At 43.6% G+C, this 286202-nt stretch overlaps 6 protein-coding genes and 1 long non-coding RNA gene across 8 annotated transcripts; 3 read left to right on the top strand and 4 right to left on the bottom strand.

The window, feature by feature from the left end:
• Positions 1-21789: 21789 nt before the first annotated feature.
• RFESD (Rieske Fe-S domain containing) lies at positions 21790-27803 on the bottom strand. The gene is made up of 4 exons (XM_066603006.1): positions 27711-27803; positions 25662-25853; positions 25539-25573; positions 21790-22199 (listed from the first exon to the last, which is right to left on the bottom strand). The coding sequence occupies exons 2-4, from the start codon at positions 25837-25839 to the stop codon at positions 21930-21932; spliced, it is 483 nt and encodes a 160-aa protein (XP_066459103.1). The 5' UTR covers positions 25840-25853; positions 27711-27803; the 3' UTR covers positions 21790-21929.
• Positions 27804-45976: 18173 nt separating this feature from the next.
• Positions 45977-51324, top strand: GPR150 (G protein-coupled receptor 150). Its single transcript, XM_066604896.1, is given in 7 exon segments — positions 45977-46023; positions 48569-48897; positions 48900-48988; positions 48990-49036; positions 50372-50563; positions 50565-50751; positions 51031-51324. Coding segments are annotated over 7 exon segments (1116 nt in total). The 3' UTR covers positions 51256-51324.
• A 4125-nt stretch (positions 51325-55449) lies between these two features.
• Positions 55450-90390, bottom strand: ARSK (arylsulfatase family member K). Its single transcript, XM_066603005.1, has 8 exons — positions 90150-90390; positions 81055-81184; positions 77635-77794; positions 75712-75994; positions 72286-72457; positions 69539-69763; positions 67387-67608; positions 55450-56600 (listed from the first exon to the last, which is right to left on the bottom strand). Exons 1-8 carry the CDS (start codon positions 90285-90287, stop codon positions 56260-56262), a joined length of 1671 nt encoding a protein of 556 aa, XP_066459102.1. The 5' UTR covers positions 90288-90390; the 3' UTR covers positions 55450-56259.
• A 10725-nt stretch (positions 90391-101115) lies between these two features.
• Positions 101116-215217, top strand: SKIC3 (SKI3 subunit of superkiller complex). Its single transcript, XM_066603004.1, has 41 exons — positions 101116-101205; positions 105257-105357; positions 106255-106398; positions 108493-108584; positions 111774-111849; positions 112414-112554; positions 115307-115405; positions 118561-118669; positions 123344-123484; positions 124310-124411; positions 124493-124626; positions 126196-126282; positions 128630-128733; positions 129554-129680; positions 131934-132113; positions 132566-132690; positions 136242-136495; positions 148335-148437; positions 153232-153408; positions 156216-156360; positions 159738-159816; positions 161168-161229; positions 161342-161398; positions 163301-163369; positions 164488-164562; positions 167516-167657; positions 167836-167929; positions 169713-169790; positions 172556-172680; positions 177118-177241; positions 181245-181466; positions 182727-182799; positions 183455-183508; positions 183589-183700; positions 184896-185024; positions 185681-185805; positions 187074-187232; positions 194441-194593; positions 197894-198021; positions 210803-210926; positions 215015-215217. The coding sequence occupies exons 2-41, from the start codon at positions 105268-105270 to the stop codon at positions 215090-215092; spliced, it is 4692 nt and encodes a 1563-aa protein (XP_066459101.1). The 5' UTR covers positions 101116-101205; positions 105257-105267; the 3' UTR covers positions 215093-215217.
• Positions 215218-218331: 3114 nt separating this feature from the next.
• FAM81B (family with sequence similarity 81 member B) lies at positions 218332-275407 on the bottom strand. Of its 2 annotated transcripts, none has more exons than XM_066603002.1 (9): positions 275100-275407; positions 273442-273507; positions 259786-260023; positions 257800-257918; positions 253138-253267; positions 240298-240404; positions 238888-239023; positions 223435-223630; positions 218332-221407 (listed from the first exon to the last, which is right to left on the bottom strand). In XM_066603002.1, exons 2-9 carry the CDS (start codon positions 273483-273485, stop codon positions 221274-221276), a joined length of 1104 nt encoding a protein of 367 aa, XP_066459099.1. In that variant the 5' UTR covers positions 273486-273507; positions 275100-275407; the 3' UTR covers positions 218332-221273. The 2 variants fall into 2 exon arrangements, with proteins under 2 accessions (XP_066459099.1, XP_066459100.1); XM_066603003.1 differs by having other exon boundaries at positions 275322-275407.
• Positions 229787-230619, bottom strand: LOC136627690 (uncharacterized). The gene is made up of 2 exons (XR_010792814.1): positions 230261-230619; positions 229787-229871 (listed from the first exon to the last, which is right to left on the bottom strand). It is a non-coding gene; the product is annotated as an uncharacterized lncRNA (long non-coding RNA).
• A 2911-nt stretch (positions 275408-278318) lies between the features above and the next one.
• Positions 278319-280549, top strand: LOC136628797 (uncharacterized). The gene is made up of 4 exons (XM_066604895.1): positions 278319-278408; positions 278559-278662; positions 278753-278899; positions 279614-280549. Exons 1-4 carry the CDS (start codon positions 278319-278321, stop codon positions 280506-280508), a joined length of 1236 nt encoding a protein of 411 aa, XP_066460992.1. The 3' UTR covers positions 280509-280549.
• The last annotated feature ends 5653 nt before the right edge of the window (positions 280550-286202 follow it).

Genomic DNA, 286202 nt, shown 5'->3' with positions numbered 1-286202 from the left:
TTTTTCAAACTTGCTGAGTTTGAATAGTCAAAAAACGACTGGTTGATGAGCTAATACACTCCACGGCAGCGAGCGTGTCAGCGCATGCGTCTGTGTGTTTAGACCCTATAGAGCGATCGTTTAGTCGTTCTCAGTCACTTATAGAGCGAATGTGAACAATGGAACGATTTCTCATATGAACGAGCCATCGATGTATCTGCCTGTCTAAAGACCAGCTTCAGGCCTCCTTCACACGCACGATTTTCTGCAGCTAAGTTTACATGCGTCAAAAAATCGCGAATAATAAAACCCATGGTTTCCTATGGAAACCTTCAGATGAACAATTTGTAGCCGCGTCCAAAAATCGCAAAACAATAAAGATAGGACATCAGCGGTGGAATTCACTGACTGAAATTGCCTGCTGCGTCAAAAAAAAGGGCTTGACCCATATTTTGGCAGAAAATCACAGAAGACTCCGTAGACTCCGGCACAGGGAGACGAAGGGATTTACCCACAGCGGGAGAGAGAGCGATGAAAGGAAGCCCTGGGGAAACTCCCTTCATTACTAGGGACTCTCTTCATCTCAAAGAGGCTGGAGGGATCCCCCTCCCACCCCACCCCCCTTCCCCGCTGTGCCCCACAGGGGATCTGGAGGACTTCCCCAGCAGTAGAGCTGGAGGGATATCCCCACAGCAGGGAGGGAGGGATTCCCCTGCATGAGAGAAAGAGGATTTCCCCATAGTAAGGAGAGAGCAGCAAACAAAGACGCACCAATTAAAATGGCTAATTAATATGAGTTCCAGATGTAGAAAAATAGAACATGTCCCTTTTTTTGTTCAAAACGTGCGCACAAAATATGGAAATGTGGACTGACTCACTAAAATCAATGGGATTTATTCTCTGCGTATTGCGTAAGCAAATACGCCTGTGTAGGGGCTCGTTCACATGGGGTAAAAAATCAAGAAAGGAGTTAACCGTGCAAAAAAAAACCACGGTTAACTAGCGAGAAAATCGCTGGAAAAAAGCGCCGCTGCTCCAGGAGAAGAGAGGGAGATGAAGGAAAACCCCTGATTTCAATGGTTTCGTTTTCCTCAGTGGCATTCTCGCCCGTTAATAGTACGGGCGAGAAAAGATAGGACTTCCCCCATCTTTCTTGCACGTAATTAATAGGGCAGAAGCTATCTTCCCGCAGTTTTTTTCAAGCTCACGCGCTATGGCGTGGAATTTGAATGGTCCTGGTTCATGCGCAACTATGCTCTGTAGCAGCGAGCGTATTCGCACATGCCCATGTGTTTTTGCCCTTACAAGCTATTCTCACTAGGAACGTTGTTCTTTGAGTAGATACAGTGTAGTACAGAGGCTCCATTGATAAGCACACATAATGTCTGTAAGGCTGTCTCACATGAGCGCATGATAATTGCGTATTACATGCACAGGTTTTGCGTGCTTAAAATGCCGTGCCAATATCTCATAGGCCATGTTGCCAGTCACATGAATTGCGTATATAATGCATGCAAGAAAAATTGCTACATGCATTATATGTATATAGTACATGGCGATGGGCGGCCCGCAGCCCATACACAATGTCAAGGCATGCTGGAATAGTGCCGAGCGTGTATATCTCTCAGCCCGCACACTGCGATATAAGTTTGTGATATAGAGACTTAATATTGTCCTGATGTCAGTTTCTGCAGAGAAGAGCTGAGGAATGTTATCTCCATTTGTCTGTTCTTTGCCACATATAAATGGAATGAGCCTGATAATGTTATATTAGATACTTTCTCATAAAGTAGAATGCTACTGTAATAATTGCAGCCTCTCCAAACCAGAGCTTTAGATTAATCCACACCAAATTATTGGACCTGCACTACACGAGTAGATGGAAAATCCAGCCGATCAGAGACTACATCTCATTGCATATATTTGGGTGTATTTTACATTTAGTAAATACTGTATATAGCAGTTATGCGAAGCAATTGGTGATGGATAAAACTCGAATGGTTTGCAGAGGTGTAACTTGGAACTCCTGGGCCCCAATGAAAAAAACCTGTAACAGGGAACCCAGCAATAATGCTTTATTCATAGTACTGGGCTCCCTATATGGAGAAGAGAGGCCTTATGGGCCCCTAAAGCTTGTGGGCCCGGGGGGAACCGCATCCCCTGCATCCCTTATAGTTATGCCCCTGATGTTTTGCATCTTATAGGAATTTTTAAAGACTCCAATATAGATAACCTATCCTGAGCATGGGCCATCAATATCCAATTGGTGGCGGTCCACTGCTCAGGACACTCTCATTCAGTTGTTTCACTTGAGCACCGCAGCATCTTTTTAGGCATGTGGCGTCACTTTGATCAGTCATGTGTTTCCTGACTCCAGTCCTCAAGGCACCCCAATAAGTCATGTTTTCAGGATCTCCTATGGTAAGAACACCTGTGGCAATGTCTGAGGCACCGACAATAATTACATCACCTGCGCAATACCGAGGAAATCCTGAAAACATGACCTGTTGGGGGTCCCTGAGAACTGGAGTTTAGAAACAAATGACTGATCAAAGTGACGCACAGAGCGGCAATCCCTGCCATGACAAGAGGTTGGGAGGTGTAGGAGACAAGAAGGTGGGCAGCAAGGTCACAGAAGTCACGTTGCTAGAGTGAAGTATAAAAGTACCAGGAAAATGGAGAAATGAGCACATTGTGGAGGAGAAACAGAGTTGGAAGCGGTCTACACGACATTGAGTTGTATGAGCCCCTGTTAGATGTAAAGCCAAGGAAGTGCAAGCGGCCCTGCCACAGTTACTCCATTACTTGCTAATGTAATCCCGGGGTAGACAGCTATCAGATAACTAGGACCATTGGGAATTGTTTTGAAAAAACCCTAAGCAGAGAGAGAGTATGGAAGAGAAACCTTGTGTGTTAGTTGTGTGTTCCGTGCAACTTGATTCAAATGCAAAGTAGGACTGCACCATTGTGAACTGTACTTGTTAAACATATGAATACAAAGTGCTGAGTAAACTGTGTAACTTCGGTTTACCACAAAGCTACATGGACTCGTCTCAATTATTCCATCACCATCAACTGGAGTTCACCCCCCCCCAAAGGTACTGGTGTCACCGTGACAACTACCATTTGACTGTGGCACTTTTACCCCTTGTGCACGACTGGGTTAGTCCTGTTTCGCCGCCATTGCTGGGGGAGAGATTGCAGAGCCACCTGTGAGACCACCTTGAAATCCCCATGGTCACACCCCACAACGGCCCGTCACAACACGTGTTGGGCCTGAGCTATAGGAACACCTCTCAAAAGGCTCACTTCACTCTCCCCACTCTTTCGCACGTTGTGTTTTTACACTCAGCAGATCGCGGCTAAAAATCGCGTGAATGAAGAATGGCTGCAATCAAGTCCCAAGCATTTTCTCGTCCATTCACATGGCCGGGTGCGACGTATTGCCAGAAAAATATGCTGCTGAGCGGAATTCCATTGGTCGGCAGAAATCCTCGTAATGACTTCTAATGTCTAAATAGAGACAACTGTAATCTTTTACCGGCGTTGGACGCAACTAAACTGCCTCCCCCTCCCTTTTTAGGAGTCTATGGGAGCCGCCAGCATATATCGGTGGAAAGATAGGGCAAGACCTATCTTTGCCGGCAGCATATAAATTCAGTCGCCGATTTCAGTCGTGTATATGTGCTATTTTTTCCGGCTTGACGTTTTTACACGGCTAAATTTGTGTGATGGGTTTTTAACATTAGAAAGAGCCATTGACATGCTCGTTAAAAAAAACACAGCGATATCACAGCGTTAAAAAGATGCAAGTGGGTAGGAGGCGTTTTTCTCTGTTAAGAGACTGGGTGTTGTTGATTCACCACAATAGGTCTGGTAACTGCACTCACTATTTGAGGTAGCTGACAAAATAAAAACAACACTGAGAATGAACCATTGTGAAGGGTCCTGTGATGTAGTTTCCATCTCTCATGCCCAATGTCCACGGGCGGATTTGATTTGTGGAACCCATACGGGGCATCCGCAAATCAAACTGCCTATAGGGATGCATTAGCGTCTGCAGGACAGTAAAAAGCATGCAGATGTGATTCCTGACGTTCTTTATTTTTTTTTTTCAGACAACGTTCACCTTGTGCGGTAAATAATGCATTACTTTGTTTAAACTGTTTTTATTGGTATTAGGTAACAAAGTCATACAACATATGGTGCAAATATCTATCTTGCAACACACAAATACAACTCCCGTAAATATTGAACACAGCACATCGGGTATCCATAATAATACATTACTTTGATAGATCAGACTTTTACAGATGCAGCGATACCAAAAAAGTATTTTTGCTTTATTATTTAGATTCTTTTATTGCAAATATGGCACTTTTTTTTTTTACTTTTTATTTTTTTTAAATAGTAAAACTTTATTGTTCTTATTTCTTTTAGTCCTCCTAGGGGACCACAACATGCGATGCTTTGATCGCTCCTTAAGTATCATGTAATGCCATAGCATTACATCATACTGCAATCTGACAGGAAGTCTATGAGGCCACCCGCACGGCTCCCTGCAATTTCATCGCAGGGGGGGCCGTATGGGATCCCCAAACATCATTCGGGGGATTTAAATGCCACTGTCAGAATTGGGGCATGTTGCGATTTATTATCCGCGCGTGGCATCAGCAAATCATTTAAAATCAAATTCGCAGAACTCAACTGAAGTGCTTCTCTATGAGTGGCTAGAGCTGCTGATCTCCCACGCGGATATAATAAATAAAATCCGCCCGTAGGCATTGGGCCTTACTCAGATGGTTCCAATGTCTCCAGTTGTCCATCAGCAGACAGCCACACTTGGAGCTAACTTTGAAGTCAATCACTTATTAATGGGGTCTAGTCATCATGAATTCATTCACAAATGACGTATTATACCTTACTGATACTATATCATGTGTGTTCAATGACGACACAGATTACAATGCACAATAATAGTGGACAATGAAGGTGGGTAAGGTGACCAGATTTTCCCAGGGTCAAAGTGGGACAAAGGGGTGTGGTCAGGGGTGGGGCTTATTTCACCATATGATATTACCTCCGTCGTTATAAAATCTACAGGGCCACAAATTCCATAGCATTTCTGCACCCAAAAAAACTGTCAAATTCTGCACCATTTGTGCAAATTTTGACTGGAAATTAGCTGCGTATGCCTAGCTGATTTCATAGTATGCAGCTACGGATACGCATCTGATTTCCAGTCAGAATTCGCAGCAATAGTACGTATTTTGACTGTTTTTGGATGCGGAAATGCTGCATAATTTTCACTGCGGACATTCTGCAGCCACATGTAAACATACCCTAAGTCAGCTAGAGGTACGCTGCCATGTGCAGAGGGGCCCCAGTAGTAATAGTGGCCCCTATATCATTCCAAATAGTAAGTGTCCCCTATATCAGCCCCAGTAGTAATAGTGACCCCAACAGTAGCCCTAGTAGTAATAGTATCCTCTTTATCAGTCCCAGTAGTAATAGTGACCCCTGTATTAGCTCCAGTAGTAATAATGACCCCCCCCACAGTGGCCTTAGTAGTAATAGGGTCCCCAGTATTAGCCCAAGTAGTAATAGTGACCCCCACAGTGGCCTCAATAGTAATAGTGTCCCCACTATTAGCCCCAGAAGTAAAAGTGTCCCCTATATCAGCCCCAGTAGTTATAGTGAGCCCTGTTGTAGCCTTAGTAGTAATAGTGACCCCCACAGTGGCCTTAGTAGTAACAGTGACCACTATTAGCCCCAGTAGTAATAGTGACCTCCAGAGTGGCCTCAGTACTAATAGTGACACCCCCCCCCCCCCACTGCAGCCTCAGTGTTAATACTATTACTACTGAGGCTGATATAGGGTCACTATTACTAAGTGTCCCCTATATTGACCCCAGTAGTAACAATGACCCCCACAGTAGCTCCAGTACTAATAGAGGCCCCCCTGGAGCCCATATACTTACCCTCCTCCTGGACATCAGAGCGCCGCTGCTCCTCTTCTCGGCGCTGCTGCAGGTGGAAGTGTGTGTGCCCACAGCAACGCCTCCTCCCTTCTATTCTCCTCTTGCGAAACCAAAGAGGAAAGGTCTCAAGAGGAAGATCCCTGATGCACACACTGCCGCCAGTGTGTGTATCTGGCAACGGTGCCGCAGAGGGATTACCAGCTGGGGAGCCACGGCACCTTGGCTGGTAATCACTTTAATGATGACCCCGCATCCCGAAAGCGGGATAAGAGCGGGACAGACGCCCTGAAAACAGGACAAATGGCTGTCCTGCGTGGGACCCTGGGGAAAGTGGGACACAGGGTCCCAAACCAGGGATCTCCCGATTAAAAAGGGACATCTGGTCAGGTGGGACACTTATGGCCGGAGCACTGAAAGAAGAACACCTGAGGCTGGGGCATTTATGAAAGTATCTGTGACTGGCAACAGGGATATAACGATAGGGGGTGCAGAGAGTGCAGTCACCCCCAGGCCCTAGAGTCTCAAGGGGTCCATATGGCCTCTTTTTCCCGTATGAGGAACCAGTATTATAGCTAAAGCATTATATTTGGAGTGCCCTGTTACCAATCTTTCATTATGGTCTAGAAACTTCAAGTTATGCCTCTGGCTGGCATGCATTATAGTGGGAGCTGCTGAGGTTTACTGTTATGTAAAGAGCTTCCTGTAAAATATGCTGCAGATCAGGGAGTGCATATTTCAAATCAGCTGACTGCACTTGGAATAAGAGCATTTCCTCTGTATGGTGCAGTATTTGTCCAGTAGATGGAGTGCCTTCTACACAAGTTCTTAAAGAACATCATCAGGTATTCACAAAGCTGTCAGTGGAGTGTCTACTTTATTTGGTATTTAAAAGTGGAATAAAACACATTAAAGGAATAATTTTCAGCAGGCACGAATGATTTTTAAAATAAAGACAATCATATATTGCATGGTCCAACTAAAATACCTCCCGAGTGACCCTCTTTTGGAGGGATAGTCTCTACTTGTTATTCCAGAAAGTTTGTTCCTTAAATGTCCGTCTTCTTGACTTTATATATTTGCATTAATAAATTTAACTTACTAAATTACCAATTTGTTTATTATTCCATCATAGGGTGCAGTTTGGATATTAAAAAGTTCTACATTCCATTGATTTTTGTGCCAGTATTTAAATTAAACTATCCTTAGGACAAGCCAATAGTAGATCAACAAATACCTGCCACCTAGAATACTCGCTGATCAGCTGTTTGCAGGCAATGTGCTTTAGCAGTGAACTGATTTCTGCAGGAAGCAGTCAACTCCATTCCCACTGCAGTGGCCAGGCTTGGCATTACAGGTAAAGATCTCAAGTAAATGCCTGCAATACCAAGCCTCGCCACTGCAGTTTGAATGGAGAAATCAGCGCACTGCACAAGCATTTAGGCCAGGTGAACAGCTGATCAAATGGGATTCCTGGTGGTGAACCCCCACTGATTTAATATGGATGAGCCATCCTGCAGCTAGGCCATCTATAGTTTACAACTGGACAACCCCTTAAGCACATGGCCTATTTTGGGCATAAGGATGCAATGATTTTTGGCGGATTTTCATCTCCATTTTTCAACAGCCATAACTTTTTTATTTTTCTGTCGATACGGCAGTGTAAGGGTTTGATTTTTGCGTGGCGAACTGTAGTTTTTATTGGTGCCGTTTTTGGGTACATAGACTATATAATAAAACTTTTATAAATATTTTTTATGATCGCAGGGAGAGAAAACATCAATTCTGCCATAGATTTTTATTTATTTATTTTTTACAGGGTTAATCATGCAGCATAAATACAACGATACCAAAATTATTATATTTCTTTTAGGTTTTTCCAGTTTTCCGCTGTCCAGATGCACATATTGGTGACACCCAACTCCTGCAGGATCTCTTCTGATCTTGCCCTATCCACAGGGCGAAACTGTACATGCGGTTGCATTAAGACCACCCTGCCAGGACGTACAGTTACATGCTGTGGAGGGAAGGGGTTAAAAGTAGTCTAGATATGCACAGAAAAATAGATCTTTCACACAATGATTTAGGGTACCTTTCCACTTGTGATCGCGATATCGCTGCTATTTTTTAACTTGGATATCAATAGGACTTTCTAATGTTAAAAACGCATCGCACAAAAATCGAATCCTATTCACATTTGCATTTTAAAAAACGCAGCGATATCACGCTCGCAAGTGTGAAGGCCCCCTTATAAGTGTCCTGCTTTGAACATCCCAAATTTTGGGAGGTATGCCAATAATTCAAGCAAAAATAAGCAATCTAAAAATTATGGAAAAACTAAAAAAAATAGCTCAGGGTCCAGCAGGGTTCCATTGCAATCAATACCAAAACCAATATATTTGCGAAAAGCAACAATCCGGAGTGGATTAGCTTAAAAGTAAAAATAAAGCCCTAGCTACACCAGTTGTAAAAAAAAAAAAAAATACTCACCTAGCAGCCAGCATTTGGGTTCCTCCGCCTAGGCTGTGGCACCACTGCGGGCTTCCGTGTCCTCCTGCACACCGACAGAGCAGTTCTTCCTTATAGTGGAGCTTGAATAGCCCGCCCCCAGGAAGCTAATGCTCTGATTGGTTAATCGAGCGCCACATCAAACAATGAAAGTTTTCGGGAAAACACGGTAGCACTAGAGCTCCCCCGACATGTTTCGCCAGACAACTGGCTTCCTCTATAGAGGAGATAAAAAATGATCGTCTCATGATGATCTGGCTGTATGTGAATATCCAGTTCACTTGTCTCCTGAGTGACGGGCCCTGAAACCAGATGGGACCCGTCCATTATTTCCATGTTAACGGGTTCAGCTTTACTTTTGATAGCAATATGATTGTCAAGAGCATTTTGGCAGTCCATGAAATTCTCTCCTGCTCCTGAATCCAACATGGCTGTGCCTATGATGTTCTGGGTCCCCATAGCTATCTTGAGAGGCAGTGTAACTATAGGGGAAGCAAGGGATGCGGTTGCACCCGGGCCTAGGACCCCTAGGGGGCCCATAAGATCTCTCTTCTCCCAATAGGGAGCCTAGTAGTATGAATAAATCATTATAGTTGGGGGTCCTGTTACAGATTTTTTATTTGAGCCCAGAAGCTTCAAGTTACGCCTCTGTTAAGAGGTATAAGGAAGAGGCGTGATGGGTGATGCCTGTCCTTGTCTTCTCGGGTAACAGATGGGATGGCTGGCAGAGCAGTATCTGGCTCTTTTGGGTTAGCACGGTTAATTATTGTCTTAACCTGTGTGAAGGCCATAGTCCTCTGGAACTTATTAGGACTGTTTGTAGCATTAAGACCAGACCCCTGCAGTACAGATATAAACTCTCAGAGTGGCGCCTTTTTCTCTGCGAAGGACAGGGGTTTGCGTATGGCGTCTGCATTGGTTTGGGTGAAGAGTCTGTCCTTCGTGGGGGTTTAGGGTGGATGGACTGAATAAATTGGATGGGTGATTTCCGAAAAGCCGTTACTTCTCCTTTTGTCGTTTTGTAAGCCTCTGATCTATACGGAGACTTAGTTCAATAAAGTCTTCCAAATCATCCAGGGTCTCCACTCTGGCCAGCTCATCTTTAACCCCTTCCGAGATGCCTCTTCGGAACTGACTCAGCTGCGCAGCGGGATTCTATGCAGTGTCATTAGCCCAACGCTGAAATTCTGTCATGTACTCAGCGACCGAGCGCCGACCCTGTCGGAGATTATGCAGTTTCCTTTCGGCTGTTGCACAGTGGTTGGGGTTGTCAAACATTTGATCCATAGCTGAAATAAAGATGCAGAGGTTATCGAGAAGGGTGCTGTCATTTTTCACGTAAGGTGAGACCCAAGCAAGCTCTTCACTTTTCAGCAGGTTAATAATGAACATCACTTTCTTTCAGTCACTGGTAAATGGAGCAGGCCTCATCTGGAAAAAGATTCAGCATTGGTTCAGAAACCCTCTGTACTGGTGGCGGTTCCCACCAAATCTTGATGGTAGTGGCATGCAAACATTGGCCTCGTAATGGTGTGACTCACGTACTTGTCGCTGCAACACATCTACCTCCTCTTCTAGGGTAGAGACCTTCCCTTGATATGTGGCGCAAAACTCTTGTAATTCCAACACTTGTTTCCAGAACATGGTTACAAAGGACTCCATTTTTGGGCACGTTATTCTGTCATGAGTCTAGCGCAGGACTGAAGTCTTGTGCTGTAGCCACTTACAGGAAGGTAGCGTGGTTCAGGAGTAGCAGGGGTCTGGTTTACAAGAAGGCGGTGCAGTACAGAGGGTTAAAGCAATAACATAGTCAGGAGGCATAGCTGAGATATGGTACACAAGATGGACAATCAGTTGTAGAGGAGCAGGTATGTTGGAGAATCACTTGATTAGAGACACACAGGACAATAAAACGCAAGGAGAGAGTGCCAAGGCCAGGCTTTTATAGAGAGCCTAATCAGGGAAGGTACAAGACATGGGGTGGGCCATGACCAGGGAGTGGCAGGGGAGCTGCACACAGAGCTTTATCTATGTGTATAGTATTACCATCCTGCCTTATCTAGGCCTTGAGCGGTACAACAGAGCTGTCATTAAATTGCCCCACAGTGACCTTAGCTATGTTCAAACTGTATGGTCATACAAGGCTTACCAGCTTTTAGAGAAAATGCCAACCACTAGAGCCCAGGAGCAGAGGATGGACCTCCACACCTCCTTCCAGCAGCGCAGAAAAAGCATCACTCATATGGTATCATTTCGTGTTCTGCATAACGTTAGTTTGAAGTGTTTCTCCCACCTTCCCTGAGGATGGTCTGGACACCTGTATTTCCCATCTGAATGGGCCCCCTCTCTCTTCCCCTTTGACAGGTGCGGCCTCCAGACGTTTGATGGCATGTGTGTTGTCAGATGGGTGATGCCTGACACGGTTCTCTTTACGTCTGTTGGATTTATGAAGCTCTTTTCCCTTGGTGTGAGGACACTTGCACTAGCTTCTGTTTAATATCAGTATGCATGAGTTTTTTGAGTGGGGTTTTTGTCTGTTTGTTGGTGTGAACAGCGATGCGTTCAGTGTCTGTGTAGGTAACCAGATGATGTGTGTGTGAACGGTGTAATGTCTTTTGCGATCTCGGACGAGCCAAGCTCCTAGGTTCCAAAGTGTGGTCACCCCTACTGGGACAATCGCCCTGCTTGTAGTCAGGACTCCTGGGGTTAAGTTGTCTTGTTCGAGTAGGGACTCACGAGACAATGAGGACCCTTGATGTAGGATCGTGAGCTTGTGTACTTTGGCCAAATTAATAACTAATATCTCGCACTTTAGCTGTTCCATCAGCTTATGCGTGTTGCTATTATTGGTAAGTGTTTTGGTATTTGTCAGTGGCTGTTTTTGTTTGCTCCCATGTCCGGTGTATCTGTTATAGCATTCCAGTACAGATTGTTGTTGACATCTGTTCTCTGTGTTGTTGTGTATGCACATTCTCACTCCCTGTGTGAACATAACCTTGCGTTTATCCTGGGCGTAGTGCGTCCTTGGCTCAGGGTGAATACAATGGAATGACCAGCCCATAATTGGGTTGCATCCGGGTAGGTCATTCTCCCCTGAGCCTGATTGGATGTGACAGGCACAAAGGAGGCATTATTTTTTGTGATGGACACTCTGGGAGAATAATTAGTGTGTAGGGCATTATAACTGTGGGAGGTACCAAGAAGGGAAATGGGTTTGTGGCAGGATGGGGAGAGTGTGCAGAGAGGAATCATGCCTGAGGGAAGTCTTCATGGTGGTCTGAACCCAGATATGGAAGAAAAGGGAAATTGGACAGTTGCAATCAGAGATTACATCACTATTCAGATTTTGGTTCTGGTTCTTTATTTATTGAGCTGGATATGCTATCATGAGGTGTGGGACCACCAAAAAAAATGTTTGCACAAGGTGCCATCTAGCCCAAGGCTGGCCCAGTACCTCACTCTCTAATAATATTATAATGATTATTCTCATACGTCTCTGGTTTTACACAACAAAGCTGATGTTATGTATAGAAAACAAGTATCAGTTTATCGTCTTTTCACTAGTGTAAGGCCGCCTGCAGACGGGCGGGTTGGATCTGGCTACGAGAATTCTCGCCGCGGGACCCGACCCGAGCGCCTGCAGAGAGCAGCGCGTACTCACCCGCGCCTGCGGCACCGGCTGTTTGATGTGTCGGCTTGCCGGGCCGCCCGCGCATGCACAGACCGGAGCCGGCGGCCAGGCACTGACGTTTCTGTGTGCGGCTCTGCGAGCCCTGCAGAGAAATAGAACATGCTGCGGTTTGTTTGCTGCGCGAGATTTTGCGCGGACAAACCGCGGCCGTCTGCCTAGGATGGCGTTTGCTAACGCAATCCTATGGCAGCTTCCAAGGGCGGAAATTCCGCGGAAAATCCTGCCGCAGAATTTCCGCCCGTCTGCAGGTGGCCTAAAACCTGGGAAATAAAAAACATTATGTGGATTGTAACAAAAAAGTAAAAAAAAAATGTTTAGAATAAAATGTGTTTTAATTTTAAATAATGTGCCATTTTTTGTTGATGCATTCCAATTAGGGCTCAGTCATACTGGCGTTTTTATGTGCGTATGTTACCTGCGTTTGCACATTCTCAGGCAGAGAGTTCCACAGTCTCACCGCTCTTACAATAAAGAACCCCCCTCTATGTTGGTGATGAAACCTTCTTTCTTATAGACGTAGAGGGCGCCCCCTTGTTACAGTCACAGTCCTGGGTATAAACAGATGATAATGGAGATCTCCGTATTGTCTCCCGATATATATTTATACATAGTTATTAGGTCGCCCCTCAGACGTCTTTTTTTTAAACTAAATAACCTCTTTGGGTATTTTAGTCTACCTATTGTTTATTACGTTAGTTGCACACTTTTTTACCAGCTCAAGATCTCATGCTTATTAGCTTTTCCTAAATGTACTGCCTACACTTTGGGTGGAAAACAGCAGGTTTTGGCATAAGCAAAAATGTAATCCAGTACTGAAATTTTGGTTAAAAAAAGAATGTACACTACGGAAGCCTTCAGCAAGACTTGTATTGTGAATTATGCTCTTATCATAGCCCCCTGAGATCTGGCGACTGTGCAGGTCATTGGAGTACACTGAAGTCATTGCAACATTTTGGGAACTAACGTCAGATCAGACATACTTGGTGACTTGGCACTTTATTCTACTGGAAACAACCACTGAAAGCTAGAAAAGCTTGTGAACATAAGGACTGGGGATACACAGCCACCTATTGCAATGATAGGGGTTGTGCGATCAAAAATCACAGAGTAGCCCTAGGATCTCACATTCCCCTAAAATCAATGGGGTCTCGGTGAAACTCAGGTAATATTCAGAACAATATTCAGATAAAAATTGCCACCTAATAACACCACCACTAGTAAAATAAATGATTTACATAGGACAAGATACAGTTGCAGTTTGCACCATATTTCAACCATCAAGCAACTTTTTCCAATCAACTATTCAGTTTGTGCCCAAACCTTCACCAAGATGTAGAGGAAATGTATCTGTAATTTTTATGTATAACACAATTCCTTTTACCTTTCAGCTATAATCTCCTATAATCTCCTTTGTATAACAATAGGGGTGCAGAAGTTGCATTCATACCCTGGCACTGGTGTCCAGTGGCCTCTCTTTCACAGTATGGAATATTTTGGTTGGAGCCGGCAGCGGAATCCGACCCTGTGCCCAGCTGGCATCCGCGCGTACCTGTCTTTTCTTCTTTTCTGTACTGCTGATGGTCTGCACGGCGAGCCGTCGGACATGTACAGTACAGATTTTTTTTTAAAACCTTGCTTTTCCCGCGTCATTGCCTATTGATGATCCGGAATCTGCGACCTTTCTGCAATGTCAATTGCGGAAGAGCCGCGGCTCAGACGGCTTCCATTGACCTCAATGGAAGCCGCCCATGCGGAATCCGCTTAAAAATAGAACATGCTGCGATTTTTTTCCTCCACAAGCAGAAAATCGCAATGAATTTCCGCTCGTGTGCGGGAAAGAGCAGTTTTTAATATCGTGTTATGGGTTGTATTGGCTGCAAAATCCGGAGGCAGACACCTGCCCTGGATTCTGCGATGCAAATATGCCTGTGTGCAACCGGCCTTAGGGACTAAGAGCTTCAAATTACAGCTCTGCTGGCAGCAATAAGCTGCTGGTAAACAGATGGATCTCAACCCAAAAAATATTCCATAGTCAGTCAACAAATGTAGCAAACATTAACTTAACATTTAGGGCGCCCACCCACTGGCGTTTTTTTACCTGCGTTTTGCATTTTGCGTTTTTCCTGCACAGGCATAGAGATAACATGTGTTCCTGTCCACTGGCGTTTTTTTTGCGTTGCGTTTGCGTTTTTAACATAGGAACTGTCAGTTGCATATGTGTCCTTATTTTTCTCCTAATGCACCCATGAATGTCAATGGAAATTAACGGAAAAGCCGCGAAAAACGCACGGAAACGCTGCGTTTTTTCCCGCGGAAAACGCAAACGCCAGTGGGTGGGCGCCCTTAGGCTGGGTTCACACGGGGCGGATTTGCAGCGGAATTTCACTGCAGCAAATTGGCCTGCAGCTGCTTATCCCATGATTAGCCAGCTATGTGGACAAGATTTGTCAAAAATCTCGTCCACACGGGGCAGACAATCCGTCACGGCAAAGCTGGCATTAGCTGGCGCTGCAGCACGGATTCCCGGGATGCAGCATGTCAGTTCTTTTTTTTTTTCATTGCGGCCTCGCTCCTCTTTATGGGAGAGCCGGCTGCAACAGAAAAGCATGTGGTGAAGCCGCTCCAAAACCCGTGGCTAAGTGCTGCGGGTTTTGAAGCTGCACTTACCCCACGGAAATCTCCCGTTTTTTTGCTGCGGCATAACCACAAGATTTCCGCGGTGAAGCCGTCCTGTGGGAACCCAGCATTAATGTGTTAAAGCGTTCGGAGCCACTCCTTCCAGGGATTATCTCTATCTGCATTTTAACTGTTCCTCCACCAGGGTGATCTCTCCTGCAGCACACATATAAACCTCATATTGACATTCCCCTTTAAAGCACATTTTAACTACTTTCTACAATTATTTGCTCCATGTAAATTATTTTGCCCCAATGTATCGAACTGTGTAGAATTGCATGCTGAAAATACCGGACTTTTCTGTATTTATTCTTTTGTAAATATTTTTCTTTTTAAAGGTCAACAAGCAACAACAAATGTTGCACTCTGTATGTAGTCTGTTAAAACTTTGCCAAAATCACTCCATAGAAATAGGAAAAAATGCAATTGTGTAGATAAAACAAGGAAATGTAGTGTTGTGAACAATAAAAGAGACTCATTAGTCAGAAGAACTTCAGACCCCCTCTTTGTGGTGATCAACTGGTATACAACCGATCAGACATTGATGTCCTACCCTTGGAACAGGCCATAAATGTTTAAGGTTCAATTCACACATTATTATTATATTACTTTCTTGCCATGATTTTCACAAAATTTTGGCAAAATCTTGATATGACCATGGTCAATGAATAAAGCCAAAATCCTGGAGAACTCCTTTAAGAGCTGCATGTAGCCACCTACTGCATGCTGATATACATAGTACTATAGGTTTGTTAGCTGCACATTCATATAGTGAATCTTTTATTTTAGCACATCCCACCCAAAGTTTCACAGGAAATAGTACTTGCAGTCTCTAATGAAGGAGGGGGGATCTTTCACAACATGTAGGAGGTGGTTTGCCACATCTCACTCTCTGTAGCAGAAGTTGACATACCCAGCAGCTGTAAGACACGGAACTCCAGCACTGAAGATCTTTAATATAAAGGCAAGTCTTTATTCAAGAATGTTAAACAATTGCATACATGTATACAAGCTCACACTGATAGATAGGCCAACATGTTCCTGACTAGCCATGATGAGGCCAGCTTCACACCGGCGATAAAATCGTTCGAGATTTGTGCGTTGCAATACACACAAATCGCGCACATTCTTTTGAATGGGGTCATACACATGAGTGATGTTTTCCTGCATGGCACTGCGATACTATGCGGGAAACAAATCGCGGCATGTTCTGTCTGGCTGCGTGATCTGCACCGCAGCCTTGTTGTTTCCAATGGGACCAGCGGCAGCAGCACCGGACCCAGTGAAGGCAATGGGAGAAACTTTTCATCCTCTGCCATGGCTGTGACAGTCGCGGCAGAGGTTCCCTTCATCCACGAAGTGATGCAAGGCTGTTTTGACATGAAAACGCCTCGCATCCTAGGGATTTCACATAGTGAGGAGAACGACATGGGGGCGGGATTCATGGCCCGATATCACCCTCGCCCGTGTGAAGTCAGCCTGAGGGTACATGCAAACAGGCTTTTTTTTCCATCCGATTTTCGCACAAAAAAATCGGTCTGAAAATCGGATGTAAATGGCACTCATTCCTTTAAATAGGTGTATTTATTTACTCGGTCTGATAGTCTTAATAAAAAAAAATCAGTCTGAGTGCTGTCTGATGAGAATTGCCCCCGTGGATCTCCAGAGCAACTTCTAAAATGCCTGTTTACATGTACCCTAAAATATGGCTTGTCGTGAGCCATGATTAAAGACAGATAGACCGCCTGCACACGGGCGGAAATCCTGCGGCGGGATTTCCGCCACTGAAAGCCTGCATAGGTGTGCATTACAATACGCACTCCTATGCAGATGCCCGCGGTTTGGCCGCGCGAAATTTCGCGCGGCAAACAAACCGCGGCATGTCCTATTTTTGTGCGGGGCTCGCAGAGCCTTGCACAGAAACGTCACTCACCCGGCCGCCGGCTCCGGTCTGCGCATGCGCCGGCTGCCTGGCAGCCGGCACATGAAAGAGCCAGGGCCGCCAGGCGCGGGTGAGTACGCGCTCATCTCTGCAGGCACTCGGGTCGGGTCCCGCGGCGAGAATTCTCGCCGCCAGATCCGACCGCTCGTCTGCAGGCGGCCATAGTCAGAAACATGTTGCCTCTTGGAACACCTTGCCATGGGAGGAACACATGTGGCTGCGGCATCTCCTGAACATATCACTGAGCTGTCATTTTCCCTCGTACCACTACTAGGAGTGACCGACCATCACACCAGCGGTGAGGGCAGTGTGACGCTTCACAGCAAAGGCAGGATTGAGATGCTCACCCCGAGGGCTCCAGACATGAACACGACCGTTGTCAGAGCATAAACTACCGGTAAATTTGGATTTATCGTTGAAGGCACACCGGTTCCAATCCATAGCAGTCCAGTTTCATTATTCATGACACCACTGCAAACGGAGGCAGTGGTGGGTGGGTGTCAAAGGCCGTACATGTAATGGGCACCATGGGATTAATTTTCCTTCAGCCAAGTGCCTGGAAATAGTTCCGACAAACACAGGGGCTGTAACAATGGTGCCACCTGTCTGGATGGTGGACAGTGAAACAGCTGGAACTGCTCACGGTTGTCAGACGGTCCGCTCACTGCCTGAGATGTAACTGCATGCCAAGTTTTGCTGCAAAACGACAACTCCTTCTATGTGCTTGATTTTTTTCACAAAGAGTGTGGATTGAGATGTGGTGACTGTGCAGGTCATAGAGTATACTGAACTGTGGAAGCAGTTTCAGTAATGTGTCCTTTATGACATTTCATTTGTGACCATCAATCGAAATGGCTAAACTATAGCAGTAAGGGCTTCTTCAGATAGCCGTGTTTTTGTCATGTTTTGCCGCCGTGAATATCACGGCCACAAAACATGATGTGACAAAGACATTGACTTCAATGGTTTTTGTTTTCACTAGGGGGATTCTCGCATGTTACTACTATGCACAATAAAAGAGAGGGCAGGACCTATCTTCCTGTTTTTTTTATACCAGCGAGCAACACAGTGAAGTTTGAATGGTTAAAAATGTTTTTTTACCTGATTTCTGTGCTGATAGTGGACAAAATCAGTAAAATACTGTGATAGACTGTGGTATTTAAATAATGCAAAGTTACCATATTATTAAGTGGTCTAAAGTGTGCCAAAAAAATCTTCCCTGCACTGAGGGCTTAAACAGATGGGCATGTTTAAGCCCCGTCATGCGGCCGTGAAAATCACAGCCGCATAATGGGACGAAACTATTGACTTCAATGGGATTCTCACACATTAATAGTAAGTGCAAGAAAACAACGGAGCTATCTTCCCGCTTTTCTTATTTTCAAACTCGCACGCAATAGCACAGAGTTTGAATAGTCTGGAAAAAAATAAAAAAATACATTTTAGAGAAAGGGAATCAGTCCATCTGACAGCATGATATACAGGGCCGTATTTACAATAAGGCACTTGAAAGCACATGCCTAGGGCATCAAGAAGAGGGGGGGGGGGTGTTACTTTACAGCCATAATGAATAGTTTATTATGTTTGCGTATCCTTAGTGCTCCTGCTGCCCATCCCTCTCTAAAGCAGTTCAGCAGCAATAAAACCAGCACAGAGCTGTCTGTGTGCTGGTAACATCCAGAGTCCAGCACAGAACAGTTCAAGGCCTCCTCATTCTCTAGCTTCTCTGCATTGCACTGCAGGAGTTAAAACCCTTCTTAGCAAAGATGAGAAGGCAAAGTTCCCAATAAATATAGATCCAGCCTTCAAGAAACAGGCAGATATAATGTATCAGGGCACAAGGGGTAATGGGGTGCCCTATTCTGTAGTTTGTATAGCTTGCATGACAATGCCCCGTCACACACTGCTGGTGCCAGTGTTGTAAAAATGAACTCCTTAGGCTTTTAACTGATGCCCCATTCACCCTATTCACCCTACCTGGGTCTGTCTGACTACCATCTGTTCTCCAATCTCAAAAAACACCGAAAGGGCGTGTTTGGAAGTCTTTTGGAGGCAACTGATGCTGCAAATGAGTGGTTTGACCAGCAGTCAGAAGAATTCTATTAGTAGGGACTTAAAAAGTGCAGGAGAGATGTCACAAGTACATTGACATCCCAGGGGAATATGTAGAATAGTGTGGCAGTTTCAGCTTCCTAGCTCAATTTTTTCTGGGTAAGGCTTAATGCTTATCAGCACCCCCTCGTAGATATGCATTTGTTTCTGTGAGCAAAATCTTCACATATACATTTGAACATATATAAATAGGTGTGTGACAATAATGTCATACTTGCAAATTTCTCTGGAACATCTGAAAAACTCCTAGAAAAAGAGAAGATCTCCTGGAATCCTAGAAGAGCCAGGAAATCTCCAGGTGCCACATTCATGGAGTAAAGAAGAATTAGAAAGAAGGAGATGCGAGAGTCAGCATATCCGGTCTGGAGTCTACTTTGAGGGAGACTCTGATGTGGGGGAGTCAGTTCTTAAAGTCTGTATTTATGGGGTCTGTTATTTGTATTTGTTTAGGGGATCTCTTCTGTATTTAGAGGGTAGGGTCTGCATTTGATTAGGGGGTCTGGCCAAATATCATAGGCTGGGGGGATTACCGTAGATGAATGGGCAGCACATAAGGTACGCCACTTTATGCATATTTTCAGAATGTCCCTGATGTCCATTCTCAAAAGTATCATTAAGGCTTAATTCTCACAGTGTGGTTCACTATGTCCCTTTCACTATGTCACTTTCTGTCCCGGGGTTGCGTATGAATCACCGAAAATGGCATTGAGACAGAACCTCCAACAGAACTGAAGTCTTTAATGAGTCTAATAAAGACCACAGACTTTAATATTGCAGGCTATTCTATTCGGTCTTTCAGAAATACATGGAAAAGAATGGAAACCCTATCATATGGAGATATCCTTGGACTCCATTTGACTAATGGTTCCTTCCAGGGTTCTGAATGCCATTTTGGTGATTCAGACAGAACCATGGGAGAGAAAGGCTGGTGCACAGTAAATCACAGTGTGTAAACCAAGCCTTATATGGGGCACATTCAGACTCTGGCAGCACCACCTGAGAATACAGCCCTGATGCCGCCCATGGCTGTATTGTACAGCTTTAGACCTTGTTCACAGGTGCGCGATTTTAGCACATTATAGGTGCATGAAAAGATCACGTCTAGTAAAACCAATGGTTTCCTATAGAAGCTTTCACCGGAAGGGATTTTAGACAATGTGCAAAATACTCACAAAAACAGAACATGTAACTGCAAAGCTGGCATCTGCCGTCTGTGCTGTGAGAAAAGATAGGACTGCTACTATCTTCGTTGCATGATGCGTGGGGGTTTCCATAGACTCCTATGGGAGCTGGATAACACACACCACACACCTTCTGATTGTGTGAACGGGCAATTTCACATTGAATTCAGCTCAAGACTTAATAGCTGGAAATCACCTGTTCACACGATCTTCTCCCAAGCGTTATGTGTTTTTTTTTTTTTGTGATGCCATTAGAGCACTAAAACCACGCTTGTGTGAGCGAGGCCTTAATCAGAGAACACACACTACTTGTTATAATAAGGTATGGTTTTGTATTATGCATCATCAGACCTTCATATCACAAATAACAGCAGCCTGTCATATTACATCTAACTAGAGATGAGCGAGCATACTCGGAAAAGCACTACTCGCTCGAGTAATGTGCTTTATCCGAGTATCGCTGTGCTCGTCCCTGAAGATTCGGGTGCCGCTGCGGCTGACAGGTGAGTCGCAGCGGGGAGCAGGGGAGAGCGGGCGGGAGAGAGGGAGAGAAAGATCTCCCCTCCGTTCCTCCCCGCTCTCCCCTGCAGCTCCCCGCTCCGTGCCGGCACCCGAATCTTCAGACCCGAGCACAGCGATACTCGGATAAAGCACATTACTCGAGCGAGTAGTGCTTATCTGAGTACACTCGCTCATCTCTACATCTAACACCTCTGCGTTTAGCTGATTCAATTGCAGTTTTGAAAAACCCAACACATTGCACCATGTACCAATATCCACAGCTCAAACCATCCCAATAATTCCTGGACATTGTGCATGGAGTCTGTACAGAGGCATAAGGAGCCGCTCTGTATGGTGCTGCATTATGGAGCTATTCACTGCAAAGCCTATACAGGACAATACCTCTACAACATGGCAGCAGATGGACCATGCCACAGTTATTTTTCCTTGACAGATTTCTATGTAATCAGACAAAACCTCTCTAAGGTTCTATATGAAATTATAGATATAAGGAGGCCTGTAGACTTCTATTGTCATCGCATTACAGCTTCATACAACTTGGAGGTTGAATAGAGCTATCATATTAGTAATGGTCGGATTATTGATCTTACAAAAGGGTTGCATGAAAAAAAACACAATGATCTAAAAATGAGCCTAAGGCCTCGTTCACACAGGCGACAAAGTCACGATTTTGTAGTGTCACATGCTACATTGTAGCTCTACAAAATCACAGTATTGCTGCGAGAAGAGCCTAGGACTGTATCTGCATGGGCGATTTTGTAGCACAATTTTGTAGCGATATGACAGTACTACAAATCGCATGTATGTAGAGCCCATACTTTCCTATGGGTTCATCCACATGAGCGAAGTTTTGTAGCATGCTACATTGCGAGACTACAAAATCGCTGTCTGCTCTAAACAACTACGATTTGCTATGTTTTGTAGCCCATGTTCCCCTATGGAACTTCTTCTTTATCGCATCGCATAGCGCAAACTTGTGACTTTTATGCGATTTTAACATTAAAAAGTCCTATTAGCTTTCTTGCTACAAAATCGTGTCGTGTGAGAAAATCCCATGTAGCAGCGAGGCGATGCTACATGTTTAACAAGAAAAAAGCATCACTGACACTACAAAATTGCGTGTACATAACAGCAAAATCACAGCTATTTTGTAGCAGCGATATCGCTGTCGCCCGTGCGGATACAGCCTACAGCCAATAATAGATTTTCTTTTTCTTTACTTCATTTAAATCCCATGCGGATGTGACTAACCTGTGATTTATGGCTGCACCACGTCTTGAGTATAATTGATTGCTGACAGTACATAGACTAAGAGTTCATTATAAGTAGCCATTATAGGTTTAAACCGGATCAGGACACGCTTCATCATTGAACTTTTCTTTTGCAAAGAAATCAGAGTCCAGTTCTACATTCACATCGGAGAGCGTTACATAGATGCTGCCATCTTTGACAGTCACTTTGTGAGTCCTTTGTTTCTTTCCTTTTGAGAACCACTTTTTCGTTCGTCTTGGGTCTTGAGGGTTAACGCCTTGATACAGTCCTTCACCAGTTTCCAAAACAATTTTATATTTATGCCAAGGACAGATGATACAAGCTTGTCCGTTAATATCCTGTACAAAAGAGAATGCCTTATTATAAGCCCTTATTCAATTGACATTGCTTCCACATAGTAATATGTTTAACCCCTTCCCGACATGCGCCATACATATACATGCCATCTTCGACAGCTGACACCTAACTTCAATCGCGGTTGTTAACCCTTTAAATGTTGCCGTAAATTCTGATAGTGGTACTTAAATGCCCCGTTCTGCGTCTAGGGGTCTCGAACAAACACTTGCAATGGGATTGCGAGCTGCTGTTCAGTTATCATGGCAGCCTATGGCCTTCTCAAGGCCCCTGGTACTGCTATGAATGATTGCCTATCAAGACGTGCCAGTGATATGACATTGTATTATACTGTGTTTGCAATCAAATGATTGCAATCCCAGGTCCCCTATGGGGACTAAAGAAAAATGGACAAATGAGTTAAGAAAGGTATTTTTAATAATCAAAACAAAAAAATTTAAAGTTTAAAAAAAAAAAATCAATTTCCCAGTAATTGCATAAAAAAAATTGGAATCACTGCATCTGCAAAAGTCCATATTATAAAATTATCACATTATTAATCCTGCACAGTGACCGCCATCAGAAAAAAAAATGCACAATGCCAGAATCATGGTTTTTTTTTGGTCACCATGTATCCAAGAAAAAATGTGATAAAAAGTGCTCAAAAAGTCGCATGGACCCCAAAAATTCTATTAATAATATCTACTGGTCACCCTGCAAAACACGAGCGCTCACACAACCTGATCGAGGAAATAATAAAAAAGTTATTGGCCCAAAAAATTACAACAAAAAGCATTTTTTTAAAGTATTTTTTACGTAGTACTGCATTAAAAAAACAATAACTTCTGTATCCCCATAATCATACTGACCCATAAAATAAAGATAACATCATTTTTACTGCACTGTGAACATTTCCCCGCACTTTATATTGTGCTTTAAATGGTACCATTGAACAATTTGTTCCACAAAATACAAACACTCATGTAGCTACATCGTTGAAAAAGGAACAGCTCCGGTTCTTGAATGTGGAGAGGAAATAAAATGAAAATGAGAAAACTAAAAAGGGTTGCAGCGAGACGAGGTTAAAAAATATAAGCAAATTGAATTTGTATAGATATATCATAGTTGACAATATAATTTAGGAAATGTAAGTGCCGCACCCAGGGTGGCCTGGGGTCTTCAGCAAAGTGCTTAGGAACACCCATAAACCACTTGTAAATGCAATGTATTCCAATATCACACAACACAAAAATCTATGCAGTACCATAAGAACCCAAACGTCTACATCTGGGTCAATTTTAATGTAACTTGCAATGGAGAAAAGGTAATTCATGATATTCTTAACCTAAACCCTATAGCGGCTTATAAAAGCTCTAACATACATATTACAAATATTCAAGGAAATGTTTGTAGAGTTCCCCAGAACTAGAGATATTCGAGAGTAGTAGTAGCACTTTCTGTACTCCCCACTCTCCACAGTCGATTTGACACAAATGTACTAAGCACAAAATCTCACGCTTTGGGGATTCAGCTAGCACATGCATACTTGGCGGGGTAAGCCAGTCTATGTATGTTTGTAAAGATAACAACCTTCAGCAACTTTTCTGAAGCCTGTATAGAGAGATAAGAAACGATCCTTTCTTTTCCCAGGAAGCACCACTACTTGTCTACGCAGAACACAACACTTCCTACGTGATCTTCCACCAGCAACTCTGTCACTTATTGCTGATGCTGGGTACATACTGTACCGCAATAAACATGGCAAATGTCCAAGTAACAAACTGAGATAAACAATTCAAAAGGGGCAAAATACCCACAGCACCCTAGTAAAAAGAGAGGGAGACACATTTAGGAAAAGTTTCTTGGCCTGATGTAGTTTCTAAAAAGTTCTTCCCAGAGCTGCTTCTGTGGAAGACCATGTACATGCATGTAAATATGCTTTTTAGTGCTTCATTTATTCCCCTTGAAGTCAGTGAGAAAAACAATACGAACTCCACACCAAAAGTGTGACCGAAACAAGCATCACCCACGTTGTCTTTTTTTGAGTAGACTGCGCAAAAAAAACCCCTAAACATATGTGAATACTGTTACAGATAGAGAAAAGGCAATTCAAATACTGATATATGAAAGTGTTCTTTACAGTTACTATAAGGTAATTAAAAGGAACCAGTCACATCCTAAAAAACACCATAAATTTAACCCCTTAGTGATGGAGCTTTTTTGCTTTTTTCCATTTTCCTTTTTTCCTCCACCCTTTTAAAAAAATCATAGCTCCTTTATTTATCCATCGATGTAGCTGTATGAGGGCTTGCTTTTTGCGGGACGAGTTGTATTTTTCAATGGTGCTATTTATTGTACCATATAATGTACTGAAAAACGTAAAAAAAATTCTAAGTGGAGAGAAAAGACATTCCACCATCTTTTGGTGCGTCCTGTTTCTACGGCGCACAAACTGCAACAAAAATGACCTGATACCTTTATTCTATGGGTCAGTATGATTACTACGATACCAAACTTGTATAGTTTTTTTTTCTGTACTACTTGTATTTTTTTTTAGATATTTAATTTATTAAAATTATTTTCTGTGTCCATTTTTTGCGCACAATAACTTTTTTATTTCTCTGTCGATATAGTTGAGTGAGGGCTCATTTTGTGCGATACGTCCTGCCGTTTCCATTGGTACCATTTTTGCATACAATTGACTTTTTAATCGCTTTTTATTACATTTTTTCTCGGAGATAGGGTGACCAAAAAAGTGCATTTCGGGCGTTCTTTATTTTTTTTTTCAGACCACGTTCACCATGCGAGGTACATAATACATTACTTTGATAGATCGGACTTCTACACACGCAGCAATACCAAAAACGTATTTTTGGTTTATTATTTTGATTTTTTTATTGCAAATATGGCAAAAGGGTTTTTTTTTTAACTTTTATTACTTTTTAAAAAAAATAATTACTAAAACTTTATTGATATTATTTTTACACTTTCTTTTAGTCCTCCTAGAAGACTACAACCAGCGATCCTTTGATCGCTCCTGCAGTATGACGTAATGCTATAGCATTACGTCATACTGTTTTTTGACAGGACATGATAAGTTCCTTTTCATCTATGGAATACCCTATCCCAAGAGGTAGTAATGACAAGTACTATGACAGCAATCAAACAAGTGGCTGGAGGCTTATCTAATGACAGCTGGTATTGAGGGTAGTGATTTAGGAATGAATGATATGCAAAGGTTAAACTTGATGGTCGTGCATTTTTTTAACACAAGTAATTCTGTAACTCTATACTTTGCTAAACCTGAGCCATCTATTGTCTGCTCTGTTTGTAAATGAGCCCACCTCGATTTCTCCGAGATGAAGAGGTCCTCCAGCATCTATAACAGAAAATACATTCATGTAAACCATAACCGGGTTTACTTTAACCTGTTTTCACTATTACAGTACTTTCTAGAATGGACTTACGATAACAGCGAAGGTCCAGGGCATGATATTTCCCCAGGTGATGAAATATGACTACTTCTCTGTCATTCACTGTGGTTCTCAGACGCTTACATACTTTAAAATCTTCCTCTTTCCCCACAAAGACAGCCAATTCATCCAATTCTTCTGGCTCTGAGACGACAGTTTGCCGCTGGCCCATGTTTCTTTATATCACTAGGCAATAGCAAAAAAAATCAGTAAATGACACGAGTGTGCTAAGAATGATGTCATTACATCAAATATCGTAATCTTAATATGAGTAAATGAATAACCTGGGAAGATCTTACAAATCATAGTCATTTTTTGAGCAACAATTGGAATCTTAAATACTGTTGCGGGATGAAACCAGTGATTTAGACTAGGCTCACACACGCCGGATGAATGGAATAGACAGAAATTTCTATAACAAATCTTTTGCATGAGAATATACCCTTATCAAAGCCAGAAACACATTAGGAGGAAATATGCATAAGTGCCGCATCTATCCAGTCTATCAGTCAATGATATACACCTGGTGGTTGTATTAACTCAAAATGTCAAATGATTGGACTTTAAGAGGGCTTTATCACAATTGTATAAATGCAAACTTGCATTAGCATACCTTCTTGAATGGGTGTTTAAAGGAGGATTAGATCTAAATCAGGGTGCATTCACATGGGGGTTGCAAGAAGCACAAAACTCTCTTGAAAATAGTATCAAGTATTTGCAATGGGTCTATTTACATGGGTAATTTTACTCTTTTAGAAGGTAAAATCGCAGCATGTTCTATTTTTGTACAAGTCTCACATGAGAATAGAACATGCAGATGTGCGGTCTACCACACATTGCACAGCACATGGACAGAGGGTCCATGTGATGTGAACCGTGCCCAAGAATGTTGGGTGCAACATGTGCTCACCTGTGTGAATGTACCTGAAGAGGAGGGTTTAAAGTCCAGATTCACACAGGACAGTTTAATGAAGGTTTTTAGTCCAAGCCATAAATGGATAAAACAGACAGGAAAAGTAGAAAGGGAACACCTGAAAATAAGCTTTAAGGAGTTCTTAAAGGGGCTATTGGACCACTCTAGTCTTGAGCTGTCGGGTAGAATAATGCCCAGTAGCCAGTTTGCCCATAGCTGGTGCATCTACATCTGTGCATTGTTTAGCAATTATTGTTGCGTGCATACAGTGACAATTTAAATAGCACCCCCCGGTCCATACATCAGTCAGTGCTCTGCACTTATGGGGGCCTGGTTATGGCAACTGTTGCTGTCAACCCAGTGATGTCCAGGAGAAAAAGGCATTTTACCTTTAAGGAGTCGTAACAAGATTACAAGTTATCACTTATCCGCTAAGACCCCCTGCCAATTTTGAGAATGGGGGTCCCATGTCCTCCATCCTCCTCCTTAGAAATTTTTTTTACCTAGTCTGACAAAATTATTCTCATTCACCCCCCCCCCCCTCGCCATCACAGACAGGGCTATATTTTATTACCTCTTTTCACTGAATTTATTTTCCATTTTTGTGTGATGCAAATCTCGCACGAATATGAACCTACTTTTTTGAATGGGGTTGTATACATGAGTGATTTGTTCCCGCATCGCGGTGCGGGAAAAAAATCATGGCTTGCCCTATGCTTAGGCATTCCCTCGGAACACCTCGCCCATTGTTTTCAACAGGGCCAGCAAAGGTGCACTGAAGTGATGCTAGGCATTTTTGACACAGAAACTCCTCAAAACATTTTTTTGGTTCTCTATGGCCTCTTTAATCAGCTGATTGGCGTGGGTCGCAAATGGCAGACTGCCATCAATATTGAAGTTCAAGAAAACCCCATTTAATTTGAAAATTATGATAACATAAGACAGCCAACACCAAATAGACAGCCTAGAGCTCAGGAAGCGTGTGTTTCCAATCTCGAGCTCTCCATTTCCTCTGTTTAATAAATGTAGTTAAAGAAGTCAGCATACTAGAGCTCTGATGTTTTCCTCTGCGCTCTGTTATTCGCTGATACACTTCTCGTGCTTTTCTATGTATAGGTTACGTTACTCACCAGATCCTGATCAGGGCCCCACGTCCTCCTGTGTGAGCGATAGTGACACAAGTGCGTGCAGTCACTCATGTCATTCAGTCTTCTTGCCAGCTGTCCCACCCTTCTGATAACAAGGGCAACACAGAAATCTGCTGTTTCAGGGTTTTTTGGCTTATCTGACAGTTAAAAAAATTGTTAGAATACTGCGAATAACTAGAATAAGGTTACAGTAGGAAATACTTATACTAACTGCTTGCACCAAATTAACTCATTATGATAGTAATTTATGTTAGTAATTATAAACTGTGAGAGGTGTAACTTGAAGATACAAAATCTGAAACAAGACTCCCCTACCTACCACATGCCAGGTGTCTTCTTATATGAAGCAGCAAGCCTAGGTGCAAATGCTACCTTAAGGGTGCGTTCAGATGAGCGTGTTTTGGTGCGTACTTAGGTGCGGACATACGTCCGCACCTAGGTACGATCAAAAGCACGCATGAACACAGCTGCGTGCTTGTTGTCAATGGAGCCGCGGCTGCTGCCGGCGGCTCCATTGAAAACAATGCTCTGCCGGTCCCCTGCATTCTTTTCCAGGGAAGGGCTTTACATATAAGCCCTTCCCTGAAAAAGAAACATTTTAGTGCAAAACAAAAAAAGAATTTAAAAAAACCTACCTCTCCGCCGCTGCTGTGACCCCCGCCGGCATGAAGAACACATCTGCCGCATGCGGCAGATGTATCCTTCACCCCCGCTAGTTAAAAGAATTCCCTGCTGCTACATCTGCCACATCTGTGGCAGATGCAGCAAAAGGAATTCTTCAATTCTCAACCGCAGCTGTCACACATGACAGCTGCGGTAGAGAATCCTGCTGCCGGCATCCTTTCAATGGCTTTTCAGGGAAGGGCTTCATAAGCCCTTCCCTGAAAAGCCATTTAAAATAGTGCAAAAAACAAAAACAAAACAATTCTCACCTCCCTTCAGTTGCCGGGACTCAGCCGCGACTTCTAGCGCTGTCCCAGGCTCTGTAGTTCTGAGCTAACAGCAGCCGGGGATTTAAAATCCCCAGCTGCTGATAGCTTAGCAGCGCTACAGAGCCGGGGACAGCGGCAGAAGTCCCTGCTGAGCCCCGGCAGCTGTTAGTGGCTTTGCAGGGAAGGGCTTCATAAGCCCTTCCCTGAAAAGCCTTTTAAAATAGTAAAAAAAAGAAAAAAAATAGGTACTCACCTCCCTTCAGCTGCCGGGGCACAGCCGCATCTTCTCCTGCTGTCCCCTGCACTGTGTTACTGAACAGCTGATCTATCAGCAGCCGGGGATTTAAAATCCCCACCTGCTGAAATAGCTGAATGTAATTGGCTGAGGTGCTCAGCCAATCACAGGCAGCTCTCCCCGAATGAATGACAGGTGAGAGCTGCCTGTGATTGGCTGAGCACCTCAGCCAATTACATTCAGCTCTTTCAGCAGGCGGGGATTTTAAATCCCCGGCTGCTGATAGATCAGCAGTTCAGCACCACAGTGCAGGGGACAGCAGGAGAAGATGCGGCTGTGCCCCGGCAGCTGAAGGGAGGTGAGTATCTATTTTTTTTGTTTTTTTAAATCACTTTTAATTGATTTCCAGGAAAGAGCTTATATGTAAAGCCCTTCCCTGAAAAACAATTCAGGTGTGCCACAGACTATTGTCTTCAATAGAGCCGCCGCCAGCAGCAGCGGCTCCATTGAAGTGAATGGCTGCATTTTTATTTTTTTTTGCTGATCTATCAGCAGCCGGGGATTTAAAATCCCCACCTGCTGAAATAGCTGAATGTAATTGGCTGAGGTGCTCAGCCAATCACAGGCAGCTCTCCCCGAATAAATGACAGGTGAGAGCTGCCTGTGATTGGCTGAGCTCCTCAGCCAATTACATTCAGCTCTTTCAGCAGGCGGGGATTTTAAATCCCCGGCTGCTGATAGATCAGCAGTTCAGCACCACAGTGCAGGGGACAGCAGGAGAAGATGCGGCTGTGCCCCGGCAGCTGAAGGGAGGTGAGTATCTATTTTTTTTGTTTTTTTAAATCACTTTTAATTGATTTCCAGGAAAGAGCTTATATGTAAAGCCCTTCCCTGAAAAACAATTCAGGTGTGCCACAGACTATTGTCTTCAATAGAGCCGCCGCCAGCAGCAGCGGCTCCATTGAAGTGAATGGCTGCATTTTTATTTTTTTTTTACAAAAATTTTTCCTTTTCAGTTAAGAGCCTATATGTAAAGCTCTCCCCTGAAAAACAATTTGGTGGTGCCAGCAGACCGTTGTCTTCAATGGACCCGCCGGCAGCAGAAGCGGCTCCATTGAAGAGAATGCCTGCATTTTTATTTTTTTTTACACTAAAATCTTTCTTTTTCAGGGAAGGGCTTATATGTAAAGTCCTTCCCTGAAAAGGAATGCAGGGAGCCAGCAGGTCATTGTTCTCAATGGAGCCGCCGGCAGCAGCCGCGGCTCCATTGAAAACAATGCGTGCATTCCCTATGGTGCACGCATGTCCTATCTTTGCAGGCACGCACCTGCAAAGTACAGACATGTGAACACACCATAGGGAATGGAGTTTTGCAAATACAAGCGTGTTTTTGTGCGTGCGTACGCACGCACCAAAACATGCTCGTCTGAACGCACCCTTAGGGCGAGCACCCACTGGCGTTTGCGTTCTCCGCGGGAAAAAAACGCAGCGTTTTCGCCGCGTTTCTCGCGTTTTTTCCGTGCGTTTTTCGCGGCGTTTTCGCGGCGTTTTGTGTTAATTTCCATTGACATTCATGGGTGCATTAGGAGAAAAATAGGGACACATATGCAACTGACAGTTCCTATGTTAAAAACGCAAACGCAACGCAAAAAAAACGCCAGTGGACAGGAACACATGTTATCTCTATGCCTGTGCAGGAAAAACGCAAAACGCAAAACGCAGGTAAAAAAACGCCAGTGGGTGCTCGCCCTAAGGGTGGACACCCACTTGTGTTTTTCTTGTGAATTTTTTTCACATGTTATCACTGCATTTTTTTAACACGATTGTCAATGAGACTTTCTAATGTTAAAAACGCACTGCAAGTTTGTGCTGTGCAATTTTTGTGCAACGCATTTTTAACATTAGAAAGTCCTATTGACAATCGCGTAAAAAAACCCCGCAACGATATCGCGTGAAAAAACACGCAAGAAAAATGCAAGTGGGTGTCCACCCTAAGGGTGCTTTAAGACAGAACGATTGTCGTTCAAACAAGAGAAAGTGAATGATTCAGTCTAAGGGCTTATTTACACGAGCATATATCGTCTGGCGTTTTCACGGCCGGCTGATATACGCTTCCATCTGAGCAGTGTCCCCCCCCACCCCCACCGGCTCTCTACCTCTCTCCTCCCCTCCGAGCGGTTTGCAATGGGAGTGGGCGTGACGGGGCGGAGCTAAGCTCCCGCCCCTTGTGGATAGCTAGGAATGGGAGTGGGTGGGACAGAGCTCTGCCCCCGTCCCCTCCCACTGCAAACGCCGGAGTGGAGGAGGGTATTTTTTAGTCTTCATGACCAACCCAGCTTTGTAGCTGAACAGGGATGGTACGTATGTAATGTTAAGCCATGACTCTTTCAATAATCTGTACTGGCGTGAAGATGTCTGGTTCCAGCCACTTCCTGACCAAGTGAAAAAAGTCAAACATCTGAGGCCTGGAGGGTTTGTTGACACTGTAACCCAAGTCGTGTACCCTTGTGGCACAGACATTAGACATCGTCCCTTGTCAAAGCTTGGCATAGCTTGGCTTGCTCACTGAGGTTTCGGTGGTTCTGCAGTAAGATACAGTGCACGAATCTCCACCCACACCGTGGTTGGGAGTTTCTCTCTCTATGCAGCTCTCTTAAATACAGTCCAATATGCTTCTGTATCATAATCAGTGGTCATCTTCTGTAGAGACCATTGCTCAGCCTCTCTTGTATGTGAAATCCCAGGAGCTCTTTCATCCCTTCTCTCAGGGCGCCCCAGCACCACCTCTCTCAGTAGGGCCATTTGTTCCTGCTGGTCTTGGCGACATCGCTCTGCATCAGTTGTTGTACCAGTTCTTCCATGGCAGATGACTGTGATTGCACAGCAGTGGCACACTTCACCCAAGACATAGGCAGATACAATCCTTTTAGATCCGAAATACAATGTGTGCTTTGGAGGTGCAGCTCAACAAGAACTCAGTTTTATTTATGCACTAATAGAAGATTTTTCTGGAAACACAGCCATGTACAGCACATAAATTTGTGCGATAAACCAAATAAACAGTGCTTTGCTCATGTAGCAATACCATGCAGCAGATATCAGCAAACAGAATTCCCCACAGTAGATTTGTGTGAATCTCCCAGGCTATGACCCAGACCGCATGTGTTTGCGTCTTTTATGTCCCAGTAACCAGCTCAGTGGAACCAACTGAGTTGACTGGGAACCAGGAAGAAGTTCCATACTGGAATGGGAGAAGGAGTGATGGGTCCCACCAACATCCTATCCATCACTCCAATAAAAATCTAACCCATAATATATTTAAACCACTGATCAGCTAACTAAGTTTTCTAAACAAGCCATCTTTCTGATTTTTTTTTCTTATTTCACCCAGCTCCCTCCAGCACTTTTCCTGTCACGTGCTTACAGTATGCCTAGAATTAATTAACCAAAGTGATAATGTTACAAGTTTTATCTTTCAACCATTATTAATGTTAAGGCCCATTTAGACACAACGATAATTGCTCAAAAGATGTTGCTCAAGCGACTTTTGAGTGATCATCATAGTGTCATTTACAGTGCAAGATGATCGCTCAAGATGAGCAATCACCTTGCACTGCCAGTGGAGGATGCAGAAGACAAGCGGGGTGTCCCCGCTTGTCTTCTGCATCCAGCTGTTCCCCCACTTCCAGCGCCCGGCTGTCATACAGCCGAGCGCTCGGAGCAGAGGATGCAGAAGACAAGTGGGGTGTCCCCGCTTGTCTTCTGCATACAGCTGTTCCCCCGCTCCCAGCGCCCGGCTGTTATACAGCTGAGCGCTCGGAGCGGAGGATGCAGAAGACAAGCAGGGTGTCCCCGCTTGTTTTTTGCATACAGCTGTTTCCTCGCTCTGAGCGTCGGCTGTTATACAGCCGAGCGCTGGGAGTGGAGGATGCAGAAGACAAGCGGATGTCCCAGCTTGTCTTCTGCATCCAGCTGTTCCCCGCTGGGAGCGCCCGGCTGTCATACAGCCGAGCGCTCTCAGCGGAGGATGCAGAATACAAGTGGGGTGTCCCCGCTTGTCTTCTGCATCCAGATGTTTTCTGCACGGAGCTGGACCACTCTGTTCTTCATACCCAGCCCATTATCAGGGAGCGGGATACAGCTGAAACAATAGTATCAGCTGTATCCCGCTGTGAATCCCTGATAAGGCTCATTGTAGTCTTTCAGCATGCTGAAAGACAACGATGAGCGATGGCATAACAAAAACTGCATGATGTAAGTGCAGTTACACACAACGATTATGGCTCAAAAGACGGCTTTTGAGCTAATTTTGAGCGATAATCATTGTGTCTAAATGGGCCTTTAGTGTTGTTGGTTTTGAGTAACATAATGATGCAGAATGGGAATTGTGGGGGAGGATCTACCTGTTATCAGACAATGTCCAATATATATATATATATATATATATATATATATATATATATATAGACAGTGAGTAGGAGAAGTGTGAGTGATGAAATTTTTTTCTCTGGTCTAAGCAGAAGGTAGTTTATTAGTCTTCCTTGGGCTTCTGACACATTCTTTTGAGACCAGTGTGAGCTGGTCTGGCAAAAACCACAAGGAGACTCACAGTGATTGTGACTGAATCTCGATATTCATAACCAAAAGGGCTATGCCATCCGTCAATCAAGACCAGCACCAGACTCCAACTAACCTTACCCTGAGGTCACCAAGAGCAGTTCAAAAAATAAGTTGGCAACTTCAGCAATGATGTGATCTGTGCCTTATGAAATCCCGAAAGAAGTTTGTGGCTTGGGAAAGGCCTATAATTGTGCTTTTGCTGGTTTATGGTTGAGGAAGGTATATTGCATTAGGACAGAGGCTATAGGGCATGCACAGGTAGCAGTCTGTCTCAGTCTCTGGTGTCTGTGGGGCCCGCTAATTAACAGTAGTATTATAAATGACACATAGTAAGTGTTGGGCCTTGTTACAAGTTTTGCATTTAGACCCAGCAGCTGTATGCACTTCTCCATAAGTGGCTTTAGTTGCAAATGAAAAAGTGTACATCAAATTAAGCAAATACCTAGGCCCCTGACCATTGGATGGCTTGAATATGCACTTCAAGGTGCACAAATCAAAGATGTGCCTGATAGGCTATCAAGACTCTTCAGTTCTACTAATCCATGTAGGGACAAATGACAGTTCAAAAAATAACCTTGCAACTGCAGAGACTTTGAAAACCTCATCAGAAAAGTGAAGGAACTAGGAGCACAGGTGGGCTTCACATCCATCTTCACAGTGGATGGCCACGGAATAAGTAGATGGAACAAGATTCTAGAGGTGAACAACTGGGTACGTCGATGGTGTCATCAGCAAGCATTTGGATTTCTAGACCATAGAGTGATTTACCTATATGATGGACTCCTTGCTGGAGATGGGTTGCACCTTACAAAGACAGGTAAGCATATATTTGGCTGGCGCCTTACTATGCTCATCAGGAGAGCTTAAGGCCGCCTGCAGACGAGCGGGTCAGATCCGGCAGCGAGAATTCTCGCCGCAGGACCCGACCCGAGAGCCTGCAGGGACGAGCGCGTACTCACCCGCGCCTGGCGGCCCCGGCTCTTTCATGTGCCGGTTGCCGCGCAGCCGGCGCATGCGCAGACCGGAGCCGGCGGCCGGGTGAGTGCGAGCCCCGCACAAAAATAGGACATGCCGCGGTTTGTTTGCCGCGTGAGATTTCGCGTGGCCAAACCGCGGCCGTCTGCATAGGAGTGCGTATTGTAATGCACTCCTATGCAAACTTTCAGTGGCGGAAATCCCGCGGGAAATACCGCCGCGGGATTTCCGCCCGTGTGCAGGCGGCCTTTAACTAGAACAATATTGGAAGGGAAGTGAAAGGCCAGGCAAAAATATACAGCTAATTTATACATTTGAGAACCTTTCTATTAGAAGTAGAAGGAAAGAACAAAAAATTCAGAAGGAAAGTTGAGGAGCAAGAGACACAAAATGTTCCTACACAAATGCACAGAGCATGGGAAAGTGGAGGAGGTATTGCGTTGTATGCTAGGAAAACATTAATCTCCACAGTGATTCAAGATTCAGAGCGTGGTAGTTCTGTAGAAACTGTTTGGGTAGAAATACAAGGAGAGAACAACAGAAAGGAAACCATTGTAAGCATTTACTATAGATCGCCTGGCCAAGCAGAAGATATTGATGAACTCTTTCTATATCAGATGGCCAAGTTTTTTTTAAAAAAAGTACGACATACTGATATTGGGAGATTTTAACGATTCAGACATTTTTTTGAGAATCTCTCACACAAAAGTAATGGGTTCAACAAATTCTTATCTGCTCTTACAGACAACTTTATCTTCCAAAAGGTAGAAGAGAAAACAAGGGGATCTGCTATCTTGGACTTAAGTCTTACCAACAGGGAGGGAATGGTTGAGAAAGTAAGGGTAGCTGGAAACTTAGGAGGCAGTGATCATGCTATCCTTGAATTTTGGATAACAAGGGGAGGAAGACCTGAGAAGACTCAGACCTCAAGGTTGGATTTCAGAAAGGCAGTTTTTAGTGGATTCAGAAAGAGGGTAGGAAGAATCCAATGACTGGATGTTCTTAAGGACAGAAATGTCCTAGAAGGTTAGGAAATACTGCGAAACGAGGTTCTCAAAGCACAATCGTTAATAAAATCCCTAAAAGAAGAAAGAATAGGAAGCATTTAAAGAGACCAGGATGGATGAACACAGAACTTACATACATGCTAAAAAGAAAATACAATATGTTTATCAAATGGAAAAATGGGGACGTATCTAAAAAAGAATATAATACAGTCTGCGGAAAGTGTCAGAAAAGCTAACGCTGATAACAAATTGAGGCTTGCAAGAGAGGTCAAAAGCAAGGATTTTGGGGATATGTCAAAAGCAAAAGAAAAGTCAAAAAATGCTATAGGACGTTTACAGGATGAAAATGATGAATTGCTTAAAAATTATGTTGAGAAGGTTGAACTTTTAAATTCCTATTTTGTATCTGTTTTCTCTCAGAAAGTAGATTCAACATCAACTGATCTTCCCTGTGCTATTGAAGGACTAAAAGAATGCAGGCTATCTATACGAGGAGAGATGGTGATTGAAGACTGAGCTAACTTAAATGAATTCAAGTCTTCAGGTCCAGATGAATTACATCCTAGGATACTGAAGGAAGCAGCAGAGGTAGTTGCTGAACCCCTCATCATAATCTTTGAAAATTCCTGCAGAACAGAAGTCCCAGAAGATTGGAAAAAAGCAAATGTTTTCCCTATCTTCAAAAAAGGGTGGACCCAGGAAACTATAGGCCTGTGAGCCTGACTTCGTTGATCAGGGAAATGCGGTGGATATAGTATATCTTGACTTTAGTAAAGCATTTGACAAAGTATCTCATACCATCCTTATTGAAAAAATGACCTATTATGGGATTGACAAGGCAACTGTTAGGTAGATTCACAACTGGCTGAGGGATCATATTCAAAGTATGTTCATCCATTTGAAAGAATGTCTGACAAGGGGGTACCACAATGCTCTGCCCTGAGTCCACTGCCGTTCAACATGATCTAGCAGAGAGAATTGAGGGGAAACTGATCAAATTTGACAATGACACAAAGCATGGATGGATATGTAACACTAGAGAAGAGAGAGAAAGAAGATTCAAAAAGAGCTAGACAAGTTTGAACAGTGGGCAGTGTCTGACAGAATGGTATTTAACAGGGAGAAATGCAAGTTCTACACCTGGCCAAGCAAAATAAAAAACAAAAGCACATACAGAATGGTAGGAATTGAGCTAAGAAGCAGCACATGTGAAAAAGACTTGGGTATACTAATAGATCACAGACTGAACATGAGTCAGCAGTGTGATGCAGCAGCAAAAAAGGCAAACACAATTCTGGGATATATTAAGAGAAGCATAGAATCTAGATCACATGGGGTAATTATCTCCCTCTACTCTTCCTTAGTCAGACCTCATCTGAAATACTGAGTCCAACTCTACCATTCTATGATTCTATGATACACTGAATTGCTACTTTACTAGAAGCACATATCCACTGTAGTAGTGTGTTCGGGCTCCCTTGCCCTTCAGAACTGCAGGATTTCATTGTGGCATCCATCCACAGGTATCAGAGTAACCATGGTATGCCAAGAGAATCAATATTACACCTAACTCACACAGCATGATGATGAATTTATTAAAGATTGGGAACAGGCTCTCACAGATAATTCTCTGTGCATAATACAATATCTACTTAACTAAGAAGTTCCTGTCAAATATTACAGCTCAATTAGAAAAGGAGATAAAAGAACTTAAGGTTGTCTCCTCATCTGCAGAGTTCTCAGTTGTGGAAAAAAAATAGAAAAGACTATTGACACCTTGAAAAGAGACATCAAAGAGAAAAAGCACTGTATAATTATTAGGGATGCCATAGATGTTGAATTGGGTCAAGTATGCCTGGGGAAAAATAATGTCTACCAGCAACAAAATAAATACACAGATATTCCTGAGTCAGGTTTCTCTAAAACTAAGGAGGGGCATTTTAACTCCAGGGAACAGAATAAGTATAAAAATAAGAATAAGTGACAACAATATCGTATCAAAATATCATACACTAATAGATCTGGTTCTTCTTTGGTAAAATTAAATAACCAATCTTATATTGTATCTTAAGGTCCATTTACACGGGACAAATGTCGGGCAAACGATGCCCGACACTCGTCCCTCTCTTTCCTCGTTCCTGTGCTACTGCACATGAGCTAGCAAAGCTGTCTCGCTCACAGAGCGGCCAGCAGGGGGCAGGGCAGTGCAGGAGATTTCTCTCCCCGCTCACCACTGCCCCTCTCCATTGAGATGAGACAGCGGTCGTTCACTACTGAACGGCCGCTGTTTAAATTGAACGATGAGCTTATCACTGATCGATGTAGCATAAATTATGAGCGATGAGCTTCATCACTCATCGTTCAGTTTAAGAAGCAGCCGTTCAGTAGCGAACGGCCGCTGTGTTATCTCAATGGAGAGGGGCGGCGGAGCGAGAGTAGAGAAATCTCGTGCCCTGCCCCGCCCCCCTGCTGGCCACTCCGTGAGTGAGACAGCTCTGCCAGTTCCAATTGTGAGCGGAATGAAAAGTTCCATGATATTATTGTCTGATGTATATATATGTGAGGGTATATATATATATTGCCATATGTTCTTTATACTTTTATACCTATATGCAAGTTTTATTCAATTCCAAATGAAAAAAACTTATATGTCGCCTTACATCAGATATTCCAAGGCTTTAGAAGGCTGAGAGAGATGTTCTAGAAATTCAGAGATGATACCGAACCAGACATGAAGGACGCGTGTACTTGGCCGTTTTCCCAGAAGCCCATATCAAGATGTTCCACTATGTACATAATTTTCACTGTCCCAGGCCGGAAATCCGGACTTCTTAGAATTGAGTGGGTGATTCTTTGCACTGGAGTTAATTAAATACGTGATTTTCTGTACAAGCCAGAGGCGCCTCACTGTCTAAGGCGGAAATCCGGACTTCCCATATATGGTTATGAGCCCATCACCCGCTGGTGGGGATGGGACAAAGGGTATAAGATCTCATGTAATCTGTAATAAAGCACGTCGGCACAGCCGAGAGCCATGTCCCGTGTGAGGAATTATACCAGACCTCTGTGTGGTGTCTCTTCTTACCGCCGGCAACGGGGCAAGTGGGGTGGGCCCGATTGGTGCTGTACTTAGAATATTTTATTACCCTGATAAATGGCGCAACCAACTGGGGCGACAAAGCCAGAGCCTTCAACGAATTCCACCCGGATCCACGCCACTGAGAAGCCGTCCTGCTGCAAACCGAGCCTGATCAACTCACTTAGAACTCCAGGTAAGGCCAGCATATATTTATGTTGTGTTTTACTGCGAGTCTTGCAGCAGGACTGACTATCTGTGGTTTGTGACCGGACGGGTTGGGTTAAGAGTTCTACACGGTAACTCGTGTGGGCTTCGGGTTTGCCGTCATGGACCACTGACCGTGATATGCGCACCAATCGGTCACCCGGAAACTAGTCTGTAGTTTATTTGTACTTTGAAGTCTGTAACGTTTTAATAATAGTGGAGATTGTTCTATCTGCAGAAGTTTGTTTTTTCTCTCTTTCTTTTCATTTAATCTCACAAGAGAAGGGACCCTCAGTTTAGTTTAGTTAGTTGTTAATGGTTTAGCAGAGAGGGATGCATTTTGTGAGATAGGCTTCATAAGAGAAGGGACTCTCGGTCGGTTTGCCTTATATATGGGGCTAGCGATTTGATTTCAGAGAGATGCATTTTATGGGGCTGGTTCCATAAGGAGAAGGGACCCTCGGTTGTTCTGCCGGTATATAAGGGGCTGACAATTTGAAAATTAAGAGGGATGCATTCTATGGAGCGTGTTATTATTATTATTATTATTGTTGTTGTTGTAATATGCGTAAGATCTTATTAAAGAAGACAGAGCCCCTCAAGGGCTGCCGCCGTGCGGATGAATTTGTAGAATGTAAGAAAACTCTAATGAAAATGTGTGACACCGACCCGCACGGCAGATTACAAAATGGTGTCTGGGAGGAGGTCTTTAGGACCGAGAGGTGCCTTGAAAGACCAAGGTTTGCTAGACAGTGCTGGAGGAGGAGGAGAGAGAGAGAGAGACAGTCAGAGAAAGTTAGGTATATACACATTATTTGTTTAAGAAAGTATCCGTAAGTGAAATGTTGAAAAGTACAGTAAGTGATCAAGAGGGCGTCAGGAGAGTGTCTATTGAAGGTTATATTGGCAGTAAGGTAGGGGAGAGAAATAAGGGGAGCAGGCAAAGTCGATAAGAAAGTTACAATGCATGTGATTTATTGGCAAAAAGAGGGAAATGTGTATAATACAAGATAGATAATAGATATGGATATGTGTGTGTATATATATATGTATATACTGTATGTGCAAATAGTGCAAATAGTTAACTGAGCTTGCTTTTAGGGGAGAAGAGTTTTGTTGACATGTAGCTGCGAGTCTGTGTAAGCTTTCCAAGGTCGGAAGATAACAGCGAGAGAGAAAATGCAATAACAACCTTGGTTAATATCGTTGCTTGCTTACAATGAATTGAAATGAATTTAATTAATTATACTGTCTTAGTAGACAGGAAATATAGCAATTTCTAACATATATTCTTACTTATACAGGGGTTGAAAATTAATGTTGCAAGGTCCCAGCATATGTGTTAATTATGAGTTCAAATGTTTTTCAATAGTTTAAGCTAAAACAACAATTCAGTCTGTGTTTCATATTCGCGGAGAGATAACGGTTTGTTTTAAAAAGGGGGGCTTTCAGAATTCACTCCAAATTCAGGGTCACAGATTCTAAAACACTTCAGCGTTTAATACAGCATATAATAGCTTCAGTAGATAAGAAATATAGAATGTATCAGCAAACTTTTTTTCACATAATTTGTCAAAGATAGCGCTCATTCACAATCTCATCTCAATAGAATTATGTACTTTATAAAATTATAGCACTCACCTCAATGTTTTTCAATTGATGATGTATGTTTGTCAAACTTTTTTTGTCTATGCATCTGTATGTACTGGTACGCCTTCAATAGGGGGTGACGGAGCAAACTTGAGAGCATGGATGGATGAGAGTTAGTGACCCGTGTTCAAGCTGTGGTGAATGTGTGAGGCAGATAATTGACTGGGGATAAAAGTCCTCCCCATGCATGGGACTTTGCTTGGTTGAGATGTGGACATGTAGACTGTTACGCTGAAATGGAGTTGAGAAGACGGACGCACGGAGCCAATATCGAAGGGGTGGAGCTAGATGATGTAATAGTACGTAGTAATGTTTCATCCCTCTTGCACAAGGGAGGGGTGAGGAGCTTGAGCAGCTAGTAAAAGTTTTTGTTTTGTTTTGTTTTGTCTCCCGTCTCAAATTTTGATAAGACATTGCATGCAGGAACAGACTAATAATGAATTCACTTAAAGGGATCTCACATTTCAAATATTAGTAGATGTTTTGTAGATTATTCTGCCCCGATGTAACTCATGTCTGTTATTGGTGCTAACATCTTACAGGCCTTATCTGCATCCATCAAATCTTTTTACAATGTTGTACTACCTTAAAACCGGGTACTATTGTTCCAATTGAGTACCCTGTTTCAAAGGGGGGGAGGAGAAGGCATAGGTGATCTAGGTATTGCAAGTCAGCCATTTTTAAATTCAGCCATTTTTAAATTTTTAAATTTTTTGCAACAAGATTCTGATCTTTTTGAAATAAAATACCAGCATGATTGTCTAGCAGTGATGCAACAAGAAAATTTAAGTTTTAAAAAAGTTACTGAAAGCCCTTGTTAATAATGCATATTTTGAGTTGTTTTTTATAGATGGTACCAGGGTGATTGACGACTCCACACTGGATATACAGTGGTTACACAACAAGATGTCCTAAAAGCAGAATGTCTCCGCATGTCGCAGTACAAGAAGCGGATCTAAAGGCCCTCGCTGAGGCGTGTAGAGTGGAGGAAGGTAAGACGGCAAACATTTACACTGACTCCCGGTATGCATTTGGCATAGCTCATGATTAAGGCCCAACATGGAAGGCCAGACAGTTTTTTACCACAGCAGGACAGCCAATTAAGAATGATGCAGTGGTGCAGTCTCATGGAGACCCTACTTCTACCTGACAAGGTGGAAAGCTCACACCAATTCCTACACCGGAGAAGCAAGAGGCAACGCCATCACAGGCCACACAGCAAAGGCAGCGGCCCTTAAGCCGTGGAAGAAAAGAAGAAAAGAAGAATTTAACAATAATTTTGGACTTTGATAAAAACTTGGACTTTGATAAAAACTTGGACTTTGATAAAAACTTGGACTTTGATATGCTAATGACTTTACAGTTACAAGCCAGCAAGGAAGAAAAGGAAAAATGGACTAAAAAGGGACGGCATATGGTGAACAGTCAACAGCACTTGCCCACCATAGTCCCTGTGCCCCATGATGGCCCAGCTGACGCACGGAAAGACGCACCTCTCAAAGCAGTAATGATGTCGACGCTTGAACGAGGACGGGTGGATCCTTGGTTTTCTGTAGCTGCTGCATCATTTGTCCAGTTTTGCATGATCTTTGCCGTAAGCAACAGGGCAGAAGTAAATTTGCCACATCACACTTGCCGGGGCCACTTTACCCATTTCAGGGATTGCAAATTGGCTACACTCAGCTCCTACTTGTTGGGAAGCATGAATATGTGCTTGTTGATGTTGATGTTTTTCAGGTTGGAGACCTACTCTGTTACCAAAGTAAATAAGCAGGTAACCGCACAGAAGCTCATGAATGAGGTAATCCGCAGATACGGGGTACCGGAAGTGATTGAGTCAAACAAAGGTACACACTTCACAGGTGAAATAATGCAACACATCATGTCTGTTTTGGGTATCTTCCAGGTTTTTCACACTCCCTACCATCCGCGGAGTAGTGGGAAAGTAGATACAAAAGACAATAGAGAAAATGGTAAAATCTTGAATTGAGTGTCTTCCATTAGTTTTTCTTTTTCTTGGGAGGATACATGTCACAGTAGCAGAGTTTGGGGAATCTAGAGATCAGGTTAAAGCAGGTTTTGAGTCCTTATTTGCTTTTGTCACTGTTAATAATAATGTAGATTAGATGAATTATATCTTTTACAATCAGCAGAGGTTTGTAAACTACACCAGAGATGCGTTGCAAGGGTTAGCTGACCAGTTAGGGCCCACTGCATCCATGGCGTTCCAAAATAGAGTGGCCCTGGATATGATTTTAGAAGAAAGAGGGGGGGTATGTAATTTCCTGTTTGTGTATTTTCCCTTTGATCAAAAAGAGTATGAGTAAGGGACTGGATAATGTGACACCAACGTTTCCCTTGTTTGAAAAAGATGAAGAGCCAGTTCCGATAATGCCAACCAGATACATTACCAGAAGAATAGAGAGATGGACTAGTACTGCGCCTGCCCCAATCTCATAAGATGGACTGTCAGTGGACTTCCCATTTGCCTAGGGAAAGTGCAGAAGACCTTAGGTTCCGGCGAGGGCACACCCTGTGGGGTGTTAACTCGTACAGATAGAGGGTATGGATGCCCGGAAATAAGCCCAGGGAATCCATAGCCTCCTTCTGAGGTGAGGTAGGGATCCCTCCCTTTTAGGAGTAGGGACTTACGGGCAGTGGAGAAACCCTGACGCAAGGGAGAGACGACCGAGGAAGAGTGCAAGGTCTGATGCTTGATCTCCATATTAAGTTTTTTAGGGGGGTTTGTGAGGGTATATATATATATTGCCATATGTTCTTTATACTTTTATACCTATATGCAAGTTTTATTCAATTCCAAATGAAAAAAACTTATATGTCGCCTTACATCAGATATTCCAAGGCTTTAGAAGGCTGAGAGAGATGTTCTAGAAATTCAGAGATGATACCGAACCAGACATGAAGGACGCGTGTACTTGGCCGTTTTCCCAGAAGCCCATATCAAGATGTTCCACTATGTACATAATTTTCACTGTCCCAGGCCGGAAATCCGGACTTCTTAGAATTGAGTGGGTGATTCTTTGCACTGGAGTTAATTAAATACGTGATTTTCTGTACAAGCCAGAGGCGCCTCACTGTCTAAGGCGGAAATCCGGACTTCCCATATATGGTTATGAGCCCATCACCCCCTGGTGGGGATGGGACAAAGGGTATAAGATCTCATGTAATCTGTAATAAAGCACGTCGGCACAGCCGAGAGCCATGTCCCGTGTGAGGAATTATACCAGACCTCTGTGTGGTGTCTCTTCTTACCGCCGGCAACGGGGCAAGTGGGGTGGGCCCGATTGGTGCTGTACTTAGAATTACCCTGATATATATATATATATATATATATATATATATGCATGTTTTAATATTTGACGTATTAAACGAATATAAAATATGGAACATTTGAAGGAAACATTTGGAAGCTGCTAATTGTTCATTAATAGAACTTGAAGATCAAACCATGATATGTCAAAATGCATATTCCAGCCCTAAATTGTATGTTTATTTTATGTTTCTTGATCACATTATGAAATAGTGATATGATGGCTACAAATAGCCAAAGGGTGGATTGTGGTGCAAATATAATTGGCTATTTGTAGCCCTCCATTTTGTCCTTCATCCTCCATTTTGTATTTTCTTTTATTCTCCATTCTGCATTTTACATACGAATAGCTATGAACATTCATGTGGACTTCAAACCTGTTTGGTGTAGGAAGCTTTGATGTAACTGTGAAATGTGTATGTGACTTGTTAGTTCTTTGTATAAGATAGAGGTCTAACATATGTATATTGGTCTTACTTATACAGAACAATGCTACCTGCTTTTACTACAATTCAATTTGTATAGGTTTGTTTGAGCTCTGTCCATATACATTGTATGGCCATGAATCTGTTGAGTCTTGTTAATCCTGTGATACCATCAGCATTGTCTAGGGAATTGAGTTGTTGATTCTGAACCTTTGATCAAAGAAACTGGCTACTTCAGATGGTGGGAGGGTCCAATTGAAAGCACATGGCATAGGAATGTCTTTGTCCTTGGCAAACAGAGAGGAGAAACAGGATGTTTCTCTCATGAAGCTAAATTCAAGAATGAACTGAGCGTGCTCACTGAAATTCCTCCCAGATGGATGACATCACAAGCTACCTCACAAATACCTCCCTCTGAGAACGACCAATCGGCTCGCTATATACTGTAACTGTATTCCTAAATTACTTCATTTCCTGTGTCAAACTTATTTAAGTTTTACGCGCGCTTAATAAAGACAGAGTTTTCTTCGGGGGCACATGATGTAGACGTGTGGCCTTTGAAAGGCTCTCCAGGCCTGCACATATTATCTTAATTTGGAAACGCACAGTATATCGAAATAGCGAAAATTGCGCTAACACCCTGCAGGAGCACGGGAGCGAGGAAACACAGGGACGAATGTCGGGCATCGTTTGCTCGACATACGTCCTGTGTAAATTGACCTTAACACTCATGCATATAAGTCTCAACAGAACAAACAAGTTGTTTCCATCAAATTCACGATTCCAAAATCTAAATGTACCCTTTGGTACAATTCAGTAACTTAGATGCTTTCACTCACCTTGCAGTCAAAGAAGTCATGAAAATTCGACCAAGAAGGAATTTGGTACACTGTAATCTCTGCATGCTGAAAGACTGGCATTGTAGGAGATAGTCAGTAAAGGGGTTCTGTCATTAGATAAAAAAAACAATACTTATGAATACAATAACAACTGTGCCTCCTTGCAGCCAACAGGATCTCATGGAAATCTGAGAAAAAATTGTGCCGTAGGGTCCCTGGTGAGGATTTTACAGATTTGATTGTCTATCAATGCGATGACAATATTTCTGCTCTTATAAGAAGGCTAAACCCTTTCCAATCCACTGTCTGATGCCTTAAGACATTATGATTTGAGGCTGTACAGCTCCAATCTTGGCAGACGTCCGTCAGGGTTCTCTTACTGTATATTGCCAGACTCTCTGCTGTCGAAGCCAACATGTCACCTCATGCAGTACTGGCTTTAGCCAGCAGAAAGCGCCGTTGTATAATGGCAGAAAAAGAGTAAGCCCCCTAGGAAAACCAGGATACAAATTGGATTGGAAAAGGTTAAAGGGGTCCTGTTATTAGAAAAAAAAAATCAATACTTACCAGTTCCTCCCCAGGCAGCCTCCTTACCGCATCTTCTCCCTGCCAATCTTTCCCTGGCTCCTGCAATCCCCTTGGTCACCTCGCCTCAAACTGGCTGGATCCTCTTCTTCCTGTGATGTTACATGTATTGCCAGCATTCTCCTTCCTGAAGGGCACTGTACCCGGTCACTAGTGACGTAGCCTCTGCTGTGTAGCGAGGAATGCTGAGCTACTGCCCAGACTGCGCATGTGCACTGTAATACTCTCTGCAATAGTATATGAACACTTGCGGCAAGACCGCAGATGCGCAATCTCGGGAATAGCTCAGAATTCCCTGCTAGGCAGGGAATGTTATGTCACTAGTGACGTAACATACACTGACCTGCAGAAAGGAGATTGCCAAGAATGTACACTTCATCACAGGAAGAAGAGGAGGATCCGGCCAGCTGGAGGTGAGGTAACTCAGGGGAACGCAAGAGCCAGGAGAAGATTGGCGAAGAGCAGATGCAGTAAAAAGGCTGCCTGGGGAGGAATAGGTAAGGATTGTTTTTTTTTTCTAATAATAGGACCCATTTAAGCCTTCTTATAACAGCAGAAATATTGTCATCATGGACCAACTTGAATTTACGATTATAGTGAAAAGAGTGCAGCTAGACAAACAGGTCTATAAAATCCTCCCCAGGGACCCTACGGTACAATTTCTCTCAAATTTCCATGAGATCCTGTTGGCTGCAAGGAGGCACAGTTGTTATCCCTTCAGCAGGTTACATTTATTTTTAACCCCAATCCCTCCATAAGAACTTTCTACACTCTCCCTAAATTACACAAAGATCTATAACTGTTCCTGGCAAAGTTATTGTATTGTGTAATGATAATCTGACTCAAAGAACTAGCACTTATATTGATACTATATTGACAATAGAGATAGGAAGGCCTGAAAAAAAAATGGAAAAATTGCAAAAAAAAAAAGTTTTTTTCAGTTTTTTTCCCCAAAGCCACTTTTTTCTTGAAAAACTTAAAAAATGTGTAGAATATTTTTTTTTCCAATGATAAATAATGTGCATAATAATTATGTGCATAATGAGTTTCTTGAGCATCTACTCCTTTTTTCTATTGACTAATAACTATTTTCTATTCGATGGGACCTTCTTCCTGCAGACAAGTGGCACAACCATAGGGATGGTTTTGCGTGCCTACTTAGGCTAACCTGTTCCTATGGTGGTGTGAGGTCACCACCATTTTTTTCTGAGATATTGGACATGTACCATAGACATATCCTCTTTTGAGGCTGTTATATTGATGAGATCCTCATCATTTGGGATGGGGATATAACGAATTTCCATGCCTTCATGAATAAACTCATAAGAAAAGTTTGATCTGTGGGGATCTCACCACTGAGACTCCCACCAATCCCACACAGGGGTCCCATGTCCCTCTTCTTTCTTCACTATGGGTTCCCTTCACCCACCAGCAGTAACATCAGATTGAATAGAGTGGCAGTTGCACATGCGCAGTGCTCCTCGATTCATTTCAATTGGGCTGACGGAAATACAGTACAAGCGCTTGGCGATCCCTGCAGTCCCATTACCCTTTGAGAATAGGTTGGTTTTTATGCGACTTTTATGAAAACCCGCAACCCAGCTTTCCTGAATTTTAGGAACCCACAGAAAAAAGACCCACAACTAATAAAAATATATCATAAAATATAACATTTAATGGGAAATGGGTAAAAATAATTAAAGTTAAAATGGCGAGGACACAATCATGATGACTGCTAAACTAAGGGTAAGAATATAATCATCAAACACTAGCAAACAATAACCCTTACCACAGCATGAAGGAATTCCTAACTACAAAAGTGCTACAGTTGCAACATAACATATACATGGGATAAAGCAGATGGTACAAAATACGTAAATACTAAAGATTATGGAATCACCATAGTGCATACAGACCCTCTGGATGGCAGACCCCTAAACACACATTTCCAATTACTTTCTCAAAGGAAGCACAGCTACACCACATGTCTGCAGCCCAGCAAGAAATACTTAAAGGGGTTTTCAAAGTTATTTCTTTTATATAGTTTTAGGCTCCCCATGCCCAAAACTATATAAAAGTAATGTACTCTGGACAGCACTGGACCACTGTTTCGGCAGTCCGGCGCTGCAGCATCTGACAGGTGACATCGCCCAGCCAGCAGGCCTGGTGACATCCTGTAAATCTGTCACATGGCTTTTTAATGTACAAGTCCCAAAAAAAGTCTACAGGGTGCCACCGATGACATTCTTGCTGGCCTCCCATTGGCTGCAGCATTCGTGTAGGTAAGCAACCTACCCCACCACTGCAGCTGATGTAAACAGAGACCGGAGCGGCACCAGCAGTGGCGGGGAGCAGTGTGCAGCTGGAGATGAGTTTGTGTGTTTTTTATTTTACACGCAACTCATCCCCCCATTGCCGTCAATGTCAGAAAACCCCTTTAAGATGAGAGAACCAATCTATACAGTTGAGACTATAAAGTAATTTCTCCACCCTATTGGGAGAGCCCCTCTATCTCTTTATTGTCTTTTTTTCCATTTTACTGAGTGTACAGAATACAGATCAAGCCTTGTACTTATGCAGAGATCTGTATAAGTACAGATCTCAGATGAACAGAAATAGGTTGCTTCGCTGTCCTAGGGAAAAGGAGATTTGTGCAAGATGACAAGCTCTGCAGAACAGATTGATGCATCCCCCCCATATGAGCAGCGGAGACCACACATACACCAGCGTCAGGTGACAAGGATATGGAAAGTTCTTACTCTACAGCCTTCTACAAACTACTCCTTGGCTGGAGACTTCAGCACTACAGTAATGCTGAACAGCTCCTGCTGGCACTCACTACAGAAACATGGATGAATTAATTATTTCTCTATGGGAGCTTTTCTTAAGACCTTGTCCCTGGTGGGCAGCAATGTGCCCCCTGCTTGTACACTTCTGAACAGCTCTTCCTCTCAGCAGAACAAGTCCTGGAGCCCCATTGTTACAACAGGCAGTGAATCATCAGTATGATGGTCATACTCATGGTGGCTTCAACAGCAAAAACAAAAAGAGGAAAATTAACTTTTTAATCAGTCACTTGGCATTAGCTGACCTGTGATGTGTCATTTATGACTCTCAGATTGTGTGGGAGCTATTGGAGGACAAGAGGCTGGCAGGAGACATCTCTTGCAGGATTTTTAAAGTGTTCCACGTTTTTGGACTCATTGCATTCTCTAATATAATTGCCATTGTTGCCCTGGAGAGACATCCTGTCATCCTGAACCCTTTAAGGACCCATCTGCCCACTAGATGGTTTGCAGCTTTGGTTGGTCGGCAGCTCTTCTATCTGTTCTACAAACATTTCTGTTCAGAGCTGTTTATACAGAGGAAATAAAGAATATGTCACAATGTCTTTGGGCAGCTACCCAGGCGGCACTTCCAGGTCTATCTATATATATAAAGCTGAAAGCCCTCACTGACTCACTGACTGACTGACTCACTGACTGACTGACTCACTGACTGACTGACTGACTCGCCAAAAGTTCTCCAACTTCCCGATATCGTAGAAACATGAAATTTGGCACGAGCATAGATTATCTCCAAAATAGGAAAAGTAATTGGGTCCCAACTCGATTATTCAATTCTAGCGCAAAAGAATTGTGGTCGAAATTTTACGCACATAATCTAAATCTGTCACTTCCCAATGCCTTAGAAACTTAAAATTTGGCACGAGCATTGATTATGTCATAAATAGGAAAAGCTAATGGGTCCCAACTCGATTATTCAATTCTATGCGCAAAAGAATTAGCGTCCAAATTTTACGTACGGAATCTAATTTTCTCACTTTCCAGTGTCATAGAAACAGGAAATTTGGCACGAGCATTGATTATGTCATAAATAGGGAAAATTCATAGGTCCCAACTCGATTATTCAATTCTAGCGCAAAAGAATTGGCGTCGAAATTTTACGTGCGGAAGGTAATTTTTTCACTTTCCGGTGTCATAGAAACAGGAAATTTGGCACGAGCATTGATTATGTCATAAATAGGAAAAGCTAATGGGTCCCAACTCGATTATTCAATTCTATGCGCAAAAGAATTAGCGTCCAAATTTTACGTACGGAATGTAATTTTTTCACTTTCCGGTGTCATACAAACGTGAAATTTGGCACAAGCATTGATTATGTCATAAATAGGAAACGTTAATGGGTCCCAACTCGATTATTCAATTCTAGCGGAAAGAATTGGCATCAAAATTTTACGAGCGGAATGTAATTTTTTCACTTTCCGGTGTCATACAAACGTGAAATTTGGCACAAGCATTGATTATGTCATAAATAGGAAACGCTAATGGGTCCCAACTCGATTATTCAATTCTAGCGGAAAGAATTGGCGTCAAAATTTTACGTGCGGAATGTAATTTTCTCACTTTCCGGTGTCATAGAAACAGGAAATTTGGCACAAGCATTGATTATGTCATAAATAGGAAAAGCTAATGGGTCCCAACTCGATTATTCAATTCTAAGCGCAAAAGAATTAGTGTCCAAATTTTACGTATGTAATCTAAATCTCTCACTTCCTGATGTCATTTTATATAAAGGAAACGTCGCATGGTTACCTCCACGTGGTGTTTCCTGGGTAACGCAGAGAACTATGCAAAATGGTGAACGTATGTTTTTCCTCAGTATCTCTAAAGTAACCACGACTTCATAAGCTTTTCCGTGTGAACACCAGATAAATACCAGTACCATATTAACTCGGGCGAAGCCGGGTATATCAGCTAGTATCCTATACAGCTCTGTGACGTTTTGCTTCTTGCCCTTTTGTATCTTGATTGTGGCATATATTCACATACTCTGGCTCATCTAGAGAAAGGGTACAATTCCCAGAGCACCAAAACACCACATTGAAGAATTAAAGCTTCAGGTGACCAAGATACCATTGGAACTGATTGCTACCAATAGTTGTATCCCAAGAACTAAAAATGATGCTAGTAATCCTCATCGTATTCATTGTGTGTGGAGTGCACTATTTCATTGTAGAGGTGAAAGTAGCAATTGGCACCATCACTAGCCTGGACGAAGAGGTCATGGCTTTGTTGGGTATTTTTGTAATGACCAATAGTGCAGTGAATCCTTATGTCTATGGCTGCCTGTCCACGTCTGTGATGGAATATTGCTAGCGATATTTTGCCATAGGGGAGGAGGGGGGAGCACTGGCAGGTCTCCGCGATGAGCTTATATAATAGATAGGCTCACTGAGGAGAATTGCGGCAAATCGCAGCATGCCATGATTTTAACCCCACGAGCAGAGATTCGCAATGATTCTCCGCTTGTGGATGCCGGGCTGCACTTTCCATAGTTAGCCTATGGAAAGCTTTTCATAGCGTGATCCACAGGCGATTTATCGCAAGCGGATCATCGCCCCTGGACAGGTAGCCTAGCTCTTCCCTAAAACCAACAATGTTTTCATCTGGAAACTCGAGAAGGTATGCTTTTTCTGCTGTCACCAAGAGCACAAAGAGATCACCTTCTCAAAGAGCTTTCCCCATCCTGCACTCTGACATCAAAAAGAGGCATCCAGTAGCACCAGCTCTGAAGTGGAGGCATCTTCTGTCCTACAACGATCAATCTCTTTCCTGCATTCTGGAACTCTCTTAGATAAATGAATCAGTTGTATGTGATGTATTGCAGGACCGGACATTAAGAGCCATTCATCAATATGTAAGTCCCATATAGACAGAATAAAGGGTTGTTGAAAAAAGGATAAAATATTGGGTAGTGTTCACCTATTTTATCCTTTTTTCTGCAAATATTGTGAAGTTTTGAATGCCTTCACGTGGTCGTGCACGCCTCCCGCCCATTTACCTTCTGTCCCTCCTACTGGAGCATATAAATGATATCCTACCCTCCCTGTTTTTACCTCTTCCCAAAAGAGGAGCATTCTGTGAGGTAGGTACTCAACTTTCTCAGGTTGAGATTTACCACCTGGTATTAGCGTTAGGACCCATCTGAGAGCTTGGTCACCTGGACGTTGGTAGATGGGCCAATGTCATTTGATCAAATCATATACCAAGAACCTTGCATTATTTAATGTGGTTAGAGTATAGATATAGGTATGTATACCTCTGATAGTAAATGTATTATGAGTGCTGTTGCCGTCTTTTGGCTCTGCTTCTAGAATACAGGTTGCTGTCAGTGTAGTGATCCATCATTTTCTAAGAATTAGCCCATAGTTTTTTGTAAATGGGGACAAAAGTACATAACTATTGCTTAAACCTACAGTAGGCTTACATGAATTACAAATGGAGATTCAACAGGGTACTTATTGCTTTATTTTGGAAACATGGAATACTTGTTAATCCTTATTGCTCTTGTGTTTGTGCATGATGTAGTCTATGTATAAGCCCTTAGGCTGCATTCCCATGAACGTATATCGGCTCGGTTTTCATGCCGAGCCGATATACGTTGTCCTCATCTGCAGGAGGGGGAGAGGATGGAAGAGCCAGGAGCAGGAACTGAGCTCCCGCCCCCTCTCTGCCTCTTCTCCGCCCCTCTGCACTATTTGCAATAGGGAGAGGCATAACGGGGCGGGGCTAATTCTCGTAACTTAGCCCCACCCCCGTCCCGCCTCCTTTCATTGCAAATAGTGCAAAGGGGCGGAGGGGAGGCAGAGAGGGGGCGGGAGCTCAGTTCCTGCTCTTGGCTCTTCCATCCTCCCCCCCCCCCCCTGCACATGAGGACGACGTATATCGGCTCGGCGTGAAAACCGAGCCGATATACGTTCGTGGAAATGCAGCCCAAGGCAGAGTTCTATGTTTATTATTCACTAGTGTGGCATGTTACAGGTGTAGCAAACTTCAAATTGACACTTTAATTGTTATTAACTTTTCAAACAACTTGTGATTAACATGATAGCCAGTGTGATTACTAGCAAAGAGGTATGTACGTTATTTACCTAGGCTAAACTTTTGTGCTGAAAAATACGCTGATTCCAGAATATACCATGTTCCCTCTCACCTCTGAAGTCTTTATGCTCTCTGTGCCTACCTCACCAGGTGGCTTCTAGTGATCAGCGGTGCTGCGCTCACTAGAGCTTGCCCGGTGCCCGATATATCGGAAGTAAAATCATACCTTGTCATAAGCCACACTCCTAGCCATGCTCCTCACCACACCCCCTATTTGGTTCGGGTGCACCGCTGTAAAGAAAAATTTCACAGGGACTCCCCAAGGCTGAAAAGGTTGGGATACACAGCCTTATGGGGATCAAGATGCTTTCCAGAACAACATGTGCAAAATGCCAAGCATACAGTACAGCAGAGGTGTGAAGATTTGCTAATTAAATCATAGATTCTCAAAAGAATGGTGTTATGAACTTAATTTCAATGACTGTTCCGGAACTAAGTACTGCAAAAGCTGTTTATCGCGCAAAAAAAAAAAAAAATGGAACAAAAGGTCGTATGTACCACAAACTTTCACACAGCTCCATTTATAGAAATATGTAAAAATATGAATTTCAGAATATGACAACACAAAGCATTTTGCGTTTTTTCACTGCATTTTTATTTTGTAAAAAATTGTTAAAACATAAAAACTTTGAATATGATATTTTCATATTTATACTGATAGATGGATTTACCATGCCATTTTTTGTTAGAGTCAATATTAGGAGAGGACAGACGAAGCAAGGTTAGTGTGAATTAGCAGACTTTAAGAGTGTGTCCATGACATTGCTGCAACTCTATTGTATCTGTAACATGGTCAGCAATAAAAATGTCTTCTTAGTAAACGCAAAAGAATGAAGGGTCTGCAGTGCAAATAGTAGGCTCCTGTGGTGCAAATATAATTGACTATTAGTAGCCCTCCATCTTGTATTCAGACAGCCATGAATGTTCACTGTATAAATTATAGGGATTGTATAACTTGCTGGAGACCATGTTAATATCTACAGATAGTGTCACCATTGTCCTATAATTCTACCACCATTGTCTATAGAGTCTTGTGATCTATTCGTCTAATTTAATCATGCAAATCTACCATCATTGTCTTAAAGGGGTTGTCCCGAGAAAGCAAGTGGGGGTAAGCACTTCTGTATGGCCATATTAATGCACTTTGTAATATACATCGTGCATTAAATATGAGCCATACAGAAGTTATTCACTTACCTGCTCCGTTGCTGGCGTCCCCGTCTCCATGGTGCCGTCTAATTTCAGCGTCTAATCTCCCGATTAGACGCGCTTGCGCAGAAGGGTCTTCTCCCTTCTCTTGGGTCTCGGCACGAGCGGCGTTCTGGCCCCGCCCCCTTCTACGCGTCATCGCGTAGCTCCGCCCCGTCACGTGTGCCGATTCCAGCCAATCAGGAGGCTGGAATCGGCAATGGACCGCACAGAGCCCACGGTGCACCATGGGAGAAGACCCGCGGTGCATCGTGGGTGAAGATCCCGGCGGCCATCTTGGTAAGGTAAGTAAGAAGTCGCCGCAGAGCGGGGATTCGGGTAAGTACTAAACTTTTTTTTTTTTTAACCCATCCCTTGTGTTTGTCTCGCGCCGAACGGGGGGCCTATTGAAAAAAAAAAAAAGCCGTTTCGGCGCGGGACAACCCCTTTAAGACTGAACTAGAGTCTTATGTATATTTGAAGTTTAGTGCTGTTATTGTTTTAAGAATCAGTTTTCTTTGTCTGATCTTATTAATGGTCACTTCGGATTGTGACTATTTCAAACACAACTCCATACATTGATATTTGCAATACAAATATTCAAGCAATAGATCATACTAGTATAACGGACAGGAGGATGAGTTTGGGGAGTTAGAAGCATTTTGGACCTGTGATGGGGAACGTCCTCTCACAGTGTGGTTCCCAAGAAGCCCCCTGTTCATGACGTTTCGCTGTTACTTCTCAAGCTGATGCACAAAGCAGATAAGTATACTTAAGGCTCTTAGTGATGTAAGTATTGATGTAACCATTGTTTAAGAATTGTTTATGCACTATCACCTATTTTTGTGTAACGGTTTTATTTTTATCATTTATTCATTTGTATTAATAAATTGTGTTGTACCAACCCACTTGTCCTTCTTTAAAGCCATATCCGAAATCGTTGTTTTCCAGTTGGCAAAACTGCTCCATATCAGTCCTGTATATAAGATCCTAACAGCACTGTAAAGGTTTTGTAGGAGATATTGTACACTTTAATTTTGGTTTTGCATAACTTAGGGTGCCCTCACACTGGCAATGAAAGCACACGATCTCCCAGCACTGCAAGAAATCGCAGGATTATGAAGTCAAAGGCTTCCAATGGTTCCATTCAGATGTGTGATGTTTTAACTCTTGTAATGCAGAGTGAAAACAAAATCGCAGCATGTCCTTTTTTGCAGCAGCAGCAGCGCCAGCCCTATTGAAATCAATGGAACACGAGCGCTGAAGGAATCCCCAGCTGCAGCTGTCGCAGCTGCAGCAGTGGATCCTGATGTTCTCCCACTATTTTCAATGAGGCTGGCAGCAGCAGCGCCGACCCAATTGAAATAAGTGGGAGATCATCACAATCCTCTAGCACTGCTGTGATAACAGTGGCAGGGGACTCCCTGAGGTGAGGATTTTCAGGGGGGCTTGAAATATAAGCCCTACCTCGAAAATAATCCCTAACTGTAGAAAAAAATTAAAATAATACATCACATTAGAAGTGCTATCATCTCCGACGCATCTTCTAGCAGGTCCCCAACACTCTTCCTAAACTTCTCTTCTGGCTGGGAGATTAAAAAATCCCTGCCTCCTGAAAGCACTGCCACTGATTGGCTGAGCACTGTGACCAATCAGAGGCAGCACTCAGCTGAATGGCTCAGCACTGCCTCTGATTGGTCACAGCGCTCAGCCAATATATGTATATTTATTTTTCTACAGTTGGGGATTATTTTCAAGGTAGGGCTTATACTTCACAGCAGTGGCAGAGGATCGCGATCATCTCCCATTGGTTTCAATGGGGCCGCTGCTGCTGCTGCCGGCCCCATTGAGAACAATGGGATAATATCAGTATCAACTGCTACAGCTGTGACAGCTGCAGCAGGGGATTCCTTCAGCGACAGTGTCCCATTGATTTCAGTGGTGCTGTGACAGCCAGGGCAGTTTCCCTGCGAAAACGCCTCGCATCCAGGGCTTTTTAGAAGGATTGCAAGAGCGATATTGAGGCATGAATCACAGGAGCCCTTAGGGTGGTTTGACATCTGCATTGGAACCTCTGGTTGGAGGTTCCATCATAGATCCAGCTGAAAATACAGGAAGAAAAAGTGCTGCATGCAGTGCTATTTCTTTCATCTAAAAGCTAGGCAGCCGTGCGGAAACTGAACACACCACATTATAGTCAATGGGATCCGTTCAGCTCTGTTTGGTTCCATCCTGAGACAGTTCAGCAATGGGGATTTCCTTTCCTGCTCCCCGAACAGAGCAGCAAAGCGGAACCCCAGGTGCAGCTTTGGAATCTCTAGTTAAAATTTGACTTTAGAAAATTGTGTTGCATATGAAAAGAATAAACATTGCTTCAACATTATCAGAGCAGATTTCTGTCAAGTTTTACTTTAAAAATTGAGTTCAAATTGTGCAAAGAGAATATTCTGGTTTATTTATCTAATAAATACATATTGGATCTAGTGTTTTAATGTATTAAAGCATAGTCATTATTACTCAACGCCCCTTTCTCTTTGCATGAAATATTTTATGTGACGTGTAACCTGTAGTTTTGGGTATATCACTACTCTCATTCTTTAACCACCTGTCGATTGCCATCTCATAGGCCTTGGGCCTTTGGCTCCAATCCAAATGCCATCTAAGGTTAGAAATGACATTTGTGTAATTAGTCCCCTCACTTTCCTTCCAGCTGGTAAATGACTGCTTATTGTATTGGTGCACCGCAGCAGAGACCTCCTTATAGTTTACAATAGAGCGAAGCTTCTTTTCCATAGAGCGCACAACTTCAGGAAACTGTGCTGCAACATTGTTCAGCTCTTCTGGGTCCTTTAATAAATCTAAAATGTATAATAAAGGAAGTGTATTAAAAATGTGTTTTTATACCAAATACTTCCCAATCTGATGAAATTATAATAGATTATAATCTGTTTATTTATCAGTTTCCCTTCAATTTAATACAGAAATTTTCAAGACACTAAAACAAATCTTTTTGAAATATTAAAGTCAGTCTCCAGCCAAAAGCTAAACATTATCTTCTGAGTTTACTGTTGAGTAGTTGTGTGTATACCACTCCCTATAATCCAGTTTTAGGTGCCAGAGGAAGACGTACTGAGGTCCCAAACAATATTTTGAAAAATTCAATGGAACTCAGTGTTACTGCAAATTATGTCAAAATTTATTGTAATGTCATTAATACACAAGGTAAAAAGTTCATACCCTTAAAACACTCTTCCAGTTAGTTGCATTTGTGATTATTCCATTAAGAATATCAAAATGAGTATATTGGACATTTGGAGGTTTGAAGAACATGTGCCACCTGAATCCAGTGTGTTGTATAAAGTGTTTTTTCTCATTAGCCAACCGGGGTCACTATTACTACTGAGGCTACTAACCGTAATCACTATTTCAACTGGGGCCACAAACCGGGGTCACTATTACAACTAAGGCCTCTACCTGGGGTTACTATTACTACTAGGGGCACTTATCATAGAATGGTAGAGTTGGAAGGGACCTCCAGGGTCATTGAGTCCAACCCCCTGTTCAATACAGGATTCACTAAATAATCCCAGACAAATGTCTGTCCAGGCTCTGTTTGAAGACTTCCATTGAAGTCAGGTGGAAATATATATAAGTATCGGTTTGCATTTTGGCCAAACCACTTAAGCACATAAGCCCATGTCAAGGATCCTCGTTTTGCGAGTCCCCACATTAACAAGACCACTATAACACAGGAAAGGAGGACCCTGCCTAAAAACAGGGCAATCACCCCAACAGGCACCGCCCCATGCTGGAACCTAGGATTCAACTGTCTCGCCCTAGATGGTAATAAGCAGAAGCACTAGACAAGGGAAATACAACATAATACACACTGAACAGGACAGTGTCAGGACAGTGTCCGGGATATGGGGTTCCCTGAGATATCCCGCAACCCCTGTCCCTGCCTACTTGCCCCCCTGGGCTAACCCCCAGGGCGACAACTGGGCGACGGTCCCTACCCTCACTAGGGAAGCGGGACACGGGAGACAAACAGACACTGAGACAAGCAACGGTAGAATGGTCAGACAATCCGGGTAGGCAACAAGAGGGTACGCAGTACGGAGGGGTCAGGCAAAAACGTAGTCAAGTCCAAAAGCAGGTGTCAGAAAAGCCGAGGTCACAAGAGCAGTCAGGATAAACGCGGGTGCAGCTGGAGAACCAAACTAACACTGGCAAGGCCTGAGAGGAAAACACACCTATTTAAATGCTGTCAGCGCTCCCGCCCCAGAAGCTGATTGGGGCGGGGAGCCTGACAGCAGCAGGGCTAATCAGGGCGGTGCTGGGGGCACGCCCCCAGTCTCACTGCACAGACAGTTACTAGGGAAGCCAGCCTGGTAGTCAAGCGACTAGAAGCACCAGCTGCCTCCCTAGCAACCCGGCGGCGACCAGTATTACAGCGGCCCGGGGAGATCACAAGAACCGGGGTACCTCTGCGCCGCGCTCCTGTACCCCGGGTGGCCGGACCGGTGGTGCGGGCACGGAGGCCCCGAGAGTTGCCGGTTCTGACAGTACCCCCCCTTCTACGGGGGTACACCGGACCCCCATGGCCAGGTGCGGGCTTAAGCGGGAAAGCCCTGTGGAATGCCTGGACTAGGCGTGGCGCATGAACGTCCCTGGCAGGGACCCACGTCCTATCCTCAGGGCCAAATCCTCTCCAGTGGACCAGGTACTGCAGCCCACCTCTAACCCGTCGGGCATCCACAAGCCTTTCTACTTCATACTCCAGTTCCCCCTGTACCAGAGAGGGAGGAGGTGGGTTCTGGGTGGGGAGAACTGGAGTCACATACTTCTTAAGCAAGTTCTTGTGAAAAACCTTGTGGACCTTCCAGGGGTCAGGAAGTGCCAACTTATATGACACCGGGTTGATAACCTGAGAAACCGTAAATGGGCCAATGAACCGAGGAGCAAGTTTCAGGGAGGGAACCTTAAGTCTCAGGTTCTTAGATGATAATAAAACCTGCTCCCCGACCACAAAAGGTGCAGAGATAGTACGTCTTTTATTTGCGTATTTACGCAGTTTCTCTTGGGAACCCTGAAGGTTCTTACGAACCTGGGCCCAAACTGTGCACAGTTCTTCGGCGGATATGTCGGCGGCCGGATTGTTCGAGACCAAAGGAGTAGAAAGCGAGAACCGGGGATGGAACCCATAGTTACAAAAAAAAGGTGACAGTTGGGTCGACGAGTTACCATGGTTGTTAATAGCAAATTCGGCGAGAGGTAAGTAGTTGGCCCACTGATGCTGGTTATCAGAGACAAACAGTCGCAGATACTGGATAAGTTCTTGGTTCATCCGTTCCGTTTGTCCGTTACTCTCGGGATGGAAAGCGGAGGAAAAGGACAAATTAACGTTTAGATTTTTACAGAAGGCTCGCCAGAAGCGAGCGACGAACTGAACCCCTCTATCAGACACAATATCCTCGGGGATCCCATGTAACCGAACAATCTCCTTGATGAACATCTCAGACAAAAGTTTGGCGTTAGGCAACTTGCCAAGTGGAACAAAATGAGACATTTTGGAGAAACGGTCAACTATTACCCAAATGACCGTATTCCCCAGCGAGGATGGCAGATCAGTAATAAAATCCATGGACAAATGGGACCATGGCCTGGACGGAATGGGCAAGGGCAGAAGAGGCCCCTCAGGACGTCTCCTGAGGTTCTTCCCCCTAGCGCAAACCGGGCACGCGGACACAAATACCCGTACATCCTTGGCCATGTGCGGCCACCAATAGAGTCTGGCCGCTAACTCCAGAGTACCCCTGATACCGGGGTGTCCAGCTAGGACTGAAGCATGTGTCTCCTCTAACACTTTCAATCTCAGTGACAACGGGACAAATAATTTGCCTTCCGGAAGGGCTTCAGGAGCAGATTGTTGAGCGGCGTGAATGAGAGGTGAAAGGTCGGAGGAGACAGCAGCGAGGACCACCCCAGGGGAGAGAATGCTCTCAGGCTCCGGCTCGGAAGGTTCCGGAGAACCAAAACTCCTAGACAGGGCATCAGCCTTGACATTCTTAGAACCGGGTCTATAGGTAACAACAAAATTGAACCGAGAGAAAAACAAGGCCCAGCGGGCTTGCCGAGCATTTAACCTCTTAGCGGAATCTAGATAAGTGAGGTTTTTATGGTCAGTGAGTACAGTAATCTGGTGATGGGCTCCTTCCAAAAAATGCCTCCACTCTTCGAAAGCCCACTTAATCGCCAGCAATTCCCGGTTGCCTATATCATAGTTCCGTTCGGTGGACGAAAACTTCCTAGAAAAATAGGCACACGGTCTAAGGTTGGTGAGAGTGGAGGGACCTTGGGACAGTACCGCTCCCACACCAAACTCAGAGGCATCTACCTCCACCACAAAAGGACTGGACAGATCCGGTTGTACTAGGACAGGTGCAGACGAGAACGCCGCCTTTAGGGTATTGAAGGCCCTCAGAGCCTCAGAAGACCAGGTCCTCACATCTGCCCCCTTTCTGGTGAGGTCCGTTAGAGGTTTAGCCACCACGGAGAAGTCTTTAATGAATTTGCGATAGTAGTTGGCGAAGCCGAGGAAGCGTTGAAGGGCTTTCAACGACCCTGGCTGGGCCCACTCCGTGATGGCCTTCACCTTTTCAGGATCCATCTGGAAGTCGCATGGCGTGATGATATACCCCAAAAATGATATCTTTTGTACCCCGAAAACACATTTCTCGAGTTTAGCAAACAGCTTGTTATGTCTGAGTCGAGCTAGCACAGTCTGAACGTGAGTATGGTGACTCGGCAAGTCGGAGGAAAAAATCAAAATGTCGTCTAGATATACAACCACGAACACCCCCATGATATCCTGAAACACTGAGTTCATGTACCCCTGAAAAATGGCGGGGGCGTTACACAATCCAAAAGGCATAACTAGGTATTCAAAATGCCCGAGGGGCGTATTGAAGGCGGTTTTCCACTCATCCCCCTCCCGAATGCGGATGAGGTTGTATGCTCCCCTGAGATCAAGTTTAGAAAACCATCGGGCACCAGCGACCTGGTTGAGGAGGTCAGGAATGAGTGGAAGAGCATACTGGTTTCGGACTGTGATTTTATTTAGCTCTCTATAGTCAATACAGGGCCGGAGACCCCCATCCTTCTTCTCAACGAAGAAAAACCCGGCACCCACCGGGGATTCTGAGGGCCGGATGTGCCCCTTGGCCAGGCTGTCCTGGATGTAGTCCCTCATGGATTCTCTCTCTGGAACCGTAACGTTATAAATGCGGCCCTTGGGAAGTTTGGCCCCAGGAATCAAGTCTATTTTACAGTCCCATTCCCTATGAGGGGGCAGAGCTTCAGATAATTGTTTGGAGAACACGTCAGAAAACTCGGAGAGGTATTCTGGTAGGGGGCTCCCCTCGCAGGTGGAGATTCCCACCTTCACCGCACAAAGGTGATTGGCACAGCGGGGACCCCACTTTACCAGTTCCAACGTGTCCCAATTTACTACCGGGTTGTGCTCCCGGAGCCAGGGGAGGCCTAGGACGACGTCCACAGACAAATCTCTCATCACTAGAAAGGTGCAGGTTTCCACGTGTAAGGCTCCTATAGTAAACCTTACTTCAGGGGTCACCAGATTAACCACCCCTGCTTGCAAAGGAGTGGAGTCCACTCCTGAAACCAGAATCGGAGTTTCTAAACGTAACAAAACCCCGGACAGTTGAGCAACGAAATTAAAGTTAACGAAATTAGCCGCAGCCCCCGAATCAACAAAGGCTTGCCCAGTACGGTGGAAAGCATGAAATTCTAGGGTGCAAGGCACTAACATTTTGGACAACACAGGGAGTACCTTGGCTCCTAGACAGTCCCCCCGACAACTGCCTAGGAGCGGGAGTTCTTCCTGCCGTGGCTTCTTAGCGCAGGTAGCAATGCGGTGACCCGGCTCCCCACAGTAGAAGCAGAGGTTCTTCTTCAGGCGGTGTTCCCGTCGTTGCTCGGGGTTCACGGCTCCCAGCTCTATGGCCTCGGTGGTGGGAGGGTAAAAGGTCGGGTCAGTCGAAGAAGTAGACGTGGGGAGTGGGGTGGTCCGAGCGGCGTGTCTGGCCCTCAAACGTCGGTCGGCTCGAATAGCCAGCGACATGGCTTGCTCCAGGGTTCTAGGCTCTGGGTGGGCCACAAGTAGGTCCTTGAGACCCTCAGACAGACCGGTCAAAAATAAGTCTTTTAGGGCGGCATCGTTCCACCGGGATTCTGTACAATGTTGACGGAATTGGGAACAGTAGTCCTCCGCCATCTTACAACCCTGGCGCAGGGCCAGAAGTTTGGAGACTGCGTAGCCCGCCCGGTCGGGTTCGTCATAAATTTGACCCAGGGCGGAAAAAAAGGCGTCAAGGGATAGTCGGGCTGGAGAGCCAGCTGGTAGCGAGAAAGCCCAATTTTGGGGCTCTCCCCTCAGGCGGGTAATTACGATTCCCACTTTCTGGTATTCAGTACCAGAGGAGTGGGGGCGGAGATCAAAGTAGAGCTTGCAGCTCTCTCTAAATGCAAAAAACTGATCTCTCTCTCCGGAGAAGCAATCCGGAAGCGTGGCTCGAGGTTCTGACATCGTTCCTGGAGCGGACGAGGGCTGCATGGGACCTGCAGCTGCCACTTGTTCCCGTGGCTGCAAGCGGGCTGTTAGGTCCTGGGCAAGGGTCGTAAGGACCTGGACCTGGTTCGCTACAGCCGCCACGGCCTCCATCGAGGGGCTCAAAGTTGCCGGGCGGATGCAAGGGTCTGACCTTAGTTCGGCCAGTGTTACTGTCAGGACAGTGTCCGGGATATGGGGTTCCCTGAGATATCCCGCAACCCCTGTCCCTGCCTACTTGCCCCCCTGGGCTAACCCCCAGGGCGACAACTGGGCGACGGTCCCTACCCTCACTAGGGAAGCGGGACACGGGAGACAAACAGACACTGAGACAAGCAACGGTAGAATGGTCAGACAATCCGGGTAGGCAACAAGAGGGTACGCAGTACGGAGGGGTCAGGCAAAAACGTAGTCAAGTCCAAAAGCAGGTGTCAGAAAAGCCGAGGTCACAAGAGCAGTCAGGATAAACGCGGGTGCAGCTGGAGAACCAAACTAACACTGGCAAGGCCTGAGAGGAAAACACACCTATTTAAATGCTGTCAGCGCTCCCGCCCCAGAAGCTGATTGGGGCGGGGAGCCTGACAGCAGCAGGGCTAATCAGGGCGGTGCTGGGGGCACGCCCCCAGTCTCACTGCACAGACAGTTACTAGGGAAGCCAGCCTGGTAGTCAAGCGACTAGAAGCACCAGCTGCCTCCCTAGCAACCCGGCGGCGACCAGTATTACAGCGGCCCGGGGAGATCACAAGAACCGGGGTACCTCTGCGCCGCGCTCCTGTACCCCGGGTGGCCGGACCGGTGGTGCGGGCACGGAGGCCCCGAGAGTTGCCGGTTCTGACAGACAGTTCATATCAAGTGAAGTGAACACCTACAGACATACACAGAACACCACACAGTACAAGACATTGTTCACACCAAGTGTAGTCCACACCTTTAGACATACATTGAACAGGACCTGGTTTATACCAAGTGTAGTCCACACCTTAAGACATATACTGAACATGACCTTGTTTATGCCAAGTGTAGTACACACCTTCAGACATAGACTGAACAAGTCATAGTTTACATATAGTGCAGTCCACACCTTCAGAGATAGACCGAACAAGTCATAGTTCCCACCAAATGCAGTCCACACCTTCAGAACTGCACTGAACAGAACCTTGTTCACACTTAATGTGGTCCACGCCTTCAGACATGCACTGAACAGAACCTTGTTCACAATGAATGTCTGCTCACCTCACAGGCAGAAGTAAACACCACTCAGAACCTCATGCATGCATAGATTAATGGGAGCTGGTTCAATAGTCCACACGTCGAGAAAAGAATAAGAGCATCAGATATCATCCATCTGACTGCAGCAGGGAACATGGTGTCAAAAATCACCCATTTGACAGAACAAAGGGCATCCAGTGTCTGGAGGCAGCATAAAAGTGAAGGGAGCAGGGGCCCGCAGAACATGCAGACAGGGAGATCAGGTGTCCAGACCATCTTCAGGGAAGGTGGGGAAAACAACTCAAACAAGCAGCATGCATAACACATACCACCAAGTCCCGAGAGGGAATGATGTAAATGGCTACATGTCCAACACCCTCTATCAAAAGGGGCTGAAACTTATGTGCACAGACCAGTGGTGATTGGCTGGCTGGAGCAATCCACACACCCAGCCAACTTAAAGGGGTGGTCTCGCGAAACCAAGTGGGGTTATACACTTCCGTATGGCCATATTAATGCACTTTGTAATGTACATCGTGCATTAAATATGAGCCATACAGAAGTTATTCCACTTACCTGCTCCGTTGCTAGCGTCCTCGTCTCCATGGTTCCGTCTAAATTCGCCGGCAGCTTGCTTTTTTAGACGCGCTTGCGCAGTCCGGTCTTCTCTATTCAGCACGAGCCGCTTCAGTGTGCTCCCCGCTACAGCTCTTCTGCGCATGCGCAGACGAGCTGTCACTGCTCGGGAGCGCGCTGCAGCGGCCATTCTGCACCTTCCTCTGTTAGAGGAAGGTGCAGAAACTGGAGCTGCCCAGCGGAGAAGCCCAGCCCAGCCCAGCAGCCCCGAGAAGCCTCCCAGGTAAGTGATGGGTCGGGGGGGAACTAGCGGTGCGCCGGGGGAACTAGCGCTGCGCCGGGGGGGGGGCTGTCGCTGCGATGGGGGAACTAGCGCTAGGCCGGGGGGGGCTGTCGCTAGGCCGGGGGGGGCTGTCGCTAGGCCGGGGGGGGCTGTCGCTAGGCCGGGGGGGGCTGCCGCTAGGCCGGGGGAACTAGCGCTGGGCTCCGGAACCTTCACCTGGGCTGAGGGTCTAGCGCTGGGGAGCCGGGGGCTAGCGCCTTACCTGCTGACTGGCGGTGGGCGTCTGGTCGGCGGCTGCGGGGCGTCTGGTCGGCGGCTGCGATGCGTCCGGTTGCCATGGAGACACAGCTGGCGGCGTCTCGGGAGCGCGCACGTCGGGCTGCAGCGAGCGACGGGGAAAGAGCCGGCGGCCATCTTGAGAAAACTTTTATAAGTTGCTGAAACGCTGGAACGGTAAGTACGAACCAGCTAGAAATGTCATTTACAGGGGGGCTTAGTAATGTGTACTTAATGGGGGGGACTGGGCAAAAAAAAAATTTAACTGCTTCCTCGAGACATCTCCTTTAATCATCCCACACTTTAGCCGTTTTCAGCCCTGCTTCGCCCATTGAAATGAATGAGCAGCGGTTCCAGCACTGCTGAAAATTTGGCACAAGTTGGTGCCGCGTTTTTGGCAGCGTTAACCATACACCGATTTTCGGAGGGAGGGTTTGAAATATAATCTCTACCCTGAACATCAACCCTAGCTACACTACATGGAAAAAAAAATCAATACTCACCTAGCAGGTGCCGTCAGGGTCCCGGCCGCTGGTCTCTGGCCCTGCTTCAGGCTTCCCCTGCACTGACAGATCATCTATTGCTGTAAGCGAGGTTTGAGAACCTGCCTGCAGCAATAGATTGCTGTGATTGATTCTCGGCGCTGGCTCGATGCCCAATTACAGCCATTCATTGACTGTCTCAGCTAATCGGAGCTTGCCAGCCTGCTGCAGCCAATCAGAGGCCGTTCACCTGGCATATTCGTTCACAGCATCTGAGCAGATATACTAGAACAGCACCCGACCGCTGAGGTGCTCACCTGTCATTACAAAATCATATTGTAACCGCACCACCACTTTAATTCCTTCTAAATATACCTGCATTTAGTAGGTATATTCAGAATTCGTCTATTATGCAGTTCTGCAAAAAATATTGCACCATGAAGCACCGGTTTTGATTTTTATTTTCAGGCCTCCAAATTAGTGACAGACGTAGACTCTCCATAGCAATGACAGACATTGTCCCCTTGCCCAACCAGAGCAACATCCACCGCATCTCAATATTGTACTTACCATAGGACACCGACACCATACAGAGACAGGATAACCATTTACAGTGTCCCCATAACAGGGCCCAAGAGTAACTCTTATTTGATCCACTCATCTCATGGACAAGTTATGACGGAGAAGGAAGCTTCCAGTACCTACCCATGGGGTTATCTGCGGCGATGCCGCTTCCTGCTGCATACTGGTTTTGCCATAACTCTGGGGCACTGCCAATTGCAGACAATGGGCAGTCCTGGGCACCCTCTAGCTGGGAACTGGCATGGATTTGCACTCTTATTTGCACCAGTTTCAAGTGTAAATTTTCCAAACCTTTCCCATCTTCTACCTGCTTTGGTGTATGCAGTGCAAGACAGCAAATAGGCACAATTTTTCTGCACGAAAACCCACCTGTGCCTAAACTGATTTTTTGAGTGAGTTTATAAATTCTCCTCAGCATTTTTCCGCCAAACAGCATTAACAGCAGTAAAAAAATTAACCAATATTTTCAGTCTGTCTATAAATTTATGGACAGTTAGTAACCCTGACTATGATACCACCTTATACCTCATACCACAGTTATTGTGGCATGTATAGCCAGAACAGATATTAAAAGCGTTTTCCAATGAAAGCAAGTTATCACTTATGATAAGAATAGGGAATAACTTGCTGATCGGTGGGGTCGGAAAGCTGGGACGATCACCGATCCTGAGAACGACAGTCTGGGGCATTCAGGAATGAAAAAAGTGGCAGCTGCACATGTACCATGCTGCTTCATTTATTTCAATAGGACCACTAGACTTGACTACAATGGAAGCCAGATGCACATTTTTCCACGGCAAATCGAACATGCCACGATCTCTTTCACGCTGCGGAATTCCGCAGTAGAATCCCGCAGAGTCAATATTGCAAGGCAAAAAGCTATTACAGAAGGGGAAATAAAAAATTAAAAACAATCACAGAAAATGGTTGTTACTTACTGAGTGAGGAGTGCATATAGATGCATTTATATTAGTGTAGGGACCCACTACAACGCATCATTATTATCTATCATTCAGATGCAGCATGGCATTAAGACTCCAGGGGGAGCGCAGGGTGGCAGTACCAATGTGGTTCACTGTTTGAAATGCAGGGCAACCCGCCGAATTATCATGGTGTCATTAATAGGTTGCTGGTCTGCATGGTGAACTACATATATCAGAATGGTCTGGCACCCTGTATCCACTATGTGTGGGAGTGTACACCAAGCATCCACCCCCCTCATTATCAAGAGGCAGTGTGAGTGGGTGTTTTATCGGTATCCTCACAGGTGTTATTGGCTCCTCCATTTGGTAGTCAGCTACCTGCATGATGAGAGGAGGATGCGTCTATATGCACTCCTCACTCAGTAAGTAACGGCCATTTTCTGTGATTGCAAAAAGCTATTAGGTTCAATAGAACCTAATGGCCGCGAAATAACACCGCATCTAAACGCTCCCCATCCGTGTATCACATACAATGCGAAGCACTGAGTGAGAAGTTAGAGATTCTTAGCGATGATCTGCCTGTGTAAACATTCTGCATGAACAACTAGCGGTGCTGCCATTCGCTCGTGCGCTTGTTTAGACAATAGTCATCTCGTATAAATGAAGCATTAGCAATGATCTTACCAAACAGCTGTGGAGGAACTGAATCGCCATCTGAGTATGCAATGTACTTCCAGTCATTCTCTCGCAGCATATAGGTTGAGGCATTTGCATCAGAACCATGAAACTGACTCAGCGCCCAGTTAGGATGCAACTCCGGAATGATGTCATTGTTTGACCTTGCATGTAATAATGGCAATAGAGAATAGCCACTAATGTGCAGCGGTGTAGGAACTCCAGCAAGCTCTAGACAAGAAAGAAATGAAAATGAAAACATAAAGAATAGAAGAAAACAGATAGGTGTTGGGCTGCGAATCTTAGGACCCGTGTACATGAGTATATCCACATTTTCGTGTACCTGAAGGCTGTGTTTTTGCGGAAGGAATAATGCTTTTTTGAGTGCGCATCTGGTGTATTTTACTGTACTTTGTGTCCATAAGGCATGTTCATTTGCGCGCAGCAAGAAGATACACCAAATGAAATGGCTAATTTAGTCTAATGAGTTCCAGATGTGTCCTTTTTCCTGCACAATTCCGCAGTGTTTCATGCAACTCCTAGGGTATTATGTGCACATTTGCACATCCTCATTGACTTCTATGGGGACTTTTGTTATGCAGGTGAAATATGTGCATGTGAACGAACCCATTAGAATCAGTGGGTTCTATTCTTTGCGTATTGTGAAAGGGGCCTTAGTATAACTTAAAGGGGTTGTCCCGCGAAAGCAAGTGAAGTTATACACTTCTGTATGGCCATATAAATGCATTTTGTAATATACATCGTGCATTAAATATGAGCCATACAGAAGTTATATACTTCCCCCCCCCCTCCCCCCGGTGTTGGCGTCCCCGTCTAATCGAGGGAGAAGAAGGCTTCGGTGGGCGCCATGGAGACGGGGACGCCAACACCGGGGGGGGGGGTAAGTATATAACGTCTGTATGGCCAATATTTAATGCACGATGTATATTACAAAGTGCATTTATATGGCCATACAGAAGTGTATAACGTCACTTGCTTTTGCGGGACAACCCCTTTAAGTATATAATATAAAACACGTTTTTTAAAAATTCATATAACCCCTTTAAGAGAGGTGGCTTTGTGAAAGTTACCATATAGCATATTAGGCCTTAACCCTTTCCAATCCACTATCTGACGTCTGAAGACATTCTGATTGAAGGCTGTACAGCTCCAATGTCTGAAGGCATCCGGCAGGGTATTCTTACTGTATATTGCCGGTCGCTCTGTTGTCGGGGGGCCTCTCCAGCATGTCCCATAGCGCAGTACTGGCTCAAGCCAGCAGATGGTGCCATTGTATAATGGCAGAAAGAGAAAGCCCCCTAGGAAACCGGAAACCCTGAATCCAAAATTGGATTGCAAAGGGTTAAAACAAAGTTGCGAGTGTTCTCATTTATGTAGCTGAGGGCGGATCACCTGACCGGCGGCTGCGGCACTTGGTAGTGATTGCCAGGTGAGAGATATGAGGGGTGCTTCATGCACTCCATTGAGGGGCTGCCGATTGCGGGGTGAGAGGAATGACAGGCAAATATCAGCTGTGGATCCACAGCTGATTTTGAGTCGAAATCCACATCGACTTTAAATGTTTTTGCTGTGGAATATCTGCAGCATTTCTGCTACTTGTGAATATACCCTTATAAGGAATACGTCCATAGAAATGTGTTCAGAGAACTCTATGTATATACAGCGTGGGCCACAGGAAAGTAGCTTTCATAAGAGTGTGGTGCCGGGCTACTTTACCATGGCCACCCTGTATTTCTGATGCTTTGTCACGTTGTATATAAACAGTATAAGAAGTGCCTGTTGGTGAAGTTCCTGATATCTACTTCCAGAGACCGAATTCATCATACATTACATGGAGAGTAGCTTCAAAATATTAAATGGGTTGTCTAGCTATAAACTATGGATGGCCTGTCCTCAAGATAGGTACATTAGCAGGGGTCCATTGTCCAGGACCTCCATTGATCAACTGTTCGCCATATTGGTGTACTTGTACACTGAGCTGATTTCTGCAGGAGGCACATAGCTCCATTCCCATTGTAGTGACCCAGCTTGGTATTGCAGGTCAAGTTCCCATTGAAATTAATGGAAAAACTCCGTAAAGGTGTCATAAAGAAATCGTCAGAAATTTGATTTGATAAATGATCTTTCTCTTTCTACCTACCCATCATGGTGGGGTAAAGGTCCACAAGAGATACAATATTTGATATTTTTTTTCCAGGTTGGATGTTGGGTCCCATAACTAGAAGTGGTATGTGAGAGCTTCCTTCATACATGCTCATCTTATAAAATTGCCTATGTTCCATCGCAAGCTCCCCATGGTCTGATGTAAAGAACACACACGTTGTATCTAGCAGTCCAGTATCCATCAGTGCTGAAATGATTTGACCTAATAAAGACAAAGACATTGGATTTTAAAACCACTTATAAAAATTTTTGAAGTATTGTACAGGGTAAACCACAGAAAAGTAGCCGGCACCACACTCTTAATAATCTGTCTTCATTGCCCATAGCAACCAATCATAGCTCAGCTTTCATTTCTTATACTGCTGAGGTTAAGTGAAAGCTGTGTTGTGATTGCTTGCTATGGGCAACAAAGATTTTCTTTTAGACAGCATGCATAAAAGTGCATTGTGGGTCTACTTTTTCATGGCTCACCTTGTATATGTGTATTGTGATACAGTGACAGAAAAAGTCATTGGTGGTTGCCATTTTTTCCAAAGATTTCTGTAATATGTGTATTAAGTTTCAGGACGTATACAGTATATCCTATCCAAGGAAAGCTTGGATAACATATATACTCCAAAGATTTTGGAATCCAGGAAAGTTGGATATGCCTATTAAAGCGTCGTTTGCTAAGGGTTTCTTTGTAAGTCATATTTTCAGGCCTGGTTCCTATGAATTAATAGGCAGACGGCCATTCCCTTCTCGGTCTCTGTGGGTCTTCTCTCTAACCCTCTGACAAGATAGATGTTGTAACTCAGCTCGTTAATGAGCTTTAAACATTAGTAACATATTGTGTAAGGCTGAAAAAAGACCTATGTCCATCTAGTTCAGCCTATTATCTATTATCCTGCAATGTCGATCCAAAGAAAAGCAAAAACACCCATAAGATAGAATACAATTTTCCTTATTTTACAGGAAAAAACTTTCTTCCCGTCTCCAATCTGGCAATTGGAATAATCCCTGGATCAACTACTCTTCCAAGGTAATTAATTAATATAACCTGTAATATTGTATCGCTCAAGCAGAGTTCCATAATCTCACTGCTCTTACAGCAAAGAATCCCCTTCTGTGTAGGTAATGAAACCTTCCTTCCTCTCAATGTAGAGGATGCCCCCTTGTTACAGTTACAGTCCTGGGTATGAACAGATCCTGGAAGAGATCTCTGTATTGTCCTCTGATATATCTATGCATAGTTATAAGTTCATATGAATACGTAAATGGTGGTAAGAGTTGTTGTAAATGGCAAAGCCCATATAGCTGCGCACAGTTCCCATAGACCCACATTATGTGGCCTTCTGAGGTGTTATACTTAGAGATGAGCGAGCATACTCGCTAAGGGCAATTGCTCGATTGAGCATTGCCCTTAGCGAGTACCTGCCCGCTCGGAAGCAAAGATTCGGCTACCGGCGGCGGGCGGGGAGTGACGGGGAAAAGCGGGGAGGAACTGAGGGGAGATCTCTCTCTCCCTCTCTCCCCTCCCCCCTCGCTCCCTCCTGCTCATGGCCACAACTCACCTGTCACCCGCACCGGCAGCTGAACCTTTTCTTCCGAGCGGGCAGATACTCGCTAAGGACAATACTCGATCGAGCAATTGTCCTTAGCGAGTATGCTCGCTCATCTCCAGTTATACTCTTTACTAGTAGTAAAGCATCTAGGGAAGAATATGTTCGGAACATGCTCAGAGATTTTGTATGACCTCCGCTGATCAGCTGATGAGAATTGCTGTGCAATGGCCTGCTTTGGTAGAGCAGCTTTTTCCCATTCACTTCAGTGGGAGAGAGCTGCACTGCCTTAGGCCTGATGTCCACGGGAAAATATCCGCAGCGGATCACTCGCATGCGTGATTCGCGCCCCATAGGAATGCATTGGACACCCGCAGGTAAATAAATACCTGGGGATGTCATTTTCCCCTGAGGCACGGATTGCGTGTGTGGGAAAACACCCGCAGCATGCTGCATTTTAGTACGGGTCTCCCGCAGGCTTCTATTGAGGCCTATGGAAGCCGTACGGATCCGTGGCACATCCACAGCTGATTTTCTGAGCAGGAGTTCAAAGAAGAAAAAAAAAGAATGCACGGCGCATGTGCGCGGCACGCTGCTGCTTGCGGAGGAAAAATCGCAGCATGCTCCATTTTCGTGCACTGAAGTCAATGGAAGCTGTACGACCCACAGCCATCTTGGAATGTCAATTCTGGAATGGCCGTGAGACCCGCGTCATCGGCTTTCAACGACGTGGGGAAATCTTTACTGCACATGTGCAACAACCAGACCATCTGCAGTACAGATTAAGGGCTCTTTCACACGAGAAACTAGGCAAGCAAAAGTCACACGCGTAAAAAACACACAGCTATTAGAAGCATCTAAACGTTCCCATAGGAAACCATTGGTTCTAATTGCCACGTGTTTTTTACGCATGTGATTTTTTGCGCACCTAGCTCCCCATGTAAAAGATCCCTGAAGAAGAAAAAGATAGGTACGCGGGGTCACTGGCTACGGTCAGAGATGGATTCCGCTGTCAGGATCCAGACCTGCCATGTGCAGGAGGCATAAAGCAAGATCATCAAGGTTTTTTTTGCAAACTATGCTTGTTTTGGTTTACTTTTCTAATAAACCTGCAGTGTTGGCCAGCGTGCTATGAACAGCTGCAATGCTAGCCTGGATTAGTGCATACACAGGCATTACTTACCCATTATGCCGTCTGTCTCTGCACACATAGCATAATAGTAAGCTCTTATGTCACGGATCTCCTGCCTTGTAAAGCTGCCAGTGCAGTTTTTGGTATAAGAAGAGTAGTAATCCACTGGATGCATGGCTTGGAAGGGCAACCATTTGGGGATGGTAACATCCTTATATGAAACCTACAATAGGCAACAGGGTATTAAACAATGAGTAGGCTGTCCACAGTTCAGTAACATTGAAGTTTATAGGAGCTGAACTGCAATACCACACACAACCCACCGACAAAAGTGGTGCTGTGTTTGGAAGAAAGCAGCCATGTTTTCTAATGCTTCACAATCCCTTTAACAAAATAAATAGTCAAGCAGGTTATTAATTTGCACATGTTGCTTTCTTTTACAGATTTTTTTGTTCTGTATTTTGTCACAGATTTCTCTTGCTATATAGGGAAATTCACAGTAATAATTAACTCTTTTCGTGCCCAAGACATTTCTTCTACCTTCTTGGAGACTGGTATTTCAGTAGTTTAGAACCTTTGGGAAATGTCCTTGTTATAAATGGCTTTATCTCGGACTGTATTGTAGGTAAAGCTTTGATTTCTGTCTTATTTTAAAACCAATGTTTGTAGCTACAATACAGCCTGGGATATAGGAGTTTGAATTGAGAGCTGCTTAAACCTGTAGCTCTCAATCCCGGCAGTATTTCTACAGACTACAGATAGTCCCTGACTTGCGAACTTGAAAAAGACCGTGTGTCGAAACGTTGTATCTCATCTGCTGTACTTGCTGGGAGAAATAAAGAAAATTTCTGAATGAAGCACCGCATATGCTGCCATCATCTCTTCTTATACATTGGATTTTGTGGATCCCCATTCGGATCAGGATCTTAACAGGTGGCTATGCATTAGTTTGTCCAACCCTGATTGGGTTTTAAGGAGTACTGCTGACATCTACCACTTTTCATATTGCCCTGACTTGCGAACGTTCGATTTATGAACTATCTGTCCTGCACAGTATGATGTAATGCTATGGCATTACATCATACTGTGCAGGCACCGGACAGGCTTCTTCAAGCCTGATAGAAGCCTGTCCGGTCAGATCGCGGGCCACTGTGCGGTTGCTAAGCAGCCTGGAGGCCTTCTAAAAGGCCCTAGGGCTGCCTATGCAGAGTGCCTATCAAGCCGTGTGCTTGATAGGCACTCTGCATAGGCAGCCCTGGGGCCTTTCAAAAGGCCCCTGGCTGTGTAGCAAACGCACAGTGTCCCGTGATCTTATTGCGGGACACTGTACGGGCCCCCTGAAAGTCGGGTGCCGGCAGCAGTTCCGACGAGCAGAGCGGCTCGTTTAAAGTGTTAACAGTTCCGACGAGCGGCGCGGCTCGTCAGAACTGCCGCCGGGTGTCCACTGTAAGGACATCCGGCACCTGACGTTGTATGGAGGGGTATCCACCCGCGATTCCGCTCCATACAAACATTTGTTCGGACTTGCGAACAAATGTACTTGCGAACAGGTTCCTGGAATGGAACCTGTTCGCAAGTAGGGGACCATCTGTACAGTATATCTCAACCTAAACTGACTCTTGGCCTTAAAACAAGCCCATGATCAAAGGTCTAGGTGGGATAGAGCCTGAAATACAGCAAGTTGAAGTGTCCTCCCCTCTCTCTTCAGCTTTTACTTAGAAAAACTATGTGCAAGAAAGATAAAGTAAGTCCTATCTTTTCTCGCGTGTAGTATTAACATGTGAAAATCCCACTAGTGAACACGAAACCACTAAAACCAATTGTTTCAATTTGTCCCGATGATTCTCATGGCCGCAAAACGGGACAAAATCACACCTATGTGTTTAAGACCTAAGCCTAGTTTCACACAGTGCAATATCGCATATGTGCTCATTAGATGTTTGAGTGTCAGCGATGCTTTTCCTGACAAATAATCTTGCATCGCATCGCTGCCGCTTATGATTTTTTCTCACAACAGACCATAGGAGTTTCTAATGTTGAAAATGCATCACACGAAAATTGCAATTCATGTGTTTCTACATGTGTTTTTCAGGACACACATTAGTAGGCTGCCCGCACATGGGAGGATTTGCATTGTGGAATCCGCGGTGGGCAACCGCCTCTGGGTTCTGCAGCAAATACTGTCCATAGCATGCTCTATTTTTTAGCAGATTCCATGCAGACAGCTTCAATTGAAGTCAATGGAAGCCATCCAAACCATGGCTCTTCCATAATTAATACTGCAGAAGGGTCATGGTCTCTGCGTCATCGTCAAGCAACAGTGCGGGAAAATCTGCACTGCGCATGTCCAATGGCAAGTCGTCCGGACCATCCGCAGTACAAATAAAGAAGGTGACTGACAGGTACGCAGGGTCGCTGGCCGTGGCCTTATTTTGCGTTCTGGCAACACACCAACAAAAAACACCGTACCTAGAGCATGCTGTGATTTTGAAAAAACACTACTGACCCAAAAAATGCACCAAAAGTTTGAGAGAGCGCCACAAAAATGCACCATTTGCAGTGTATTTCATAATTCCATGTTGTCCTACAGCTAATATCTGGATGTGGCAGATTTTGCCACAGGAAGTGTTGCAATAAATGACAGCATCAAAATTGCAAAAAAGTGTCGTTTTAGAAAAAAAGACTGTGTGACACCTGCTCAAAAGCTACTTCACAACATCTTCTTATCTAGCATTTTAGAATGCATGCAAAAAAACATTTTGAAATACCAGCAGCTTCCTTCATATGCAACAAGCCATTGCATTTCTAGAAGTGCTTTTGATGGGGAAAATGGCAGAAAGAACACCATAGCCAGAGCAAGCTGTAATTCCATATTTTGGAAAATATGCTACTGATCTAAAAAACTCCACCAAAACGTCACAAACAATAGTAATATCTGTCCACACTGGAGCAGTATCCGTCTGCAAAAAAAGACAAAAAGTGAAAAACAGTGTATGGGAAACTAGTGTCCAGTCTCAAAGACTGCTATCAGCGCACCCCGAGTTCTCCATATGAATGTGTGACCACCACTTTATTTACTTTTATGGGACGGAGGGAGATCAATACACTTGACTAGCTTCCTCCGTCTCACAGAAGTGAATGGAGTTATGCTCCCGCATGCACCATTGCTCCATTTACATGGAGAACGCAGTGTGCCCCAGATGTTGGAGATGCTGGGGGTTCCACCAGTCAGACTCCCAGCAATCAGACATTTATCCCCTATTTTGTAGATTGACAAGGAATATGGTAATGTCTAGTTGTCAATAGATTTCCAGGAGGAATGACAGAGGGATGGCATAACTAGAAAATAAAGATGGTCTTGTATTGTCATTTCATGAGGAATATGAGTACTAAAACAGACATGTCAGAATAGATGACAGCTTCTCTTTTAATGCATTAAGATTTGGTTTACACATGAATGATGATGGGAAAACTTACTTTCTGCAGCCAAAAGGGAGAAGTTAAAAATGTCGATGAGCCAAAATTCTCCCCCATGTCTACTGAAGGATATGGGTGCGGCAAGTTTAAGCCCAAATATAGAAAAAACGGTTGTGAAGAGTTTGCTGCCTGTTTTCTTATCCAGCTGGTGGCTAGATCTGCATTCTTCCAGTCCTCCTGCATAATGCGAACTTGAGTCTTGTTGGCACTGAGAGAAGCCTTAGGCCGGCCTTCTTGTCTGAGCAGAAAAGGCACATCCCTGGTCCAGGCTTCCACTCGATTACTAAAAGTAGACAAATTTGTTTTTGCAAATTGACACCATTCATAAATAGAGTGAGTACATTTGTGGCGAGCAGTGAGTCATTAGTATTTAGGCCACTGGTACTAGCACCCAATCAGTACTAGACCGATATGCATTCTCCATCATTAAAGGGGTTGTCCCGCGATGACAAGTTAAGTTAAACACTTCTGTATGGCCATATACATGCACTTTGTAATATACATCGTGCATTAAATATGAGCCATACAGAAGTTATATACTCACCATCCCTGCGCTGGCGTCCCCGTCTCCATGGTGCCGTCTAATTTCAGCGTCTAATCGCCTGATTAGACGCGCTTGCGCAGAAGGGTCTTCTCCCTTCAGGTCGGTTCGGGCACGAGCGGCGTTCTGGCTCAGCCCTCCTTCTACGCGTCATCGCGTAGCTCCGCCCTGTCACGTGTGCCGATTCCAGCCAATCAGGAGGCTGGAATCGGCAATGGACCGCACAGAGCCCACGGTGCACCATGGGAGAAGACCATCTTAGAGGAAAAGAAGTAAGAAGTTGCAGAGAGGGGATTCAGGTAAGTAAAATTTTTTTTTTAATTTCAACACATCCCTTGGGTTTGTCCTGTGCTGTCCTGCGTTTGTCCTATGCAAAAAAAAAACAAAAAAACGTGTCGGCGCGGGACAACCCCTTTAAGCTCGTCGTATACAAATTTAATAGAACATCTTTATTTTGCCAAACTTTTTCATTTTTATTAGTAACAGACAAATGGGAAGATAAGGTCTGGGTAAAAATATCTTTCAGAAATGGTCACAGATGATATTGCTTGTACTGTTCGCACTGAGCTATCTAGCTAACGACTGGAATACTTGAGCTACAAATCTGTTCTGTTCCTAAGTTCATCTGAACTTTAGATACTATTAAAGGGGTGACAGTGTGTAAAGGGGCGTAACTTGCGTTTTTCTTGCACGTTTTTTTCACGCGATATCGCTGCTTTTTTTCACGCGATTGTCAATGGGGCTTTCTAATGTTAAAAACGCATCACAAGTAGGTGCTCTGCAATTTTTGTGCGTTTTTAACACTAGAAAGTCCCATTGACAATCGTGTGAAAAAACGCGCAAGAAAAACGCAAGTGTACAGGAGCCCATAAGGTCTCTCTTCCCCACATAAAGAGACCAGTACTATTAATGATTCCCTACAAGGTCCTGTAAGGCTTAATTCAGTTTTTTGGATGGAAAAATAACACTGCAGACTGCGCTATTCTCCCATCCAAAAAACAGAGACTTGACAGAAGGGAAGCAAACTGAAGGGGTTTCAGCAGGAAGGAGAAGAAGTCCTTCCTTTATATTTCCCATTCTGTAGAATAAAAAAACACAGCAGAACTGAGAAATAAACACCACTAAGAAAAGCTATGTACATAAAAAAAAGATCAAAATGGAAAAAATGGAAAATGGAAAAAATGTTAGTGTGGCCTATGATACTGATGACCCCTCCTTCGTGAATATACGGTACTGTGCTTGGTAAACAATGAAGGTGGTGGGGTGCTCACTACAGTCACTACGGACCCTTCATGGTGGGGATGCTGGTAGATGATATCGGTGATTATCCACTATTAGCTTCACCTACTCTGCTCTGCTTCCACTATGACTGGTCAGCTCACCTTAGTGAATGAGATCCACTTCTGTAGTCTTGTTTGCCAAACTTCTGAGTGACATATCCCCTTCGTTTTACAAGGTCCATCCATGTAGGGTAATCCGCATCCAGACACTTGTAGTTATTCCAGGATTCTGTCAGGTGAGGGAATAAACCGCTCCACATAGCTAGAATGAAGAGCAATCAATGACTGAGATTCAGAAATAAGAGTAATGCTGAGATTATTCTATTTGGCTGCAATAAAATGCAAAGCAGGCAAGTAGATGATTCCGGTGATGGCTCACTTACTGAATTTGGGGCAGAAATTTTTATAAAATTAGCGTCAGTCTGGATTTTACATGCTTAGGAGTGGCAGGCTCCCCCACTTTCTTGTTGCTGATTGACAGCTTCCTCCCTTTACTCGGCTTAGGAAGAACGAGGACTATCATTGGATGGTTGGTTGGTTGGTTAAGCCAACCGCTTATGAATATCAAGGATAGCTGATTTTAGAAAAACTACTGCAGTGAGTCAATTAATTGAGCCATCGCTTGAATCAAGGCCTCTGTCACTAGTTTTTGCAACATAAACCTGGTAATCGGTTCTTTACAGGTTGGACATAAAAATGTGACTCTTTTACATTTCTCATGTAGTAAAAATTGACTGTTTGGCACCTTTCACATGTGATGGAATAGGCCACACAACACACTGCAAGCTATGATAAACTGCGCACCAAAATCTGCAGGCTAACTGTGGATTTTGATGCAGAGTTGAAAATGGCTTAAAACCTGCTTGCAATTCTGCATACAAATCTTCAGTTGGACCTGTGGATTTGGGCTGTGTCCTGCAGCATAATTCCCTTGTGTCCCTTTAACTTTGTAATTGTAAGTATAAAGTGCTTTGGGCCCACCCATAAAAATGTGTCTGAGTATGACTTTTAGGATGTTTGTTTCGGGCCATGTGCCAAAAGCTAAAATATATTGGTATATGTAATTTGAGGGTGTGTGTGGGTGGATTTAAATATCCTTTTCTCCTTGACTAATTTGGTCTATTTTGGCTCCCTTTTTGCACCTTAATTTAGTTTTTTTTCCTTCTAATTACATGGCAGTCCATGTCTTACATGGATCACTCAGTTCCACCAGGAGAGGAGTTGCTCTTACAGAGCAGCTCTCTGTTCTGTATCATTGAGGAGGGCCTAGAGCAAGGGATCCCCTTCTATCGTGTTAATATGCCTCAATAGGACATATGGACAAGGCTGTCTTCATGAGACAACTTCCTTAGTAAGGGTGGTTTCATATCTGTGCTCAGGGTTCTGCTTTCCTGCTTTGTTCGGGGAGCAGCAAAGGGGAATCACCGTGGTCGAATGGCTCCGTCTTCGGATGGAACATGACGCCAACTAATGGGCCACATTGACTACAATGCGGACGGTCACTTTCCACCCAGCTTCCTGGCTCTTAGCTGGAAGAAAAGACGCTGCAGGAAGTGTTTTTTCTTCTGGTATTTTGTGCCGGATCTGTGATGGAACCTCCGACATGTTAATTACTAAATATCTCTCTTGAAAAATCATCACAGAAGGGGAAATCAAGAATTAAAAACAATCACAGAAAAATGGCCGTTACTTACTGACTGAGGAGTGCATATAGACGCATCCTCCTCTCACCATGCAGGTAGCCGACTACCAAATGGAGGAGCAAATCACATCTGTGCAGGACACCGATAAGACAGCCACTCACACTACCTCCTGATAATGAGGGGGGTGGATGCTTGGTGTAAACTCCCACACATAGTGGATACAGGGTGCCAGACCATTCTGATATATGTAGTTCACCATGCAGACCAGCAACCTATTAATGACGCCATGATAATTCGGCGGGTTGCCCTGCATATCCATCAGTGAACCACATTGGTACTGCCACCCTGGGCTCCTCCTGGAGTCTTAATGCCACACTGAAAAATCAGTACTAAAATCCCCAATCAAATCCACACATAATTTTCTTGTGGATGTAGCCGCAGGGTTTCACATGTTACATTGAAATGTAATTCGCAGAGACTTTTTCACAACAAATAGAGCATGCTGCTGATTTGGAAGCATTTGCTGACTTGCAACATGGTTTGAATTTGCAGCTGAATTTTCCCACTGATGGTCAATGTGGTTTGTTAAAACCAGGGGCGTAACTAAAGGCTCAGGGGCCCTGATGCAAAACGTGAGCTGGGGCCTCCCCTCTATCTGTATCTGTATCTATACCCATACCTAAACCATGCTGCACAGAGACATAACTTGAAGCTTCTGGGCCCCAATGCAAAACCTGTAACAGGGCCCCCAACTATAATGCTTTATTCATAGTACTGGGCTCCCTATATGGAGACGAGAGGCCTTATGGGCCCCCTAAGGCTCCTGGGCCCAGGTGCAACCACATCCCCTGCACCCTCTATAGTTACGCCCCTGGTTAAAACCCTATTCACTAACATTGTACTGTATTTAGTGGGGGAATTTTCATGCAGAAAAATCCTAGAACTTGTATATGGTGTGTGAAACCAACTTTAGACACTCTGACACATTCCTGCATTGTGGTTTTCTGTTCACTGTTTCCTTTATTCTACACTTCTGTGGTCAGTCAGCTGTCTGGCTTTACATTTTATTCACTAAATAAAAAACAACTTTGAAACAAGGTTAACTCATGGGGCAACTTTGTCAATGCGTTTACAGCAGTTTTCTGGCATAAATGTCCTTGCACCACTTCAGATGACTCATTTATCAAATTTTTCTAATATTTAAACTTTTCTACTTAAATAGGTTTTCCAGGGAGAATACTAAGAACACTACTGATGACCTGTCCTCAGGATAGGTCATCAAAAGTTAATCAGCTGGTGTCCATCGCTCGGGACCCCAGCCGATCAGCTAAGCGGGTATATGCTGTCAGCGCCGCAAATACAGAGGCAGTGGAAGTCTCCGCGCTGACCTCTGAGTAGTGACCGGCGCTTGTAACTGCAGGCATAGCTTGTGTTGATTTCAATGAGAGTTGTGCCTGCAGTACAAGCGCTGGTCATTACACAGAGGTCAGCCCAGAGACTTCCGCTGCTTCCGCTCCGACCTCTGTGTATTTGCGGCGCTGACAGCATGCGCCCGCTCAGCTGGACAGTTGGGTCCTGATCGACGGATCCCAACCGATCAACTATTGATGACCTATCCAGAGAAAAGGTCATCAGTAGTGTTCTTCCTGAAAACCCCCCTTTTTTACACAAGAGCATTTAAAATCCCACAGCTTTTGCTCTACATCACTCATAAAGAGTTGACTAAAATACCATTCTGCATTGTAAAGCTTTGCACAAGCTGCTGATATGTAAAGCAGAACTCCTTTCATACAATCTCAATAAAGTGGTCTGTATTTACTGTAATAGTAAATATCATGATATAATAGTACCCTCGGATGTTGTTTATTCAATGGCTTACCTGCACGGGAAGGGCAGCAAATTGGGGAGTTTGTATAAGCATTCAGGAACACAGCTCCATGCTGCTTCAGAAAGTTTAAGTTAGGAAGATCCACCAGATAATTTCCTGGAGCAGTTGTGAGTCGGCCATCCTGCAATGAGACAAGTAATGTAGAGTTTTTAGTCATTTATCTGCTTAGGTAACTAGATGTATAATAGATGTAGAAATGGAGAGGAGCTGCTACCGGTAAAAAAATACGTTCTTTATTGATAAGAAAGCATACAGCTCACTGGTCCGCGCTGAATGCGTTTTGACTACAATAGCCTTTGTCAATAGCCCATACCCTTTTTTTGCATATAATTTTTTGCGTGTAATCATAAATGTGTAATTTTAAATGTTTTCCCTACTTCTGCTGGGTTTTGTACATTTTCTCTAAATGCTACCTCAGTGGAGGGGGCTTTTCCTGGTGGGATGTAAGAGCTTTAAAACATTTGTACCGTACTCTAAAAGCTCATTTACATGCAAATATTTCAAACGATTGAAAGATTGAAAGTTTTAGGGATCATTTTGGATAAAGTGTTAATGGACACTAATGTCTATTAACACGTTATCATCTTCATTCGCATGTAAAAGGGCCTTTGGGAGCTGTTTGCAGAGCCCAGCATGTGGGCTGGGCTATGCACCCAGCTGCATTGTTCTCGCATGGGCTTCCGGCAGAGTACAATGTAATTCCCCATATCCTGTTGAAAACACAGCATGCGGTCTCTTGAGAGATGCTTTATTTCTCTGCAGCTGAATGATGGATTTAAGGCCTCGTTCACACGGGCTACAAAGGGGCGTCCACCTCCAGATACTGCAGCAAATACCTTCCATAGCATGCCAAGGAAAAGCCTTTTTTCCTCTACACAAGCCGAAACCAATTATGATTTTCCGCTCGCAGAGGAAAAAAACGCAGCATGTTCTATTTTAGCTCGGATTCCGCATGGACATCTTTCAATGAACTCAATGGTAGCCGTCCGATCAGCGGCCCTTCTGCAATGACATTGCGGAAAAGGCATGGGTACCCGCATCATTGCCTGGCAACAGAACGGGAAAAGCAGGGATTTAAAAAAAAACAAAAAAAAAACTGTACTGCGCATGTCCAACGGCTCACTGTGCAGACCATCTGCAGTATAGAAAAGAAGAAGAAAAGACAGTAACAGGCGGATGTCGGCTGGGCACAGGGTCGGCTTCCGCATGTGGAATCTGACCCAGCTGTGTGCAGCCGGCCTTAATGTCATCCGACACAATGACTATCGCTCCTCTGCTTTCACACAAGAGCCATATGTGTTCAGTGAACGGAGGCAGAGACCACCCGGAGATCTTTTCTTGCCGCCCGGCTTTATTCACTGCAAAAAGATGAACGACTGCGTATTTAGCCCAGGCTCACATGAATGTTTGCCAGTGGTCTGCGCACATATCTCTTGCGCACAAGCAGCATGTACACAATGACATGCATACTTGCTGCGTGCCCCCTATCCCCATACACTATTTTGGCATATACCGGTGTGTGTGTGTGTGTAATATGCGCCAAAATAGAGGATGCCACAATTTTTGTGCATGTATTTCGCGTGCATTGTGTGAGCGGCACAATTAAAAGTCTATGGGAGATTCGTACTGTGTATTACACACGCAAAAACTGAGCGCGTAATATTCAGTAGCACACGCTCATGTGAGACCAGCCATATACTGAGTGAGAAGTCGCTCACTGGTACAGTTGCCTGTAATTGCTTGTTTGTGCAATTATTCAGGTGACTATTGGCCCTATAGTACCCTTACACAGGACAGATTTCTTTACAGGGAACCTTGTTTCAATAGTTTTTATGTGCTGAATAAAGAGAATTCACTATCCAAAGTAATATTGTAATAATAGCATACGGCATTTACACTGCAATGCATCATGGAGACCATCAAGGATGGTTAGTGAGTAAATCAAGATGTAAAGACAAAATATACCTGGACTAAAATAAAGTGGAAAGCAGCAGTATACATTCAATACAATAACCTAGTTAACCAGTAGTCAAAGGGACACTAATATCAGAGCCCATTGTTGGTTTGTCAACATCATAATTGGAAGATCTCTAAAATACTGAATGAACAAAAGTAACACTAAAGAAACAAGAATAGCAGGGAAGACGAGGTAGTAATGGGGGGAGGAGAACTTGAGAGGGGAAGAAGCAAATACAAGGAGATAAGTGGTTATCCTGGGTGGGCTGATAAGACCAAGAGGAAGGATGCTGTACGTAGTTAATATATTCGACCAGGTCAAGGTGAAAGGAAGACAGACATGGGTGAGCACTATCAATCCAAGGTTGCAAAGCTTGAAAGAATTTCATGCATTTGTATAATAGATATGGATCCAATGGGCCAGACTGGTTTCGATTTGGGCAAAATCCTGAGGCGACACCTGAGGTACCCTAATTCTCACATTTTAAACCCACCAATACATGTGAGCTTTGCTGCAGTGTCCCCAACCTGTTACTCAGGAAGTGGTCCCAGTACTTTGAGAGCTGTAGCTACTTTAGGATTAGGCACAGTAGGTACCTGAGGGTATGAACAGGAGCGAAGTCAGACAGTTCATTTTGGTGCAGGCAGCAAATTTTAGTATAAGGAACAAGCCAGAGGTGGGGTGACCGAGAACAGATTCTGAGCGGTAAATCAGGCCAGAGGTCAGGGCAGGCAGTAGATGGAAGTGAAGTCACAGTTACAAGCTAGCATTAGGAACGGAGACAGGAACAGTCAGGATAGCCAATGTCAAGAAACTAAGGAATCAGAATAAATCTTGAAAACACCTTGCACAGTTAAAAAGGAGTTCAATAGAGAGGTGCCCTCCATAGGGGCAGGATGCCTGATATATCCAGGAAACACTGGGGACAGGCAGGGGACACATTTGAGAATTGCATGCTGGCCCTTTAAGAGTGTGGTTGAGTTCATGCATGAGCAACATCACCAGAAACCATGGACATTTGTTTAAGGTATTGGTGGCATGGATGGTGCAGAGCAATCATTATGCCTGCTATCCTCCTATTGGCACCTGCCTCTCCTAAGTTAAATGTCTAATTACAAATTCAAAATCTTATCTGTATATTTAGAAACTACTTTAGCTGGGGATGGTAGTAGACTGATATCACTAATGTCTGCATAGTGAAGCATACACATTGTCAGCGTTGGACTGAAGTTCCTTGGGCCCATCAGAGGAAATTATTCTGAAGGTTCACCCTCTGTGTATACAGCACATTTGCATGTCCACTTTTTTGTAATTTTGTTATTATGTAGGACTTACCATCAGAGGCGTAACTTGAAGCTACTGGGCCCCAGTGCAAAATCTGGAACTGGGCCCCCAACTAGAAAGCTTCATTGATGGTATTGGTTTGCAATAGGGGGTAGAGAGATTTCATGGGCCCCCCAGGGCCCTGTTTCATTAGGGGTCCAATATTATGTAGAAGCATGGGCCCACTGGAGGATCCTTTGGTACTCTGATGGACTAGTCCGATACTGCACACTGTTGTGCTATGGTATAGACGTAGTAAATACCCACAAGTACTTCCGTACTCAGTAAAGAGTAGAGTTAATTTCTGAACTGCAAGTTCAAATTTTTTCCACTGATGTTTTCCAAGTTATTCTAAGAGTCTGATGATTGCGGTTTGGAACAGATATAATTATGGAATGGAGTACTAGAACATTAACTCCTTAGCTACATTTAAGAATGCTTATGTATTTCTTAGGTCGGTCTCACAAGAGTGGATTTGAATTGCGGATTTCGCGATCGCCGGACGTTGAAAGGCATTGACTTTCGCCAGGTTGCTCACACTTGCAGGTAGGAATTGTGGATTCCACGAGTGGAAGAAAAATCTCCTTATGCTCTATTTTACCATGGATTTCGTGCGTATGAGCTCCATTGATCTCTATGAATGTGTTTGATCCGCAGTGCATAAGCAATTAAAATTGCGTATGGGCGCGGATTCGTACGCAAGCTGCTAGGAGGCCAGATAACAAATCGTATAAAAAAAGCAGGAATTTGTAGGCAGACAATGCAGGACGGAGTCTGGGGAGCAGCACACCCATCTAGACTGTTGTCTGCAACCTCCTTTTTCTCTTCTGGGCTCTTCATCCGCAAGAAAAGCGTTTGTTTTTTTAAGTGGTTTCTACTACTTTCAAAAATAGTTGTAAAAAAAGTAACCAAGCCAGGAGAGCAGTGTCCCATTCTGAAGGCTCTCAGAATATCTCTCACTATGACAGCACAAGGGAGTGTCGCCCTGGCGGTTACCTGAACGATAGAAGGGTGTTACCAGGGGGTTGGCTACTTTCTGATGTCACTCCCTGCTTGCGTTTGTTTTTCTGTGTGGATGATATACTGTCATACGCAGTACATGCGGAAAACCGAATGCATATGCGACCAAACGTAATTCACTTCTTCGATTATTTGCAGGTCTTCCACTGCAGATATCCGCACACAGAATCTGTGTCAGTTCGGCCTAACTTGTTGCCATTTCATATTTGTCACTCATTTGCATGTAATCCCGGCAGACACTTGAGGCTAAATACAGGTATTCCCAGCGCTGACAATGTCATTGTCACCTCTCTGCAGTGACAGTAAAGATTCCATCATTATTTATAATCAGAACATTGCATTGATATCCAGACTTTGGTGGTCCAATTACAAATTACTTAGTAGTGTGAAGTTATATAATAGCAGAACAGGTACAGAAAATCTCACAGTCCTTTACTGAGGCCTGGAGAACTGTGCACCACACCACAAATCCTCCAGAGGGTCAGACTGCACCCAAGATGGCTGCTGGCCCTTACCAAACCTTTTTGCTACTATAGGTCTAAGGGAGAATACCCTTACCACAGCATGCCCCATCAAGGTGGGGTCGGTAATTATTCTTTAAAAGCAATGTTAAAATGATGAAAAATAATAAATGATGCAGCTGTATTTTTTTCTTAAATTTAGTTTTTTTCTCCCCACTTTAAAAAAAAATCATAACTTCTTTACTTTTCTGTTGACATAAGCATCTGAGCGCTTGTTTACTTGTGGGACAAGTTCTGTTTTTTTAATGGCAACTTTTAATGGAACGTATAATGCACTGAAAAACTTTTAAGGCCCCTTGTCCACGGACGTGTATTCGCCGGCGGTAAACCGCCGGTGAATCATGCTGACCGAAGCTTTCCATAGCGTTGCTATGGAAAGCGCTGGTCCTGTGTCCACAAGCAGAGAATCAATGTGATTCTCCGCATGTGGCGGGCAATTCGCAGCATGCTGCGAATTGCCCCGCTTCTCCACGGTCAGCCTATCTATCAGATTAGGCTGACCGGCGGAGATTCGTGTGCGGCTCCTGCTTCTGGGCAGCGGCTCCCACGGCGGAGATCTGCCACGGGACTTCGCAACGTCCGTGGACAGGGGGCCTAAGAGTTTCTAAGTGGGATGAAATGAAAAAAAAACTTAATTTCACCAACTTTTTTTAGTGGGGGTGTCTTGTTTTTATGGCGTACTCCATGCAGCAAAAATTACCTGTTAACTTTATTCTATTGATCAGTACAGTTACGGAGATACCAAATTTATATACTTTTTTTCTTTTGTTGTACCACTTTAAAGAAAAAACATTTTTTTTAATTTGCTGTCTGTCGCCATCTTCTGAGCACCATAACGGTTTTATTTTTCTATTGATGGGGTTGTTTGAGTGCTTGTTTCCTGCGGAACAACTTGTAGTTTCTATTGACACCATCTTGGGACACGTATACATTTTTATTAGATTTTTCTAACATTTTTACTTGAACACAGGGTGATAGCAAACGGGCCTACTTATTGATATGATGCTATATAAATACAAAGGAGTTGAAAACACCACAATATGTATGACCACCTGCCAGGGGCGTCGCTAAAGGCTCATATCTTGGGGCCCCCAACTTCTCTTAAAACATTTAACGCAGAGGCGTAACTTGAAGCTCCTGGGCCCCAATGCAAAGCCTGTAACAGGGCCCCCAACTATAATGCTTTATTCATAGTACTGGGCTCCCTATATGGAGAAGCGAGGCCTTATGAGCCCCCTAAGGCTCCTGCGCCTGGGTGCAACCACATCCCCTATAGGTACACCAGAGCCACTTGCTATGTTTGCCTTGAATTGTCCCTTTTGCTGTATTTTGTTTTTAGTGGTGGTGTAGGAAGTAGTATGGGCTTGCAAACTTGTGTATTTTGGCCAAAATATAAATTAATACCTTGTATTTATTGTTACTTTTGCAGTAAGTAGTCTGGCTTGAAAATGCTGATGAAGCCCTGGGTGTCTCCATTATTGTGGTCCACTTGTAAAGTGTAGGACAGCCGCTGGATCGAATAGTAGCGTCACTATTAGGCTATAACTCAGACCTAAAGTTTTACTTATATCTATAATTCAGCTCAGCTCCTCCTGCTCTATAACATGATGCCTGCTGGTTGGACAGTATGTTCTTTATTTTTTTTTTGCATCCGTTTTTATTGATAATTGCCAATATACGACAGACATGTAATACATGAAAGCAATACAAAACAACTCGGTCAGATGAAAAGGGACTACTAGTTCAACATGTGAGGTCGAAGCCGAGTAGTCCTGCTAATAAGCTTAACAGTGAACTTGTTAAACATGGTTGGGGTGACTCACAGACAAGACGTACAGGTTGGGGGGGGGGAGAAGAGAGGGGGGAGGGGGATAGCTAATGGATTCATACAGTAAGCAAAATCCTATAAGTTAGTGCTTCTGATCAGTGCGTAAGTAACGCCAGTCTGGGGTGCTCGGTCTCCGCCTCGTCCCATCTCCAAGCACAGACTGGGCGTAACTGCCTCGTCCATCTCTCCCGGACAAGACAATGATAGGACTGCAGCTTAAAGCGCAATCTACGCCAAGGGCCCCATAGTTCCAGGAATTTGTCATGGTTACCTTTGGACCAGCTAGAGAGTTCCTCCAAGTTGCAGGACAAATCCATTCTATCTCTCGATTGAGATTTTGAGGGAGGTCGTTTTTGCATCCATAAAGAGGGGATAAGCGCCTTTGCTGCGTCAATTGCCTGTGCCAATAGTTTCTGCTTTAAAGGGTGAAAGCACCCAGATGGTCTCCATAGAAAGATAATCTCCGGGGTCAGTGTAAAATTACGTGCTAGCTTCCTAAGATTTCTCTCCACTTCGTGCCAGAAGGGCATCAAGATCTGGCATTCCCACCAAATGTGTAAGTAAGAGCCTGTGCCCGTCCCACATCTCCAGCATTTATCGCATGTAGTTAGTTTGTGGTCAGAGAGCCACTGAGGTGTCTTGTACCATCTAACAAGTAGTTTGTAATGGGCCTCCTGTGAGAGAATGCATTGGGACAGGCCATAGGACAACTTCAAGATTAATTGGATGTCAGAGGCAGATAAAGTGATATGTAGTTCCTTCTTCCAAGAGGAGAAGAATGTGGGCTTCGAAGCTAGAGAGGGTGAAATAAAGTGCTTCCGAAGGAAAGCTATTTTCCTGTTGTTAGGTCTGTTCTCATCCACTGTTTTCTCAAAAGCAGTGAGAGGTCTTGTGGAAGGATGTGTCTTAAGAAAGTCCCCAATTATTCCTCTTACGTGTGCTAAATGTAAGAATGACATAGGCTGGTCGGGCATAAGGGAACGCACAGTTTCACTCGGGCCCAGGTGGGCCGTAGCCTGTAACTCCCTAATGAGTCTGTTCTTGAATTTAGCCCAAATCTTACTGAGGCATGGGTCTGAAGGGGTCCCTATAAGGCTAGGCAGCACGCGTAGGGGAACGATCGGGGAGGGCGTTGGAGCCAACGTCTCCCTTTGTAGATCCCAAGTCTCGCACGGCCCCCGCTGGAGGGGGTTGAATTTCTTATTTCTGTAGAGATTTTTCCTAGGGAACCACAGATCCTCCGCCAGGGAAGCTCCGTAGGTCTCACCGACTAAGTGCTGCAGTAGTGGGTCTCTTGTAGGAGTGGTCAACTCCAGCCAGTAGCTGAGGTGAGATGCTAAGTAGAAATCCTGGATGCAAGGCAGGCCAACCCCTCCTTCTTCTCTTCTCCGTATCATAAGGCTATACGCTAACCTTGGTCTTTTCAATCTCCATATGAAATTAGTGAATAATGAGCGATGGGTAAGGAAGAAAATGGGGGGGAAGATAGATCGGAAGGGTTCGGATCTGGTACAGCATTATTGGGAAGATATAGGATTTTAGTATGTTTTTCCTTCCGAACCACGAGATATATGGGTGGTCGTAGCTCTGTAAGAGGGTCTTTATTTTAGTAATAAGCGGAGGAAAATTGAAGAGATACAAATCCCCAGTTTTCTTTGTGAGTTTTATCCCAAGGAAGTCAAATGCAGAATTGGACTACGAGAATGGAGAACCCGTCATCAAGTTTTTACAGCGTATAGTAGGGATAGAGACATTTAACACCGTCGATTTGTTAAAATTAATTTTAAAATTAGACAGGGTCCCAAACTGTTCCAAGCTGCGGGTGAGCTTGGGAAGGCCCTTCTCTAGATTGGTAATAAGGAATATGATGTCATCCGCAAATGCTGCTGTCGACAGTTCATGACTCCCTACTGAGAGGCCTCGTATCTCCTGGTCCAACCTAATACACTGGAGCAGGGGTTCCAAGGTTAGAATAAAGAGGGTGGGGGAGAGAGGACAGCCCTGGTGCGTGCCATTCTTTATATCGAATGGCGGCGATAGGGTATTATTGATTTTCAGTCTGGCGTAGGGTTCGGAATATAATGAAAAGATAGCTGTGACAAAGGCAGGAGGAAAGTTGAAGTGTAAGAGAACAGAGTTCATGTATAGCCAATCAACCCTGTCGAAAGCCTTTTCAGCATCTGTGCTTACTAAGGCCAGGGGTAGTCCTTTCGATTGGGCATGGTGCATTCAAACTAACAGATTCCATTTAAACGTTATCTGATCCTTCTTAAAATGTTACCTTTTTTTACAAGTTCTCTATTTTACTACAAAGCAGCAGAAAGTGAAGTGTGAGACATTTCTTCATGGTCGGGGGCAATGAACCTAAGCAAAAACAGTTAGTGGAGCAGTAAAGATGTAAATGAATGTTTCTAATGTAATAATAACAGATACTTACAAAGGCATCACTCATCACCATAACCACATTGCATCTGACGCTGCTGTTTCGGATTGGAGGTATGGGATTCACGTGGACAGCTGGCAGGAAAACCAGAGAGGAAAGGAAAGCAACAACTCTCCAGGGCGCTGAAGACATCTCCACCTACAGATGCATTCCAGCAGGGAGGAAAGTAACGGTTCTCTTGGAAGTCACGGAAACTTAAGCAGAACACAGCTCCAAAGGTTGTTTATGCTTCAACACGTACGTGGCTAGAAGGGAAATGTTTTAAAAGTTCCTACTTCCTGCCATGTGAGCTGTACAGTCAGAATTACTCAACTGTCTTCTTAAAGAGTTCTAGCAAGATGAACACACACTGTTATGTTAACATTCATTTTGACTTAATTAATAGTAGAGTGTACATGGCCTAAATCGGCACTCCATACATTATAATAATAAAAAAAGGTTTGATATCTACAAGATTACTTGTTTTCTCTAAGAACAATCACACGTCTAGTAATAATACACGCTTAAATCTCATCGCATCTGGATGACCTCCATCATCTGCAGACTCTTTGACATCTGTCACATGAGCTTACTGTGAACCTGCTGGCATCTGTATAGAGAAAAGGGCGCCTATAGTGGACTTGCCAATTCTGGTGAATGCCAATTGAGGCAGTGAGCACCGGTCCAGCTGTCGAGGTTGAGGGTGCTACAACAGGTTCAGGATGGCACAGCAGCTGACAGATGGAGACACGGGCTAGATTTATTTTTTGTACAAAAATTACTGTACTAAACTGGAAGCAATAGTTAACTGGTTATGCTTCATAGGGGAGCACCATACTTGAATGTTGCGTAAAACTTTAACTGGAAGTCACACTACAGTATGCGTCACACTCAGTCCGGCAAGGCACTTCAATCTCTGTCCCAATTTATATCTGTCTGTCTTTATTCGTAGTCTGCATACTCTATTTCAGGAGGTCCACGGCACACACTAAGATCATGCCTTCAATGCTCCATAAGTGCCAAAATACATCAGAATCCGCAGCACAAAATAGAGTACATCCCAGAGGTGGAGCTCAGTTCCCCTTGTCCAATGGAGACATCACGGTGTCTTCCAGAGGAGCTGTGCCAAGCTTTCTCTGACGTTCTGGATGCGGCTGATGATGGGAACCCCATGCTGTGTAGTGACTATGTGAAGGACATTGACTCCTACCTCAGAAGTATAGAGACGAGGACTAGATGCTACATCTGTTTTATGTTTACATAGCATTTACTATGTGCTAGCCCTTACTTGTGTATGTGTGTCTGTATCATATATATATATATAAGTATACACATACACAGGGGGTGGCAAGGCACTTTACCAAGGCAATATGTGCAATAGAGAAGTTAAAAGATGAAACTAACAAAGTATGTAATGCTGAAAAAAGACATATATCCATCCAGTTCAGCCTATTACTCCCCAGTGTTGATCCAGAGGAAGGCAAAAAAAACCCCAATGAGGTAGAAGCCAATTATTAATGATTATTACATGTAATATTGTATCGCTCAAGAAACGCACCCTACCACTCTTGAACTCTTTAATCCATAGTTTCACTGCTCTTACAAGATAGAACCCCCTTCTATGTTGGTGTAGAAACCTTCTTTCCTCTAGACGTAGAGCGCGCCCCCTTGTTACAATCCCAGTCCTGAGTACAAATAGATGATAGATGATCTCTGTATTGTCCCCTGATATATTGATACATAGTTATTAGGGCACCACTCAGCCGTCTCTTTTCTAAATGAAATAATCCCAATTTTGATAACCTCTCTGTGTATTTATTGTAGTCCACCCATTCCATTTATTACTTTACTTATCTTGCCCAACTTTGTACCCGCTCAAGCTCTGATATGTCCTTCTTAAGTACCGGTTCCATGTGTTGTCTGACCTGTGATATGTAAAGAGGAAAAACAATGTTCTCATCATTGTCGCGGCTTGTCAATCGCGATGGCATTGTGGCATGGTGGCCACGATACAGGGTCTGACCCGTCACACTGTTACTATGCAGGATAAGGGTTAATGCACATTTTGCTGAGATTGCAGGCTGCTATCAGTTTACTGTATACCTTAGAGAGAGTTTGGGATGTGGTTCTCTGACTGCTCTACCTATCAGCAGGAGTGGAGAGCTTTATATTCCTACCATACTCTCTTCCCCTTGTTGTTGATTCCAGTTCACTAGCGGAGAGGTTGGTGTTGGTGAGATCCTCTAGCTTGGGTGATAGCTTCCATTACAGTTAAGTGCTGCTTTATCCTTTCTGTTGTTTTTGGTTACCTTTGTTGTTTGCGTTGCGGTGTCAGTCCATCTCTCCAAGGGTTCCTATAGGGATAGTCAGGGCCCAGAGGAAAACAGCGGGGCTGTCCTTATCAGGACAATAACTCTGCTTGCAGGCTGGGACTCCTCACTTCCCTGTTTGGTAGGGGCATGTTCAATTGTCCCAGTCTATAAGGTTAAGGGCATCACTAAGCTGATCGAACTGGGCCTTCTTAAAGTTTAGCATTTTCGTAGCTCCCCTATAAAACTCTCTCTTGAAGGACAAGTTGAAATGTATTATATTATGGTCACTATTTCCCAGGTGCCTCCCAAGGCCATCAACAGGAGATTGACAGGGGTCTATCTCCCGCAACTCATTTCTGCAGGAATCTGACAGCTCTGTTCCCACTGCAGTAGCCAGGTGTTACGACTAGTGGGTGTGAACCCACTGTGCCAACTAACCGGTTTCATTTTGGGATAAACCTAAGGGCGTTGACCTGCCAGTACCTTGGTATTGACCTTTTAACCCCTGTACAGGGATCTGAACTTTTTCTGCGAGGAACTGAGCAAGCCGCTATCTCCTGGAGTAGTCCCGGTGTAGTCGGCAGCTGACCCACGGGAGTCGGCGACACTGGTGCAACGCACCACGTGACAGGCCAAAGCGTACAGTCTGGATATGGTACGCTAGCAGCATATAAGCATGATCGGGTCACAGGTCCGAGGATCGGGGCAGGCAGAGTTCAAGCAAGTCCAGGTAACAATTCCAAGGGTCAAGGCGGCCAAAATTTAAGCAAAATCCAAATAACAGGTCCAAGGTTTGGTGCACGGCAATCAGGAACAAAATAGTTATGCTGGGAGCAGGAACAAACAAACACCAACACTCAGGCAAAGAAGGAGGATCCCCAGCTCAGCTAAATAGGCAGGTTATAGCTGATTACCCTGCAGCTGGGCTGAGAGCACTGAGAAGGATTAACTCCTGCAGTGCTTGCGGAAAGTAGACAGCAGTTCATTTATACAGAGGGAGCAGGACGACACCTGCGTCTGCCAGGAATAACAAGAGGGCGGCAGGCGCGAGTAGCCAGCCTAACACCAGGTCTATTACAGGCAAAGTTACCATTGTAGTGAATAAATGTAATACCAAACCTAGCCACTGCAGTGAGAATGGAGCTGTCTGCTTCCAGCAGAAATCAGGTCAGTGCAAAAGTGCATTGGCCTGGCAAACAACTGATTGGCAGGGGTCACAGGAGGTGGACTTCCACTCATCTGCTATTCATGGCCTATCCTGAGTATAGGCCATCAGTAGTTTACAACTTGGCAACCCTTTAAAAACTCCCTTCTTTCTGATTCAGGCCCCTCTCACATATCCGTTATTTTCTGTGATTACTGCAGCGTTCTGAGCACTGAGGTAATCATGTGCTGGACGTGTTGGAAAGTGCTGCAATTTTCAATTGCTGTCTGCTGTTTTCTGTGTTTAGCGCACCTCATCAATGCTCATACCATGTGTGAGAGCGGCCTTAGTCAAAGGTATTTACTTTATGAGTGCTAATCCAAACAAAGCATTAAGTAAACCCCACTTCTTTCCTTTGACGCCATTTAATGCCTCATTAGCAAGTGCTTCTCCCTGTGATAGGAGACAGAACAGCTGTGAATTCCATGACAGATGCCATCTGCTTAGATTCCTGCCAGGTAACGAACGTGCACCGTAAGAGAAGTGCTGGATATTGTACATCTGCTGGATGAGTAACAGGTAGTAGGAAGGCTTAAAAAAAGTGTACGTTTTTCAATCGAAAAGATTGCAATTTCACAAACATTATGATAGTAGCTATAATACGAGGGTGAGTCAAAAATTATCCGCACTCTGGCTGTAGAATGTATTTTAATCAAATTGCAGAAAAGAGAAGTATATTATTTTTCTAATCTCCTTGCTTTTCAATATACTTTGTCCATCTGTCAACAAGCTTCTGCATTCCCTCGTTAAAATATGTTTTAGACTGAGCTGCGAGCCATGAATGCACAGTTGTCTTCACCTCTTCATCAGACAGGAACCTTCCTCATTTTAGGACTTCTTTCAGGGGACCAAACAGGTGATAGTCCGATGCAGCAAGATCAGGACTATAGAAAGGATGCTTAAACACCTCAAAATCAAGTTTTTGGACAGTCAACAGTATGAGCTGCAGTATGTGTGTGGTATTGGATTGCAAATAAAGGAGATTGAACAATACCTCTTCAGCGCCACCTATTGGATGGCAGCATTCCTGCAAATCAATGTCCAACCCTTTATATAGGTCTTAACAAAGATTGGGAATTGAAATCCAAGGCAGAATCCATACACAGACAGCTGTTTCGGGGTGTTTTCCCCTCATCAGTGAGCAGTAGGATCCTGCCTTGGCTAGTGAGAGGCCTATGTGCACTGGGATTGTCATGCAATAACAGAACACTTGAACTTCTCTACCTAATCATAAAAACTTCCTTGTGACAAAATATTTTCTCCATACTCTGCACAAAGTCTTCAATAAATATCGGCACCAGACACTCTCAGAACACAATAAACTAATACTTGCACGCTGCATTTCTTTAGTGCAAATCACAGGTGGAGCAGCCATTTTTTTCTTCCGCAGCTTTCACAAATTAACTGATGTAACATGTTAAAACCTGCACAACGGTGACTGGGGGAGACAACGACCTACAACGGAAAGCGCTGATGAGACACTGCGGCCAACAGAAGTTTTAGTATAACTGGAATGAAGATCATTTTTGGTTTGTTATTTTAGAAGCTTTCCTACAGCTCTCATCATTTCTTATATTCTTGAACAACCCCTTTAACGCCCCCAAACCAGGGGAGCAACGATCGTAGCCACGGGGAGTGTGACTGGGCTTGGAAGGGAAGGGGCGCCTGCACTGCTGCAATGTATAACTTCCTCCAGCTGGCAACAAGCAGGTCTATTTCCCTATCATCCCACCTCAATTGATGACCAAATCACCAGCGCCACCAGGATACCAGGAATCAACTACTCCGATACACAGAGAAGGAAGGAAAAGATTGTGTACCTCTAGTAGTGAGCTACAATTCACAGCTAGAGGAACTAAGGAAAACTGCATCATACCCTGCACAAGGATGACCATCTGAAAACCATATTCCCGGACCCTCCGCTTCTGTGTTACAGGCAATCTCCACATTTGAGGAACTTTATAATCAGGAGTGCATTGCCCTCTGACACACAAAAAGGAACTTATCCCGATAATGTAAGGAGCTGTAAGAACTGCTCACATGTCTGGACCACGGACAGGATACGGATCCCCAACACACAGCAGGACTATAAGATCCCGGGGACATTCACATGTTCCACGTCCGATGTTGTGTACCTGATCATGTGCAGTAAATGTCCTGTTGGGGGCCATTTATTTTGGAAAAACAGGACAGAAACTTAAAGCGAGGATGAGATCCCATCGCCACACGATTAAACAGAGAAGGATAGAATTACCTGTGGCTGAGCACTTATCTAGTCAAGGACCGACATAGACCACTTGCAAGTTACCATATTTAAAGGCAATTCCACATTCCCGCGAAGGTTTCTGGCATAGTACATTTGTTAGTCATTATCCCCTTCGGCGGCAGGTTTAGGTAGTCTTCAGCACATTTCAACACAGATTTTTAGGAGATTTTTCGGGCGTGCCACGAAAGGGGTTAAAAGGTATCATATCTACAAGATTACTTAGTTTATCTTGCTGGGAACAATCACATATTTCCTCACTCACATACACAGAGACATGTACTTGTATAATGCAACTTTAATTTCCTGTGGGCCGAGCTTGTATGACCGCCAGATGTGCTGTTTCTTCTGTAAGCCCATTGATGCACCGTGATGCAATCACCTGGTGGTGAAATGTTTCTATTACCACATTGGTTTTACTGCAAATTACACTGTGGCCGTAGACTAATGGCTAATGTCCACGGGCGTTTTTCACTGCATATTACGTGTACGTTGCAAGCACACGTGATACACTGTGAATGGAGGCAATGAAAGTCAATGGACTTTCATTCTTCCATATACATCAGCGTGTGGACACAGCGTATCCTTACACACATGCTCTATTTCTCTGCATATCATACGCAGCCCGTCTATGAGCTCCGTATGAAACGCTGTCCCTACACAGGCATTACGAAAGGGCAGCGTTTTAATACGCTTCCGTGTTCTAAACAGAACTGGGAATTAAAAAAAAAAAAAGAAAAATCGCACTGCGCATGTCCGTAATGTCAGATTCCCGAACATGCGCAGTGCATACTCAGCCCATATGCGGTCTCTGCTGGTAGAGTATATGTGCTGTGTATGTGTAAAACTCCACGGGAGACTTGTGGCATTTTACGCATACGACCGTGGACATAAGCCCTAAGGAAGAAACTCTTATGGAATTATATGGATATCTATAGATTTTTTTCATGCAAAATCTTTGATTGGTGAGACTCCAACCAATCACCAAGGAGGGGAAGAATTGTCAAACTGAGTGATGTGCCCCGTGATTGGACTTCCCAAAAAGAGATCAGTATTCAAAATCCAATAGGTATCTTCATCATTCAATTGTCTCAAGACTTCTCTTTTATAAGCCACATAGTCCAGGACAACAATCCCAGCAGGTTTAATCACCATCGTCTTATCATCTTGTAATGATTTAAGAGCCTCTCTTTCAATTTTAGTCAGATTCTGTGAACCTGTTGGAAATCTCTTTAAAGGGGTTGTCCCGCGAAACAAAGTTGGGGTATACACTTCTGTATGGCCACATTAATGCACTTTGTAATGTACATTGTGCATTAATTATGAGCCATACAGAAGTTAGTCACTTACCTGTTCCGTTGCTAGCGTCCCTGTCTCCATGGTGCCGTCTAATCTTCAGCGTCTAATCGCCCGATTAGACGCGCTTGCGCAGTCCGGTCTTCTCCTTTGCTGAATGGGGCCGCTCATGCTGGAGAGCACTCCTCGTAGCTCCGCCCCGTCACGTGTGCCGATTCCAGCCAATCAGGAGGCTGGAATCGGCAATGGACCGCACAGAAGACCTGCGGTCCACCGAGGGTGAAGATCCCGGCGGCCATCTTCACAAGGTAAGTAAGAAGTCACCGGAGCGCGGGGATTCGGGTAAGTACTATCCGTTTTTTTTTTTCAACACATGCATCGGGTTTGTCTCGCGCCGAACGGGGGGGCTATTGAAAAAAAAAAAAAAACGTTTCGGCGCGGGACAACCCCTTTAAGTTAGCCTAAAATGCCTCAATTTCTTTCCTCACCAATAATATGTATGTCTCGACTGACAGCCAAGGGAACAGAGTCACACTGAACCCAAACTGAGATAAAAAAGTGTATTTCTCTCTATGGGTCCAGTTTGCTTCTGTTTTTTTATTTAAAAAAAAAAGGAAAACAAAGACAGAGATGTGAAACCACCTAAATACCAGGGGCGGATTGGGAACCCAAAGTGACTCTTGAAAAAATAACAAAGTGGCCCCATGTAGTAGTTCAGGCAAATACAAGAAGCAGGGGTCAGCAAACTGCCAACTGCAGCCACGTTGGCAGTAGGATGGGAGAAGCCTATATGGTGTGCCCAGCTCATATACATTAGGGTGCCATACATGTTTTACCTTGTAAGCTCCCATCATGTAAGTGAACATCATAGCCTGGCTTGTGTTAAGCCTCTCTGATGGACATTTGCGAACCCTGTGTGGACTGACAGCCAAGCTCTCACTGTAAGGCCCAATGTCCACAGGCGGGATTGAATTGCAGAATCTGCACGGGACACCTGTGCACAGGATCCGCAATTCAAGTTGCCCAAAGGGATGCATGGGCGCCCGCAGCTTAATTAGAGCATGCAGATTTGATCTGCGGGCCTTCTGGTCCAGGAAACAAATCGCAGCATGCTCCACTTTGCTGCAGATCCCGCACGAACAGCTTTCATTTAAATCAACTTGTCTGATCCGCGGCCTGTCCGCAATTCAATTGCGGATGGCCCACGGATACCACGGGAAAGCAGGAGTTGAAAATAAAAAGCGCTGCGCATGTGCGCGGCCCCCTGGCTGGTGCGACTGCACGCATATGCAGTACAAAAGAAAGAAGATCCAGATGTGGACACAGAAGGCCCAGACAGGTCTGCAGATCAGCTGCACAGGTAAAAACGTGTCCTCGGCCGCAGGCAGGGTTAGATCCCTCTGCGGACTCCCGCAGGCAGAATCGAACCTGCCCATGGCCATGAGGCTTAATAGTCAGGATCAGAGAAAGCTACGATTCCGGTCATTTAACTCTCTAGATGTCATGGTCAATATCAAACATGGCAGCTGGATGTCAAGACACAGGCTCTGTGTGGCCTTCTACTTCCCCTACAAATGCAATCCTGTGATGCCAATCGGTAGCCATGGTAGCCAGAGGCCTAGGAAAGGTCTCCAGGTAGGTATGACTATTTGGGCTTATTCACACGAGCGTATATCGGATGCCGTTTTCACGGCCGGCAGATATATACGCTATCATCTGATCACATGGCCGTATTACCGCTGGGCAGGAAAGATAGTCCTGGAACTATCTTCCTGGCCGGAATATATCGGCCCCTGCATAGACTCCTATGGGAGCCAATGACATTGGCCGAGAAGGGAGGTGGGAGGGAGTTTACCAGCATGACTGCAAAAATCCCTCCCCCTTCTCTCCTCCTCTCCGTCCCTTGCTGCTGTTTGCAATGGGAGGCCCGGGACGGGAGCGGAGCTAGCTGCTAAGCTCCGGCTCCGTCCCATTGCTGGCTGACGACAAGGGAAGGAAAAGGGGCGGGAGCTTAGCACACTAGATGCCGTCCCGCGTCCTCCCCTTGCTGAGAGCTGTCGAGAGAAGGGGGAGACGGCTTAGCAGAGTATATGCGCCAGGCCTGGGCCCTCTGAATGGGCGCACAAACGTTAGCTTTGTGTGCCCATTCACGCTTTTTTACAGCACCGTCAGGTGAACGTAAAAACGCCGCCGCCGTGTGAAAGAGCCCTTGGGATGAGCCTTCAGCGCTTCTTCATAGATTGCTTAGTAGTTTAAGATGCACGGCCAATCATTTTTCCCTATACTGATTAACAAAGTATTATAAAAGTGATGAAATGATCGCACTGCAACATCCCTGGGGGAACTAAGGAAATATCAGGATACATATTAAGTCCACCCCCGGTAGATGCTAGGAAGATTTCTTGCAGCCATTGAGAGATGTGTGACGCCATGTTTAGGAGCGCTCACACAGCTTTAGTTAGTACTCTTTGATTCGTCATGGGCTTCCATCACAGCTGCCAGAAGCCGCACTACGCAGAACCCCAGGGCGGAGCCAAAGGAACCAATGGGAGTGCAGCGTTCAGGGGTGACAGCAATGGATGGGGACCGGGGTAAGTATAAGAAATACCTCCCAGGACTCCAGGGAACCTGCCATACGAGTACCAGAAGGCTAGCTTTACACGGGTTGAGGGCGTGAACCACGGCCCGATATCGCCCTCGCAATCCATGGGAAACCCGTGGATGTGAGATTCTTTCACATGGAAACAGCCTCACATCCCTGCGGGCTGAAGGAATCCCCCGCCTCAGCTGTCACAGCCGCGGCAGGGGAATGCGGAGTTCTTCTATTGTTTTCAATGGTGTTGGCGCTGCTGCTGATGGCCCCACTGAAAATAAGGGGCGATGTCAGTTAGAACATGCTGCGATTTCCACCCCCAACCCCCCACATAGCAACGCAGTGGCATGCAGGAAGACATGGCTCATGTGTAAGACCCCATTCAAAAGAACCGGCTGCATATGTGTGAATCTTGTTACGCACAAATAATGCACGATTTTCTCGGCCTTAGGGCTTCTTTAGATGATGTATGCGCCAATCCGCTCACCGCAGCACAATGCCTCTGCACAGTGAGTGGGCTGATTTGTGCCTCTCTGGCATAGAGCTGTACCTTGTGCACACGCAGGGCCTGCTCATTTGCCCTTGCCCTGATTTAAAAGGCTATTTAGCCCACTGGGGTGCAGACATGTACTTTTCACAGCACTGCGCGGTGTATCGCACATTTGCGCACCTCCCATAGACTTCCATGGGGACCTTTGCTGCGTAAATACGCAGTCAGAGCAGATCAGAGTTTTTGCACGCAACCGAAATGCATGTAAAAAAATAAATCATGGAACAGAGCCCCGACATCCATGGGTTGTATTGGGTGCGGATACTGTGCATGCACATACTTGTGTCTGGAGAAGCCCCTACATTACGGGGCTCCTACCTGCTGACGGGTTCCAGCTCCCTTTATTACTAATGTGTGGTATACGGCTGCACCGGCTTATAGGCGACTTTTATTATTGTGCCTTTTTCGTATAGCATTGAGCTCCCGCTGACATTACTGGGAAGCAGAGTTATGCCGGCTACTGACTCCGTTTTCTCCGCGGCTAGTTTCACACATGGCATTTTATTGGGAATGAAACCATTAGTGGGAGAGGCCGGAGGAGAGGCCGGGGGAGAGGCCGGGGGAGAGGCCTGCTAGGGATCATTTATTACTTTCCAATCCACTTCTGGGTTTGGTTAAAAAAAACAAACACATGACAACCTGGTGTATACAGCTGGTCAGTACAGGCTTGACTCCTCCCATACACGTGACTGGTCACATGACCAGAGCGTCATCACAGGTCCTTTACAGTGTAGCTCTGGCCAACTCCTTCCGTGACTGGTCACGTGGCTATACGTCATCACAGGTCCTTGAGCCCCTGGATGTGACATCTGGTGGAGTCTGTACGCGGTGACACATAGCGGCGGGCTGTGAGGTTAGACACCGGTCACTTTCTTGGCTTTGCATGCCGACTGCAGTTACTGAGCTCTTCCCCTCGGTCCTTGTACTCGTACTGGTGGCTACTGCCGGCTGTGGGTGGCATGTACTGCTGCAGAGAGCTCACATCACTACAGAGAGACCTCTGTACATATAAACCGGCTCCAGTACTGCAGCCTGAGAGTCCTCTATACTAGTGCCAGCCTAAGTGTTCCTCTACAATGGTGCCAGCCTGAGTACTCCATATACCAGTGCCAGCATGCCTGTGCCCATATAATGGTGCCAGCTTGAAAGTCCAATATAACTTTGCCAGCATGTATGACCCCATAAAACAGTGCCAGCTTGAGAGTCCCCTATACTAGTGCCAGCTAAGTGTCCCCTGTAAACCTGTGCCAGCATGCCTGTCCCCATATAGTCCCATATAACTTTGCCAGCATGCATGACCCCATAAAACAGTGCCAGCCTGAGCGTGCCCCATATGACAGTGCCAGGCCCAGCCTTATTGTATGATGGGTGGTGGGTGTGTATATGAACCTAGCTGTCCCAGCCTTGATGGCATTCTCTCCATACTCTTCAGGCGTTGTGGATGGGAATTTGCTGTGGTTTCTGCTCCTCCTGTGTAGTGTAATAGGATGTAACGGTGGCGCTGCTGACCGCCATACTGCTGCTCATCTCTGGGAAATGTGTTTTTCCTTCCATTTATTCATTGATGATCTCCTAACACTAATTCAGGGACCATAAAACCTTTACCTCCGTGTTTGTATTTCTGTTGTAGTATTATTTTAACTGCAAATTAATCACATCCATGTCTGCGCCTTGTCATAAGTATGTGTGTGTGTGTGTATATATATATATATAATATACATATATATATATTTAATGGTTGGAAAGTTCGCTGTAACATCATGAATATTTGTTAGCCATTATAAGGTATCCTATCTCTCACTGAGAACAATCACATTTCCCTTCCCTTTACAGGCAGCATTATGAGGCCCGTGCTTTTCAATGGTTTCGTTCACATCTGCGATGTTTTCACTCATGCGATGTTGCATGAAAAACCCATTGCGGCATGCGCTATCTTTCGGCGTTTTGCTATTTTCTACCTCCCATGTTTCCCTATGGGCCTCCTTTTTATTGCATCACAGCACCAACTTGCCATTTTCATGCAACGTAACATCAGAAAATCCTATTGTATTTCTCACGGGAAAAACATACAAGAAAATCGCACGCAGCAGCCATGGTTTTGTGAGAAAAAGCAGCGGTATAATTTTCTTGCGACGATATCACGATCGCCCGTGCGAGGCTACCCTTACAGGACCTGTTAGTAAAGTAAGTTAAAGCAAAGCCACAAGACAGGGGATAACTTGCTGATTGGTGGGGGTCACAACGTTGAGACCCTCGCTGATCTCAAGAATGGGGGTTCCGGGACCCCTGTCCTCCCTGTTTGTAGGGTTACTGCACCCCGCAGTGAGGAGGAGACTGAGTGGAGCGATGGCCGCACAAGCACACCAGCACTTCATTCACCTTCAGTGGGACTGCTAAGTACCGGAATGCCACATCCGGTCAGGTATTTACACCAAACTCATTGAAATGAATAGAGCGCTGACTGCACATGCTTGGCCAGCGCTCTATTCAGAGTGACATCACTGCGGCGGAAGAAGTGACCCCCCACAGTGACAGGAGAGCAGGGGTCAGCTAATTACCCCTATCTTGTGGGTAGGGGATTACTTGATATTCTGATACAAGCCCCTTTAGGCCTCATGTCCCCGTGCAGAATCCCGCAGCGGATTCCACCCGGCCCGCAGACATGAGGCCAGAAAATACATTATACTCACCTGTCTGGACGCTGCGGGGCTCTCCTCTGTAGAGAATGGATCTTCTTTCTTCTGCACAGCAAATGTGCTTTGGGCACCAGCGGCATGCTGCACGCATGCACCTTCGACATGAACATGGCCGTCTTCAGTGCCCAAACTAAACCTGAAGACAACCCGGTTCCACTCCGCAGCAGTTCAGTTTCATTGCTCACGACACGACTGCAAACAGAGGTGACAGTGGGTGGGTGTCAGAGGCCATACAGATAATGGGTGCGGTGAGACCAAGTGCCTGGAATGGGTCCAACAGACACAGGGCCGGTAACGGTCATGCCACCTTTCTATTAATGGCACACAACTAAACAGTTGGAGCTGCTGTACTTGTCGGACCATCCTCTTTACTGGTGTTCTGTCGCCTTGTGTGCCCTCACACATCCACTAATCCCAACATCTACTAACAGTCTGGTCAGAACAGCCCAGGTTATTAATAATAAGATATTCCTATACATAAGTACACTACTGTTCAAAAGTTTGGGGTCACCCAAACAATTTTGTGTTTTCCATGAAAAGTCACACTTATTCACCACCATGCGTTGTGAAATGAATAGAAAATAGAGTCAAGACATTGACAAGGTTAGAAATAATGATTTGTATTTGAAATAACATTGTTTTTACATCAAACTTTGCTTTCGTCAAAGAATCCTCCTTTTGCAGCAATTACAGCATTGCACACCTTTGACATTCTAGCTGTTAATTTGTTGAGGTAAGCTTGTGAAATTGCACCCCACGCTTCTAGAAGCATCTCCCACAAGTTGGATTGGTTGGATGGGCACTTCTGGCGTACCATACGGTCAAGCTGCTCCCACAACAGCTCAATGGGGTTCAGATCTGGTGACTGCGCTGGCCGCTCCATTACCGATAGAATACCAGCTGCCTGCTTCTGCTGTAAATAGTTCTTGCACAATTTGGAGGTGTGTTTAGGGTCATTGTCCTGTTGTAGGATGAAATTGGTTCCAATCAAGCGCTGTCCACTGGGTATGGCATGGCGTTGCAAAATGGAGTGATAGCCTTCCTTATTCAGAATCCCTTTTACCCTGTACAAATCTCCCACCTTACCAGCACCAAAGCAACCCCAGACCATCACATTACCTCCACCATGCTTAACAGATGGCGTCAGGCATTCTTCCAGCATCTTTTCATTTGTTCTGCGTCTCACAAACGTTCTTCTTTGTGATCCAAACACCTCAAACTTGGATTCATCCGTCCACAACACTTTTTTCCAGTCTTCCTCTGTCCAATGTCTGTGTTCTTTTGCCCATCTTAATCTTTTTCTTTTATTGGCCAGTCTCAGATATGGCTTTTTCTTTGCCACTCTGCCCTGAAGCCCAAAATCCCGCAGCCGCCTCTTCACTGTAGATGTTGACACTGGTGTTTTGCGGGTACTATTTAATGAAAATGCCAGTTGGGTACCTGTGAGGCGTCTGTTTCTCAAACTAGAGACTCTAATGTGCTTATCTTCTTGCTTAGTTGTGCAACGCGGCCTCCCACTTCTTTTTCTACTCTGGTTAGAGCCTGTTTGTGCCTTCCTCTGAAGGGAGTAGTACACACCGTTGTAGGAAATCTTCAGTTTCTTAGCAATTTCTCACATGGAATAGCCTTCATTTCTAAGAACAAGAATAGACTGTCGAGATTCAGATGAAAGTTCTCTTTTTCTGGCCATTTTGAGCGTTTAATTGACCCCACAAATGTGATGCTCCAGAAACTCAATCTGCTCACAGGAAGGTCAGTTTTGTAGCTTCTGTAACGAGCTAGACTGTTTTCAGATGTGTGAACATGATTGCACAAGGGTTTTCTAATCATCAATTAGCCTTCTGAGCCAATGAGCAAACACATTGTACCATTAGAACACTGGAGTGATAGTTGCTGGAAATGGGCCTCTATTCACCTTTGTAGATATTGCACAAAAAAACAGGCATTTGCAGCTAGAATAGTCATTTACCACATTAGCAATGTATAGAGTGCATTTGTTTAAAGTTAGGACTAGTTTAAAGTTATCTTCATTGAAAAGTACAGTGCTTTTCCTTCAAAAATAAGGACATTTCAATGTGACCCCAAACTTTTGAACGGTAGTGTACATTTGGCAGGTACATTTTTTATTTGGCTCCTCTGTTTTTTGGCTTGAGAGCCGGTGTCTCCTAGGTATTCTGAGCATTAAATCACTGTTGTTTCTCTCTGCAGCATTAGTCATCATGTCAAGTAAAGAAGTGAAGGCGGAATTGAAAAGTGCCAGAGATGCAATCAGGAATAAGGAGTACAAAGACGCATTGAAGCACTGTAAGGTAAGACTTTGTCACAGCCTGATATTATCAGTTATGGAGCCAATAATAAGTCCTGATTAACCTTTACCTGCGGACGTGGAGTCTCACAGACCTCGCCCTGTTGTAGATTTCTGCAGGAATTACTTTAGTAAGTATATTAAAAAGCTATTTATTCTTAACTTTCTGGGGACTCTGCTTTCTCTTTTTTTTTTTTCTTACAGCGTGGAAAATTCCGTTAGTCGTTCTATTGCATTCATTTTGATGTGTACTGTTGGAATTAAGGGCCACTGTATATAATATGCGCCATTAGAGAATTACACAGCTGTTTCCTAATTTATTATTATTGTAGAAAATATTCCATTTGGTGCAAAGATCATTCTTACAGGTATATATAGAACTTTTAACCCCTTCGCAACGCGAGACATCTATGTACATTCTGGGTGCACAGGGTTTGCATGGAGCGGAATCGGCAGCTATTCCCACTCCGTACATAGCTGGTGTAAGCTCATCGTAGCTCTGAGCCCTTTAAATGCTCCGTTCAATGTTCGCGGCTCCTGAATAGTCCCCTAGCGATGAGATCACAAGGTGTCATATGGTTGTCACTGCAGCCAGGGATCCTCTGATGGTCTCTAGAGCTTCCATGTACTAATGTCTGATAGGGCAGAATGTCATATACTGCAATACTGAAAGTATTATATACTATATATAAAGCTGAAGGTACTGCAGTATGAGATATAAGAGATCAAACTTTTAAAAGTTGTGCAATACATTAAATAGTACCATTCGAAAAAACAATCTGTGTGTGCAAACGGTTGGCAGAATGCTAACTGTGTAACATATGGCGTTAGGAGTATACACAGATTAGAATACAATATTAATCCTTTTCTGCATTTTGTTTTGGCCTTGTTCCATGTATAGGCGGTGCTGAAGCTAGACAAGAATAACTACAATGCCTGGGTTTTCATTGGATTGGCAGCGTCTGAGTTGGAGCAACCGGATCAGGCTCAAGCTGCCTACAAGAAGGCGACAGAGATTGAACCAGAGCAGCTGTTGGCCTGGCAGGTAGAGTATAGAATAGGTTAGGGGGGGAATCTTAGTGTAGGCCCATTACATGGAACTTGCTGCGCTACAGATGGGGACATACATATATTGCTGTGTAGAAATGATCATCAATAAATGACGGGAAAATGAAAATTGCTGCAGGCTGATATTAAAGGGATGTTCCCATCTTGTGAATCAGATTTCATAGTGTTCGAAATCTCAAAACAATGCACTCACTTACAAAGATGTTCATTCCAAAATTGCTCTGTTCTCCAGATATTGCAGATATCGATTCCTCTGTCCTCTGGTTGCCAGGGAAACCGAACACCTCTTCTATGGAAAGAAATAGCAGACGAGGCTGGCGCTTGCACATTTTTAAAATCTAGATCTGGTGGCCGGGATCTCAGGAGAGCATGCAGACTAGTTTTCAGCCTGTCCACCAACTACTGTTTTGCTCTGCTATTTCTTTCCATAGAAGAGATGGTTGGTTTCCCTGGCAACCAGCAGTAAACAAATGGGGAGCAGAAGAATCGATATCTGGAGAACGGAGTAGTTTGGAAATAAACATGTTTTGGGTGAATGCATTGTTTTGCGATTTTTGAACACATTGAAATAGGATTCCTGAGATGGAAATAACCCTTTTAATTGAAAAAAGTATGAGGTGATATGTAATTATTTTATAGAGCACATATGTCAAACATGAATCTGGCCCACTGCCTAATTTTATGTGGCCTACTGGCCATGCATTAAACATTAAGGGAGTTATCCAGGTAGCACCCGCCAGGATACACCAGGGTCGGAGCAGTGCTTCCACTCTGACCCTAGTATATCCCGGTGGGCGCTGCTTGGATAACTCCTTTAAAGGTATTCTTCTCACCCCGCCTGCAGCTCTGGTCTGGCAATGCAGGGTCTTTGACCGCTGACATCTGCACCAAGGTGAAAGATCAGCGGTCACAGACTCAGCAGTGACTTCCGCTGCTGGATTGGAGTTGCAGGTGGGGTGAGTGTAAAGCCTGTAGGGACTGCTATGGGGGTCCCTATTACTACTGGGGCCAATATAGGGCAAACTGTTACTAGTGAGGTCACTATTACTTTTTGTAAAAATACGTGTGTATTTATGCGCCAAAACTTGCCGGAGCAGCCTGAGAACTGCAGGCGTATTTTTATGTGCACGAACACTCTGCGTATTTGCACACAAAAAAAAGAGCACAGACTGACTAATTGAAATAGTGCGCAAATACGCAAGTTTCCAGTGTATTCACTGCATATTTGCTCCTGCTCATTCTTTTCAACTGCCTATTGCGGTGCGTAATACGTACCAAAGTAGGACATGTGCAATCCCATTGAAATCAACGGGTTATATTCACTGTATATTATGCGTGCAAATACGCTTATGTGAACGAGTCCTTACTATGCAAGTACAATCACGGCCTTTGAAGACAACCATAAAGCTGATGTGGGCCATGGTGAAAATAAATTTGACACCCCCGTTATAGATTATTCATCAGTGCTCTCAGAAGTTCTTAAGAGGTTATGTCATATCGCTAGGACATGTCATCACTTTAGTAACATGGGGATTTTACCTCTGAGACCACCATTATGTTGTGAATGAAGGGGAAGCAGTTGTGGCACACTGTTTCATTTCCTCCACCATGACACTTCTGGTCTCGGGCAGTCCAGGGATCTGCAGCCAACCCTGTTGACTTAAAGGGATTCTGTCACCAGGTTCGTGAATGTTGACTTGGAGCTGTTCCCTGAATTACAGAGTTGGGCCACGCTGGTCTCTTCCTGCCCAGATGATGCAGAGTGACAGTTCTCTCCCTAAAAAAAGGTGAGAGCATTGTCAGTCTGCATGTTGCGGGCGAGAAGTTGGCACGGCCCACCTCTGTGACTCAGAGTATGGCTCGAAGACAAACTTCATGCACCTGGTGATAAAATCCCTTTAAGTGAGGCTGTGGTGCAGTATCCTGATCAGCACGTGGCCGGAGCGCTGATGTGCAAGGAAAAGCACAAATATGTTAGAGCTAATATATCATCAACAGTAAAACAGCTCTAATTTCACAGTACAGTAAGTAATTATGTTGGTCTAATCCAGTTTTTGTTGGCCATTTGTAGGGGTTGGTAAATCTGTACGAGAAGGTCACCCAGAAAGATTTTCAAGATGATTTACCGAATGTATACCAAAAATTGTTGGAACTTTACAAAAGGTGAGTTTATATGTGTGTGTATCATGTGTGCCTTGTGGAGATGTTATGCTTGTTTTCTGTTAGGCTCGAGTCTTAAAGGGGTATTCCCAGCAATAACATGAAACAGCACCCCCCCCCCAAAAAAACCCCCCATAAAACGATTCCATACTTTTTCTTCCAATTAATGTGTTTTTGGAAACTAAGATTGCTTGATTTCTATGCTTGTACTGGTTTCCAAAGCACTGCAGACTGGAGGACTAAAATCCTAACAAATTCTGAGTAAACTGACAGCGCTCCTTCCCTAGCCTGCTCCCCTACTATAAATGTGTATACACTGCCTTTCCACAAAGGGCTGTATGACAATGCTAGGGATGGTGGAAGAAAGCAGGAGAACAGAGATAGCGGCTATTATAGAGGGTTGTAATTCACTGTGGGGGAACTTTCTGCTCTTTTCAGCTGTGAGGGTGAACAGGACCAGCAGCTGCTATGAGAGAGGATAGAGAAATAGCTGTGTAGTGTTGAGGGGGAGTGGTTATGCTACACAGGCTATGAGAAAAAGAGAAGAGGGGAGGGGATCTGAGCTTTGTGCTGGAAAACAACCCCTAGCCAGAAATGTGAATGTTGGAGAGCCTTCAAACCAAATCCGAGGCTTTCTAAATGCATGAGAATGAAAACTTAATGCAAAAAAAAGATAAGTGCATAATTTTTTTCTGTAGTGACTTAATAAGATGTGTGTATTGATTTTTCCATAACCCTAGAAAAAACAGCTTACAAAATCCGAGGTACAGTGTGCACCTATAGCAGTCCATAGGCACCCTGTTACATATTACGCTTGTGTGCACCGGCACAGTTTAGTTGTCTTTCTGAGGCCTCAGTCGCACGGGCGTTTTTTCCCACGATTTGCGGATCGCATAACGGATGCGCATCCGCAAATCGCGTGACCGGGGCCAACGATTCGCTGAAAAAGCTGCACTTAGCAGCGTTTTCAGTGAAACCGCCCCACACTGCCCGCTATCCTCTTCCACAGTTGTGCCACAGCTGTGGCAGAGGAGAACAATGTTTGCCCATTGAATTCAATTGGAACCAATTGGAATCAATTGAAACCAATGGGCTGCCGGCGAGCGCGGGATGAATTTTCGGGAAGGGCTTAAAATATAAGCCCTTCCCTGAAAATCATCCTAAAATGTGTAAAAATAAAAAAAAAATGTATACTCCCCTTTTCCCAGCAGCCGGAGTTCAGCCGCATCTGGCCGGCAGTTCTCCTGAACTGCTCTGTGTAGTATTCAGCAGCCGGGGAATTAAAATCACCGCCTGCTGAATGAGCTGCCTCTGATTGGTCACAGCCCTCACCAATCAGAGGCAGCTCTCACTCACCCATTCATGAATGGGTGAGTGAGTGCTGCCTCTGATTGGCTCAGCGCAGGGACCAATCAGGGGCAGCTCTCAGCTGTCATTCAATAGTTGAGAGCTACCTCTGATTGGTCCCTGCGCTCAGCCAATCAGAGGCAGCACTCACTCACCCATTCATGAATTCATGAATGGGTGTGAGTGAGAGCTGCCTCTGATTGGTGAGGGCTGTGGCCAATCAGAGGAAGCTCATTCAGCAGGCGGGGATTTTAAATCCCCGGCTGCTGAATACTACAGAGAGCAGTTCAGGAGAACTGCCGGCCGGCCGCGGCTGAACTTCGGCTGCTGAGAAAAGGTGAGTATACATTTTTTTTTTTTTTACACATTTTAGGATGATTTTCAGGGAAGGGCTTATATTTTTAAGCCCTTCTCGAAAATTCATCCCGCGCTCACCGGCAGCCCATTGCTTTCAATGGAGCCGGCTGTATTGCCGGCTCCATTGAATTCAATGGGCGAACATCGTTCTTCTCTGCCACAGCTGTTACAGCTGTGGCAGAGGAGAACGATCTTTAGTATATGTTCTCAATGGGGTCGGCGCTGCTGCAGCCGGCCCCATTTAGCGCATATATAGAACACAGTGATGCGCAGAACGCAGATAGGCGCGTTCTGCGAATTGTTGTGTCCTATAATTGATCGCACATCCGCATAAAAAGCGGACATGTGACCGATCCCATTGGGATGCATTTGGTCTATAGATCTGCAGATCGCAAGCGCGTCTGCAGATCGGACCAAAAAACGGTTGTGTGACCGAGGCCTTATTAAGTATATCATAGCAGTAAAACATGTCCTGGGATGTTTTTCTTTTGTCTGCAATGCACAGAGAAGTCATATAACTGTCTTTCTTTACATGTATTGCGTCTGATGCATTAGAACATTTGACTTTTTTTTTAAAACAAAAACATTTCTGTCCATATAAGTGACTGCTAACGGCATAATAGTCGTGACATACCGTAACTTCCAGCAAGAAAGACACAATTTGGTCAATTTTGGTAAATTGTACATTGTAGGTACAGAAACACTTGTGGGTAGACTTAGGCAGAAATAACTTGCAGCATGCGAATAGCAGTCTGTCATCTTTTTATGTAATGACTTTATAAGCTTTCACCCTATTTTCTGTACCTTCCTAGTCAGTGTGGTGGGATGATTACATACATATTCTTCTATTTCCCTGGAAGTACAGGACATTTTGTATAAAAGGAGCTTCAATGTAAGTGATTGTGCGTACACTAGGAGAAGGAGCTTCGGAAACCCCTTCAACTTCTCCTGTCCGTATGTGTATAGTGTTGCTAAACCTACCTCTTCTAGATCTCATGCCGGAAAATAGGAGCTGTCATCTGTTAAATGCCCAAATGATTGTGAATGAAAACTGCACTGCGCATGCCTGACCAGTAAAACAGCAGAGCATACAGGTTGTCACCTCCGCATACCAATGGAGAACTAAGCAGAGGGGAAGGCCACAAGTAAAACAATATATCTGCACCTCTGTAAAACAAGTTCTAACATTATATTTAAGCTTTACATGCATGTTGTTGCCCTACGAAGCATATAACTTTCACTTTGAGGCATTGGAATGCCCCTTTAACCCCACGTCTTCTCCTGACCCTGTCTAAAGCTCAACCACAAAGGAGACATGTAAACTGCAGAAAATAGGACGTGTGCACCAGTGGTCAGTGTAAAAACTAGCGTATTTTATTTTCTTATTTGAAAAGTCACACGAAAAAATGTGTGTGTGTGTGTATATATATATATATATATATATGCTTATTCATTTGCCGTTCTGTAATCCAATTGTTACTCTTTCAGTTCTGACAAGCAAAAGTGGTGCGAAGTTTGTAAAAAGTTGGTAGAGCTGTATCAGCAGGAGAAGAAATACTTACAGGTGAGATTAGATTTAATATTACAATTGCTTGAATGCCTGTCGATGACGCCAATGAATTGTTGTAATGAGAAATGGGCTATAGTACATTGCCAATGTCTGGTCTGCCCCTACAGTTGTAACATTTTTGGGAGGTGGTGAGAGAAGATGTTTAATGTCATTTTACTTTTAGGATATTTCGATAAGCTGACTGTACAGGCCGTGTCACTCCAATGTGTTGTCCTCTTTATTGTTTACCAAGAACAGCGCTGTACATTTGCAGTGGCTGTACTTAGTACTGCAGCTTGGTCACTTTCAAGTAAATGGGGATGGGGTACAATACCAGCTACAACTACTTCCAAAAACAGGGCTCTGCACCTGGTTAACAATGAAGAGGGTGTGATGCTTACAGGAGCACAGCTTGCCCCTACAAGTCAGCTGATTGACCCTAGTTATATGTCTGTTATCAAGTGTCCCAACTCTTCAATGTGATGTAAAGCTTTACGAGTATGTAGTTCAACAAAAAGATGCAAAACGCCTTCATTGTAGTGTTTGATCCGTGATTGTTGCAATAACGTTTCGTGGCAGGCGGCACATGCATGGCAACAGTTGATCAAGATGAAGGAAGATGAAGACATTAAAAAGGATGAACTTTACCAACTTTGGAAAAAGCTGACTGAGCTACTGGGAGAGGAGATCGAACTACAAGACAATGAGACGCAACAAATGGTAAATTACTGCTAACTCTTGACATCAAGATACTGTGCTAGTATGTTATATATACATATGCAATATTGGAACAAATGACTTGTTCTCATTAGCACAGACATAGTTAAAAAAATGGATACCACAAGGAACAGAGACTTAGCCTAAAGCCTTCCCAGCTATTGCGTGACACGTATAGAACGAATGTGGTCTTATATGGTATAGGGGACCATTGGGCGCCTCTGGAGCCAGTTGACATCTTTGACAATGGGGAAAGATTACACCATGCAACACAATTGTTGTAACATATAAGCAGATAGGCGGCTTATAGTAACTTTAGTGCGGTGAATTCATATATGATATCCGTTTTTTTCTGCCACGTAAGGTTTTCTTATTATGGGGAATAATTTAATCCAATTGCTGTTGTACTTTATTTTTTTGAAATCTGCCTATACAATTAATCCAGTAGGCTCACCATTAACCTTGCTTAATAAAAAGAACGAAAGTGATTGCGCAACTATTTCACAGTCTCTGTTACACACCGCGTGCTGACTGAACACTATAAGGGTAGGTTTATGTAACATATAGGGTATGTTTCAACGGGCAGAACCGCTGTGGATCATCCACCAGTAAGTTGTAATTAATTAACTGTGTTTTACAGGTCATTGGTTAGACTTAATAAAAAAATCAAAATCATAAAACAAAAATACGTGTTTAGTATCGCTGCGTCCGTAAAAGTCCAATTTATCAAAGTAATGCATTATTTACCCTGCACAGTGAACGTCGTCCGGAAAAAAAATGAAGAACACCAGAAATGCGCTTTTTTGGTCATTTTATCTCCAAGAAAAAATGCAATAAAAAGTGATCAAAAAGTTGTATATATTCCAAAATAGTACTAATGCAAACTAAAGCACGTCCTGCAAGAAATGAGCCCTCGCACAACTATGTGGACAGAAAAATAAAAACGTTATTGCGCGCAGAAGATGGTGGCACAAAATATTAAAAATAAAATTAAATCTCTTTGAAAAAATTTACAAAAAAAACTATATAAGTTTGGTATCATAGTGATCGTACTGACCCATAGAATAAAGTTATCACATCATTTTTGTTGCAGTTTGTGCACCGCAGAAAAACAAGATACACCGAAAGATGGCGGAATTTTGTTGTTTTTTTCATTTTACTCCACTAAGAACTTTTTAAAAAGTTTTTCAGCACATTATATGGTAAATTAAATAGTACCATTGAAAAATACCACTCCTCCCGCAAGAAACAAGCCCTCATGTAGCTATGTCACCCAAAAAAATTGTTGGTCACTAGGGGGTTAAATAACTTGAAAATGGGACATGCTGCTATTATTACGTTTTACCGGTGTAATGAGCAGGTTTTGAATTTACAAAAACCTATCAATTGCAAAAAATGTTAAAAAATTTGTTGCACAGTGTTGTTATCTGTATTTCCATGTTGTCAGTGAGTTTAATAAAATAAATAATATAATGGTGTCAGAACCGTTCTTACTAAGGCTAAAAAATAAAAATAGAGGCATCTCCATTAATATTCCTTAAAATTTAATTTTTATACTAAATTTGCCTTTTCGCTTCCCAAACCAATTTTGCGATCTGTGATTATGGAATTGGTTGACATTGTACATCAGAATTGTGCTGATTTGCAGCTATTTTTGCTCCCAGAAAATAACGTTATGGTAATTTTGTTGCCTCGCTGTTGAAATTTGTTATACAAATTGGTTAACTTATGCAAAATGGAATCTGGATAAAATAAGTTCTCTTTTATTGCTTTTTAAGTACTTGATGACTTCATGTTTGTTTGTGTAATGTTAGCTGTTCAGCCTGAGCATGCTCCATTAACCCCTTAGTAACGCAACATATTTTGGACCTACGGATGTCATCTCCACTTTTCAAAAGCCATAACTTTTTAATTTGCTGTTGACATGGCATGTGAAGGCTTTTTTTGCATAGTGAGCTGTAATTGGTACCATTTTTAAGGGTACATATATAATGTATTGCATAATTCTTATTAAATATTATTTGAGGGCAGGGAGAAAAACAAAACACAGGTTGTTACGGATGCAGTGATAACAAATATGTGGGTGTCTTTAAATTTTTTTGTTTTTAAACAAAAGAGGGGAAAGTACACAAAAATAAAATAAATGTTATCTGGCTGAGTACCACATTTATTTGAGGTTTTTTTGTGACAACATGATGTTTAATATTAGTTAATAATGAAAAACACTTGAAATACTTTAACAGGTATATTAACCTCCTAGTATTACATTATACTGCAATCTCACAGGCACGGCTTGAGAGGCAATGTGCAATGGCAGCCCTGGCAGCTTTCAGAAAACCCTGATTGTCATGGCAACTGCACGGCACCCCACAATCTAATCGTGGCGGGCCGTTTGAGACCCCCGAACATCAATCGAGGCATTTAAACGCCCCTGTCAGAACTAACGGCGGCATCTAGAGGGTTAACTCTGCTGATCAGAGCAGTTGCTTGCGGGTGTCAGCTATAAGAAACAGCAAGCACCCGCATTGTATGGAAAGGGATTGACCCGTCATGGAGCGTTAAGGGGTTAAGATCTAAAAATTGTCAACATGACAAGCAGTTATTACTTTACTGAAGGCACCACGTTCTTGTTCATGTTTCACTATACTTACTATTAAAAGCCTCATGCTTGTGACATTAAAGGTTAAATGCGGTAATGTAAACACGTGTTTCTTGTTGGCTTTCTCATATGAATAACCTTCTGCTTCCATTACAGTTAATAAATGCATTTGAAAATGCCCTTTCCTGTGTCGAAGAGATGCCGGCAGAAGAACACAAGGCACTTTATCAACAGTACATTCTCTGCTTGTCTAAGGTAAAACATGTGATATGCGCCTTTATACTAGTGGTACAACTGTGGGTCATGCTGACTTTTTACAACCTTTAAGGCCTCATGTCCACGGGGAAAATCAGGCCCGCCATGGATTGTTCATGGAGAATCCCGCAGCGGGTCCCTCCTGCCCCGCGGACATGAGGGCTGAAAATAAGAATAAACTCACCTGTCCAGACGCTGCGGATCTTCCCTCCGTCACGGCCGGATCTTCTTTCTTCGGCCCCGCGGATGTGTTCGGCACGCCGGCAGTGTGCCGCGCGCATGCGCCATGCACATCCGCCGGGCCAAAGAAAGAAGATCCGGCCGCGACAGAGGGAAGATCCGCAGCGTCCGGACAGGTGAGTTTTAATTCTGGTACGGGTGTTCCGCGGATCCGGACGGCTTCCATAGGCTTCAATAGAAGCCTGCGGGAGACCTGCACTAAAATAAAGCATGTCGCGGTTTTTTTCCCGCACGCGGATCCGCGCCTGAAGGGAAAAATGACGTCCACAGGTATTTAACTACCTGCGAGTGTCCAATGCATCCCTATGGGGTGCAGATCCGCGTGCGGGAAAAACGCTGCGGATTAAAATAATCTTTTCCCCGTGGACATGAGGCCTAAGGCCTCATGTCCAGGGGGAAAATCAGGCCTGCTACGGATTCTCCATAGAGAATCCGTAGCGGGTCCCTCCTGCCCCGCGGACATGAGCGCTTAAAATAAGAACCAACTTACCACTCGCCCGCTTCGGATCTTCCCTTCGCCGCGGCTTCATCTTCTCCCCGTCGCGGCCGGATCTTCTTTCTTCGGCTCGGCAGATGCACAGGGCACGTCGGTTGCGTGCCCCGCGCATGCGCCGGCCCGAAGAAAAAAGATTCAGCCGCGACGGAGAGAAGATGAAGTCGCGGCGAAGGGAAGATCCGGAGCAGGTGAGTAAATTCCTATTTTGGTCTCCTGCGGATCCGGACAGCTTCCATAGGCTTCAATAGAAGCCCGCGGGAGACCCGCACGAAAATGGAGCATGGTCCAGATTTTTTCATGCTCCATTTTTTTTTAAAATCACTTTTGTTAACCATCCGTGCGTATTTATCTACCCGTGGGTGGTCAGTGCATCCCTATGGGGTGCGGATCCGCGGGTGGGAGAAGAGTTAAAAATCCGCTGCGGATTTTAATTCTTCTTTTGCCCGTGGACATGAGGCCTAAGAGTATTCTGATCTTGGGTTTTCATAGCTAATGGGAAACCGCTGCTATTGTTTCCAGCCTCCCAATCGGTAACTATGAAGACAGTGGAGCTCTTCAGTGTAGTTGTTTCTGTAGCTCCCATTGAAGTGAGTAAGTGCTATGGAAAAGGTGTAGCACAGCGCAGTATATTGTAACTTCAATAAGAGCTACGCAAATAGCGCTGCACTCAAGCACTCAGCTGGTTTCGAAGGGTGGTGGGGAACAGAAGGCCAGACTTTCCCTCTCTTAGCAATGAAAAGTTTTTTCATAAGATTTAACATCGTAAATAGCGATATTAGATGTTGCCGACCAAACCATGAGCAGAATTTGATGAGCATCTATGCATAGCAGCCCCGGGAGCCTTCACTGCTAATGGGAAGCAGGAAGGGGTCGTCCCCCTCCTGCTGACTGCATAGACACGGTCAGTTTTGATCGCGCCTTCTAAAGAGTTAACTACTGTGATGAGAGAAAACTGATTGCTGTAGTTACCAGTGGTTGTTAGAAACAGCTGATAGCTTGCAATGATTGAAGGGGTGCGGCTCTCGAGGCTGCTTCATACTCCCTTCACGACCACCCAACGGAAATTTACATTAGGCGATCGTGAATTGGTTAAGTATTGGAAAGGTGTGCAATATTCATGCAAGGATGTCCAGTGCTAAACATGGCGGTTACACAGAGCCAGCTGACCAACGAGCAACATTAAAGGGGTATTCCAGGCAATATGTAACAGTGCATCTTATGAGCAGTCATCCCCGTACAGTACACTCTTCAATATACTTGCGCATTAAAGATACAGCGGTTCGTCTCCATTCTGCGCAGATTATGTGCCCTAAAAAGAGGCTTTTTTCCCCTAATTTCCACTAACGTTTCGACCCCTGTGCTTCTGCGCATGATGGTCAGGTTCTCAGCAGACTTCCGGCTTTGTACTTGGAAAATCCTTTTAAGCAAGAATTTCTGCTATCTGCTTCATTTAGAAAATGTCCTATGTTCATCAACATTGACTCAAATAGTAAGTTGTGCGCAAACTGTATATAGTAACTACTCATTTACAGCTGCCTGTATAACATCAGTGTACTGCTCTCTGTGTTACACGGGCTGTAATCTCCCATTACTTCCTGCTCAGGTTTACAATCTATCACTCTTATAGTACCAATTCCAAGACAGTACATCTAATTTCATGTTTTTCCATTAAATAGGAAAATTTTGGCATGCAGAATGTTTTATTCCTTTACAAGTTTGTCTTCAGTATATTTACTAGCTGATTTTGCAGGTTTTTTTGTAGGTGTGTCCTTATTTAATATAAGGAAATTATAGTACCAGTGTTTATGGTAGTGCAATGCGCCACGCAGGTGTGCTACATGCATGTTACACACACAGCACTGCTACATGCATGTTACACACACAGCACTGCTACATACATGTTACACACACAGCACTGCTACGTACATTGTTTATCCCATTCAACAGGGATCAGAAGCAGCACAGCACTGGAGATGAAGGACCTGTGATGACGTCACCGTTATGCTCCGCCTCTGATCACATGACGGCATCATCGAAAGTCCTTTATCGCCAGTGAAGGCGTTACATGCTCTGCCCCTTATCACATTACAGGGACGTCATCAAAGGTCCTGCATCCTTGTGCAGATTACAGGCGGACTACAAACCTCCTGCAGCCTCAGTTGCTATGGAATACTAATAAACAACCAGCTGGACAGCAGCAGTGTGCGTACAGGACCTGTGATGATGTTACCGTCATGTGATTAGGGGCGAAGCATGTAATTCCCTCACTGGGGATGAAGGACCTTTGATGACGTCACCTGCATGTGATCAGGGGCGGAGCATGTGAGTCACTCACAAACGCACGCACGGACAGGTCATTGTTAGTAGTTTAACTATACAGCACTATGTAATATCATTCCCTTGTCTTCTGTATCCTAAGCTGCCACATGAAGAGACAAAATTGAAGGAGATTTGTAACCGCACGGCTATCACATACCCGTCTTACTGTTATCCTCTGGAAGTGCTTAGCCTGCATTACATCAGATCTGGTAAGCATTCTTTGCTCAGTTAACGTTTAGTATTTCATATAGTAAGATGTATGTTTGACGAAAACTTTTTAGGTTTTGTTTTTGGGGATAGAAAAAATGTGCGCTCTCTTCGGTTCCACTTAAAGGCTTGTCCATGATTACAAAAATAAATCCGCTTTTTTTCCTCTCAAACAGTGCCACTCTCGTATTGCTGGTCAGCCCCAATAATGTGATGAGCTGCAATTCTAAACACGAATTTCACAGAGGCAGTATCAGTCCAGAGAAAAGATTTAGCAAAACGTACTGCGTGGACCCTCAAACTAATAAATTTAAAATATACCTTTTATTCGTAATACTTAAAATAAAGAAGAACAAACACACATACATATATAATATAAGATGAGGACGTATCAGAAAAAAATGTATATAAATTCTGATCGATGCCACTTATAAGTGGGTGTGGACCAATCAAGTGTGGTAGCAAAAAAGTTTTTCTTTGCACTTAACTGTTCTGTAATGATGGTCCTGAGTCAATAAGATGGAGAAAAATTATTGCACAGGTATTATCCTAATAAGGGGTGACCTTGCCAATGCCTGAGCAATAGTATGACCTGATGCCACTTTTTTCAAGGAAATAAAGACCAGCCAGGTCGAATGACAAAAATTTGCACTCAACTATTATATAATCTTTGTCCTGGGATTTACAGAAAGGTAATTAACGTTGTTGCTCAGGTGTCATCCTAATAATTAGGGACGACATCACGGAAAACCTGAGCGATGGTAAAAAAACCCTACGCGTTTCCCCCACAAAAAGTGGGTTCCTCAGGGGTTCAAATAGAACAATTCCAGCAAAAAATCGTAAAACCGGATAATGGCTGTATTAGATAAATACCAGCAAAAGATAATATAGCTGGGTAGTGGCTTCAAAAAAGACAAAATCTTCAAAAGATAACGTATCTGTTATCCCTCAGCGATAATAAAGAAGAGAATTAAAATAAAAATCTACTCTCCGAGGTAATTTGAGACCATAAGTATAGTTCCTAGTCAATATAACGCCGTTTTTGTTGCAAAAGAAAAAAAAAAGGAGACCAGCTAGGGTTAAATTAGATATAGATATCACCACCATCAGGACTGACATGCCGCCGTTTTTTTCATTTTCTTTCTTTATTTTGTTTCTGTCTCCTTACTGATGATATTAGCATCAAGTGGGGATACTCTATTCTGGCTAGAGCTTTAGTATCGTCTTATAAGTGGCATCGATCAGAATTTATATATATATTTTTTCTGATACGTCCTCATCTTATATTATATATGTATGTGTGTTTGTTCTTCTTTATTTTAAGTATTGCGAATAAAAGTTATATTTTAAATTTATTAGTTTGAGGGTCCACGCAGTAAGTTTTGCAATTCTAAACACAAACTATGGACTAGAGTGGTGCTCTGGCAAGATAAGAGCATATCCATTTTTTCTAAACTTGGACGACTCCTTTTGACGGAATTCACTCGGTCCGGCTTCACGCAGACGATAAAATCGTGTGAGATTTGCGCGCCTTGAGAGAGTCTGTTGAATGGGGTCACGCACATGAGCGATGTTTTCCCACATGGCACCGCAAGCGATGCTATGCAGGATATAAATTGCGGCATGTTCTATCTTGTGCGTGCTCTCGCATCGCAGGCCTATTGTTTTCAATGCAGCCGGCGGCAGCAGCGCCCTCCCTCATTGAAAGCAATGGGAGAAACTCCATGATCCTCTGTGACAGCCACGCTGGAGGATCCCTGTATCTCCGAATAGATATGAGGCTGTTTCACATGAAAATGCCTCAGATCCCTGGGGATTTCACATGATGGGGAGTGCGATATGGGTGCGGGATTCACGGCCACACATCGCGCTTGCCCGTGTGAAGTTAGCTTTAGTGCTTACAAATCTTGGGCATATATTCTCATTGCAATTAACCCCTTACCAGTCACATTAAAATTGAGAAAACCCTCCCGGTAATGTCACTTTTTTATTGTAGACTTTGCGTTTGTCTCATATAAATATACCTGGTGTTTAATTCAGCCTTAAAGTGACCCTGTCACCATCATTTCACACCCTTCTGAGGCCAGCACAAGGTAGTGACAGTCACAGTAATTTTAGTGATGTGTCTGCTGTGTAGATCTGTGCAGTAGTCTGAGAGAAACGTACATTTTATCAGTAGTAACACATGCATAGAGGACTACTGGAAGTAGTCCTGGATATTCATGAGCTGCAGGCTAACTACATCCACCCCGCCCTCTAGCCAATGATTAACTGCTGTCTGCCTATTACTGTGCATAGAGAGCTGCCAATCATTGGCTAGAGGACCGGGTGGGTGTGGCCAGCCTGCAGCTCTTTAATTTGCAGGACTAGTTCTGTGTCTGGGTGCTACTACCGTATTTTCCCCAAAATAAGACAGTGTCTTATATTAATTTTTGTTCAAAAAGGTTTAACCTTTTTACATGTATAGCTGCCTGGACACTATTTAAATTGACTTTTTAATTAACTGTTAGCAGGGCTTAATTTTGGAGTAGGGCTTATATTTCAAGCATCCTCAAAAAGCCTGAAAAATCATTTTACATCCTCAAAAATTCTGGAAAATCATGCTATGTCTTATTTTCATGGAAGCAGGATAATAAAATGAAAGTTTCTCCAAAACTACTGCACAGATACATACAGCACTTATCACTACAACCAGTGTGACAGGTGCTACCTAATGGTGCTCTCTCAGTGAGGGCTGCAAAAACATGGTGACAGAGCCTCCTTAAATGGGTTATACCCATTGCTGCTTTTAATAACCAAAATAGGAAATTGCTGCTATGGTTACCGGCCACCAGGCTGGAGCCTACGGAAACAACGAGCGCTTCACCCCAGTGTGGTTTCTGTAGTTCTAATAAAAGTTTACCAAAGTTATATAGGTTTTACTATTTTTTTATTTTTACTTTGCACAATGTATACAGTTTTGTTTTCAAACAACTAAGAACTGAGCTGCATGACTTGTAGATTTAATTGGTACCATTTTGAGGTATAAACTGCTTGGGGGACACAGCGAAGACCTTTCTCCATTGTTTGGGGAAAATGGCCGTTTCTCTGTCCTGAGCTTTCCCCTTCACTTCCTAATTTAGTTATGCTGCACAAGCCAGGTGATGGATGTATGTTAGCTGGGGTTCCATCCTCTAGGGTCCCAGGGAATTATTAGAATGCTGCATCCTCATTGCCCCTATGAATAGAGCTGATGACCACATGTAGGGCTCGTGGTATGATGACCAATCGCAAGAAATCCAGCAAAGTTGTATTTCTCATGGTTGCAGCAACTTGTGAGCCGCACAGCAACGCACTTTGACTTCAGTTAGATTGCCAGGTCGCAGGGCTACACCGCGATCTTTGATTGCACAATGTATCACAGCCAAAGTCTTCATGTAGCCCTGGCCTTAGTCTTAGTGCAGGGTTGATGATTACCTACAGCACTACTACTATATGGATAAGGCCACAGCATTGGTGGCACATATGGTGTGTGAAAATGGCTCATGCAATTCCTTAAATGAAGTCTGTCACCTGATGCTAGCAACATAATTGTGTGATAAGATGTAGGACAGATTGATGAAGAGAACTGTTCCTTTGTTGTGTTCAATAGATGATCCAATGCACACATTTCCTGGTTTCCGCTCTTCCCGCATGGTATGCAAATTAGTGCCCGGATGCAGTTTGTACCAGCTATTCTGTGCCTGCGCTACACTCGGGGTTCCAGTGACTTACCTGCGTCCATTCGTGTCATGAATGACATTACGGGCATTTGCCATCATCTGTGTGGTGCAGAATAGCTGAAATGCATGGGGTCTCAAACTGTCTGAGCTGGAGGCTACCTTAACCAAGCCCGTGATGCGCGAGTTTAGGTGAAAGAAAAGGGTAGAGAGGCTGGACCAGTGTTGGAGGTGAACTGCCCATCAGACAGTTTACTGCTAATTTGCATACTGCTCTTGAAGCACGGAAACCTTGATATTTCTGTATTGGAGCATCTATTAAATATAATATAGGTATAGTTATCTTCATCAAACTTCCCACATATTGTCATGTAATTAGGTTAAACTGCTAGAATCAGGTGACAGACTTACTTTAATTTGGTTTTTATAGCAAAATCTGCAGCGAATGCAGGTGCATAATATTTCTCATCTATATCATTGGGGGACACTGCAAGACCATGGATATAGCTTCTGTCACTTGGAGGCAACACGAAGCAGTGCTAAATCCTCCTACTAGCTATACCTCTCCTGCAAACACCAAGCTAGCTCAGTTTTAGCTTAGTGTCTGCAGGAGGCACACCTCTTCAATCAAGGTCCTCAAGACTTCCACTTCCCAGGAAGAAAATGGTGCACAAGATGTAGTGCACAAAGCTCCTTAGGACTATTGGCAATTACAGAGACTTTGAGAGACAAAGGTACACCATTATCCTTCACCACCTCCTCACTGCTGATTGCCTGCCATAATTATAATAATCATTAGATCATAGAATATATTCATCTGGGAGCAGTTCAGGTCCAGGGTGTTTTGGGTCTTCGGGACCAATAATTGGTGGGGAGTGCTATTTTATTGGGTTGCACATACATTCCAAAGCAATGCTCTTTAATTATACGCCATTATTAATAAGTAGTATTGATTTTCTTTCTGTTGCTGTATTGCAGGAGACATCGGGAAAGAAGCAGTCAATTGTTACAATAAGCTAGTTGAAATGGAGTCATCCAATGGTCATGGTCTCATAGGAATAGGAGTCAAAGCTTTACATGATAAAAAGTTTGACATGGCAGCGGAAAGCCTTTCCCAAGGTAACATTCATTGTGTAATGTATAGTAAAAGCTGGGAGAAAACACAATAATTTAGGTGCGATCTGAGCCACATTTGTTACTGTGAATAATAGTATAGCCTTGAAGTGAACCTGTCAACCAGTGCAATATGCAGGTAGTATGTGATAGTTCCTGGACACACCAGTCTTCATTTATCAAAAGGGTCTAAAAGAAAAACTTTGTTGCCCAGAGCAGTTGCAGAATTTAAAGCTGTGCCGTGATTGGTTGATATGGGCAACAGACACAGTCTTTCTTTTAGACAGTTTCGATGAGGCCCAGTACAATGGAGAATGCAGAGTAATACCCCATTTAGACACAACGATTATCGCTCAAAATTCGCTCAAAAACCGTCTTTTGAGCGATAATCGTCGTGTCTAAGCGTGTGGCCTTCGTGCGCAATTCGCTCATCGTTAACTTTCAGCTAGCTGAAAAACAACGAGGAGTCTTATCAGGACTGTGCGCTGAGTTCTCAGCGGGATACCACTGATACTATTGTTTCAGCTGGTATCCTGCTCGGAGAAAACAGCAGGAGTATGAAGAAGACAGCGCTCCAGCTGTCTTCTGTATATCCCGCTCAGAGCGCTCAGCTGTATACCAGCTGAGCGCTCCATGAACACAGCAGGAGTATGCAGAAGACAGCGCTCCAGCTGTGTTCTGCATACTCCACTCTGAGTGCTCAGCTGGATACCGATGGGGTGACTTAGGGGACCCACTGTCCTCTGTGCAACCACCTAGATGCTGAAGTTGTATGTAGGATGTAAGCTTGCACTGTATATGCAATGATAATATTACATTCTGCTTTTCCAGGAGTCCAGCGGGTGAACTCATGTCCGAGTGCGTCGTACTTTCTTGCACAAGCTCAACTGAAAATACACAAACATGAACAGGCTGTGGTCTCCTGTGAACAAGGTGAGGAGCAATTATTAGTGTTTACAGCAAATACCTTTTTAATGTAAGTTTAGTAATGACTCATCTAAACCTTTTCTCTAGCCATCAAACTTCTGTCCCAGGATGATTTGTCTCCTGGAGACCTGAAGGATCGAGCCCTTGGGCTGAAGGCGCAGGCTTTGCTGCAGTGCACAGATGCCGATCACTCTGACCAGATACTAAGAGTCCTGGAACAGGTATTGAAAGTCTGTAATTAGTTCACATTGTGGATGTTCTTGTGCTTCTCATGTGGTATACTACCTGCACACTATCACCCCTCATTAATATGTATCAAGGCAACAAATGGTATTAGATGGGTAAACATGTGTAAAAGGGCTTTACATTTTACTGCAATTCATATGAAGAAGGTCAGTGCATTGTAGCATGCCTTCTATTTCATGATCTGCGCTTGCTGTAATTGAATGGAAACATTCTTGTTTACATCTTGAAAAGATTCAGTCCTGGCCATTTAACCACTTTGATGCCGTGATCAAAATGCTTTGTGATTGCAACATAGTGAGAAAGTTGGATAGCTTTCTTAATACATAGTGATTAAGCTTTACTTACATAAAAATTGTAGTTTCTAGATGTCGGAAAATCACATTTATTCTTTGTGTTTGGTATTAATAAGTAATTTTCCCTCAGGCTTGTCAGTACCTACTGTAGGATACAACATGGACTTTAACCCTTTAAGGACACGGCCTGTTTTGGCATTAAGGACACAACAATTTGGGGGGGATTTTCGTCTCCACTTTTCAAAAGCCATAACTTTTTTATTTTTCTGTCGACGTAGCCGTATGGGGGCTCATGTTTTGCGTGGTAAACTGTAGTTTTTATTGGTACCATTTTTGGGCACATATAATGTATTGTATTGGAGTTCAAGGGGAGAAAACGCATCAATTCTGCCATTTTTTTTAAAACAGCGTTAATTGTGCTGCATAAAATACATGATACTTTTTTTTCCTTGTGGGTTAGTATGATTATGATGATGCAAAAAAAATTTTTTTTTAGGTTTTTCCAATTTTGCTGAATAAAATTATTATTTTTTTCTTTTTTGGAAAGTATTTTTACTTGTACATCGTTGTATTCAAAGTCCCACAGCTGTTTTATTTTTTTCATGGCCGTAGCTCTGTGCAGTCTTGTTTTTTCCGTGACGAGTTGTAGTTTTTATTGTTACTATTTTGGTGTACATATGGCTTTTTTGATCACTTTTATTGTGTTTTCTTGGGAGACAAAATAAGCATTTTACCAGAACGGCAAATCCCCAATGTTCAACTATTGATGACCTAACCTGAGTTTAGTCATTGGAAAACCCCTTAAAGTTGCATTCTTTCATATATTTACTTATTTAAATTGTATGATGCTCTGAGTTTTGGTCAGGAGACCCGTGGTCAGGCCAGGACACACGTCTGAATTCTGTACTTAAACATAGGAGAGTGTGGTTAGCCAGTAAGTCCCCATCAGAGCTCTGCAGCTTTCTACACTCTGCATACTGAAGATTCAGCTGAACTGAGCATGCATGTGCATTGGAGAGTCGGGATAAATGGCTGTTTGGCTGAATGGGAACCTTTTAGTTCTGATCTATTTATGTGACAAAGCAGTTCCTTGGGGGTTGTTCATTTTTATTAGTCCAAGATATGGAGACCACGACTTTGGTGTATTGCCTTTGTATAGATGATACTAGTATTAAATACTGTAAAAAAGCAAAACCGATTTCTGCAATGTCAAAGGTTTGCAGGTAGTGAAATGTGTTGTCCTCTTAATAGATTTCCAATAAAGATGGTGACCCAGTTCTAATTGCCCTGAAAGGCCAAGTATATTTAAAGAAGGGATCCTTAGAAGAAGCATCAAAGGTATGCCTTTGTCCAACTTGATTGCATATATGGACTGGTACTTTTTTGGTAACTATGTACTCAGGACATTTGAACTGCAACACACATTTTTCATTTTGCATGCAATCACTACACAGCCTGTAAAGAACAAATTCTTATGCGATTTGGTGTAAATTCCGTGTTATGTTTATGATTATTTTCTCGTTCGCATCATTGGGGGACACAGCAAGACCTTGGGTATAGCTGAAGCCACTAGGAGGCAACACTAAGCATAGAAATAATTTGTCCCGCCTTCAGACACTGAACTATATCAGATTTAGCTTAGTGTCTGCAAGAGGCAGACATGTTAATTAGGTCTTTAGGAAAAGACAAAGATTGTGGGAATATACGGGGAGGCAGGTCTCTTCCTGTCCTCCTACGGGATGGGCGAACAGTATGGTGTCTATGCTGTGCTGTTACACCCAACCCAAAGGAAAATATGGGACTCAATCATGCCTATGAGCAATAGATTGATGCCCACCAGCCATGGAGTTCCCCACCCTGGAGCAACTCCCATCCTCCATTACAGCAAGTGCAGTGGAACAGGAACGTATTTCTGCCTTCTTATCTTTATGTCCAACAGGCAGGCATTAATTGCTATCCACGATGGAGTCAGCGCTTGTTAGCGCCCTCTGGGAACAGGCTAGTGTCTTATTTTTTTTCTGGCCCCTCCCCCTATTGTACTGCTCTGGAATGTCCTAAGGTCTTGCTGTGTCCCCCAATGATAGGGACGAGAAAAGGATTTTTGGTATACCCTACTGTAAAATCACTTTCTCATCACGTTCATCGGGGGACACAGCACCCACCCAGTTGCCTATACTGGCACTGACGTCTTTTCTAAGGCGTCCCTCGGTCTGGCCTGACTCTTTCCCTAGAACTATCATTCTACCTATAGTCTGTATGGCTCAAGATCAGGTTTTTGTCGGTTACCTCCTGCTTTCGTACAAAAGGATTTAGTTCAGTGCCTGAAGAAGGGGTATAGCTGGTAGGAGGGATGAACTCTTTCTTCGCTTAGTGTTGCCTCCTATTGGCATCAGCTATACCCGCGGTCTTGCCGTGTCCCCCAATGAATGTGACGAGAAAGTGATTTTACGGTGCGTTATACCAAAAGTCCATTTTTTTCTATGTCAGCTTAAATACATTCACTCCTGGCAGTTAAATGGGTTGTCTGAGATAAAATATTTTTTTCTACAATCGGGTCCCCAATGTGTAAACATAATATAGAGCTCACACCTCTCCCCGCTCGTTCTCCGCTCTTCTGTATTGGTTATAGGCTGCAGTCAGCCTCTGACATCTTGTAAACCTGCTGCTGCAGCCAGTGACATAGCTAAGTGATTGTCGCTGCTCTGCCATTGACTACAGCAGCCTGTTTACTGGACGGCATAGGCTGACTGCAGCCTGCAAACATGGCGTCCGTGAGGAGACCTGGAGCCGTCGGTGGGGAGAGATGAGTGCCAACTCTATCTCTTTATTATGATTACATACTGGAGGACCCATTTAAAGCACACACAACAATAGAATAGTGAAGTTAACCTGTTTTAAAAAACTTAGTTTGTCATTGCTCTTTATTAAAGCATACCTGTGGATTTTGAGTTTATACATTTCCGGCTCCACATGTAAATGATAGATACTGGACTTTGCATCGCTCCATGGATAAGGTCTAGCATGTCATCCACATCACAGCATAATAGAAAGGCGAGTTAATGGGAAACACTATAGCAGGAGAGGCCGGCCCAGCAGATTGACATGTGGCGTGAAAAATGTATAAGCTCTATTTCTACAGGTATGCTTTAATAAGAAGCAAAAAAAAACAACAAAGTTTTTAGAACGACTGAACTTCACTATTCTGTTGCTGAGTGTGGTTAAATATGTTGACATGTGATGAAGACCTGCCGTTCAGTATGTGATGACGATCAGCGGCTCAGTAACTCAGCAGTCTATACTCATTTCTGACTGTGCTTCTGCTTGGCAGCAAATGCAGGAGTACTGCCAGCGGGACACAGCAAAGACTACCCTGATAGCTCACATAGCCTCAGACATGTCAGTCTTGTCTAAAGAAGGATTTGTACAGATAATTAAATACTTCACTATCCGAAATTGCAGGTATTCATTGCTAGAGCCTTCTTATATGGAAATATTTTTAGAAATCTGTAAACTCATGATAGGTTTGGACGCCATTGATGTTGTTTTTTATTTTGGAACTCCTTCCAAATAACTGGAGTAATAAATAGATTGACGCCATGTTTGTTCCTGTGTTTAGATTCTGGATAGACTATACCATGTGTCATGAAATCATCCATTCTGTTGTATGGTTTTGCACCATTATCAGGTCTTTAGAGAACTCCAACAGACGCATCCCGAGTTTGCAGAAACCTACTTTTTGGAGGGTCAGATTCACTACAGTCAAAAGAACTACTCCGAGGCAGAGAAAAGGTAATCTGGTATACTGTGCACTTGGCAAGGAACTAGACTCTCTCTAAAGGTCTCTGCAATGTCAGCTGGTTGTCTTACTTAATTTCTGCTTGGGGTCTTTTCTCACTATGGAATTATATCCAGTGCTGGCTCTGTCCCGGGTCTCAGGGACGGAAAACAGGATGGAACCATAAGGGCTCAGTTGGTGAGACAGAGACCTCTTTCGTCTCCGATTCATATCTCTGTGCCTACAAAATCAAGTGTGTCAGCAGCACTCCTCTCCAGCAGAGAGCTAAGGGGAAAAATGCAGTCCACAATATTATGACTGCTTTATTTCTTCTGTCCATGATCGTCTTTAACCCTTTCCAGTCCAATTTATATCCTGGTTTTCCTAGGGGGCTTACTCTTTTTCTGCCATTATACAATGGCACTATCTGCTGGCTAAAGCCAGTACTGCATGAGGTGACACGTTGGATAGGCTCCAGCAGCAGAGAGGCTGGCAATATACAGTAAAAGTACCCTAACGGATGTCTTCCAACATTGGAGTTGTACAGCCTTAAATCATAATGTCTTCACAGGTCAGACAATGGATTGGAAAGGGTTAAAGCAGGATAGAAAAGCATTGTCCTCATCACTCATATTGACCCCTATGGTTCTCTCTTGAGTCCTTGCTGCTTTCTGTTCCTATGCCATTTTTTACATTAAAGATGGAAACCCGGGACTGATCCTGCAATGGAGAGAAGCGTTCAGTGACAAAAGACCCTAAGGGATGTGGTATACCTAAACTGTGTAATAAGGCAGTTGTGTACTCCTACCATTAAAGAAACTGTGTTTTTTTCAGTCTTTTCAAGGCCATTGGGAAGAATCCAGAGGTTGCAAACCACTATTTCTGCCTTGGTTTAACTTATTGGTTTATGAGTGAAGAAACCAAGAGAGATAAAACTAAGGCAGTTACACAGTTCTTAAAGGTAATTTGTAAGATTATTTGTTTGTGTATAACATCCTGACACCTGTTGCTGTCAAGGTACAACCACGGTGCTTATAGCAATAGCATGTAATAGTATGTTCTGATGAGTGTGCAGATGCAACTTCACTGCATATAATGATTGCGGATTCTGTGTTATCTTAATATAGGCGTTAAGGCTCATTTACAAGCAAAGACCATCTTTCAAACCAATGAAAGATTGACAGTTCTAGTGATCATTTTGCATAAAGTACTAAAGGGCACTAATGCCCATTAGCACTTTATCAGTTTTATTTGCATGTAAATGAGCTTCTAGCAGATGGTTGCAAATACCAGCATGTGGTCTGGACTTTGCACTCAGCTGCATTGTCTTCACAAGGGCTGCTGTGGGCTGTCAGCTTTAAAGGATATAATCAGCTGCTCTTGTGGAGAACACAGCGTGTGGTCCCTGCTACCTTTCTCCGGCTGAACGATGGATTTTATACTCACCTAAAAATGATCCTGCAGTATGACCAGATTTTGCAATCTTTTAGTCGAAGAGTGAAAGATGGAAGTGTTTACACGCAACGATTATCGCTCAAAACACATTTTTGAACGAAGTTTGAGCGATAATTGTTGCGTGTATATGGGGCTTTACCATTCAGTGCAATCTTGTCTGTGGTGATAATAAGATGACTGCTGCAAAGTTTTCTCTACAGGAGTATCACACTATTATTAGGGCCCTTTTACATGAAGTGATTATCTTTGGATTGTGCCAATCTGAACGATAATCCTGCAGTGTAAACGCTGTCAGCGCCTGAACAACGAAGGATAATTTGTTTGCTTATGTTCAGCAATCAGTTTGAACAACTGTAAAAGGTGGGCAGCTGGAAGCGATCCCCAGCTCACTACCTCCATTCACTGAATGTTATCACTCGTGTGTGAAAGCATAGGAGCAATAATTATCCCATTTTAAAGGAGCCTTGGACTCTGCTCAGTGTGAAAGATGCTACATTTTAGAAATTTTTACATTTTTTTTCAAATCTAGATTTTAATATTCTAAAAACTGGACTTGTACAGCGAGTCTTTCTCTGATGGCATCTTCCCTTTAACACGAGGGTGGATAACACCAACATTCTTAGAGGCAGCATTAGTATCAAGTATCCAGTTTCTGAAAACTGATTCTTTATACACCAGTCTGCACTGTTATGGAAAATGGTGTGGTTTGAAAAGGACTGTGACATAATATGTGGCACATGCAGTTTTGGTTAGTAAAATATCCATTTCTTGAAACTCCCATAACTTTTTAAAAATGCAATAACATTGTGATTGGTGGGGATTTGACCTCTGGGACCCCCACAACTCTAGCAATGAAAGGCCTCTCAGCTTTGCTCCTACACAGTGACTCTGCCATCCATGTCATGTACCGGGAACTATACCATGGCCCCACTTAGGTGAATGGCCGGGGGCATCACTGTGCAGGAAACAACTGTGAAGTAGCCACAGCGCCTGCCAAACAATGCGGCCCCCTCATTCTGTGCGTCAGTTTGACCCCAAACCCATAGGAAATGTTGGCATAACCTAGCATTATTCCATTACTTCTTGCATTATTAAAACCCCTATAAGAAGGTCTACAACTTTATTTTCCCTCTGGGCCTGTAGACACAGCAAGAGAAGAAAGCTTCAAAGTCATCAATGCTCAACCTGTGTTGCTGTAATAGATCTTTCAAAGGGGTTCCTTCACACTTTTAATGGCATTTTTGACCTGAGAGAAAAAACCTGTAAAGAAGCCTACGCAAAAATTTCAGAAAAACTCCTAAACCTGCAGCCTGCTGCGATAGCAAAAGAAAAAAAGCTATAGACATCCCCCCCCAAATTAAAAAAAAAACAAAAAACATTCATAGTGCTATTTACATTTCCGTATTGACCTACAGCTAACATCTAGATGTGACATTTTTTTCTGCAAAAAAAAAAAAGGGGAAAAATATGCCCCGTAAGAACATGGAGTTTTTCTGAAAAATGTTGTCCCTGTGAAACCACCCGAAGAAGGAAATGTAAAAGTTGGTTCATATATGTTGAGCTGGTAATTTAGGCAGTGAGACTCAGTGGGGACAGGGATGCATGTGAGCCATGACCACATTTCTCCAGCTTCACATTACGGTTCAGATTCTATTGCATTTCTGAGATCGTGTTTTACATTCTACCTCTCTGTAAATATTATTATTATACTTTTCTGTCGCCCTTTTATGCTTCTTATTCATATTGTTCTGATGTGCAGGCTGCCAAACTGGACCCCTACATGTCGAAAGTGTTTTGTTACCTGGGTCACTACTACCGAGAAGTATCTGGTGACAAGACCAGGGCTCGTGGTTGTTATAAGAAAGCATTTGACCTGGATGGCAATGATGGAGAATCGGGAGCGAATGCGGTGGACCTAAGTGTCGAGCTTAATGACATGGTAATCTAGTATCTCCTGAATACAGCACTCTAGAAATACACAAGGGTTTTCTGCTCTGTTCAACCTGAACCTTTTGTATATATTGAGGATTGAAAACATTTGCAGAGAGTATTGCTTTCAGAAAGTTTTTTTCCAGAGTTAATGTGCTCTTTTATCACTGTGATCCTTTTACACACCTGAATAAATCACATACAAAGTCAAAGCATATTTGTATGGCAGTTCGAGTTACATCTGAAACTTTGTGTGAGCTCTTCAACTATCTGCTGCCAACAACTTTAAACTTTCATGGCACCCTGCTGGTGAAAACAGCACTCTTCTCCAACCTTTTCCCTCCTACTGAAATGCTGTCCTTACAGAGTCATCTACTATAATAATGAGGGTTAAAAGCATGGCTTTGTGAGGAAGAAATGCTTGCTGCTTATATTTTAAGCATAAAACGCTTTCTTTTCTAGGACACGGCATTAGCCATTTTGTCAAGTGTAACGGAAAGAGCGAGCGCTGGAATGGCAAAGTGGGCCTGGCTCAGGAGAGGCCTGTTCTATCTAAGAGTTGGCCAGCACTCCAAAGCTGTGTCGGAGTAAGTGTGACCGTCCGCACTTCTTGCATTATTTTATCTTTTCATTTTGGCTATCTCTTTGATGTTTTAAGAAAATATGTTTTATTCTAGAGATAATAGACTCTTTGTGAGGCGGCTGTTTAAGCCAGTCTTCTCTTTTCTCCTAATCGTGGGATTGGTTGACCGGGCCAAATTTCTATAGCAGTAAATTTGTGTCTTGTGATCAGTTTATAATAAAATGTATTAATTAGTGTGTTATTCTCTCCTGAAGTCTGCCGTTGTTAATTGTGAGAGTCAGTAGTTAATATGCGACAAGAAAGAGTGAAATAAAGTAAGGGGGAAACATCACCATTGTAATGAGGGATATATGTAAATGAGTTAAAATCAAGAAGTAGGTGAAGTTTCTGGAACATTTTTTAAAGTGTTCTATTTAAAGTGTAATTTGTCATTTAATTTTTTTTTAATGCACAAAGTAGGCAATTCTAAGCATTTTTGCAGTAGGTTTTATTCGCCGATTCTGTACATTTTTTTCTTATAACTGCATAGCTGAAAAGGGATTTTGATGTTGTTGCTATGGAAATCTGTATTCACCTAACTGCTGTTAAAAAATTCTCTTCTGCCTCCACTGTTGTTCCTCTGTCAGCGTGCTGTGTATGGAGAAGCCGTTCTATGCTGCAGATGGCTTCTTCCCTTCACAGAGCCCACTCTCCGCTGGACCAAATACTCTGATAGGGCTCTTAGTGCATCAGGTGTACATCACCATCCTATGAACTCATAGCCTGACAGTGCATTCGGTCGAGTGGTAAGTGAGCACTTCTCCATACAAAGTGCGCCACCAGGGGAAGAGCAGTGGAGACAGAAAAGAAATAACGACGCTGGGAACAGATGTGGGACACAGAAGTCATTATGTTTCTAAGACTCAATAAACCATATAAAGCAGGCTTTATTAATAAAGTGTGCAATTTTAACAGCTTTGCCTATAGCTGCAGTACAGAGAACAGTGCAGGCACAGCTAGGGTTCCTACTTCTGCTATGCAGTTAGGCCTCCCTCACACAGATGTTTGAGAAACGCAGTGTTTTTCAACGCTGCATTTACTGCAGATTCTGCTTGGTTTCAGCAGCGCTGGCATGCATAATGCCAAGGCTGCTGATTAAAAAAAAAAAATCAATACTCGCCTAGCAGGTGAAGCCGCTGACTCTAGCACTGCTGTCGGCACCTTGTGAAGCCAGCAGATTGCTGGCTGAGTGACAGCCGGGTGAGCCAATCAGAGCCAGCGCTGGATGCGTCCGATCACAGCCATTCATTGTGCTATATTAGAAGTGTCTGAGTCGTATTTAGCTTTCTTTGTCTTTTCTCTGTCTAGCCAGTGCTATTTACATTACAAGATTGCTTTATTCGATGTAAGCCCCATACTTATCGCTCTTCCTTTATCTTGCTCAGCATTCTCTGAGGAGCTCTTTCTTTCTTGGCCACAAAGCCCTGTCATATCAGAAATAATTTATTTTTCTGTCTTCGGTATTTTTCCTACTAAGCTTCTCCTTTCTTTTGGCCTAATTGAAAATATACTTCTCATTTTTCAAATAAGTATTAGGCCGCCTGCAGACGAGCGGGTCGGATCCGGCAGCGAGAATTCTCGCTGCGCGATCCGACCCGAGAGCCTGCAGGGACGAGCGCGTACTCACCCGCGCCTGGCGGCCCCGGCTCTTTCATGTGCCGGCTGCCGCGCAGCCGGCGCATGCGCAGACCGGAGCCGGCGGCCGGGTGAGTGCGTGCCCCGCAGAAAATTAGAACATGCCGCGGTTTGTTTGCCGCGCGAGATTTCGCGCGGCCAAACTGCGGCCGTCTGCATAGGAGTGCGTATTTTAATGCACTCCTATGCAAACTTTCAGCTGCGGGAATCCCGCGGCGGGATTTCCGCTCGTCTGCAGGCGGCCTTACTGTAGACTACGAAAGTAGTGAATAGAAACAAAGACTGTCATTTAAAGTTTTTAAATCTTTTTACATTGACTGCTTGATTGAGCAACTCCTGTTGAGTGGGTAGGTACTTAGCGGTTGTGAAGGTTACTGGGACTCACCAGTGTCTCTGTCACCACACTTGGTTTTATTGGTTCATTACTGTTCTCCAGAATGAGAGCTGCTCTGGTTAATGCAGACTTTTCCACACAAGGCCCTCTTAAGTAAAAATGCCTTTTTTAAGCAAGAAAACACTCTTAAGTAGAAGTGTGAAACGTCTTTTTACACATATGTTCATTATAATATGACTAATCCGTGTGTGTATAGCAATCAGTTTAAAGCTTAAAGGGGTATTGCGGTTATGCAAAGTTGCTGTCTCATGAATGTAATACATAGCTAGGCTCTCTCTACAATAGCTGGAATTGGATCTAACTTATAGTTTGGCCTTTTCACAGAGGTAGGGTGCTCCCTCTGTCATTCAGTTGTCTCCAATATGATTGTGAGGTACCGATTGTGTTGCTGTGCCAGCTGGAAGCCTAATAATGGGCTCCAGGTCTGCTATATGCAGAAGCCTTAGACTGCTTGACAGTAGAGTACGTAGCCAATGCCGCCGTTCTATGCTTCAAATGTAACGGTAATGAACGAAACCTTTGTAAAATGGATACTTAAGCGGTGTCTGTTTCAGTAATGCAAGTGAATAGTTACGTTGCTTCCTATATTGGGGTTCCATCACAATGCTATGACGGAACCCCCTGACGTAATCCCACAGTGTAGTAAAAAAACATTGTGGAAACATTACTTAACTCTACCTCTTTGATTATCCTCAGGGATTCCAATTGCAAAAAAATCTGCTTTTACTTCCCGCCTAGAATGTGAATGACTACCCAACCGTCCAATGGGTGGTTCCACCACCCAACTCTTTTGGAATCTCTCCACCCTTCATACTCTTCAATATGCCCCCAAGGCTGCTAATTGATGTCTTCAGCTCAGGAAGGCTCGAGAAGCTATGAATAACTGAAGGACTACGTCAACGCCGTAGCGCATGTGCGTTAGAACGGGAGTCTATGAGGAGATAACCGAACGTCACTCCACATGCATCAAAGCTGAAAGTGCTTTGCAGGCGCAGTCCTTCCCTTATGAATGGCATCTCCAGCTTTCTCAAGCCGGAGACGTCAATCAACAGAAATGGGGCTGTGTTTGAGAGTGTGATGGGTGGAGAGCGCTCGTATGAGTCGGGCAGTAGAGACAGCCATCGGATGGTTTGGTATTCATTTACATACCACGCACAAAAGAGGATTTGGGGCTATTGGAAGCACAGAGGATAATAGAGGTAGCATTAGAGTCACCTGTTTGTGCCACATGTAATGATGATTTGGATATTCTAAATGCTGCTGACAATCTGAAATACAATTATTTCCAAAGTCCTGGAGTGTGAACCCTAAGAGAAGCCATTACTGTGCATCCCTGCACTGGGTATGGGTTCCTGCGGTCACTGATCTGTACGGGGCATTTACAGTTAGACATTTGATTCTTATTGAAATATATTGCAATAAACGCTTTTCTATTCGTCTTTCATCATATTGCTGATTTTTTTTTTGTTATTCCTTTATTGATTTAGCTTGCACGCTGCTCTGAGAGCCGATCCCAAGGATCCCAACTGCTGGGAGTGTTTAGGAGAAGCATATCTGAGTAGAGGGGGCTATTCTACAGCTCTGAAATCCTTTATGAAAGCCAGTGAGCTGAATCCTGATTCAGTATACAGTGCATACAAAATCGCATCTATCAAACAGATCCTGGGCACGTATACCGAAGCAGTAACGGAGTACCAGTCTATCATACAGAAGTCCGGGGACTATGTGCCAGCACTGAAAGGTAACGGAGTACAAAAAACCTTGAAGAGCAAAGTTCTGTGAAAATGATGGACCGAGATGGGAGTACCCCTCCTAAGGAGCTTTGCAGGCTATTTTGATATAGCCCTCTATTTAATGAAGAATTAAATGGTTGTCCCATAATATGTTTTAAAAAAGCATCACTGCATGTAAATATTGCAGCGCCACTCGGGTCCATTCTTAAGCTTCTACCCCCTCTGGCTATGTATGGGTTACCTGCTAATATGTGATACCCACATCAGAGACTCACTCCCCATGCAATTGTATGCATGTGCTGACCTGAGCATCTGTGCATTGTTTACATGTAGCATCACTTAGGTCAGTGGGCATGCTGTAGGCACCGAGGGCATAGATTTTAAAAGCTGTAAGGGTGGAATCTGCGTTGGATTTATTAGCATGGGTTCTGTATGCAGTTTTTCAGCACCGATTTCCACCATAAAATTTGCAGCACAAATCTGCAGCTGAGCTGCAAATTTTTATCTTCAGGTTTGCACTTTAGCACGGACCTGCAAGTAGATTTCACTGGACAAATCCACATTTCCACATTAGGAATTCCTGATGCACAAGCGGCATCACGAAGTATTACTACTTTTTTTTTTTTTTACTGTGGATCTCATGCAAAAAAAATCCATGTGCAAAAAAAAAATCTGCGCCACATAGGCTACAGTAGAATGTGGAATTGCTGCGGAATCTTTGGCAAAAGACTAGTGGGGAAGTGTATTTATAATGCATGATTAAGAGGACTAGATATAAAAATAAGAAAAGGAAAATGCCTATTCATTCTTGCTTCTAAGCAGTGGAGCAGAGCAAGAGGCAGAACTGAGCAGGAGGAACAATTACTGAGCTGCACAGAGAATACAAACAGCAGGTGGCGCTTTTCTGATATTGGCCCTGGAATATCTAGGGATAAAAAAAAAAATGTAATAGGTGTAAATACAAAAAATGTTTAGAATTATGGGCTGAATTTATCTATAAAGAATATTTTTTTGTGGGACCACCTATTTAAAGCCCTAGCAGTTTTGTTTTTCCTGCAGTAAAAGGGGATATTACAGATTAGGATGAACAGAGCTTGTTCTATCAGGGCTGCCAGCACACTATTGGTCTTAAGTTGAGATGAGCAAACATACTCGATAAGGCAAACTACTCGAGCGAGTAGTGCCTTATTCGAGTACCTGCCGCTCGTCTCTAAAGATTTGGGTGTCGGCAGGGGGCGGGGAGCGGCAGAGGAGAGTGGGGAGGAACGGAGGGGAGATCTCTCTTGCCCCCCTGCTCCCCCATGCTCACCGCCGCAACTCACCTGTCACCCGCGCCGGCAGCTCAATCTTTAGAGATGAGTAGTTTGCCTTATCGAGTATGCTCGCTCATCTCAATAGTCTTAAGTTAAAATTCTTGGTTTTAAAATGATACCAAAAGCATGTGTATAGTCCTTATAAAACCAGAGTTACAGCCATTTGAAATGGGGCCGGGAATATTGAATTACAGCTATCAATTTTTTCTCGTCCGTATCATTGGGGGACCCAGCCAGACCATGGGATATAGCCACTGCCACTAGGAGGCGACACTAAGCAAAAGTGTTAGCTCCTCCCACCAGGCTATATCACCTCTGCAGGCACTCAGCTAATTAGTTTTTAGCTTAGTGTCTGGCAAGGAGGCAGACATGTCAGGTCCAGGAGGACTTTATGGCGGGCATACGGGGAGTCGGGGCTTTTCCCTGGCTTTTCTGTACTCCCGGGGAGGGCGCAGGCAGATGGTCTCCACCACTCTGTGGCGCCCTACCCAGAGAAGAAAAGGTGGCACGACCCTGCCTATGTGCATTGGCGTTGTTGGCCCGCCAGCAATAGGGTTCCCCCCTCTGGAGTAGCACCCCTCTCAGACGGCGAGCGCAGGGGGGAACACTGCTGGAACGCAGATGGAGAGAAGGGAGCGTATCCGGGAGAAGGGAACGGAACTTCAAGCCTCCCTCCAAGTCTGCGGTCGGCTGCCAGGAACCCCTTCAGAGGACCCCCACCACCTTGGAAGGTCCTGGGGAAAGGAGTTCAGGTGCATTCACTCCTTCTCTTTACCTGTCTCCCCCTCTCTCCTCTGCCTAGTGCAGTGCATATGGGGTTATGCCCTTCTCCCCTCCCCCCCACCCCCCTTCCCCCCCTCTCCCCCCTCACCTCACGGTTTTTCGGGGGGTAGTAGCGGTCTGGAGGAGGAGGAAGCGTCTGCAGTGTCATCACTGTCAGACAAGAGATTGTTTGGCCCAAAACTCGACGATATAATTAAGGATGTTACGGGCGCAAGAATGGCGCCACCTAGGAAGGAATCCGTTTTTCGTTCCTTTCAGCAGGTTACATCCCGGCCCACATCAGGACACAGTCAAAGAGGGCCCCAGCAGAGCAGAGGAAGAATCCTGCCGTTAAGACCAGGCCAGCCTGGTGAGCTCGCTCCAAAGCACCTAGGGGCGCAAGGACGGGAGTATCAGTTTGAGGGTCTTTCCTCACCCGCTATTCACAGGGTGGGGGGCAGGCTCTTAGGGTTCCAGAATGTATGGTTAGCCCACGTGACCGACGCCTGGGTACAGGAGGTCGTCTCACGAGGGTACGCCATAGAATTTGCAACATTTCCACGGGAGCATTTTATCAGATCCAGGATACCGAAGGACCCAGGAAAGGCAACACAGCTGCGCCAGGCAATAAAACAACTGTTGGCGCAGGGAGTAGTGGTGCCGGTGCTGGTGTGTCAGCACGGAAGGGGTTTTTATTCGAATCTCTTCATAGTTCCCAAGAAGGATGGCAGAGTCAGACCGGTCCTCGACTTACGAAGGCTAAATCATTACGTCAAAGCAAGACATTTCAGGATGGAGTCCCTCAAGTCGGTAATAGCGTCTATGGAACCGGGGGAGTTCCTGGCATCAGTGGATATCAGGGATGCGTACCTGCATATTCCAATTCGCGACTCTCACCAGCAGTTTTTACGCTTCGAGGTCCAGGGGAGCCATTACCAATTTGTAGCGCTGCCGTTCGGGCTCTCGACCGCTGGCAGCGGTAATGGCACTACTCCATACAAGGGGGGTGATAGCCATCCCTTACCTGGACGACATACTGGTGAAGGCTCCAGACCAGGAAGGCAATCTAGAGAGCCTGAGAATCACACTTCAGACTTTGGAGGAATTCGGTAGGGTCATAAACCACGAGAAATCCTGTCTAGTACCAACCCAACAGTTGGAATTTCTGGGGATGGTGTTCAACACCAAGAAGCACCAGATTCGCCTGCCGCAAGCGAAAGCAGTAACACTGGTCAACAAGGTGCGCCCGCTACTTCAGGGGAGGCAAACGACCATCAGGTATTGCATGAGAGTACTGGGCATGATGGTAGCCTCCTTCGAGGCCATACCATTCGCATAGTTTCATTCCAGGGAGTTCCAGCATTTCATTCTGGCACACTGGAACAGGTCGCAGTGGACTTTAGACCAGCGAATCTCCATAACACCAAAGGTTCGCCTTGCCCTGAGATGGTGGACGAGTCTCCGGAGAATCCAAGGGGGTCAGTCACTGTTTCCAGGACAGTGGAGGATACTGACCACGGACGCCAGTTGTTACGGCTGGGACAGAACTTTGGAGGGACACTCCACCCAGGGGAGGTGGTCACAGGACGAGGCAAGGCTACCGATAAACGTCCTGGAGCTGCGAGCCATCCGGCGAGCACTGCAGTTTTTCCATCCACAGATAAACAGAAAGGATGTGAAAGTCCAGACAGACAATGCCACGGCAGTGGCATACATCAACCGGCAGGGGGGCACAAGAAGTGCGAGAACAATGACAGAGGTATCCGGCAAACTCAGCTGGGCGGAGAAACATCTACAGTCCATATCGGCAGTTCACATCCCGGGGGTAGAAAACTGGGTAGCGGATTTTCTCAGTCGAAAGACAGTGGACCCCGGCGAATGGCAACTGCATCCGGAGTTCTTTCAAGCGATATGTCAGCGCTGGGGCACCCAAGACGTGGATATGATGGCTTCCAGACTAAATTACAGGGTTCTCCCTTTCGTGGCACGCTCAAGAGATCCTCAGGCGGTAGCAGTGGACGCCCTACGGGTCTCGTGGGCAGGGTTCAGACTACCATACATGTTTCCTCCTCTTCCACTCATTCCGAGGATATTAAAGAAGATCAAGAGGGAAGGAGGACCAGCAATCCTGGTCGCTCCGGATTGGCCGAGGCGAGCATGGTATCCAGACATAATCGAAATGTTGGCCGACGCTCCGTGGCCACTCCCAGAACGGGAGGACCTACTATCACAAGGACCAATCTTCCACCCGAATCCAAAGTCATTTCGTTTGACGGCCTGGCCGTTGAGACCACGATATTGAAGGAGAAAAAAAAAAAAAAAAGACGGGTATTCTCGGAAGCAGTTATCCAAACTATGGTCCAAGCCAGGAAGCAGATATCCTCGAGAATTTATTATCGCGTATGGAGACGCTTTTTTTCAGCTGGTGTGAAGACCGCCATATACATCTCATGCGTTTTCTCACTAGCAAACATTCCGGATAACGGCCCACTCTACAAGGGCAGTGGGGGCTTCCTGGGCGGTTCAGCATGGAGCCGCAGCATTACAGGTATGTAGGGCAGCCACTTGGCGTCCCTGCATACATTTGCAAAATTCTATACGGTCCATACATATGCGTCAGCGGACGCTGCCCTGGGTAGAAAAGTTCTACAGGCGGCATCCCCCTGACTACTGGGACCTTTTTTTCTGGGAATTCCCACCCTTTTATTTCCAGGACTGCTTTTGTACGTCCCATGGTCTGGCTGGGTCCCCCAATGATACGGACGAGAAACGAATATTTTTGGTATAACTTACCGTAAAATCTCTTTCTCGTCACGTTCATTGGGGGACACAGCACCCTCCCAAGGATTAATTATTTTGTAGCAGGGCGGAGCCCTTTGGTCTCGGGTCACAGATGACGAGATATATATCCAGAAGACTGGTATGTCTTTCCTTGGTTTACGTTAAAGTGTAAATAATTTTTTGTGTACTCCCACTGGCTGTTCCTACTGCTTGCATACAAACTAATTAGCTGAGTGCCTGCAGGGGTGATATAGCCTGGTGGGAGGAGCTAACACCTTTGCTTAGTGTCGCCTCCTAGTGGCAGTGGCTATATCCCATGATCTGGCTGTGTCCCCCAATGAACGTGACGAGAAAGAGATTTTACGGTAAGTTATACCAAAAATATTCGTTTTAAGTCCGTGTGCACAGGAGAGGGGAAGGGGAGGGGGAGACCAGCCACAACAGAGAAGATCTGTGGTTCTTCTGTATATCTTCTTGTCTCCCAAGAAGGGGACATGAATTTTTCTTCCTGTAATCACCCACCCATCAATCAGAAAGCATATTTGCTCTCTGATTTGACACATACTGGGGTTTTTTTTTTCCCAGAAAAGGAGTGAAATGGTGAAGACTTGCTCATCTAATTAGTCCTCTGCTTTGTTTAACCCCACACATGCTGAAGACGTTGCTGACCAGGCAATCTAAACTTTTGACGGAAAAAAAAGAAAAAAACTTTTTCCCCTTACCCAACGCTTCAAATACTAAATAAAATTAAAAGAACACAAAAAACAACCCTACACATAATTGGTATTGCCACATCTATAACAATCCATACTATAAAATATTACACTAGTTATCAAGTATGGAAAATTCCATTTTAAAAAATCCCAAATAGCCAATTTCTGATCATCTCGCTTCCTCTAAACAGGAATAAAAATGATTTAAAAAATCTATATACCTCAAAATAATACTAATAAAGACTACAAGTTGTCCTACAAAAAAGTGCCTGTTAGAGCTCTGTTGACAGAAAAGTTTAAAAAAAAAGTTCCTGTGTTGCGCAAAAATGATAAAACATAATAAAATCTCTATGAATTTGCTGTTGTCATAATCGAAGTGATTCACAGAATATAGTTAACATAATATTTATATCACGCTGTGAATACCATAAAAATAAATCACAAAACTACTGTGGTGACATGGCTTTTATTTCCATTTCCCACTGCAAAATAAATGAAGAAGTTATTCAATACATTGTATGTACCCGAAAACTAGAACCTTTCCCGTTAAATAAGATGCGCTTATACAGGTACACTGATGGAAAAAAAAGTTATAACCACTGGAACACAAAAGGGCAAATGATTTATTGGCTCTTAAGGCTTAATTTAGTTATGTCACTTAGGAGTTAAAAATGCACTTAGGTTACTCTCTCACACAGGCGCTTTTTACCGCGATTAACGCAGCGTTTTGAATAGCACTTCAATTGCAGTATAACACTCCCATTAAAATCAATGGGGCCTCGCACACATGCGCTCGTTCGCGGCGCTGCACAGCATTTTCCAGCCCCGTAATTTTCTAGTGGAGTCTGCTTTATATTTGTGCGTTTAGCGCACCTCATCACCCATCACAATGATGGTGTTTGCTAAAGCACGCAGTCGGCCGCAGGGAGCTGCGTTTGAAATCGTGGCGCTTTGCTGCGTTCATGTGTGAGAGCGGCCTAAGGCGAATACATTTACATGAGACATAAATTCAAATTCTACAATTTAAAAAAGTAACATTTTCGGGAGTGTTTTTTTCCAATTTTAACTTGACTGACTGTTGGCTAGTTAAAGTGAATGTCGCCATTATTTCATCTAAGTAAGATCTAAATCCTGTGCTGATAAATTTCTTAGCATATCTTTATAGTGGTCAGGGCTAAAATTCAGCTGTACAGACATAGATTTACCAGCTATCAGGCTTTCTGTCCATGGTCGCCACAAGGGGGAGTTTCCTGCATTCTCTTTAATACAATGGATATAAGAAGTCTACACACCCCTGTAAAAATGCCAGGTTTTTGTCATCTTAAAAAGTCCGACAAAGATGAATCCTTATGTCCACCTCCGATGTGACCCGTTATCTGTACAATTCAACTGGAAAACAAAATGAAGTCATTTAGGGTGGAAGAATAAAAATAATGCAACTAAAATAATGTGGTTGTATAAGTGTGAATACCCTCTTACATTTGGGGATGTGGTTGTGTTTAGAATTAGCCAATCACATTTAAACTCATGGTAAATAATAGTCAGTACTCCGCTGCCATTATCTAAAGTGATTCTGATTCACCCCGTATAACGTTCAGCTCTTCTACTAGGATTTCCTGACATTTTCTTAGTTGCATGTTCAGTAAAAGCCATGGCCTGTAAAGAGCTTACCGCACAGCAACGGGATCTGATTGTTGGAAGGTATCAGTTAGGAGAACGGGACCAAACAATTTCTAAGGCATTACATATACCATGGAACACAGTGAAGATGGTCAGCAAGAAGTGGGTTAAATTTGAAATAAGAGTGACATTACCAACAACTAGACGTCCCTTAAAAATTGATGAAAAGACCAGAAGAAAATTTATCCTGAAGGCTGCCAAGAGGCCTACAGCAACATTAAAGGAGCTGCAGGACTTTTCATCAAGTACTGGTTTTGTAGAGCATGTGACAACCATCTCCCATATTCTTCATATGTCTGGGCTGTGGGGTAGGTGGTCAAGACGAAAGCCTTTTCTAACAAGAAAAAACTTCCAAGCCTGGCTATGTTTTGCCAAAACCTACATTAATTCTGCCAAAAGTGGGAGAACATGTTCTGGTCTGATGAGATCAAGGTTGAACTTTTTAGCTATAATTCAGAAAGGTATGTTTGGCACAAAGCCAACCCTGTGCATCACCAAAAGAGCAAGATACCCACATGGTGGAGGCAGCTCTATGCTTTGTGGCTGTTTTTCTGCTGCTGGAACTGGGGCTTTATTCAGTGTGAAGGGCATTATGGACAGTTCCAAATATCAGTCCATTTTGGCACAAAACCCTCAGGCCTCTGCTAAAAAGCTGGAGATGAAGAATTTGACCTTTCAGCCCAACAACGACCCAAAGCATGCCTTCAAATCAACAAAAGAATGGCTACACCAGAAAAGGATCAAAGTTTTGCAATGGCTCAGCCAGAGCCCAGACTCGAATCCCATGGAAGATCTGTGAGTTGATTTGAAGAGGGCGCTACACATTAGATGCCTTCACAATCTGGCATGATTTGGAGCACTTTGGCCTCATGCCCACGGCTGGGTTGGATTCGGACTGTGAAATCTTGCAGTGGAGTCAGACCTAGTGCCTAGCCAGAGACGCATACTCACTTGTCCGGATGTGTCCACGGTGAGTGTCTTGGCCGATGTGCAGTGCAGGGCATGACGCTGCTGTCACGCCGGTGATGATGCGAATCCGTGGTGATTTCAAAATTGACATTTTGGAATCGCGGCGGATCGGACGGCTTCCATTGACTGCAATGCAAGCCGTCCGTGTAATTTTCTGCACAAAATAGAGCATGCTGAGATTCTTCCCCATGAGTGGAAAATCGCTGTTGATTTCCACTCATGGCCATGGCAGAATCTTTTAACATGGCATACTACGGACAGACATTGCTGCGGAATTCGCGGTGGGCGTCTGGCCGTGAATTCTGTAGCGATAATCCGTCTGTGGGCATTGAGCCTTTTGCTAGAACAAGTGGGCAAAGATTGCAAGTCAAGATGTGGCATGCTGATAGACACCTACCCAAAAGACTGAATGCTGTCATATAGTCAAAAGGTACATCAACCACGTCTTCGTTTTATGGTGTGTATATTTATGCAACCACATTATTTTAGTCTTAGGGTTTTTTTCCCACCCTAAATGATCTCCGTTTGTTTTCCAACGGAATTGTACAGATAACGGGTCACATCGGAGGGGGACATAAATCTGAAAGGATTGATCTTTGTCAAACTTTTTAAGATGACATAAACCTGGCATTTTATCAGGGGTGTGAAGACTTTCTAATAATAATCTTTATTTGTATAGCGCCAACTTCTTCCGCAGCGCTTTAACATCCACTGTATGCTATGAGCTCCCTATGAGGGCAGCACATGCAGTCATTCACTTTATGGCCACATACAAAGTTCCTTTGTACTCTGGGATATTCTGTCATGAAAGTAAGAAGGGAGAAAGCTCCATACTACAGCATGCTCTGGAGCAGATCGTCTTTTTTTTCTCATGGATTTTGTATAAATTCCACAAACAAGAAAAATAATCCTATCCAACTTGTATATGAACCTGTGAGAATATAGCTCCATGTAAGGCAAGCAGAGATACAGTATCAGTCCACGGCAGTCTATGGGCACTGTGTTACAGGTCTGTGTGCACAAGCCTTTACTTTCTTGAACTATGTTTACAGCCTCCTTTTATTTCAACAGTAGGTATTACATTTTTCATTTACAAAACAGAGTATAACATGCTTAGTAATCACTCATGTTCAAAAAAATATATATACATATATTCATAAGCAGGCATTACCATACAAAATGATATATGGTGTGTTTTATACCCTAGAAAGTTGTAGAACAATTAACCAATAAACAGAGTAAATGGAAAAAGTAATGAAATACCAGGTATTAAGAAATGATTGTACTCTAAGCTCCAGTAATGTCTTCATATAGAACAAGGTGGGCCAGGTGTTGTTTAATGTAGATAATCATCCCAAGACACAATGGTTGTTGGCCATCCAGGCATTCCATATACAGTGAAATGTTACGTTAGTAACAAGCGTGAAGGCACCGCACACAAGCATTTTTTGCATAAACCTATGAGATATGAAAATATCAGCCTCTCCTATATTGGGAATGTCTAAGCTTTTACAATGTCTCAATTTGATAATGCTAAGATTTTACATCACCATATTCAAAATTTCAATGCAATAATACATGAGCCAATATTCAGCAACACTAAAGATGGAGACTCCGTGAGCAACCAAAGAGTCCCAGCATTGCTTAAAGGGGTTGTCCTGCGCCGAAACGGGTTTTTTTTTTTCCAATAGCCCCCCCGTTTGGCGCGAGACAAACCCGATGCAGGGATAAAAAAAAAAAAACGGGTAGTACTTACCCGAATCCCCGCGCTCCGGTGACTTCTTACTTACCTTGTGAAGATGGCCGCCGGGATCTTCACCCTCGGTGGACCGCAGGTCTTCTGTGCGGTCCATTGCCGATTCCAGCCTCCTGATTGGCTGGAATCGGCACACGTGACGGGGCGGAGCTACGAGGAGCCGCTCTCTGGCACAAGCGGCCCCATTCAGAAGGGAGAAGACCGGACTGCGCAAGCGCGTCTAATCGGGCGATTAGACGCTGAAGATTAGACGGCACCATGGAGACGAGGACGCTAGCAACGGAGCAGGTAAGTGAATAACTTCTGTATGGCTCATATTTAATGCACAATGTACATTACAAAGTGCATTAATATGGCCATACAGAAGTGTATACCCCCACTTTGTTTCGCGGGACAACCCCTTTAAGGAGAAGGCAGCTCCATAATATATATAGCAGACTTGCCCTATTGCCACAACCCCTCCAGCACTCAGACACACAGTTGGGGTACATTTGGGCCAAGAGAACTGGTGGATAATATGAATGCAATGTAATTTTCATTATAGTTTCCACATGTGAGCTACATTTGAGTGTTTATATATCAAGTCAAAAGCTTGCCTTCATTCTTTATCACTAAATTCTTGAGCCTGCTCCTTCTCCCATTCCCTCAGTGGGTATGTTTTTTGGAAATTTACATAATCATGTAGTAGTGTATATAGGCTTTAGCCTTTTGATTCCTTTTGATAAGATCTTAACTATGTTGGGGTTGCCCCGAAACGCTGAGGGTTTATGAGTACCTAAGAAAGGTTGTATTGTAATAGTCTCCTACAGTCAATTGATAACCGGGTAATAACTGCTTATATGGCACAAGAGAAGTCTCCATGCAATAATGGAGCAAGTGTGAAGATACCCAGTGAAACCCACCTGGAGATATTCAGAGCTCCAGAGCTATATAGTCTCTCGAGAGGACTCCTTGAGGCTTTGCATGATCGTGAAACTGTTTCCAGGCCTTGTATGATACGGGTCAGTAGGGGAAAGGTAAGAAGTTATAGGGTAAATTCCACAAAAGAGTTACAGCTAATGCCCCATCCGACCCATGACAAAGATGCATGTTAGGAGCAGCTGTCAGTCGTCATATGATGTTGCCTATTTTTGTCTTAATCCGCTTACAGGTACTGAGAGGGTTTCCCGTAAGACCAGGAGCAGAGACATGGTTATAATATGCAACTACCAGGATAGGTGAAAAAAAATGATTTGGGCAGTTAACCCCACCATCGCTGATGTCAAATGCCTCAGATATTTATTGTGGTCCTTCAGCTTAAAAAAATTTGAGTCCTTAAAGGAGTTTCCCAGAATCGTAACCGCAGGATAGGGCATGACTTGCTAATCAATGGTGGTCTCGCTGCTGAGACACATCCCGATCCTGCCAACAGGGGTCTTGTGTCCCCCTTTTCTTCTCACTGTGGGCTACACCCCCTGCGGTGAGGAGGAGCTCAGGTCGTGGAAACACATTGGCGCTCTATTCATCTTCAATGAAATTGCGTAGATAGCTTAGTGACTCTGTGGATAGAGGATAACTTGTGATTCTGGTGGAACCTCTTTAACGGGTTCAACAAATTTGACTAAATGTGTATGTGATTTCTCCATCATAAACGTAGGTTTACAAAACCTATTTGCTGTATCTATTCTACAGTTACAGACCTACCGATTTGGCTATATATGTTGATGCATACACCGATAAATTAGGAGAAAATATGGCAATGTGATTACAATCCATAATTGCTTGCATGAATGTACTTTTTCTTTTATATCAAGGTTATTTCTTTTTAGTCTTCTACAATCTGATGCAGCTGTTATTTTGCGAAAGTGATGAAATGCAACTTTGTGTCTTGCAGGTCTCGGTGAATGTCACCTTATGCTTGCTAAAGCCGCACTTGCTGATTTCCTTGATGCCAAAGCTGTGGATTCCATAGGAAAGGCTCTTGAATATTTGACAAGGTTCTTACGAAAAAATACTAATAATTTTCATCTCCCTAGTCTGCTATTATCATGCTCTTTGCATTTAAAGGGAATCTATCACCTCCGAACAGCACTATAAACTACTCCTAAATTATGGTTCTCATCAGGGATGTGACGAGGAGCTCGGGGGATGTATTTTTCATACTCCCCCACTCCCTCCATTGTGAAGTCTGCTAGTTGTATGAATTTCTGACTCTTTTTCGACCACTTTGCACTTTTATTGAAGTGCACACACACAGCTGTCTAGAAAACAGATCTAAAAGAGTCAGATTTTCAGACCATGTGTGGACTTCATTGCAGCATAGCAGGGGAGCAGGTGAGTATAAAGAATACATTCCCCTTCTCCGCATAGCACCATAACTTAGTTTATGCTGATGTTTGAAGGGGACAGGTACCCTTTAAGGCTATGGACACCTTGGGCGTGGAAAAAAATGTATATATTTTTACTTATGTTAGTGCTAACCTTGAGTAAAAGAAAAAAAAGCTTACTCTAAGGGTATTTTTACATGGAGCAAAAGTTGGCCGAAAAATCTCTCGAACAAGAGATTTTGAGAAATAGTTGCCACATGTAAAAATACTGAGCAAGAAATTGCTCATTTAGTCACTTCATTTCAGCTCACTGAAGAGAAGCGACCGGTGAAAGACTTCACACTCAATATAAACCAGCAGGCATTCATCTATGAATAACTGCCTATTCACTGTGAATTGAGGGGGGCTGCTGGAATAGATCTCCGGTGTCCTCGGCCTCCATTCACTGAACACAGTTCTATATGCCCATAGACAATCATTGGGCATGCGCTGGTAATTAAATACCTGCTGATGTCATTTTATCCCGGTGTGCCGATCACAGCTTTCCCCCTTCCCTAACCCTTTCCTCACCAGCTCTCCGTCTCCCTCCTCCCCTCCAAGCGGTTTGCAATGAGTGGGCGGGACTGGGCGGAGCTAAGCTCCCGCCCCTTGTACGCAGCCAGCAATGGGAGTGGGTGGGACAGAGGCCCCCGTCCCACCCACTCCCATTGCAAACGCCGGATTGGAGGGGAAAGGCAGAGAGCCAGTGAGGGGGAGGGAAGGGAGGGACTGCTCAGATGGAAGCGTATATTGACTGGCCGATATATGCTCGTGTAAATAAGCCCTAAATCCCATAAACTTTACTATGGTACAGTAATGCAATCGGAATTTAATATTAACTATCCAATCATTGCCCCAAATTTTCTTTTTTGATTATATCCTCTTTTCCGAAGATACAACCTCTCATGTTTACAACAAAATTTCCCAACTGTTCCAATGAAAAATCCACCGACAAGGGATCTAAGAGGAGACACCTCAGCTTTGTTCCCACCTTTAATACCATCCATCCAGAAATACGACCATTTACCTCACTTTTGCTTTAAATAAAGCAGTTTAACCCTAGCCAAAAATTTCTCACCAAAGCCCATCCTATGAAGAACAGCTCATAAATAATACCACTGGAAGCTGTCAAAAGCGTTAAGTGAAAAAATAGCTCAGCCCCACTGACCCGATGGTCCACTTGGAGATTCAAATACAAGGCTGATCTCACTGTATTAAATGAGTCATTACCAAAAGTAATTTGTTTGCACATACCTTCACCAGAGTTTTCACAGCAGTCATCAATAAAGATATTGGACAATAAGAATTGGGAAGAGACAAATCCTTTCCTGGTTTAGGAATTAAAACAATTATAGCATCTCTCATTGATGGTGGAGGCGTACCATTGTACAGTGATACGTTAAAAACTCTTAGTAAATGTGATAGAAGCATACCTTGATAGCATTTAGAAAATTGGTTTGGAAGACCATGAAACCCAGGCGTTCTTCTATTAGGGAGCGCTACTTCTGCATCCTTTAATTCATTCTGTGTCAAAGGAGCCCCAAATAGAGATGAGCGAGTATACTTGCTAAAGGCAATTGCTCGAGTGAGCATTGCCCTTAGCGAGTACCTGCCCGCTCGAGGCAAAAGGTTCGGGTGCCGGCGGCGGGCAGGGAGCTACGGGGGAGAGCGGGGTGGAACGGAGGGGAGATCTCTCTCTCCCTCACTCCCCCCCCCCCGCCCGCTCCCTCCTGCTGACTGCCGCTACTCATCGCTCCCCCGCGCCGGCACCCGAACCTTTCGTCTCGAGCGGCCAGATACTCGCTAATGGCAATGCTCGCTCGAGCAATTGCCTTTAGCGAGTATACTCGTTCATCTCTAGCCCCAAACATTACTCTTTGATCATCAGACAAAATTGGCAGTTGCACTCGAGCTAAATATCCATAAAGATCTTCATATTCCACACTTGGCTTAGAGGTATACAAATTTTTTTAAATGGAAGAAAAATGTCTCCAAAATTGAATCCTCCCCTATAATCAAAGAATTCTCAGGCCTTCTCAATGCTGCCACATAAGATGATGATACCCGTGCCTTAATTATAGAGGCCAAGAAGTGACCCCTTGCTTCCCCCTGCTCAAAAATCTTCTGCTTCATAAAAAGACCTCTACTTTTTGCAATACCTCTCACATGATCCGCAAGGTGCGACTGTGCCTTTTTCCAATTAATTTCGGCCTCATTAGTGGGAGAATGTGTATGTGCTTGCTCTGCTTCTAAAGCTCCTCACTGAAGGACCATAATAGCATCCTGAGATTTAGACTGATGTAAACCAATCCTCTTTATATAATGACCACATATAAATGCCTTCATAGCATCCCGCACTACGGTTACTGAGGAAGAACCAATATTATACAAAGCCTATTCCGTTCTAGCATTGCCATCAAGCAAATTTAGGCAGAGTGGTTTATCTTCTGAATTCTATCTAAACCAAATCCCCTACTATTAGTTGTCAACAACAAACAAAGTGGAGAGTGATCAGACAGCGATCGCGGCAGATATGCCACTCTACCAACATGAGAAAGCATAGATGGAGTACATATAGGGAGATATTTTCTGGAAAGGGTATTCTGCAAACTAAAATGGCAAGAATATTGTCTAACTTCTGGGTAACATCCTGACCCGGTCTTTATAATGTAGGACGTTTATCAAAGCCGTTCTTGGCTTGGCACCAGGTGGAGGTAATTTAGAAGGCACTCTGAGCCCTTTTCACAGCAAAGAAAGATGACAAAATATCTTCCCTGATTACTGATTTCAGCCATCCCTCAAAAAATTATCTCGGATACCATCCTTCCACCTTTTCTGGAACTCCCACCAGTTGTAAATTATTTCTCCTTAGTCTACTTTCCAGATCATCTGCTTTATATTGCAAAGTACAGATAGATTGATTTCATTTAATTGTATACTGTATAAGGACATTTTTTTTCTCCATTTCATTAATACATGTCTCTGCTTTAAACAGTCTTTCAGTAACTTTCTACAAATCGTGTCTTCTGAATCCTAAATCCTCTTTCAGGCTAGCAATCTGAACAGAAGGAGAGGCAAATACAGTATTACTTTTAATCACAGCTAGAAAAATAGAATGTACAGAAGGTTCATTTTGTATATCCACACCACTAACTTGTGCTGAAGTAGGCTGCATAATAGTATTCGCAGAGGCAGGTAAAGCTGATGAAGTATATAAAATAGGGCCATGCTTACCCCTCTCAATTAAGAAGTGAGATAATGTATTAGATGTTGCATCAGAGGAGGCAAACATAGCTGTAGTTATTGCATGAGCATTTTTTTATTGGGATTGCAGGAGGTGTTGAGCGAGCAAACTCTGCTAACCTGTTTGATCACTTTACCAAGAAATGGTGCGAAGCAGCAGAGTGTTCCATACATTCCACATGTTCACCCTGTTCAATACTCGATGTTGCTCCCAGGGTGGCACATGCCTGAGCACTATCCCAGATGCCTAAACACTATCTTGAAGCGCACTTGCACCAGCGGCTTCTCTCCTCGTTATTGCTGCTTGCAGCTTCAGTTGAGCATCAGACAGGCCTCACCGCAAACCAGCTTCCACTATTACTGCTCCTCCGCTTCGCCACTTCTCAACTCTCCTACAGCAGAAAATGTGATCCAAAACAATTAGCACAGAAGAGAGCCAAACTAGCACAACAGGTGGGAGTTTTCCTGGCGTGCCTCCACCGCTCATATCATGCTCTAGGCCAGGGGTCCCCAACTCCAGTCCTCAGGGACCACCAACAGGTCATGTTTTCAGGATATCCAATGGTAAGAACACCTGTGGCAATGTCTGAGGCACCGACAATAATTACATCACCTGTGCAACAATGAGGAAATCCTGAAAACATGACCTGTTGGCGGTCCCTGAGGACTGGAGTTGGGGAACACTGTTCTAGGCTACACTCCTAACTTGCCAACAACCGGTTCAGCTGCATTCTGAAAAACCATTGGTTTGCATCTGTCATAGCCATCACATAGTCTAAGGGATCTTCCCATCTTGGACATTTATAACCATCTTTAAATAAATGCAGGACAAATGGCTTTTGCAAGTAAACATTGCAACGTTATATATCAATGTATAGCAATACAAGTGAATAGCAGTGCGTACAAGACAAAACTTCACCAATGTGTCCCTCCTCCTACCCTCTGTGGGCTTACTGCACCGCACACTGTAATTTAATCCGACCTCACCATAGGTGGGAGAAGCGACCTTGCAGTGACGAGAAGAGAAGGATGCAGGACCTTCATCCTCAGGATCGTGGGGGGTCTCAGCATTGAGTTCCCCACCAATCAGACTTATATTACCTATCCGATGCTTATATAACTCATGACTTATGGTTGTTGCTCGTTTTGCATGAAAACTTTTTTTTTTGTTATAAATTCTAGGGCTGTCCAGCAGCGTTCTGAGCTTTTATGTTTGTGGAAACTACTTGGCGATTCCTGCACCTGTCTGCATCTGGTTTCTCCGGCCAAAGTCAAGCTCAGTGTTTTGGGCGTCCTTGTGGGACAGAATACACCTCAAAAGCTACTAAATAAGCCTGAGCTCTTGGAGCTTGGAGGAAGGTATGTACTAAGTATTTGATTTCTAATGCAACAATTGTACATTTAACCCCTTGAGTGGCACGCCCGGAAATTTTCCGGGACGAGCTCCACTGCTCATAGCGACATAGCCCGGATGGGAGCTGCAGAGCACAATGCCACAAGCTGTGGCAGTGTGCTCTGCCTGCACAGACCCACAGAGAACAAAGCAAGGGCTTTGAAAAAACAGCAGAAGATATTGCCGATATGCCGGCAATCTCCTGCTTTGTTTACAGGTTGCCATAGAGACCATCGGCTTGTCAGAAGCAAGCCGATGGTCTCTGTGGCAGGGAGAGCTTGGTGCTTGGCTGTGAGAGGACAGCTAGGTACTAGCTCTTACAGCAGAGATCAGAGAAAACCTCCGATCTCTGCTGTGTTAACCCTTTACATGCGGCAGTCTATGTGACTGCAGCATGTAAAGGGCTGTCACTGCAGCATGTAAAGGGCTGTCACCATCGGACCCCCGGAATGTGATCAGGGGGTCCTGATGGGTCCCTGTGGAAGTCCCCTAAAGGGACAAAAAAAAATAAAATAAAAAAAAAAAAAATAATAAAAACACTTGTCTCCCTTTACTTTGTAAAAAATCAAAAATACAATCACACATGTGGTATCCATGCGTCGTAATGACCCAGAGAAGGAAGTTAATACATTATTTAACCCCTTAATGACATGGCCCCTTTTTTTCTTTTTTCCCGATTTCTTTTTTTCCTCCCCCTATTTAAAAAAATCACAACTTGTCCCGCAAAAAACAAGCCCTTATATGGCCATGTCAATGGAAAAATGAAAAAGTTATGGCTCTTGAGACGCAACTGCAAAACTAGTTGAAATTCAATGATTAGACCATTTTAAATAACCTGCCCTGGTGGGCACGACAGGGTGGTAGGAAACCCACCACTCAAGGGGTTAAAGGGGTTGTCCCGCGCCGAAACGGTTTGTTTTTTTTTTAAACCCCCCCCCCGTTCGGCGCGAGACAACCCCGATGCAGGGGTTAAAAAAACCACCCGCACAGCGCTTACCTGAATCCCGGCGGTCCGGCGTCTTCATACTCACCTGCTGAAGATGGCCGCCGGGATCCTCTGTCTTCATGGACCGCAGGGCTTCTGTGCGGTCCATTGCCGATTCCAGCCTCCTGATTGGCTGGAATCGGCACGGGGCGGAGCTACACGGAGCTACACGGAGCCCCATAGAGAAGAGGAGAAGACCCGGACTGCGCAAACGCGGCTAATTTGGCCATCGGAGGGCGAAAATTAGTCGGCACCATGGAGACGAGGACGCCAGCAACGGAGCAGGTAAGTATAAAACTTTTTATAACTTCTGTATGGCTCATAATTAATGCACAATGTACATTACAAAGTGCATTATTATGGCCATGCAGAAGTGTATAGACCCACTTGCTGCCTCGGGACAACCCCTTTAAAAGTGAATTAGCAGGAGAGCGCCTTGCAGTAAGTACTATATTCAATATGAAGAAACCATAGGCATAACTCACCTGGTGCTCAGCAGGTCTCCTGTATAGTGAGAATCCTGCTTGCACAGGTGATCCAGGTAAATTTTTCAAAGTTTGTTTTAGAGGTCCTCCATAATCCAGTCAAGTGGAGAGCTGCAGTCCGAAGATACCCCAAATTGATAGTCAAAGCGAGGAAAACAAAATGTGTCAAAGAAGAAAAACTTCCTGCGCTCGTATGGTGATACCTGGTCCAGTAGTAAGGAGATAATCAATCCAATCCAAAATATGATGGTTATTCCCAAAAGTATAAAATTCCTTGAAGCCTGCAAGCTTCTATTGCAAAATAAAAGTACAACAATACTGTGCTGTGCAATGCGTTTCGGCGTAACATACGCCCCTATCAAACATAAACTCCTAACTTCTTAATACAACTATATATAGCCATATTACATACCATGTGTCCATTTGTAAAGGAATCACCATCTTCAAGCCATCTGTGTCCAGCACAGCTATGGCGCTGATGGTATGGCGTGATCCTCAGAGCGCCGTGGTGCCCGACTATTGGAACGCACATAGCGTTCCACATCCACGTGTCAGCGTGATGATGTCATTATGTTAGTTACCAAGGATGCTCCTGCTGAAGCCGGGATCGCCGGCATACACATCGTGCACGCTTCCTGACCGATGGGAAGTTATGTGTCCTGTGTATACGGCAGGTTCATGATATATTGTGATCTAATCCATTTACCCTTCTAAAAAGAGGTTGTAGATTATGATGCACTGGATCTCTCTCTCCATATGCTATCCTACATTATTAATTCACAGTGCTAACCCACTTCCCCCAGTACAATGAATTAAATAAAAGATATTAAATATTAATACAATATAGTAATTCCTTCCTTGCACCATCTTACCCATTCCATAACAAAAGTCCAATTCAAATTGATAATGCACCCCTCCAGGTCTACAAGTAATTATCTATATATAGAATGGGGAATAAACATATTTTGGATTGGATTGATTATCTCCTTACTACTGGACGAGGTATCACCATACGAGCGCAGAAAGTTATTTTTTTTCTTTTTGACACATTTAAAAGTAAAGAATATATGTATTGTCTATAGAAATCTGTGGATATGTCTGGTCTGTACGTCAGAAGGATTTCTTGCTGTATACACTAGTTTTACAGTCTAGACGTGGTCTAAACCTAGACCTATCATTTACAGCGGACCTCCATATATACCAAAAATGTATTTTACATCACTGTAGGTTGGACAATAGCTTTGTAAATACACTGAGAATAGAAGTAATCTGTTGGCACACTCCTGTTCCTTATTCTTTACAGGTGCTATGGTCGAGCCCTGAAACTTCAGTCCTCTGCAAACATATGGTGCGACCTTGGCATCAATTATTTCTACCAGGCTCAACACTTGCTGTTTTCTGACCCAGCAGGACGTAACCACAGTGACTTGTTGGAAAAGTCAGTGCAGGTAATGTTGTAAAGTTTGGGGTATTGCCACCCTTAACCCTTTCCAATCCACTGTCTGACGTCTGAAGACATTCTGATCGAAGGCTGTACAGCTCCGATGTCGGAGGACGTCTGGCAGGGTATTCTTACTGTATATTACTGGCCACTCTATTGCCGGAAGCCTCTCCAGCATGTCCCATACAGCAGTACTGGCTCTAGCCAGCAGATGGTGCTATTGTATAATGACAGAAAGAGAGAACTCCCTAGGAAACCCTGAATCCAAAATTGGATTGCAAAGGGTTAATAACCATTATGCAGCTTATGTATAGATACAGTATGTAGTTTTAGTTACGTTATACGGAGGTAATTGTTGTGGATTTTCATTGGGCAAGAAAATATAGTACAATACATGTGAATGGAGTTTAGAAAACTTCCATTCGCATGCAATGGGAAAAATTAATGCTGATTTAAAATGATCAAATGGTTCGGTACAGGCCTCAGTGTTTGGGTGAAAAAATATTAATTCCATTGCAATAGCATTCTCATTGTGAAACCACCATGGAACGTGGGACATTTGAGCTATCCATTAGTATAACGTAAAGGGGTACTTCCATCTCGGCCTTTCATTGTTGAAACGGGAATACCTGCATCTGGGATCCAACCACACCACCAGGGATTATGGAAAGAGCTGAGACGGCAATCTTAGGCTGTTTCTGTAACTCCCCATTAAAGTGAATGGGAGTTATGGAAACGGCATAAGACTGCTGCCTTGGATGTTTCTTTAATCCCCGGTGGCATGATCGGATCACAGACATGGGTATTCCTGTCCCAGCCATGAAAGGCTGAGATGGGAATACACCTTTAAGGTCAGGCAAAGCCATGATCTACATAGCCATTCTAGGTCTTCTATTAGCCAGCGCATATGATAGAATCCAGAATTGAGAAGGATATAAATTGGAGATTGTAAAAGGACATACATGGGTAATAGGATCATCTTTACAAAACTTACTCTAGCAGGTACAGTTAGGACTATGCCTGTGTTTTGGTCTTTACTAGGTCTATCAGAGGGAGAACAGTCAATGATTAATAGTCACCTACTATTTTAGAGACCCTAGCCCCTAAATAAGTGATTTCTATGGAGGTTCTTAGAGATTGGAGGGCCGCAGCAAGAATGCGTACCTGTATATCTAATGGGAGAATATGGGATTTTGGACCAATTGATTCAGAGGCCTGAGTAGGACCCACATATATAAACTAACTGTCTCCATCAGAGCCCCCTGTCTCAAGCCCTTTGCAATCAAGAAATATCTAAGAAACTGCTCCAGGAAATCAATGGCTAGAGCAGGTCACGTAGCTTTTCTTTTTCTACATTACTGTTGATTGCCTTGTGTAAAGATTATACTTCCAGCACAGATTCTGCAAGATCTTTTCCCCAGTCTAGTCTGCTCTAGAATATAGTACAGCCTGTATCATAGGGTCATTGCTGGGTTACAGTAGCCAAGTACATTATTTTATGGAATGCATTTACAAAGTTACTCTTTTTTATGTTGATTCATTCCATAAATCTAAAATCATTTTAAAGTGGTGTTCATCAGCTGACATACACTACAAAGGGGTTTCCCACTAAATACATTTGTAACCTATAAAATAGATGACAAATGTTTGATGCTGGGATGCCTGGATCAATAGAATGGGGGTCCCAAGTCTCCTGTTAATATTTACTTGTTCAGCCGTGTTAAGGGTGTACTTACATGGGCCATGCGAGTTGCGTCCTAGATTGTCATGCGCAGCTTGCATTGCACAGCATATGGACACTCCGTCTGTGCGCTGTCCAGTGTGCGGGATATTGCACAATACATGTCCTGTTCTCATGCGAGCGTCACACAAGAACAGGGAATGCAGCAACTTGTCAAACTTGGACCATCGGTTTGAGGGAAAAATTGCTTACTTGCGTTAATCCATTCAATGAATGTTGTTTTTTTTTTTTTGTTTTTTTTTTTACTGTGTGAGTTCTGTTTATTTTGCTATTGAATAGAACTCTTGTGGGAATATCACCTGTGTAAATAAGCCTTAATGAGGAGCGTGAATGGACTGATAGCTCTGCAACATTTGTTTAATGAGGAGCGTGAATGGACTGGTAGCTCTGCAACATTTTTTTTTTTTTAAATATAAATAGTGACATGGAAAGTTAGAATAAGCACAATAAAAACTTAAATTAAGCAATGGGTTTTTCTGTGACAATACATTCCCTTTAGACCTCCCTCACATAAGCGCTTTTTACCACGATTAGTGCGGCGTTTTCAGCACCGCACTAATCACGGTAGATCGCTCCCATTGTTTTCAATGGGACTGCTCACACAGGTACAGACAGCTGCTCGATCCCCGGTGCTTTTCAGCGCCACAATTGTTGAGCAATGCATGTTCTATTTGTGGGCGTTTTTAAACGCCCTGTGTCGCCCACTGAAAAGGCGGAGTTTTCAGCTCTGCTGAAAACGTGGCACAACTTGGTACCACGTTTTTGGCAGCGCTAAACACCCTAGGTACACTACATGGAAAAAATTAAAAATGCTGGCAAAACGCATGCCAGCGCTGCTGAAACCGCAGTAAACTCAGCATTGAAAAACACAGCGTTTCTGCAAACACTTCTGTAAGGGAGGCCTTAAGCATATGGTGCTGAATATATGGTAACCAATATACAGTACTTAAAGTGAGCTTGTCTCTGGGTTCAGTGGGACATTTATACATTTCAGCAGTTCTTACTCCACTTTAAATAATGCATGCAGTGTATAACACCTTTGTACTGGATTAAGCTGGTTGTCATCTACGGTATTACTGATAAAATGTTTGACACTGTTTTTAAACTAAAAAAGTGTTAAAAGCTTCTAATAACAGGTGCCGTCACTCATGCGGGGGGCTGCATGACAGTAATCTTCTGTTGCCCTGCCCGGAATTACTCCAGGGCTTTTTTGAACTGTTGAGGTTCAGCACTATGATTTTCCCAACAGGGCTGCTATAGTATGCAATGTCACAACCCATATTGTGATAGGAGTTGGTTGCAGCTTGTTCTGCTATATTCGCCACAAAAGCTTGCACACAGCTTGGGAATATAATGAGTGCATTACATAAAACAGCTGTGATTGTCAGTACTTCATTACAATAACACAACTGCTGGTTTAGGCTAAGTGGTATTTGAGCTAGAATAATTTAAGGGTTTTCCAGTTCTAGTACATGTCATATGGCTCAGACTTTATTTAAGCATGTTGTCATCTTCTCTGACTTTCTGCAATGTTGAGGTTTCAACTATAAAATATGCATCACTTTTAAAATAAATGTAGAGATGTAATTCTGCCACTATACGTTGCTGCTATTAAATGGATTTTTTTATTTCCTCACATATAGTGCATTAAAAAGTCAATCATGATGGACAGCAGTAATCACCAGTACTGGAATGCACTTGGTGTTGTTTGTTGTTCCAAAGGTAAGATCCCTTCTTTCCCGTTTCCCGCCCTTCTTTTCCGGCTCCCGCCCTTCTTTTCCGGCTCCCGCCCTTCTTTTCCGGCTCCCGCCCTTCTTTTCCGGCTCCAGCCTCTCCCCTCTCCTCTTTTCCGTCCCCGCCCCTCCCCTCTCCTCTTTTCCGCTCCCGCATATCCCCTCTCCTCTCCTCTTTTCCGCTCCCTCCCCTCTCCTCTCCTCTTTTCCGCTTCCTCCCCTCTCCTCTCCTCTCCTCTTTTCCGCTCCCTCCCCTCTCCTCTCCTCTCCTCTCCTCTTTTCCGCTCCCTCCCCTCTCCTCTCCTCTCCTCTTTTCCGCTCCCTCCCCTCTCCTCTCCTCTCCTCTTTTCCGCTCCCTCCCCTCTCCTCTCCTCTCCTCTTTTCCGCTCCCTCCCCTCCCCTCCCCTCTCCTCTTTTCCGCTCCCGCATATCCCCTCTCCTCTCCTCTTTTCCGCTCCCTCCCCTCTCCTCTCCTCTTTTCCGCTTCCTCCCCTCTCCTCTCCTCTCCTCTTTTCCGCTCCCTCCCCTCTCCTCTCCTCTCCTCTCCTCTTTTCCGCTCCCTCCCCTCTCCTCTCCTCTCCTCTCCTCTTTTCCGCTCCCTCCCCTCTCCTCTCCTCTCCTCTTTTCCGCTCCCTCCCCTCTCCTCTCCTCTCCTCTTTTCCGCTCCCTCCCCTCCCCTCTCCTCTCCTCTTTTCCGCTCCCTCCCCTCCCCTCTCCTCTCCTCTTTTCCGCTCCCTCCCCTCCCCTCTCCTCTCCTCTTTTCCGCTCCCTCCCCTTCCCTCTCCTCTCCTCTTTTCCGTTCCCTCCCCTCCCCTCTCCTCTCCTCTTTTCCGTTCCCTCCCCTCCCCTCTCCTCTCCTCTTTTCCGTTCCCTTTTCTTTCTTGCTGTAGTCCCAAATATTACAATCTGCAGATATATCATTGAGATATGTCAGATGCTGTTATTTGCATGGGTCTGTGAGCTGTGACAGGATTGAGGTCTTACTTATTTTATATTTTAATGATTTCCTTTAAATTAAAGGGGTATCCTAGGACTTTTTGAATTTTTTCTATTTATGGACCGGCATGGGATCCTCACCGATCTGCCGATTCCCAGTGCCATTGTCACTATGGACAGTGCAAGAGGCTGATCACCCAGACCATAGCGCTGCAGCCCGGTATGGCATTGCAGGCACAGCTCCCATTGAATTCCCTACCAGAATCAGATGATCAGAGGGGATCCCGAATGGGATGGGGCGGTCAATCACTTATTGATGACCTTTCCTGAGGCCAGGTCATCAATAGAAAAAATTCAAAATGTCCCAGACAACCCCTTTTTATGTAATCTTACATTTTTTTTAGATGTGGACAACAAGGCCGTAGCTCAGCACGCTTTCATCAAGTCAATTCAGTGTCAGCAAAATGTGAGTTTTTTATTTTCTTTGTTAACCCAACTTTATTCAGTTACATGTGTTTTTAGGAAGCTTTAAAGTGAGCTAAACCCATTTTTAACTATATTTTAAATATCTTTTGCAGAATGTCATTGCTTGGACTAATCTTGGTGCTTTATATTTGTTGAATGAAAGTATTGAGGTAAGATACACATTGTGCATATTTCCACATTCACTTCTTATATTGTCAGTTTTCCCCAAGCTGGTAAATAGAGATTAGCCTCTATGATGTCTCTCATACTCTGAAGCACATCCCCAGAAGCAGCCGTAGGGAGAACATTATACAGTAGTAATGAGCAGTGTTGCTGTGAATCCAGGACTGAGGTGGGATAAGAACTTACCTGCAGTGTCTACAGGGAACCTGTGATAGTCTAAACTTATAATGAGACTAGTTTTCAGACTGCTTCTGTCTTCCTCCATGCTGCAGCTCTATCTCCTCAGATTGGCTGCTGTACACAAGCAAGTCCACCAGTAGCTCACCAGGAGTAATGCAGGGACAGCCAATGTCCTCCACAGTAATGGCAGAATAATTATTAATTACAGGATATTAAACCACCGGTGAGGAAAAGATTATCAGCTAATTGACACACATACTAGTGGGAAAACACCTGAAGATTTGCTTTAAAGGAGTTTTCCAGAGAGAATACTATTGATGACCTATCCTCCAGTGCAGCTCAATGAAATCAACGTGAGCTGTGCCTGCAGTTACATGCGCCAGCTGCTTCACAGAGGTCGGAGCAAAGACTTCCACTCCGACCCCTGTGTAATTTCTTGAAAAAGGCCCTCTGGAGAACAGAAACGTGTTGCTTGTTGTATACCTTGCCGGTACTGGTGTATTATGTCGCCACCGGAAGTTAGGTGAGGCGACATAATACAGCAGCTTTGACATAAAGTAATGCCCCCAGCTTATGATTGGCAGAGGGCGTGTTTCATCCCCTAAGTGCTGTTGTCCGTCGGGGAGGACAGCGGCAAGAGTGGGAGTGGCGGCCACCGCGGCCAAAGGAACAGGAGGAGAGGCGCCGTCAGTGCCACAAGGAGAGGAGGCAGCAGCGTCGGCGGGGCCAGGAGGAGAAGCGGTAGCTGTGGTGAGGGGATGAGAGGCAGGGGCAGGAGGAGATGTGGCGGCAGAGGCGGCGCCTAGAGAATAGGAGGAGACTCAGCAGCAGGAGAGCTCCAGGTCGTAGCAGCAGCGTCTGTATGGATTTTTACCTGGCCTGTAGGGCTATGGTTAGGCTTACATATAATGTAAGCCTAACAGGAAAAATAACCCTAACCCTCCTGCCCAAGGAAAAATCCATAAAGATTTCTGCCAATTGGGAGCTATGGGCGTGACAGGGGCATTTTCCTCCATGTAACCCCTGTCAAACCCCTAGCTTCCGGTGGCGTAAAGGTACACCAGTACCTACCCTACCTACTGTATATCTCGTTTGGAATAAAGATGATCAACTATTGAGGACCTGGCTTCCTTGGATTTCTAAACCGTTTATCTGGTGACTACCATCAGGAGGGGATTTCTGTGTATTGAACCCATACCCCCCTCCTTCAATGTAAGTTTCCTTCTCTTTTTTAACTAAAAAGTGAAAAAAAGGAACAGGAATTTCTTTTATGAGCATAGGAATTTTTTATAACATTTTTTTTGTTCTGCTCCTCTGTATAATTGCTGATCGTTCATGGTCCCGAGCGATGGACCCCAGCCGATTAACTATTGATGACCTATCTTGAGGATAGGTCATCAATAGTATTCTCTTTGGAAAACCCCTTTTAAGTCATTGTAATTGGTTACTGTAAAGCAAGACTTCTAGCAATTAGTATAATGTGATGTTTAGTGCATATGTAGAAGTAGCATCTGGGTGATTAGCGCAGGGGGAGAAGTAGTGACTGAAAGGGGCAATTTTCTGTAATAAGATATATTAGCAGGTGTCTTATAAACACTTTTATTTGATTTATGGGAAGGAGAATTGAAACAACATTTCCTCTTTTCAAACAGATGAGCTTTCGTCCTGAGGTTACTGTAAATCATCTTATTTGTACTTTTATTTCACAGCTAAGCCATCAAGCTTTCAAAGTAGCCCAGTCCCTTGATCCGTCGTACGTGAGATGCTGGATTGGCCAGGTGAGTTCCTGACAAGTGTATGCCTTGGCTCCATGATGATGCAGCCATTACATAGTAGAAGATAATGTATAGTATTCTTAATCCCTGGATGTCTGTTACAGGAAAAATATGGAGAAAGTGATTACAATGATGTAACACTGACCCACTTAACCAGCATGTGTAATGGTCCGGAGCCCAGGGCTGCATCCACAGCTCTATAAATCAGTCACTGTACATGAATCTGATGTAGTAAGTCCTACTACATTACAGAAGCTAATAAAAAGCTGTAAGGGGATGCCTGATAATAGCTTGTAAACTGCGTCCAGTGACAACCCGCAAAACTCTGAATGCTATACTACGTATAGTAATGGCTGCAACTCAAAAGTAGTGCAAAATAAGGAATGTAAAAATGTACAATGTATGTCCGTATTCATGTCAGTGCAACTTAAATCAGACAGTGCGTAGACATCTATCTGTGTGCTGTCCGATATTTAGTGACCTTGCACATAAGCACATGCTATTCTTGCTCATGACAACGGATGAGAGGAGGACATGCAGCAATGTTTTCCGTCTGGCCATGTGACTAACCTCATAGGTTATTAGGCGGCTGTGGAATACTAGGACATCACACTGCCTGAATATACGCCAGTCTGAATGGACCTTATGCCACTATTTATGTAGATTATATGTATACACATGGTGTTCACAGGGTGGGCAAACACTTTGAAACCGTTTTGTGTATTTTGTAGAGTACAAATCTAGAACTCCATTTCCCAAACTTTGAACATGAGCTATAATAAGAGATGAGCGAGCATGCTCGGTTAGAGCAAGTACTTGAACAAGCATCGCTTTTTTCAAGTAACTGCCTACTCGTCGGAAAAGATTCGGGGGGTGAGCGGGGGGAAGGGAGAGAGAGAGAGATCTCCCCCCTGCTCCGACCCGCCGACCCCCAAATCTTTTCGGACGAGTAGGCAGTTACTTGAAAAAAGCGCTGTTCGTTCGAGTAATTGCTCTAAGCGAGCATGCTCGCTCATCACTAGCTATCATCGTATCATCATTTTAACTGCTGTTACTATAAATTACAATGAACAAAAATGGTTACTGCGGTCTCATTCCACAAATATCTGTGCTTTCCTTAGGCCCTGATTGCTGAAACTGTTGGAAGCTATGAAACGATGGATCTCTTCAGGCATACGACTGAACTTAGTATGCATGTAAGTTTATTGGTTTTCCCCTTCAGCATTTCTTTGGAATACCCCCTTGACGTAATTGAGTCAAAAATGTTTTGGTTTTTGGCTGAAACTGATTATATTATTGCTGTTGGACAAAATCTCACCAGCCAAAGTGAAGTGAGGATACATTACATAAAGGATGGTATTTAGGGGTTCACACAACGTCTGTATTGTAAGGGACTTATCCCGGCAGTCACTTTCAGCTATCCTCTTACATTGGAGGATTACACCGTGAAACACACCTTTAGTCATAGTAGGTGGGATGAATATATAAAATACAGTTTAGGAGGTCACAATGATAGCAGCTGCAGTTGGGAATGATTTATGTTCATACCTTAGGCTCATATAGATAATGACTTTGTCCAGGATATGTGGGATACATCCATAGTTAGGCGCTCTGGACAACTTTTTCTTCTATAGAAACTTTTCTGCAGACATGTCTTTCCCTTCATTAACAATCTTTGCTATCTGCTTTAACAGACTGAATATTAGCAGTAGAGATGAGCGAGCACGCGCGATTAAGGCTAATGCTCGAGAGAGAGAGCATCGGTCTTTTCAAGTAACTGCTTACTGTTCTGAGCACCATGCGGGGGGGAGCGGAGGGGAGAGAAAGATCTCCCCCCCCCCCCCCCCGCCATCGCACCCCCCCGTATGGTGCTCGGATGAGTAAGCAGTTACTCGAAAAGACTGATGCTCGATTGAATATCAGCCTTATTAGCTCATCTCTAATTAGCAGCATTCATATTGGCAATTATGAGCACTACTTCTGCTCTGTTATAGAAGCTTTCAGACCATAGAAAGCCACTTTAATTTTGTTTCTCAACAATTCTTCACTTGTAGACTTGCTTCTCTTCATATTTCACACTCTTGCTGCATAACCACATAATACTGCATCATATGGTGAGATGTTCTCTTTAACCACTTGTGTACTGACCGGCATCTATGTACGTTAGGCTTTCACTACAGGGCAGTTTTTGTCAAACTACCCACAGCACAGGCAGAGTGGTTTACCTCTGCCATACTTATTGCATCACGTGGCATTGCCAGTTGCTCTGTTTGAGCTAGAACTACTAATTCTCAGTACATCTAGATTAGCACTAATGCATGAGTTCCAAATCTGTAGCTAATATGATGACTCCTGTTAAAGGTAAAATGCATAATGTAAAAATGAGTTACAAATTTACAATTTCCTTAAAAGGCTCCTTACATGAGAGCAGAGGATTGGAGTAACACTTGACTGCTGATGCAGACTACATTCAGGGGTTGTTTGTACTTTATCCTGGAGACATGTAGGATTGCATAGGGGCTATGCATACAATATAGTAAGATATCTTTAATAAAGACAATTTGTGCTCCATCTTCATATTTTATTTTAAAGGGATTATCTGAGTTAATAAGAAAAATGGCCACAAAGCCAGAAGTTGTGCAACAATAACAAAGGACATTATTGCTCACCCATTAGTTCAGATGCATTTCCGGCATCATCCCTCCATTCCTCCCCATAAGGCTTCACTTACTTTGCTGCAGCGGTAACATGTCCTTATGCTCCACATGACCAGTGCAGCCAATCACTGGCATCAGCAGTCTTCTGCCATTTACCATTGAGGCCAGTGATAGGCTGCCACAGTCATGTGGGATGTACAGGCACATAATGCTGTAGCCAAGTAAGCAAAGCCTGGCTGCAAAGTCCATAGTGGCAGTGCTGGAGCAAACTAAATGGCCGAGTATATCTTCCTTAGTTGTCATAGCACAATTTCTGGCTTTATGGTACCTTCACACAGGACGACTGTCACTCCTGTGCTTTCACATTGGAGCTTTAGTAGTTCAGTAAATGGAGCCGGAGTACGCCGGAGATCTCTTCCAGCTGCCCACCTTTATTCTCAGTGAACAGGCAGTCATTCAAAGTTTGAACGCCTGTTTATACTGAGCGAGAACTTGCTCACTAGTTTTTTTTAGTTTCAGTGATCTAAAACTAAGTGACTAAAGAGAAATGTCTCGCTCAGTGCCCTGTGTTGGCTGCTGTGTGTACACGGGACGACTTTCCCCGAAAATCTCTGTATTTGGGCGATAATTGCCCAGTGTAAAAGTACCTTTAGCCACATTTTTATTAACTTTGACAACCTCCTTTAGGCCTCATGTCCACGGGGAAAATCAAGCCCGCTACGGATTCTCCATGGAGAATCCGTAGCGGGTCCCTCCTGCCCCGCGGACATGAGGGCTGAAAATAGCAATTACTCACCTCTCGCACGCTCCGGATCTTCCCTTCTTTGCGGCTTGATCTTCTCTCCGTCGCGGCCGGATCTTCTTTCTTCGGCCCGGTGGATGTGCACGGCACGTTGGTTGCGTGCCGCGCGCATGCGCCGGCCCGAAGAAAAAAGATCCGGCTGCGAAGAAGGGAAGATCCAGAGCAGGTGAGTAATTCTGATTTTAGGTCTCCCGCGGATCCGGACGGCTTCCATAGGCTTCAATAGAAGCCTGCGGGAGCCGTCCGCGCGGGAGACCCGCACTAAAATGGAGCATGTCCATTTTTTTTCATGCTCCATATTTTTTTTAAATCACTTTTATTGACCATCCACGGGTATTTATCAATGCATCCCTATGGGGTGCGGATCCGCATGCGGGTGATCCGCTGCGGATTTTAATTATTATTTTTCCCGTGGACATGAGGCCTTAATGTATTGGAACTATAAAACAATGTTTGCAAAAGTGCAACAAATTATCGTACTAGCGAGCACTCTTCCCCACAAGCCAATGCTCAGCCCGTATAGGAAAAAAATGAAGCAGGTGCTTATTGACATGCATGTTAGTTAGCATTCATCAGGTTGTGCTGCAAACTCTGCTCATATAAAAGCAGCTACTTGTGTTCCTGAACTTATGAAAAGGCATGCTTATTTCCAAAACCATGTTTTTTATTGTTCTGTTTGTTCTTTCTTAGACTGAGGGAGCAAAGGGATATGCTCACTGGGTCTGTGTGACCCTCTTGGATAAAAGCAATAGGAACACGGAGCTTTACCGCTATAACATTGTTCAGATGAATGCCATCACTGCAGCTCATCTAGCTCTAAACAAATACACAGGTAACTGATCCCAACCATTGCGCTCCATTTGATTTTATTGTATTTTACAGTTATTTTGCTTTTGCTTTCCACTGAACTAGTTGAAAGTGGAACATGCCGAAATTATGCAAATCTAATATCAACAAGCGTAAGAGAAGTGTTTCATTCCATAATATATTGTTTCCTATCCTATCAACAGAACGGATACAAAGTGATGCAACGGCATTTGGAATGCTGGGATATTTAAATGAGCACTTAAAGTTAAAGAGACAAGCAAAGGACGCTTATGAAAGGTAATGGCTATGTAATAATACATTCATATATAATATATGGCTATATAGATCCTAACTGCACATACCCTGTAGGACTTCTGTAGCCGTCCACGGCATATGCTGTATTTGGAGCAGGCTCAAGAGCCCAACCGCTTCATGCACAGCATGTGTTGGCAGTCTCAGACAGCCGACACCTGCCCGCACAGCCGTGACCAGAGATAACTCAGAACTGACATCAGCAAGGGTTAACAGTTGCGATGAGACAGCAGCATGTAAATATCCCAATCAATAGGGATTTATGTGCCCCAGAGGTTTTCCCTTCAGTGGTGTCATGCCGGTGTTATGGCAGCCTGGGGCTGCTGTAGGTCTCCAGGATTACCATGACTGCTTGCCTATTAGGGGGGTGTGCCTGCGGCACATCTTTCATAAGCAGTCTACTGAAATGCAGTATAATGCAGTACCATAGTATTGCTTTATACCATATTAGTGATCCAACAATTGCATGTTTAAGTCCTCTGTGAAGACTAACAGAAATAGTAAAAATAAGTAAAATGAAGAGTTTTTAATTATTTTAAAAATAAAAAATATTAAAAGCTAAAAACCTGTCCCAGTTTTAACATCCACAAAATAAGAAATAAAAAAAAAACTATTAATTGGTATCGCTACATCCATAAAGGTCCAATTTATTAAAATATCACATTATTAATCATGCATGGTTAAATCCATTAAAAAAAATTTGCAAGGGTAGAATTGCGCTTTTTCAGTCAAGAAAAAAATAGCAATCAAAAATCGTATGTTCCCTAAATTGGCACCAATACAAACTACAGCTCATTCTGCAAAATACCAGCCCTCACACAGCCCCATCAACGGACAAATAAAACATTCATCGAGTTTAAAAATATGGCAGTGGAAAAGCAACTCTTTATTTTTTTATTTTTTTATTTTTTTTAGTAATACTAAATAAAATTTTGCCTTTTTAATACATTATATGGTGAATTAAATGGTACCAACCGAAAAATACAACTCGTTCCACAAAAAATAAGGCCTCATGTAGATGAGTCACCCAAAAAAATAAGCCTAAGGCCGCCTGTCCATGGCCGCGACAGAATATTGCTAGCGATATTACGCCGTGGGGGAGGAGGGGGGAGTGCTAAGAGGTCTTTGCGATGAGCCTATATTAATGATAGGCTCACCGCGGGGAATTGCGGCATGCCGCGATTTTAATCACGTGATCGGAAAATCGCTATGATTCTCCGCTCGTGTGCAGTAGGCTGCGCTTTCCATAGTTATCCTATGGAAAGCGTGTCATGCGAGCTCTGTGTACAATTTATCACCGCGGATCTTGCTATGACACCTTGCCCGTGGACAGACAGCCTTATGATTTTTGAAAGTGGTAGTGCCCGAACTGCAGAGTGTGACCTGGACATAGGAGCATCAATGACCCTTGGTTATGAGAGGGCAAAGGCTGTTTTATGGGTTTTGCTGTGAATGCTTATCACAATCCCACTGAGTCAGAAAATGTAAAGATGAACATTTTGAATATTTAACTTAATAAGAAATCAGAATGGAGCATTATGTATTTTATTTAGTATATGTGATGGGTAATGTTAGTCTCTGGTCACATCTGTGTTGCAGACCCCATTAGTGCTATTTTTCCAGTCAAAAACGACAGACCCCCATTATAAGTCAGTGTGAAAAGAACCATAGAAAATGCCTAATGTCTGTATTTCTAGTCTTTTCTTTAGCAATGTTTCCTCCACTCTTGAGATGCTTGTATATTAATATTTATGTGTCTTTCTCCAAGATCTACTTTGATTCTTCGAGACACAGAAGACAAAGCTCTGTATAACCTTGTACTCCGACATTATGGACGGTCACTTTGGTAAATTATTTCTTTGCTCTTTATTTCTATAGTGCCATAATAATCAGACTAAACAGCAGCTCAGCTATATCGTAATAATATGATTATTAGTAAAACAGTGGCTACAGGACTTTTTGCTAACTATTTCGACATATACACAGTATTAGGATATTGACTCATGTTGTAACATAAGCATGATTTGTTGCATGATATTCAACAGTAAGACCAAGACTACCAAAGATCAATGGTGGTCTGAGCTACGGAAGAACTTTTACTTCCCTTCTTAGTATTGTAGACAGAGGCATAGCTAAAGTCTCATGGGCTCAGTTGCAAAAGTAACCTCTATATAACGTAGTCACCGTAAAATAGTCAGATACCGGTTCTACAGCTACACAATGCTGGAGATTACAGAGCAATTACCTCCAGTGACCACAAGTGACATCTTTTCTGGTTGGTGTCATCCACTTTCTCTTTTCTTCTGCATCCAGCTCAGACTCTCTTCATCCTACTGCTACCCCCAATGCCCCATCACAGTTCCCACTACAGTAAAAGTGCCCTCTTGTGCTCCACAAAGTAACAGTGCTTGCACACAGTAATACTTCCCCCCCATAGTGACGAACACAAGAAATAATGCCTGTGTTGTGCTCCCACACTGTAATTATACCCCCTTTATGTCCCAAATAATAATAATACCCCTCTATACTCACAAGGTGGTAGTAGTGGTTCCATTTGTGCCCCTTAAAGAGAATGTCTAATTTTTTTTTTTTTTTATTCCTGCACCCCAAGTATAGAAATAATAAACAATTCTATACTCCTCTCTCCCAGCTTCCCACAGCTCCATTTTCAGGTCTATATTGACAGACTGAAGCAACCTGTTTACAGGATGTTGCAAGCTGCTATAGCCAATTACAGATGTCGGTACTTGAACGCTGAGGTCTATGATTGGCTGCAACAGCCTGTTGCGGCCCATACACAGGCTGCTGCAGTCTGTTAATACAGCATTATAGTGGAGACCAGAGGATGTCGCGCTTGAGCTGTGGTGGAGCCCAGAAAAGTGAGTATATGATTGTTTATTTTTATACATGGGGTACATGATTTTTGTTTTTAATTGAACTTGAACAACCCATTTAAAGTTAAAGAGCCCCTTTTAAATGTAATAGAAACACCACTGTGACCCCCTTCCTCTCCAAAAAAGGCTGCCTGCAACTTAGTTCCTCCTGAAACTCCATTGAACCTCCATCCAGTTGAGCAGTAAGAACACACACCTTCTTGATTTGGCAAACCCCAGCGCTCACACTACTTGTCTGTTTATATTCCTTGTAGTGATGGGCTAGCCGTAGGAAAGGGCTCCTGTAAGTAACAGGCTGTGACCTGGAGAGGGGACATCACACAGCGGTGTAGCAGTGAGGACAATTAATTAGAAGGTTAAAGGTTATTCATTGTAAACAGTCCAGGACCCTCTAAGCCCTATAGCATATATAGGACATATAGCAGATTTGTGAAGGACCACATTACACACTGAGGGATTTCTGACAGGCGTTACCTCAAGGACCTTCTGCAGTGTCAAGAAAAAGGCAGCACAAATGTTTCCTTCGTAAGATCATGTGAGCAAGGTCCAGCAAGGTTAGTGGTCAGGGAGCACCTCTAGCCTATCAGCCTGGGTGCATTTGAGATCCTTGACTTGATCCGTGACTCCTGTTGCTACACCACTGATTGTAGAAGTTTAGCAGATAATCTCATCTCTTCCCCTTTGAGCAGGGATATCACTTGAATGACAGGCCTTTTTGAGCATATATGTGCACATATTGTGATTTACTTTTGTTTGCCACATGCACTGGGAAATCTACCAATATATGTGCCGAATGTGACTATAGCTTATAATGATGCTTATATATGCCCAAAGAATGTCCTTTAGGCATAGGTTTTGGTGATCTGCATTTTTATTTGCTTTGCTACCCTGTTTCCCTGAAAATAAGACATTCCCTGAAAATAAGACATAGCATTATTTTCCAGAATTTTTGAGGATGCAAAATGATTTTTCAGGCTTTTTGAGGATGCTTGAAATATAAGTCCTACTCCAAAATTAAGCCCTGCTAACAGTTAATTAAAAAAGTCAATTTAAATAGTGTCCAGGCAGCTATACATGTAAAAAAGTTAAACCTTTTTGAACAATAATTAATATAAGACACTGTCTTATTTTCGGGGAAACACAGTATTTAGTAGTAAGGTATCTCGCAAACAAGAAGCTAAAATATGGAGTATAGTTTTTTTTTACAACATACAGTTGCATATGTTGGGGCTGTACATTTGGAGTATATGATGTAAAAAGTCCATGTATATGGAGCCTTACTTAGTGATTTGGCAAATGACCGAATAAATGTTAAATGCAGCGCTTCTTTTATATGTAAAGAGTTATTAGGAAATTAGAAATTAAAGCAACCCTCCAGGCCTCAGCTAAAACAAAGTATGCTGGACCAGCTTCTCTGACTATCGGTTGCACACTGTGCATTAGTATGCATCATTAGTCTAACCTGCTTGGATTAACCAGTGCTGCCCACATGAGCCGTGCTGGCTGGTCAGAGCAGCAGGTAGTGTCTTAGACTACCAAGCCTGCATCAGTGTAGACAGAGAAGCGGTTCGGCCATCTTTGTTTGGTCGCTTTAAACAGTAATAACACTGATCAGTTATGACGGAGACTAAACGATAGAGTAAAAAGTGTTTGTGGAATTGACATTTGTCTTTTTGAAGTGAACTTGAATCCATAACATGACCCTCCTATTCCTCAGTGCTGTAGGTCAGTATGATGAAGCCATTAAAGTCTATAGGTCTATACCCCCGGCGGAGTTTGATGACCTCGCTGGCCTGGCTCTTACATACTTCAAGAAAGGCCTTTTGAAAGAAAGTATGAAAGGTACGTTTTACAACTTTAAAAATTTGACTTGCGTTTAATCTGTTCGCTTTGTATACTGCTTCATTTCTATTCATCAGAGCGTGATATAGATCTTGGAATGAAAATTTGCATAATAGCTTTGTCATATGATCTGTGGTTGTAGATTATTAACAGCATGTTCTGCTGCAGCCCAGCATTCTCTGATAGGAAGGCATTAGGTGATACAGCTTTGCTTCAGAAGAGAAGCATACTGCGTTAGGAAGGTACATTATCTCAGACTTTGCACAGTTGTTGATATGATGATTATAAGGCTGGGCTCACACGACTGTATGCTCACTGCCTATAACCAACGTAGTTTGTAATTCGCAATAGCAATCTCCCATACACTTAAGTTGTGCGCACAAAATACACGCGCAAAAAAACGATTAAACTTTTTTGACTATTAAAGATTTTTATTCAGTTTTTCAACAGTAGAAAATAAAACCATTTGCATAAAGTCTGTAGCTGACACATCCAATCTACTGCAGTACAGTCAAACAATCTGTCGCATATTAGGATTGAAATTAACTATGCATATAGATAGAAAGGGATCTAGAATGGAGCACAAAATAAGAACAAGGGAAGGGATTGAGTGCAGATGTATTATTTATTATGAGAGAACATGTCTTGGTTTGAGGCCCAGAAGATATTTTCCGTGTCCTAGGACCAGCCAGAATCTTGTCCAGCTATACCCAATTTTACCGTCAGACTGATCCTAAGATCGTTAAGGTCTCCCTCATCAAGGTAATTTGTGGAGCCATGGGTCCCACCATAAATGAAAGGCAGGTGACTGACCTTGTCTAGAGTGATACAAGCTTTGAATACTGTAGCTGTCAGGGAGTCTAAAGATGGAGAGGTGGTGGGGTCTTCAGTTTCCTGCAATCAGGAGAGCTGCTGACTGGAAAACATGGCAAATCAGTCTCCTGATGTTGGTTGGATAGTTGTCAATGCCTAAGCTTAGTAAGGCCAAGGCAGGGTCTATTAGAAGAGGGCTGCCAGGGACCACCACATTTTTATTTTAGGGCAATACCAAAAAATATGTAGCAGGGAGCCTGTTTGCCCACAGTTGCACCAACATAAATTTGAAGTGCCTGAGAATAATTGTGCTAATTTAGAGGGGTAATAGTACTATCTCAATTAAGGTAAGCATAGATAGATTTAGTGGTTCTACGTTCTAGTTTAGATGACCCAGGGAGGAAATCGTATACTTGTTTAGGCACTTCGTGATTGAGTTGTGGATGTAACAACAGGTGGCTTCTAAAAAACATAGGTAGGTGTGAAAATTCATAATTGGGATATTGAATTGTAATTGTAATTGTGCAAGTTGGTCAAAATGCTTAATCTTACTCTGATCTACCAGGTTGGCCATCCTAAATATACCTTTTTTAATCCAGGTTTGAATATTAAGGCCTGAAATAAGCAGCTCCAAAATCTCTAGCAGAAACCACATTTGGCATAGAGTCTCGGACATTTTGATGGACTGTAACAGGAGCAAACAGGCTGATATTGTGGCTCTTATAGTTGGGAAATGTGGAATATTTGTTTTTGAGTAGATAAGAAATCCCAGTGAATGGGTGCGCATTGGAACTCTTCCCATTAGATCCTGCTTATTGTTTGAGTAGGATTACCCCAATTCCTAAGATGATTCAAGGGAATGGCATTATAATAGGCTATAAGGCTGGGTAGACCCATTTTCCCCAGGATTTGTGTCTTTTGCATGCTAGAGGCTGCCAACCTTGGCCTTTTTTACCTCCAAACAAAACCCTGTAATTGACTTTAGAAATTTTGTAACGTAGATTTAGGAATTTGGACAGAAAGAGTGCAAAAAAAATTATGATATTTTCGGAAGAATGATCATTTTGTACAATACAACTCGTCCCAGCTAGGAGGGCTCATTCTTGGAAAAACGAGTCAATTCTTCCCTAATGCTTTCTAAAAGTGTGGAGAATCTTATTTCTGTCAATCTCGACGTCAGGAAACAGAGATCAAAGCTCAGATAGGGAATACTATTCTTGGCCCATTGGAAGGGGAATTCAACTAGTATATCCTTCCGTAAATCTACCAGGACAGAGCTTTCCAGTATATGCGATTTGTTGAAATTCACTTTATAGTCGGAAATTCTTCCAAAGTATTTCAAGATTTGAGAGGTTGCTTTCAAGACTGAAGGGGATTAGTCACCGTAATGATGACATCATCTTTAAAAAGGCCTATTTTATGTTGTCTGAGACCTTTGTGTATGCCCTGAATAAGGCTGCCTGTCCATGGGAGAGTTTGAAATGCATTCCCCGCGGCGATGATCCGGCCGCGGGGAACACAGTTAACACTCTCCCTAGCGTTACTATTTAGAGCGCAGCCCCCCTGTCCTTGAGCAGAGAATCATTGCGATTCTCCACTCGCGGCTGGCGAATCGCAGCATGCTGTGATTTGCCGTCATTCTCCGCTGTCAGCCTGTCAGATAGGCTGACAGCGGAGATCCGTCTGCCGGCTCCTGTTCCCGGACGGCGACTCCCGCGGCAGAGATCTGCCATGGGGTACAGCAACGCCCATGGACAGGCAGCCTAAGGGGGTTGGTTCGGATAGCCTCTGTCAAAGGCTCCATTATCAGGGTAAATATGTGAGGGGGCATAACTGTCTGGTGCCATTGGTTATTTCAAAAGTTCCAGAAAGCGTTCCACTCGCCGTAGGCACTATTTTGATGCTTATTATCCTCGCATACACGCCAAAATAGTGTATAGGTTTGGCAAAGGGTATGCATGAAATTGCGTACTTGCTACGTGCTCGCAGTATGTGTGAGCTTGGCCTTAATGTGGTGAATATTTAGGTGTATTGACTAGCATTATACTGTTGGCAAGATTCTAGCACCTTTCGATGTATTTTTATTTTATATACAGTATAAGAAGGACTTTCACTTAAAAAATGAATATTCCACCCAAAATATGAAATCTATTAGCCCACATAATGTACTTGGACTCAAATAGAGGCAGGATTTCTGCATGCTTGTACTGCTGTCTCTGTTTTGTGCACTAAAGTTAAGTTGGCAGCTGAAATAATGAAAACCCTTTTCACTCACCGGGAAAAAAAATGCCGGGCTGTCAGAATTTCTGGGCTGTCATATGGAAGACTAATATGAATGCCAAGACCATCAGCTGCAGGAAAATAATAATCTTTATATAGCGCCAGCATATTCCGCAGTGCTTGCGGTTCAGAGGATACATGTACAAAGAAAATCAAACCATACAGAGTAACAAATTAAAAATTAAGATGATCTATGAATGAAATGACTGTTCTGCTCTTGGGTTACTACTAATTGGGCGGAATGTAATTGGAATACTGTTATTAAAATAAAATCCATGCTTATCTTTGCTAAACTTCATATTTTTTCAATAAAGAGGATTATATATTCTCTTATTTGGAAAGAAGTAATTAAAGCCAATGTCCAGGAACCTTCTTACTATGGCTTATTCCCCTCAGTATATCTGATGGTAATCTTTTTCTTATTGGTGGTTTAGTAGCCTTTTCTAGTTGCAATGCAAATTGTCTATCCATGTACTGATTTCCTGGGGAGCTTGTGGTGGGCTTGTGTGTTTACCCTGCGGCCATTCAGATGAAGCAGGGCTGCAGGGGAAGGGTTTTGAGCAGCAGGTTGGACCAATGATGCTGCATTGGGTGTGTCTCAGACTACCTCAGTCTCCCTATAGACACTATAGCTAAGCATACGTTAGGCCTGACAGTGAGTTTTGAGGAAAAAGGATAGCAAATGAGCATCAACTATAGGTACCGATTTTATATATTTTTGAAGGGGTTGCACCCCATTTAATAATGCAATCCTGGCACAGGGGAAATATACTTGACGACCAATCTGATGTCAAAGCTCAGAGTCTGCTAAAACGGGACCTGCTCTTCCAAACCGCTCTATTCCAGCTTATAGAAGTGGGTCAAACAAAGACCCTGCTGTATGATGTTCATATACCCTAGTCGAGTATATGAACAAGGGTTATTTCCTTGGGACAATTGACATTCACTTTAATTATAAAATATTGCCTTACATATTTTCAGTATGCCAAATAGTTTTTTTTTTTTGCTACCACACCGTGAATCTCGAAGCCATAGAGTATAGCTGAATTCACAAATGTATCACAATTTTTTAAAAACACTTGCTAGTAGTTGTTGCTTTTGAAAGCTGTTTTATTAGGCTGCTTTGTATTGTTTATCTAGATAGAAGGTCCTCTAATTGGTTTTTATGAAGCTGCAATGTCCCTGTAGTTCTGGTCCTATTCATTGGAGATAAATATTACATTACATTTTTACAAAGCCTTTACGTTTTTCTATGTTAAGACTGACTTCCTTAACTGCTGCCATTAGATATTTCTAATGGCCAAACAGCAGATTTTACATGTATGTATTCTTGTGTGTTCTTAGTTTACAAGACAGCCTTATCTGTTGCCAAGACTGAGCAGGAAAAAGCACATGTCCTCACCGCCATGGCAATAATTGAGTACAGCCAGGGTGACATGGAATCCTCCAAAACACTCTTGTTTAAGTGGTAAGTTGTCCCGCACCTGAGGTTGTTTGCTCAAATGACAGTTGTGTCAGTGACATGTTTGCAAATTTTGCCTAAAAGCAGTTCTAAATTGCAACAAAATGAAAGAAAATGAACAAAAATGACTGTGTGCTGCAGTATCTACCTATTCATCTTCAGAGCAATCTTAGGAACTGTGCAAATTGCTTTATTAGTGTACATTATGGTAACATAGTATGTAAGACTCAAAAAGACACTTGTCCATCCAATTTAGCCTACTATCCTACACTGTTGATCCAAAGGAAGGCAAAAAATCCCTAAAAGGGAGAAGCCAGTTTTCCTCGTTTGATGGGAAAAAAATAATTCTGACTCCAGTTTGGCAATCAGAATAATCCCTGGATCAGCAACCCTTCTGAAGTAATCAGGGACTATAACATGTAATATTAAACTCAAGAAAGGCATCCAGGCCCTCTTGAACTCTTTTAGCAAGTTTGCCATCACCATGTCCTCAGGCAGAGTTCCATAGTCTCACTGCTCTTACAGTAAAGAACCCCCTTCTTTGTAGAAAGCTTCTTTCCTCTAGACATAGCCGTCTTGTTACAGTCATAGTCTTTAGTATAGATCGTGAGAGACATCTCTGTATTAACTACTAGGACACCCCTCAGGCTACTTTTTAAAAAAAATGAAATAACCCCAATTTTGATAGCCTCTCTGGGTATTGTAGTCAGCTCATTCCATTTATTACTTTCGTTGCCGGCCTTTGAACCCATTCAAACTCTGATATGTCCTCCCTGAGTGCTGGTGCCCAAAACTGTACACAATATTCCACGTGTGGTGTGACCAGTGATATGTAAAGAGGAGGAACAATGTTCTCGTCGTGTGCCACTATACCTTTTTTGATGCACCCCATGATTCTATTTGCCTTAGCAGCAGCTCGAGGTCCTCCAGGATAGCATCTCTTAGAAACGCCTTAAACATTTTTCCCACAATATAAGTAAGACTTACTGGCCAATAGCTTCTGGGTTCAGCACCACCTTTGCGGTGCCCAATCCAGTATAACAGACCATCACTATGGTGTTCTTAAATATAAGAAACAATGATCTGTCTATCACATTACGTAATTCCCTTGGGGGGTGTATACCATCAGGACCTCGTGATTTGTTTATTTTAAGCTTTTTAAGGCTGCTATGCACTTCTTCCCGAGTTAGATTGGTGACATTTAGGCCTCCTTCCCATGAACGCTTCCCCGCCTACCGCCGCCGCGTCATATGACGTGGCCTGCGAGTCACATGGCGTGGCTGGCCACGTCATGTGATGCGGTGGGCGTGTCATGTGACGTGGCTGGCGTGTCACATGACGCGGCGGCGGTAGGCGGGAAAGCGTCATGCGGGAGCGAGGACGGTGGATCCGCGGGTAAGTATGGGGTCTTTGGGGGGAATTCCGCGGCGGAGCCTGTCACGGCCGTGTGCAGCCGGCCTTAATGGAGAGTTTACTCTACCACTCTGCATTTTACTTGACATTTCATTTTCCTCTGTTAATACACTGGCAGTAGAAATATTTAATAGATTTGCTGAGATTTTGGCCAGAGGTATATGTCAGGGGATACTGCAGCAGTATGCTGAAATAAAATCAAATTATATTATATTTTCGTTTAGCAAAACTGTCTTAATTGTAAGACTGTTTTTGTTCCCCCAAAGCAACTTTCATTTCTCAAGCTACTGAAGTAAAATGAAAGCTATGTAGTGATTCGTTGCTGTGGGCAACAAGAACAGTCGTACTCTTTGTTTTGGTAAAAGAGACCCAAAAAGTTTTATTCTGCCATAGTCGTCGTTTGGGGCGTATGTGATAAAATGGCTACTAAAGAAGACAGGAGAGCGTTTTTTGTCCTTGATTTCACATCTACCAATCTGTTGTTAGTGTGCAACGTCATTTTTTAGCAACATTTGGTGAAGATCCACCAAGTGGGCCGCACAATTCGTGTTTCTCCAATCTTAAGGATAAAGGTTGCATCTGTAAGCAAAAGTCATCCAGCCATCCATCAGTAAACGTGGAAACAGTGGAGCATGTCCGTGCTAGCTTCACACAAAGTCCTCAGAAATCCACCGTCAGAGCAAGCAGAGAATTGGACATCCTACAGCCAACTGTGATGTTATCTCTACCAAATGCAATTGTTACAGGTGGTGAAACCAGACGACAAAGTGAGGCGACGTTCTTTCTGCAAGAGTATGCAAACTCTAATGGAAAGTGATGGTTTCATGGAGTATTTAGTGTTTAGGGATGAAGCTGTCTTTCAGGCACAGTTAGCAGACATGTCAGAATCTGTAGGGGGGAAAACCCATTAGTCTACATGAAGCATATGCAGGACTCCCCCAAGGTGAATGTGTTCTGCGTAATAACCTGTAGGAACGCGTACGGCCCCTTCTTTCTCCATTAGGAAACAATCCCAGGGATTTCATACCTCGTTGCTACAGATATGGTTTCTGCCGCAACGGGAACAGGACATCCCAAGATTCAACCGCCAACAGGATGGCACACCCCCCATTTTTACAATGAAGCCAGAACTGAGCGACTACCAAACAGATGGATTGGCCGTGCAGATCGTGATAATAGTAAACTTTTTTCTTGGCCTCCACGTTCCCCGGACCTTACACCTTGTGATTTTTTTTCTCTGGGGAGTATTAGAGTCTACATGCCCCCCTTACCACCCACCATACATGATCTGCGAGTACACCTCCCAGAAGGCATTGCAGCAGGCATGATACACTACAATGTGTATAGTAAGAACTTGACTACAGGCTCGATGACAAAGGAGGCCACACTGAACACCTCTGATGTGGAAAACATTTTTGATGTTTCGCAACAAATGTTTTGAGTTTCTGTTTCCACTGATATCAAATTTATGTATCTGAGGGTCATTAAACAGGAGTTAGATGTGCTTCAAATCAGAAAGATCATTTGTAATAGCCCTGTATTACAAAACAAAGTAATACAGGGTAGAAAGGTGCAGCAGACTATGCTTTCCTATGCAGTTAAAGAGTGGACCGACTATAGCTGCCTAGCAGATGCCAAAAGGGCACTTTTTACATCTAGCAAGTTTTTAGGTCTGAGCGCATTCACCAAATGAACGTATTCACCATTATATATATCTCCAATCACATGACATACATCTATCTATCTTTATATACACACACCTATAGCTAGATATATTAACATATGTATGTCATGTGGTCGTAGGGGGTATATGGTGCGGGCTCAGGACCAAGCTCACTTCATTCCAGGCTGGTGTCGGCTGTTTCCAAAAACTGACAGCCGCCGGCAGCGGACATGATTGGTGCCAGCCCTTTTAACTACATAGATGCCACTGTCAATGCTGACTGCTGCAGCTAAGCAGTAAGCATAGTGGTGGTGGGGGGCCACTCTGTTGCTCCATAGCCCCCCAACACACACATCTTCCGGGCCATGCTATCGCAGAGAGCTGATGGGTTGCCATGACAGTCCAGACTTAGTGAGGGGTCCCCAGGCTGCAGTGTGAGGATGCCTATTAAGATGTGGATGTCCTTTTCGGTTCATCTCTGGGCTAGAGTGCTAAGAGTGCCCCTTACTCTGAGGACCTGCCCTGCATTACACAGACAAACCATTTAATAGAATGGGCACAGTGTAGTATTTCCCTTTTCCTGTGGTGGCGCTGTGTGGTCATTGAACACTTTTTGCCAGGTTTCCCACAGATTGCAGCGGAAACCTGGGAGCCCCAGAAGGGGAACCCTTTTAATGATCTGGGAATTGTCGAAAGTGGAGAACCTTTTTACACCTGAGATTACGGCCAGTTAGTGACATGCATGTTCGTTCTTACATTGTATTGTTACTAGCATAAAACAGAGAAATAATACAGAACAGTGAAGTGTTGAGCAAAGTATCCGTTACATCCTATGTCCTTCTTGGAAATGCAGATGCCCTTTTATACACAGTCCTTGTGGTGTTGAGCAGAATATCGTATGGAGTTCATGATATGTTTGTTCTATATTTCCAGCTCTGTATTGAAGGAACCCAGCATTGAAAGCCTGCATGCTCTGTGTGCGTTGGGGCTTGCTAAGCGTGACATTACTCTGGCAACAGCTGCTCTTAATGAGCTTCTCAAGCATGTGAAGATTGGTCAGGATGTCTATGAGAGATGCCTTATTACAGCTGCCACATACGCTTTACAAGGAAGAAGCATTGCGGTTCAGAGACAGGCCTGCAAAGCTATACACAGGTTAGTGCGCCCCCCTCTGCTCCTTCACTGTCCATTAGAACAGTAGAAGTCAACTTCAACAAAACTGGAGTACCCTTATGTGATGATCTGCTGAAATTCAGATTATATTGTATTTGGGAAGGTCAAAAAGAAAAATGGTATAATTTTTCATACTCTCATATATAGTGAACGGCTAATTTATTAGAGACGATTGGAGCTTCCCTGTGTGGAAATTAGACAAGTGACCCCAGAGGGCAGCGTAAAATCAAGCGAGCAGGTTTTCCCATGGATCAGTTTCAGTGTGAATCCACATTAAAATGGAAAAATCAAGCAATCTGAGCACAACTTTGAATGAGGCCTGGTCATCTGGGTGCATTCACATGGGCGAGTATTGTCCAATTGCGATATGAACGCAACTCGCACGTAAAAAAAACACATGGATGCCAATGTGTTTGTTCTCATGAGTGATTTTTCTCACAGCAATGCTGTAAAATTGAAAAAATGCTGCATGTCTTAGTTTTGGGCAATCTTTAACAAAGAATCGCCCATTATTTCCTATGAGATCCTTAAAAAAATAAATAAAAAAATCACATCGCACTGGCAGGCCATGCGATTTACATGTGATTTTTACTATTGAAACTATTGTAAAGCACCTGTGAAAATCGCAAGCACAGCCAATGCATGTAAAAATGTCTACACACCTGATAAGATCCCAGGTGTTTGTCATGGTCAAAATCTGACAAAGACGAATCATTTCAGATTTATTACCATTAGAGTTGAGCGAACGTACTCTGCCGAGCTTGATGCTCGTTCGAGTATTAGCGTACTCGATGGTGCTTGTTACTAGAGAGAGAGAATCAGAGAGAGAGAGAGAGAGAATCAGAGAGAGAGAGAGAGAATCAGAGAGAGAGAGAGAGAATCAGAGAGAGAGAGAGAAAATCAGAGAGAGAGAGACAGAGAATCGGAGAGGGAGAGGGAGAGGGCCAACCAGGAAGAAAAAAAAAAAAAGCTCGGCACCCGACGTCCCACATACAAAAATGCTCACGTCTCCCATTGTAGTCAATGGGGTTCGTTACTCAAGTAGAGCTCTCGAATTTTACGATAAGCTCGACTCGAATAACGCGGACCCGAGCACTTGGGTGCTCGCTCATCTCTAATTACCATCTTTCATGTAACCCAGAGAATAGTGTGATCAAGGGCACCCAACCAGCAGCAGTGGCCAGAATCATGTAATCTGCAGCTTTTTGTTTACTGTTTTTTTTGTTTTTTTTTATCATTTAGCCATCCAGGGAATCCTGAGTTGTGGTCTCTGTTATCGAGGATTGTGCCTCAGTACGCACCTAGGAATACCGGGGTGAGCAGAACTTTGATTCTTTTTCATTTAGTTTAGACTTTGGAACGTTATTCTTTGCAAAAGCCTCTGTGCCACCAAGTAAAATGTAAATTTTTCGCTCTCTGGATCTCCATAAATTAACAATTCTGGAGCATCTTTTTTTCACATTCCTCTGTTATTCCTCCTGGAATAAATTGACTTTCCCCTTGTCAGTTTGGAAGGCGTCCCCACACATTCTGACATAGTATACCAATTGTCAATTTATTACAGTTCCTCTTTAAAATGTAATAGCTCTTGAAGTACAGGGAAGTTCCTGTAATTCAGTGTTAATGGGACCTCAGAACCTGCACGCAGAATACACTATACCAACAGAGTCGTGTGAGCCCGGCCTAACTCTTATGTTGTCCATTATATCCCAGCCCTTACTGGGCTTAGGAGTCCAGTGGGCGGTCTTATCAGTGATTGTCAGCTATCTCTCTATGCCCGATGACTAATCAGACACCATGTTCAACATGACAGGTCCCCTTCTATATACGTCGGCATATGGTTCTCCACAAAGAGAGGGGAAGTCTTCAATATAATGTAGCTCAAACTTTTAGATTGTGGATACTTGGTATAAAACTGCACAACTAAACTGATGATATCCGTAGTCATTGTATACTCCCCTCTTGAATAGGGTGGAGCTGCTGCGGGGATTGTTGCACATTCACTTAAGCTGAGGCAAGCAAAGGTAAGCCCCTGTGTGTTATTAGGGAATATTTCACAAATCTCCAAACAGCAGCAACTTATCCCAATGTTCCTTCTCCATAGACATCACTATTGTACACGGCAGTGAATGAATTAGCTGCAGGGTGTCTAGCGTCTGACAGCAAGAAGCAAAATGCCCTGAAAACATTTCAAAGAGCCGCACATTTCTTTCCAGGTATGTTGAATCTGTAGTGTTTCTTTAGTGTGTGTCTTATGCTATACATGTACCAAGATGAGCTGATTCGGACACCAGGGCGGCGCTGTTCCATATTCTTTTTCTAGTACTCTGTGTACTGAACAGGGTCCTGTCCTCAATGTAAAAAGGGATTTACAGCTTCCAGTAGTTGTTTCTGTTTATATGTAAGAACTTCCTTTATCTGTATTGCTTTATTTGTAGCATTAAGTTATTTGCCTAATTTTCTTTAATGTTCCTTTTTGTATTAGTTTGGATTGACATTTTGGGTCTTCTAGTTTTCTATAGATTTATGGTCCCAAGTTACACTGGTCGTCCTGGAGCGACATAATATTGTGACTTGGGACCTCGGTACAGTAGTTTTGATAGGATTCATTTTGATACCGCAGCTCCCTCTTGTGTACTCTTTAGGTGCAACACGTGAGTTATGCAATGCATAAGGCACAACTCTCGTTATCACATGGCTATATGGCTTGGAGAAACAAACGTGTAATTAGCATTTATTTTTACATTTGTAGTTGTTGTATTTCATATCTTTTTCAAAGATACCTTTTAAAGGTCCATTTAGGCCGCCTGCAGACGGGCGGAAATTCCGCGGCGGGATTTCCGCCTTTGGAAGCTGCCATAGGATTGCGTTAGCAAACGCAATCCTAGGCAGACGGCTGCGGTTTCGCTGCGCAAAATTTCGCACGGCAAACAAACCGCAGCATGTTCTATTTCTGTGCGGGTCTCGCAGAAACATGCCTTGGGGAAAACATTGTGCAGTCTTTTGAAAGATGAGTGAAATATATACAAATGGAATGTATTTGCTCAGTCTTACAGCGGTTGAATGATGGATTTTAAGTGAACTGAAATCCATAGTTCAAATGAAAACTGCACTATGCCCGCATTTACATCTAACGATTATCGCTTATTTTCGGACGTTTGAACGGATTTTGAGCGATAATCATTGCGTGTAAAAGGGTCTTTAGTTTGTTTAATGTGAATAAAGTGAGTATATGTTTTATGATAGTGCACTAGCATGCTATTCTATCAGGAGTAACACTATCCATCCCTAAGCTTTTTGACCCTATTCTATCAATGCATATATTTCAGGCATATTCGAAGTCGTACTTCATGAAAGCTTAATTCTTTTTAATGTTTACATTTTCATTAATTACTACTTTAATTTTCCCAGATAATCCTGCAGTATGGGCTGGAATAATGTCTGCCTGTGAAATGGAGGATAATGCTTCCTACATTACTAAGATACCTGCCAAGGGTATTGAGTGTCCCGTAACTTTTCTCGCATCTGTGAAATCCAAACGTAAGTACCCGCTACGGCAGATCCATAAAACTGACCAGTTATCGTGAAATATGTGGGGTATCCGAATAGATCTGGAAAGGTGGATGCAACATCTAGCTCCTTCCACAGGTAGTTTGTAAGATTGACTGCGAAGTTGAAGTCCGTTCAGCTGTTTAAATAAAGAACCTTCATCCATCATTGTTATTACTATCTAATGTACTGCAGATTGTTTTCTGAACCCCGGCTTTTATACTACAATAGTGTAAGAATTCATACAGATATTTATGGCCTTGTTGGTATTGCATTCTTTATAAATATTGCTCTATGCGGCACAAGGAGAAAGTGACCAAGCCCGTCCTTACATTGCCACCAGTTGGGTCCTCAAGACCTTCATGATCCAGCAATGTCATTCTGTGGCACATGTTTTCAGTCTCACGTCAACAGAGAAAAGATATTGATGCCACTGAATATTCGTATTAATGGGGGATCACAGAGGAGAGCTGATCATTGGTGGGCTATAAACTCCATTGTAATCTAGTGCCTCTGTTTCCATTTTTATTTGATATATTTCACACCTATCTCTATACACTCTGTATTTTGTGAAAAACAAGTCAGTTGTGTGCATTGTTTTATCATTCAGTTCCACATACACATGTGTATATTTTCTGTATGTACAGTTGAAAGAGCAGATAAACTTCCTAGTAGCTATTCTCAGTCCCTGGAGAACTGGACATTGTGTCAAGCAATCTCTTCACTGAAGGATCAGAACAAGTTATCTGAAGCCGAGGCTCTTTGCACCAAGGTAATATTGTACATTGTATACATTGCTTCGTGATATAGTGCTATATGTATACTGTTGTGGCACGGAATTCAAATCGGCGACATGTCAATTGTATCACCGTCTCTGCTGCGGAACTCAGCCCCTCTCAATGAGGGAGTGAATTCCGCACAGGAATTCGCAATGAAACCCGCTACAAAACCTGCACCAAATGTTGCGGGGTTGGAGGCGGGCATTCTGTAGCTGACCCAGCCTAAGAAAAATTTACATCAACAGTTGAAAATACTTTGGAAACTCAGATTTCCCTTGGAGAACAATATGTAAAAAAAAGAGCCTCATCTAGGGCGGAGCTTCTCTAACTATGAGGCAGCAATACTATCTCATAAAGCAACATAATTGACTTTTGTTTGGAATTTGCATTTTTTTTACATCCTGACTTGGACCTCTACTGAGGCTAAGAAACTATGGCTAGAGGGGAAGAAAGCTGAGTAGCTCTGATGTACAAGTAGATGATCGTTCAGCCCCCCCCCCCTTTTTTTTTTCTTAACTGGCAGGTTATGATCACTTCTGCAGCAGCATTTTAAATCTTGGACAATATATCACAGTATTCTGTGCTACTTTGCCCAGGACAATTCCTGGTGACATGCTGGAAGCTGGACAGGTCCCATTATAGTCAACAGGGGCCCATTCAGGTTCAACATATGCCAGATCTTTTTAGTTTTTATTTTGTTCTGTTCTTAAGATGGAGCTGAACAACAACACAAAGATGTATCATTTTAAGGCTTGGTTCACACCAGCACTTATACTTGGGTTATGCTAGAACAGGGTCAAAGGACCCTCAAGCTCTGCACTAAGCATTACACAGCATATCTGTTTTCCCCGAAGTGCTCCTATAAATAGCTGCGGTCTAAGAACCTCAAGCAAGATCTTGACTGCGTATAATCCTCACTTTCTACAGGGTTATTACAAATGATCTTCCCGATTTCGAACACTCAGAACTCTCAATTAATGACAATTGGATGCATAAATGTGATATCAATGAAAGCAAAGTCAAAAATTTTCATTTCACAAAGCTGTCTACCAGTAAGATTGTCCTTGTTGCCCACAACAACCAATCACAGCGCAGCTTTCATTTCTCAAGCTGCTGAGGTAAAAGGAAAGCTGCTCTGTGTTTGGTTGCTATGGGCAACAAGGACAATCTTATGAGGTTGGGTTTCCACTTGGACCTACAAGCCCATGTATGGATTTATTTCATTAATTAATTAAATGACAGGTGTGTTTTTATGTTTCAGGGACTACAAACCTGCCCGGACCAGGCCTCCTTATTTCTGATGTTAAGGCAAGTTCAGCTCAAACAGCTACTACAGTCTCAAGCGTCATTAATGGAGCCTGTACTGGAGGAGCTGAAGAAGACTGTGATGTCTAATCCAAACTCACAGACTGCCTGGCATGTAAGTCTGGTGAACCTCTGTGCCGTGCCCAGCAGATGGCTGCCATGCTGCAGGTTTTCCCTGTGCAGTTTCGAGCTATGCCCATCGGTGCTCCATATTTTAAAGAATGATTCTGAGAGAACTTAGATGATTGTATTACATTAGATATATCAATTAGGATCTATTGATCCTTCTTACTTAGAACAAGGAGTTAGGGAGCTCAGACATGCAGAAGATCTGCACCGCAAACGCAGGCGGATCTCTATTTATTGCCAGATGGCACCTTGAATTGTCATTGTTTCATTCAATCAGCAGGCATCTGCCTGTGTTTGTGGCAAGGATCTGCAGCGTTGTCCTTAGGCCTGTGTCACACGAGCGTATGCACATTTGCGTATTAGGTTTTGCATATGCAACAGTGTTTTTACTGTACTTTTTGCTTGCAAAAAGAAAAAAACATTTAACAATGCTCTAAGCCATTGAAATGGCCAATTAGTTTAAGGAGTTCAAGATGTGTTCTTCCCCTGCACAAATCAATGGGTTCTATTTTCTGCGTATTACACGCGCAAATATGTCACTATGACAAAGGCCTCAGAGTTATGTGCAGCCAATTGACTGCATGTGCATGAAATCAGGTAGCCACAGGCCTGCAAACCAGTTCGGTAGAGTTCTTATTTGCTGGGTCGTTTCAGTCTCCTCCTGTGAGTCTCCCTTTGTCCTACCATTCTGTCCTTCTTGTATTCTACACAGTAATGCATTAATCTAATTTGTTCCTTGGCTGTCAGGTCTGACTGTGTCAGTCAAGCTTAGGCTCTTGTTCCAGTCCTAAATGCTGGACAGAGTGGTGCAGCATAAAATCCTGGTCAGCATGAAGGAAACCCGATGGAGCCCATTATTACTGTTGAATGTCGTTCGTAAACATGATGTGCTAAATCCCGTACTTCTGTAACTTTTTAGTTTTCTGACTCCTATGATGGAGCAGAATAACTGAAATCAACAGTGCTGATGTGAACAGAGTCTTAAAGCCCTTTTACACAAAAAGATAAACTTTCAAACAACTGAAAGATTGAAAGATTTAGCGATCTATTTGCATGAAATGGTAATGTCCATTAACATGTAAAAGGACCTCCAGGAGTTGTTTGCAGAGCCCAGAATGTGTTTAAACACACGTCCAGCTGTGTTAACAGCTATCAAACACATTCCTTTGCTTTCCTCGCGTCTGTCGGCAGATTGCATTTGTTCTCCTCGCAGCTAGTGTAAACCTGCTGTGGGGAGAACATCCTACAGTCTTTTGAAATATACCCCCATTCCCTTCTGGTCCTGCGAGAGAATTTTGTCCCAAAACCAGAGGTTCGCTTTAATTTCTTAATGCAGCGCTGCATGATGCATAATAAAGTGGCCCACGAAGTGCAGCAGAGTCTCTGCCATGTACCTGAGGACTCTTGTCTTTTTTTTTCCATGTGCTTTTCCCACTGCTTTTATATAAAAAGTACCAAGCTTGGTGCTTGCAGGTGGACTACTAATGGGGTAAAGCTGCGTCAACAGAACCACGTACGCTTTGGCTGCATTTGCTGCTGTTTTTGACGAGATAAAAGCTGCAAATGCATCAAAACCATAAATCTTTCTGTCATTTGTGATCCGAGGAACGGATCTTAGAGTGTAGTGTTAGAGGGATTCCACAAAAACCAAGCCATGTGTAAGGTTCCCGGTCACCTCAAATTCTAGTCCTGTTTTAATCAATCTTTACAGAATTATGTCGACTAAGACAGATTCTGATTCCTTTTTTTTCCTGGAGTTGCTGTGGTCTTCAGTAACAAGAACAAGGAAATTGACTTTGTAGCCATAGCTCTTGTGGCTTTTTTTTTTATTGTTAGGTTGACCTGTAGCTCATCCATAGATGGCCCTCACAAGGTTGTCCAGACACTTTTCAGAAGCTATGACTTCAACAACTACAGTCATTGGTAATTTGTAGAGGAAAATTTTATTTTGCCGGTGCTACAAAAACTTTGCTCTGAATGATTCATTTTGCTGCCCACACTGGTTTTGCGCAGCTGTTGTATAAAGGAAACCTTTATTTCTTTAGCAATTTTATGAGCAACATCATAAATCAAAACTATTGTGTTATAACTAAACAAGAGCGGTGACTCATAAAAGTCGGATCAGAAAAGAAATAATTCTTTTTTTCTGAGATTTAGACATTTTATACTGTGTATTAAGGGGCATTTCCACCTTTAAATCCTGTCTTACATATCATTGAAATATTAATGGAGTTCCAGGACTAATGTCTTCAGGCTAGCTTATAACATTTCAGAGTCAGGCATCATACACATACAGTATTTATGTATTTATTCAAGTACTCGGTTCCTTTACCATTTTTCCATATAATAATAATCTTTATTTATATAGCGCTAACATATTCCGCAGCGCTTACAATACAGGGGAAATAAAACAAGATAAGGGTTACATGTAATCAATTGATGGAAACAATAGGGGTGAGGGTCCTGCTTCAACGAGCTTACATACTACAGATAATGGGGTGATACAGAAGGTAAAGGGCTGGAGATGTGCACAGTATGGGGGATGGAGAATGAGGGATGCTATACACATAGACAATGGTCAGGCTGTATAGTGGCGGAATCAGGATGACTGCAGGTGCCGGTTGATTACTGCTATATTTGATTGCAGTCTGTGGAACAGGGAGCATGTTATCAGGCGGAGTACAGAGGGGTTTGGTTTTGGGGATATGGTATGCCTCCCTGAAGAGGTGCGTTTTTAGAGCACTTCTGAACTTAACGTGTCAGTGACTGCCCAGATATTTTTTGGTAGCGTGTTCCAGAGGACCGGTGCTGCTCTTGAGAAATCTTGGAGGCGGGAATGAGAGGTTCAAATTAAAGGGGCACTCAGTCTGATTTCATTAGCAGGGCGGAGGACGCGGGCTGGGTGGTGAATTGAGATGAGGGAAGCAATGTAGGGCCGGGCGGTGCTGGGGAGGGCTTTGTGGATGAGGGTAGTGAGTTTAAATTGTATTCCGTATTTGACGGGCAGCCAGTGCAGTGACTGGCACAGGGCGAAGGCGTCCAAGTAGCGGCGGGACAGCAAGAGGAGCCTGGCTGCCGCATTCATGATGGATTGGAAAGGGTAGAGTCTGGTACAGGGAAGGCCGATCAGCAACGAGTTGCAGTAATCGAGCCAAGAGTGGATGAGGGCAACAGTAAGCGTTTTTAGTGTGTCCATGGTGAGAAAAGGGCGTATTCTAGCGATGTTCTTGAGGTGCAGCTGACATGTTCAGGCCAGAGATTGGATGTAAGGGGTGAAGGAAAGATCAGAGTCGAATATGACCCCAAGGCAGCGGGCGTGCTGTCTGGGAGTTATGGTGGTGCCACACACTAAGATGGAGATGTCAGGATGAGGTCGGTTACTAGCGGGTGGAAACAGGAGAAGGTCAGTTTTAGGTAGAGAGAGGACATAGTGTTAGAGACAGTAGACAGACAGTCGATGGTGTTCTGGAGGAATGCTGCTGTGATGTCCTGGGAGGAGGTGTATACCTGGGTATCATAAGCATAGAGATGGTACTGGAAACCAAATCTCCTGATGGTCAGTCCAATGGGGGCTGTGTAGATGGAGAAGAGGAGGGGGCCGAGAACCGAGCCCTGGGGGACTCCAACAGCAAGGGGAAGAGGAGGGGGAGGTAAAGCCAGCAAAGCAGACACTGAAGGAGAGGTCGGATAGTTAGGAGGAGAACCAGGAGAGAGCAATGTCCTTTAGTCCAGTGGAGCGAAGCATACTGAGGAGAAGTTTGTGGTCAACAGTGTCGAATGCTGCAGAGAGGTCGAAGAGGATCAGTAGGGAGTAGTCGCCCCTCGATTTGGCTGTCAGGAGGTCGTTTGACACTTTAGTCAGGGAGGTTTCTGTCGAGTGTTGGGGACGGAAGCCAGACTGTAGAGAGTCAAGAAGAGAGTTATCTGAGAGATAGCTTATAAGGCAAGAGTAAATCAGGCGTTCTAGTAGTTTGGAGATAAAGGGCAGGTTTGAGATGGGTCGATAGTTGGCAGCATCAGTTAAGTCAAGAGTCAATTTCTTTAGCAGCGGTGATATGATAGCATATTTGAATGAGGATGGGAAAATGCCAGTGGTCAGAGAAAGATTGAATATAGTGGTGAGGTGGGAGATGATCACCGGGGAGAGGGACCGCAGGAGGTGTGAGGGAAGAGGGTCGCTAGCGCAGGTGGTGGGGCGAGCGGAGGAGAGCAGTCTGGAGACTTCTTCCTCTGTTGGTTTAAGTACAGAGATTGAACAGGAGCTAGATGCAGTGCTGACAAGACTACAGTCAGGGCTAGTCTGGGATTTGAAGGTTATTTCCTGCCGGATGTCATCAATTTTCTTTTTGAAGTAAGCAGCCATCTCTTCAGCACTGAGATCTGTCACGGGGGGGGGGGGGCTGCAGTTTTGGGCTGAGAAGTGAAGGGAAAGGGTCTTTTAGGGTTATGGGATAGTGATGAGACGAGAGAGGTGAAGTAGACTTGTTTGGCATTGTGGAGGGCTAGGTTGTATGTTCTGAGCATAAATTTAAAGTGGAGAAAGTTTGCGGGCTTTTGAGACTTTCTCCACCGCCGTTCAGCACACCTAGAGCACCGCCGGATGACTCGCGTTTGAGGCGTGAGCCAGGGTTGCCGCTGTCTATATTGGATGGCTTAGATTAGGGGGGCGCCTCTTTATGCAGGGCATGTTTGAGAACGGTGTTGTAATGTGCGGCAGCCAGGTTGGGGCAGGAGAGGAGAGCGATAGGGGACAGAGAAGACTGTAGAGACTCAGCAAAGTTTTTGGTGTGAACGGCCTGAAGGTTCCTGTATGAACGAGAGGTAGGAGGGTCTGGGGAGATGCTAGGAAGCTTGACAGAGAAAAAGAGGAGGTTATGGTCCGAGAGAGGGGAGTTAGTGAAGTTGGAAGCAGAGCAGAGACGGAAGAAGACCAGATCAAGAGAAGCTGAGAGGCAGATGGGGAGATGGGGTCGTTAGTGGGGATGTTGAAGTCTCATAGGATGAGGGTTGAGATTTCACAGGAGAGAAATTGGGGGAGCCAGGCGGCAAAGTGGTCCAGAAACAGGTGAAGAGCACCTGGGGGGCGGTAGATAACTGCTACTCGCATGGACAGCAGACGGAAAAGCCGTAGGGCATGTACCTCGAAGGATGGGAAAGTGAGTGGGAGTACTGGAGGGATGACCTGGAAGGTGCAATGTGGGGAGAGGAGAGCACCCACTCCTCCCCCACGCCTATCTTCCGGTCTTGGGGTATGGGAGAACTGCAGGCCATTGTAGAACAGTGCAGCAGGGGAGGCCGTGTCAGGTTGCTGTATCCATGTTTCTGTTAGAGCTAACAGGTTTAGGGATTTAGCAGTGAAAAAGTCATAGATGGTGGGGAGTTTGTTACATGCCGACTGGCAATTCCAGAGCGCACATTGAAAGGAAACCGGGGAGGATATGCAGAGACTAGTTGTTGGACTAGAAGGGTGTCTCAGTGGGGCAGGTGGGGGGTAATAGTTTGGGGCACTAGAGGGTGGGCCAGGATTGGGAGAGATGTCCCCTGCTGCTAGTAGCAGCAGTACAGCAGCGAGGGTGAGCAGGTGGTTAGGGGATTTATGAAGGCGATAGTTATGTTTCACTGTGGCTTCAGGGGGATTGAGACGTTTTAGGAAGGTAAAGAGTGCATGTGAGCTGTGCATGGGTGGAGAGAGGGGAGAGGGACTGATATGGATAGAATGCCCCAGAGGTGGGCGCTGGATGTAGGTTTGATAGAAAACAGTAAAGATAAGAAAAGAGACTACAGTAGTAGTGATGGTCAGGGAGTACAGGGTTTTAGGACCATTTATGCGGCATACCTGTCTCTTGCCATGTTAAACTGCATAGAAATCGCACTTGATCACGGGCACATTTAATCATAGGGAACTGCCACATGCGTGTCAGTGAATGGGTACTTCTTTTAATGCCAAGCAACAGCCAACACCTGGGGGAGACTAGTTCAAATTAGATTCGTTAAGCAACTGGCTAGTGACCCACCCAGAGGTTTTATGGCTCACTGCCATAAATAACACCTCAACACTTACACTGGACATAGAAGTGGGAGATGATACTATATGGGGTATATGGGGGAGGAGGCACAAGATATGACCAATATTCAAGCTAGGCAAGAAACACGTACCATAGACATAACAGAAAATATGAAGGAAAATAGCAGTGCTATGCTTTCGATTTTGTACATACAGAGATTATTCATCAGATTCAGTACGAATCCGACAGAAAAAAATGGTGGAAGTCTCCAACCGGTTTTGTATTTACAAAGCTTTTCTCTCTAGAAGAATAGCTTCTTACATATGACCCCTGATGATGCCTATACAGTAGCACATGGAGGACATATAGCTCCATACTATAGAGCCTTACAGCTTTTGTGCTTTGGGGATAAAGCTAATAGAAGCCATCTTTACTGTAAATGGGCAACCTTAACGATCCTGAGTAAAGCATTGGAGCGATAGTCAGACAGTAGTTCGTGGGACAGTCATCCCGTGTAAAAGGTGCCTTTAGGCTTCCCTTGCATGCAGTTTTGTGTGCCGTTTCTTTGTCTTGTAAAAAAAAAAAAAAATCATGCACTTTTCGCCTTTTTTTTTTTTTTTACCCCCTAGGCATTTTTTTCTATGCAGAAGTAAATGGCAAAAATGCTTGGAAACTAATGTGCCATACCCATGGTTTGCTGCGACTAAGGAAATGAAAAATAAAATAAATACGCCAAAAGAAGAAACGTGCCACAGATTAAAATAATAGTTTGCAGTGCATTTCATAGTTTGCTATTGGCCTGCAGCTAAGATGTAGACACACCCGCCCAGCAGCTGCTAATTGATAACTGCCTGCCTGTTACTGTGCATAGACAGCTGTCAATCAGAGAGGGTGAAGAGGGCGGGGGTAGCCTGAAGCTCATGAATATCTAGGACTACTTCTTGTAGCCATTTTTGGGTGGCTGCTACTGATAAAATGCCAATTTCTGGCAAACTACTAATGAGGTACCTATAACGCACATATCACATTTTGTGTGTCTGTGACTTAGGCTGCCATCAGAGAGGAAAGTATAAAGGTGGTGACATGTTGGAAGTTGGTAGTTTGCTGGATGTTGCATTTCTTGTGGTCCCTTTATTGTTAGTTTGTAACATTGTATGTTGAAGCGATAATTTCCTTTCCTGCATTTCAGTGGTTGGCTGATGTTTACCAGTCACAGGCGATGATGATGGATGCAGAGATGTGCTACAGGAAGAGTTTACAGCTGGCATCCCAGCAAGGAAACTGGAGTGGGAAACTCTCAAGCTTACTGCGATTAGCCCTTCTTGCACTTAAAGTTTGTATGGTACGTATATTAAACTCATCCACTCTTTATCACAGACTGCAGCTATTAAGTCTGCCTTGGAGGCCTTAGGGCTCCCACACACTTGTGATTGCGTTTTTTGTTAACGCGATTGTCAATGGGACTTTCTAATGTTAAAAACGCAACACAATGCACCAAAAACGCAAGTTGCACTGCGCTGCGTTTTTAACATAAGAAAGTTTCATTGACAATCACGTTAACAAAAAACGCAAATGCAAGTTTGTGGGAGCCCTTATGGCCCCTTTAGACACAACGATATTCGCTCAAAAGCCATCTTTTGAGCGATAATCGTTGGGTGTAAATCTGCCCATCTATCACTTTTCTGCCTAACGATGAATTCCATTTCGGCATGAAATCTATTGGTCGGCAGAAGAGCTGATAAGAAGGACCGCACGCTGTGTTCTGTCCGTGGAGTGCTGATTACAGCTGTCAGCCCTGTGGCAGAAAAAAGGGAATTTATTCAGAGAACAGTGGGTGGTCTGTTCCCTGAATACAGCTCCCAGTGGTTCACAGGCTACTAATTGGTACTAATAGGCATTAGTACCAAGTAGTAGTTCATGCAAAATGATCGCTCAAAAGCCATCTTTTGAGCGATCATCTTTGAGTGTAAATGCACTTTTAACACTCGCTAACCTGCTATGCATAATAGACAAGTGCTGTACACTGACACTTTGTGTAGTAGATTGCTTAGCAGACTATTACACTAGCTCCACAATAATCTGCTCCGTACAGTAGACTCTTCCACAACTACCCTCTACTCAACTGCAACAGTTAACGTATTCCATGTAGGGATGCAAATGCAGGCTAATATGCAGGCTTTTTCAAAGATCTCTACTATTCTCTTCTTACTGTATTTTTGGTTACCACCTTCTGCCAATCATGGATTTCACACTTTACATCACATTTCTCAAGATTACTGCGATTAGCCCTTCTTGCACTTAGTTTGTATGGTACGTATAATAAACTCATCCACTCTTGATCACAGACTGCAACTATTAGCCTCTGCATTGGAGTCAATATCATTAAGCAACCTACTAGGCATGGTAGGCAACAATACTGGCACTGTGCATTGCAAAATGCTACTACATAAACCCTACATGAATCTACTCTGCATACTTGAATGCAACACTTAGCCCTAAAAGCTAAGTTATGAGGCTTCAAAGATGAGGGAACGGGGAGTGCAGGAAGCTGACCCCTCGTTCCAGCACTGTGTCCCTCGAAATCAGCACACGCCAGCAGGTTGACTCTGAGCACACGCCAGCAGGTTGACTCTGAGCACACGCCAGCAGGTTGACTCTGAGCACACGCCAGCAGGTTGACTCTGAGCACACACCTCCCATTCATCTCTACTGCCGCACAATGGCTTCACGAGATGCAAACGCTGGAACAGGGCGCCTTGTCAGTGTCTGAGTTACCTCCCGGACCCCCATTCTCTCACCTTTTTGAGCCTCATAACTTAGTTTACGGGACTCAAAGGTGATAGTTATGTCCCTTTAACCTATTCTGAGTACAGTAATCACATTTCTTGTTAATATGTAGACTTTTTGAAAGATGTATTTTTGGTTACCATTTTCTACCAGTCATATGGATTTCATATTCTTCCCTCACATTTGTCTTCAAATTCCATTATCAAGAATAATCCTAGAATCAGTCTTCTGTAAAGCTGCCTTCTCACCAGTGTAATAGGGGTGCATTTTTGCGCCCATAATACAGTAGTGTCCTGGCCTAACTGTGGGTCTACTGACCTAAACTCATGGACCCTTTGATGCTGTGAGTTCAGGTCAGTAGACCCGTGGTCAGGCTGAACACACTTGAGTTTCATGCAAGTAGATGCACACATGTGGACCGCACCTATCGCTCAATAGTTAAAATTAGACAGTCACACCGTTAAAACCATGTAGCCCCAGTCTAATGCATTAACGTGCCCCTTGTTCCTTTTAATGGATCAATGCTTTAACCAATGCAATCTCTGCAGCCCAGACTGCTGCGGCCAGCACAATTCTGAACTTCCATCTTATTTGTATAAATATTTATTGCCATAATGTTAAGCCCGTTACATTTGTAGTCCTGTGCGGCTATCTTGGCAGGCGGCTTTTTTATAATGAAGCTGAAAAAGAAATCAATGAAGGGATTTGTCATAATGGAGGCATTTATAATAACAATAATAGAACACAAGTGATTTTCTCATTTTAACCATTTATTTCAGCTGCAAGATTAAATGTGATTAAATAGAATAAACTTAAATGGACACATCTATAATATTTCTGTGCTGGAAAATCTCTTTAAAGTGCTGGCCACTAGGGATTCCCTTTCTCATAGCTTGCTGTCCACTGTCTTCTCTCAAATGAGTGACAGGAGATTTCATGGCAGTAGAAGAGAAGGTGAGGGAGGAAGATGGTCATCATGCTCATTGAACTGTTGTACAGAGAGCAGTGGGGAGGGGGGGATGAGAGGAGGAGGAGGAGAGACTCACACAGACACTGCCTGCAACAAATAGTAAGTCATTGTTTATTGTGTTTTTAGTTACGGAAAACACATCTCCACTGCTCAGTCTTGCTGTACACTGTCTTACATGATATTTTTAGGTCTATGTATGTTACAAACATTTAGAGAGCAGCATCTGCAGTTCTCTGCACAGTTTATAGAACACATGTATAGCAGCTAGACTCCTCTCACCAGTGTACATACAGGAGCTTTATTCTGAAAAGTTAGGTATGCTTTAAATATTTATATGTATAATAAATGGGTGTTTATAACTTTTTTTTGGTAACTGTTTCCTTTTTTGTGCCATTCAGTAAGAGCCATAGGAATTTGTGTGCATTAAATACTACTTACTGGCATCCATGGCTGCTAGACGTTTACAGAAGCTGTTATGTGCAGGGCAAGAAAACATGGGAAATGGGGAAATGGGCCAGCAGTGAATATAGACTATACATTAGAGATTTGATATAGGGTACACTTATGCATTTATGTAAAAAAAAGCCCAATAAAGTACCTGGAGCTACTAACCTCTGGTAGGTAACGGGACTGTTATAAGCCTGTCACACATAGAATAGTGAGGGCAGAGGTAGGAAGATATACTGGCCTGAAATTACTTCTAGATGTTTAAAACCTGAAAAGAAGTATAATGTCTATCTTCGCGTCTGTCTTTGCCTATAAGGTACATTTCAGGCTTTATTCTGTGAAGTTGCTTCTCTTGTCCCTGCATTCATTGATTTTAATTTCTTGCTAATGAGTATGAAATGCCTCTCAATTTATTGTTTGAATTATTGCTCCATTCAGGCTAAGATTCCCGATGCACGCTGGCCAGCACTTCTGCAAGAGGCTACAAGTGAAGTTTTGAAGATGACCTCTTGCCCATTGGCCATTCTTCTTCAAGGGATCCTACAGTTCAGCACAAAAGGGTCACGGTGAGTTTCACTAACCGATGTAACTGTTCATTAAGGGGTTTTCCGGGACTTTTACTATTGATAACCTATCGTCAGGAACTGTCATCAATAGTTGATTGGCAGGGGTCCTCTGCTCATGATCCCCACCAATTGCCAGGCCTGCTGTCATTACCGACAGAGATGGAAGCATATATTGAATTCAATGGGAGCTGCACCTGCAGTACCAACCAGGACCACTGCACTATGGACAGAGCTATCTACTGCAGGTTACATCTGCAATGACAGCAGTCCCGAACAGCGGACATTCTTGTTTGTAAAAAAAATGAGTTCATTATTCTAATTTCAGGTTGCTTATATAGCACTAACATATACTGCAGGACTGTACAGAGATTATGAGCATTCACATCACTCACAGTTCACAATCGAAATTCTCTATCACAAATACAAGACATACAGTAACCAATGATTCACAGTTGTAGTACTGCCAGATTCTAAGAATGAATGGGCTGCAGCTCTTTTCAGCACTGTGGGCCCTTCATTAGTTTTGAAGCTGGCTTCATTCACTTGGACTGGGCCACAGTAGATGGTTGGGGGCTGTTGTGCAGGAGAAAAACAGTGAAGGGCTTGTAACTCTCCATAAGTGTTGCATCTCCTTCATGTTCATGATTGGTATGGGTCACAGAGATTGGACCAACATCAATTGTAAAGATATGATGTATCTGAGCTGCATGTCATCACTTTCTGAGAAGGGAATGTCCCTTTTAATTCTATTAGGATCTATAAAATGTGATATTTAAACGGCTTTGCAGGGTTTACATATGGGTGAACGCTACGGCCTTTTCCTCAGGGCTCGTTCACATGGGCATAAATATTTCGGTCCATAAATACACTGCGTGTTCACAGACAAAAACATGCTTACTCCCGTCAACCTGTGACTTCATATTCATTGGTCACATGGCATTTGGGCAGTTTAGTCCCATTTAATACAATACTAGGTACTGCCACTACGAAATGAACGGCGCTATACCCTGTATACACTGAAGAGGCCGCCATACTCACCGAAGAGTTGTGGCCTCTTAAAAGGCAGGTGATGGACAGAGGTGCCAGGCCAGCAGATCTGATATTTATGACTTATCGTAGGGATTGGTCATCAATGTCTTAAATCTCGAGAACCCCTTCAATGGTGGGACAGTGCCTTTTTTTGTGTCCGTATAGAGTATTTCTGTTCGTTGATGTTTTCTACTATGAGGAATCTGGTTCTGCTGATTTATTTCTAGGTATTGAGATGAATGCTTTACATCTTGTTTTACCTACTGACACGGTTGTCGCTGCTAATGCCATCTGAAATAATAATCTTGATAGTCATATATCAACCAGTCGGCCCTGATATGACCCCGCTGTTTCGCCCAAGCTGTGTATGTAAAAGTTGGCCACAGTACTTGGTGCCCTTGATAATTTAATCTTGGCATGGAGACTGTATTCCTGACAGTTAATCCATGCTTCTTGGCGCTCCATAGAACTATACTTATTCATAGTCTTTGATCCCATTATTTTCCATTAGTATTAAACGGACACTTTTCAACAGGCTCACCGGTGCTTGTCTGCTGGTATGGTTTCTATTCGATTTTAACACTAGCTACAAATCAGTCATAGGTGCATTCAGACGGAACAATATCGTTCCAAAAAATTGCGAAAGCAAACAATAATCGTTCAGGCTAAACACAAGCGAACGACTAACGAGAATCGTTTGCTTATTGCTCATCATTAGAGATGAGCGAGTATACTCGCTAAGGCACATTACTCGAGCGAGTAGTGCCTTAGCCGAGTATATCCCCGCTTGTCTCTAAAAATTCGGGGGCCGGCGCGGGTGACAGGTGAGTTGCGGAGGGGAGAGAGGGAGAGAGAGAGATCCCCCCGCCAGCCCCCGAATCTTTAGAGACGAGCGAGGAGATACTCACTCGAGTAATGTGCCTTAGCGAGTATACTCGGTCATCTCTACTCATCATTCATTTTATGCAGCCATGAAAACCATCGTTGGCTCGTTCACTTATCGTTCCGTTTACACAGTGTTGGTTTAGTCTTTCTTATTCCAGCAAATGTGAATGACTGAATGATTCTCCTTTGAATGAGCCAACGATGTATCTGCTGTATACACAGGACGAATGAGACGGCAGTGACGTCACTCGCTTGCTCAAACGAGAATCGGCTCGTCTAAAAGCGGCTTCACCGTTCTCCCCATTATCTCTCACGTAGTTGGAGCTTCTCTTGGTTGAACCACTTTCTTACATAGAGGTTACTCTACCATCTCGTCGCAGCAACAGATCTCCTGTCTTGAGCTCCGTGACAGATTAGTAATGTAGATGTTTCAGTTTCTAACTTTGCGAATGATATAGAACATAATAAATTATATAGGAGATGATGGTGAAATGATTGGAGCACTAAGAGGTGGTGGCCATTCTTATTATTCTTGTAGGCAGTTTAATGGGTCCTTCTCCATATTAATGATCCTCACTTAGAGGATCTGTAAGCAGTGATATATTGTAAATGGCTAATGTGCAGATATTCTTGTTAATCTTCAACTAATGCATATTGTCTGCACATAAATTATTAATTCCCTGATGCAAGTCATAGTTTCAAATCCACTACTTACCTTCACACAGTCGTAAAGACAAGGGATCCTATGTTACATGTCCTCTAAATTGGCCATTACAATGAGCTGTGCAGTTTTCACTCAAAATCATGCAGCCAGGCTTAGTCCTCCATCGGTCTCCAGTGGTTACGTCCTGTAGGCTCCGCTGTTTTACTGGTCGGGCACGCTCAGTGCCTTCATATTCTGTAATTGCGACACAGTGTGTGCAGTCGTGAATGCACACTTGGCAGTAACTGGCAGTGGGGCATTGTGGGAGATGTAGTTTTTGCACTTCTTGGAGGCAATTTAATTACAATGTGGAAATCTGTAGCTGGCTGGAAAGTGGTGGTGCAGGTCGACAAAGGTACTGGGGCTCAGTTTTACACTTTAAATGGACATTTGGAATTATGGGAAGAAGCATTTTGACAAAATTTTCAACATTTCCCAAACGGTGACATCAGAAAGAATGGGGCGCTGGCCAGGCACGCGTGGTCGTTGCTCTATTGATTTCAATGGGGATGACTAAATGTCCGAGCACTTGCTGCTTGGTTACTTCAGGCAGTTGCATTGAAAATGAATAGAGCCTCATATAGTGGTTGTTCTTTGAAAACAAAAATCGACCATTACTCCCTGATAAGATTACTGATTCTGCTTGATTAGGCTATTGCTATATCTGTATTGGAAATATGTGGGGTTTCGTTTGATGGTGGAGGTTCTCTTGATTTTTGTCATCTCTTGGGGATATGAGGAGACCCTTACCGATCAGCAAGTTATCCACTCGCCCGTGGTTAGGGGATAACTTGTGATTGTGGTGCAATCCTTTTAATGTTCCCTTTGACTATAGAATTGAAGTTGTATTCAGTCACCATTGGGAGGTTTAGGAGCTTATTTATAAATTTATGTATATTATTTACACATTTATATGAATTTCACTAAAATCCATAATTTGTATGTATCAAGCTCCTGGGTACAGCGAGAGGCGGCCTATTTTCCCTACATGATGTATTACTTGGTACCCATTCAGATTACTCAGTGGGCATGTGATACATGGCTGCATGAAGTTAGGGGGAGTAGGAACCACTCTTGGTTTTTAAGAGTTGTAGAAGCCCTTTATGTGTAAATGGTTTATATGCAGGAAGATGTGTCTAATATACTGCCTGTAGCTGGAATACATCTGTCACACCGTCTCACATGCAGTCGGATCGCCATGATCCTGGTGTTTATCTCCTGCTTGCGTGACCTCCTGTAGATTCTAAACAGGTAGTTATTCCCCATCTCTCCCTCCCTGTAGCACGGATGATCGCATGCTGCTTTTTTCTCGGCCTTCCCCATGCCCTCCCTGTCCCTGGAAGGATCATGTTTTACATGCTGGTCGGCCAGTGCAATGTAGGGGAACAGCAGAGTAATGTGTCAGTAGCAGATCTGGAAGATGGAACAATACCTCTGCAGCGCCACCTATTGGATGACAGCATTCCTTTAAATCAATACATGACCCTTTATACAGGTCTGTAGAGCAATGATTGGGAATTGAAGACCAAGCCAGAATCCATACACAGACAGCTGTTTCAGGGTTTTAGCCCCTCATCAGTGTGCAGTAGGATCCTGGCTTGGCTAGGGAGAGGCCTATGACGTGGGTCAGGAGGGGTAACATCACTCCTTAGTGAGAGCACCAAGAAGGTGAGTGAGGAGACTTATAGGACCATCCATGCTCCTCTGGGTAATAAGCCAGGACCCTACTGCACTTTCATTGACTCCATTCTCCGCGTGTCAAACGGCCGTGCATCGCGCACATAATACGTTCCGAAATCACGGTTGTGTGAATCAGCTGGTCCTATTGTTTTTTTTTTTTTTACATTTTTCACTAAGTCATCTCCATTTTGCAAGGTGTCATTGTGAGTCCGAGGGGCTTGATGTTCCAGGCCCAGACAGTGTAATAGAGAAGGTCAAGGGTTACTGTGTAGAATGGATAGCCAAAGCTTATATTTAAAAAAAAAAAAAAAAGTCACATTAAAACTGCTTCCCTTTAGTGCTGCTGAGTTATCTCAGACCTGGAATGGCACAGATGAACTATGGGAAGATGGCGCCGAACACGATGCCGCTTCCCCAAGTTCTGGTTTTAGCGCTTCTCCAAATAAATAAAGCATCAGGGGTATATTTGGGTCTAACATTATTTTTCAATTATGTACTCTTGCTTTTCAGCTGGAAAACTTGATAACATTTTGGCTTTACGTTACAAAGTCCATATCTACAAGTGAAAGAAAATGTCAGAGAACCAACCCTTATGATACCTCGCTTGGCTGGTGCTAACAGGGGCATAGGATGCACTCCACCCCACTTCACTTCACTTTATGCATGGCTTTAAATTATAAGTTTGGAATAGTGTAACGGCTGGTTCATGCATCATGGCATAAAGGATTTATTATGTCATCCTGTGTCCTTACAAAGCCCGCAGCTAGATAGTGACTCTTGGCTTAGATGCATCATTAGGAGCAAGGCTTTCACTGCAGGGGATAAATCTGTGTATACTACCTCTTCTGTCCCTTGTGACGGGCTCCTCAGGTAGAATATGAGCACACACCATTTTTCAGAGATTAAACAAATTGTTTTTTTCCTTTTTTTCTCGTACCTTTTTCCTGTTTGAAATCTCCACAAGGAGAAACTTTATTCCTCCAGACCCACCACAAAGGCCTCTCACCCAGCCAATCGGCACAGTGTCTGCACTGGTAAGGGCAAATGCTCTGATATAGCCTGTCTGCAGATGGGTGTCTCTTCCTTCAGTAGAAGTCATTAATTTGGCTTACGTCATTAGTCATATTGCAAAGCCTGTTGAAAGGTCGAAGGTTGACTTAGAAGAAAACTACCTTCCAATAGGAGGCGCTGTTGACATAGCATTTTGCCCCTATATACATAAAATCTGATCCCCATAGTCAAAATTATGCACATTGCCAATATTGCCACATTGCCCCGTGGAATTCGATGCTGCAGTCGCCACAAGGAGAGAAACAATGATACCGCATTCTCTGAGAATCATCTTTGCCTTTTGTATATCCTGAATTTTCAGTGCATTTGTATAATTACAAAAAATATTTGTTAAAATTGCAGGATTTTGACGGTAATGATTTAGCTACTTCTAGATTGTGGAAACTTCACATTTGGCTCCTGGTTGACCAAAAGGGCCATGAATTTCTCTGTTATATGGTATTTACCCAATAATGAAGCAGTCAGTATTTAGGCCCTGAGATGCGAAATCTAAGATAAATCCCTAGTAGTCTCCTTGGTGATGGAGATGTAATATAAGATTTCATAATCTGCAAGTATATACATGCAGACTCCAAATTAATAGAAAAGTAGAATTGACGTGTATTTTGAACATTTCGGTCACACAAGACCTTTCTGAATGATATACCTGTTCAATTGCTGGACAAAGAGACAATCGGGCTCAGTCTTCTCTCAGATGGTTGGTACTAGTCAACTGTTCTCCTCTCTTTCTGGGAAATGGATGACAACCAACATGACCATGACTGGAGCCCCCGAAGGGTTTGTCTCCCAGCTTTCTAGGACTCCCATGATTCCCGAATGACAAAACTTCCATGTTAAGCAAAGATTTTTGGAAAGACAACATACCCAGGTATAAGCAAATGTACTGTTAATAAGCCACGTGAGCACAATATTGGTAGAGACTTGGCTTTCCCAAGCAGCAGATAGAACTATGAAAGATCTGAGCTTCCCACTAATATATTTGGCTTTATTCACATAGCGTTAAAGCTCTCCATTAAGATTCCAGCAGGGAAGTCGAGTAGATTACTTGAAAATGGTATTCAAATAGAACCATTGACTTTAATGAGGCCGACAGTGCGGTGTAGTTGATTATGCTATTTTGTCCTCCAAAAAAGATGGAAAGGCATAAAAACCAGGTCACATGGAGTACAAAGCTTGCAACGTTGGACTCAATTTTCCTAAAATCAAATACCGTTTTAGAGTATTTAAACATAATGCCTTGCTGGAAAGTTTAATGGAGAGCATGAACACCGTATGAACCTACCCTTAGGGCTTATTCATACGGACACATTTGTGTTGCGTATCACGTGTGCAAATTTTGCGTGCATAATACGCAGTGAATAGAACTCAAATATTTCAATGGGTTCATTCACCCCTAGTAGTTGTACGGGGGACAATGACAGCTCAGCGGTATGTTCAGGACATCCTGCAGCCACATGTGTTCCTCTCATGGCGGCTTCCAAGAGGTATTTTCCAGAAGGATAATGCTCAGCTGCATATAGCAAGGGGGTCACAGGAATGTCTCCACGACATTGTCACACTTCCCTGATCTGCCTGGTCACCAGATTTATCACCAAAAGAACGCGTGAGAACATCTGGGATGCCAACTTTGACCGTCTACGAGTTTGCACGATCTAGAGGCTCAGTTACAGCAAATGTGCAGCGGTATGCCGTAGATTACCATACAGAACCTCTATGCCTCAATGCTGACCCGTATCACATCTTGTATCCAAGCTAGAGACAGTACAACAGGGTACTAGAGCCTCCATGCCCGCCCGTATCGCATCTTGTATCCAAGCTAGAGGCAGTACAACCGGGTACTAGAGCCTCCATGCCCGCCCGTATCGCATCTTGTATCCAAGCTAGAGGCAGTACAACCGGGTACTAGAGACTCCATGCCCGCCCATATCGCATCTTGTATCCAAGCTAGAGGCAGTACAACCGGGTACTAGAGCCTCCATGCCCGCCCATATCACATCTTGTATCCAAGCTAGAGGCGGTACAACAGGGTACTAGAGCCTCCATGCCTGCCCATATCACATTTTGTATCCAAGCTAGAGGTTGTACAAGAGTGTACTAGAACCGCCATGCCCTCCTGTATCACATCTTGTATCCAAGCTACAGTTGGTACAACAGGGTACTAGAACCTCCATGTCCATCTGTATCACATCTTGTATCCAAGCTAGAGGTGGTATAACAGGGTACTAGAGCCTTCATGTCCATCTGTATCACATCTTGTATCCAAGCTAGAGTTGGTACAACAGGGTACTAGAGCCTCCATGTCCATCTGTATCACATCTTGTATCCAAGCTAGAGGCGGTACAACAGGGTACTAGAGCCTCCAGGCCCGCCTGTATCACATCTTGTATCCAAGCTAGAGGCGGTACAACAGGGTACTAGAGCCTCCAGGCCCGCCTGTATCACATCTTGTATCCAAGCTAGAGGTGGTATAACAGGGTACTAGAGCCTTCATGTCCATCTGTATCACATCTTGTATCCAAGCTAGAGTTGGTACAACAGGGTACTAGAACCTCCATGCCCATCTGTATCACATCTTGTATCCAAGCTAGAGGTGGTATAACAGGGTACTAGAGCCTTCATGTCCATCTGTATCACATCTTGTATCCAAGCTAGAGTTGGTACAACAGGGTACTAGAGCCTCCATGTCCATCTGTATCACATCTTGTATCCAAGCTAGAGGTAGTATAACAGGGTACTAGAGCCTCCAGGCCCGCCTGTATCACATCTTGTATCCAAGCTAGAGGCGGTACAACAGGGTACTGGAGCCTCCAGGCCCGCCTGTATCACATCTTGTATCCAAGCTAGAGGTGGTATAACAGGGTACTAGAGCCTCCCCTCAAGTCTTCAGTTTTCTGCAATAAATTATGCTTTTCCATTGATATTGTACTTATATTGATGTTACAATCACACATTGAAAGTTTTATTCGCTTCTGACAACTCCTTCTTAGGGAGGGATTTTTGTTTCTCTTACAGTGAGTGTAGTAGCATGGCAGGAACCTAGATGCAGAGTACAGCATATGCACACCTCTCTGGCTGCTCAGCCTGCCTCAGGGACCCTGAAATCCACTTTTGAAACTGCCACATACCGTATGTAAATGATGCTAAAGTGGGCCATTTGGCGGCTCATTGCTGGATAATGGTCCTGGGCTCAAATACAACGCTAGCAGCCAATCAAAAGCCTTAAGGATTTGACAATCGCCTCCTCTAGAATGCCCAGGGCCATTCTCGAGCAATGAACCACAAATCGGACTGAAGTGTCCTTTACATATGGCACCAATGGTGATTTGAGGGCAGTGGGAGAGCTGTATAGTCTGTCCCCCAGGTCAGCCTAACCTAAAAAATATTGTCCAATCTTTAATTAAACGCCTAGAAGATCTGCAGTTGTAGCACAGGTGGTCCATGTATGCCTTGTATTATGCAGCACTGCATTGAATGGCTGTGTTCAGGGATGGAGATAATTACTGGAGGACAGTTGGCAGTCTACTCTAGTGTTTAGTACTCTCCGTCACACACACCACCCAGTGCCAGCCATCTGTTGCCTCATCCTGGCAGACTAGGCATGTACTGCAGCAAGTGACGTTTTTATCTGACAGTGTTCAGATGTGTAAAAATATCTATACATTTCTCAACACCTCTTTGTCTGCAAAATGTGCTGTATATTAAAGCTTATAGGAAGGCAAGATAGAACTAGAGGGTCTGGAAGATTTCTGCTGTTTGCTCTTGCACAGCTTTATGCCATCAAGGAAGCTGGATGTGTTCAAGTAGATCACTGCCTCTTATTGCTAATTAAACAGATTTTGGTAATAATCACATATATTTTACTTTCTAAGTATAATGTCACCTTTAAACATTATGAGTTATACTTCTTTTTATTATATTTGCACTATTGCTTAAATGGCACAAAAATATTCTGCAGCTTTTCATAGAATGGTAGAGTTGGAAGGGACCTCCAGGGTCATCGGGTCCAACCCCCTGCTCAGTGCAGGATCACTAAACCATCCCAGACACATATTTGTCCAACCTCTGTTTGAACACTTTCATTGAAGGAGAACTCGCCACTTCCCATGGCAACCTGTTCCACTTATTGATCACCCTGACCGTCAGAAAGTTTTTTCTAATATCTAATCTGTGTCTCCTCCCTTTCAGTTTCATCCCATTGCTTCTAGTCTTTCTTTGTATGAATGGAAATAGGGCTGATCCCTCTGCAGTGTGACAGCCCTTCAGATATCTGTAGACAGCTATTAAGTCTCCTCTCAGCCTTCTTTTTTGCAAGCTAAACATTCCCAGATCCTTTAATCGTTCCTCATAGGACATGATTTGCAGACCGCTCACCATCTTGGTAACTCTTCTCTGAACTAGCTCCAGTTGGTCTGTCTTTTTTAAAGTGGGGTGCCCAGAACTGGACACAGTATTCCAGATGAGGTCTGACTAAGGAAGAGTAGAGGGGGATAATTACCTCACATGATCTAGACTCTGTGCTTCACTTAATACATCCCAGAATTGTGTTTGCCTTTTTGGCTGCTGCATCACATTGTTGACTCCTGTTCAGTATATGATTTATTAGTAAACCTGTCTTTTTCACATGTGCTTTTATATAGATTGTCATCACATCTACAATGGTACTTGTGAGCCTTTCGTGATTTTCCATATTTCTGTTAATATTTGACCTAAAATTGTTTCATACAAGTCCTAAAAGTAGATAAAGAAAAACAAATAAGTCGAATATTAGTTCTGGTCATTTATTTATTGAGGAAAATGATCCAATATCACATGTGATTGGCAAAAGTAGGTGAACCTTGCCTTTTAGGATCTGGTGTCACCCCCTGTGTGCAGCAATAACTGCATATAAATGCTTATGGTAACTTTTGATCAGTCCTGCATATCAGCTTGGAGGAATTTTAGCCCATTCCTCTATATAAAACAGCTCCAACTCTGTTATGTTGATGGGTTCCCTCCCCACCCCCTGAACCGCTCACTTCAGGTCCTCCCAGAACATTTCTTTAGGATTAAGGTCAGGACTTTTACTTGGCCATTTCAAAACTTTAACTTTATTCTTCTTTTAACCATTCTTTTGTAGAACGACTTGTGTGCTTTGGTTCGTAGTCTTGTTGCATGACCCACATTCTATTAGGAGTCAGCTCACAGACAGATGTCCTAATAGTTTCCTTTAAAATTGACTGATCTAATTCAGAATTCATTGTTCCATCAATAATGTATAGCCGTCCTGGCCCAGATGCAGAAAACAGGTCCACACCATGAAACTACCACTACCGTGTTTCACAGATGGCATGAGGTTTTAAATGCAGTGTTTTTCTTCCTCCAAATATAGCTCTTCTCATTTAAGCCAAAAAACTCTATTTGATCTCATCCGTCCACAAAACTTTGTTTCAATAGTTTTCTGGCTTGTTCAGGTGATCTTTAGGAAACTGCAGAAGGGCAGCAATGTTCTTTTTGGAGAGCAGAGTCTTTCTCCTTGCAATCCTGCCATGCACACCATTGTAGTTCAGAGCCCTCCTGATGCTGCACTCCTTAGCATTAGCTAATGTGAGAAAGGCCTTTGAGATTACCTTGGGTTCCTTTGTGATCTCCTGGACCCTACATTGCATCCCTCATCTCAATCCACCACCCAGCCCGGGCCCTCCGCTCCACTAACGAAATCAGACTGAGTGCCCCTTTAACTCGAACCTCTCATTCCCGCCTCCAAGACTTCTCCAGAGCAGCACCAGTCCTCTGGAACGCGCTACTCCAAACTATCTGGGCATACCCTGACACACAAAATTTCAGGCATGCTCTAAAAACGCACCTCTTCAGAGAGGCATACCATATCCCCTAAACCAAACCCCTCTGTACTCCACCTGATAACATGCTCCCTGTCCTAGTGACTGCAATCCCTGCTAGCCGCAACCAACCGCCCCTTGCAGTCATACCAATTCAGCCACTATACGGCTTAAGTCTAATCATTGTCCATGTGTATAAAGAAACTAATTCACTGGGGCAGTAGTCTAACAGTAATCTTGGAGCTCTTCACAGTTTAGACTGATTAAAATAAAGAATTTTATTATAGAATGCTAAAAAACATATACCACTCTAGGGCACACCTGACATAGAACAAGAAAAAAAACCAACAACGGGTAGCATGCTAGATGGGTTGGTGGCCAAATTAGATTGTAATATTGGCAACCAACTCACATATACTCCAAACAAGGTTACTGTGGGGCCGTGCACTAATGCCCCCAGTGGCCAAATAGTGTAAATAGCTCTTCCTAAATTAATAGGCTCAATATAATATGGATGTTAGTAGCCTAATAATAATAATTTGGCCACCAACCCATCTAGCATGCTACCTGTTGTTGGTTTTGTTTTTGTTCTATGTCAGGTGTGCCCTAGAGTGGTATATGTTTTTTAGCATTGTCTATGTGTATAGCATCCCACACTCTCCACCTCACCATGCCGTGCAACATCCCCTTTTACCTTCTGTATCACCTTCTTTTACAGCCTCTTTACCTTCTGTATCACCCCATTATTTGTAGTATGTAAGTTCGTTGGAGCAGGACCCTCACCCCCACTGTCTCAATCAGTTTATTACTAGATGTAACCGTGGTTTTTGTACTTTTGTCATTCTGTATCCCCATTTTTTTGTAAGCGCTGCGGAGTATGTTGGTGCTATATAAACAAAGATTATTATACGCCTAGCTCTTTGCGTTATCTTGGTTAGTCGACCACTCCTGGGGAGGGTAATAATGGTCTTGAATTTCCTCTATTTGTACACAATCTGTCTTAAGCCCCATTTACATGCAAAGATGAGCGCTCAAAATTAGTTCAAAAGATAGCTTGAATGACAGTTTAAGCGATCATTTTGCATAAGCTAGTACAGGGCAGTAATGCCTATTAGCAGCTTATTAGCTTCATTTTGCATGTAAATGAGCCTCCATTTACTGTATGCAAATAACAGCAGGTGGTCTGTTATCTGCATACAGCTCCATTGTAATCTGTTAGAACAGCGGCTGAAACAATATGATCAGCGCTGCCCGCGGAGAATCACTTACCGTACTAATGTGAAATCCTGAACGATACCAAATGATTCTTGTTGAATGAGTCAATGATGAATCTGCCTGTCTAAACGGACTGCACAAGAGCGTACGAACTAGCCGTGACGTCACTTGCTTGTTCGCTCATGCAAATGAGAAGCGGCTCGTCTAAAAGGACCCTTACTGTGGATTGTTGGAGATGATTTTGTAACCTTTTACCTGTCTGTAATACCAGACACTGCCTGTATGCACAAGTGGTGCTGTTTATGAAAAAAAGGCCTCATTTTCTGATTTCGGGCAACTCTATAACTAAAAATTAGTAATTGTCTTGTTTTTTTTCCTCCAGGAAAACCCGACAGCTTTTGGAGAAAGTGGTTTATCATGGAAGTTGCAGTGAGACTATCGCCTCTGTTGGCCGCTGGTATCTCTTAAGGCATTTACATGCCAAAAACGACGATCAGCTGATAGAAGTAAGTCTGCATTCTTGCTTTAGTAATTGATTGTTCCAGTCATGTCACATTTATAAAAACATTAATTACTAATGTCACTCGAATATGTCATAATCAAGTCACCATAGACAGGCTCATATAGTCGTCTGACAACTGCTTATTGTACTTCACAGATGACTTAATTGCTTTTGATGTCAGCTCCCGCAGCTCCATGAATGAACGTTCACATTCTTTACACTAAAATTATTTCCTAGTTATTATCCTATATGTGACACGTTCCATCTACTGGGGGAATAAGACATCCTAAAATTGCTGGAGCTTTCACTTGTATCACCCTTTCTTGGTACTTATGCTTCGGCTGGCTTTAGTGAGTCACCTTCTCGGATCTTGGGACACTGACATGTGTGCACATATTTAATATAATTGCTCCCAATTGGACATCTTTACATGGTTATTATGTCACTGTTCCCAACGGCTTCATGTAAGGTACTGCTTTGTAAGTGTGTGTATACCAATGCCAGTATGCAGTGCCCTTAAATAGATTCAGCAGAACCACCCACATACCATACATAAAGTCACAACAAATTACAGGTTATCAGAAAGCCACTGATTGCAGCCTAATAATTCCACTAGCTCCTTTCTCTAGTAAGATCTTGGGGCTGCAAAAGAATTATTTGTTTTCTAAAGGCCTTTATAGAATAAAAATGCATAAGCTGCACATAATGCTATGGTGATTTACACTGCTGCCCTTAAAGCATAAGAGTTAAAAGCTTAAGTATCAATTATGTTAAACTAATTCCTTTTGAGCAGCCCTGCTCATTATATCCACTGGACTAGTTAAATGGCAAATAGCACTTTTCACTCTGTAGTGGGGTTTAACCGGTTTTTAATCAGATGTTGAGAGTTTTATACCAATTGTGTCCAGTCTGGGCAATCCCCCAAGAGCAAAACAACTTGTACTTCCTTCACTGATACATTGTAACAAAAGGAGAAAGATATATTTAGTTTATAAAAGCCTGCTTTCACCGAATGATTGTATCAAACGCTCAGTGAAAGCGCCATAAGGACGTTTAGTCTCTGGTTGTAAACAAGCGCGATCTTATTTACTACCGGCCTGTAGGTCTTAAAAATGATGAGAACGTGGAACACTTAATTAATGAGAAAGTTATATAACTTACAACCAGCACAGATGTTTCTTGTATTGTACTTTAATCCAGACAATAAACCCAGCCCTGGTAACAAGGAGATGAGACCTTTCTTTAATACGGTCCTTTCCCATGAGCCGATTCTCGTTTGAGCGAGTGATGTCACCGCTAACTCGTTCGCTCTCTTGCAGCCTGTTTAGACAGGTAAAGGCATCATTCGAAGGAGCATCGTTCAGTCTTTCACATTCGCAGTATAAGTGAATGAGAACAACTGAACAATCGGCGTTTAAACTGATCGATAAGTAAACGAGCCAATGATGGTTTTCATTCCTGCATAAAATGATTGAAAGCGAACAACGCTCATTAGTCGTTCAATCATTGGCTTGTGTTCAGACTGTACCCTGTCTTACTGCCCTAGCTTGGATACAAGATGTGATACGGGCAGGCATGGAGGGTCTAGTACCCTGTTGTACCGCCTCTAGCTTGGATACAAGATGTGATACGGGCAGGCATGGAGGCTCTAGTACCCTGTCTTACTGCCCTAGCTTGGATACAAGATGTGATACGGGCAGGCATGGAGGGTCTAGTACCCTGTTGTACCGCCTCTAGCTTGGATACAAGATGTGATACGGGCAGGCATGGAGGCTCTAGTACCCTGTCTTACTGCCCTAGCTTGGATACAAGATGTGATACGGGCAGGCATGGAGGGTCTAGTACCCTGTTGTACCGCCTTTAGCTTGGGTACAAGATGAGGTACAGGCGGGCATGAAGGGAAGCTCTACACAGACGTAAAAAAAGGTCCACTATACAAATAAGCCTCTGTTTGACCTTTTTATAGGCCAAAGGTGGAACCACTTTCAGGGCCTCAAGTGGCAAGATCGTTCATCTAATCACCCCACATCTCTAATCACTTACATATCTGTACCTGTATGCTGAATTTTGCAGCAAAACGACAATTTCTTCTAGGGGCTTGATTTATTTATTTATGTCAAAGAGTGCATATAATATTTTTTCTCTTCTCCATTGTGGGCAGGGGTAGCAGGGGGTTGGATATTAAATGTATACTGTATATACACCACTTAAATAAATTAAGGGAACACTTAAATCACACGTTGGATCTCTGTGAACAAAAGATGTACTCAATGTGAACCTCCTCTCATCTTTGAAGAGAATGGGGCTCCAATAGTGGACCTGTCAATTCTGGTGTCCTCTGACAAATGTCAATCAGGCTACACGGTTCTGGTCTGTGAGCACAGGTGTCACTACAAGACTTTGGGCCATCACATCACCCTCAGGGAGATTGTTTGGACAGTTTGGTCAGAAACATTCAGACCATGAGCCCAATGAAAGTCATTTTGTAAGGCTCTAACAGTGCTCCTCCTGTTCCCCCTTGCACCAAGGAGTAAATACAAGTCCTGATGCTGGGTTGATGTCTTCTATAGCCCTATGGCCGGTGTCCTCATATCTGCCCCATACTCGAGACAGAGTGAATCTTCTTGTGAAGGCATGTATGGATGTAGCATCCTAGAGGAGCAGGACTAACGTTACAACCTAATTGAGCTGTGTAGGTACTACCTCATGCTACCAGTAGTTACAAGGACGTTAGCCAAATGCAGAACTACAGAGGAATCGGTTAGGAAGGATAAGGAAAGCGTAGTTGTCTGTCGTCACAAGCTACAAAACCATTCCCTTTTTGGGGGTGTCTTGTTGTTGCCATTCACGCGCATCTGTCGTCACTTTCATTTGCACCAGTGCAGATGAAGTTGATTCACAAATGCTTATGTTTCCTGACTGGACAGATTGATGTCTCTGAAGTTTAACCTCTTAAGAACCAAGCACTGTAAATTTACAGTGTTTGATCCTGGGCTTTAATCCCACCAGATTGCAGATGTACAGCGCTGGATTAAAGTCTCTGCTCCTGCAATGAAGCAGGATCAGGTTGGGTTGTCAGCTGTTAGTCACAGCTGAGAACTCGGAGAAGGGAGAAACTGTGTTTAATCACATCTGCCTTCTCCTTTCCATGGTACATAGCGCTCATTGAGCGCTATGTACTAAAAAGTGGAAGTGTTTCTTCCACTACGCGAGCTGATGTTCACTGCTGGATCTCCCTGTTACAGCATTGCTGCAGGGTCCTAGCAGACCCAAATCAGCTCTGTTAGTGACTATTGTCATTACAGGGGGAATGTTTTCCCCTGTAATTGGGGTACCTATGGATGCTCTAGCTATAGTGGAAAAGTGTGTAGTAAAAACAAACCATGTGAATGACCCCCAGAGGTCGTATATGACGTCATGAGGTTCATAGATGGTAAAAAAATTACAGAATAAAATAAAAATATACATAAAAACTGAAAAAGACCCAAAGCCGACGCCAACCAAAACCGTCGCCGTATGAGCTCTGTGATCCAAAACCATGCATATTATAAAGCAAAATGTCCGAAACAAAATGAGAAACACATTCCTATACTTTGTTTTAGTGTAAATATACTAATTTAGAAAAAAAATGTATAAATGTAAAAAAAAAATCATAATTTTAGCTTTTTGCCTCTTATAAAACTAAGAAACGGTAAAAAAGTCAGTAAGAAAGATATTTTTAAAAATCGCCCTATATGTCACGGGGGGAAAAAACAGCAAAAATAATTTTGGTAGCTAAACGACAAAAAAGGGGCCGTAAAACCACATGGGTAAAATCCCTAAAAAGTGTCTGGTCTTTTAGGATCAAAACAGCCTGGTCCTTGAGGGGTTAAGTGACTTTGGGTTATAATGTGCTGACTGAATGAGTAAATAAACAAAGTTAAGTGTTCCCTTCATTTTTTGAGCAGTGTATTTCTGTATTGCAATTATTTTTTTCATTATGATCAAGTAGTTGAATGTTAATAAAATGATGATAAAGTTTTTTTCCCCCTGTGAAGTTTCAGGATATCCATGTTACACTCTGTTTTATTATTAATTTGTTCTGTTTTTAAGGTACTCTTACAAAATGCCAAAATCCATGAAGATGAGAGAGTTCTTGAACTCCACAAGCAACTGTCTGAAGGGTCATAGACTTCTGAAGAGATTACAGATTTTTGTTTTCTGTTTTCTTAAAGTTATCAATGTGTTGCTTAATAAAACTTACAGCATCCAGCCCCCAAATAATACTCTGCACTTTGTTTTTAGCTTTGCCAAAATTACAGAAAATTTATGTGTTCATCAGTAATTGCTAATTTATATCCAGTATATACTGTACAGCCGTGGCAGTTGTTAACATGACTGGCGCATCATGATAACTCGATTAACAGTATTGTATTACATTGTGATTAGAGATGAGCGAACGTACTCGTAACGAGTACTTACGCACCCGAGTACCGCCATTTTTGAGTACTTCAGTACTCGGGCGTAAAGATTCGGGGGGTGCCGGGGGGCGGGGAGAGGCGCGGCGGTGCGGGGGGGGAGCCGCGGGGAACAGGGGGGAGCCCTCTCTCTCTCCCTCTCCCCCCCACTCCCCACTGCTACCCCCCGTGCCGCCACGGCGCCCCCCGAATCTTTACGCCCGAGTACTGCAGTACTCGAAAACGGCGGTACTCGGGTGCGTAAGTACTCGTAACGAGTACGTTCGCTCATCTCTAATTGTGATTGTTTTCATAATGCTCTAAATGCCAAGTTGACATTTGCTACATCTGTATATTCAGATAGAAACATAATCAATACTGGTAAACAAGTATGCCATCTTCACATAAAGTGTACTCCCTGATTTTAAAGGGGTTACCCTATACTTTGGGTACAGATGTGGCAAACTTTAACTTTACATTTCACACTGTAGAATTGTTACAAATCACGTAAATGAATGGTGCGGTATATAACGCATTAATTGTCAGTGGTACCCAGCTTTTCAGAATAAGCTGCCGTGTGTGTTCATGAGGTGTAACCCTATTTCTGGTCATTATATTACTTGTTTTCTGCATTTATCACCATTTTTCCCTCTGTGGGTGGTAGCTCTGTTTTCAGTTCACTCTGAGCTGATGGAAGAAGCCTCCTGTTATGATATCTAATATACTCTTTGCACGGAGAAGATTGCATAATCTACTCTCTGTATATAACACACAAAAAGGGAGAAATAACATAACCAGGGAGGGCACTAGAGTAGTACTGTGCAGTGTAGATGTAATTCCAGTAGCCATAAAATAGTAAACAAGAACTTTTACCAGCAGGCAGTCTCTGTGAGAGTCCGTTTCTCTCTGGCAGGTGCAGTGTAGCAGTAGCAGGTCAAGCCCCCATAAAATTGTAGATTTGAAAGGGACCTCCACGGACATCGGGGTCATGCAGGATTCACTAAATTATCCCAGCCTCTGTTTGAAGACTTCCATCGAAGAAGAAGGAGAACTCGCCACCTCCCATGGTAACCTGTTCCACCCATTAATCACCCTCACTGTCAGAATGATTTTTTTTTTCTAATATCTAATCAGTGTCTCCTCCCTTTCAGTTTCATCCCATTGCTTCTTGCCTTTCCTTGTGCAAATGAGAATAGGGCTGATCCCTCTGCACTGTGACAGCCCTTCAGCTTTTGTAGACCGCTGTGAAGTCTCTTCTCAGCCTTCTTTTTTTTGGAAAACTAAACATTCCCAGATTCTTTAACCATTTCTCATAGGACATTGTTTGCAGACCACTCACCATCTTGGTAACTCTTCTCTGAGCTTGCTCCAGTTGATCGATGTCTTTTTTTAAATTGCGATGCCCAGAACGGGACACAGTATTCCAGATGAGGTCTGATCAATGAAGTGTTTAGGGGGATAATTACCTCACGTGATCTAGACTCTATGCTTATCCTAATACATCCCAGAATTGTGTTTGCCTTTTTTGCTACTGCATCACACTGTTGACTCATGTTCAGTCTATGAACTATTAGTATACCCTAGTCTTTTCTTTTTCACATGTGCTGCTGCTTATCCCAATTCCTCCCTTTTTTATGTGCATTTTGCTTGCCTAGATGCAGGGCTTTGCATTTCTCTTTGTTAAATACCACTGTGTTAAGGTGGTTTTACACACAACAATTATCGCTCAAAATTTGTTTAAACAGCAGCTTTTGAACGATCATCTTTGTGTCTAAAATGTGTGCCCATCCTGCACTTACCGTACATTCTTTGTCCATTGCTGAGTTCAGCTCAGCATAAAAGCCATCATCCCTGATGAGAGGGACCGCATGCTGAGTTCTCAGCGGGCAGCACCGATAACATAGTTTTTATTCAGCAGCCCAGAGGAGAACAATGGACATGTATTTAAAGAACAGACCACCTGCTGTTCTGTAAATTCATCTCCTGGGAGCTGATTAACATGCAAATGATTTTAATTAGCTACTAATGGACATTAGCAGCTAATTATCATCATTTAGTACCTAATGCAAAATGATCGCTCAAAGCTGTCAGTTTGACAAATTTTGAGCGATCATCTTTAGTCGCCGCCCACTGTTCATTTGTCCAGATCTTTTTGAATGCTCTCTCTTCTCCAGTGTTAGCCATCCTTCCTAGCTTTGTGTCGTCTGCAAACCTAATCAGTTTCCCCTGAATTCCCTCCTCTATATCATTTATAAAAATGTTGAACACTGGGCCCGGTATAGAAACCTTGTCTCCCACTTGAGACATTCTTTCAGTTGGATGTTAGTCATGGCCGAGGACCCAGAGGAGAAGGCAGAAGCACTGAGTGCTATGTAGTAAATAGAGAAAGCGGAAGTGTCACTTCCGCTATTTGACCCGGCAATCATGTGACTTGATGTTTTTGCCTGTAACTGGGGCTCCTATGGATTCCCCATCCAGTGTGAAATTTAAAAGAAAGACCATGTGAATAACTCCCAGAGGTCTTATACGATGTCATGGTGGGTATAGATGTTTAAAAAAAATTTTTTAAAAACTTGTTATAAAAATAAATTAAAAAATTACAGCATAAAATAAAAATACATGTAAAAAAAAAACGACCCGATGCCAACCAAAACCGTCACCATATGCGCCCTGTGATCCAAAACTATATGAATTATATATTAAAATGAAACTATTCACGTACTTTATTTTTGAATAACTATACTAATATTAAAAATAAACTAAATTATAATTAATTTTTTTTAAAGCATTTTTCTTCCCCTGTGATGGGAAAAAGCCTGCAAAAATAATTTTGGTAGCTGAAAAAAAAATAGTGCAGTTAAAACCACCGCATTGGTAAAATTGCTAAAGGGTGCCTGGTTCTTAAGGGGTTAAGCGAAGTGGCTTCCAATAATTTGAGCATTTCTTCAGAAATACGTGTCCAACACACTCTCATTCCTTGAGTAAAACTTCTTTATTAGACTTCAAGCATATACAAGCAATTATTCGCTTACATGTCTCATGCTACGGTGCTCTTAGTCATAGTAAGTCACAGTCGTGCTATGACTAAGACCAATATAGACGTTTAGTTACAAGAAAAGACAGCGACGGGTATTTTTGAAATAGTATATTTGTATCCCCGTGGGTTTTGTCGACCATGGGACAGCAACGCAATTTTTAACTTGTGTAATTTGGTATGTGGTTTCCTTTTTCATTTCATAGGCGTTTGCCTGATATATGGCATCAATGTCGTTCGTTGGAATACACATGGAAGTAGGAACACATGAGGAAAGGTTTGTGTAACCACTGCAAACTCACACTTTATATATTATAGAAAGGAAACTAATGGCTGTATAATGAATAGGTTCATATCAAAGACTGCAATCACGAGTCCCTTTGTGATCACTACTTAATACATACACTGGCATAGCACGCACTTTTCAGCTATTGTCACATCTTCAATACTAAAATGACACCTTGCATCGTTTTCTTAATTTGTATTTCATTCACAACACCCACTGCTAAATCAACACTGGTGACTCAAATCCAGTCCCGAAAACACCCTATATCAACAATTACTGCAGTACTTACATATAAAAAGGGAGAGAATTATGAAAAATATGTCTCATTAATGTGCACAAAGCACAAACACACAGCTGGCTTCCATTGTAGTCAATGAAAACTGTCCGTCCCGCAATACTTCTGCTGTGAGCACAGGGGAAGTATTGCGGGAAATCGTGTCACCGCACCCGCGTTTCATGCACTTCACTGCGTATGCTTGCTGGCAGAGACACTCGCTGCGGATCTGTAGAGGTGAGTATGGGGTTTCTGGGGGGGGGGGGGGGCGCCGAGTCTGATTTTGCTACGATATTTCGCAGGCAGAATTCAACCCGGCCGTGGGCATTAGGCCTTAATGGAGCGTTGGTCGCAAATGCACAGGGCCGCTTAATTGCTTCATTTATTTCAAGGTGGCTGACAGAAATACCTTGATACAAGAGCTTGACCATCTGTATCCACCCCATAGAAGATGAATGCAGTGGCATCGCTCATGTTTGACAAGTGCTGCATTCATTCTCCTCCTCAGTGCAGGGCATGCAGCGCCTCTGCTTCGAGAAGAAGGGGAGACATGGACCTCTCTTCTCAGGATTGGTGGGGATCTTAGCAGTGAGACCCCCACCGATCAGACTTATCAGTTATCCTATGGATAGACAATGGAAGTCTATCTTGGGATAAGCTCTTTAATGAAGACTAGTCCTATTTTCCAAGCATAAGTAGTCCACCTGCAAACCGCCAGTCTTTGTATACAGCTGACAGCAGTAGAATGGTAGGGAAGGTGTAAGTATGAGAATGACACCCCTGTAGTCAGTGCCCCTGATGCTAAAGGTGGTAATTGTATACCCTCTGGTGGCATGGTTTATATTGAGCAGGTCCAGAAGCCAAGTCTGCGCCATATACAGTGTGTGCCAGTTGTCTTTGATGCTCATACTGATCGCTGTTGTTCACCCTTTAAATGCCAATGTCAGTTCTAACCGCAGCATTTAAATCCCCCGATTGGAGTTCAGGGGTCTCAAATGCCCCTTAGTGATCAGATCGCAAGGTGCTGTTTGGTTGTCATGGTAGTCAAGGGCTTTCTGAAAGACCCCAGGGCTGCTATGTATTTTTGCCTATTATAACAGGTCTATAGCTTATTTTAATACAATGGCGGCAGAAATACCATGTACTGCAGTACTGAAGCATTACAGTATATGGTACAAGCAATCAAATGATTTCAAGCTCAAGTGCTCTATAAGCACTGCATGAATATTAAAATTATTGTTAAAAAACTATATTGATAGTTAAAGAAAAAAACAACATTTCCTGTATTTGTAATTTTAAAAAATGTAAACCAACCATACTTGGTCTCACCACGCCCATAAAAGTTCAGTTATCAAAATAGCACATTAATTATCCTGCATGGTGCACGTCATCAGAAGAAAAATTATACAAATGCCAGAATTGCACTTTTTTGGTCACCATCTCCCAAGAAAAAATGTAATAAATGGTGATCAAAAAATTGTATGTACTCCAAAATGGTATCATTAGAAACCACAGGTTGTCCCACGAAAAACAAGCCCCCACACAGCCCCGTGGATGGAAAGATAAAAGCTGTGGTGGTCAAAAGATGGCAACACAAATAAACTTGGGTCTTGTTGTAGTTGTATTGATCCACAGTGTGTACACTGTACAAATAATATCCCTCCCCCAGATGGCAAAATTGTGTTTGTTTTTTCACAAATATCACTTTTTTTTAAAGTTTTTTTTTTTTCTTAAAGTCCACTGCATGGTACATTAATTAGTACCAGGCAAAACAAGCCCTCAGACAGCTATGTAGACGGAAAAAAGTAAGTCATGATTTTTTGAAAGTGAGGAGGAAAAAAAAAGGCCCACGATCTGAAGGGGTTAATTTATGGCACACACAGCAACGTTTTTTTAAAAGGAACTGTTTAAACAGCTTCACTGGAGTGAAAACTGTCATCTGTTGCTGCCACTACCTACGTCCTTCCTCAGGCCATCTTTAGAGTTAAGTAGCTCTATTCATTTATTGTTCTACTGAGGAATAAATTGAAGTCAAGCGGTTTGAGGTTGCTAATCTGTTGATATATTACCATGATCATCGCGATGCTTACACTTATTTTCTTAATATTTTATGGATTCCAGTGTAGCTCTTCATTACACTCCAATATTTCACAATAATGACTTTGTAGCACTGCCAGAAATTTCTGTATTTCGTAAAGGGAGAAATACTAAATAGAGAAGATTTCCATAACAAACAAGTTGTATATCAAATAGTAAGTGCATCAGGGCACAGTCACTAGAACGGAATGATCCTAGCGGGGTCTAGTATTGCCAAGAAGATCTCAATCATCGTTCAGCTCCACAATTTTCCGTCGTATTTGCTTGATGTCTTTCTGGAATCTTCTGCTTTCCAGTTTCACTTTAGAGTCTTGGATTTGTTGAAGAGAATTCAGAGATGCCTGTATTGCTTGGAAACCTGCTTCCGAAACAAAACATTGGTGTAAGAAAATGGTGTAAGGAATACTGGGGCAGATTTACTAAAGGTGCCTTTACACTGGATGACAGTTGGGCACATAAGTGTCCAATAGCTGTCCCACGGAGTACCAGACAACTATAGCTCCTGTGCTTGAAACAGGAGTGATACTCGTTTAAGTGGATGGAGATTGGAACGATCCCTGGCTACTCAGTCTGCTCGCCTCCGTTCACAATAAACCGGAGTTTGCTCAAACATTGAGCAGCTTCTGATTACACAACAGTCGCATGGTTTTTAGTTCTGCTAAAAACCAAGTTTCTGACAGGTGTCACCATGTAAAATTACCTTAAAACTGTCTAAGAGCTAGATAGTGTAAACCTAGACTAGATAGTTTTAAAATGTGGCAGAATTATCAGAATGACTCATGGTGGATAATAAATCTGGTGTATCTTTAGACACTTCTGCCTAACTTTATACCACCTATTAGTTGGCCTCGTTTACATCTGTTTTTCTGACAAAACTTTGGGGCAATTTTGCTGGTGCAGTTATGCCACATCCCCTTCCAGGAACAGGCAGTATATATTCAAGTGAATTGCAGTGGAGTAAATCGCTGGTGCTCCAACTTACATGTCTAAATGCACAACTGGTTGTACCTTAGCCGATAATTGGTTCAAGTGCCATTGCTAAGAGAAACGGAGAGGCAAGATTCCAGCAAGTAATAGAGCTAAGAAGTTAGATCACTGAGCAGGTTACCACAGGAGGTGTTGAGTTCTCCTTCAATGGAAGTGTTCAAACAAAGTCTGGACAAATATTTGTCTGGGATGATTTAGTGATCCCGCATTGAGCGGGGGGGGGGGGGGGGGGGTGTTGGACCAGATGACCCTGGAGGTCCCTTCCAACTCTACCGGTCTATGATTCTCTGGTCTGGTCAGATGAATCCAATTTTCTATTGCATCATGCTGATGGAAGGGTCAGAATTGGGTGTAAGCAGCATGAATCAATAAACCCAGTCAGTTGTTCAGAGCCTCCGTCTAACTTGCGGCAACTGGAAGAACCTCTCCTGTCCGCATGGGCCAAGACTCCTGCAGATAGATTCCACTAGGTGTGGAAATTGATGTCATGACAAATTGCTGCATCTCTGAAAGCCAAAGTAGGTCCAACATACTGCTAGATGGGTGCTTTTACTAAAGTCTCCATTCATTGTGTATTTTAGAATACTTACACTATTTCTAAGGGTTCATTTACACACACAAAAGATCACTCAAAAATTTGTCAAACTCAGAGTTTTGAGCGATCATTTTGCATAGATACTAATGGGCTTAATCAGCCCTTTAGTACTTCATTGCATGTATTTCGAGAACAGCAGGTGGTCTGTTCTCTAAAAACATCACTATTGTTCTCCAGCGTTACAGTGGCTGTTAACAGCTGTTAAAGAACGTTATCAGCACTGCCGTGGAGAACACAGCATGCGGTCCGTCTTATCTGATCGTCATGAGGGATGAGGATTTTATGCAGACCTGAAGTTAGCGATGGGCGAAAAGTGCATGGTAAGTGCCCGATGGGCGCACAATGATGAATCGCTCTAAAAACGGCTTTTGAGCAAATTTTGTGCAATAATAATCATTGTGTGTAAAAGAGCCTTAAACCAAAATCAGGTATGAACCCAAAATGGAGAAGAAATACAAATGCTATATTATACTTTTGCATCCACTCCTGCTTTTGACTTGCTGACCAATACTGACAAATAGTGCTGTGTGAAAGTGGGCAAAAGAACATTTTCTTTGTTTAACATCTAAATACTCTACACATGAAGCGGCTTCCTTGGTTGCTCTCAAAAGCACTTCTGCTCCATTTACAATAGTTATCAGAGAGAACACTTCTTATACCACCTCCCACACACTCATTTAAATGCATGTTAGTTACTAAACTTGTGTGAATTTGTTTTAATTAATATTTCCCCCCCTCAGTCTGTATGATGATATAGTAGATGATGACTGAGCTGTTATACAAGAGGAATAACAGTAACTTGCCTGCTCTGTATTCACTCTTCATATTCTCAATCTCATCCCAGATTTGGCCTTCAACTTTTGTGATTTTTGCAACCATTTTGGCCTCTGTGTTTTTCAGCTTGGTGAACTTCACATCTAGCTTTTGTGCATGATCGGTGTTGTCTATTTTCAAGCTCAGGTGATGTACATTCTCTTCTAGTCTTTTTTCTGTAGTGAGCTGTGAAAGCAAAACTCCATTATACACAGAAAACACGTTGCTTTGTACACTGGTATGAACTACATGACAAACCAATGCGGTCTTACAAGGTTTCCTGAGTTCCATGTGCTTTAAAACAAACAAAAAGTAAGATATTTTATACATGATTCCTACATATGCCAGTTGTCACTGCTAAAAACTAAACTACAATGGCATACAGGGGTGGACAAAAATATGGAAACACTGTATAAAATGCATGGGATTTTAATTATTAACACTGAGCTGCTCTTTTGACCTCTGCTTGGCTGAGTGGTTTCCTGCCAAATTTGTGTTTTCTTCACCTCTTGCCCTGCTCTGGGTGGTTTTGGAAGCAAACTGGTAACAGCTGAGGGGCTCAAATCAAACCTTGTTGCTCGGGCAGATGTGCTCTTTTGCCCCTACAGCATCTTTGTTACATTACCTCCATTAAAAACGGTCTCTATATGTGTTATTGAAATATGATTTATAAGCACATGTAATTTTAGGCATGCATTTCGTACGGTGTTTCCATATTTTTGTCCAGCCCCTGTAACTATATGTGGTACAGAGCTAGCAGTCTCATCAGGGCCTTTGTGCTTCAAATGGTATGTGGGGGACCCAAGATGTTCAAGTTGTAGGTCTGCTAAATCAAATATTTGAGAAAAAGAACGTCGTAATATTTTCTACAGATGCCTTAATTTATCATTTTCCAAACCTTGGCACCTCTGACCAATTCATTTAGCAGTTTCCATTAACCAATGGCATTGCTAATGTACTGTAAACGAAAATAATGCACTTACTGAAATAATCATATTTCTGGCACATTATAAATTATGCTATTTCAAACCACTAACATATATCAGTGTTCAAAATTGGGCAAAACAATGTATTTCTCAGAAATGTTCAATTAGGAGAACAAGCATTACAGTCACAGAAACTCTTAATTAAGGAAAGTGCATCTAACTAATAAGCAAAACAAATGTCAAGCACTAGCTAACAAGCCTTGAGTAACTGAATGTTAGTGATACTTTTTTCATAACACACACTTTATTTTTGCACTCAACACTGAAATTAGAACACCAAAAAAGGAAAAAAGTTTTGGAATTATGGAAATCGCAGGATTAACAGGTGTGTTAATGATATGCAAAGGATGAAAAAAAAGGGAAACAAAATATTCAAAACCTCTTGATTTTTTTCACTAGCGAGTATGAGAACTACTTGCAGAATTACAAGCCCTTACAAACCTTAGCATGCTATCAATGAGGGTATTAATGGCTCTCTGAGAAATGTTCTGCCACACTGAATGCACTTCGGCGCGCAAATCATCAAGATGGCTGCTGGCAGCTCCCTTTGCAATTGCGACCAATGACTTCCCAGATGTGCTCAATGGGAGACATGTCCAAATGCGATGCAGGCCATGGTAGCACGTTTAGGTCACACAGACTTCTCACAGTTGCTTAAGAAACATTTGGCTGAAGTTATGGTGTTGAAAAACAGCTCCTGAGACGCTGAGCTGTTAGTGTAACTGGAATGAAGACTAGAGGGGTCCGGCTACCACACATTATGCCACTCCACAGCAAAATCCCAGTAATAGAACCAGTATGATATTCCCTCATGAAGGTCTTTTCATGGTGATGACCACGAGGTCCCCAGAACAATCTCTGGCTTACAAAAGTAAGACTCATCACTGAAGTGGATAGACCTCCACTTCAACCCCCATTTCCATCTTGCTCTGCACAATGATAGCCTTTGAGAGCAGTAGTGTGAGGTCAATGGAACACCTGTCTCTGGCCATCTAGCTCGTAGCCCAATGTCATGCACGTGCCATCTGATGGCCTATGTAGCTACTGCTCTACACTCTAAGCTTGGAATGTGACATGCAATTTCACTCACAGTGTAGAATGGATCATTACACACCATTCTTCTAATTCCGGCCATTCAAGTTTGTTATTGTTCTCCCAACCACTGGGACACGCAACGTTGAAGAGCGCTGACACCTCAGTCTATATGGGTAGCTATTTGCCGAAGTGATAAACCAAGGTCTCTAGTTCAAGGATTCTGACACGCTCAGTTTGCAACAAGTGGTAATAATCGGCATGTTGATGAAGAGGATGCATCGTACAAAAATTTCCACAAGATTTGTTCCGATATTTGAGGTTTCATGTGGCTGAAAAAATTTGCATTTGTTCTGGCGTTTATACCATTGAAGCCCCTCCCATGTGCCACACATTGGAACTATAACAATTTTCACTGAGGCAGTTATTGTCTATATAATCAATTATCTAAGCTCTTCACAGTTATAGACACTTAAAATAATAATCTTTATGGAGCAACTCGTTAAAACTTAGAGGGCTACCATTGACAGACTAACACGAAACTACAAAGACACACAAAACTCTGACTCCACTGGGCTGTGATTGATGTGAGCCACAGTTTAGGAGGAGAGGTGATGGTCTTTGGCTTGCTGAACCACAACTAATTATGAGAGAGTGGAAATTAGTGGGTTAAAATTAACCCGCAGCAGGCTAAGGCCTGCACAGGAGTAAATATTCCTGATTGGTGAGAATGCAGGACTTAAAGACCAGAGACGTATATAAACTAAATCCTTTCTCCATATGCCAGTATATACCAGCACCCGTTTCGTTACTCTCAGAAGATCAGATGGAACAAGCGTGGTGCAGGAACTATATACCTCCTAATCATAAATGCAAATCCAAGAGCAATTAATCTATGGTTCTTGCTTGGATAAATCAAAGGGTGATGCAAGGTTCAATGCGAACATGTTTCCATGTCAGATTATGGACATTTCATCAGGAACCTTTCGCATAGAATCACTATTAGCAGTGTCGCTACTACCCTGTTTCCCTGAAAAGACATACCCTGAAAATAAGACATAGCATGATTTTCCAGAATTTTTGAGGATGCAAAATGATTTTTCAGGCTTTGAGGATGCTTGAAATATAAGCCCTACTCCAAAATTATGCCCTGCTAACAGTTAATTTTAAAAAGTCAATTTAAATAGTGTCCAGGCAGCTATACATGTAAAAAAGTTAAACCTTTTTGAACAAAGATTAATATAAGACACTGTCTTATTTTGGGGGAAACATGGGAGCTAGTGGATCGTCCATAGGTTAGTAAACTGAACTAGGTAGAAGGTAGCCAACTCCGATGCACAGAGAAGGGGGCCACAGTGTTAGCGGAGCTGGCTCATTAATATTTATAGCCAATCACCGCCAAAGTTAACACTATGGTCTATAAATGATATTGCTAAAACAGCAATGATTTCCCCTTGGTTTGTTGCTAGTCACACCAGCAGACCTTGCTGCACCTTGGTTTGTTGCTAGTCACACCAGCAGACATTGCTGCACCTTGGTTTATTGCTAGTCACACCAGCAGACCTTGGTTTGTTGCTAGTCACTCCAGCAGACCTTGGTTTGTTGCTAGACACACCAGCAGACCTTGGTTTGTTGCTAGTCACACCAGCAGACCTTGGTTTGTTGCTAGACACACCAGCAGACCTTGGTTTGTTGCTAGTCACACCAGAAGACCTTGGTTTGTTGCTAGTCACACCAGCAGACCTTGCTGCACCTTGGTTTGTTGCCGATTAATAATAAAGATTATTATTTTTTAAGTGTCTATAACTATGAAGGACACATTTGAACTACATGCTTGAAAATTTGATCATTTGCATATCTTTACAACTTTTCCTTCTCGGTTTTGCAATTTCAATATTGAGGAGTGTATCTATACATATATATGGACAAAGTTATGGAAACCAAACAAAATGCATGCCTTAAAATCAGTTTCTACATGTCTTATTGGAATATAATTTATAATCCCATGTAAGTGGAGGTAATATGACACAGATGCTGACGGGCAGATGTGAACATCTGCCAAAGCAACAAGGTTTCATTGGTCAGGGGTCTGAACCACGTAGTTCCTGTTACCAGCTGGCTCCTAAAACCACCCAGAGCAGGGCAAGAGGTGAAGTAATCACAAATTTGTCGAGAAACCTCTCAGCCAAGCAGAGGTCAAAAGGGCAGCTCAGTGCTAATTGTTAAAACTCCATACATTTCGTACAGTGTTTACATATTTTTGTCTACCCCCTGTGTATATACACACCACAGTGAGCTGTAAACATTAAAGCCATCTCACTAATATTCTGTAGGTCCCCCACATACTGCCAAAACAGCTTTCACCTGTTAAGGCATGTACTCAACAAGACCTGTGAAGCGTGTCCTGTTGAATCTGGATTTAAGTCCTGGAAGTTGTGAGGAGGCCCTTCATGGATCAGACTTGTTTCTCCAGTACATCCTACAGATGCTCATTTGGAGGCCAAGTCAACACCACACTAAACCCCGTCAGGTTCCTCAAACCATTCCTGTACAATTTTTGGAGTGTGGCAGGGAACATTATCCTACTAAAAAAGACCACTGCTATTAGGAAACACTGCTGCCATGAAGCGGTATACTTGGTTTATACAATGTTTAGGTAGGTGATATGTGTCAAAAGTATCATTCACGTGAATGCCAGGACCCAAGCTTTCCCAGCAGAACATTGCCCAGATTATCACACGGCCTGTGCCGGCTTGTCTTCTTCCCACAAGCCATATGCACTGTATTCTGACACCTCTCTTTCATGGGCTGCATTAACTTTTTCAGGAATTTGTGCTACATTAGCTCTTTGGTGGGATCTGGACAGACAGCATAGCCTCCACTTGGATGTTGTCAAAGTCATTCGCATCTTTATGTTTCCATTATGTTTTGCTTCCTACACATGAATTTCAAGATCTGACTGTCCAGTTGCTCTCTAATATATCCAGTCCCTTGATTGTTATCTCATTACAATAGAACCTATGTTATTCATGTCAGCTGTGGATTTAAGGTTATGGCTCAAATCACATATGCAGCGTCCAAGGAGCGGGTCCACAGCCGAATTAATAGTGGGGTAGATGAAGACCTTGTCACAGGGCTCTACCATCTCCTCCCCTGGGTGTAGCTCGGGACCCAATTACGTTACTGCTGGGGGAGATCACGGGCAGTAACCAAGGGTTACCTTGAGTCCATTTGTCACACGTGATGTCACCGTTCCGTCCCCTGCGGTGAAACTTGACAAAATAAAGTAGTCCACACCCAGGGAAACTTTCTGAACAAAACTGGGAACGGTTGGTAATGTCAGTTTACTGTAACTTGACAAAGTCCAAACCACATCAACAGTCCTGGCACAGCAAAGAAGAGTAGATAAGAGCAGCACTCAGGGGTTAATTCCAGAGAAACTTTATTGCCCACAACGTTTCAACTCAGAAGAGTCTTTGTCAAGTGCTGGGTTACATACACACATGCCAACATTAAATAGTTACCATAACTCCGCCTCCACCAATCACATACATAGAAACACCATCACATTACATCATGTCCACCTCCATTGGGTGAATCAGTTTCACATCACCGGTGCAGCATAATCAAAATCAATACAACCATAGTGTTTGATTTACCCTCACATGTGTTCCTGACGGGTACTGGAGAGGTCGCACATTGATGACGTCACTTCTGTCCGGGACTCCTGTCTTTAACATCACAGAGTTCAATCTGTATGTTTCCCATGTATACGTCAGAGTCAGCTGACAGAGCACATGATCGGAGCTCACACCCGGCTCCTCCCACGCAATCCGGCCACTGAACCCAGCAGTATCAAGGGACTCCTTCAGTCTGTACGTCACTCACAACTGGCAGAACACGTGATCGGAGCCTCCACCGGACCTCCCCCACATGCATCAGTCGCTGGAAAGTGCCTGACATGTTCTATACTACTCATTACTAGTTATCACTTAAGTTAATACACTATCTTTACCCCAATCTGGCTCAGGATCAATGATCCCGCCGTAAAAACCGGGAGGGATATCATCAAGCCATAGCCATTGATAGTGTGACCTTCCACCTGTAGTCGCGTGACCACATGTGTAGGTGCACAAACAGGGCTTTACCCTAAGAGACAGTGTCAATTATATGTCATATATACACCTTACAGCAAGTATATGTGGAATCCTATAACTAGCGCTAGTCAATACCTGGACCCATCTTGATATATCATTGGCACTATACACCTATGGCAATCAATTGAACAACATGAGACCTCAAAAGATCAACAACGCATAATACGTCATGCTAGTATGTTTTTATTCATTTATTCTGTTATTTTATACAATGTAGCACCGGACATGGGAAACTGCATCACCCAAAGGAACCTACAAAAAAACAAACAAGTGTTAAAAAAGGAAGGGTAAAAACAATACACAAAGAATCAATGCTAAACCAATTCATCAAAAACAAGTTAATCTACAAATAATAAAGGGTTATACTCCACATTAAGGCCCCTTGCCTTGGTTGTGCGTCATGCCACAACATGGTTAAGGGGGATAGTTTTGCACATCCAAGGACAGGTAAAAGATTTCGGATTCGTGGATGGTACAGTTGCTGGTCTGCGTTTGTGGTGTATTTAATCAGTTGTCCATGCGGCCTTCAAAAACAATACACAAAGAATCAATGCTAAACCAATTCATCAAAAACAAGTTAATCTACAAATAATAAAGGGTTATACTCCACATTAAGGCCCCTAGGGGTTAGGGAATCTAACCTGAAAATCCATTTGGCCTCCAATAGCTTCAACCTCCGTTCCCTGTCTCCCCCCCTCTCGTCTCTCTCAACCGAATCGATAACCATAAATCGAAACTGACTAATCGAATGGTTGTGATCTTCAAAATGTCGGGGAATGGGGAGGTCGAGTTTTCTGGTCCTAATATTGCTTTTGTGGTTTGACATGCGTTTCCGAACCTCCGTGGTTGTTTGTCCCACGTATTGAAGGCCGCATGGACAACTGATTAAATACACCACAAACGCAGACCAGCAACTGTACCATCCACGAATCCGAAATCTTTTACCTGTCCTTGGATGTGCAAAACTATCCCCCTTAACCATGTTGTGGCATGACGCACAACCAAGGCAAGGGGCCTTAATGTGGAGTATAACCCTTTATTATTTGTAGATTAACTTGTTTTTGATGAATTGGTTTAGCATTGATTCTTTGTGTATTGTTTTTACCCTTCCTTTTTTAACACTTGTTTGTTTTTTTGTAGGTTCCTTTGGGTGATGCAGTTTCCCATGTCCGGTGCTACATTGTATAAAATAACAGAATAAATGAATAAAAACATACTAGCATGACGTATTATGCGTTGTTGATCTTTTGAGGTCTCATGTTGTTCAATTGATTGCCATAGGTGTATAGTGCCAATGATATATCAAGATGGGTCCAGGTATTGACTAGCGCTAGTTATAGGATTCCACATATACTTGCTGTAAGGTGTATATATGACATATAATTGACACTGTCTCTTAGGGTAAAGCCCTGTTTGTGCACCTACACATGTGGTCACGCGACTACAGGTGGAAGGTCACACTATCAATGGCTATGGCTTGATGATATCCCTCCCGGTTTTTACGGCGGGATCATTGATCCTGAGCCAGATTGGGGTAAAGATAGTGTATTAACTTAAGTGATAACTAGTAATGAGTAGTATAGAACATGTCAGGCACTTTCCAGCGACTGATGCATGTGGGGGAGGTCCGGTGGAGGCTCCGATCACGTGTTCTGCCAGTTGTGAGTGACGTACAGACTGAAGGAGTCCCTTGATACTGCTGGGTTCAGTGGCCGGATTGCGTGGGAGGAGCCGGGTGTGAGCTCCGATCATGTGCTCTGTCAGCTGACTCTGACGTATACATGGGAAACATACAGATTGAACTCTGTGATGTTAAAGACAGGAGTCCCGGACAGAAGTGACGTCATCAATGTGCGACCTCTCCAGTACCCGTCAGGAACACATGTGAGGGTAAATCAAACACTATGGTTGTATTGATTTTGATTATGCTGCACCGGTGATGTGAAACTGATTCACCCAATGGAGGTGGACATGATGTAATCTGATGGTGTTTCTATGTATGTGATTGGTGGAGGCGGAGTTATGGTAACTATTTAATGTTGGCATGTGTGTATGTAACCCAGCACTTGACAAAGACTCTTCTGAGTTGAAACGTTGTGGGCAATAAAGTTTCTCTGGAATTAACCCCTGAGTGCTGCTCTTATCTACTCTTCTTTGCTATTTGGAATACGGTCCAGGATCCAGGACTTTTGAGAGCGAGCACCTCTTGGAGTGGAATATCTTCCCTGGAGATACACAGGGTTTACGTGTGCTGTGATCCATTTACTATTTGAAACAGTCCTGGCACAGATACTACAAACTAGAGTGGTGTAACAGGGAGAATTCTCAGGGTATCTCAGATGATCCACAGTCAAAGTTATCTGTGCGATCCCACTCCTGGCAACTCTTTCTCTCTCTCTACCAGTTCAAACACGTTAGTTGTGCCTTCCTTGCTTAGAAGCAGCTTGCCTTACTCTCACTATTCAACAGCTGTACTAAGGTTTCCTAGATAGGATGGCCTAGGCTAAGCATCAGACCATCGCTCAGCCTCCCCCATGCTCCACACATGGACCGAACTCTGTAGTCTCTGATGCTCACTCAACCTCTCCCTCCATCCGTTAGGCTTCTACTCCCTCTGTCTGTCACACTCCTACCACACTGCATTGCATTCTTGCAAACACATAGAACAAGCAACATCACATGACTCACAAAACGATACATTTTCCAGACATAACCCAGACATTAACCCATTCAATACTGCAGAAGTGCAATACACATATATCTAATGCATACTACACAAAAGACGCTGACATGTGACATACACAAGACATTAGAGGGGCCCCACTAACTGTGGGCCAGTACACATAGAAGTTTGACTTGAGCTCCAGTGCAGCATCCCATAAGGTGATTCCGCACACAGGGCATACGTTGAGGAGCTGGGAGGGTAGGGTGGTCACTTGTCACTTGTCACGATGGCACTTACCAGGCTCCCTCCTGGAGGGACACACATAGCCTCAGCCAGAGCAGCGCTGGGCCTCTTCCAGACACCCCTAGGAGAGGGATGGCCAATAAACATAGGAACAGGATTTAACGTCATCACAGGTGACGCCATTGTTCCGTTACCGACCGGAATGACCCTTGGCGGTAAATAAAGGAGCTGGGGACTGTGTAACGTACCTCAGGTCCCTGGGAACAGTCAAGGCCATGCAAAACTTTACATGATCCAAGGCACAAATGCAAAAGATAGCCGTGCAGGCAAAACAGCAGATTTGAGGTCAGTGAGGAAACACAGGATGTCCCCGACCCTGCAGTCAGTCTCTCTCTTTCTTCCACTTCCATTCTTCCCCAATGAGGGTTGAAAGTACCCCAATGTGGCTGGCACTCTCAGGAACCCAGAAAAACAGAACTGAACACTCACTTATACTTATAATCTCTCACATACTATGTGACAGGAAATAAAGTGATACATTTAAAGGCATCTCCCAGTCTCATGCAAACATTAACCTCTCATTTGCTGCAGCTGTGCAATACACAAAAGATGACTAGACAACTTTGCACAGCGCATCTACAAAAGACATGACATGTATGACCATTATGGAGGGGCCAGGAATATACATTCTGGGCCACTACACCAGCTTCAAGGGAAAATATAGTTTAGGTCTCTCCATATGAGACTCCTTTGCTGGGACGCATACATTTGCTGATGATCTGACATTTATGGTGGTGTGACATTTAAACTCTATTCCACTTTAAAACTGGAGCTCCAAAACAAACCTATTTGTGATTTGACTATTGTACCCTGGCAATACAGATGTCTGGAGGCCTTGTGAAAGCTCTCTGATGTTGACACTGTTCACTCCTGTATAGACTAAGAAAAAGAAGAAAAATAGCACTATGGTGAGTGTATGAGCAAAACATTTAGGTCAATTAAATGCCCCCCTTATATTGTTGTGCATTCAAGGCACAACACTTGTCAAAGCTGTTTGTAAGCTAGGTATGCCTGTTGTCCGGGTTAGTGGAGTGGAACTGTGCTGCCATCAGTGCATAGCCATTCATTCAAGAAGTGGATGGATTTAGTATAGATAGGAATAGGAAGTGCAGGACGGCCGGCCCTGGCTCCCACAGAGTTGTCAGATGTAATGAGCAGAAAATCCTTATTATGCACGATTACAAAACAGCAGCTAGACAACGCATTTTGTGCTTCAGTCTGCGCACTTCGTCTGGTCAGTACAAGGTTAGCAGAGTTCATTAAAAGAGCAAAAAGAACACCCAAAAAAAGTGGTGACGTCAAAATTAGCAGGAGTCACCACTGTTTTTGAGTGCTCCTTTTGCTACTTAAATGGACTGTCAACCATGCACTGTACTGACCTGATGAAGGACCCGGTTCGAAGCACGAAACGCGTTGTCCAGCTATAGCTTTGTAATCCTGCATTCTAAAAAGGATTTTCTGCTCATTACATCTGACAACTCTGTGTGAGCCAGTGCCGACTAGCTTGCACTTTCTATTAGTCTTTGCACTTCCGTATAGAAATATTTATTAAGATTCTGCTTTAGTCCACACACCCAGGCGGTACAATGGGCCACCTTTATTACTGGTGGTGGGGCAAAATTCTGGCATAAGCTGCACCTTTTATTTTGCCACAAGTCAATTTACACAGATTTACTATTGAATTGTGCCTAAAGAGCAGATAGTACGACTCTCACTCCACTTTTTAAAAGTGTCTAGAAAAGAGGGCACGACTTGCTGCTTAGCAAGGATTTAGAGACATTTATGTTACGTGACTTTTTAAAAAGTCACAAAATTTGTTGCAATCTCAGTCCAGTAGCGGAGTAGCATACAGAGTGACTTCACATCATTAGACATATTCAAAGCTACAACAAAGGTATAAAATGTTGTATGATGTTGATGAAACTGCTGCATCAATAAACTGGAGAAGAAAAAAAATAGCTGTCAAAAAAGCGTTTTGTTTTTTTTTGTCAAGTAAAAAGGTGAATAAAAATATGCTAAAATCTGTACCTTGGGAACAATGCGAGTTTTGCAGGGTGGGGGGTTATGCATACTATCCTATCAAAAGTAATTGGACACCTGTGCAAAAATCAAAAGTAGTATTTATTTACATATGTTAATATTTAGTGGGGCTCCGTTGGCCCTAATGACATCAGATACTCTCCATGGCATACGTTCTACTAACGTCTGATACACTTTAGCTAGTATTTTCCTCCATTCATCCTGCAAAGTTCTCTCAAAGAAGATGGATGTTGTGCATATTTCCTGACCCAACGGTCTAGTTCATTCCAAAGATATTCAATAACCACTTGGACAAATCTTTTATCTGTTGGCACAACACAGTCTGGTAAAAGGTGTTCCCCTGACATCCTCCACACCCAGGTACGTGCATTTGATTTGAAGATGGTATAGCCCAATTCGTCACTCTATAGAATGTTCTTCCATTACTCAACTGTTCAATGATGACACTCCATTGTAGACAGGCCAATGCATTGCACTGGAGGAGTTGTAGGTATTGAATGAAATGCGTGATTGTCATGCTGATATAAGTAAGTGATTACAATATCAGAGAAAAGGAGAATTTATTGTGGAAAACTGAACACTTACATTGAGGCTCTAGTACCCTGTTGTACCGCCTCTAGCTTGGATACAAGATGCGATATGGACAGGCATAGAGGCTCTAGTACCCTGTTGTACCGCCTCTAGCTTGGATACAAGATGCGATATGGACAGGCATAGAGGCTCTAGTACCCTGTTGTACCGCCTCTAGCTTGGATACAAGATGTGATAAGGGCGGGTGGGCATGGAGGCTCTAGGACCCTGTTGTACCGCCTCTAGCTTGGATACAAGTTGTGATACAGGCAGGCATGGAGGCATACAGGTTCTGTATGGTATCCTACAGCATATCACTCCACATTTGCTATAACTGAGCTTCTAGATTGTGCAAACATGTAGGCTGTTGCAGATGGCGTCCCAGATGGTTCCATACATGTTCTATTTGCAATAAATCTGGCGACCAGGCAGGCTAGTGTGACAATGTTGTGGAGACATTCCTGTGACATCCTTGTTGTGTACCGCCGAGCATTATCCTGCTGGAAAATGCCTCTTGGAAGCCGCCATGAGAGGAACACATGTGGCTGCAGGATGTCCTGAACATATCACTGAGCTGCCATTGTCCCTCATGCTACTATTAGGAGTGACCGACTGTTGTATGTGATGGCCCCCCTAGACCATCACACCAACAGTGGGGGCAGTGTGCCGCTCCAAAGCAAAGATAAAATTGAGGAGCTCACCCCTAGGTCTCCAGACACGAACATAGCTGTCGTCAGTGCCAAAACTAAACCTGAATTTGTCCCTGAAGACAACCCGGTTCCGCTCCGTAGCAGTTCAGCATTTTCATTAACACTACCACTGCAAATGGAGGTGATGGTGGGTGGGTATCAAAGAAAGAACACATAATGGCTGCCGTGAGACCAAATGTCCTTCAGCTAAGCACCTGGAAATGATTCCAACAGACACAGGAGCCTGTAACGATGATGCCAACTGTCTCTGGTTGGCGGACAACAAAACATTTGAAGCTCCTCATGCTTGTTAGACGATCTTCTCTACTGGTGGTCTGTCAAGGGTGTCCTGAGCCCGGTCACCTTGTGTGCATGCCTTCACTGGTCCCAACACCTAAAGTCTGGTCAGAACGGCCCAGGTGGCGGTCAATTCGTTGATATAACCATACAGTTTCTCGCATTCAAATAATGCGCCCCTCTCAAACTCTTAACTGGGTGAAATCGCTTTGATTGCATCGTAGAGGCGTCTAGGGGTCAACAAGGTCTTCACAAGTGGAAAAAGATGTCCACTACACCCAAATATCCTCTGAGAAACTTTTTATAGGCAAGCCTTGAACAACTTTCAGGGCCTCAGGTGGCAAGACTGTTCATCTAATCATAACTCTAATCATCTCTTGATTGAGATGGAACTGCATGCTGAGTTTTGCAGCAAAATAACAACTCCTTCCAGGTACTTTTTTAAGGATATAGATTATATATATACACACACACACACGACACTTGGGGGATTTCAACTGGATAGGATCGCAATCTGCATAAGATAGATAGCGCACAAAGTAATTTCACTCTTGCACATAACTGAGCATAATTAGCCTAACTGGCCACCTCCAAAGCAAAGAAGCTGCTGTACATCATTGCAACTAATTTTTTCTAGAGAATCTTCTGATTAACAGAAGTAGGCGTACTAATGGAAAGAATAAGTGTAAAGATTCAGCATTGTTAGTACTCACTTAGACGAGCATATATAGCATGTGTATTGCACAGTACGCAGCAAATACGCATGTAGCATGTATATTTATTGTGTATTTTATGCACCCATAGCCTGTAATGGGCATATTATGCACCAAAATGGGACATGCGTAATCTGAGTACATGAAAAAAAATTGGTCTCAATGGCCCATTGTAAATCAATGGGCTTTTAGCACTGCGTATTATGTGTGAAAACAATATGTGTGCAATACACAGGCTAAATATGCTTGTATGAGTGAGCCCTTACTCTGAGACTGGGGCTACATGGCGACTTTGATCACACGACATGAAAATCTCCATGCCGCACTGCAAAATGACACCTAATGATTGCTAATGGGATCTTATTATGACGTGCAAGGCTTTGCCATCTTAGACTGCAACACGTTTTATATGACTGTAACTGTCCGCAATTTTTATTTTTTTTTTAAAGAAAACTGTTACATGACAGCAAGTGACACAACTTCTCTAAGGCTTAATGGTGCATGAGCAAAGTCCCAATTAGCCTAGCCTAGCCTTATAGAATACTTGTATCATCTGTGGTCCGAGCTGCCAAAAAGGGGAGGACCAGCAAGTACTGGATTGTGAATTTCCAAGAGTAAAGGCCCATTTACATGGATCAATGATCGCTCAAAAAAATCACTCAAACAACAGTTGGAGTGACAGCTTTGAGCGATCATTTTGCATAAACTATTAAGTAGCTAATTAATAGCTTATTAGTGTGCAAATGAAGCCTTTAGCTGAATGTAGTTAATAGCCGGAGGGCTCTCCATTCAGCTCCTTTGTTCTCCGACGGGTTAAATAGCTGAAACAATGCTATCAGTACTCACTACCCGAGAAGAACTCAATGATTTTTAGGCTGGCTTGAATTTAACAATCAACTAGCAGTGCACGAAAAGTGCACGATGGCCATGTGTTTAGACGCAACACTTATCGCTCAAACGATCGCTTTTGAGTGATCATCGCTACGTGTAAATGGGTCTTTAGTTCTACTGAATTGTTATGTAAACGGCTCTCTTACTTCTGCATGTGTCTATTACTACCTGAATGTGGTAATTATGCCCTACTAGATCAGGGACTTTTGTGAATGAATGGCCAGGATGACCCAAGAGTCAACAAGCTACTAGTTACTCCTTCTGTAAGACTGACTCAATAAGCCCTAAGGGGCAGATACCTGGCACAAGAAATGATGCCTTTTGTAAAATAGGAATGTGTCCTAAATGCCTTGGTGCCTTGGGTTAAATTTAAGAGGAGATATTGGTTAATCTTCTCTTTTGGAAGTTTTGGTAAAAACTTGCAAAAAGATTGGTAGACTATTCAACAAAATTGCCATATTATAAAGCCAATTCATTGATGGATGCTCAGTCAACTCATTACAAAAAAGCCTACATAAGACATGTCCAGCTGCCCTGAATGATGCCCTGCACAGCTCAGTCATGTATAGCATATTGGTCATGTACACTACATGGACAAAAGTATTTGGACACTGCAGAAAATCATCAAAAATGCAAATACTGAGTTTGCCAAACGGTATGCTGGGAAGGGCATGGGTAACATAAAAAGCTGCTCATTTTGTAATAACTAGTCATTCATCCGATCGAGCACTTGTGGGACAAACTGGAGCGACGGGTACGACACCGCCACGCACACCCATCCTCACAACAATCTCTTCTCACAGCCTGGCACGAGGAATGGCGAGCGATTCCGGCCTAAACTTACAGAGAACTTGTGGAAAGTATGCCTCGACGTGTTGTCACTGTAATACAAACAAGGAGGGCCGAAACGGTACTAAATAGAATAATAAAGCACTTTTTCTGAAAAACATGCAGTGTCCAAATACTTTTGTCCATATAGTAAACTCATTGTATAAGGTATACTGTACATATGAACAATATGCTGCATTTTAACAAGTGCCAAATATTAGCTGAAAAGAAAAAAAAAAGGTTAGTAATACTATATGTGATCTGCTGCTCACCATCCTTTCTCTCAGACCATTAATGAGTTGTTGTATGTGCTGAGTCTGCTCATCGGCTGTTCTTTCTAGCCGGGATTCAGCCCACTTGCGTTGATTTTGAATATGTCCTTGAATCTCTTCTAGTAAACCAGCAAGTCTGAAAAAAAAACCATAGTTTAAACTGACTTATTGTGCCCCTTGAAAGAAATACATTGGGTCAGCTAAGAATATAGTCAGTATGTTTTTCTGCCTTTTATAGTATTTGTTAGAATTGTCCCTTGAGAGTTAACTAATCGCAAAGTGTCTTTCTGCTAGGAATTACCCCAATAAGCCGTTTTCTCTAAAGAAACCTGGCAGTAAAATCTTGATTTCCCTGCAGTGCCTCCACTGGCAAAATTAAGTATTACACAGTGCCTATTTAAATCAATGGGCTGGCTGTATAACATAGGAGAGGGCAGGCCCTCCAGAGATACTCTTTGTTATCACTTTAATCTAGCTGAGAGGTGAGGATCTTAAACGAGGGGATTCTATTGACTCAGAATTCCTTGATAAAAAAGGTGTAGACTTTTCTAAACTGAACAACTTCTTTAAGGCACAGCAAGAATTCATTAACTCACAGTCAGTATACGAGCCCACATTTATTAAGATCGGGCTTTCATATGCCATTCTTTGTCATAATTCATGCCAGATTTTATTTTAAATTTATTAAAAAGTGCACACCACTAAATAGAAGTAGAACATCGGCAGCCGTTTTCGGTTGCCCATTATATACGCTGCATCCATAGATAGGTCTTGCCCTATCTTTGCCAGAGATATGCTGGAAGCTCCCATAAACTCCCATGGGAGCTTGGGGAAAAAAGGGAAGGGGAGGGAGTTTACCTGTGCCTAACACTGGGAAAAGACAACAGCCGGCTCTATTTAAGAATTAGCAGTCATTCCGAGGATTCCTGGCGATCAAAGGGTTTCTGCACTGCTGCGTATTTTTTTGTTGATACACTGCAGCCGCCAGTGTGAATGGCAGAAAATACGTGGCTAAAGAACAGGACTTGATCGCAGCTATCCTTCATTCATGTGATTTTTTTTTTTTAGCACATATGGCGAACGTAAAAACGCATACGTTCGTGAGAAAAAGAGGCCTCACTGCCAGGTTTTTACCCTAGATAGAGAGTGATCATTCGGTTCCCCAGCATGGGGCACTTTATCGTTAGTTTGCCTAAGCACCTTTCTAACAAGCAGCAATTGTTCAAAGCAGACAATCTCTTTAAAGTTGAGTAACTTAATATTAGTAAGTGATCAAGCTGCTGTAGAAATTGGAGAAATCCTGCTTTTGTATGCTGTATTGATCGAGTGCCTAGTTTTGTGCCAGGCTAGTCATTACGTTGAAGCATTTACTACTCCACTAGGCTGCATTAATGTAATTAAAATACATACTTGAAATCAAGCAGCTGGATCTCATGGCGTTGTTCCCCCTGGGCACTCTTCGCTTTGTTGCTCTGTTCAGAAATGGAAGTTTCCATTTTTCCTATTAGCTGGATCACCTAATAAAAATTCAACAAAGAACAGTCCATCAGTCCTTGCATTTAATATGCACCATTTACTTGAAGCACTCAAGAGGAGAAGAAAAATTCCCGCAGCCTCGGCCAGCATGTGCATCCACATTTTGGCTGTCCACTGATGGATAGTTTCTATTCCAAACCTTATGAAAATCCTAAACCTAAATCTCAATGCATCGTTGAAATTGTACAAAGACTGACTATTTGCTTTGACCCATTTTCTTCGGCCCTGGTTTTGTTATATGTTGTAGGGCACATATGTCAAACTCAAGGCCCGAGCGTAGATGTAAAACCACCCTACTAATCCTCTTACATGGCATGTTGAACCTCCTATATAAGTTGTCTGTTTTATCACTGAAATGAAGCTTTAAGGAGAATTTTCCAGCGTTGGTAACTCAAACTTTTCACTTGTCTCAGGTAATTCTCTAATTAGCTTCTCTTGACTCATGTTGTGAATCACTGCTCCAGTGTGAGGCGCATTAATCTGGATTGGTAAAGATTTATTTTTATCACTTCTCATCTACCCAATGTTTGATTGTTACAGTATTTTAGGAAATGTAATTATGCCTTTAATGGCGTCTGAGGAATGACACATTGCTGTTCCGCTGCCAGCTGACATCTACAGACTGTGTAGGAGATAAGGGGTAGGGAAGATGCTTTGTAATCTACAGGCTGCAAGACAGGGATGTGAAAAGGTGAAGAAATGTAACTGGATCAGTTAGGATTGTGTGCTATATATATATTTCTGGCGTCATACTTTACATACATTATATTTGCCTGCTATGTGAGGTTGTTCGTTATTAATTACATGGTGCATTCATATTCTTTAGGGCTTTATAGAGTCATTTTTCGCACCGAGCTTCAATTTTTTTCCTTTTTTAGGCACATGCACATGTACCGTGACCAGCAGAGGTGTACATAGAACCCCTAGCAAAACTCAGCATTGCCTTCCTTCCCTCCCTCCAGAAGAGAAATAAATGATATGTATGTTCTATTAGACAACATTTATAACATTGCAGGCTTAGATATAGCAGCTCAGCTCTAGTATACCTCTAAGTATTACAGTCACCATATAATAGTCAGATACCAGGTCTACAAAGGGATAGTGAAGTCTCTAGTGAGATCCAGTTTCCTTTTTCTTCTCTATCCATGTCCAGGCCATCATAAAGACTATTTCAGCCACGACTGCTTACTGTAGATTCTTCTCATCCTGCTGCAACACCAATGCACCTCTCAATGCCCCCATAGTAATAGTGCCCCCATTTAGTAATAGTACCTCTTCTGTGGCCCCCACTTGATAACAGTACCTCTTCTGTGGCCCCCACTTGATAACAGTACCTCTTCTGTGGCCCCCACTTGATAACAGTACCTCTTCTGTGGGCCCCCACTTGATAACAGTACCTCTTCTGTGGGCCCCCACTTGATGACAGTACCTCTTCTGTGGGCCCCCACTTGATAACAGTACCTCTTCTGTGGGCCCCCACTTGATAACAGTACCTCTTCTGTGGCCCCCCACTTGATAACAGTACCTCTTCTGCGGCCCCCCACTTCATAATAGTACCTCTTCTGTTGCCCCCACTTCATAATAGTACCTCTTCTGTTGCCCCCACTTCATAATAGTACCTCTTCTGTGGCCCCCACTTCATAATAGTACCTCTTCTGTGGCCCCCACTTCGTAAGAATGTCTCACTGTGCATCCCTGCATTAATAGTGCCCCTTCTGTGGCCCCCACTTAGTAATAGTATCCTCTGTGGACCTGACTTTGAAACAATGTCCTCCTTAGTCATCCCTGCTTAGTCTTAATGTTCCCCTTTCTGGCTGCCTTTTACTAATGCTGACCCATTCCACCTGTTGAACCTGTAGGTGCCAGTAAAAATCTTCTTACATACTTACAAAGTCAAACTGATGCCGGCCGGAGAACACTAAGCATCATCCAACTCCTCCCAAAGCTCCTGCACACAGTGCTCTGACAACAGGAGGTGGAGGAGTCTGATGGTGTACTGAACACTGGTTCAGTAGTAGAGGGATAGAGGTGCAGTGAGTAGGGCAGAGGGGTAGAACCTTTTGATCCAGGGTCCCCCTGGCCTGCCGGCCTAACAACAGTCACATAGCCTGCCTCTATTAATGGCATACCACTGGTGACCAGGCGAGTCTCTGGCTGGACAACACAAGGAAATAAGATTACACCGAATTTTAAGCAAGAAATGTTCTTTAGTGGAGAGCAATAGAACCACAACACAGCAACAGTCCTTTGAACTATGGCTGTCTGGAAGCCCTGCTAACAGAGTTGACAGGGTTATAGGTACTGGGCACACTTAAGTCAGGATGATGACCCCAATACCCAGATCACTCTACTAGTTTCTCTACCTCTGCTTCTCCACATGTTGCAGACATATATGGGAGCTTTCACATGGGCAGAATCAGCTCAGAACATACCGCAAGCCCCAAAAACCTCATGGCTTTGTGGAGTTTTGATGTGGAATTGAAAATGCGCATTAAGATGCCGAATTGGCTAGTTACGGCATATATACTAGCACTTTACTCGGCCACTCCTACATTGTTGGAGTAGCTTTGAGGTTTACAACTATGAGGATCATCAGCCACCAGACATGTTTGTGTATATAGTAGGATCTTAACATTATAATCTAGTATTGTCTATGATTTACATAGTTTAGATAGATAGCAACAGGTTAAACTCACGCTTGGCTACCTGCACTAGTCTTCTTATGGTCCTTTTACATAGGTTTATTATTGGGTCTGAAGGAACAAATAGGCCATATTAGGGACCAGAGATGAGCGAACGTACTCGTTTTGAGTAATTACTTGATCGAGCACCACGATTTTCGAGTACTTCAGTACTCAAGTGAAAAGATTCGGGGGGCGGGAGGAGGCGTGGTGGCGCGGGGGGTAGCAGTGGGGAACAGGGGGGAGCTCTCTCTCTCCCTCTCCCCCCCACTCCCCGCTGCAACCCCCCACTCACCCACGGCGCCCCCCGAATCTTTTCGCCCGAGTACGGAAGTACTCGAAAATCGTGGTACTCGGGTGAAAAAGGGGCGTGGCCGAGTAGGCTCGCTCATCTCTATTAGGGACCATTGATCAACCAACAAACAAGCAAACACTGGTTTGTCAATTTATGGACTCATTTATGTAAGCATAAAAATACCCGTCGCTCTTCACATCTCAGTGAGATGTGCAACCAATCAATGACCACTATGTGGTGATGAATGATTGCCCTAATAACTGGTCATTCCCACAGAGGAGCTAATTGGCCCATATACACAGAGGTAATGAGCGCAGACTGACATGCTCATTGTCAGTCATTGGTTGTTACCGAAGGCAGATATGTATCCGTGGAAAAGGAACATTAAGCCCCATTTACACACACAGATGATCGCTCAAAATTCATGAGAAACTGACAGTCCGGGGTTCCCCCACTCCGGTGGTTGGTCGCGGCGGCCAGCGGTGTGCCCCGCATTGTGTGCAGGCGCGCCCGTCTACTGGTCGGTCGTGCGGCACTCTGGTCCCCCTGGTGGTTATGTGACTTCTCCTCTGGGTCGGGAATTCTACATATAATCCTGGTCGGCCAGTCTCTCGCCTTTGATTATCCTTCGGTACTGCGCACGTGCTTTCTGGTTCTGACCCTGCCTGGTTTTTACTATTCTCTGGTTGCTGATTACGCCCTGTTAGCTTCAGGTTCCCACCTATCTGTCTCCCAGTCCCTCATTCCCGGGATCCCTGACACTAGTGCAGCGTAGGGACTGTCGCCCAGTTGTCGCCTTGGGGCTTAGCCCAGGGGGGCAAGTAGGACACATGAGAGGGTTGGCATAGGGAATCCCTGTCCATCTGCCCTGGCCAGCCCTAACAGGTATTTAGCTTCCAGATAAAAAATTGGATATTTTCAGTCACCGACAACAAACAGAAATTTTGTAAGTAAAGTGGAACTGAAACAAAGTATATTAGAAAGTTGCATAACTTTTCATGATACTTAATTTGCATAAAACCAGAAAGCTCATTTAACATACTCTGTATAAGGCACTGACCGCAGCCTCAAACACCCACAAATAATATGTCCTCTCTCAATACAAGAACATTACCATTATACGTGTAACAGGGCCAGAGTACTGCAGCTCATTTTGTCTCCTTGCGGATTCATTTCATTGATTCAGGACACTTTGGAGCCATTATAGCCCATAAACTCTTGGTTGCCCCAGTTAACTCCATTAGAAAGCACTACTGCCAAGTGTTCATAGATTGCTTTACTTAGTAGACACACTGGACGTTTACACTTGATGAATTTCGAAGGGTTAGTACGGATTTCCTGATTGCTCACTCCTGTTGCCATCCTGTATAGTAAAATCTTAATCTAACAGATCTACTTCGTTTGACATACTCAGGCTGACAGTTTGATGGGATTTTGACATATTTCCCTTATGTTAGCTATTTAGCCTTGGCAGCAATTATGCATTTTAGGTGCCTGAAATGGGCAGATGTCCACCCGAGAGAATATCTGCATTTATATCCCCGGCTGGTTCTGTGATATGTACTGCTTAATAAAACTGCATCACATTATTTTAGCTAGTAGCAAGATAAAATACATTTCATTGATATGACATATTTATTGTAAGTCCAATGCATAAGACACTGCTGCATCTGCAGTGTTCATGCCATATATCATCGCAGAATTACTACTACTTTCATACATTTGCTTTTGGAGAGTGAATTTCGTGAAATCCTACGGACTTGTGCAGATAATGGAGCAGAAGTGACTTATGTGTTGAACTACAACATACAGAATACTATATAATATATATTAAAGAGGTTGTTGGTAGAGATGAGCGAGTATACTCGCTAAGGCACATTACTCGAGCGAGTAGTGCCTTATCCGAGTATCTCCCCGCTGGTCTCTAAAGATTCGGGGGCCGGTGGGGGAGAGCGGGGAGATCTCTCCGCTCGCCCCTGCTCACCGCCACAACTCACCTGTCACCGGCGCCGGCCCCGAATCTTTGGAGACGAGTGGGGAGATACTCGGCTAAGGCACTACTCGCTCGAGTAATGTGCCTTAGCAAGTATACTCGCTCATCTCTAGTTGTCAGTTGTAAACTACTGATAGATTATCCTCAGGATAGGTCACTAAAAGTAACATATTAGCTTAGGCTGAAAGAAGACTATGTCCATCCAGGTATTGCAGCTATTTCAATGGGAACTTGGCCTGCAATACCAAGCCTCACCACTGCAGTAGGAACGAAGCTGTCAGCTCTCTGCAGAAGTCAATTCTCTCCAAGAGAGAATGACAGTGATAGGGACTCATCAGATTGTGAAAATGTGCAAGATGAGTAATTCTCTGAAGATGCAGATTCCAAACCTTATTTCCCAAATCAACAAGACAAGTGATTTAATCCGAGAACTTGGACTAACAAAATCAAATGCAGAGATTTTAACATCAAGACTAAAGGAATGAAATCTGTTGGATAAAAGCTGCAAGGTATCTAAATAGCGAAAACATCAAACATTCTCTCAGTGGTTTATTCTTACAGATCAACTGTGCTACTGCCACAATGTGAGGAGCTTATTTGGAGACATTGGATTTCCCTATGATCCAAAGCACTGGTGACTATCAACAGTTCTAGCAAAAGTGTAAAAGCAGTTCTCCTTCATAACGGCAATAAATATCCCTCTATCCCAATTGCTCACTCAGCGCATCTCAAAGAAGACTATAGAAATGTCCAATACATCCTTCAGGTGTTACAGTATGAGGAACATCAATGGGATGTTATAGGGGACTTCAAAATTATCACATTCTTGGTGGGATTGCAAGGTGGATATACAATGTATCCATGTTTCTTGTGTTTATGGGATAGTAGGGATACTGTCAGACACTATGAAATTGTTGAGTGCCAACGAGAAATGATTTTGTGGTTGGTTAAAACAAAGTGTGAACCACTTGTGAAGCAAGAGAAGATATTAATGCCTCCTCTTCACATTAAACAATTTGTCAAAGCATTAGACCCCAATTCTGAAGCTTTCCAATACCTAAAGACTGTTTTTTCACAACTTTCAGAAGCAAAGATTGGAGGTGGAATTTTTGTGGGCCCACAGGTGAGGAAATTAATGCATGATGACGAATTCATGAAGAGGCTGCTACCAATTGGAAGGAAAGCATGGAAGAGCTTCATTCATGTTGTAGATGGTTTTTTGGGCACAAGATGGGATGCAGAATGTCACTCAAGTTGCATGTTCTCCACTGACATCTAGAAGTGTTCAAGTCAAACATGGGCGCATATTCAGGGGAACAATAATAATAATCTTTATTTGTATAGCGCCAACATATTCCGCAGCGCTTACATAGACAGGGGGGATACAGAAAGACAAAAGTACAAAAATTACAGAACCCTGGTTACATAGTAATCAGTTGATGGAAACAATAGGGGTGAGGGTCCTGCTCCAACAAGCTTACATACTACAAGTAATGGGGGGATACAGAAGGTAAAGGGGCAGGAGATGTGCACAGTATAGTGAGGTGGAGAGTGAGGGATTCTATACGCAGACAATGGTCAGACATTTAGCCGTGTGACGGAGGAAACGGTATGACTACAGGAGCAGTTTATGATGGCTAGTAGGGATTGCAGTCAATAGGTCAGGGAGCATGTTATCAGGCGGAGTACAGAGGGGTTTGTTTAGGGAATTCGGTATGCCTCCCTGAAGAGGTGCGTTTTTAAAGCACGCCTGAAGTTCTGCGAGTCCTGGATTGCCCGGGTATCCTTTGGTAGTGCGTTCCAGAGGACTGGTGCTGCTCTGGAGAAGTCTTGGAGGCGGAAATGGGAAGTTTGAATTAAAGGGGCGTTGAGTCTGGTTTCATTAGCAGAGCGGAGAGCCCGGGCTGGGTGATGGATTGAGATGAGGTAGGCATTATAGAGGGGCGCTGCGCTGTGGAGGGCTTTGTGGATGAAGGTAGCGAGTTTAAATTGAATTCTGTATTTAACGGGCAGCCAGTGCAGTGACCGGCACAGGTCAGAGGCGTCCGAGTTGCAATAATCGAGCCGGGAGTGGATGAGGGCAACAGTGAGTGTTTTTAACGTGTCTACAGTGAGAAAAGAGTGGATTCTTGCGATGATAGGTTCATCGCGGGCCAATTGCGGAATGCTGCGATTTTTATACACGAGCGGAAAATTGCGGTGATTTTCTGCTCGTGGACATCGGGCTGCGCTTTCCATAGTTATCCTATGGAAAGCGTTCACTGCGTTACCCGCATGCGGATTATCGCCCCAGATAACGCAGTGAAATATCACCCGTGGACAGGAGGCCTTAAACAAGCAGACATTGCTAAGAATTGCTCGCATCTCGCTAACTTCTTGCTCAGTGCTTCACATTCCTATGCCAGACACTAAGCGAGGAGTGTTTAGACGTAACCAGAAGTGAGCAAGCCAGTGATTTTTTTTGCTGGCTGAAACTGAGCAACATTTGAAAAGCGAACAAAAAGTGCAAGATGGCTGGCATTTAGACATAACGATTATTGTGCACTTTCGTTCATTTAAACGAACTTTGAGCAATAATCATTACGTGTAAATGGGTTATAATTTCCTCTTTAATCTGATCCACTCTGTCTCCAAGATTTTTTCTTTTGCTGCACCACTTCTCTGGAATGAGCTACCTTGGACAATCAATAAGGAGGCCTATTGCATCCCCTAATCTGACTTATCTGCGTTTATACATCTTCTGCATTCCCCTTCATAACCTGATCTCCTTCATCCTACTGTATTCCTCATACACCCTAATGCACTTAATATGTGTACTGAGATACCAACCGGTGACTAGTTCATACAGCGTTATATTATATATATATATATATATATATATATATATATATATATATATATACACATACATACATATATACATACACACACACATACACCGGTAGTACTCTATTTATACAAAAGATGGCTGCTCTGTACGAAAAAAGCACTTGTACCTCTTGTGTCATCCATATTTCCTTATAGCTTGTAAGCTCTTGTAAGTAGGGCCCTCACTCCTATTGCCCAAATTGTTTATTTGATACTGTATGTAATGTGATTTTGCCTGTTTATGTACCCTCTAATTTGTAATGTGCTGTAGAATATGTTGGCGCTCTATGGTAATTATTACTACTTCCTCCAGCAAGAGTTAGGCTGGTTTCACATCTGCAATGTAACCGCTGTTCGGAGGTTCCGGCGCAGATCCGGCACAAAATATCGGAAGAAAAACTGCATCATGCAGTGCTTTTTCTTTCAGCACAAGCCTGGCCGCTGAGCGGACACCAAACTAACCCCATTATCGTCAACGGGATCCATTCAGCACTGGTCAGTTCCGTCCTAAGACGAAGCCCATTCGGCCAGGGAATTCCCCTTTCCTGCTCCCCGAACAGAGCAAGAAAACGAAACCCAGAACGCAAGTATGAAAGCAGCCTTAGATGTGAGACAAGCAGGTCACCTTGACACTGAGCCACATCCAGCTACTACGTAACACACATCAACTGTTAATAGTAAAATAAAAATAGGAGCTTTAAGATGTTCCTGGTTTAGAAAATTGATGCCAAGTTCAGCCCCCTCACTGTCTGTGGGAAGTGTCACCATGCTGCATATGCCTTCAATGTCTGGGAAGGCAGAATCTATCTGCACACTTGCAAGGAATAAGAAGCTTTGAAAATGCTTTATTCCTGAAGTATATGCATCAAGAGGCAGATTGACGGATTAATGAGATTAATGTTATAGGACTAATGCGAGCATAAAATAGCAGAACACTGATAACTTCCATGTTGCAGAACCGATTGTGTATTTGACATATGTACCTTAGTGGGGTATTCTAGAGACATAATGTCTTTTCAAGTTTTCATCCATGGAAGAAAACTAATAGATTGGTGAGGGTCCAACCACTGGGACCGTCACTGATCCCAAGAAAGATGGTCCAGTTGGTCTCCAAAGGAAAGGAGCAAAAGTCACACAGACGCACCACCACTCCATTTCAATGAGAGCAGCGAAGATTGCTGAGCACTTTGGACTCTGCAAATTAAAATTATTTAAATGATTGCAGCGGCAGTGCGCCTGCGTGACCTCTGCCGTATAGATTACATTATTATATATAATACATTGGGTGATATTTTAGGGAAAAATGTCACAATAGTAGCATTCCACATTATGCCATCCAAACTGATGCTTTTATAGTGTTAGGATATGTCTACATGGTTATCAGTGTGGATGTCATTATGTAACTAGTGCTTCTAGCCCTATCTGGGGGCTCCTGTAGTGAGCTACAAACCTGGGGGTCATGAGCTACTCATTGGGGACCACTAATGTCAGTGTTTCCGAACCTTGGGGCACCCCTGGAAAAAATTTGTATCGAGGGGTACTCCTACCAAAAAAAAACATGCCCCCTGACCTGTGTCATCAGGGGGCATGGCTAGGCACATAGCTTATCACAATGTATAATTTTAATGGCCCCTATAGTAATAGCGCCCCCTCTCAGTGGGCACAATATAACAACGGCCCTTTCAGTGACCCCAGTAGTAATAATGCTCCACTTTTATGCTCTCATCAGGAATAATGCTACCCCATGAAAATGCTTGGTCATATTGTTCCCATCATTAGAAATGTTCGCTTTGTTGCCCCATTATTAATAATGTCCCCTTGTTGCTCTGTCAATAATGCTGCGCTTTGTTCCCCCTATCATTAATAGTGCTCACCCTTATTCCCCCATCAGTAATAACACTCCCCTTGTAGCCCTCCATCAGTAAGAACACTTCCCCCTCATTGTCACCATGAGCCTCCCCGATCCCTCTCATGCTGTATGATTTAAAAACCTCCTTTGGTGTCTAAGGTGCTCAGCTCCAGCGGTCCTTCCTTGCACTTCAGTCCTTTCTGACTTCTGGGCTGCATGGTTACATGCCATGTGACTGCGCAACCAAAAGTCAGCAGGACTGGACTGGGAGAAAAGTGAAGGAGGGGAGTACACCTTTTTACTTTATAGACACACCCATCCACCTCGTAAACTGGAGGTTTAGGGGAACGCCTGGAGCAGCCACTATTACAGTGGTAGTTGTGGGCTGTCCCGAGACGTGACTGGCCCACTGGGATTTTTCCCAAGGGACTGAACAGCCCATCTGCCCCTGGCAGGCTCTTGCGGCACACCAGGGCGTTGCGGCATTCCTGTTGGGAATCACCGAGTAATGTATAGGTTTCTTGTTAGAGGAAATCCTGAAGATATTTTTAGGATGACTGCAGTGTATAAGGGGATGATGTTATGCAAGAATAAAGTGAATCTTTTATACTTGAATATGATCACTGGATCGATCATGAAGGCCCCCTATGTCCCCAAGGTGGTGGAGTGCCTTATGTTCCCTATAATGCAGTCAAATAGCTGCCTTATTAGAATCACCCACTTAGTAGCAGGTTGAACCTCCTTTGGTCTTCAGAACCACAGCCATTTGACATGCCATAGATTCCATTAGATGTTGAAATCGTTCTGCAGGAATATTGGCCCATGTGAACAAGATAACTTCTTGCAGTTCACAAATTAAATTGGAGGTACTGACATGCTCTAAGCAACTATCAAGTAGGGTCCATTAATTAATGCGGTTTGCACCAAATTATGACCTCCTATTAGCATGGTGCAGCAGAAATCTGGTTTCATCTCATCAGGCGATGGTTTCCCACTGCTCAGAACTGACTAGTTTTGTATTCAGACAAATTATTGGAGCTCAGCACTGTATTCAGCCGCAATTTACTTGACTGTGCACCATCTTTTCATCAAAACGATTCTTGACTACCTCCGCTGACCCCGTTCATCGATGAGTTGTTTACATAGTAACATAGTTCGTAAGGCTGAATGAAGACAATGTCCATCTAGTCCAGCCTGTCAATCCGCCTGTGTTGATCCAGAGGAAGGCAAAAAACCCCAAGAGCAGAAGCCAGTTAGCCCTTTTGGGGAAAAAAATTCCTTCCCGACTCCCTAATGGCAATCAGACTGTTTCCTGGATCAACCCCTAATAGTTCCTACCTGCCTGTAAACCTGGATTAACAATTAACCTAAGATTTATAACCTATAATATCCTTCCTCTCCAGAAAGACATCAAGTCCCCTTTTAAACTCCTCTATGGATTTTACCATCACCACTCCCTCAGGCAGAGAGTTCCATAGTCTCACTGCTCTTACAGTAAAGAACCCCTTTCTATGTTGGTGATGAAACCTGCTTTCCTCTAAACGTAACATCCACAGGTCCCCCTTTGCTTGATGTTTCTCCTTGATCACACCATTCTTGACATAATCTCGACACAGTTGCATGAGAAACCCCACAAAAAGTTGGCAGCCTTTGACATACTGGCCCTGGTTAGTCTAGCACGGATGACCATAAATCATCTAAAAGTTGCTTAGACCACTCGATTTTCTCAATTTAAATGTAGATTCACACTAAACCTGATCTCCAAAAAACATGCTCACTTGATTTTATGTTGCTTCCTGGGGTCTAATTTCTATACAGGGAAGCTCCAATCTGAAAAGGGCAGGAATCATTCATTGTATATACACAATTGTGTAGCCTATATGCATTTTGCAGTATTCGCTATTCTGTTGACTAGATTTAAAATTAGATAAAACAGACGTCCCACTCACAATGTGATTAGTAAGCAATCTATTTACTGAAAAAGCATTAATGTCACCTCCTTTTACTTACCAAGTACTGAAATGCACAACATAGAGGGACTGCACAGAATGTAGTAAGGTCCTTTTTATACGGGCCGACAAATTGTTCAGATTCCCGCAACCAGCGCGAATCTGAACGGTTAGCATTCACTGTAAATACATGCCCCGACTGAACGACAAAGTTTTATGCATGCATAAAACTAAACAACGGATTGACCCGAACAAATGCTTGTTTACTGTGAATGGAGGCGGGCAGAACGACCCCCAGACCACTCCACCTTCATTCACTCAGCGATGCTCATTTCTGTGTAAAAGCTCATGAACTATTATCGCTGGACGACCTGTCGGGCATCTGCACCCAACAGGTTATCTCTTGTACAAGCACCCTTACCCTGGTGGGCTAGAGACATAACATCACTCTTGGACAAATGGTTCTGCCAACAGCTATTTTCTCCAACTCCCTTATTATTTTTCAGCATGACTTAGCCAGCTGGTAGGATATTGAGTAAGGGAGATCATCTTGTAGTATTCTTTCATTATACGGACCCTACTGTATGCAATTAAAATTCAACTTGGTTTTTTATGAGCAACGTCTCTCCAGTTATTGCCTAGTTCATGAGGGCAGGAGTGTGACTATAGAGGATGCAGAGGATGCAGTTGCACCCGGGCCCAGGAGCCTTAGGGGAGCCTTCTCCATATGAGAAAGCTACAGTTAACGGGGTAAAAACAAAAAGTCCTGTTTCTTTTATTTATTATGAGGAATGCAAGAGAAAATAAGGAAGACCCCCGAGGTTAGCGCTGTTGTCCTGCTGACTGGGCTCCTACTAAGTGCATGTTCTACTTGTGTTTGGGTAGGTTCTCTCTATGTACTCCGGTTTCCTCCCACATTTCAAAAACATACTGATGAAATTGGCTTTGTGTGTGAAGATATGTTGGAGAGAATTCCAAGACAGAGTTTCAGAATATGTTTCGGTGTATAAGTAACCAGAAATACAGTAAATACAGATTATCTGATGAGAGACACATCACCATGCAGATAGGACTCTAACCTTCATGTCGAGCTCCTTCATATGAGCTTCCAGGGCTGCGCTGATATTGTGAATCTCCTTCTCTTGTGCACGCAGCTCCGCTTTAGTGGTCATTACATCTCCTGATAACTTTGTTATGCTGGCATCACATCTAAAGTCACATAAAAAAATACTTATTAGTATATTCATAGATATTCCCAATACATATATCAGTGCCGTGAATCACTACCGGTTCTACATCAGATTCTGAAATGTGCAGCAGATGTGAATTATCTATTGTCTAATGGGTCAGTTTTATAGATCATAGCGTCATATTCATGGGGGGCCGGAAGGAGAGAACTTGGGTGAAAACTGGGATAAGGACACCACAGCTGTTAAGATTAGCAAAGAGGGGGCTGTGTGGAATATATGAAAACCTTAGAATTACCTATTGCAACTGACCCATAATATATGTGGCTAACATGTCAATAGGTAGGGCCATATATAAGGGCTGGTAGGCACCATCTTGCTCAATCAGTGCAGTGTATGCTACATGAAGTGCACTCATCCCGCAGCGTAGGCATTGCTGCACCACGGCCAGTAAAGGCAGAGATGCAGGAGGAAATGGAGTCTTCCTCCTACATGATGTGCATGTGCGGTCTGATCAACATACCCCGCTCGGGCAGAGAGGGTCACTGTTGTTCCATTGAGTTGTGTACAGCTACAGACCAGAGACGAGGTGGTTGCAAATGATGATGGCTGAAGAAGGCCACAACAGAGAGATAACCAAAGGGATGGTGTGGTGATACCTGACAATAGAGTAAGAGACTGGTCCAGAGACCGATAGTCTGTTCGGAGTGATGGTTAGAGTTTACCTGGGGCCATAAACAGGATGAGAGAGTGAGCATGGAGTGCGGTCTGCTGTGACACAGAGGTTGACAGGAGCCTCCGTGCAACCCGAGAATCCTACTGGGGACTTATAATGGAGAGTAGCTGAGGAGGTGGTCATAAGTTGGAGAAGATGCAGTTGGGAGGTCTTCCTTTTGGATTACAGGATAGTCAAACTATTCATTTAGTCACATTTTGTATACTGTGAAGCATACTCTTTCACAGTCTACACACCATGTGGCCTTAAGGACTTGTTGTGAATGCTTATATGTCAAGTTCAAGCAATGTGCCCTCCTGTGGACTCATCATGTGTAAATACTTGTACAGTAAAAGTTTTAAGTCGGGCTGCAAAAACTTTCTTTGCCTCCACTTACCATTGTCCAAAAGGACCTGCATCCACCATGTATTACAAGTACTCCATAAATTTCCTACCACTCAGTAGCAAAATGCATGGGAGTTATCAGGGCTAGGCACCCTCTCTCCAACAGCATCCAAATCAGTGCTCTGTTATGTGCATCTTTTTTTGAGGGATACATTGAGTGTTAGGCCTGCTGCACAGGAAAGAATTTGCATTGCGGAATCCGCACTGTGGATTCGCAGCAAATGCAGTTCATAGCATGCTATAGGAAATCGATTTTTCCTGCACACTCGCAGAATTTAATTGTGATTTCCACGGATGGAGGAACAAATAAAATAAAATCGCAGCATGCTCTCTTTTTTTGGGTATTCTGTTCAGACGGCAATGGAAGCTACCCGATCCTTGGACATTGTCGAAAGGTTGCGGATTCTGCATCATCGCCTAGCGATGGCAGGGGAGCAATAAACATTATGTATGATGTCTGATGGCGGCTCACCGCAACCATCTGCAATACAGTAAAAGAAGATTAATGACAGGTACACAGGGTCGCCGGCCGTGGTCAGGGCTGGATTCCGCTGCGAGCTCCCGCATATATGCGTATACGAGCAAAAAGTCACAGTAGAAGCCCTCTATAGATTTACATGATTTCATTTAAGTAGATCCAGACAAAATAATCTTCCTTTTTGAAGACTCTGCCTGGAATCCGTCCATGTGCTGACCGGTATTTTATGCTACAGTTGGCGTCATGCAGGTTCTATATATTGGATCTGAATTAATTTAATATATTCAGAATTAAAATCGGTTGTTAATTTAGGTTTTCTATTATTTTTACCTGCCTTTTCCAATACACATTAATGAGACGGACATGTCTGATTCAATGCATGAAGAACCCACTTATTTGTACTTCCATATACATAACTTTCATTGCCACATGGTGCTGAAACATAGAGAATTAATGGGAAGTTAACAAATAAGACTCCAGATATCAGAGTCTATAGCTTTAAGGGGTAATCCATAACATTTTAGAATTATGCTCATTGGTAATCCCCACAACCTGCATAATATGGACCATCAATCATTTCTTAAGTCCTCCAATGCTTCTTTAAATCTTGTATTTTTGAGCTATACCAGTAATTATTCTTGTATAGGATGTAGAGAAATGCTTTCCTTCTTGGCTGTACTTGATAAGTAGTGTGCAGCCTGACAATTAATATAGTATTCTCCTATTAGGGGAATTTGGAGTGTCAGCAGTTCCCTATCTGGCTCCTGATTCTACATTTTATTTAATAAAAAACTGCTTTTTGCTTCCCATTAAAACTTCAATTCCCCATCCAACTCCCTGTTTAACTTGCATATAGAGTTGTATGAGCACAGGGGTTAGCCAGGAGGTTAAATATGATAAAATAATAATTGTATAGGACAATAATTGGAGATGCTGGTTTGTATGCCAGTGCTCATCTGGTGTGAACTTTCATCGATCTTGACTTGATGTATACCTGCCACTAGCCCGGTTTTTCTGCAGTTGAATATATTGCCTTACCAAAAAAAAGGGGTATAGTATTATAGTAACAAATGTGAAATAATGCACTTAGGGAGAAGAAATCCTTTAGCTGTTCTGTCATAGCCAGGACTTCAGAAGAGAAGGACTTAGGGGTTCTAATTTCTGACAGCCTTAAAATGAGTCCACAGTGCGATCAGACAGCAAAGAAAGAAAGTAGGATTCTCGGCTGCATAGCTAGAGGTATAACCAGCAGAAAGAGGGAGATTGTGATCCTGCTGTACAGAGCTCTTGTGAGACAACATCTGGAATACTGTGTTCAGTTCTGGAGACCTCATATACAGAAAGTCATTGATAAAATAGAACAAGTCCAAAGACTGGCTACAAAAATGATGGAAGGTCTCAAGAATAAAACTTAATCGGGAAAGACTTAACTTAATTTGCATAGCCTGGGGGAAAGGGAGAGGAGGAGCAATGATGGAAATCGTTATATATGTTGCAGGTATAAATAAGGGTCAGGAGGGCAGTGTTTTTATTAGAGAGCTAAACAAACAATAGAACAAGGGGGCACAATTTGAGATTAGTTGAGGGGGAAATCAGAAGCAATGTTAGGAAATACTTTACTGAGAGTAGTAGATACTTGGGAGAAACTTCTAACAGATGATGTTGGAAAGCTAACAATAGATGAATTCAAGCTTCCTGAGATAACATCTATCCAAAGAGAGAAACAATAAGAAAATAATATACAGGCAGACTAGATGGACCATGTGGATGGAAGATATTTAGGAGTTATTTAATTTAATTCCTGAGATGATCTGTGGAGATATTGAAATTATAGACACTGACATGTGAAAACATTCTTAGAGCTCTAAATCAGCATACTCAACACAGTAGCTAAGCATACAGGAGACAGTACAATGGGATTCTAGGCTTAGGTAAGTAACTTATCTGATGAAGAGGCTGGCCCGAGCCTGGAAATACATTGTAATCAGAGATGAGCAAGCACCCAAATGCTCGGGCTCCGCGTTATTCGAGTCGAGCTTTTCGGAAAATTCGAGAGCTCTACTCGAGTAACGAACCTTATTGACTACAATGGGAGACTCAAGCATTTTTGTATGTGGGACGCCGGGTCCCGAGAGTCTCTCTCTCAGCCAGCCAAAAAATTTGCCATTGACGCGCGCTGCAGCTGGGAGGGGCCAAAACAGGCACGTCACAGCAGGGAGGAGCCAAAAATTGGGGCGGGAGTTGAACACGGTGTGATGCTCGTTCGAGTAACGAGCACTATCGAGTACGCTAATACTCGAACGAGCATCAAGCTCGGCAGAGTACGTTCGCTCAACTGTAATTGTAATGTCTCTGCTGCCTAGAATAAAAGTTTCCTGTGTATACTTACCTACTGTGGTAAGTGTGCTGATTGAGGGTTCGAGGATTGTTTCCAGTGGTGCATATACTGATCAAACAGCTTAATCAAGTGGTAGCCGCTTTAGGGAGGAGCTAGCAGCACTATTTAATAAGGGTTTAAACACATGTGCGTGTATTAGTTCCGGCCATGAAACTCTCACCTGCATATCGGGACAAAACGTAAGTATTGATTTCAATGCTTTTGTTATCGCTATCGGGATTCTCGCATGTTAACAGTATGATGGGACTTGCACTATTTTTCTTGCACATAGGTCCTGCTCTATCTTCTCGTTTTTTTGCTTTTTTTTTAAACTCGTGTGCAACAGTGCAGAGTTTGAGTAGTCAAAAAAGAAATTAAGAAAAAACGGTTCACGGGCTTATATGCTCTGTAGCATCAAAGCAAATTTCTGCATGCGCTCATGTGTCCATGAATGTGCTATGTGTCTACACAGCCCAGACGGAGGGGGGGGGGGGCGTATATTACTGCAGTAATTGATAACACTCTGGTGGTCCTACATTAGTCCATGTTGTTCTTATTTCTATGTTGCAAGACACTGACCTGGCCACTCGACCTCGCAGATCACCAACACCAGCTAGATGTTTCCGGTCCAGACTTTGTACGGCAAAGCTTGTTCCTGAGCTGACTGTATCTCTAGTTCTTATCTCATTTTCCAAAACCTACAGCGAGAAGAAACATCCATCTTCTTAGAACATTAAATTATCAGCCCTTGATACTTTCACGCTTATTACACTGCATTAAAAAATGGCTTTCTGAAAACAAAAGTTTCCCATAAATCTACATAATACGCTGTCCAATATGCAATCCATTTCACTAGCATCCATCACCCATAATTGAGAGTCTGCAATGTGCGAGTGGTTTCCTTGTAATGTGCTCCTTTCCATACAGCCAGAATATATATTAAAGCCATGGCTGGTAACTGCAGACATTACAGATTGCTGTGTCTTATGGCCATTTTACACGGACCAACAGTCATTTAAACGACAGCACGAGCGCAGATGTCACCACTAAGGTCGTCAGTGCTCATGCAGAGCCTTTAGACTTCTCTACGTGAAGCGCTGAGCGGGGTGCGTTTACACAAAACGAGAAGCCAGCGACAGCTTTTTCGCAGACTGATGAACAACGGCGAACACATAGTGGTGATCGATGATTTTCGTGTTTACACTGAGCAATTATCACTCAAATTCATTCATTTCAGCACATTTTGAGTGACAATCATTACATGTAAATGGGCCATAAATGATCAAAGATAACTTAGAACAATGCAGTTTAGTTAATTCTGTGAAGAAGCCACAATGACGTCACACAAGAGAGCCCACTGGAACTCAGTGTGAAGCCGTGGTCATCGGATTGTCTCCATATTTAATGCATTCGAGGTGATAACAGATTTTTTTATTCTGAAGCACATTATAAATTGCGACAATTTCTAATATACCAAGTTGGATATGTGAATCTAGGTAACCACTGCTTTGGACTGTGCTACAGTGTGCTCTCTTCTCGTTGACCTTATTGTCTTCTTTGCAGTGGTAGAACTTGCAGTTGGGCAAAGAGGTTACTGTACTCTTCAAACCTTATTTCGGGTATATTCACACATGACAGATTTGTTGCAGAAAGTTCTCTAACTGAAACTCAATTCCATTCGAGTAGGATTTCGGGGGCAAATACCTGGATTTCTGCAAAACTAAAAAAAAAAAAAAGGATGGGATAGTCACAGAAATTTCTGCAATAAATCTTCCATGTGGGAATGTATCCTTAAAGTTGTGTTCACTATAAGCAAAGCTTATGCAGAGGAGCACATTTCTTTTGGAACCTTCAATTAAACACTATTCAGGCTAACAATATTGTCCAATCAGGTCCCTGCATCCAATGCTCCTAGTAATTTAAAGCATACCTCTAGTCCCGGGAATAGAATTTTTCCGAGGTCAAGAGGGGGGGAGTAATATTACCTACTGAACTCAGTTTGCAGTATTATGCTATATACCTAACGGTTCTTGAGCCCCTCTTATACCTGCTAAGATGGCTGTAGCACTCCTCTCTCTCCGCAATGCACCCCTCTTGACCCACATCACAGGCCTCTCACTAGCGAAGCCAGAATCTTACTGCACACTGATGAGGGACAAAAACCCTGAAACAGCTGTCTGGGAATTGAAAGCCAAGCCAGAATCCATACACAATCATTGCTCTACAGACCTGTATAAAGGGTCAACCATTAATTTGAAGGAATGCTGTTATCTACTAGGTGGCGCTGCAAAGGTATTGTTCCATGTCCATTATTTGCATATTACCTAGAGGAGCATGCATGGCATTATAAGCCTCCTCACTCACCTTCTTGGCGCTCTCCCTAAGCAGTGATGTTACCTCTCCCAACCCAGTGTAAGACCCCACACGCTGGTCTCGGATTGGCCACTACTGCTCATAGCAAAACTCTATAATGCTAGCAGATAAGTATATACATGCAATGAAACTATGTATGACAGAATCTGTGTATTGTAAAAATTGAGAAATGCACAAAGAGCAATATTGTACCTCAATATCTCTGCTCAGTTGTTTGATTATTTGTATGACTGTCTGCATGTGATTTTCAAGCAAGCGTTGGGCCATTAAGTCCCAGTGTTGGCCACCGTTTCCTCGCAGCATGGATACATTGTCTTTAATCTTGAAGGCTTGATCCAGGAGAATAGTAGTGGTCTTTTCTTGATTACATAGTCGGTCCTCCAATAACTCCACTCGATGTCCCGGAATTGCTGGCAAAAAAGACTGTCTTCTAAAATATGAGGAATAGTAAAAAATAAACGTGCAATCAGATTAGAAAAGTATAATTTAGTTGGGATGTTCATTTAAATTCAGTACTAAAGCCATTAGTACCTCTAAGCCAAAACTAGGAGTTGAACAAAGACAGAAAAAACAAACAAACTATGAAGTCAATTTCCGATAGGTGTATTTTTAGACCGGATGTGGTCCATGATTTGCCGAGCATAATGAGAAGCTAATGTAAATCTTGATTGTCCAAGGTAATCATCTATTCTCTTCAGTTTTTAGAGCACTCTCAAACATCTAATCAAACATCACAGTCAACAAAGCCCTAGTCAGTCCAGGTTACTTGTGTTTTATCTCAAGCACACCTGATGCAACTAATGAAACCCTTGATTTCTTATATCGCGTGTGCTTGAGACAACACCGGATTTGCAAATGTGTGCTCTTATAAGGGGGTGGAATTTAGACGAACCACTTCTTATATTAGTTGTTGAGTTATTTAAATTGTTCTTGTTTTGACTTTTTTTTGCAAACAGCTCAATGTATATAAATTTGGCAAATAACCTAAATTACAATGGTGGATTGAATAATTTTGATTGCAACTTTATGTTATATCCACTTGCAAACAAGCAAGCTGCACTGTCTCTTTGACATAATTGGATATTGTAGCTTTTTGACGAATATTCTTGTCAGGACCACTGGCTCGCAGGGTCGCTGTGCCCATACCGCCGGCTCCATTACCCGGACTGCAGCGGCACAGGGGAGCCCCAGTTCTGGTGACCTTCCCTGGCTGCCGGAAGCCTACTTGCCTGGCTACTAAGGACGTAGTGGGTGCTGCTCCATGCCGCGTCTCTGATACCATGACGACCAGGCGCGCGTCCTTGGTCTCACTCTCTCCAGCTAGGCTGGGGGCAGTTTCCCCAGTGCCTTGGTGATTTACTTGCTGCTCTCAGGCTCCCCGCCCCAATCAGCTGTTGGGGCGGGAGTTCTGACAGCATTTAAACACCTCTGTTTCCTTCCAGCATTGCCAGCATTAGTTTGGTCTCCTGCAACATTCGGGTCCTTGTACTTGCCTAAATCTCTGTTTTGACATATTGTTTCTGACCCCGACTTCGCCTTCGCCTGATCCCTGGTACCTCGTATTCTCCTGTTGCCAACCCGGACTTCCTGACTGGTCTCTGTTTCTGTTTGTAAATCTGTCCCCTTGCCCCGCTTCCTTAGTGAGTATAGGGACCGTTGCCCAGTTGTCACCCTGGGGCCTAACCCAGAGGGCAAGTAGGTAGGGACAGGGGTTGCAGGCAGCTGTTAGGGACTACCAGTACTGGACCCCAGTCCCGTGACAATCCTATCATAACAGACACCTCTGGAAGATTCACAAGACCTCTTTGTAAGAATTGCATAACATCTGGAAAGATGCAGGTCCCCTACTCCTGATCTGTATCTAAGTAATCCCTATTATCTTGGCTTTTAGATGCTGGGCTTCTATTTTGTTGCTGAAAGAAAACTTATCTCATCTATCACCTTAAGTTAAATGAATGTGGTATCAGAATGACTAGAGGTGTTAAGTTAATGAGAATCCATATTAATTATGCGGAGTCCTGAGACTTGCTGAGCTGAAGGAGGTGATAGAAAATGCAATAATCACAATAGATTAAACAATTGCACTGGTGTTGGACACAACAGGGAGAGACCTGTCGATCAGGATGAGCTAGGTGGGGAGAAGCGGGAAGTCTGCCAAGGTGACTCTTCTCCCCAAGCTTTGCTCTTTTTAAAACTGTTTTCTCTGAAATGCTGCACTGTTTTTGAGTAAAACCCAGTTCTTTGTAATGAGGGAGCCTGACGCTATCTTACTGTCCATGGTTAGAAGCAACATGAAACTCATGACCGATTCTCTTTAAGGTTATACGCACGTTGCGAAAAGGCAAACAAACATTCCTGTTCATAAAATGTGTTTGTGCATAAGTTTTCATGTGCTTTGACCCATTGCCATTTTTTTCTTCACTTTTTGGAATAAAATGGCAACTTTATTTTCATTGCTGATTTTGTTGCACCTTTATAATTCAGTTTCTTCATAGTGAATAGTATAAGGCGGTATGGTAGATTACAGCAGGAGGAATAATTTAATGTATTTTTCCCCATACAGTTTTTTTTAATACAACTGTATACATACTCTGTCTTAATGTAAATGAGAATGTTCTTGTGCAGACATGTTGACTGTTCCCAGTTTCATCATTTACATATATCATTATCCAGAAAATAATAAAGCAATATGGTCTCATAGCAAGTAATGTTTTTTTCTGCTCCTTTACAACCAGCCCATTGGGGGCCAAGTAAATGAATGAACTTTACCACTTTTTATGCATATAGAATTCTACTCTTCTACTCAGAAGTACTGTGGGTCATTGGAGGTAACAGAATCAATCTACTATACATGGTAAAACAATGGTGACTGTGCATATGGCTGCATCTCCTTTAAAGGTTATGTCAAATAGAGTATTCCCAGATCAAAGGTTTGATTTACACCAGGTCTATGGTGCACTGTTAGGGCTCAGTCAGACAAATGTTTTTTGCACACACGAAAAAAAAAAAAAAAAAGCTCCACGGATAAGCAAAATGCGCGTGGCTGAAGGTCCGTGCATATGCTCTATTCCCTGGAGCAGCTGTGCTTATAGAAGTGCAGCTGCTCCAGGAAGGCCTCCTGATCACTGAACACTGACAGCACTGTCACATGTTCAGTGATGAGGGGACACCCCGCGGGGGTTAAAGAATCCCCTGCCACAGCTGAGGCAGAGGACCGTAATGCTACCGCATTGCTTTCAATGGGACCGGTGTAGCATTGAATGACAGCTGAGCGCAGCCTCTGATTGGTCACAGCGCTTAGCCAATCAGAGGCAGTGCTTTCTGGATTTGGGGGATTTTTAAATCCCCAGTCACCAGAATACAGAAAAAGAACTGCCGGGGAGCCACAGAAAGAAGCCGCACCGGAGCGCTAGGTGATGCATTTTAATTTTTTTTGGCAGCTTGAGCTTATTTTCAGGAAAGGGCTTATATTTCAGGCCCTTCCCCAAAAATCACGGCGTGGGTTGCCTGCAGCTCATTGCTTTCAAGGGGCCAGTTGCAGCGCCGGTGCCATTAAAAGCAATGCGGTAGCATTGCGGTCCTCTGCCACAGTTATGGCAGGGGATTCTTCAACCCCTATGGGGTGTCTCCTCATCACTGAACACTGTGACAGTGCTGTCACAGTGTTCAGTGATGAGGGGACTTCCAGCGGGGATTCTTTATGCGCGCCGGTTAGATCCATGCTGCACACAAGAGGCACGGATGTTCCATCTTTTGCACCTGTAAAAGACGGATATATGACCAGTGCCATAGGGAACCAATGGTTCTAATAGATGCGCTTTTTTTATGCACATAGGTGCGCGTAAAAAAACGCTTGTCTGACTGAGCCCTTAGGGGGCATACTAAAAAGAATGAAGGAAATAAATGAACAAATATGATTAACAATATTATCAATTAGTAAAAATCTACTCATTTTAAAATGTCCAGCACCCTCTAGCTAAAGGGGCTGGAACTTATCTGTGCAGATTAGTGGCGATTGGCTGGTCAATTGGCCAGCACAATCATCCCACACCTGTGGAAGTGTGCTCCTGGTAAACGATAGAACTACAGGTCTAAGAAGTAACACATAACAGCAAGATGTGATTCGAGCGGGCATACAGGTTCTGTATGGTATCCTGTGGCATATCGATCCACATTTGCTGTAACTGAGCCTCTAGTTCATGGAAACTCGTAGGCTGTTAAAGTTGGTGTCCGAGATGGACTCATACATGTTCTATTGGTGATAAATCTGGTGATTGGGCATCCCATACACATGTGACAATGTTGTTGAGGCTTTCTTGTGACACCCTTGTTGTGTGTAGCTGAGCATTATCCTGCTGGAAAGGGGTGACCCCCCAGACAATCAGGGCACTGTGCCACTCCACAGCAGAGGCAGGATTGAGGCGCTCACCCATACGTCTCCAGACATGGACACGGCCATGGTCCGTGCCAAAACTAAACCTGATTTTTGTTGCTGCAGAAAACCTGGATCCACTAGTCAGAATAGCCAGGTGGTGGGAAATTTAAAGCCATCCAGCTTCTTGCATTCCAATAATGTGCCCTCTCTCAAACTCTGTTAACTAAGCGAAAACTGCTTGATTGGGTTGTAGAGGCATCTAGTGGTCAACAAGCTCTACACAAGTAGAAAAAAAAGAGGCCCTCTATACACAAGTAGCCTCCAAGAGCCGTTTAATAGGTTACGGTTCAAACCACTTTGAGGGCCACACATTCATTAAGAATTTGATGGAACTGATGTAGTGAACAAATATCTCCAATCCAAATAACAAATAACCACTTTCAACAGTGAGATGACAAACCATGTATGCATTCCATCGCTTTCAACATTAAAAATGCACCTGTGAGAGAGTTAAAACTCCAAGAGACATCTGCAACAGCAAATCAGCTTTTTTCAGATCCTGAAGAAAATGAAAAGTATCACATAAATGGGAGGGTGCGGTGGCGGCAAAACAATGGAAAACCTTATTGAGGAAGATAGAATCAATCCTCTATATTATAGGCCTCCCTGGAGGGCTCTGTATTTCCTCTTTGGGGACGATCTCTATTTGCAGTGTAGGGGAACAGCCATGGGGTCCAATGTGGCCCCTATTTACGCTAACATCTTTATGTCTTCCATTGAGGGAAAATTTGTTTATGTGTCTGATTTTCATAGTCACATCCTGCACTGATGGGGCTACAATGATAATATATTTGTTATTTGGATTGGAGATATTTGTTCACTACGTCAGTTCCACGAAATGCCTAATGGATATGTGCATGGTATATAATTCACTATGTTAATTCTAAAAGAGTTGATACGATTTCTGGATACGATAGTGTACATTGAAAAGGGTAGTTTGAAAACAGATCTATATGTAAAACTGACATTATGAGGTTCGAAACTTACCATCTAGGCCATAAGAGTGTTTCTCTTCCATGGAGCCAGTGTTACCATACAGCGCGGCACGGGGTCCCGCGGTCGGTGCGCGTCGCTCCGGCGTCGGTTTCGGCGGCCTGGAGCCCTGTGTCGAGGTTATCCCAGCAGCTTGGGGTGGCCGGTGGGCGGCGGCATGGGCGTGTCCACCCATAGGGTGCCGCCCGCACTCCTCCGTTCTTCTTATACAGCAGGGGGTGGAGTGGCCTCCTCCCACTCTCCGCCCCTGGGCGGAGCCGTGTGGTTAAAAGACTGGCAGTGAATTTAGCTCACGGCCAGTTATTGGTTCTGCTTTCATCTAGTCAGTCTGTCTGCAGTTTTCCTCAGCCAGTCCCTAGTTGTCTGTCAGCTCCTTCTATCCTTGCTCAGTCTGTTTCTGTTGGTCCTGTTAGCCTCTAGTTTGGTCTGTCCCAGTCAGCACTAGTTGCTATTCAGTGTCCTGTCTATTTGCCTGTGAGCTCCATCTCCAGCCCTGCTTGTACTTGTAAGTTCTGTTGGTTTGTTCCACCTGCCTCTTCTGTCGGCACTCTGTCCCCCGTTAGTGAGTTTCCATCTAGGTAGTCGCCAGGTCCCTAGCCAGAGCAGAGACCGCCGCCCAGTTGTCCGCCTGGGGTTAGCCAGGACCGAGGCAAGTAGGCAGGGACAGTGGGGTGCGGGAAGATCAGGGCACCCCACCTGGCGCTTGGGGGGGCAGAGTGCCGTAACAGCCAGTTTATAAAAGAGTAGATCGTATTGTTTCAGATGCAGATAAGGTTGATGTCAGAATCAGTGAAATGTGTGAAAAGTTTATGCAAAGGAATTACTCTTTTATATTACTGATGAGACATTAATGCAAGATTGTTCATCATTGGTCTCATGTCACTTTGGGTTGCATTGACCCTACGTCTAGGATTCCATCTGTGTCAACTTTATCGGAATTTAGTAAGGATATTGGTAATATTATTGGAGAAAATTGGAGTTTGCTTGCCAAAGGTTGCCCTTAAGTTGCTGAATTTTATCATCCGCCTAGGATGGCCTATAAACGAGATTGCAATCTTCAAGATAAATTAGTTAAGGCAGATATCGGCCCTTTGAGGAGTTTCTCCCAGATACATTTTAGGCCTTTAAAGAATAGCAACTTTTCTTGCCTTAATTGTTCCAATTGTAGTAATGTCATCACAGGTGATTCTTTCTGGCATCCGCATACAAGTAAAAGATACAAGATTAGGTTCTTATGTGGATACAGTTTTGTGGTGTACTTGTTAGAGTGTCACTGCAGTATTTTCTATATTGGGGAAACCACTATGGAGGTACGGGAGAATATCAACAAGCATAGGAGTACTATTCGCAGGCAGAATCTAGAACAGAGAGACAGACAGACACAGAGAGACAGAGATCTCCCCCGCGTTCCTCCCTGCCGGCGCCCGAATCTTTTGAGGCGAGCGGGCAGATACTCGCAAAAGGCAATACTCGGTCGAGTAATTTGCCTTAGCGAGTATGCTTGCTCATTTCTATATACCACCTCTATGTAGAGGAGTAGACAGGAAAAAGCTCCTTGAGGAAAAAAAAAAAAAAAGATGCAAAGGATATATGCCTTATATCCAAGAGATTTAACTAATTTAGATACTAGTCTCCACAATCTTTTATATATCTCCTGCCTTTGCATGGTCTTCTCTCCTTGTCTTTCATTGTATTTTATCAAGTTTTATACATTGAGATATATGTGAGCATTTATTTTATTGTATGCATGTATTTCTATATTGATTTGTACTTTATCTATACATCGCATGTCCTTTTGGGCTGTTTAGTGTTTTATGTGTCTATAATAGGTTATTATAGTGCTTTATGTATCTTATATGGTTATTTTCTCTTTTTTTAGGTTGCTGTCTATGTTGGAGATCCCGCCCCTTCAAAGCAATATACTATGTCGGAGATTTATAAACGACAAACAGATCTCTCATATTTTCTTTTTTTATAGTATATGATTACTTCACATGAAGTGTAGATTGTCTGAGACTTTTTATGCAATTCATGTTAGTATGTCTATCTTGCACAGAAAAAAAAAATTGTATACATTTCTGTATATTTTTACTAGTTAGTAATATTGTTCATTCTTTTTCTTCATTATTTTTAGTATATCCCCAATGTTAGCATATATGTCAGGAAAAATCTCCCAACATTTATATTAGACATGTCCTAAAGACTTTAAAGGGCAAATCTATGCCAAAATGGCCTTTTGTCATATGTTTGATTAATATACATCAGTATCCTGTGACTAGCCATAATGAAAAGCGCGGTTAACAGCTCATTTGAGAAAACTGTATACAAAAAAAAAATAGCATACAGTGCATCTGGCCATATGTATCTACTGCAAAAAATTAATAAAGCTAAAAATGTGAAAAAGAAAACATTTTTTAATAGTGCAGAATAACCTTGAATCCCAAAAAGAAAGAAATAATAGTAGGACAAAAAAATATATATGTAAAGTCACAGAACACCAAGACCTCCTGTCCACAGGCGATAGTTCACTGCCTTACCCGCGGCGATATTCCGCACGCAGGTAATGCAGTGAACGCTTTCCATAGGATAACTAGGATAATAATAAAAATTGCTCACGATTTTCCGCTCACATCTTAAAATTGCGGCATGCCACGATGAACCCATCATTAAGATAGGTTCATCGCAGAAAATCGCGATGACAAAGTGCTCCCCGAAGGTGGCTCCCGCGGTGGTATATCACACCGCCAGTGGACAGGCAGACTTAGGCCCGCTGCACACGGGCGGAAATGCTGCGGCGCAAAATTTCCGCCCCTGCCTGCCTGCATAGGATTGCATTACAATACGCAATGCTATGCAGACGGTCGCGATTTGTCCGAGTGAAAATACACACGGAAAACAAATCGTGGCATGCTCTATTTCTGTGCGGGTCTCGCAGAGGCCCACACAGAAATGTCACTCCTGAGCCGCCGCCTTCACTCTGCGCATGCCCCGGCTGGCCGGCAGATCAGAGAGCCGGAGACGCGGGACAAGGTGAGTGCCGCACTGGTCCCTTCAGGGGCGTGGGTCGGGTCCTGCTGCAAGAATTCTCGCATCGGGATCCAATCCGGATGCCTGCAGGCAGCCTTAAGCTAAAATTTTTATTAAATACAATTAAAGCTGGGGTTTGGAACCCAAAAAACAAACCAACAAACATGTAGCAGATTGTGGAGACATTACGAGGTCGGGTGACTTAATCGTAGTTGTGTAACAAGTACTCTCTCACTCGGGATCAAGGGTAGGCCATCCAGACAATACAAGTTCTTAGATTTGTGAAAGCTAAATCCAGACCTCTAGGAGTAGAAGAAGAGTCTAAGAAATTTTTGTGGCACAAAACTACCCTTAAGAGTCCTCAGAACAGAGAAAAGAAGAGAGCAATATTAAGGAGGTCCTGATATACAGTAACCTCAATAGGGTTAGTGAAAAAAAAAAAAATGAATTGGTTGAGACCCGTCTCCAAAGAGCATGGGCAGCCCATGAATATAATGGGAAGGTTCATGCACCGTGTTTCCCCAAAAATAAGACTGTCTTATATTAATTGTTGTCCCAAAAGAGTCGCTAGGTCTTATTTTCGGGGAATGTCTTATTTTACTTACCTAGCAGGCCCAGTCCAGGTCCCTCCCGCTGCTCTGACGCGCTTCTTGCAGTCCTCAGCCACCCACAGAAGATCACTTCCTGATTACAGGATTCATAAATCCCACCTCCAGGAAGCAATGGTTTTGATTTGTTGAGCAGCGCTAGATAACCACTCAATACAGCGTTCCATGAACCTATGCGATGGCTGTGATTGGTTGATCGACAGCTGCATTGATTCGTTCTCGACCACTGCTCAGCCAATCACAGCCATCGCGTTGTGAAGGTGGGATTTATGAATCGGCTGAGCCCCGGCATTGATTGGCCAATTTTTTTATGTAATGCAGCTCTGGCATATTTTCAGAGTATGGCTTATATTTCAAGCCTCCCTGAAAATCCCGAAGAATCAGACTAGGACTTTCCTCGGGTAGGTCTTGTTTTTAGGGGAAACACGGTAAGTCAATTCTAATCAAAGAATGCCCAACATGAACTCCTATTATCTGTCATTGCGCTTATACGGTCGCATGTCTCAAAGCGCCAATCCTGTGCGGTGGTACCTGGGGGTACAAAACGCGGATATAGGTCCGCGTATCACCTAAAGCACGTTTAATATATACGTAGAAACAGATATATGACACATCCAGGTATAATAAGTAAAATCTACCTAATTGAAGATCATTAAAATATATTTAAAAAAAAAACAAAAACAAACAGGTTTAAATCCATATTTAAAAACATAGTAGACCAATCTAAAATCAGCAGAACAATTACTGATACACACACTACAAAGGAACCTATGATATTACATCACAATTGAAGCATTACATATTCAATTAATTTACAGGAGATTACTTTTATAATTCATCCCTAGAGGAAATCTGGTCCCCAAACACAAATCCAAAACACCTCTCCTTCAGGACTTCTACAAAATGTTTTGCTATTCCTGACAAATGAGTTTTCTATACGTGAAACATGCTTTACAAATCTGCTCTTCGATTTCCTCACTGCACACCCCACATATTACATTGTACATTCCAGACCAAATACAACGTAATGAGAAGTTATAAAAGTCTTTATATGGAATATAGTCATATTATCCTCATGCGGTTTTATGGCCTAACGTACAAACATTACATCTACTCCTAAACTGACGTACTGGTGTTACCGCCCTCTACTAGCCGACCTCATGTGGACATCTCAGTGTGTGGCATCAGCATAACATCCAGACAGCATGCCCGCTGCTTGGGGTCATATTTGACTCGGATCTCTCCTTTACCCCCCATATCTAATCTGTGGCCTGAACATGTCAGCTGCACCCCAAGAACATCGCAAGAATCCGTCCCTTTGCTCACCCTGGACACGCTAAAAATGCTCACTGTTACCCTCCATCCACTCTCACCTTGATTATTGCAACTCGTTGCTGATCGGCCTCCCCTGCACCAGACTCTACCCTCTCCAATCCATCCTTAATGTGGCAACCAGGTTCATCCTCCTGTCCAGCCGCTACTGGGACGCCTCTGCCCTGTGCCGGTCACTGCACTGGCTGCCGTTAAATACAGAATTTAATTTAAACGCACTACCCTCATCCACAAAGCCCTCCACAGCACTGCGCCGTCCTATATTGCCTCCCTCATCTCAATCCATCACTCAGCCCGGGCTCTCTGCTCTGCTAACAAAATCAGACTGAGCGCCCCTTTAATTCTAACCTCCCATTCCCGCCTCCAAGACTTCTCCAGAGCAGCACCTGTCCTCTGGAGTCCTTTTGCACTACCCAAAACTATCTGCGCAATCTGATTTAAAAAAAAAAACTTTAGGAGTGCTCTAAAAATGCACCTCTTTAGGGTGGCATACCATATACCCTAAACCAAACCCCTCTGTACCCCCCTGTTAACTTGCTCCCTGACCTACTGACTGCAACTGTGCTAGCCACCATCAACCGCCCCCCTGCAGTCACACCGATTCAGTCACCACGCGGCTTAATGTCTGACTATTGTCTAGTAGTGTATAGCATCCTACACCCTCCCCCTTACCATGCCGGGCACATCTCCAGCCCCTTTACCTTCTGTATCACCCCATTATCTGTAGTATGTAAGCTCGTTGGAGCAGGACCCGCACCCCTATTGTTACCATCAACTGATTATTATATAACTGTGGTTTTTGTATTTTTGTATTTTGTCTTTCTGTATCCCCATGTTTTTGTAAGCGCTGCGGAATATGTTGGCGCTATATAAATAAAGATTATTATTATTCCCACCAAAAGCAAAAAAATCCTTTCAGAGAAAGCCAAGTTTTTCTAGGTGCTGTCGAAGCTACAAAATCACTGGGAGATCATATGTTACCAAGAGAGTTTTCCAGTCTTGGCAACACATTTAATACCTCTTTCCATGATCTTACTTAAAATGACATTTGGTGACAACACTGGAAGGTACTAAGAGAAGATCCACTTAACATTTTAAAAATGTCTTCTATATGGTGCAGAAAAAACTTCTTAATTCCCGGGTCTTTGGGTGCTGAGTAGTATCATTCTCTATCATAAGAAAGCAAAGCATGTCTAGAATTATTCTAGCTGCCTTTTGTGTCATCCATTTTTTGTATCCTCAGGGTATTCTCAGCTTTTACAACAGATGATCTATCCTCAGAATAGGTCATCAGTAGTTGATTGACGAGGGTCCGCCACTTGGGATCAGCTGATAGCAGGCCATATGTCATCATCATTGGTCAGAGGATGAAGTGTGCACTGCTAGCTCTTTTGGAAAGTCATTTTTAAAACTTAAGCATGCTTTAAATAGGGTCCTCTCATAGAATGCCAATTCAGTTCGGGATCTGCCTCAGTGCAGATTTTTAAGTGCTAATACAGTCAAGCCTCTAGTTTCATTGGTAATCCGTCCGAAAGTAATCAGCTGAACTTAAAAATAAACTAAACTAGAGGCAGTTATATCCATAGGAATCAATGTAAATCCAATTAATTCGTTTTTGTACAGCGTTTAGCACTGCTTTTTCAGGGCAGCGCTAAATGCTGTATAACACTCCCATTCTTTTCAATGGAGTTGTTCACACAAGCGTTTTCGTTCCTGTGTCGCCCATGGGCGCTGCAGGAGATTTTCCTCCTCTCGCTCTCCCACTCCTCTCCACTGAAATACACAGCGCTGTTTGTAACTGAACAGCGTCTGTTTAAACTGAACAATGAGCTTCATTGCTCCTCTTTTATGCTGCATAAACAATGAGCGCTCAGCTCATGGTTCTAAAAGACGCATCGTTTCGTGCGAACCTATGTACGCACATTCTTGTCTGAAAGCACCCTAACACCATATTGACTAATAGCTGTGTAATGGCATCTTCCCAATTTGACATGCATAGTACTGACTTCTAGACGCTGTATGGGTATAACCACCATGTTTGGACGCTGTTCCCGTCTGTCTATGAGTGACAAGCATTATCTGTTTATTGATGCACACAACTGTATCTAGTCTTTGTATTAAGGGGAATATAAGAATGGTTGGAATAGTGCATATTGGCATAAACCCTGAAGAAACCCAAGATAAGTGGTGATACCTGTTGGGTTTGTTTTTTTTACTTCAAGTCTTGCACATATGGGCCATTTCAGCCTTTATTCATTTTCTATTTTTTCCTCTATAGGAATACGGTTCATTCTTAATTTTTTTGTATGCCACATCATTGCAAATAAGGGATCGTAATATAAGCAACTACTGAGTGTCTGATAGAGAGGTCTGCATAATATTAGGATAACCCAATCCTTACTCCACATATATGCATCTGCATATTATAATTTTGTATACTGTGATGGGTGATATCATCATCTCCTAAATGGGCAATATTATCATATAATTAGAGATGAGTGAGTATACTCGCTAAGGCTAACTACTCGAGCGAGTAGTGCCTTAGTCGAGTATCCTCCCGCTCATCTCTAAAGATTCGGGGGCCAGTGGGGGAGAGCGGGGAGGAACGGAGGGGAGATCTCTCTCTCCCTCTCTCCCCCCCCCCCCCCCCGCTCCCCGCCGCAACTCACCTGTCAGCTGCGGCGGCTCCCGAATCTTTACAGACGAGCGGGAGGATACTCAGCTGAGGCACTACTCGCTCGAGTAGTTCGCCTTAGCGAGTATACTCGCTCATCTCTACTTATAATGCATTGTATGCATTCCATCAACCTTTAGAAAGGTTGGTTGACCAGCACATTTTACTGTACATTTTTGCGCTGCTGGGCCTGTTCAAATTGGCGCAGGAGACACCTGTGCTGATTTTTAACTGGCTCAGAAGCCTAATTAATCCCCGGTATTAGCAATTAACACAGCAAAATTGTTCAATTATTGTAGTAGTGTATTCCGTGAGCGGAAGAAAAATTGAAGCCTGCTCCATTTTGCTGTGGACTCTGCACGGACGGCCTTCACTGAAGTCATGTAGGCCATCCGACCTGCAGCCCATATGCAATTAACATTGCGTATAGGCTGCAAGTATCTGCGTCATCACTTAGTGGTCGGAGAAATACAAACATTGAAATAAATAATCTGTACTGTGCATGACCGACGGCGAGCCGCCACAGTCATCCGTATTAGAGAAATCACAGGTATGCAGGATCCGCTGTGGGATCTCGCATTCAGAATCCGACCTGGCTGTGTGAAGCCGGCCTAAGATACATGGCTACAACTGCAGATCCTGAAATTATTACCGAGAGGCAAGGAGTTAAACTCATCCTGAAAGTAATAGCATAATAATCATCCTGCTAGAACGCAGTCATCAGCATCCACATGGCATCATCAAGCATAGAAAGTTTCAGTGGTAAGATGCGCCCTTACCTGTCATGGTGGGGGACAAGCTGCACAGAGTTCTCTCCCGACATCTCACTCTTCCTGCCCTTTTATCTGAAGAAACCAATTTACAAATAAAGATTCATCCTTCCATCAAAATCGGAGGTGGTTATAATGAGACGTGAACGACTCCACGATCAGCGCTGTCCCTCTCGGAGCCTCGCAATACCCAGAGACAGCTTTAATTTGTTCTCCAGAAACAATTACACATTAACTATTAATTATCAGGTCTCTGGAGGGGGTTACGGCAAATCTGCTGCATGCATGGGAGCACACAGCAGCGCTCAGGTAAATGCTCAGCATTGCTAATAGACATTATCTATTTTCTCCATTTTAATTTTTGATAGTTTTCTTTTTTATACATTGACGGCTTCTAGTTTTTATACATTGACGGCTCATTGCTGCATTGTAGCTTTGGGTCAAAATCTAACCAAGGTCAACATCTGCATGGAGCGTACATGCTCTCTCTGTGCGGATTTCATCCCACACTGTAAAATCATACGAATAGGTAAATTGTCCCTACTGTGTACCTGAGATACCGAACTTAGATTGTGGACGGAGAATGATGTGTATGATCACTTTTGAATTTTGGATAAAAAGGGGAGGGAGATCTGAGAAAACTCAGACCTCAAGGTTGGATTTCAGAAAGGCAGATTTTAATGAACTCAGAAAGAGGGTAGGAAGAATCCAATAGATGGATGTTCTTAAGGACAGAAATGTCCAAGAAGGTTGGGAAATATTGCGAAATAAAATTCTCAAAGCACAATCGTGAACAATCCCTAAAAGAAGAAAGAATGGGAAGCATTTAAAGAAACCAGGATGGATGAACACAGAACTTGCACACATGTTAAGAACGAAGAGAAATATGTTTAGCAAATGGAATGAGGGGGGAATATCTAAGGAAGAATATAATGCGGTCTGCAGAAACTGTAGGGCAAGTGTCAGAAAAGCTAAAGTTAATAATGAATTGAGGCTTGCAACAGAGGTCAAAAGCAATAAAAAAGGATTTTTTGGGGGGGGGAGTGGGGGTATGTCAAAAGCAAAAGAAAAGGCGAAGATGTTATTGGATGCTTACAAGATGAAAATTTGCTGCATTTTTTTCCCCTGATGCCTATGGGACTTCCCAATGTTAAAACCACAACGCAACTTTGCGTTTTTAACATTAGGAAGTCCCATTGACAATTGGAAGAAAAAATAGCAGCAAATTCGCAGCAGAAAAAAACACTAGTGGGTAGTCACCCTGAAGCTGAAAATATAATAGATGCACAGATAACTTGGCCATTACAACTAATAATAATAATAATGAGAGTTTCTGCCCATAATTATTCAATTGCTAAGATACTTTGTATATCATTCCCATCTATTGTAAATATCTCTGCTTGCTGTAAGTAAATTGGAACCTGTTCTGCTTATATTCAGTGACTGGAGAATCTGTTTTGGTCATTGAGTATCATCTACTAAAAACTAGTAGATCTATTGCCCCCTGCTTTAGATAAGTGCACCAACATCTTAGAAAATAAATTTCAAGGAGAAAACAAGAAAAAAGACTGGGTGTGGACTTGGCACCAACTTCACATTTTTTCTTGTGTTTCTAAAGTAGTTAAATTTCAGAAATGAATTACTTCTAGCCATTAGTAAGGGCTCACCTCAACTCCTGGGCTCAGCAGAGATTGTGGTCTGCCTGCTTATCTGCACCATATCCTGGAGACCAGAAGTAGCCAAACTTGTTCTGTGTATGAGTAAACTTGTATCTAAGCTCTTACACAAGCAGCAGACAGTCCCTGGAAGCCTCTACTGACAACTACAGATCCAGGGTCCCAGAGTAATATATATCAGGTCCTGGTGGTCACAGATCTATGCCCATATACCTGTGTGTAGGTGACAGATGACATAGCCTGGCATATCACTCCTGGCCTGGCATCAGCTTTCACGCCCCGCTGCCTGCTTGTGTTTACTGCAGTTACCAGGCTACAGGAATGCCACCGTACTTGTCCGTATAATAGAGCCTCTCGGAGCCGGGATGAAGTGTTGCTTGAGCTCACAGGCCTACGGTGATGGATGCGCTACTTACGCAAGGAGACTATGATGAACGTTTAATATAGATTCATTAGGTTTTTATGTGATGTAGTAGAGATGACTTTGTCACTTGTTTGCGCAGCATAATGAAGGTAGATTTATTACAGCCCTACGTACAGAAAGCACTTAATGCCTTCATGATAAATTGTGCCTGAGGGCTTCTTCAGGCGGACGTATTTGTGCGTGTTTTTGTGCACGCAAAATCTATATGAACAATACGCAGAAAATAGAACCCAGTGATGTCAAAGGGTTCTTTCACATCAAGCGCAGAAAATAAATAAATAGGTCCTGCCCTATATTTCTTGCACACTTATGAAAACTAAACCAGTGAAATCAATTATTTCGTTTCATCCCAGTATGCGGGCCCGCGGTTATCACAGCCGCATAACGGGACTAAGACACGCCCATGTGAAGAAGCCCTTAGAGGGGTTTCTCTCTACCTAGTCAATGTGGATAGACTTCAAACAAAACAGCAAGCAGACTGCCCCTGTGGCATCAATGGCCATGAATGGCTGTAAGCAGCCCTATTATGTGAGAAGACTCTGGTGCAGTATTTAAAATCCATTTTTTCACAGTCGTGGCCAAAAACGTTGAAACTGACACAAATTTTGGTTTTCACAAAGTTTGCTGCTTTCGTGTTTTTAAATCTTTTAGGCTATATTCACATGGCGAGAATTTCACATGTGTTTTGTGAGCACGAGACAAAAGCAATGGGAGGCGTTTTTGAATATAAAATGCCTCGCTTCCGCCTGTAAAATGCAATATTGGACTAAGTTGCTCGGCCCGATATCATGCTCGCCCTGTAAATATAGCCTAAGGCCGGCCTCTTATGAACGTACGTTTTCCACGTATTACACACGCGTGATATGGGGTGATTTGCAGGCTATTAAATAGACTGCCTTAGGGTGCCTTGCAAATAGTGATGAGGGGTGGGGAGGGGGCGGGAGCTCAGTTCCTGCTCCTGCTCCTGGCTCTTCCAGCCTCCTCCCCCTGCAGAGAGGGACACCGTATATCAGCACCCAGCCGATATACGGTTAGCTGAAGGCGCCCTGACACTGTGCATGTATATGCATTGCATAATACGTGAATGTAAAAAAAGCACAGCATTCTATTTTGCTACATATAATGCTTAAGAGAGTCCATTGTTTCGGCCGTATTGAAAACAATGGCAGAACCTTGCAATCCTGTCTCAGCCGTGGCAGGGAAATTCCTTCACCCCCTGAAGTGATACAAGGCTCTTTCCACGTGAAAGCGCCTCGCATCCATGATATCACCCTCCGCAGTGTGAAGGAGCCTAAGGCTAGTTTCACATAAGCAATTGGGATTTTCCCACAGTTATTGAGCATCAGCGATGCTTTCTTTGGAGAATAATCTTGCATCGCTGCCGCCTGCAATGACAATTGCAAGATTTTTTTTTATTATTTAAAGTCAATAGCACTTTCTAATCTAAAAGAAAAAAAAACACAACTCCTGTCTCACATCGCATGAGTGAAAACATCGCAGATGGGAAGAAAATCATTGCAAATCATTAGTTTCCTAAATTTTTATTTATTTTTTACTGACGATCGCACCAGGGGAACATCGCGTGATTTTTTCACCCGTGTGAAACCACCCTAAGGGCTTATTCAGACGACCATATATCGGCTGGGTTTTCACGCCTGGCCAATATACGGAGTCCCTCTCTGCAGGGGGAGGAGGCTGGAAGAGCTGGGAGCAGTGCCCTGAGCTCCCGCCCCTCCCCCCCCTCTCCGCCCCTTGGCACTATTTGCAATGGCAGAAGCGGGACAGGGGCGGACCTAAGTCTTGACCCTTAGCTCCGCCCCACCCCACCTCCTCTCATTGTAAATAGTGCAGAAGGGCGGAGAGGAGGCGGAAGCTCACTGCACTGCTCCTGACTCTTCCAGCCTCCTTCCCCTGCAGAGAGGGATGCCGTATATCGGCTGGGCGTGAAAACCCGGCCAATATACGGTCGTCTGAATAAGCCCTTAGAGTGGTTTCACACGGGTGAGAAAAACACACATTTTTGCCTTAATTTTTGCCTGCTATGATAGTCAGTTAAAAAACAGATTATGAAACCAATGATTGTCAATTGTACCTTTCCCAGTTGCAATGTTTTCACTGATGCAATGTTCAGGAGATAAAAAAAAAAATCGTGGTAGGTTCTATCTTTGTGTTTTTTTTTAATCATCTCTCATTGTATTATATAGAGCCTGCGTTTTATCGCATCACAACACAAAACACAGCCTGCTTTGCGATCTTCTCCTATTGATTTCAATGGGCAGTATTGCAGATTTTTCTTAGCGCAGCGAGGCTTGAGTGAAAATATCGCAAATGAGAATTAAATCATTGAAGATCATTGGTTTCATAATCACGCTTTTTCACTTGTTCTCGCATTGCAGGAAAGTCTATCGCCAGTGTTTAAGAGCCCTTACTCTTAGGCTGGGTTCACACAGGGCGGATTTGTCGCTGAAAGTTCGCGGTTTTGCCGCAGCGGATTTGCCGCAACCTTTCCGTTTCTGCGGCAAATCCGCATGCAATGGACCAATTTAGACGCGGTTTTGACCGCGTATTTATCAGTGGTTCTGCCGCAGGTAAATCCTCAGGCCCTTTGCTGCGGAAAAAACCGCAGCGGTTATTTTTGTAGAGGCGCTGTTTTTGTTGCAGATTTGCCTGCGTATTTTACTAGGTGCAGATTCTAAAAAAACCTGTTTCCTGTGAGGTCATCGATCCCACCCATTTCTGCATTGGGTAGGAAGAGCTTTGTATTTGTGGCCATTTTCTCTGCAGACATGGACCGAGGAACTGTCCGTCTGAGCCGCGCCTACCGACGCAGACTGATTTCATTTGTGCTTATGATGGATAGAGAACAATCTGAAAAGGTGAGCGATTTGTGGTCATTGTGTGCTTAGTTTCCTTGTTGTTTGTTGATGCACTGTGGACTAGAGTGCAACTGCAGCCATGTGCTTTAATTCATGTGCTTTAATTCATGTTAATGTGCTTTAAAAATTCATGTGCTTATTCTTCTTCAGACTGATCGTGCTTCCCGGCGTCAGAGACGTTTTTGGGTTCATCCCCTACTGACCGAGAGGGGGACGAAGGGCCATTTTGCGAGCCTCTACCAAGATCTTAAAAAGTAAGTGAAGTGTTGCATGGGAATCGGTTTGATGTTGCACTCCGAATTTTTATTAATTTTAGCCCGCTCTCCCTTTCTCTCTCTCTGCAGCCATCCTGAGAAGTTCGTGTCATTTTGTCGCCTGCCTCTGGAGGCCTTTTACCGCCTTCTGGAGCTGCTGCGCCGGGATCTGACCTACCAGGACACGCAGATGAGGAAGGCGATCACTGCAGAAGAAAGGCTGCTCATCACCCTTCGGTAAGTAACCTTTCTTATCGTGTCACTGTAGTTCTATCTGTAATGTATGTTTTTTTTTGTTTTTTTTTCTTTTTTGTTTTTTTTTGGTTCTGTGATTTTTGCGCAGTACCATTTTTTATGCACTGATTGCTCCGGCAGTAGGACGTAATGCTCTAGCATTACGTCACACTGCTTTTTCACAGCTAGGCTATCAAGCACCCCTTTTATTAGCACCACGCCCATCATGACACCTGCACGGCTACCCCGATCTCACCGGGCGGGTGGGTGTTTGTTTGCCCGTGCGTGGCATTAGAACAGCATCATCTTGTGGCTGGTTGACTTCAGAGACATTGTCAGAAGCTACATTGTTGAACTTACCATACCAGCAAACTTGGGCAACCTTTGTTGTGCACCGGCAGTGAACGGGACCAAGTTACCTTCCTGAGTGTAGCAGGAACATGTTTTCATTTTCTCATTCTCTCTCCCCTTTTGTTGTGGATGGGGAGAATGGAAATCTGAACCATGTGTGGAATGGATAGTGAGAATTTCAACCCCCCCCCCATCCATGTATACCTTTCAATTGCAAATCTTATTTCCTTCCCACGAATTCTTCTGCGTTCTCCAATCTATTTCGTGTTGAGAACAAGATCTGAATACTGTATACATAGAAGTGTTGATGTAATGCAAGTCTTCATTGTGTACTAACTTTTGTTTCTCTTCTCTGCTTCTTTTCAGCTTCTTGGCCACAGGAGAGAGCTATGCATCCCTGCATCTCCAATTTCGTGTTGGTAAATCAACCATCACCGAAATTGTGAGGTGCACATGCAGCGCCATCTGGCAGAAGTTGCAGCCCATCGTGATGCCTTCACCTACCGAGAACACTTGGCAACGTGTTGCAGCAGGCTTTCAAGATGTTGCCAAATTTCCTAACTGCATAGGCGCCGTCGACGGCAAACATGTGCGTGTGCTTCAGCCAGCCCACTCAGGCTCCAAATTCTTCAATTACAAAAAATTTTTTTCAATTGTCCTGATGGCCGTGGCTGATGCACATAGCAAATTTGTTTGCATCGACGTCGGCGCCTATGGCAGCACTGGGGATTCTCGGGTGCTGCGAACATCACAGATTGGGATGCAAATTCTCCGAGATGGCGTCACGCTCCCAGCCCCACAACCTTTCCCGGGAACCACACATCCAGTCCCCTTTGTGATGGTATCGGATGAGGCTTTCCCGTTGATGCCAAACCTGTTGCGCCCATACCCGCGAAGAGGACTGAATGCCCGGAAAAGGATTTTTAATTATCGGCTGAGCCGGGCACGTCGTGTGGTTGAGTGTGCCTTCGGGATTATGGTGAGTCAGTGGAGAGTTCTAGGGACTACACTGTTAGTAGACCCTAACACAGTTGATGACCTTGTCAAGGCATGTTGTGTTCTTCACAACTACCTCCGGGACTATCGCCCCGAGGTAGATGTCGAAGAACTTGATCCTGCCTTTGACACGGTCATCAACTGGGGGGGAGGTAGGACGCCTGCTACTGCAGTGCAGGTACGAGAACTCTTCACTGACTATTTCCTTAGTCACGAAGGCACCGTGCCATGGCAGTTCTCCTGTGTCGGTGGTGTGCAGCCCTAACTGCAGTGTGACCCTCCCCCGGCGCCCAGCCCCAGAAGGAAGCGGAAAACAAACTGCGTTGAGAAATACGTATTTTATTCAAGGCACAAAAGGACACTCCTCCACCTTTAATTTCAAAAGTTCAATAAAATTGTGTTAAACAGTTTGCATAATAAAATGTTTTAATATTTCAAGAAAAAGTTTGTTCTCCAAATTTTTTCGGCGGACAAAACATATATACTGTATTGTAAAGTAACGCAATTTGTTAGGCTAAGATGGTTTTTTATTTATAGCAAAATCAACATTGCATGACTTGAACCGTCTACTTTTTTTCAGCGCAGTTAACGATTACCACTACATGAATACAACAAATTCTCTCCATCACTGGCCAATCCACAAGCAGTATAGCTCTGGCCACACTTGCCGGTCATGCCGCAAGCGAAAATGATGATGGCAACAGGCACGCAGAATGGCCCTGTTGTCATCACCATTTTTTTTTTCCATGCTCGAACTCCTGTTGCAAACATAGAGCGAGCATGGAAACAGACAGACATGAAAATAAATAAAGGGAAACAAAGGACAATGAGTCAGAGAAGTGATTTACCCCAACCTTGGAGGACAGCAAGGCAGCGTTACATTTAAACAAAAACAAACAAAAAAAAAAGGCCAACTCAGTCCTTCGCGTACAGTAGCACAGGCCGCAAAGAAATTAACGTGCGTGCCACTGCCGTGAAGGAATGAGTGCGCCTTGCCTTTTTTGCCGCAGAGCACATCGTAGCTGGGAGTGAGCGATGTTTGCAACCCCAATCTTTCCCATGACCATCCGTTGGATTTCTGGGACACAAGCCAAATCCGTGCATTGTGAGACACGGCAACAGCACCACGGAACCTGTACTTTCCAATGGTATCCTGTACGACATTGCAGTTATCCCAAACTTAACGTTTCCGATTACTGCAATGTCGTATAAGTAAAAGAGGTTTCTCCTATAATGCAATGAGATGCATTTGGTGGCGTGCACAGTCGTGAGGTTGACTGTTGAGATGTCGGTTGTAGAGGGCTATTCATCAGTGATAGAAATGACGCTTGTGACGGGGAACCGCCAGAGACAGTGTCGCCGTAGCCAGTGTCAGGAGAGCCATGGTGCATGGGGTATACCGGTGTCCTAGAAACCCTGGCAGGTTGATCAGGGAAAGATTGGTGTGCAGGCAACATGCGGTTTGAGTGTTGTACTGGAAAGGCTGCATTTTTCATTGCCACAATAATGGCAGTGCTATCGGCAATGGGTCTTTGAGAACCAAAAATCTCTAACACTGTGTAAAGAACTGGCGGAATTGTCCACTGACGCTCCGAGCTCAGTTCACGAAGGCGTGACGCTATGGCAGTACCCATTGTGTCCCATTGATCCTCCGTCTCAGACCGCCGTAATAAAGACAGCGCCTCTTGGGTGGCATCTGGCTTGCTATTCTTCCGACGCGGGCGAGCAGCAACGCTGCGGCTCGCCCGCTCGGAAAACAACTCCCTGCTACGACATGCTCTGCTGGCAGGGGCAGTAGTATTGCCACATGACACAATTTGTTCCCCCACTTCTGGAGAAACAGAAGTGGGGTTCAAATTGGGCGTGCTACGCTGGCTGTCCTCCAAGGCTGGGGTACCTTCTCTGGACTCATCGTTACACGGCTCCTGTCCCGGCCCATCTTTGTCGGGTGAAGCGGTGGTGTCCGTGGGAGGCGCGTCCCCAATGTTCCCACTGGATCTGTGGACGAAACAAGAGTACCGTTAGAGACCTAGAACCTCAAAATGACACCACATCGAACCCCAGCTAGCAGAGTTATTTGCACTTACGGGCGCAACACTCGACTAGTGCGGAGGAAGCGCAGTTGCTCCTGGTATGGACATTTCTTTTGTGACGGGGACATGCCACTTTTTTCACAATCTTTTTCATGCTTCTTGTAGCGGTCCCGAACAGACCGCCAACGATTCTTGACGTCTTTAACTGCAAATAATAAAAAAGGACAATTAAACAGGGTACAAGCAGTACCACCGACACCTGCAATAAACAATGTTGTTAGATGCAGTACAGTTCTGAGTACATCCAAGGAAGAAACAACAAAGCATTTTCAAGAGTGTAAACTTACGGATTTCAGTGTGGACGGCAGCAGTTGCGGAGTCCCAATCGGGATACATGCCAGTGCATACCGAAAGCCAGGCGTCTGCCTTTAAATCTCGGTCACTGTAGCCCGTCTCGGCTGGGTCCCATATCTCAGGCCTACTTTCAACCTGAAGGGGGGGGAAGAAAGAAGAAAACAAGTTGAATAGCATTCCAAGTGGGTGGATATGGTTGTGTCAGCGCACACTACACTCACCAATGTTATCATCCGGGCAACGTTTATACCCATTCGCTGGTACCACGCCATAGTCCCGATATATCCTTGGCAACAACCGAAAATCTTTTTCGTCCTGTGAGTAATCAGAGAATGGTTGCATTTCATTACATACACAACATTATTGCCCACTGGCGCACAATTGCAAGTCGCCAAAAATAACAACGAGGCTCACATCTACGCGTGAGATGCCGAAGGGTGAAAAGTGATACAAAATAACATTTCAGCGCACTTTTTGTAAGTTGTGGTATGCAATTCCCAAACGGGCAAAACGCGTGTCGGCGCCCGTGCAAAGGAATGCCATGCTACCGGCTGGGGGGCCATAGAATGGAAAGGACCGACTGAACGACAACCGTCACGCCATAATTGTGGAGCAAAGAAGCAAGGGAGGAAAAAGGCGGGAAACATGCTTTGCAATGCAAAAGATAAAAAAGCCATAAATTGTGCAGCAAAGCAAGGGAGGGAAAAGGCGGGAAACATGCTTTGCAATGCAAAAGATAAAAAGGCCATAAATTGTGCAGCAAAGCAAGGGAGGGAAAAGGCGGGAAACATGCTTTGCAATGCAAAAGATAAAAAGGCCATAAATTGTGCAGCAAAGCAAGGGAGGGAAAAGGCGGGAAACATGCTTTGCAATGCAAAAGATAAAAAGGCCATAAATTGTGCAGCAAAGCAAGGGAGGGAAAAGGCGGGAAACATGCTTTGCAATGCAAAAGATAAAAAGGCCATAAATTGTGCAGCAAAGCAAGGGAGGAAAAAGGCGGGAAAAATGCATTGCAATGCAAAAGATAAAAGGACGCAAAAGAGCGGGAAGCGGACAGGCGACAACAAAATAGGGTGCGGTGGAGATCGACGCGTCTTGGCTGCAATGATAGGCGAAGTAGTGCATTACCTTCGTTATCCGATGTGCCGCCCGCTGTAGAGGGCTCTGGTGCCGCCCGCTGTGGAGGGCTCTGGTGCCGCTGTGGAGGGCTCTGGTGCCGCCCGCTGTGGAGGGCTCTGGTGCCGCTCTGGAGGGCTCTGGTGCCGCTCTGGGGGGCTCTGGTGCCGCTGTGGGGGGCTCTGGTGCCGCTGTGGGGGGGTCTGGTGCCTCTGGGTGTGGTGCTGCCGGCAGAGCTCCTGCTCCCTGCTTCCAGTCTCCATGAAGTCCTGGCTCAAATGGCGCCAAGCGGCTAAAATGGCCGCTGAACCACTTCCTGGGAACAAACTTTATTGCCCCTCTTTTTCATGTGAACAATCTGCTGCGGAACCGTATCGAAAACCGCTGCAAAACAAGCAATAGCGGTTTTCATTGCGGTTTTAGCTGCGTTCATGGGGCCCTATGGAAAAAAATACGCTGCGGAACCGTCAAAAGATTGGACATGCTGCATATTTCAAAACCGCGACGCAGTTGCATATTCGCACTGCGGCTCTGCGGAAAATTTTACGCCCTGTGAGAACGGGATTTTGGCCAAACACATTCGCACTGCATTGCACTGCAACCGCGACGGAATGGCCGCAATGCGGATATGCAACTGCAAACCGCGACAAATAAGCAACAAATCCGCCCTGTGTGAACCCAGGCTTAAGGTTCTACCGGGGCTTATATAGGAGTTGGCATAGCCACCAGCTTACTACCTCTGCGTACTGGTTTATAGGCTTTCAGCCATGTATCTTTACAATGCAGTAGGTATTACAGTGCTCCCACAGCTTGTGCTCATTACCAGAACAGATAGACCCCTCACTTCTAGGATTCCTTTGTTATTCATCAACACATGCAGTTTGCTTTCAATACTCATGTCCATACTTATTATTATCACAAGGATCCCCGATGTCACTTATACCCCAAATTTCTGAAAGCGGCCATATACTTACTAATACAGGAGGGCAGGTAAAAGCTCCACATCCCTCACCATGCAGACAAACTGCCATATGGAGGAGCATTGCACAGGTGAAGGTACTGATAACCCACTACCCACACATCCTCCATACTGAGGGGGGGGGGGAAGCAGTTTAGTATTATACATGCATGTAGATAAAGCATATACAGGGTGTCTGGCCACATGGTAAATGTAGTGCACCATGCAGACTCATGACCTATTAGTGATGCCATATTTCAATCCAGCGGGCTACCCCGCACCCCAAAGGGTGAACCCCACTGACGCTGGCACCCTGGGCTTCCCCAGCATTGAAAGCCAATGCGGTACAGGGCAGCCCGCTGGACTGAAATATGGCATCGCTAATAGGTTGTGAGCCTGCATGGTGCACTACATGTACTATACTTGTATGTTTCATCAATATATGCAAGGGATGTGGTGCTTCTACCCTCTTGTTTCAGTAAGTATATGGCCACTTTCTATGATTTTCTTTCCTCCAGTTTACTCCCTTTTTAGTGATTTTAACCCCCAAATATGCAAATGATAGACTAAGAGGTCCTGGGCAGGTATGTAATCCCATAATCTTGCACACTAGCCCTGTTCACCAAGAGAGACATTTAGGGCTTACTTAGACGACCATATATCAGCTGCATTTTCACGCCGAGCTGATATACGGTATCCTTGTCTGCAGGCAGAGAGGGGGCGGGAGCTCAGTTCCTGCTCCTGGCTCTTCCATTTTCCTCCCCCCCCCCCCTGCAGACAAGGACACCGTATATCAGCGGGGCGTGAAAACCCCGCCGATATACGGTCGTCTAAATAAGCCCTTAAAAACAACATGGCAGCTTTTTTTCCCCCATAAATCTTGCCTCAGGAACTTAAAGGACCCTGTAAAAACATTGCGCATAGGAACATTTGTATGACCCTACTCAAAAGAGATTTGTGCGTCTTGCAATGTATAACTCTCGTGCGATTTTCTCAGTCTTGTGAAAATGGTCTTGAAGGTTTATTTACACGAGCATATATGGGCCAGCATTTTCACAGCCGGACGATATATGCGTCTATCTGAGCAGTTCCCTCCCCCTCACCGGATCTCTGCCTCTCTCCTCCCCTCCGGTTTGCAATGGGAGTGGGTGAGATAGGACGGAGCTAAGCTCCGCCAGACGGAGCCAGCAATGGGGGTGGGCAGGACAGAGCGGAGCTTAGCTGGGACTTTCTAATGTTAAAATCGCATTGCACAAAAATCGCAACGGCACAAACTTACAATTTTTGTGTGATGCAATTTCAACATTAGAAAGTCCTATTAAAAAAAAAACACAGCGATATCGCAGCGTTAAAAAAAACAACAAACTAGTGGGTAAAAGCCCTAAAGACACTCACGGTGGTACGACTTTTGGAGGCCAAATCAACATCTTCAAACTCTTTGTGTTGCTCCTCACACCATTCCTGATCAGTTTTTGCTATAAATAAGAACCTTGTTCAA

The sequence above is a fragment of the Eleutherodactylus coqui genome, chromosome 5 (assembly GCF_035609145.1).
Source record: "Eleutherodactylus coqui strain aEleCoq1 chromosome 5, aEleCoq1.hap1, whole genome shotgun sequence".
Taxonomy (NCBI): domain Eukaryota; kingdom Metazoa; phylum Chordata; class Amphibia; order Anura; family Eleutherodactylidae; genus Eleutherodactylus; species Eleutherodactylus coqui.
Note: the sequence above shows the minus strand (reverse complement) of the source record. Positions and strands in the feature narration are given on the sequence as shown.

Coding starts and splice junctions, on each gene's coding strand:
- LOC136628797 (XM_066604895.1), top strand. CDS start 278,319: ATGGACCGAGGAACTGTCCGTCTGAGCCGCGCCTACCGACGCAGACTG. Junction 278,409..278,558: donor ATAGAGAACAATCTGAAAAG/GTGAGCGATTTG, acceptor ATTCTTCTTCAG/ACTGATCGTGCTTCCCGGCG. Junction 278,900..279,613: donor AGGCTGCTCATCACCCTTCG/GTAAGTAACCTT, acceptor GCTTCTTTTCAG/CTTCTTGGCCACAGGAGAGA.
- SKIC3 (XM_066603004.1), top strand. CDS start 105,268: ATGTCAAGTAAAGAAGTGAAGGCGGAATTGAAAAGTGCCAGAGATGCA. Junction 128,734..129,553: donor TACTCCGAGGCAGAGAAAAG/GTAATCTGGTAT, acceptor TGTTTTTTTCAG/TCTTTTCAAGGCCATTGGGA. Junction 167,930..169,712: donor GCAAAGGACGCTTATGAAAG/GTAATGGCTATG, acceptor TCTTTCTCCAAG/ATCTACTTTGATTCTTCGAG.
- RFESD (XM_066603006.1), bottom strand. CDS start 25,839: ATGGGCCAGCGGCAAACTGTCGTCTCAGAGCCAGAAGAATTGGATGAA. Junction 25,574..25,661: donor CCTGGACCTTCGCTGTTATC/GTAAGTCCATTC, acceptor TTTCTGTTATAG/ATGCTGGAGGACCTCTTCAT. Junction 22,200..25,538: donor TTCATCTCGGAGAAATCGAG/GTGGGCTCATTT, acceptor TCTTTTGTACAG/GATATTAACGGACAAGCTTG.
- FAM81B (XM_066603002.1), bottom strand. CDS start 273,485: ATGTCGGGAGAGAACTCTGTGCAGCTTGTCCCCCACCATGACAG. Junction 253,268..257,799: donor CTGCGAGGTCGAGTGGCCAG/GTCAGTGTCTTG, acceptor ATGTGACTTTAG/ATGTGATGCCAGCATAACAA. Junction 240,405..253,137: donor TGAAGGAGCTCGACATGAAG/GTTAGAGTCCTA, acceptor AATTTTTATTAG/GTGATCCAGCTAATAGGAAA.
- ARSK (XM_066603005.1), bottom strand. CDS start 90,287: ATGTCTTCAGCGCCCTGGAGAGTTGTTGCTTTCCTTTCCTCTCTGGTT. Junction 72,458..75,711: donor CTCCCTTTTGGCTGCAGAAA/GTAAGTTTTCCC, acceptor TGCCTATTGTAG/GTTTCATATAAGGATGTTAC. Junction 67,609..69,538: donor CCTTTACCCCACCATGATGG/GTAGGTAGAAAG, acceptor TTTCTTGTCTAG/AGCTTGCTGGAGTTCCTACA.